This window comes from Plecotus auritus (assembly GCF_963455305.1).
Source record: "Plecotus auritus genome assembly, chromosome: 6".
NCBI lineage: Eukaryota > Metazoa > Chordata > Mammalia > Chiroptera > Vespertilionidae > Plecotus > Plecotus auritus.
In genome coordinates, this window is record NC_137773.1 from 169,828,800 (window position 1) to 170,117,157 (window position 288,358).

Here is a 288,358-nt window from a genome sequence, read left to right on the forward strand (position 1 = left end):
GACCTTGGATAACAGGGCTTTGAACAGTGCGGTCCACTTAGACGCACCTCGCACTCCGCATAGTCGCTGGTTTCACGCCCGCAGGTTTCGCATCCGCAGATTCAACCAACCGCGGGTTGACACAGTATTTTGGAATTCCCAATCGCAGATTCCACACATGGAAAGGACCAACCACACAGTCGGAAGTTATAGGCGTGCCCAGCTGGCGTGGCTCAGTGCTTGAGCGTTGACCTATGAACCAGAAGGTCATGGTTCAATTCCCAGTCAGGGCACATGCCTAGGTTGCCGGCTTGGTCCCCAGTGTGGGGTGTGCAGGAGGCAGCCGATCAATGATTCTCTCTCATCACTGATGTTTCTCCTTCTCTCTCTCCCTTCCACTCTGAAATAAATTTTTAAAAATATATTTTTAAAAATTTATAGGCGTGCCCAGCTGGGGTGGTTCAGTGGTTGAGCTTGGACTTATGAACTAAGAGGTAACAGGTTTGATTCCAGTCAGGGCACATGCCTGGGTAATGGGCTCCATCCCCTTTAGGGGGTGTGCAGGAGGCAGTCGATCAATGATTCTCTCCCATCATTGATGTTTCTATCTCTCCCTCTCTCTTCCTCTCTGAAATCAATAATATATATATATTAAAAGTTTTAGGCGGATTTTCGGCCGTGGGGTGGGAGTGGTTCACACCCCTCAGTCCCAGTGGTTTGTTCAAGTGTCAGCTGTACACCCTAAATACAATAATGAAATACAAACAGGGCAAGTTCAAACACACTTTCCTTTTGGAAAGAGATGAGGCAGATAAACCTCCAGAACCACACCTTATACTGGCCTTCAGTTCACAGCCGATTGCATACTATCAGACAGTGTCATACAGCAGCACGGGCCCTCCTAGTCTCGCTGCCGCAACCAGGAGTGTAATTGGACCAGGAAATACCAGGAGCATCACTGGTTGACTGGCCTCCATGACACAGGGAGTTCCTTGGTCAGCAAACCTGGCGAGCGGGCAGGCAGGGACCATACCCAGCCATCTCTATATTCCTGACAGTGCTCGCTAAGATATGATTCCTGTCCATGTGGGCTTTGGTTCAGTGTGAAAATATCTTGCCGTAACCGGTTTGGCTCAGTGGATAGAGCGTCGGCCTGCGGACTGAAGGGTCCTGGGTTCGATTCCGATCAAGGGCATGTACCTTGGTTGCGGGCACATCCCCAGTGGGAGGTGTGCAGGAGGAAGCTGATCAATGTTTCTCTCCCATCGATGTTTCTAACTTTCTATTATTCTCCCTTCCTCTCTGTAAAAAATCAATAAAATATATTTTTTAAAAAATATCTTAAACCAAAGGTGAGAAAGTGCAGAATCTCCGTCCTGAGGTGTGAGCTGGTTTCTGTTGGGCAGTGGCTAGACGCCCGAGCCAATGAATTGCCAGGGAAGGAGGTTGGTGTGGGTTGGAGAGCTGTACTCGCAGGGGCCAAGTGAGGCAGAAGCAGTGAGGCTTTGTACCCACCCCCTTCGGGACAGATACCCTTCGACTTCAGGGCCAGAACATGGTTTCATCTCCTGCCCAGATCAGGTAGGTTGATAAAGGCTGCCAGGATTTCAGCCCTGGCAAGGATGCAGAGGCCACATGACTGATTAACCCTGAGGGCAGGAGAAAGGAAGGAGCTGGCATCTGCCATCCCCATGCCAGGGTCAGCCTAACAGGCCACAGATCCAGAATCTGTGCCATTGTTCGGCATAATCGTAATATTATTGTTTACTGTGTCCGAGCGACAGTCTAGGTGACTCACATTTATGTCTCATCCCATTTAATTGTGTGCCAGTCCTGTAAAGAAGGCACATTATTATCTATTTCCCAAATGGGTCTCACAGACCTGAGCGGATGACTCGGGTCACTTGTGGCAGACAGGGTCAGTGCCCATCAACTGTGAACACCAGTTCCCACGTGCCTTCACTCCAACAGCCAGCCCCTGGGTCATTTTGTGGGACCACTGCCCTCAGGCTGCTAGAGTCCGCTTTGTCTACCACAGGAGCAGCCGGGGTGCTTAAGAGTTTAGGTCTTCTGGGGAAACCCATAACCTGGGAATGTGGGCTACAGAGGTGTACATGGCCTAGCTCCCTTGTTCTTGATGGGGGCACTCTGAGGTGTGATCGACGCTGACCCCAGAGCTCCCTGTGGAACTGAGCCAGGGGGGAGCCCTCCCTCTCTGGGACATTGTTCCACATTGCTCCCCTCCCTGGCTCCTTTCCTGAGTGATCCCACTTCCCCAGTCTCTACTGGCTTTTCCTGGGAGCACTTCCCATTGAAACACTTGCAGGCAAAGGCTCCTCTGGGGTTTGCTTCCGAAGAACCAGACCAGAACACCACCTGGCTGTAAGTGCCAGAGCCTGAATTCAAATTCAGGTTCAACTCTTCCCTGTGTAAACTGCCTCAAAGAGAGCCACCCACCAGAAAAAATGACAACAACTTAACAGCAAACCCGCAAATAGAAAGGCAGAAGACCTACGCTGGCTCTCTCGCAATGCTGGGCGGTGTGAGCCACCCACAGCAGGCCCCCGCAACGCTGGGCGGTGTGAGCCACCCACAGCAGGCCCCCCACAACGCTGGGCGGTGTGAGCCACCCACAGCAGGCCCCCGCAACGCTGGGCGGTGTGAGCCACCCACAGCAGGCCCCCCACAACGCTGGGCGGTGTGAGCCACCCACAGCAGGCCCCCACAACGCTGGGCGGTGTGAGCCACCCACAGCAGGCCCCCCACAATGCTGGGCGGTGTGAGCCACCCACAGCAGGCCCCCGCAACGCTGGGCGGTGTGAGCCACCCACAGCAGGCCCCCGCAGTGCTGGGCGGTGTGAGCCACCCACAGCAGGTCCCCGCAGTGCTGGGCAGTGTGAGCCACCCACAGCAGGCCCCCGCAGTGCTGGGCGGTGTGAGCCACCCACAGCAGGCCCCCGCAATGCTGGGCGGTGTGAGCCACCCACAGCAGGCCCCCGCAGTGCTGGGCGGTGTGAGCCACCCACAGCAGGCCCCCGCAGTGCTGGGCGGTGTGAGCCACCCACAGCAGGCCCCCGCAGTGCTGGGCGGTGTGAGCCACCCACAGCAGGCCCCCGCAGTGCTGGGCGGTGTGAGCCACCCACAGCAGGTCCCCGCAGTGCTGGGCGGTGTGAGCCACCCACAGCAGGCCCCCGCAGTGCTGGGTGGTGTGAGCCACCCACAGCAGGCCCCCGCAGTGCTGGGCGGTGTGAGCCACCCACAGCAGGCCCCCGCAACGCTGGGCGGTGTGAGCCACCCACAGCAGGTCCCCGCAGTGCTGGGCGGTGTGAGCCACCCACAGCAGGCCCCCCGCAATGCTGGGCTGTATGAGCCACCCACAGCAGGCCCCAGGACTCCGGCAGACTCTGGCGTGTCCTCCTCTGACATCATGCCCGGCGCCATGACGGAGGGGAACGTCATTAGAGTTTTGGAAGCTAAAAGACTTCCCTTAACCTGGTAATGTTTTTTCTCTCAAATCTCCTTGCAAAGGCTGCGAGCTAATGGGTGAGTCTAAAGCTCTGTGTATTCCGCTGTTCCCTTTTCCGCAGCCAAAGGAGTGTGCCTCTCTGATGTGTGAATTAACATCTCCCTGCTTCTCCCACTCACCGAGAGGAGGGAAAGATAGATACCCGCCATGGCACTTGCAGTTCCTACATTCACCAAAGTGGCACTGAAGCAAAATACCTTGAGTTGGGGGTGGGGAGGAGAGCTTTTGCCCTGTCTTACCATTTTGGGCCAATTGTCCTAGAATAGGGAGACAAAACAGTATCCTTGCTACTATAGCCTGCTCTTGGAGCTGAAGGTGCCTCTGTTCCAAGGAAGAGGCTGTCCTTTCGGGGACTTGCAGGTCACACAGTTGCGGGGTGGGGCTGGGGGTGGGGGCGGCGAGCAGAGAGAGCTTCCTGAGGGCGGTGCCCTTGGAGGCTCGTGATCACAGGGAGGCACCTGGCCAGGCTGAGGCTGCATGGACAAGCTGGAGGTGGGGGGCACCCCTGCACCCCGTTGGTGTACTGGAAGCACGGATGAATGGAGCTCCTTCTCTCGCGTTAGGAAAGCAGAGAACCAACAAAGGAATGTGGCAGAAGGAGGCGGGCGGGCGGACAGGATGAACTGGAGGGGAGGGTTTAAGGAGGAAATGCAAATGTGCCCACAATGTTTATTTCCTTCAAAATCAGAGAATCTGAACGTGGCAAACTGCTAGCGTGTATTGAATCCAGGAGTGGGTTAGGCTATTCTCTCACTTTTACTGTGCTTAACACATTTGTAAAAGAATAGAAAAAAAATGGAGTCAGTACTGCGCTCTCATACGTATTCCAACAGGAGTCACACTGATTCTCGATCTTGCACACACTGGTTTCCACAGAGGCCAGCAGCCCATCCCTTTCTCCTTTCCCTCCCATCGCAAAATAATTTTCTCTGTGTATAAAATGTATACAATTACAGTACATAGTCTTAGTGCTTTTGAAGAATTCAATGAGTTTTCTTATCAATTTAATTATTTCGACACATTGTTCGAGTTAATTAACTCTCCTTAAGTTGATTTACTTTTACTGTGAAAAAAAAAAAGGTTCTTAAGCTCAACAACAAAAAAAAAAGGTTTTTAGAAGTCAGCAACATACAAATGCATGTTTATTATTGAAATTCCAGTTTCAAAAGATATTTATCTGTATTTTCCCATCACCCTCCCAACCACTACCCAGACATCAATTTTTAAATATTTGTGTCTTTCCTTTTGATTACTGTTAAGCACAGGTGAAAATATGCGTTTTATACAAATTTGTTATTCTTTCTCCGCCCTCTTCGCATTGCACCAAAAGCATTTTATCGTATCACTAAGAATTTTTTCTACGTGTAATTTTAATGGCTCCTCAATATGCATTTGAATAAGTGCAGACTAAATTGTTCACATGCCCACCCCTCACCAGCATTTTGCATAGCTGGTAATTTCGCCATTCCTGTGAAGCTGAGGCAAACAGCTCCGTGTGTGAATGAATCTTTGACCCCCAACTGTGTTTACTGTCTCAGGGCAGTTTCCTAGAATTGGAGTTACCAGGCGAAAGGGCGTGTGCAAGGGCTCAGGTTCTTCACACCGGCTGCCAGATTGCCTTCTAGAAAGAATGTAACAGTGTAATGTGGCCACCAGAGAGGATCTGCCTCCAGTCAGCGTGGCAAGAGTTTCGGAAACCTACCTCATTGGTTGAATTTGCTTTTCTCCCGTCATCAGTGAACTGGAACATTTTTTCTCCCCACTGTCTTGAGCACTTTCACGTCTACTTTTGCTCGTTCGTGGCCTTTGCCCATGTGGTCTCTAGAGTCGGAGCTTTGCCCTGAGCCGCAGGTGTAAGCCCTTTATCTGCTCAGGTCTGCATCCCTTTGCTTTATCTTCGAAAAATTGTTTTGCCCATTTACCTTTTGCTTCTGCACCAGGTAAGTAGATCTCGACTGTGATTCCTTGGAATTGCCCACCTCTCCAGATTTTGGGGAGGCAGTTTGCCCTGTGACGTCAGTTCTGTGATGGGCCCAAGAAAAGCCATTGATTTTCAATTTTTCTCCCACTTTTTCTTGGCTAAGGATGGAAGTAATAACTTGCAAGCTCTTCACATGTTGGAGCTGAAACCAGAAGAGATTTATTTTTTCAGGGGCTTTTACATTCTGAATTCAATTTATCTAATGGTTATAGGACTAGTCAACCATTAAAGAAGTTGGATTTGTAATTAAAAAGTTTCCAAAAATAAATCTCCAGGTCCAGATGGTTACACTGGAGAAGTCTACCGAACATCGAATAGTTTTGCTTTTTATATTTTTTGTTAATGCTTTGCCTGAATGGTTTTCTAGATCTAATCCTGTCTTTCCATTATCACAGATTTTCCTTTTTAGCTAAAATAAATTGCTCACTTGTCTGTCTAGTTATGTATTTCTTTATGACCTCAGTGTTGACACTGGAATGGGGGTTGTGGTTATTCTAGCCGAATAAACATCCTAGTGAAGGCCATCACCACATTCTCCTCCTAGTTTAGCATATTTTCTTATTCCTCCATTGGAGCCTTAATTCACTGTCTCTTTCTCTATATACTTTATGACTTTGCTTTTAGAAATGTAAACGTGTGCAGATAGAAAGGAGTAGAGCATGACATGGCCCCTTTGGATTTTCACCAGCGTCGATTAAAAAAGGAGGTCAGCGGGACAACCCTTCATCGCTGTCCTGCTTGGCCATATTCAAGTGTTGGTTTCCCTAACTTCTATCTGTGGCTGTGTGGAGGGGCAGGTAACTGGAGCCAGGACTTGAACATTGTGCTGGGGACTCCTGGAGTCAGGATGTCCTCATTTGGAGTACCGTGTCTCCCTCTTCTGGGCTGTAGCACCGTCAGGCAAAAAGGCCAGGAGCAGGGGGCGGCCTTCAGCTCTGCTCCTGAGACACCCACGGGGCCTTGGGTCAACGCAAGAGATGGGAAATTGGCTTGAGTCTCATTTCTGTGCAAACGGTGTGAATGTTACTAGTGCCGTGGTCGGCAAACTGCGGCTCGCGAGCCACATGCGGCTCTTTGGCCCCTTGAGTGTGGCTCTTCCACAAAATACCACGGCCTGGGCGAGTCTGTTTTGAAGAAGTGGCATTAGAAGAAGTTTAAATTTAAAAAAATTGGCTCTGAAAAGAAATTTCAATCGTTGTACTGTTGATATTTGGCTCTGTTGACGAATGAGTTTGCCGACCACTGTCCTAGTGCATAGTGGGTCTCCAGCTCCACAGCCACAATCGGGATTTTAGAAGCAGCAGGTGGAGATGCTGCCGTTGGTGCCAGAACCAGGCCTGGGTGTCTGCTGAGCGGGCCAGACCCGCACAAAGCAGTGGCCTTCATGTCTCCCACCAGGACCTGCCTTGCTCTCGCTGACATCTCCCTGTCTGGCTCCTAAGCCATTTCTCCAGTCTCGTCTGGTTAGCTCCCAATTCCTGAGCACGGCACCCTGCCCATGGCATTTGCTGGGCAAACCACCCTGTCCGGAGCCGAGCTGCCCATCTTGGTCTTTGCCAACCACCTGGAGCTGGTCTGACACGTGCTCGCCATCTTCCTTACTCAGTCCTGGTCAGATCGGCTCAGCCTCTCTCCTGCACTTTGTCCCACTCCTCCGCCGCTGCCGGAGCAGACAGTGCCGAGAGCAGCCAAAGGTGAACTTGGTGCACCACACAACTGAGTGCCAGTTGCCCTGGCAACCCGGGAAGGGAGTTCCAAGAAAGTGAGACTTAGAACTTTCCTGGTCTATTCTGAATGTGGGGTTCTGCCTCACCAGGGCTTTCCTTCTGTAACCTGACCCAGCCACACCCTGCTTCCACGGTGGAGCAGAGCCGGACAAGCCCCTCAAAGCAGGGCGGCCAAATTCCCGGAGACCAGGTCACCAGCTGAGTCTGTCTGCCTTCCTCCCCCTCTAAGAAACAGGATATCATGTGATCCTGCACCCTCCTGACAACCGCTGAGAACCTGACCTTCTTGGGATCGCACTACCTTTGCGCAGGTAAGTGGCCCTTCCACTTTCCTCTCCAAGGCCCTTTCACAATCTGTCACCCGCCCCACTGAGGAGGGTGCTGTCCAGGCCCCAGCACTTAGCCATTCTCAGGGAAGGACCGTCAGAGTGTAAGGCTTAGCTTCTTTTTATCTTACCCCCAGGACTGTCACTATGGTCGTGCGGTCTGCACACTGCACGACTCCCCAGGATGCCATTTACACAGACTGGGGTGAACGGGGCAAGGCCCTGCTCGGCTAACCCTTCACGCTTCTTGTCTCATCCTGAGCCTTCCTGTCCATCCATGTCATGTGATTCAAAATCAGGGTTTGGCCAACTATGGCCCACAGACCTGCCGCCTGGTTTTGTAAAGTTGTATTGGCACGTGGCCACACCCGTTCATTCACATATTGTCTATGGCCACTTTTGCGCTAAAAGGGCAGAGTTGAGTAATTCCAGCAGAGACTGTGTGGCCCTCAACATTTAAAAAAAAATTACTATCTGGCCCTTTACAGAAAACATGTGCCAGCCTTGCTGTAAATGGCAGGTGCTCAGTATCTTCATTCTTTCACTCAGTTGTCCCCAGGGCCCAGCTGTGGCCCCTGGCTGAGGGCCTCCCCTAGCGAGAGCTTCCCCCGCACTGGCCTCCTGGGGAAGCCACACACTGAGCTTTGTCCATAGACTCTGATCTCATCTTGCAGGTCATTTAACCTCTCAGGCTGCTGTTTCCTCATGGGGATGGTGATAGTACCTCCCACATGGGTGTTAAGAGGATCAAAGAGATGACCTGTGAGGCCTTCGCCTGGTTAGTAAGGCCAAGACACTGAGGTTTGAGAGATGATTTCTCACCTAGGCTGAGAGGGGCCGGTGAGATGGGTCATGGAAAGGCTCGTGGCATGCAGCCGTCTCACTCAGTGCTAATTTGCTTAGTTTCCTTTCCTTGTCTTCTCCCTCTCCCCCCTGCCCGCAACTTACCATCACAACTTGTGTGAGAATGTGGCCAGGGACCCTACATCTCCACTTTCTACCACATGGCAGGCCAACACTACACTATTATTTATAATATTTGGCAAAACTATGCAGAAGGAAGACTCAATGGAAATAACTCTAAAGGGAATGAGACCATTTGGGTTCCAATGTCCTGGCTGACCCCTCATTAGCTGTGTGATCTTGGGCAAGTCACCTAACCTCTCTCACTTTCTTTTTTTTTCTTTGTAGAACAGAGATGGTTTTTGGAGATATCTTTCAAATGTATGTGGTCTCATCCCCCACCCTCCCTATATATACCACATCCGCATTTGTATGTTGCCCTGAGGATGAACTCCAAAGTCTTAGGAGGTACACAGCAGGTAGTAAGGATGGCCTAAGGTGTTCGTGGCCCCTTGGTAAAAGGGCTGTGCTTTCTCTGTCTTCATCCACAGGACACCATCTTCCTCCAGGTATCTGAGTGACCTTCCCATTCCTCAAACTCACTAGGTTCCCAATTGTATATTCTCTGCCAACCTCACCTCGAGGTTGTGCATCGCTCACTGCGGTTGTGCATCCTTTAAACTCGTCTCTATCGGGGAGGGCACCTACTGTTTTCCCCAAGGCGGGTCTCTTGGGACCTCTGGTCCAGGCCATTATGGTGAGTTGCCATGAAAACTTGAAAAAGCTATTTTTAAGTGAACCAGCTTATTCTTTGCTGCTTCTGGCTGCTTGGTCTCTCCTCCCCCAGCCAGCAGGTTAGGAGTTCAAAGCCACCCTGCAGGTTAAAAACTGCTATTTGGAAGTGCCCTGAGCATGGAAGCTGCTTGAATGCCCAGGGAGAGTTGCTGCAACTTCCTCCGTCCCGGGCTATATGTGCAAGGCTTGGTGGTGTCCATTTGGGGTGCTCAGGCCTCATTCCTCTTCCTTGGTGCTCAGCTGTGTCTTTGATAGTAGAGGTTGCTCAATAGGCATGTGTGTGTGTGTGTGTGTGTGTGTGTGTGTGTGTGTGACACCTGCTTACTAATACTTAATGGCTGGCTGCTGTCCCCACAGGACAAAGATTAATGGATGATGAGGAAAATGTCAGAGAGCCAGTTCACAGGTCACAGGACTGTGCTTCTCAGAATTCCAGATTCCACTTCCTCAGTCTCAGTGTAGTAAATAACCCCCTTATTAGTATCAGCTGATTGTTTCTAAATTTCTTCCTTCTCAGCATTGGGGAGTGGAGATAGGGGGAAATATATCAGGAACATCACGTTTTAGGGATTTTTATGGGTCAGTTTTAGGGACTCATGAATAATTTCCACCAGCAACACACAAATTTAAAAGCCTTCCTCCCTCAAGATTTTTGCTGATTTCCAGACAAATAAAACACCACTAATCATATCCTAGCGCTGGAGCCATGGGTTCTGAGTAATGTAGAATATTGTGGTGCTTTACCATCTGAAGTTGTTGGAACCTTCCTGATTTATGAGACTTGGGCATTTCTCAAGAATTTAACCATTTAGCTTAGTCAGAATTGACAGCAAGAGGACTATTAGATTACAATGAACCAGCATGGCTCCAACTGTATGACAAATACAATTCCAGGGAGGGCAGAGGCCTCAGGAATCAGGGACCATCAAAATGACTGTTGCAAGCTTCTGGGGCCACTGGTGGGCAGGGCAAAGGCCTGTGAGGCCAGCAAAAGCTAAAGATAGAAGGGCTTAAAGAGAACCAGCTTTGCAGACAAACAGAAAGGCTTTCCAAATAAGGTATCGACTACATACTATGTATGGTTTTCATCTCAGCTACGTTGGGGGCCTCATTCTCTAAAAGCAACGCAAATACCACACCGCATGTCCTGCATTGGCTAATTCCCGTCTAAATTTCTGCAGGGAAGTGAAATATCCAGAGATTGCTCCACGTGGCCACAGCTGGCAGGGAAGTGAAATATCCACAGATTGCTCCACGTGGCCACAGTAAGTCAAATGAAAATACAGAAATAAGACATAAGTGTGTCTTTGAGCAAGACAAGCCTTTACCTAGCCAAGTCTCAAGCTTGTACACAAAGAACACTGGAAAACACTGATCTTAAAGTCTGGCCCAGGGGCCCCACTTCCAGAAAAGCTGAAGACCAACCCACCCACTGGTAACAATCATAAAAGGGACACTACCAAGAAACAACAATCTGAAGGCGCGCTAGAGAACGAACAAAAGCAGCTGACTCAGGAAGACACTTGACACAGGATAGAAGAACAGCATCTTCAGAGCTCTTAGCTTGAGGGAGGGCCACCAGGTAGGAAGGGGAAGACCAAAAACAATCAGCTGATAGCTTTTGCTGGCCTCACAGGCCTTTGCCCTGCCCACCAGTGGCCCCAGAAGCTTGCAAGCGCAGCTATTGCAAAATGAGGGCGAGTCCTGGACAGGAGAGAGCCAGGGAGGGGAGCCTCCAAGTCTGGATAGAATTTCTGCCCGCATTTCTGACTGTCCGTATGGGGCAGACTCTAGCTGAGGATAAAATAACCGAAACGGGATTTCCGCTGCCACCAAGAAACAGCATTTGTAGCTTGAGTCCAACCAAAGTAACTGATAAACCAAGCAAATAATTGACATCCTAGGTCAGACGCATTGGGCAGGGAATGTAGATTCCCAGGCCCTGCCGGCCCACAGATGGGCAGCATCAGATGTATTGGTGTAGTGCCTCGACTCTGCGGTTGTGACAGGCGGCCTCGATGACTCAGGCAACTAGGGTCCGAGGCCTGCTGCTCTGAGAGTTGGCACAGTCCCCATCTCAGGCTCGCATTTTGCTGAAACAGGCTGCGCTTCAGTGCGCAGTGCTGTCTGGCTGCCTGCGTCTGTGGTGCTGGCCACGTGAGGCTGCGAGGTCAACCAGAGGCCCAGTGATTCACTCAAGATCATCACTGAAAACTGTCTGCTACTGGAGGAGGTCGTAGGGAGACCAGACAGCCGCCTGCAGCCATCTCCTGCAGGTTGGCACAGGGCCTCCCTCTGCCATCTTACTCTGGCCATGGTGCCCCGCCCCTCCCTTGGAAAGTAGCATTTTCAAGTCTTAATAGGTAGACGTTAAAGATCTGCTAGGGTTTCACGAATCAGCATATAGCAAGCTGGTTGGCACAGGAAGGTGAAATATGTCACGTGAGTCTGGTATCTTGGTCTCAACAGTGAACTGTTTCTATTGCTGTCACTTCCAATTATAAAAGCATTCATAGGTAAGAACTAGGAAACAGCTCTTAAATGAACAGGACAAACACAGCAGTAGTGTTTGTAATGCACTTCTGCCCCACCCGGGTCATTGTGACAGTCTCTCCCGTTACCAAGAGGAAATGGGGCCGGTCATTTAGCTTTTCTTACCTGTCTCCACAGCAAGCGTGCAGTCATACAATGTGGCAAATCTGAATTAGAGTCTCAGCCTTCACATCTGGCAGCCAAGGGACCCCTCTCAAAATGAATGTTTAATAAGGGATAAGTAGGCTTGGGTATTCTGGTTGTTCCTTTTTCAGTAATGCTGATGTTGATCACAGATGTTGTCAACTTGAGCCATGCAATACAACATTTTCCATCAACTTTTCACCTAATACTTTCAGCAGACTAGATCCATTATTTCACTAGAAGTGACACAATGGTGTTTTCTTAACCCTATCGTGTCTCTGAAACTTAGCTGATTCCTGAGTGAAGAACTTCCCCTAATCAGGTTGACCTGACACACAAAGAAGTCAGAGTAAATGTCGCAATCTTCCAGTTAGAATTTCTCAAAATAATGGATTGGTGGGTGCCCTAGTAACCTCCAAAGGTGACTTTTTTTTTAAACTATCATTATGACATCATAGATTATTATGTATTTCATGCTTCAGCCCAGTGTTCTTTTTGTTCAAACTATTCCATGTTTGGTAGATGGGAGTCCCTTCCAGTTTTCTCCTGGGTCCTTTTGACATGACCTTACTCTTGATTGCTTCCCTGCTTTCTGCCACAAGATGGTCCAGCCTCAAGTTGTCCTTTCCTTGCCCCGTCCAATGGGAGAGGCTGGGTGCTAGGGTGGGCCTTACTGCCAGGTTGTGATTGATTCTAGGCCTTTTCAATGGACAAAGCTATGCCATATGTGTCTTTCAGAAAGAGAAAAATAGATCACAGTATTTTACTGGTATTTCCAATTGAAATATACGATAGGATTTTTATTTGACTTTAATGTTATTTTTCTCTTGTGCTAAAAATCTTGGCTCTGAATTCCTTGGCCATAATATTTGCTTTATCGTATATAAACAGAGTTTCAAATGACACCACCAATATCATTGCTAAAAACAATTACCTTTCCTGGCAATTGTTTGTTTTTTCTAATATCTTTATACGGGGGGGGGGGGGGGGGGGCAGGGGGGGATTCTTGTTATATTGAATCTAATGTGCCCTTCAAATATAAACATAAATATATAAAATACATATGTGAAGACATTTCAAAAGTGTTTTCTAGGTAATATTCTGAAACCAATTCTAGATAAACTTTTTTAAAAAATTAGTTTTAGAAGAAAACAGAAATTATACTAAGGGATGTGTGAACACAGGGGCCACGTGTGGAGGGCACAGCACTGCAGAGCAGCCTTCCCTCAGAATGCCTAGCGCTCTGAACACTCACAGGATCCATGGCCCTACAGTAACTGGTGGTAAATACGCCGGGCCATCATTGAAAACTCAAGAACACGCACAGCAGTTGTCTTGTTGTGACGATCACAGTAAAATTCATTCTGTAAAATAACATTGGAGTACATTGTGCACAAATTAGCCAAGATCAAATCCTGTGATTGATTTAAAAAAACATTTAGCAACCACTGTTATGTTCAGGAATTTGAGGACTGTTGATTTTCTCTGCTAGCTCAATCTTCACAAAATTACATATGCTATAGCCCGAGGTAAAATTTAACTTTTAAAAAGGATTATGACAACATTTTTCAAATAAAGCAAAATCAGTCCATAGGAAAATAAGTTCCACTTGACAAATGGGTACATCTTTTTCCTGAACCACTTGGCCCATTTGCGGCTGAAACCCCATTTACTAAGTGAACCTAGAAACTGTTCCCCCTCACTACCTCCCACCCCCGCCCCAGGGGACTGCGACCAGGCTTCCTACACAGAAAGCTGTCATTTGTCCAGTAAAGAATAATTAAGGAGATAGGAGAGTCTGTCATACAAAAATATAAAAATATCACTCAAATGATTTGTACCACATATGCTTGACTCTGGCCATCTAAACTATCAACTAAAAAGTAAAGGCTATTTTGGTTCTAACGGTAGAGAAATCGGACATGTCGTGGCTCTTACCTTTGGCACTAACCTACTTAATCTGACAAGTGAGACAAATTCATTGGGAACCTATCTGTTTTGCTTCAGTGTAATCTGTATATATTGCCTATTCTTTTGTAGGGAAAATAATGTTGAAAACATTCAGTCTTTTTGGCAGTTAATCAACAAGTGATACAACCTTATGTCTAACAACCAGAAATTTCCTAATTAACCATTTAAAAAATGCAACAGTCAAAACCATGAAACCATTATTTGCTCTAGGTTATTGTTTTTATTTCCATAACCACCTTTCTGCTAGACAAGAACATTAGCAAAACCTGAGTCAGAAATGCCGTGTCCGTGACAATCCTGTTCTGTTTTCTTCTTCGAAGGGTCTTCTCAGCAGCCAGTTACCACATGGAGCTTTTTCACAGTTTCAGAGGTTCTCCTCATTTTAAAACAGCAAAAAAGTACTACATTTGATGGCAGTTGTTTTTAAATAGTTCAATCAACCTTACAGAATTTTAGTATAAATTCAAGCATGTAAATTAACACAAAACTTAAAAAAAAAAACACCAAACAAACCCAAGTGCTAGCTCATCTCTGGTGCCATGAGATGTAACAGCACTATCTATTTTTATATTTAGTGGTAAAAATATAATCCAGTTTTAGCACCAATCTACAAGATTACATGTTAATGAAAAGATACGATTTGGCTTACTGGAAGGTAACAGTCCTGCTATCCCTCAGTGAGGAAATCTGTTCACTTTGCTGCATCCTGGCTCACAGAAAAGATTAATATTATGTGCGGAAGAAGGATAGCCTTTGTTAAGGCTTTTCAGTACTTGGATCACCTAAGTATTACTGTTGTGTTTTGCTGGAAGTGGAGAACTGCATCACACATAAGGAGATCCCTAGGAGTTACACTGTTGTAGATATGTCAGGCTGGATCACATTTAAAATGCTGACCATGGCTTTGCAGTCTTAAATAGAGTACAGAGGAAAATCAGAAAAATTAATGCTAGTGATCAATTCCTATTTTTTACCCAAAATGCTATCTCATCACTCCATTTCAAAAGTGAAGTATTCTAAAAAGGTGACACATTTTTACATAAAAACACATTGAATTTTGATGCGTTATATATCAGTTATTAGACATGGCAAATACAAGCAGACAAAGAAAATAAAGTGCACCTTTACAGTAAATATAACATAAATACAGAAATCACTTTTTAAAATAGGCAATATAGACTGAAATATAAAAAGTGCCTGACGTAGCTAAGTTAGACAGAAATGAAAAAAATTTCAGTTGAAAAAAATTACCATTTCTCAGTACAGCAGAGCGACAAACAACCTTTTATTAAAGCTATTAGATTCAGAGGCTCTTGTATATTTTGGCTTTGTGAGGGAGAAAGAAAGGCATTCTTCTAGAAGGCACTAACTGGTTAAATTGTGCAAGCAGCTTCACAGAGAAAACAGGTGCAAAGTACAGTCAAGAAGACTGCCTGATTCTGTTGTGTTCCTTTCGCTTCACCGTGGACTGACTGATGCTGAGGAGCTATATCAGTCAGCAGGCTTTCCCCACCACCCAGGTGCTCAGTCCACAGTGTCACAGATCTCCTTCACCTTGTGGTTGAAGTCGTCAGGTTGATCTGCATACACATAATGCCCTGCTCCAAGGATGGCCTGGGAAAGGAAAAGCAGGTGGTCAGTGAGGAAACGGATTTACTAAAGCAAGGACATAAGCAAAGACACTTATCAATGAAAGTGAGAACAGCTATATGTAAATAAAACACAGGGCTTGATCCCCCATGTGGGGCGTGCAGAAGGCAGCTGATCAATGATTCTCTCTCATCATTGATGTTTCTATCCCTCTCTCCCTCTCCCTTCCTCTCTGAAATCAATTAAAAAATAAAAAAGAATAATACTCTGGTTTCTCTTCAGATCGCGTAATGACTATAATGACATCAGATGAGTGTGACTGTCCTATAGTTGTAGGTGGAGAGGGGGCAGGGGAAATGGGCGGTGGAAGGCCCCATGAACTCTGGTAAACAGTCTGAACAGCGTGCTATCCCTCACTGTCTGTTTGATATTCTATGGTATTTATTTTATGAAAGCACTAAACTGTAATAAAGTGAACAACTTGCTTCTTATGGAAAAAAAAAGAATAAGCAACACTGTTCTGAGGCAACTAGCTACTATATAGGCTGGGAAAAAAGTAGGGTTACAATTAGTTATTCGTATGGAAAATAATACAATTAATAAATAACAATGCAAGAATCAACTCTGTTTCATGTACTCACAACTGTAAACCTACTTTTGCCTCACCCTGGATATTTCTATCAAATAAAGAATCTGAGAGAATAAAGAGAAAAAAAATCTATTGAGCTTCATTAAAATTTTAACATGCAAAAAAATAAACAAACCATTCCAAATTGACCACTAAGACAGGGCCAGCAGATAAACTGAACAAAGTGAGAACGTGCTGCTTTGTGAGGTGGGACTTGGCCAAGGTGCTACTGGACCTACCCCTCTTCCAGTCTCTCCCACTCAAAAACACTATGGCTCTAAGGACAGGCAAAGCCCTTAAGAAAGGCAATTCACCGCCTAGACATGAAGACTAGTGTGGGTCCAATCCTACCCCCATCACAAGTGATCCCAGATCTCAGACCCAGGCTCCAGTGCACAGCTCAGGTGTGAAAGCATAGGTGGCCTGAAATCTCACTGAAGGCAAAGATTCTAACAGATCTCACCTAACTGAAAACCCCAAAAAAGCCACCCACTTACTATTGTCTTCACATATGAATGTGGTCGTAAGGACTGGATGCTGGTGCCAGAATTGCCGTCTATGCAGGACCGGGCACCGTAGATCACCGAGACTGGAATGTCAGGGTCCATTTTGCCGATTCGCTGGAGCATTGGCCTTTTTGCCCATCCATAAGGAATAGTCATGTTTCTGAATGCTGTCTCACCACTTTAAAAAAAAAGAAGAAAATCACATGGATGACTTCTGGGGAGGAGCATGTATCAAAACAGACTCACATTAAGCTTCTTCCCCACTTAACAAAAACCTCAGCTTAAACAGAAATCAATTTAGTAGAAACTGTAAGGAACAACCCCACAGAAGATCTATACCTCTGTATACACCCTGCAGAAGATATGTGCTTTGTTGGATAAACATGGATGTCCAAACTCTAGTTAAATAAAGCCAAATCAAAACTTGCAGCCCTAACTCCATGTCATTAAATGATTAAATTTCCTATGAGGATAGTTAAAATGTATTTTTTTCATTCTAACTTATTTCAAATATAGAAGACAGCTTTTCCACAGGTTCATAGCACCAGCTTTTTATAGGCAATGGCAAAGCCTATACCAAGATAAGAAGAAATTAAAATTAAGCATTTTTTGTGTATTGTTTATATTTTTAACATTTGACATCTTAAAACCTTTTTGGCTGAGAATGTGCCTCCAGGACCTACTAGCCATTTCTTAGAGGTGGCAAAGGACTCCACAGGGAACATGCCTTTGATATGCAAATGAACCAGTGCAGAACGCTGCCTCTTCTGTTGGCCCAGACATTCTAGGAGGCAATGTTCCTCTGCCTTACTCATCCCAGGACCAGGTAACAGGCAACTAGAGACTATCCCATTCTTTGAGCCTACCGAAATTACTCCACTGGCCAGTCCCCAACGCTTCCCTGCCTGCGGTGTGCCTTTTCGGAGACCCCACAAAGGCTCTGACCTACTTTCCCTTTGCTCCTATCTTCAAAACCTGGCCTTTCTGTGACCCCTTGGAACCTGTGAATACAATGAACTGTTTTCTTGAGTCTTTCCTGCTTCTTCTCTTGTAGCCATGGCTACACAACACTTTGCAAACTCCCAGGATAGACCCATTTTGCTGTCATTTCTGCTTCTCTTACAGTACTAGGCATAATTTTGAATTGCCTTTTATGAAGACTTTAAGGTCCACCGTAAGAAAGGCTACACAGGCACAAGTAATCATGACATGTAAGTGAAGAGTCAAACACTAAGACTGTGTAGGAAAACACATGATGTACCTGGGACAGACCACTAAAAACTGCAGGAATAAGTCAATGAAGTGTGTAGACCTAATCTACCAGATCCTATTGCCTGAGTCACAAAACAATCTCTTGAGGACCCCAAACCTCTCCAGCCTCCCTCTAACCTACTTTATTAAAGAGTGAGGCCATAGCCACACCTCAATAGCTTCCATAGCCTCAATCTTTAATGAAGTAGGTATACATATTCGCTGTCAAAAGTGAGGGAGGAAAAAAGTGAGGGAGACTGTCTCTGCATCTAGCCTCTCAGCCTTTCACACTCAAGTCTCCATCTTCGATAGGATGAGGTACCGCTTCTATGTTTTACAGTGCGGGCCATGGCCCAGCTACATTAGAGGCATCTGTTAAAGATGCAGCCCAGAACTGCTAAGCCTGACTCTTGGAAACAGGGCTTAGGAATCACATTTTTGACAAGCTCCAAGAATTCTGGTGCACACAGAAGCATGAGAACTGGAGCGCTCACCTTCATACTCCCTTCTTGATCCTCAACCTACCAACTCTAGGGTCTTGTCTTTCGGGCTCTTCCTAGCTCCCCACCATCTTTGGGCTGTTTTCTCCCCTGGTTCCTTGCACACAATATCCATATTTTTTTTAAGTCTTTTTTTTTTTTTAAGAAACATCTGTGTTTGGCCTTCTTGCTCCCTCTAGCTAATATGCTCTCTCACTCTCTCTATCCTTGTAATTACTGTCAAAATACATGCAGGATCTCTCTTCCCCTACCCCCACCCTTTACTTTCTCCTCACCCACTGCAAACATTAAGAGCTGCTTAGTAACGAGAGGTGCAATCATCAAATGAACTTAAAAAATGCTGTGTAGCATCTCCCCTGCACTTGGGAGATTTATTACTCTTAGCAGAATAAAAGGTCCTAAGAAGATCCATGATACAGAAAACGATTTAGATTGCTTAATCCAGCACTCTTTTTTGGGGGAGAACATTCCTATTCAGTTTGGGAATGCGGTTTTATATGAAGTCCTCTTATCTCTCAACTCTGACGATCTCTTAGAGATGCCTGAGACCAAGACTTCCTCAAGTGATCCATAAGCATTTTAGGGGAAGAAAACAGGTCTTGCTTTTCAAACTCCTATCAGAATCCAGTACAGTGTTTTACACAAAAAGTGCTCCAAGAATAGATGAGTAACTTAAGAATTAGTCACTTAACTACTGATAACATCTCTTAGACTATTAGCATATTTTAAAAAAAGAAAAGTCTAAACTATGAACACAGTACAGTTAGAATGATAAGCCTTACCTTGGAGTCTGGACATTACAGTGGTAGATGTATTCTGTCACAGTGTCATCTTCAAACATTGAAGAGTACTTCCGTTTGAAATCAGGCCTTAAACGCTGTACTAGACTTAAACCTATTTAATAGAAAATGAATGTTTTAAATTATCAGTGTTTTAAATTATAATTGACTTACAGGTTAATACAGACAGTTTCAGTGTTTGCTTATATAATGAGCATTATATGCTTACAACATATGTATTCAAATGTATATTTTAGGTGGAAAGAAACACATATCCTAGAAGCTGCTCTCCTCAAGTTCCCTAAGGAGAGCTCAAAGTAAGAATTAAAGTGTCCCATAGTGACCTACAGATGCTCTTTAATTCGAAAACATATGATTGTTTTCTAAGACTTGTTTTTGTAGGAAAATAGATTCTATTAAACATGGCAGATGAACAGAGCAGCTCATACCTAAAATTAACTTATATTTTTCCAAGATATATATATTTCTGTGAAAAAATAAATTCAGGGTTTCTGCTTGGGTCACTAGCAATACTCCAGGCATCCACAATGGTCCTACGGCCCTGAGGGGAGAGCAGGGACAAGGCCCCCAAAGGAAAGAAGATGAAGAGCAGGAGCCATCATATTCCTGGGGCCCCGGGACTAACCAGTTTCCCTTTCTGCTATCACTGCCTATTATTCTAGCCAGGTCTTAGTTCTTTAGTGACATTCCTTCCTATTTCTGAAGGAATTATGCAGCTCCATCAAGAATTTGTAAGATGTAGTTAATAGCCTACATTACTCTCCATCATCACCACCACCTTCATGTGCAAGCAATAAATGGGAGGCATCCATTCTCTACCATTGTGTCCTAATTTCTTTTCATACTTTATTTTTCTCTGCTACTTGTGTGACTCTGATCAAGTCAAAACCATTTACTACAGACTCTTAGGTAGTTCAGAGGAGGTCCAGACCACCACCATCTGTGACAAAAAGGAAGGAAACTCCCTTGGCTTTGAGACTAAAACAGAGGAGCTGAGAGTCAAATGAACCTAAATCAAAGACTAAGCACTGGTACCTCAAAATATGACTGGAAACACAAAACAAGAGTTCCCAAAATCTTTGCAGAAAAGAACTTCTTTATCTTCTTAACCCTCTGACATAGAAGGTGAGAAAAGATTCTGTGAGTGTTGCTGTCATCTCCATGGTAGATCAAGTCAGGCTTCAAAATCTGCAGCTGGACTTGATCTCTGCAGCTGGATATCATCAGCCTGACAAGTGCTCTTTAATGCCCACCAACAGGTCCACAGAGCACTCCCCCCAGCCCAGTCCCTCAAAGACTCGTCATTGAGGAGAAGGGTCTGGTTTCATTCATCTTTATGCATGGACTGGTACTTTTTAGAGGAGAAAAAGTAAGGTTCAGTTTTTCTCTTTGTTTTTAAGATGTTGACTAACAATGGTGATCAATAAATACTTCTTTACTGCTCATCTATAAAGATTCTGCTTTCCTAGGGTACAGATCTAAGCACTCACCAAAGGGTCCTGCAATCCTGAGGCCAGCTAAAGGGTTAAAGGGAGTCAATACTGCTCCCAGGGCTCTGATCCAGACTGGAATTGGTCTGTCTTGATCAGCAAGGTCCGGTCGCTCAGGAAAACCCCAAGGCTCCACTAAAATGAGATGATTTACCCTGTTGGGAAAAGAACAGATTTACGTTCATTTGGCAAATTCACCCTAGTGTCAAGAATTAACACAATTTATGAAGTAAAGACAAAAGAACCACCTTTAACAACCTTCACATTATAGACAAGACCAAGGGCTGAATAGGTTACATCATGTTCTTACCCTATCTAATAAAAGGGTAATATGCAAATTAACCGTCACTCTGTCACAAAGCTATGGTGCCCATAGCCACAAGATGACAGCACCCAGTCCTCTCAGCCCCGCTGGAGTCCCCCCAGTCCCGAGGGGGTGGCCACTGAGAGAGGCCTGGCGGAATGCTTGAGCGGCCTGGCGGAATGCTTGCTTCGTCACCCCACGGAATGCTTGCATAATTGCCCCGGCGACGAGGCAAGTGTTCCGCACCGGCTGCGGATGGGCCTCTGGCCAGGCCAGGGCGTGGATAGGCCTCTGGGCTGCGGAGAGCCTCTGGGCAGCGGGCGCAGAGTGGCCAGGCCCTGCAGAGAGCTACTGGCGCATGGATTCATTACATATAAACTAGTTACATATAAACTTTTGAGATTTGATAGGATTTGAGAGGATATCTAAGAGTATATGATACTGTGTGACTATTCTTGAGAAATTGTATTTGTTGTTGTTTAAACTACACTCTGACAGATGACCACTCAGAAAAATCCAGTGGTTCAATCTATCTCAAGGTCGACACTGCAGAAATGACTGAAGATTAATATTACACTCATAAAATAGCTTAGGGGGTGTTAGGAGTTTAAGTGGGCTCAAAAGAACTTTAAATTGACTTTTCACAAACATAAGGATAATGTAATAAAATGGGCTGAAAGGTACTTCCTAGTTTTGGATGCTATTTTGGTGAACAGGAGCACACCTACCATACCCATGACATCATGCTAAACTGGCCTCAGATGCTATCCTTTCCTAATTCTCTTCCTTACTGACTAAAGAGATAGAAACTTTTCAGTCCAAACTCATATAAAATGGTTTCATATCACTAAGTTTTATTTTTCCATCTTTTGAAACTGTTTCCTGATGAGAGAAAGCCAGAACTCTCAGCAGTACTTCCTTCCAGTGGCTATATTATATAGTAAATATAGTAATATAATATTACTATATTATATAGTAAATCACGCAGATCTAAGCAGAGCATAAGGGTCCTCCGGACACAGATGATATTCAACTGTAAACAAAATAGCCAACAAATGCCAGCAAAAATCTCCCAGGGATGAATTGACAATGATTCTGAAGTCCCTCTCCTAAGTCATAAATGAATCAGAAAAGTAAAGAAACCAGCACATGGGGTAAAGGTGGCTATTATTCTGGATATTAAATGTTTTTCTCTTTTGCCAGCACACGAGTCCTTTGTTCTGACTACATTTTCTCCAACAGAAAGTTTCAGCGCACAGACCCAGAGCTCCAAGGGCCCTTGGAGAAGTCAGCCCAATCTTCTGTCTCACAGATTTGAGAAGGAAGCTGAGATACACTGTGTGACCTGCTCCTGGACAAAAAGCTAGTGAATGTAGAACAAGGATTAAAACGCACATTTCCTGACTTCAGGATACTAACAGATGCCAACAAGCCGTTGGGCAGAAGGCTCTCTCCTAAGGACAAGCTAAGCCACAAAAAAGAAAGATATTAGTAAAGGCAAAGCCCTTCACTCTTATCAACTCTAGGCTGGTCCTAATACTGTACTCTAGATTTCATAACACCAAGATTCGTAGAATGTAACTATGAATCTGCATGGAAATGTGCGATGTAAGAGATTTCTATAGACCTTGAGTGCCTTCACTCATAAAAGTTCTATGAGACTATCCTATCAAATAAAAGAGTAATATGCAAATTGACCATCACTCCAAGACACAAGATGGCTGCACCCATGTGGACACAAGATGGCCACCACAAGATGGCCAGCAGAGGAGGGCAGTTGGGGGGGGACCCAGGCCTGCAGGGGAGGGCAGTTGGGGGGAACCCAGGCCAGCAGGAGAGGGCAGTTGGGGAGGGGACCACGCCTGCAGGGGAGGACAGTTGGGGGGGACACAGGCCTGCAGGGGAGGACAGTTGGGGGGGACCAGGCCTACAGGGGAGGACAGTTGGGGGGATCAGGCTTGCAGGGGAAGGCAGTTGGGGGTACCAGGCCTGCAGGGGAGGGCAGTTAGGGATGATCATAATGGCAGGGGAGGGCAGTTAGGGGTGACCAGGCCAGCAGGGGAGGGCAGTTAGGGGCAATCGGGCCGGCCGGGGAGCAGTTAGGCGTTGATCAGGCTGGCAGGGGAGTGGTTAGGGGGTGATCAGGCTGGCAGGCAGAAGTGGTTAGAGGCAATCAGGCAGAGGCAGGCGAGCGGTTGGGAGCCAGCAGTCCTGGATTGTGAGAGGGATGTCCACCAAGATTGGGTCTAAACGGGCAGTCAGACATCCCTCGAAGTGTCCCAGATTGGAGAGAGTACAGGCTGGGCTGAGGGACACCCCTCCCTGTGCATGAATTTCGTGCACCAGGCCTCTAGTCCTATATAAAAGGCTAATATGCAAATCGACTGAATGGGGGAACGACCAGTCGCTATGATGCACACTAACCACCAGGGGGAAGACGCTCAGTGCAGGACCTGCCCCCTGGTGGTCAGTGCGTTCCCATAGGGAGAGCACCACTCAGCCAGAAGCCAGGCTCACGACTGGCGAGTACAGCAGCATTGGTGGGAGCCTCTCCCACCTCCACAGTAGCACTAAGGATGTTCGACTGCTGGCTTAGGCCTGCTCCCCAGTCAGACATCCCCAAAGGGCTCCTGGACTGCGAAAGAGTGCAGGCTGGGCTGAGGGAACCCCCCTCCGAGTGCACAAATTTCATGCATTGGGCCTATAGTTATTTTATAATAGTGTAAAGAAGGGGGATGGGAATGAGTTTGTTTTGTTTTAATGGCAGAGACTATCTCTGACATTTTGACTTCCTCCTAAATTCCTCTCGTACAGCCCACATTGAGATTTGAGGAAGGGGGAAAGGTCAGAGATATGAGTAGAATTTATGAACTAGCCACCTATTTGAAAGTGGCAAAGATTAACGTTAAAACATAGTATTATTGCCCTGGCCAGTTTTTCTCAGTGGTTAGAGTGTTGGCCCTCAGACTGAAGGGTCACAGGTTCGATTCCAGTTAAAGGCACATACCTTGGTTGCAGGCTCGATCCCCAAGAGGCAACCAATCGATGTTTCTCTCGCTCTGTCTCTTCCCCTCCCTTCTACTCCCTCTAAAAATTAATGGAGAAAATAGCCTCAGGTAAGGATTAAAAATATATATATAAGAAAAAAATGGTATTATTCACTATTGACTTACCCCTTAAAGAAAAAAATTACCCTACAAGATGACTAAACTTTTGTTAAAATCTGTTGTAGGATCTTGCACAGTCTGCTCTAGACTCTCACAGACCTGCTAACCCAAGAAGGAGGAGGACAAAGGAAAATTTGAGGGAGGGAAAGTCGAGTTAAGTGATTGTTTTGGTTTTGCCTTAATTTTGGCTTGCCTGTTTACCACGGATCTGCAAAATATCACCTCCAGGTTAAGAATGCCAGCTTAACAAATTATGCAAAGTGTACATACTAGAGTACATGCCCCCCCCTTTTTAATGAGAACAAATTGCTCTAATAACTGATCCTGTGTCATCAGCCTAGCATAGTGCTTAGCACATAACAGATGATCAGTAAACATTTGGAGTATTGTTGTCCACATTTCCTTTCAGTCCTTGTCTATAAGGTTATATAAATTTTGTAAAATATAATCAAGTAACAAGCAGAGGAGCTATCCAGTCTGGATTTCCTGGTTTCCCAGATGACATGAGAACATCACAATAAATTCTCATATTAATCTTGCAGGTCATTACTCACTGGTGGGTAGTAAAATCCATTTAGAGAGTCAGAGCCAGTCTGGTCTGATTGTTTTTTAATAAAATTATATAACGTGGAGTAGAAAAATATATAAGTGTATCATTGCACAAAACTTTGTTTCAGACACACACACACACATACACATAAAACTCATACTGAGGGTTCTAGTAAAAAAAGTTTGAAAAACATTTTTTTTAAAGTTCTACAATAATGTCTAAATTGGAGTTATATATATCATCTACTTCCACTACCTCAGAAAATAATTGTTCCTTATTTTTTATTGTAAGGCTTTAAAATGAGATAGATTGTGCAAAGTTATCAAATAATAAATATAAAGTAAATGTTAGTTACAGTAGCAAGACTACTGGAGAAGAATTCATTCCAGGGAGCTGGGAAGACAGTGGCAAGAACCACATGAGCAGTGAGTAATTTAACTTCCATCCCCCAGGAAAGCCTGACCACAGGTTTTGTCTCACAGGTTATTATAACCCTGCAGTACACCAAGCTCCTAGGCTATCTTCTCGCCTCCTTCTCTAAAGAAAAGATCATCTCATTTGATAGTAGTTATTTGGTGTTAATGTAGTATAACTAAATTCGTATAGTAATCCAGACCCTCGCCTCTCAAATTCTGCAGCTGATGGCATGATGGGATTGTTAGTTCACATATAGGATTAAGGAATGGGTCTACCCAGACACCACATGTGAGTCATCCTATCAGACATCTTTGTCAAGAATCAGAGACTGATTTGAACTACATGAAAAACAAAGAACCAGCAGAGCAGGAACAAGAGGACAATAGCCCATCAGTTTCAAAATATAAAGAGGCACTTTCTCCAGGTTAGTCACTGGAGTAGGTCCTGAGTTGGAAGATGGTGAGGTGACTGCAGTATAAAGGGCAAAGTGGTGGACAATACACAAGCTCTAACCCCTTGGGACAGCTGAGTCTGAGTGCTAACAAAGGTTAAAACCTGACTTTCATGAATTTTAAGTTCTGCCACCAACCAGATATAATATAACAAGGAGAATATTCAGAGCAAGAACTAAAACGCACAAGGGAGTCTGCAGGACCTACTTATGCAACAAGGGAAAAAAAAAAGGACCAGAAAGAACTCTAGTGAGTGCACAAATGAGCAATTCTCAGATGGAGTTAGGCCCAGGTATTTCCCATTGCCTCCAAACCACTGGGGGAGAATGGGACAGGTCCAGAGCACAACAAATGAAATACCTCCAACTTCAGATCAAGCAGAACCACCTTTCTTCTCAAGAAAGGCCGAGAAGAAATGTTCAGCCCACCTCTGCAGAGTCCGAAGACAGAGCCAGGCAAGGTCAAAAGGTCAGATGATCTGAAAACCTTTTCCTGAAGAAGTAAAGACCAGTTGTAACCTACTCTGTTGTAACTCATAAACACTTTCTAAGTTAGTTTCTTAGTGTCCTTTTCTTTAGTTTATAAGAAATACCTGAAAGTTGGATAAGAGACATCTAGAGTAGATAGTTCCATACTTGCTTAGTTGATACTGGTAAAAGATAAAATAAAGCATATTAAAAATTTTAAGAGTTTATTTGAGCAAAAACCGATTTGAATCAGGCAGTGCCAACCAGAAGTAGTTAGGAATGCTCCACTGAGCAAGAGGAAAGACTGGCTGTTCGTGATTCGTTGTCCTTAGTTTTTTATTTCATAACCTTGAGACATTTACAGGCTTAGATTCTGGTTTGCTTACACAGGCCATGGCATTCGAGCCACATCAGTCTATTAGCCTCCTTGTTTCATTCATTTAAAACTGGGCACCCACTATGTGCCAAGCACAGGGTTTTAATTGAACTTCATTAATGATTCGGGATATTTGAAAATCCAGAGAATCTCATTATTTTGAAATTAACCTGTATTGAATAATTTAAGTTATGCAGTTAAGAATTCAGGTTGACTATTCAACACACTCTATAGAGTTCTATTCAATATTTGTTAGCAATCAGCCAATTTAAACATGCTAATTATTTCAAGCTTTCTCATATTCATCTATTGCTAATATTTGGTGGTTCTTGGTCCTGACACTTTAGTTTTAGTAGTTAAGTTTTATTTCTAGTATTAGGCACAAACATTCAAAGATCAATTTCTATAAATGTAGTCAGTCCAAGGCTGGAACCTATTCTGTCAACCACGTCATTCAAAATATGTACTTACCTCTTTTATAGGTAATTTTAAAGTGATCATTCCCTTCTGAAACCCCTTATTTCTTTAAACATTTCACAACTGCAAGTGAAAATCTCCCTAACTTAAATAGCAGATAGCCACGAAGAGCCAGGATTCTAAGACTCAGGGGTTTCATAACCAGAGTCTGGCCCATGTCACATCTCCAAGGGATAAATACCACAAGAGAGACCTCATAAACATCTGTTACGAAACAAAGGAAGTCCAATCTCCACAAATACCCTGTTGTCTTATACCAGAAAAGTATCCACTTCCTTCTCTCAGTGACAAACATTTGTCATAAGAGTAGGACACAATTAAAGGCAGTAATCCCAAACAGCCAACCAGGTGAAAGGAAATTTGACTTTTTTAAAAGAACTGATCTGCCAGTTGAAAAAACGATCACTGTCTAGCACACACAGGACTATAAACTCTCCACAAAAGTGTAAATGTTGAAGTTTAGATAAAGAATCCGTAGAGAAAAGTTGGCTGTTCCAGGGGAAGAAAACCTCAGGTACCCAGGGCTGCTGCTCCACATGTCATGGAGTTATGCAATGGGCAGCCTCACAGGTGCAAAAAGGCACTCTGAAATGACCATCATCCAATGTCTCATTCACAGACCTCAATGGCACAGCTGGTTGCAATTTTGGATTTAAAAATTAGTCCAATGGAAAAAATACATTGGCAACCAAAAATGCTGATTATTATTTGTTTCTTTCCGAAAGATAAACAAAACAAAAATGAGCTTTTCTTCCATTTGTTTTTAGCACTCTAACGTGATCTCCCCTCAGAGAAGTAACATAAATAGGAAATAACACAAGAAAATCAGGTAGAGAAAGGAGGAGATGCTACAAAGATTCTGAGGCAAAAACTTATTAATTAAATGACTAGAAAAATAATTCTATAACAATAAATGTTAGGGCACAGTATAATTAAAAAACCCTGTAAAATACACTATGCAGGTATATTTTCTGTAGTTTAGAGGAAACTAAAGCTTAGAGGTTAAGTGATTTTGCTCTAAGCCAAAACATAGCACTATGTCTTCTAATTTCTAACCTTCTGGTTTCCTATTATAGCTTATTACAACCTGGAAAAACCTGCTGGATCCATAAATCTAAAGATAATAACAGTAAGCAATACCACAACAACTTTTATTTGTGTCTTCAACTGTACACATTCTAAGTTTAACAAATAGAAAGTCCCTTCCTAAGCTTCTATAAATGTGTAGCATGTGAAATAGGAAAATCTGACATCATTATTTCAGCTACTAAATTGGCCATTAGTTGTGACGTGTTTAGGGTCCTTTAAGAGCATCTGTCTTGTAAGGCTCAGATACCAACCACCAAAGATAGAAACTAGAGACTAGCACAGGTGCTTCTCTCATGTCACCATCACTTACCTTTTTGGGTACTTCAGTGAGTAAGCAGCAGCCAAGAACCCACCCAGGTTGTGTCCAAGCAAGATCATTTTGTCCAGTCCTAGGGCACATCTCCACTCTTCAATGGATTCCACAAACTGATTCTCCACTTCTTCCGCATCATTGTCAAACATGGGTCTACTACTTCGTCCAAAGCCCAGCAGGTCAAAAGCATAGACGGGTCTATCGGTGCAAAGATCTTCATAGTTCAGTGCCCAGAGTCCGAGACCTCCTCCAAAACCATGGAGAAGGACAAGTGGAGTCTTATTTGAAACATCGTAAGAGAACTTCAGTGTCCATATTTTATTTCCATTAGATATACGAACAGCTTCTTTTTTATATATACAGGGGACACCTAATAAAAACATAAAAGAAAAATTCTGCTTAACTTCACTACCTCTGAGAAGGGAAGTATTCTCAGAGCAATCAGAAATTAATAAGCTACAAATCAACTGGTTGCCATTCATATGATCTTAGCCTTTATTATATTATTCCTAAAAAAAAAGTATACATTTCTCTGAAGCAAGTAATTCTTAACTATCATATTTTACATCTAAGGACAATCCATCTCAGACAAGTCTCAAGTTCCTATGGTCAAGGTCTTTTGGCAAGTCATGTAGTTCTTTGGACTTCTTTCCACATCCATCAAATAAGAGTACTTCACCCCTAGAAATGGAGAGGAACTCAATATTCACTGAATCCATTATTTGGAGGTCTCTATCCTTGCAAACAAAACAAAAGAATGCCACCTTGAATTTTTCTAACACTTGAAGATTAAGCATTGAAGACTAAATTGCAGACTCAAAAGAAACCTTTTTCCCTAAAAAGTAAATAATAAATTTAGGGAAGGATTAACAGTATCTGTATTTAAACACATAACAAATCTTAAGTCATTTCAGAGTTTAGAGGAAAAAAGGTGACATGTTATGGTAGGAACTCCTCAGCATAAGTGACAATAGTGTGAGTTCAAGTCCAACATTCTCTCTGGAAAGTGCAAATCATCATCATTTGTAGATAAAAATTCTTACTTGCCTTCAATGTTGTGAGACTAAATACTTTAAATATCTTCCAAAAAGACTAAAGATGAAACTAATCTGAAATTCATTTACATTAAATTATCAACTGAATGGCTATACACTTTAGATGTCTTCTTATTTATTTGATATTCACTTGCAGTGGACAACCAGAGCCAAGTTCACCCCCTGCATTAGTCACTTGCTTTCATGTCTGATATTGGACCAGGGGCCAATTCTCACTCCTATTTACATCCCTAGAACTTAGCAGTAGGAAATCAGTATTATTTGTTAAATGCATGAGGTGGGCATCTAGTACCCTTCCTTATCTCCTGACAAGAATTTCTGTTTGTTTTTGAACCTTTAATGAGGAAAAAAACAATACCAAGCTCAAGAACACTCACTGTGTTTAATGTGTCACTGGGTCAAAGGTTGGGTGTATAATTAACAAACAGGACAAACATGAACAAAGATACACACAGTTACAGAATGAAAACTGATGCCTGGCATGGTTAAGTCTCGCTTTCCTCATCAGTCAGCAGCATGTTGGGGAATCCCAAGCCGATGGGAACATATGTGCAGACTCTGGGCATTGCAGGTTGCCCTCCAACACATCCACCTTCAGCAGCACCTGGTACATCTTCCTCAGAAATTTCTCATCACGATCAGACCCATGCTTTTAGGCACCGCAACCAGATGCAAGGTATCAGCCACCTTGAAGTGCCAACCACTCCACCTTGGATATAATACGTGCCATGAACACAGTCAAGGTTGAACTCCACAGAGTTGATGAGTACCTAGGTAACCTGGAGGCACAGGGGAAGCCACGCCCCGCCACATGTGAGCTCAGCAGTTTGTAAGAATTTTTTTAGTAAACCACAATGACATCTTTCCCAGCTTTACAGAGAAAAAGATTACCCAAGCATATAGAGTAGAAATTTATTTTCATGCTGAAAATCCATGTCAGATGACTGGCTGTCCCTTCCTATGGCTATATTCAGTTATGGTCACTTACTCCTGAATCATTCAAATGCACAAACAAGAAAATTCATTTGTGGTAGAGTGGATGAAAAACGTACATGACATACACAACAAATACCTGCACATACATACACAACCATCATATATGTGAACTGTATCGCTTAATTCACGCCTCTAAATTGTATCAGCAGAATAGAACTACTGGTATACCATAAACACTACTGCTTAAAAGTATACCCACAGATACCTGGGAACACCTAGAGTGCCAGGGGTCCTCAAACTACGGCCCACGGGCCACGTGCGGCCCGCCGGCCACGTGCAGCCCGCCAAGGACATTTATCCGGCCCGCCGGGTGCCGCTGCCTGTCCTGCTTAGCAGCCGACTCGTCCCGGGCCCGCAGTGCGCATAGGAATTTGTTCATAGTTTTTTTTTTAAACTATAGTCCGGCCCTCCAACCGTCTGAGGGACAGTGAACTGGCCCCCTGTTTAAAAAGTTTGAGGACCCCTGACCTAGACAGTACAAGTCTGGGTGAATTACAGTGTCCATAAGGAAGAAACAAACAAAAAGGTTTCCACACCGTTATAAATGTAGAATTAAAGAGTCCCAGAATACTAGAACTGAAAGGAATTTTAAGGATCCTCCTACCCCCTTGTTTTATAAGTAAACATCAAGAAGCTGAGAAAAGTGACTTGCCCAAGATTTTGTAATCACCTGATTGCTGATCTAGGCCTACACCAGGTTACCTTGTTCTGGTCCAGACCTTGTTCCACTCTACAAGACATGTGCTCTGGACTGGCTACAGCCCATTCTCAAAGCATAGTCTAGGGACCTCTGGGGAACCCCTAAGATTCTTTTAGGAGATCTATGAGGTCAAATCTATTTTCATAATAATAATAATCCTATATGATAAAAGGGTAATATGCAAATTGTCCCCTCGACCGGGAGTTCGACCAGGGGGCAGGGCCAGCTGGCCAACCGCCCACGGCCCCTACCCCCAGCTGGCCTGGCCCCATTGGTCCCTATCGGGGCAGGCCGGCCGGACCCCACCCATGCATGAATCTGTGCACTGGGCCTCTAGTATTTTATATTTGCCTTTTCACTCTTATTCTTTGAGGGTACATAGTGGAGTTTTCCAGAGATCACAAAAGATGTGATTACCAACAGTCTAAACGCAGAAGCAAATATAAGAATCCAGATGCCTTATATTAAGTCAGACAGTAAAGAGATTTGCAAGCATGTAAACAACGCTACACTTCTTACTACATTTCTATTTGAAAAGTAGTTATTTTTAGAAAATGTTACTTCTTTTAACCTGTATAGGTTTATTACTATTATTTTAAAATAAATTAACATATTTTAAATTACTCAGTCTTAATTTCTAATATCATAAATGATACCTATTACCTATAAACAAAGCTCCTTAGGGTCTTTACTAATTTAAGAATATAACAGACACCCAAGACCAAAAAGTTAGGGAGCTCCTGTCCCCCCACACATTTAGGTACTTGCTCATGACATGAAAAAGAAAAAAAAAAAAGTTCTGCAAACAACTAACACACCACAAAATCTTAAGTTTCAGGACAATGTGAATACTGAACCTATTTTAGCAAACAACTGTTAATGTATAAGAAGAAAGCCTTACATTTTAAAATTTTCTCTTCAGCTTCTTTAAGTTGTGATGTAGACGTAGGGCACCATGTGGGAAGCCAACCAGTTAGCCATCCTGACCTAGAGCATCAAAACAAAACACAGAGAGGTGAGGTAATGCTCTTCTCAACTCCCAACTATTATACACAGAGAAGAAAAGCAGAATAGAAAACTTACTGAGGGTGAAGCTATCTACATATGACAAAATTCACCTGATAGGTACAAAGCATTGTGGTAAAATACTGGATTACAGACATTTAACTCCAGCTTGTGACCCTATAAGTAAATATCAAAGTCTACCTATGTTATCTCTGTGGATAGTCAGATTCTAAATAATCAGAGGTTAAAAATGGGCAGACCAAGAAAAGACAAACCCTGGCCCGGTAGCTCAGTTGATTAGAGCATCGTCCCGATACACCAAGATTTCAAGTTCAATCCAGGTCAGGGCATATACAAGAATCAACCAATAAATGCATACGTAAGTGAAACAAAACAAATCGTGTTTCTCTCTCTCCCTTCCCCCCAGCTCTCTCTCTCTCAAAATCAATAAATAAAAATTGGGAGGGGAGGGGAGACAAAAAAAGGCATTCCCCTCCCCACTGCAAGACAGCCTCTTACCAGGGTGGAAGTGCAATCAAGTCAGAGACCATGAGAGGGTATAAAATATAACTGCTATGAGGATTGAGAGAAATCTTATTAAAATATAAAGATTGCTTTTATAATAAGGCTTCAAATCTAATAGTTAAAAGTAGAACATTAAAGCCATTTCCTGTTTGTATTTCCTCCTTTTTATGCAGGGGCAGGGGAAGTGGAGTAAACCTATAGGTGGCCTATGGTGGCAAATTCCAGAAAACCCCTCTCAATCGAGCTCAAATGATAATGGAAATTATAAGTTCATAGCTTTAAGTCCAGAAGAAGAGGGACTGACTAAATCTAATGGCTCTGGCTCCATTTCTCTGTAATCCTCTCTTCTGTACTTTTCCGAGGGATTGACCCATGTACAACCTGACTAGGGTGAACTGGTTAATTTTAGTGAAAAAGCTTTGGGTTTCAGCAAACAGTCCATGAAAAGAATGACCTAGTCATCTGGCAGAAGACAGCTGAACCAAGAGAAAAAGGAAGCAGGCCTGAGGCAACAGGCGAGGAAAGGTGTGGGGAGGCTGGAACTGACATGCCTTGTAGTTGCCAGCCAAGGAGAGGATGGGCCTTCAACTCCTGCCCTGGCATCAGCAGAAGCTGCTTTTGACTTGATCGCCATAGATGAATGAGCTTATTTCAAAGGTGGAGTGGTAGTCCAAGCACTTCCAGTGAAGGAAAAGACATCTGAGTCCACGCACACAGGAAGTGCATAATGTATGCTCTAACAAGTGCATTGGCTGTTTCCAATGACTGCTGTAATAAATCACCACAAATTGGTGGCTTAAACAGAAATTTTTTCTATAGTTCAGGAGACCAATATCATTAGGCTAAAATTAAGGGGTCAGCAGGGCCATGTTCCCAATAGCTCTAGGGCAGTGGTTCTCAACCTTTCTAATGCCGTGACCCTTTAATACAGTTCCTCATGTTGTGGTGACCCCCAACCATAAAATTATTTTCGTTGCTACTTCATAACTGTAATTTTGCTACTGTTATGAATCGTAATGTAAATATCTGTGTTTTCCGATGGTCTTAGGCGACCTTGCTAGCGGTTCTCAACCTGTGGATGGCGACCCACAGGTTGAGAACCGCTGCTGTAGAGCCTAAGACCATCGGAAAACAGATATTTACATTACGATTCATTAACAGTAGCAAAATTACAGTTATGAAGTAGCAACGAAAATAATATTATGGTTGGGGGTCACCACAACATGAGGAACTGTATTAAAGGGTCGCGGCATTAGAAAGGTTGAGAACCACTGCTCTAGGGGAAAATTCATTCTTTGCCTCTTCCAAGTTCTGGTGGCTGCTGGTATCCCTTACCCTGTGGCAGGGTCACTCCATTTCATCACCACATTGCCTTCTCTTTTGTGTGTCTCCTCTTCTGCCTGCCTATAATCTTCTCTGCCTATTACTTGAAAGAACATTAGTGAATCCATTTAGGGCCCACTCAGATAATCCAGAATCATCTTATGATTTTTAACTGAATCAGTTAAAAGTCTGCAAAGTCTTTGTCATATAAAGTACCATTCACAGGTTCCAAGGATTAGAACATGGCCATACCTTTGGAAACCATTATCTTTGGGGACCACGACCACAAATAGAAACATCAAGTGTGTCCCAAGATAAAATATGTAGAAACATTCAATAAATGGTAGTTAACATTAAACTGATGACAATAACAATAATTCACTAAAATTATGTTCCATTATTTAGGTAGTAATTCCTAAAATAAGAGTGTTAGCTAAGGTTTAGAAGGAGTTCAAAGAATTGTCATTTTGCATCATTCCTTGCCTCAAAGCTAAGGCTACTCCTAAGTGACCTACAATGGGAAACTCAGTCTTTCTCCAGCCCTTTACCTGACACCCTAGTATCATTTTTGTCATTCTTATTCTCTCTCTATTCTCTAGTCATACAATATCCCCTGTTCTCTTGCTTCTTGGTTCTGAACATCCTTGGAATATGCATCTCCCCTTCCTTTCATGATTCACTACACTTCTCACCAACCTCAGATGAGATTTCACTTCCCCAACAGGATTAGATGAAGGTGGCAGGATGGCACCTTATACTCAAACTTTTTCTTACTTCCCAAGTTGTGTTATAAAGTTCTTATTTATTCACTAGAGGCCGGTGCATGGATTCATGCACTGGTGGGGTCCCTCGGCCTGGCCTGTGGGGACTGGGCTGAAACTGGCTCTCTGACATCCCCCCAGGGGTCCCGGATTGCAAGAGGGTGGTTCTCGGGTGACGCACCCCAGAATTGGGCTCCCTCCTCTTTGGTTCTGGATGCATCACCTGAGAATCACAGCTAACAAGCCACTGCAGCTCGGCAGCTCCTGCATTGAGCATCTGCCCCCTGGTGGTCATTGCACATCATAGCTACCGGTCGGACAGTCAGTCACTTAGGCTTTTATAAATATAGATTAGTATCCTTACCCAACTGTATATTTCCTTGAAGGTAAGGACTTTGTGCTCACAATTGTATTCTCAATTTATGTTCCTATACCTGGCATATTAATATACATTGATGATATGAATGAAAAAAGTTATTGCTTCATCTGAAATGAACTGGTTGCAATGAATTACAAGAGGATCACTTGAGTAATAAAAGAATTTTCTGGGATGATAATGAAGGTCTCTATCTTGACCTAAAATTCAACCCATGAACACTTAATATTTAAGCAATCTATATATATAAAAGCCAAGCGGCCGGAACGACGCGTCACTATGACGTGCACTGTGGCTGGCCAACCAGCCCGATGGAGGCGGGCCGACCGGCCAACCTCCTGCAGTCCCTCCCCGCTGCCAGCCCTGATCAGTCCCGATCGGCCCCAATCTGGCCAGACCAGCCAGACCCCACCCGTGCATGAATTCGTGCACCAGGCCTCTAGTTCATTATTATAAAATTTTATACCAAAAAAAGTAAAACGGCTGGATTTGATAACTGATTGGATATAAAGGCATAATAGAGGCTTTCTAGATTTGTCTTAGATGCCACTAATGACGTCACAGAACACATGAATAAGAATAGGTGTGAGTAGAAAAATGTGCTAAGTTTTGGATGGGTTGAGCCAGCATCCAGCTTTTTCTCGGCTTTGTAGGCTCATCCTTCTGCATTTCCCCTCTCTGTAGAATTCCTTTGGGCATTATTTATAACAGGCACTCAGTAACTGTTTGTTGAATGATTAAGTCACTCACAATCCAGGTTACTCTCATTCCAAGTTATCTCTATTCATAGATGTAAAAACTGAGGTTTAGAAATGTTAAATACCAGGCAGGTCCAAGAGTATACAGCTAGTAAGTTAAATGACACAAGTAGAGATTTGAGTTCAAAGCCCCTTTTTCATTCAGGTGACTACCTTCTTTATACTATATGAGTTCTCATTACCTGTAGGATAAAGTCATATTCCTTAGGCCTGCAGAGAAGATACATTATAGCCTGTATTATAATGAGGCTCTACTCCAATGGTCTCTGCTGTTAACGTTAAACCTAAACCTTCTGTATTAACAGCGTAAGGTAAGACCTCTAGGCATCTCCCACAAATGTTCCATATAACTTATTATCAAAGTATGAACTAATGTAAAACATTAACATTAGCCTATTTGTAAACTTATAAACCTACTTACAAATCAGCAATGAACTTGTCAATTTATTCAGCCATTTTTCAACTGTTGGATAAAAGCAGTTAATAAGCAGTTAAAAGAATTTCATGATCTTATAGCTTAAAAATTTTAAAGCCATTACTAAGCTGAAGCTCTTTTGTTCTTGTCCAGGATAGTCACAAAGTTCCATGTGAGGTCACAAAAATATGAGCTAGTACCAAGCAGTTAGTTACAACTCAGTCTCATAAATTTTTTAAAATATCCCTCAAATCTTACACAGTTCTTTGTCAGAGAGAATCAAAGGTCAACACAAAACAAGAAAAAAAATTAAAGTGAAATGAACTATAATCTACTATTATTCCAACTGACATCATAGACATGCTGGGGGACGGGAGGAACACAAATGCAATCTTTGTTTCAATCTTAAAAAAAGAATTACAGTCTTTGAATACCTACAATGTACAAGGTACTGGAGTTTAAAATGTCATATTCCAGCCTGTAATACTGGAATTATTTCTACCTCTCATCATAAAACCAACTTTCAAAGGACAGGATGTCTTATCCAAGAGGCAAAGTAATATTTTTACATTTGCAAGCCTAGCACATTACATTAAAAATTACATTAAAAATTTTTCAACCACAAGAGTGAGCCACTAACACTCCTCTTGTTTTCATAACAACCTTTTCATCAAAGCAGATAATTTTTTAAAGTGGGGTTTTACACATCTCTACAGGGTGAAAAGCAGGGGGTCTATATTTTCCATCCTTCAGCTGATCAATCTTTGTTCTCAAGTTCCCACACCTTAGCTTGCTACCTCTATTGCTCTAAAACACCCAGCCAGCCTCATCCCCTGTCTGTGGGGTAAATTAATCTCATTCTCAAAGGGACTCTCTGCCCCTGCCACATGATCTTCTGTGTCATTCAGTGTTAGTCTGCATTTCTAGTCTAGGAGGACTAGAACTAAGGACACAGACTGAAGCTTGTCAGATATCCAAACATTCTTCTGAGGTCGAAAAATCAAAAGTAAAAATTAAACTCATGTGGCTCACCTATAAAAGAGTGAACAACATACCAAGATGTCTCTTTATGTGAAATTTAGATTTACATGGTAATTTAAATTGCTTAACAAATTCAAGTGACATTGCATGTTAGTCTCTTCATAGCTTTGGAAAATAAACAGAAAAGCAAAATTTAACTTCCAGATTTTATTTAAGCAGATAATCAAGAAACACTATCATCTATTGCTGAGGCTCTAATTTCAGAAGTGACCCAAGAGTCAATCATAATATAAAGAAAAGCCATTCACAGGGAGGACATTTGTAGACCATGTATCTGATAAGGGGTTAATATATAAAAAACTGATACAACTCAGTAACAACAAAAAACTTAATCAAAATGGGCAAAAGATTTGAATAGACATTTTTCCAAAGAAGACACAGATAGCTCACGGCCAGCGTGGCTCAGTGGTTGAGCATTGACCTATGAACCAGGAGGTCATGGTTCGATTCCTGGTCAGGGCACATGCCCGGGTTATAGGTTTGATCCCCAGTGTGGGGTGTGCAGGGGCAGCCGATCAATGCTTCTCTCTCATCACTGATGTTTCTCTCTCTCTCTTTCCCTCTCCCTTCCTCTCTGAAATAAAAATATATATTCAAAATAAATAAATATCATTAATGTTGTACTTATGTCCTATCCAATCAACATTTAAGTTTCTTGGTAATCCCTGTTGTGTTCTCTAAGACACTGGACTATCTATAGTATTACTAAACCTGAATTGCACAATCCATAAATATTGTGAAACAGTGAAAGAGGTTTCAAAGTATTCTGAAGAAAATGTACAAAAATCTGGCCAATTTCCACACACTCTTGGCCACTTAAATAACATTTCTAATTAGGTTATAAGTAAAAAGGATTTCATTATATTACAATTTTATAAATGGCCTCTATCCCTATGCTAGTACTGTTAAGAGAAAAAATTTAGGTTTATTATTGCTCTCTATAGGCTATTGTAAGCACAGTATTCTATCTCATTTAGAGCAACTATGAAGCTTTGATTTTTGTTATAAATATTCCAATTAGAGGTGCATATATACATATTCCTCTGAAGTAATTCCTCAACCAATAAATGATTGAAAACTTCCAAATTGGACATTATAACACTTGGACAAATAAAAGCCTTCTTTCCTGAGAATTGACTTTCTAAATTCCATTCTTGGGAGAGAGAGAGGGGGGGGGGGGGGGAAGTGTCTCATATGCCCATAATTTAAGAGATTAACATGCCAGTTTTAAAAAGTAAATAATACTTAAATGACTTATCACTAACCTTTAGATCAATGACAACACAGGCCCTCTAATATATTGTAACACATTAACATTCTTTTAACTTTTTTTTTTTTTCATTTCTAACCTGTAATTTTTATTTAAAAGACCCAGAGTTGGAGAATCAGCCCTGTGCTGATATTTTCCCCCAATTGTTTCCTACCTTCTCTCACATAGTAAGCAAAGCATTCTGGAGTCAGACACAGCATCAAACATACTAAAAGAAAGCTACATGTGCAATTTCGATTTATACTGTAAATTAAATTGCTTAATAAATTCAAGTGACATTGCATGTTAGTTCTGAAGTAAGTTCATCCAATAGCCAATGGTAGGCAAACTCATTAGTCAACAGAGCCAAATATCAACAGTACAACGATTGAAATTTCTTTTGAGAGCCAAATTTTTTAAACTTAAACTTCTTCTAATGCCACTTCTTCAAAATAGACTCGCCCAGGCCATGGTATTTTGTGGAAGAGCCACACTCAAGGGGCCAAAGAGCCGCATGTGGCTCGCGAGCCGCAGTTTGCCGACCACGGCACTAGCCCAACCTGAATGGCTCAGTGGTTGAGTGTGGACCTATGAACCAGGAGGCCATGGTTCGATTCCTGTCAGGGCACATGCCCGAGTTGCGGGCTATATCTCCAGTGGGGGCCATGCAGGAGGCAGCCGATCAATAATTCTCTCTCATAACTGATGTTTCTATCTCTCTCTCCCTTCCCCTTCCTCTCTAAAATCAATAAAAAAAAAATACATTTTAAAAAATAAAATAAGTTCATTTGCTAGATCTGGGATGGGGAACATCTGGCCAGCTGGCTGTACAAGGCCCACAAAATCATTTGGTCTGGCCCTGACAAGGCATTAGGCGTGAGTTAATTGTTTGACCAAATATAGCAGGCTAATTTTTAAGTTGATAATTTTGTAAGGCCTGTGAATGTTATAAATATCCAAATGGCCTTTGGCAAAAAAAGGTTCCCCACCCCTGCACTAGATCAAAAAAAATTAAAAATCCCAGGCCTCAACTTGAATAATATTTTTTAATAAAATTATCTTTCCACACAATTTTTTATAATTCTTAATCGGGGTGGGCAATTATAGAACCAGGAGCCTAGACTAAAAACCTAACAATATAATGTTTCTGAACTATTATCTTTTATAATAATAAAAGGGTAATATGCTAATTAGACTGAATGTCCTTCCAGACGTCATTCCTTCTGGACAAAGCCGCAGGGGGCGGGGACCGCAGAGAGGCCCTTGCACGAATTTCGTGCACCGGGCCTCTAGTAAATAATATAAGTCAAATCTTTAAGGACTCGTTCAGAGATGTATATAATTCTGAAATGTATTATCCAGTGTTGTTTTCCTTAAATGGACCATTCCTGAATTTTTTATTAACTTTGTCACAGGACTGAAATCTGTATTTGCTGGTCTGTGATTGGCATTTTGGAGAACAGGAAAAACAGTGAAGCCTGGGTTGGCTCATCTACGGTCAACAAATAGAATCATATTCCCAATCTCTCCAATATAATCTAAGTTCATAATCCTAATTGTTGTCCTACTCAAATTCAAACTCTGAATTTTTAAGAATATATCTTTTGATGTCGTTAGAATACCTTTGGATGAAAAAATTTAAGTCCCACAGCTGCAAAATATATAAGCAACTATTAGGTTTTTTATCTTAATGTTTGTGTCAGCATAAATGTATTTAATTCAATAAAAATTTATTGAACTTTACTATTTATAAGGCCCCTTAAGTCTCCTGCCAGACATCTGAGTAAAGCAAAAGCTTTGTACTCAATGGGCTGACAAAAAAATATACAAATAACTATACTACATGATCACTGACTGTATCTCTCCTGCCAGGTAAGTATACGGTATAGTTACAACTATACTACAAAAGATGGTAAAAGTGCCATAAAGAAAAGTTTAGGAAAATAACAAGGACCTTCAAAGAAGGGAGATCACAATCTGTTTTGGGTCACAAACAGTAGTGTGAACTAAGCCATGGGGAAATGGAGCAAGGAACATGTTTAGGAAACCATGAAAGACACAGCTTGGCTAGAGCCCAGGCACAGAAATATGACTCCAACGACAGACAGGAGCCACACTGCCAGCAAAGGGCTCTGAAGTCAGGCTGAGGATCTGTAATAAAGCCACTTTATGTACCTGCGCTGCAAACAAGACTGTGCTTCTTGGGGATATGAAAGTAATGAAATAACCTATGTTGAGAGCGTAAGAACAGAATAATCCTGCAATAATCCAGAAAAGGGAGTAAGGAGGGTGTGAACCAGGTGGCTCCAGGTGACAGTGGGAATGGAGAGGTGACGTTGTGCTTAGAGAACCTACTGGATTTGGTAACAGACTTGGTATTCAGAGCAATGAAGAAGGGAGAGGGGAGTTAAAAGATCAGGCCATAGTTCTGAATCTAGATGACCAGAATAACCCTAATAAAAGTGTCCTAATAAAATTAGTTAAGTCAAAGGGGAGAACTGAGCATTTTGTATTGTTTAGTTCAGGGAAAGAAAGGTGCAAATAAGATCCTGGTCTGGACGTATTACATTTGAGGAAACAGGTGCAAAATTTGGCACACAATTAGACATGTCACTAGACCAGTGGTCGGCAAACTCATTAGTCAACAGAGCCAAATATCAACAGTACAACGATTGAAATTTCTTTTGAGGGCCCAAAACAGACTTCTGCGCATGGGCCATGAAGTTTCAATCGCACTGTACGTACGCAACCGCACGTGGTATTTTGTGGAAGAGCCACACTCAAGGGGCCAAAGAGCCGCATGTGGCTCGCGAGCCACAGTTTGCTGACCACTGCACTAGACTATTGAAGAGGGCTCCATAATAAGGATGAGATTTCAATTTTCTCCACAGACGAGGAGATATATCAAGGAGTGTGAGTAAACAAGACAGAAAATGAAGATGAAGATAGAATCTTGGAGAATGACTAGGTTTAAAGAATGGGAAAAAGAAGAGAACCTAATAAAAGTGACAATGGTCTGAAGTAAGACAAGAAGCAATATGTCCTAAGAGCTAGAATGTCTGTTAAGAATTTAAAAAAGGGTCCTAACTGGTTTGGCTCAGTGGATAGAGCGTCGGCCTGCGGACTGGAGGGTTCCAGGTTCGATTCCAGTCAAGGGCATGTACCTTGGTTGCGGGCACATCCCCACTGGGGAGTGTGCAGGAGGCAGCTGGTCGATGTTTCTCTCTCATCGATGTTTCTAACTCTCTATCCCTCTCCCTTCCTCTCTGTAAAAAATCAATAAAATATATTTAAAAAAAAAAAAAAGGGGTAGCCATCTTTAGAGTGTCAAACACTGAAAAGGACCCAGGAAATATAAGTACAGAGAAAAATAAAAGCCCACTGGGATATGACATTGAAGAGTTCTATGATTTTTAAGAAATCAGATGGCAAAGGTTTGGAAGATGGCAACCAAGAGGAGTCACTGATTTTAACTGTCTTTTAAAAGACAGAAATCCACTCTATCTCCAAGAACTATACTCAAAGTCTAATGCAAATCCTGTAGAGGACTGGTAAATCCACTGGAGGGGAAGGAGAGGGGGAAAAACCCTTATTTTTAGCATCTGAAGACTCCCATGGTGTAAATACTACCACCATAGCTGATTTGGAGCTGCCAATGTGTGTCAAAATTCCTGAGAACTTAGCAATGGCTGCCAGTATGAGCCAACTACAGCATACCACTGCACACCACCTATTTTATAGTCTACTCTGCAACTGAGCAATTCTGTGACAGCTTTCCTCGGAATTCAACTGATACTCATTCTCTGGGACAACCTTGCTGCAATTCACACAAGTCTACTCTACTCTTGTTACATTGAGCTTTCTCAACTGTATTGCAACGGAAAAGGATCAGATGTTGAAAGCCAATGGCTCCCAGGCATGCGTGTCTTTACTGAGAGTCACAAAGGAAAAAACAAGAATCATATGCTTTAAAAAAAACAACCTTCCTAAGACTTTTTATAATTGTTTCCTTTGTTAGTGTCATCTTTCCATCTAAACCTGAAAAGTCTTAAGGATAGGAAACTTGATTCAAGACTTCTGTTTTCCACAATCTACTTGGCTGTTGAATTAGTTCTACTGTAGATTAACAAAAAATACACACACACACACACACATACACTGAGTGACCAGATTATTACGATCTCTGAACGCATAATAATCTGGCCACACAGTGTATATCCTATATAATAGAAGGCTAATATGCAAACTGTCCCCTCGACCAGAAGTCCAACCAGCACGCAGGCTGGCCAACTGCCCATGTCCCCTCCCCTTGGCTAGGCTGGCCGGACCCCACCCATGCATGAATTCATGCATCGGGCCTCTAATATATATATATATTATATATATATATATATATATATATATATATATATATATATTTTTTTTTTTTTTTTTTTTTTCAACAGAGCTCCGTGTCAATGCAAGGAATAAATAAGAAAGTGGCAGTTGAGTAAGTCAGATAAATAAGAACAAAACAGTCCAAATTAGTTGCCATCCCAGTGAGAGGCAGTAGAGGTATGGGGAAAGCACCTTAGACTAAATCCAGACACTTGGGGGCTTCAAATTCAGCCCTACTACTTACTAGTCCTTAGGGTGCTAGTAACCTCCCAGTTGCAGGTCTAACTGAAAAATGGGAACAGCAATACCTAATACACAGGGTCAACCTTAGGTTTAACATGAGCACATTTAGGAAACACCCAGCAGGAGCAGGTACTTGCTTTCCTGCTTGGTACAATTCAGAAGGCCATACTAGTTTGGACACTGGCCATACCTCGAGTGTATTGCCAAGAGTACCAAGGAGACCAACCTCTGTTGTGGCACCCTGGCTAGTCAGCTGCTAAGGATTTTTTATAATCTGTTTCCTGTGACTTCCAGCCATCACCCAAAGCCACACATTCCTTTCACAGTCGTATTCCAAGCCCCACAACAACTGGGAGACAAAAGAGTCCACCTTAAAGCAGTCTCAAAAGAGCCAAAAACATGTGACAAACTATACGGAGACAAGCAACTCCTGTTCACATGACATTCAGCATCCTACCTGAACAAGGAAGCTCAAACACAAACCAAAAAAAGAACTCATTTATCATATAATCAAAATTCAAGGGAATAACCTAGTTTTTAATATTTCAGAATTACCTCCAACCCTGCCCATCCCACACCACATATTTCCAAATACTCCTGTCTTCATGGTACTCCACATTATCTTCTATCATTTAGATCGTTTCATACGCAAATTTATCCAGACACCTGAAGGAGAATTGATATCAAAATGTTAAGCATACAGATGGGAGCACAGAAGTTTATTACTCTCCAACATAAATTACTAGCCTTGAGACATTAGGAACTAATGTTCAAAGCAACTGAATTTTTCCACTTATTAACTACTATTTATCCGTCTGCTGACAGGTGCATAAAGTTAGTTACAGGTGGAAAAGAATAACTTAAACTTAGTATATATATTAAAAAGCTTCACATTAGACATCTGTTTTCCAGCTTTCATACAGTTTTCTAAATATGTGTCATTTGAGATATACATACACAGTTTTCCAGTAAATCGGAACACTTGGAAGCAAAGGGACATCTCCATTTGAAAGATTAATTCTTAACTTGCTAACCATATCGGGTTAACTTTCTAAAAAGTAATTGTAAGTTTAACATTTTCTGAAACCCAAAGCCATATACCCACTCCTCTAACCCCCGTTCCCTCACAACGGGGCTGCTCCCTCCCTGGTCAACCCCCTTCTGTGCCCGGCTCCTAGGGTGAATTGGGGCTCTCCATCCCCGAGCGCCCCAAAGAAGCACCGCCCCTTCCTCCAGGTTTTGGAGACGCTCGGCCCAGACAGCACTTTGGTTCAGGCCCCCGGTTGGACAGAGCACAGCGCGCACCTGGACACGGAAGCCGCGCTCGGAGTGGACACAGTGTCTCGGCCGTTTCCAGTGACTGGGGTCAGGTGCAGGGACGGCTGGTCACCGCCCGCCGGCCGGGCAGGGCCAGGGTCCGAGGCCGCCGCGGCACCGAAGGAGAGCCTCCGCGGCCGACGAGCCCAGGTCTGGGTGTCTGGCCACCGTCGCCGCCGCCCCGCGGAGACGCTTTCACAATAACGCGGCGGCCCCTCCGCGGGTTCAAGCGGCCTCCGGACGCTGCCGGGGTCGGACTCAGTCACCTCCCGCGTCCCGGCGCCGACCGGCATCCGCCTGGGGCAGAGCGGGCCGGGAGGCGCGAGGGAGCGGCCGGACGAGTCCTCGGCGCCGCCCGGCCGGACTCGGCCCCTGGCCCGCGTGGAAGGCGCGCGCCCGAGCCCCACCAGTCTCGGCCGCACTCACCTTTCGCCAATGTCCTCGTCCTCCGCCGCCATTGCCGCCGCCGCTGCGCAAGCGCCAAGCTCTGCCTCCTAGCCGGCTGACGGGCCGACTGGGCCGCTGGGGCCGCCGCCGCCCTTAAGGCCGCGCTACGCACGCATGCGTAGCCCGCCCACTCGCACGATCCGGCGGCACAGCCGCACGCAGGCGCGTGCCCAGTCACTTCCCCCGCTCCCCGCCTCGGGCCAAACACCTGCAATGCAGACGTCATCGCGTTCTACCGGCTCTTATGTGGGTCCTGGGCCCGGCAGTCAACCTGGAGGATCTGGTGAGATTCGCCCGATAATTATGTAGTAACTCATCTCAGTAAGGACCGTATTAATGCATCATCCGCTGTACTGACTGACTGTCAGGTACTGGGCACCAGGCAGGCACCTGCTAGTACCTTGGAAGAGCCACGATAGTAACTGATTAATGTTTAATGACGAATGGAAATGTCCTAATGGAGGTGATGTGTGGCCTTCCACCAGCCCTTTCCTACAGGTGGATAGCCAAAGGGGACAGGGAGACTCTCAGGACCCTTCTGTATCTACTGCGCTAGACGCTGCCATTACAATAGTGGTCAAAGCCAGCAACTTCCACCCGCACTCTGTGTACATGGAGGTGTGTACAGAGTATTTAGACAGAGTTCTTGAGTGGGAATCACTAATGTGAATGTCAACATTCCGTGACCTGTTTTCAAGTCTTTTAGCCATCAGACATTGCCTATAGTATTCGTCTATAGTATTTACTGGGTACCTACTATGTGCCCACTGTTCTAGGCGCTGAGAAACAAAGCACTGAAATAGAGATCGTACCTTTGCAGAGCCTATGCTAATGTAATACCTTTTATTTTTAATGCAGGTCATTGCTCTTCTTCCCTGAGCCTCCTCCCTCACTACACTCTTTCTCTCCGGGGTCCCTGTAATTCAGACTCTATCTCCCTCAGATTCTCAGCCTTGTATGATTGTTACAGCTTTTTAATGAACATTAGTGAATATCCTCCCAACTACACTGGAAGTTCCTTGAGGTTAGGTTTGGTGTTTTCTGTGATTTAGAGAAAAATTAAAACCCCACTCATAATTCCTTGAGCATAGTCATAGCAATAAATATTTTGTGGTGTTTGAACCAATTTATAAATATTTTAGGGAAGACTAAGACATACAAGATCACTTTTTCAGGAATTCATGGCATTGCTAGAGATTTGTAGTGTCTCTGCAGAAAATGACCCTCTACAATCTCCACCTCTCAGACCATATCTATATTAGGGGCACCTCCTTCTATATTGGCCAGGCTGGTTATTGGGGACGCTACTGCCTGGAGTACAGTCTCAGCCCAGTGGTACTGAGTTCATTTAACAAAATCCAAAGATGTGGTGGCAATTCTTGCAGCACCTTCAGAAAGTTGGACTGACATACATGTACTCTCAAAGGTCTTTGTGGACCTGGAGCCTGCTCTCATAGATGCCAGTGGCTCCTGCACAGTGAGAGAGAGGGGGTGGATGGAAAGAAAGAGAGAGCTATCAGTGTCCTAACCCTTTTAGTGACCTACTAACCAATTACCTTGAGTGATCAGTACTTACATTGGAAGATCACCAGTGCCTACTCTGAATTCTCCCATCAGTTAGTCAGAGGTAAAACTTTGCAAGGCAAATACATTGTCTGCTTTGCCTAATCTACCGCAGGGCTATGGAGTCTGGAGACCTGAATGCTGCCATTATATCACCAAGACTAAGTACGCCATAGGTTGATGACTGGTGACCCACTGGTTTCAAGGTGGGCTTTAATATCTAGCCCCTGTTCCCCACTCCCAACAGAGATTCTCCAGGGGAAATGTTGAACAACACCGCAGCCACCACAGGGTCTGGGCCTTTATCATAAATGTGCCAAGCAAACACTTACAAGGCAGAATGAGGGTAACAGCATGGAGGATTTTCTGAGGGCTTCAATGGCCTGTCTGCCCTATAAGTGCTTATAAAATGCTATAATTAAACTAAGTGAGGGAGCAGGTGTGGCAGGGAAATAAGAAGAACATGGGAAGGTAAGGGAAAATGGTAGCTGGGTCAAGGGAAAGGCCTCGAAGGACACCAGTGAGCTGTATGACCTTGCAAGGGGCAGGGGGGAGGGGGAGGCGGGGACTGGGCTGGGGGAGAGGAAGTCTCATGATAGAGTTTCTCAAACTCTAATCGGTATCTTGTTAAATTGTAGATTCAGACTCTGTAGATCTGAGGTGGGGCCTGATTCTCTGTTCACTGAGATGCTCCACTTCGAACCAGCTCCCAGGGATTGGGGTGGTCAGCAGACCACCCTTTAAGTAGCGAGATTCTAGAGCAGCCTTGCCCACTAGAACTTTCTGCCGTGCTGGAACTGTTATAAATATAGTCGATATGAACTATGTAGCTATGAGGCATTTGAAATATGGCCAGCGCAACTGAATTTTTAATTTTAATTACATTAAATTTTAGAACACACAGAGCTAATGGCTACCATGTTGGACAGCAAGGTGTAGATCTTATACTCCTCATCCATGAAAACGAGAGTTTAAGACTAGATGACTCCCAACATTCTTTTTGGCGTTCTGTGGTTCCAAATTGTCTTCAAGGTATGTATGGGGGTAGGGGTGGGAGACTGGTGGGTGGAACACTTGTTAAAGTCTGGAGTAAAGCCTGAGGGGTTGAGAGCTGCTCCGTGGTGAACATGCAGCATGTCCCCTAGGGGCTGGATTCTAGAACTCAGTGGTGGAGCTGCCCTCCAGAGACAAGAGACTGACTAGCCAATGAGTGTCTGTGGAACTCTCAGAACCACATAAAAGGCCTTCTTCAGCAAGATACAAATGCCAGGCCAGAAAGGAAGAGAGATTAATTCAACCACATCAAAATTTAAAACAGCTTGGTTGGTGTGGCTCAGTGGTTGAATGTCGACCCATGAACCAGAAGGTCAAGGTTCAATTCCTGGTCAGGACCCTGGTTTCAGGCTCAGTAGCAGGCATGCAGGAGGTAGCTAAACAATGATTCTCATCATTGATGTTTCTCTCTCTCCCTTCCTCTCTCTGAAATCAATAACATATTTTTTTTAAATTTGAAACACCTCTGTGAAAAAAGACACAATATAACACAATGCAAAAATATGAAACAGACCAAGCTTTACTATCTTTAATATATAAAGAAAATTGGATTGAAAAAATAGATTTTAAAAATTCTTCTCAGGGGAGAAAACTCCAAAGCCATAAACAGCCATGAGATGCTGACACTGACCTGTGATCAAGGGAATGCACATTCAAACCATGATGACAAAAATGAGAAAGGTTCATGGTCATAAATATTGGCAAGAACGTGGATCCATGGGGACCGTTTCCACATAGTTGATGGGACTGCCAATTGATAGAGCCATTTGGAAAGCAGTTTGGGAGTTATATGTAAAATTAATGTGCCCTCTACTAGCCCAGCAATTTAACTTGTGGGAGTCTGGCCTTTCTCGTGTGCACAAAGAGATGTATAAAAGGATGTTTGTTACCTTCAGTATTCTAATAGCAAGAAAAAAAAGAAATTAATAAGAGTGCCTATGATGAAATAAATTCTGGCATCCCCATAATATGAAATACTGTGGCAACAATGAAGAAAAATGAGGTAAATGAGTGTGTACTAATATGGAAAGCTCTCTGGAGCACATTAGATGTAGAAAAATCAAAATCCATGAAATATGAGCCAAAAGTTGATTCTTTTAAATTAATAAAATTGACAAACTCCTAGCTAACTGATCAAGAAGAAAGAAAAGAAAAACACAAATGAACAATATCTGGTTTGGTAAAGAGGATATCATTACAGATCCTACCCACATTAAAATAATAACTAGGCAATATTACAAACAGCTTTATGCCAATAAATTTGACAGTTGTGATGAAGTAGTCAAAATATTTAAAGGAAATAACTTGCCCAAACTGACAAGATAAAAAAGAAAACGTGAATAGCTCAAAATCTATTTTTTAATTGAATGTGTAATTTTAAAAAAATTCCCACAAATAAAAGTATTTTTTCAAATAGGTAATTAGTCACCCCCTACGATGTTGTCAGATGGTCACAAGTTCTTTGCCACTTCTCACACTGAGCGTGAGAGTGTATTTTCCCTCCCCTGCAATCTGAGCTGTGATTTGTTTTGACCAGTACAATGGGACAGAAGTGATGCTGTGTCAGTTCCAATGCTAGAACTTAGGAGATCTGTGGCTTCAGTGTTTACCGAGTCATGTGTTTCTCTTGAACGTCAGCTGCCCTGGCAAAAATCTAACCACTGGGAGACCACCATGCTGTGAGGAAGTCCTACTGGCCACGTGGAGAGAGAAGCCATGTGGAGAGCCCCGAAGCACCAGAGTTGTGAGTGGAGCCCTTTAAAAATTTCCAGCTCCCTTTCCCCCCATGTGGATAAACTGTCTGCCCAAGTGAGCTTAAATTCCTGACCCACAGAACTGTGAGGAAGTAGAATGGTCATCGCTTTAAGCCGCTGTGTTTTAAGGTAGTTTGTTCTGTAGCAATAGACAATTACACCACAGTTGCTTCATATAGTGCTAACCCTTTACCCGACCAATGTATAATGCTGCTATTTCATATAGGAAATTATGTAGCTGATTTATTGAGTTCCAAGATTTATTTCAAAATAGTTTGTGTAGCTTCTAATTTTGAGGTCACTGCAGATTCAGATGCAGTTGTAAGAATAATATGAAGAGATCCCATGTCGGCTCACGTCTTTTGCCCATTTTCTAACTGTTGAGTTGTGACATAGAATGTTGGGAGTCATCTAGTCTTAAACTCTTGTTTTCATGGCCTTTTTATATTTTCTAGGCACTAGTTCTTTGTCAGATGTGTGGTTTGCAAATACTTCCTCCAATATGAAGCTTGTCTTCTCATCTTCACACGGCTTTTGAAGAATAAAGTTTTTTAATTTAATGAAATCTAATGTTTTGATTTTTGATGACTTAAACTTTTGATGTTGTCTAAGAACTTCTTGCCTAACCTGAGACCCCAAAGATTTTCTCCTTTGTCTTATTCTAAATGTATGGTTTTACATGTTACATTTAACTCCGTGATCCATTTTGAGTTAATATTTGAATGAAGCGAGAGGTTTTGGTCAAGGATGTTTGTTTATTGCCCACGGATATCTAATTGCTTGGGCACCATTTGTTGAAATAACAAATAGTCTTTAACGTATTATGATGTAGCCTATTGTGCTCTTATAAAGAATACTAGTGGCCCTGTGCATGAAATTCATGCACGGAGGGGGTTTCTCTCAGCCCAGCCTGCACCCTCCCCAATTGGGGACCCCTTGAAGGATGTCCGACTGCTGGTTTAGGCCAGATCCCACATCCTTCTCACAATCTGGGACTGCTGGCTCCTAACCGCACACCTGCCTGCCTGCCTGATCACCCCTAACTGCCTCTTCCTGCCTGCTTGATTGCCCCTAACCCCTCTTCCTGCCTCTGCCTCTGGGCCTCTCTCCATGCCTGATCCGAAGCCTCTATGGCAGCTGCTGATCAGCCCTTGCCTCTCTCTCTCTGGGCCTCGCCAGCAGCCATGGTGGCTGCTGATTAGGCCCTGCCTCTCTCTGGGCCTCATCTGCAGCCACTGAGGCAGTGGTGAGTTCATTAGGCCTCTGCCTGGCCTGGGCCAGAGGCTAACAACTTCACTGCACCTGCCTCGACCCACCCCACACCCTCCTGCTGCCTTTCCCCCTACCCCCCCCCCCCCACTGCCTCCCCTTCCCCACGCCTGATGACTGGTTGTTTAGGATGTGATGGCCCATGGTCTTTTATAATGTAGATATGATGTGTGAACAATGCCGGGCATTTTTCAGGGTAAGGAGATTTGTGGTTGTGGATGCGGAGATGTGGTGCTCAAATCCCTCTTTAAGGAAGGCCTTATTACCCCAGCTGCTGTGAGAGTTTCGGTGGAATAGCCTCTAGCCTTCAGGCCCTCACGAAGGTCATGCCCTTCAGAGGAAGGCTCACATCTGATCACAGATGCAGGTAGCGATATTAAGGGTCAACTATTTCCACCCAAATTGGAATGATTCTGATTAGTCCATTTCTGCTCCAGAGCTCTCTATGCCTGAGGCTGGTGAGCCTGCATCACAGCTCAGCTTCTCCCTCTGCCCGATTCTACTTGCTCCCTCCTTCTCACAGGTGTGGATCTCAAGGGAACATTAAACTCAGTTTTAGAGACCACTTCCTGCGAATTTCAAACTGACGCTCCTTTTCACTTTTACTGAATGATTAGCGTGACATTTGGCTTAGGTTTTGAGATCGGTGAAAAGGTTATGACTTGATGGTTTTTATACTACTGTTGTAGGAGTCAGTCACAACAGGAAAACTCTCATGAGAAAATGTGCTCTCACAGCACACCACTGCAAAAGGAGAGTCAGCTGGAATGTAGGGAAGGGATGGATGCGAGTGGTAGGATGAGCACCAGCGTGCACATAAGAGAAAGAGACCACAGTGAGGCAGAGTGAGAGCTGCATGATGCTGTCACCATAGTTTGTAGTGGTTCCAACACTAACCAGAAAGGTAGATGTGTGGGTGACTGTCCATAAGTGCAGCAGGACCAAATCTCCCCCATCAACATGGGGTAAGAAATCGGGTAGTCATGACCCTGCAGTCATCCCCAAACTTGTCCCAGCTCCCATGTTGATGTCCTCCTAACACCTTTCATGACTCCTTAGGAAAACCAGACTTAGAGACGAAAGTCATAGGAGTGATGGTCCAATTTCAAGCTCAAATGCCAGTGGAGTTGGAGGCAGAAAAGGGAGCAGAAAGGAAGGGGCCAGAGAGGCTAGAGTTCAGTTTCCAGACATGTCCCCAGACCCCATGAAGTCATACTTTGAGAAGTAAATTTTAACAGTGTCCCTTTTCTCTACCTTTCATTTAATTAAAATGGAAAAGTCCTGGATTTGTATTGTCAGTAGGATTAGTGTTTTTAAAAAGGATTTTTCCTACCATATTTCAGTTATTTTAACTTCTCTTTTTCTTCTGATTGTTTGTTCTTTTCTGATCAGTTCATGCCGAAATAATAGGCATTCTCACAGATCAGGAAAAGTGTTACCCTCCAAAATGTTCACATTGAATATGTAAGGTGCCTTTCTGTGCTTGAACTTCCAAGAGCAAAACCCATCTTTGTAGCCATTATTTATGCAGGGGCAGGTTTATACAGTAGCAGAAAGTGTCCATACCCATAATTCCCTCTGACATTGATGTTGCCTCACCATTTTGAAAATGCATCCTTCAGTTTAATACAGCTTACCCATTCTGTGTAGTCTGCACTTGTGGTGGAAAACAAACAGCAACTGGTGTCCTGGCTCTATTACATTTTCTGACAAGTGGAAAATACCTGTTTGTGATGCAATACATACTGGGTTGTAAGTAATTCAGCAAATTGGCTTATTTAGCTTTCGCTCTGCAGGGAACAATTTTCACCCATCATTGATTCCCCACTGAAATATGTTGGGATTGTTGATACCAGCAGCCGGAAGAGCTTGGTGGTGGTTTGAGTGAATGAGGAGTTAGTGCAAATGCTGTTCACCCTGCAAAACTAGCCAAGCTCATTTTGCTTACCTACGTGACTGGAGCCGGCCCTAGTCAGTTCATGACAGTCTAGTGTTAAATATTCAAGACCTTTGTGAGCTAGATGTTTGAAACTGAGGATGTTTACACCACAGAAATTGTCAGTTTTTCAAATCAGGGTGTTTTAGTTTGTTTGTTTGAGAGCTGGCTTACCAACACACCATTTCCTCCTCTACCTCAATGTAGGAGGGCTACCAAGGAGATGGCAGGCAAAGAAATGAAGGCTTTGCAGGGGAAAGTGAATAAACACTAGTAAACTGAAAACACAAAGAATCGGATGACAAAGGTATAAATTTCTGTAAAAGTACCCAGGTATAGATAAGCACATTTAAGCATTTGAGAGCTAGAGACTGGTTATTTGATCAAGCAAGTATGGTAATGACTCATGAAAGTGAGTTTCAAATAAGGCTTGTTTTCTTTTAAGTTGAAGTATACAGCACAAAGCATAATGGTTATCACAAAGTTAACATCCGCATAAGCACAATCCAGATACCTACAGCTGGAAGAACTTTATGAAGCAAATTTTCTGGGATAAAAAGGCATAATGTAGGAGGAAGTAATGGAGGACGCAATCCAGGCAGGCATGCAACAAAAGAGCTCCATAGCAGTACTGAGCTTCAAGAATTTCAGTTGGCACTGGCGGGGTAGCTCATTTGGTTAGAGCATCTTCCCGATATGCCAAGGTTGCAGGTTCGATCCCTCATCAGGGCACATACAAGAATCAACCAAAGAATGCTTAAATAAGTAGAACAACAAATTGGTAACAAATCTGCCTCTCTTTCTCTCATCAATACATTAAAAAAATTTTTTTCAGTTGGACAGTATAACCTCTGGATTTTTCTTTTATTTTGATAGGTGCTGCAAATCAGTTTTCTGAAGACTTTTTTAGCTGTGCTGATGAATATACATTTACTAGTTAAACTTAGGGCTTTTCTGCTTTGCAATGTGAAGGTGTTACTTAGGTACCCTCCCCTCTTCTTAGTGCAGTCTCTGATTTAATGTAATTTTTTCAGCTGCAAGCGGGCAAAATAGACTGTTATTAACTATCCCGGGTTCAGTAGCATCTGCAGTATCTCTGTAGTTACTTGCTACTTCTGTATTAACTCATCAGTTTCATTTAGATACATGTACCTTCTTTTCCTGGGGGAAAGTTGAAGTATAATAATTTCTTGAGAGTGAAGATATATAGCTTTGAGTCCAAAAGAAGAGGGATGTCAGGGCCTACTAAATCCAGTGTAAGTTTTTCTTCTGCCGGAGCCTGCCGGCATCAGTCGAACAGTACCTGCAAGTGGGGGAGAGGATGAGAAAAGACAGACAGAAAACAGAATGGGATCGGGAGGACTGTAGCACTTCCCGCTTACAGTCCCGAGTTTATTTCTCACCATACATTTATACAGGGTCAGTTACATTCCACACAATACATCATTCCTGGTATGTGGTAAACATAATTATATCCCTTTGCTTTAGGTTTCCTACTGATCTTTACACAAAGTTCCTTCTCTTGGCTAAGATTCCAATGGCTAAACCTGTACAAACACCTTTGACGCCACCTAAGTTCCTTTCCATGAGATAGTCTAGCTATACTTCTTGCTTAAGGACAATTACGCTTATAAATCAACTGTGCCTGAAGATTAACTAAGCTCTAGGGGGCAGAATGTGTGATTACTAAACTATTGTGCTTAAGGGTCTCTAAGCCTAAAAGGGGGGCAGGATGCATGACTAACCTTGGGAACAGGCAGGCCACTGTGTGAAACCTGCCCTCTCAGGACTTTGTCAACTGAGGTCGCTCCCAACATCTTCTCTACAAGACTTTAAGTTCAATGAAGGCTAGGACAATGTAGGACACATAGTGTTTGTTTATTAATTATTTGTGGACTTGGATTGGATAAAGCTGAATAAAATCTTTTGAAAGATGTTATGAATAGTGTTCTTATCTTAACTTCATCCTAGTTTTGCATCCATGATTTCATCTAATTTTACTGCCCTCCAAAAAATAGAACATTTATTGATAATTTTGTACCAGTAACAGAATGTTAATTGAAAGGAACACATACTCGCTGGTGCATCAGAGAGACAAGAAATAAATGATGTGATGAGCACTTTATTATTCATTTTATCAAAAGGCGCTGCCTCAAGGAGGTGTTTCTTATTATCAATGCACTTGCACAAGTACATTTGAGGCTGTTGACTTCTTTCAGAGATAGTAAATTGCTCATTTATTACGTTAATGTTAATACACACAGCTTAAGGCATGCATTTCATCAGATAGGAAATCAAAGGAGCTGAAGTAACACAAACAGAACATAGCTGGTTTAAGATAATTTTTTCTTGCATGTATGCTTTTCCCTAAGACCTGCTTTAACCCCTACCGAGAAACCCTTTCATGACAGTCTTGCTTTTTATTGAAGTTGTTTCTTTAACTTCTTCAAATAACTTACGATTGCACTTTTTCTGTGATTCTTTATGATTTACAAAAAGAGGTTCAGGTTACTACAACTTGTTGTTTGATGTCCTGTTGCTTCTTTTTCTAATCATCCAAAAAAGACACTAGATCTGATATTCTTGATGAATTTGTTCAGTAACTCCATGGTTTTTCTCAATTTTCAAAGCAGTTTCCTTACAACTACCTGTTATTTTTCTTACCTTGTTCCATTAATGATCTTTTACCTACCTAGGACATTCCTAACACCTCCCTGACTCATACCCAGGTTCTGTTGTATTTGGTGAATTCTAAATCCTCTCACCTCTCAACTCCAATACTCGTGATATTTATTATCTGTCCTCAGGTGTGTGTATGTGTGTCAGCCACAGCATGATATGCATCTATATGGGCGAGAGGGACCTTATCACGGTATGTGTGTGTACAACACATAACAGGTTTACGACCAAGTCAAAGTGGAGTAGATGAGGGACTAGTCTTATAGGTACACAGCATTGGATATTTTAATATAGAGTATACATTCTTTTTAAAAAAAACAGATTTATTGACATATAATCTGCATGCCATGAAGTTCACCCTTTAAAAGTGTCCAATTTAGTGGTGTTTAGTTTAGTCACAGTGTTTTGACTGTATCACTACTACTTATTTCGGAACATTTTCATCATCTCCAAAAGAAACCATTAGCATCTCTCCCACCCCCCAGCCTTAGGCAACCACAAACCTATTTTTTGTCTCAATAGATGTACTTTTTCTGAATAGATCATATAAATGCAATCACATAATATTTGGCCTTTTATGTCTAGCTTCTTTAAATTAGCAATTATTCCTGCTTTATCATGTATCAATACTTCATTTCTTTTTATGGCCAAATAATATTCCATCATATGGACATACCACAATTTATCTATCCATTTGACAGTTGTTGGGCTGCTTCTGTTTTTTTGCTATCCTATCTAATAAAAGAGTAATATGCAAATTGACCGTCACACCAAGACACAAGATGTCCGCCCCATGTGGTCAAAGATGGCTGCCCCCATGTGGACACAAAATGGCCACCACAAGATGCCCGCCACAAGATGGCCTGCAGGGGAGGGCAGTTGTGGGAAGTTAGGGATGACCAGGCCAGCAGAGGAGGGCAGTTGGGGGAGACCAGGCCAGCAGGGGAGGGCAGTTGGGAGCCAGCAGTCCTAGATTGTGAGAGGGATGTCCAACCGCCCGTTTAGGCCCGATCCCAGTAGGATTGGGCCTAAACGGGTGGTTGGACATCCCTCAAGGGGTCCCAGATTGGAGAGGGTGCAGGCTGGGCTGAGGGACACCGCCCCCCGTGCATGAATTTCATGCACCGGCCCTCTAGTTATGAATAATGCTGCTGTGAACATGTATGTGCACATTTTTATGTGGACATAAGCTTTAAGTTCTCTTGGGTATATATCTAAAAGTGGAATTTATGAGCCATATAATGACTCTATGTTGAACATTTTTAAGGATAGCAAAAATATTTTCGAAAGCAGGCACAGCATTCTACAGTCCCACCAGCATTCCAATTTTTTCACATCCTTGGAAACACTTGTCATTATCCTTCTTGTGGATTATAGCCACCCTGCTGGATGTGAAATGGTATCTCCTCATGGTTTTGATTAGCATTTTTCTAAGTACTAATGATGTTGAGCATCTTTTCATGTGCTTGTTAGCTATTTGTGTACCTTATGTGAAGAAATGTCTGTTCAAAATCTTTGAATAATTTTAAATTGAATTATTTGTCTTTTTTTATGTTGACTTGCAGGAGTTCTTTATAAATTCTGGATATAAGTCTCTTATCAGATAAATGACTTGCAAATACTTTCTCCATTCTGGGTGATAGCTTTATTGATATTTGCAGCCAAAATTTTAAAATTTTTATGAATGCAAATTTATCTGTGTTTTTTTTTTCTTTTGGCTGCTTATGCTTTTGGTGTCATATCTAAGCTACCATTCATTTGTGATCCAAGGTCATAAAGTTTTGCTCTTATGTTTCCTACGAGTTTCATAGTTTTAGATCTTACATTAGGTCTATGATTCATTTTTAGTTAATTTTTGTATATAGTATGAGGTAGGGGTCCAACTTTATTCTTTTGAATATATCCAGCACCATTTTTTTGGGGAAAAAAATTCTTCTGTCCTATTGGCTCTCTTGCCAAAAATCAATTAACCATAAGTGTAAGGGTATATATCTAGATTCTCAATCACATTCCATTGACCTGTCTATCCTTATGTCAATACCACACTATCTTGATCTGTAGCTTTTTAGTAAGTTTTGAAATCCAGGAGTATGTGTCCTCCAACTTTGTTCTCTTTCACGATAGTTTTAACTCTTTCCCAATCCACTAGACACACAATAATCACTAAATAAATGTTGTTAAATGAAGAGGTGAGCGATGCCCTGTGCATGCATCTCATATTCTAGACTTCCAGGAACCCCAGAGCTTGATAAAACCCCCAATTTGTATCTCATTTCCAGTTTTTTCTTTTTAGATTTTTGGTCAGCTCTAATGTTAGTTGTAAATAACATCAGGTCGCTTTAACGTTAAATAATTACTAGTGATTGATTGTGCTTGACAAATCCCGTGAATTTGACTATTTTTAGGGTGAACTAGAGTTAAATAAAATAACAAGCCCTGAGGATGGGCTTTCCATTGAGATGCCAGGCAGGTCAAATAATGCCAGTTCCCATGGGACAGGGCTTTTGGGAAGCTCAATCTTGTTCTTCCCTTTTTAGTGGCTGCTAAGCTGCTAGTTTTCATGGCTACTGTACTTGGAAGGCTGTTGGTTTTCAAGGCTCCTGTGGAGCTGGGGAATGGGAAATGGGATTAGGGCTCAGATCTCACATTGTCTTACTGTGACTCGGCTGTTTTTCTTGAATAAACACTCATTAGACTGTTGCAACCCTTTAGTTAATTTCCAGAATTTGAAAAAGGGATTTTGATAGTTTTTGCCAGTGTTCTGTCGCTTTTATGGGAGGATAGATTTTCAGAGGTTTTTACTCCAGCATGCCTAGAGTCAGAACAGGTTATTATTCATTTTTTAAATTGAATTTATTGGGATGACATTGATTCACAAAACTGTACAGGTTTCAAGTGTACAACTCAACAAAATATCATCTGCACACTGGATTATGTATTCTTTTCTTAAAAAATCCACACCTGAGGATATGTTATTTATTTATTTTAGAGAGAAGAAGAAGAAAGAGAGAGAGAGAGAGAGAGAGAGAGAGAGAGAGAAACATCTATTGGTTGCCTCCCACATGTGTCCCAGGGATCAAACCCAACAACCTAGGTATGTGCCCTGAACTGGAATTGAACCAGCAACCTTTTTGATGTATGGGACAATGCTCCAACCAACTGAGCCACAGGCCAGGCCTGAATTATGCATTTTTGATTCTTTACTTTTCAGCCTGATTTTCTAACCTTGAGGCAGGTTATAGTAGCCTGTAGGAAGCAGTTATAGGGTTAAGCCTCAGACTGACCTGCTGGCAAAGCCGCAAACAAGTCCCAGCTTAGAGGGCACAGCCCTCTTAGCATAATTAAGCTTGATCTTGTGACTGCTCCCTAGATCTTTCCTGGGTAGCTAATGGGCTGTGAGAGGTGCAGCAAGAGCTGCTAAAACAAGTGAAACTCACAAGAACATTGTAACTATGGTGACCACTACCTTGTTTACCTCTGACTATAAAATAAAGCATCAGCTTGCAGTCTGGATCTGTTCTCTGGTCTCAGTCACACACAGAAGATCCACCTAGACCAGTGGTGGGCAAACTCATTAGTCAACAGAGCCAAATATCAACAGTACAACGATTGAAATTTCTTTTGAGAGCCAAAATTTTTAAACTTAAACTTCTTCTAACGCCACTTCTTCAAAATAGACTCGCCCAGGCCGTGGTATTTTGTCTAAGAGCCACACTCAAGGGGCCAAAGAGCCGCATGTGGCTCGCGAGCCACAGTTTGCTGGCCATGGACCTAGACCCAGCTTATTCTCTTTGTCTGTCTTTTCTTCATCCTTTGCGGGCCCTCCCTCAGGCTTGCCGAACGCTTGGCTGTGCTGGCACGGCACAGTAGCCTAATTCAAGAAAGGCAAGTGGGAGATGGGAAACTTTAGCTTTTACCAGGAAGCAGGAAGGAGGCAGCCCCACTTGGGCGAGCTGGCATGGCCATGGCATATTCAGCCCCACGTTGTCCGCCATATGTGTGGAGCCAGCTCAGCCAAGTTCGGTGAGCCTGAGAGGAGGCGGTGAAGAATTGAGAAAAGACAGACAAGAGAAAAAAGCTGGGTCTGGGTGGGACGCTGCTCTCTGATGGAGAGACAGCGCCACAGCCTGTAAGCCATCTCTTTATTTTACAGCCAGATTTCACGAGTCAAAGTAAGGGCGTGGTTACAACGTTCTCGTGAGTTTCGAATCTACTCAATTACATGCACCTGAACTCTTATCAAGCCCTCATCACTCAGCCATGTGGGACCACAGGTTCGGACCATAGGTTCAAGCTTCCAACCATAGCCTTTGGCTATAATTGTGTTGGAGGGCTTTGCCCTCCAAGCTAGGACTTGCACGTGGCTTTGCCATGAGAGAACCATGCCCTCTCATTAGTCCGAGGCTTGAACCCAGGGGTCCTCAAACTTTTTAAACAGGGGGCCAGTTCACTGTCCCTCAGACGGTTGGAGGGCCGGACTATAGTTAAAAAAAAAAACTATGAACAAATTCCTATGCGCACTGCGGGCCCGGGACGAGTCGGCTGCTAAGCAGGACAGACAGCGGCACCCGGCGGGCCGGATAAATGTCCTCGGCGGGCCGTACTTTGAGGACGCCTGCTTGAACCTGTCCAAACGCTGGGGCCGCTCACTGAGGCAGGAGCCACGTAGGTTGGCTTGGCTTGGCTTTAACAGCAGGTGATATTGTATAAATAACTGCTTTGCATATGACTTTCCTCTTTTGTAATGTGGGGATAATGTTGTTGACCTCACAGATTATTCACTGTAAGAATTAGATATATTACCTCATGTAAGACAGGGAAGACACAGTGTAAACTAAAAAGCAGTTAATAAATATTCTTTCCCAATCCACTAGACACACAATAGTCACTAAATAAATGTTGTTAAATGAAGAAATAGCTAGAGCGCATGACTCCTAATTAGCACAGTGATTGATTAAGGTCATGGGAGCTGGAGCTCAGACAGCCTGCGTTAAAATCCTACCTTAGTAACCTGCTAGCTATGTGACTTTGGGGGATTAGTTACTATTACTATTGCCTATTTACTTCAATTTTGCTCAAATCATGTGTGTGCTGTGGTCTCCCACTCTCTCACCACCCTGCTTACTGCCACCTAGGACAGTTTTGTGTTAGGTGCCTGAGGGAGGGTCAAGTAATTTGCCCCCCTATATGAATGCCCAGTGAACTCCTGCCATTTATTCAGTGAGCATGTCAGATGTTCTAAGCTTCGGCACAGTGTTTCCCTAAGGCAGTGGTTGGCAAACTCATTAGTCAACAGAACCAAATATCAACAGTACAACGATTGAAATTTCTTTGGAGAGCCACATTTTTTAAACTTAAACTTCTTCTAACGCCACTTCTTCAAAATAGACTCGCCCAGGCCGTGGTATTTTGTGGAAGAGCCACACTCAAGGGGCCAAAGAGCCGAATGTGGCTCGCGAGCCGCAGTTTGCCGACCACTGCCCTAAGGAGCTATGGCTTCTGTCCCTTGACTTACATGGGAATTCATGGGGAAAGACAGGAGCAGGTGCAATAAGCATATATTGTTTGACAGGTTTAAGGTTAAATTTTGTATTTATGTAAATAAAATATAAAACTGTATTCAGTAGTATCCTAAAGAATGGCGAGATCCTAGGGACTTGCATAGATAAGGGAAGGCCTCCTGGGGGTGACAGGCTGCAGCCTCGCTCTGAAGAGTAAATAGAGGCTGATTCCCCAGAAAGAGGAGGTGCAGGGGCCCTACAGTGAGGGGGGCACAACAGCTGGAGTAGAGATGCAGTTGAAGGCCTTTCATGGTAGTGGAAGTGGTTGTTGAGGCTACAGCCATGCTAATTACTATTCATGTACTAAGCTTGTTTAATCCCTATATAAATCGGTGAGTTTTAAGTTATTATTATCCCCAATTGCAAATGAAGAACCTGAGACCCAGGAAAGTTAAGTCTGTGCATATGAGTCACACGGCTGGTGATTGCATCAGAGCTTGATATTCTGTCTCCTTCTAGAGCACCAGGGAACATGGCTGAAATTAAGGTGGAATTAGTAGAGGGTATGGATATTTAAATACAGAGTAGTCTTGTCTCCTGGACTGGACTCAACAGTTGAAGGAATGATGCTCTAATGGCAGAATTCTAGACATTGACCGCCAGGAGGTGAAGGAGGATTTTCTCCTTTGGGAAGGGAGAGTGCTTCCCCTTTTTCCCACTTTCACAGCAAACCAGCCTCTACCTTCCAGACGTTGTATCTCCAGGGTGACTCTGCAGTACTTGGAAGGAAGGGTTTTGTGTGACCAGTACCAACTTCCCCTTTCAGGGTTTAAGTAACCACTGGAAGTAAACACTCATACCGGTCCATACTGAAAACCTCTTAACTCAGCATGACCATGACTCTGAACAACATTCTCTTAGACCTGCAGTTTCCTCCCTGTGAAACATGGAGGCTGGATTAGATGACTTCTAAGGCCCCTTCCACCTTAACACTGTTGTGTTCATCCTTTAACTCAAAGACAGATTCAGCATCGGAGTGACATCTACTATAGGATTAGAGCAATAAAAGGAGCAGGGCAGGTAACAGGCAGGAGGGCATGTGGTCTGCTCTCTCCCGGTCCCCATCTCCCCTGTTCCAAATGAGAGACTGGGAAGTGTCCCTCTTACAAACAGGGGACATAGAACTTTTGTTTTTACATCTTGTTATAGTGAGGCAGTTAAAAACCTTCTCCCAAGGTTTGTGTTTACTGAAACAAAGCTGTCATAACTTTGAACATGACTCAGCAGTAGAACAATAAACTTCCCTTGGAAGTTTCCCACTGATCAATGAGGCAACTAATAACAGGCAGAGGCATTTAAATAATGATGCTACTGACCTTTAAAAGCTGAGTACAGAAACATCAGAGTAAGGAAATGTACCCAGGAAGTAGCACCCGGGGCCTGGCTCTAAGTAATGGGGATAGGGAATTTTGTTTTTTATCTAACCAGACCGGAGCCTGCACATGCTCGTGTCTGACTTCAACACAGTCACCCAGAGAGAATACCAGCTCAAGACATTTTAGGAATGCTTTTAGTGGAATCGTCTTCAGAGGCAGAGAACACAATCTTTGATATCCAGTTCAACCTTAAACCTTTGAGGATGGGCTTGATTTGTGAAACCAATCACACAGTAAACCAGAGCCTTGCATATGGAATAAGGAAGGTAATCAAGAGAAATAATACCCCTCTGGACTTCATCTGGAGATGGTGGTGTAGAACCCTATCGCCTACCTTTTTGCTGATAGATTGGGATGTTTTTGTGATCTGTTGGTATCAGTCATGCTCTAAGGCCAAAGGGGCCTAAGAAAAAGGATTTAGGAGGTCGTTTTAACAGCAGTGGTGTCGGTGGGACTGAGGAAGCAGCTGATCAGGAGGACTCTGGATCTGGAGGGGTCCGTGGAGGACAACGCCCATATACTGTTGTGAGCATTTTTCCTCTCTATTCCAAAGCACCAGGGAGCAATTTTCTGCTCCACAGTAGAGTAAAAATGTCTATTTGTGGATCTCTTTTCCACCCAGATGTTTGTTCCTTAGTCTCTGTGTCCTACATTATATCAAGTTAATGTCTAAAAATGAATCAAATGGGCTTTGGCATAAATGGTGGTTGGACAAATAGAAAGTCACTTGGAAACCTCACATTGAAATAAACTCCTAACAGATCAGAGATCCAAATGTAAAACATGAAACCAAATAATTATGCATGGGTACTACGCCAAAGTTGTGGGTTCGATCCCTGGTCAGGCCATATACAAGAATCAATCAGTGAATGCATAAATAAATGGAACAGCAAATCTCTCTCTCTCTCTCTCTCTCTCTCTCTCTCTCTCTCTCTCTCTCTCTCTCTCAAATTCAGTAAATAAAAAAATAAAATAAATATGTCTTTCCTAGATCTGTCCACTGAAAGAACCTAGAATCAATGCTATTCTAGTGGGAGTAAGCACTCTTTGCCCCCAGATCTTGGTTTCTAAATATCATTTCTCACCAATAAAGAGAACATCCTTATTCTTAGGAGATGGGTATTGAAATATTTAGGGATGAAATGGTGTGAGTCTACCATTTATTTTCAAATGCTTCAGCTGTGTACATGTGGGTGGATGGGTGGATGGGTGGATGAGTGATAAGGATCTAACTATTGCACCAGGTAATCCTCTTTCCTGCACCTGACATAACCTCCGAAGAATTAGCTCCACCTGCCCACACTTTCTTGAGCACATGGCCTCCATTCTGAAGATGAACCAAAGCCTGGAGGAACACTCATAAAAAGATCAAAATTACTAAATTGCATGTCCCCGATGCTTAGAGATCCTAAAAATAGACAATGCCACATGTGCTCTAATTTTCTGCTTAAAGCTCCTTAAATTCTTTCAATTCAGATATTTAAAATAGAACACCTGGGACTTCAGTCTTAATGCATTTATTGAAATACCACTTCCCCAGTGCTTTTGTTTGTGTGATTATTTGGCTGTGACAGGTGAGAGCTTTCATTAGAAGTTACTGGCTTTGACGCAGCTTGGAATTGGGAAATATGGATTCTCACTGAGGCTCTGTAACCAACTTGGAATGTAGCTTTGGACATATCACATCCCCTTTAGGGATCTTAAGTTTTCAACTGCCAAATACAGGGATTGGACATGATTATTTTACATTGTAAGTTTCTGTGATTTTGAGTTTTCTCCAAATAGGGCTTTGCATCTAAGAATAACAGGAGTGAAGAGAGAGAGAGAGAGAGAGAGAGAGAGAGAGAGAGAGAGAGGTGAGGCTTTATTGGGATATGAAGTGACACCTGGAGTAGGATAATTTTTTTCCAGATAATTTTTTGACATCAATCTTGTGTCACATTCTTTAAGCATGTTAGAATGGATAAGGGTGACAAATGGTTCTTCAAGTATAAGAACAATATTTTGGTATATGATTTTATTTTTAATTATCCTGAATTCCAACAATTATTTTCTTTTCAATCTAGAAGAAAAAGGATGGGTTCTGAGTCATTCTGTGGCAGGCAGTTAGACCGACATGAGCAGAGCAAGAACATGGGACAGGTACAGAGAAGGTCACCAGGGCAGAAAGCCACAGGTGTCTAGCAACGGGCAAAACTGGGAAAACAAGGATCTTCCCCTACCCCCCACCCCGGGTAAACTTTTCCTCCCCTAGCATATTGCTGGTCATGTAGTTTAGACCCCCTGACCTTTCATATTGCTGGTCATGTGGTTCAGATCCTCTCCTGACCTTTCCCCTAGTATGCTGCTAGTCATGTGGGTTAGACACCCTTAGAAGAGAAAGAACAAGGGGGCCAGAAAATAGCCCTTAAGTTTCATACGGCCCCAGAAATACCAGAAAAGATATTATCAGACAGTCTAAGGGAGAGGGCTGTTTCCTTCTCAATTCTTGTCATGCTCGTGGGAAAGAATTCAAACAAGTGACAGACAGGAGCATTGTAGTTAATTTATGAAGGAAGCAAAGCAACGCACTTATTAAAGAAGTAAATCAGGCAAATCTATCAAAATACACCTGGCATAAAGCACAGGTGGGCACTCCCCGTGGCTGCAACTCATGTGTTAGCCTGTACAGCTATGCCGGAGTTGGCCGAGGATTTGTAACACACCTCAGATGTTGGTTTAATATGCTCCCATGCATATTAAATAACCTACCAGGACAGGACAATTGAAAAAGAGTAAATCTTCTGTTTACTCGCATGACTGGGGATAGACAATGAACCGTGACCATCTATCTAAAAGTGTTAGAATACAAATGCACCAAGCATGAAATCCTATTGAAAGCCACTTCATTCTCTTGATTATTCATTAGGGTTAATCAGAGTCCGACAGACCTTCAAGGTCATTACTGTGAACATTACTTATCATTGTAATGTGGCAATGGAAAGTGTATTCTAAAAGAGTCCCGTTTAGTAGAAGTCTGCACGTACAAGAAGCCACCATTTTATTTGGGTGTGTGTGAATCCACCCTTTTGCTATGTGGTGTCAAAATAGGGATGTTGGAAGCAAACCTTCCAGAGTCTTTTTTTGGTGCCTGGGTTGTGGGTACCTGCTCTCCATAAACTCCTGTGCAAAGAGGCCTGGAAGGAGAGGGCCGTGCTGATTGGGGTGGTGGGCAGGGAGAAGCGTTGTGCTTGTTTGGAATTGGTTGAGTGGAGCAATTTCAAGTAAACTCTTTTCATAGTATAAGTGCACACTTTTCAACCATTTCTTCCCTACCCCCTCAAAACATACAACCAGGAGTGAGAGGTACTATGAAATATAAACCCACTGAATATAAGTGTGTCTAATGAGCGTTATGTTTAAATATCAGTTCTTCAAACAAAGTGTAAAGTGGTTCATTTTGAAGTGACTGTCCAGAAACACTGTTTTCGGTACCCCCACCCTGGCTACCTCAACATACATGTCTATAGCCCCAACTCTCAGGACTCGAGTTGCTCAGGCTAGGGACACTCCTATGGGTTTAACTCAGTGGTCGGCAAACCGCAGCTCGTGAGCCACATGCGGCTCTTTGGCCCCTTGAGTGTGGCTCTTCCACAAAATACCACGGCCTGGGCGAGTCTATTTTGAAGAAGTGGCGTTAGAAGAAGTTTAAGTTTTAAAAATTTGGCTCTCAAAAGAAATTTCAATCGTTGTACTGTTGATATTTGGCCCTGTTGACTAATGAGTTTGCCGACCACTGGTTTAACTGATTGTGTTGAGTAAATACTGCTGGAGAAGTTCTCTGTCATCCAAACAAGCTCACTGTACTAACATGTTAGAATCTAGTTTCTGGAAAAGCAGAATTGTCTGTATTCCCATCACAAACGGACTCCTTACTTTATTCTAGATGTGTGGCATTAGGGTCCATGTCTGAAGCATTAGTTCTAGGAATGCAGTATAAATCCCCAGGAAGATGTGGATGGGAGTGTGTGGTATATGTGGGGAAGCTGGCTGAGTCGTCTGATCCCTGAGCTTGTTGTACTGAGGTGACTTAAAATGTTAGGTTCTTTGACCTTCTCTTCAAAAGATGGAGCCGAATTCCCCTCTCCTTGATTGGCAGCTTAGTGATTTGCTTCTAACAAGTAAAACAGCAGAAATGATGGTATGTGACTTTAGGGATTAGGCCGTCAGAAGGTATTACAGCTTCCTGCCTGCTCTCTTTCCTGTCCTTCCCTCTGCTGGACGCCGGCTGCCATGTCAGGAGGACATGTAAGCAGTCCTATGAAGAGGTCTGCGTGTAAGGAACTGAGGCTTCCTGCCAACAGCCAGGTGAGCGAGCCGCCTTGGATGAGGGGGCACAGCCCTGCTGACATCTTGACAGCAATCTCGGGAAAGATCCTGAATCAGAACCACCCAGCTAAGCCACTTCTGCATTCCTGACTCTTACAAACTGGGTGAGATAATAAATCTTTGTTGTTTTAAGTTGCTGTATTGGGGGTAATTTTTTAAATAGCACCTACTGGATGGTACTGTTGCTCAGCCACATACGCCTTGAAGAGAATTGTCTCAGCTGCAGAGGCCAGAGGCCATACAGCTCTGCCCCAGTGCACTCTGGGAATTGGGCCCTTGACCATGGTTTCACACTGAGTGCCAGCAGCTGCTCTCTGGATACTTGTGAGTTAAGTATTTTTACCCTTTAAAGTCACACTTCAATTTGAATAGATGTTTATTTTTCAGAAATACTAAGGTCGGAAAAAAAGATCTGTCCCATCCATATCCCATTGAACTGACTGAGTAGCCAATATTATGTGCATTTATTGCTTTGATTTTGAGAGTTTAAAATCCCATTAAGGTCACAAATGCTTTAGTAGGAAATTCAAATTTTCAGGGCCTTCCAAGGTTCAGAGCACTAACATTTGACATGAATGGTAGACACCAGGGCTCAGGGGCTCAAGTTAGAGTCAGAATGTTTTGCTTGCTGTGAAGGAAGGAAGTAGATGCCAGCAATAAAGTGTCCTAAATGATGCATGAGTTGTCACATGGCAGTTCAGTACCCTTGTCTCGAGGTGGGACCGAAGAAGATCCCCAGGAAAACCATTATTGGCAGCAGCACCACATTCGAAGCCCTGGCCATGAATGCTTCCTCCTTCTCTCCCTTCCTCATGACCTTCTGCTCCTTGTTTCTCCAGTACATGCTTTGTCTTTCTGCCTTTGTACATTTGCGCATGTCTTTCTTCTTTCTGAATGCCTGTCTACTCCACCCTCTAGCCCCCACTCATCTCACACATGTCCACAGGACCACATCCTCTCCTTTCCTCAAGGGCAGCACTTGGATGTCACATCTGCCATCAAACCCCCAGCAGTCCCTCTAGCTCCAAGTAATTTATCCCTCCTCTAGTCTCCTGTAGTACATTGTTTTGTTTCCTGCTCTAATTATCTACACTAATAAAAGAGAAAGATGCAAATTGACCGTATCTCCGTGATGCCCACCAGCCAATCAGGAGTGAGTATGCAAATTAACCCAACAAAGATGGCGGGTTAATTTGCATACACAGGCGCGGAGTGAAGACTGAAGGCTCCGGCCCAAGCAAAGACTGAAGACTGAAGAGGCTAGGCTTCTCCGCTCTGGCTGCAGTGAGGCTTGGCTTCTCCACTCCAGCCACAGAGGAGAAGCCAAGCCTCGAGGCCACAGCGGAGAAGCCAAGCCTCTTCAGTCTTCTCCTCTGCGGCCGGAGTGGAGAAGCCAACCCTAACTGCGGCCAGAGTGGAGAAGCCTAGCCTTAAGGCTTGGCTTCTCCGCTGTGGCCGGAGCGAAGGCCTGGGTCCTGGGTGCCAGAGGAAAACTGGTGCCAGCAACCAGGGGAAGGAAGGCCTATTGCATGAATCTTCGTGCAACGGGCCTCTAGTTTATGTTATAATTGTGTGTGTAGATGCCTTGCTCTCCTAGACATGTGTGAGCTCAGTGAGTGGTCACCAGTGAGTTGGTCCTTTATTCCAGCAAATAAAATAATGCAGGAATTTTGAAAGTCACTGGATGAAACAAACGTGGTTTTGGTTTTAGATTTTTCATCTGTCTTCATTTCGACTGTTTCTACTGATTGAGGATGTGTAGAGTAGACAAGAATTTCAGATCAAGGAAAGATGAGTATATACATCCCCCCCAACCTGTTCTTGTGTGTGTGTGTGTGTGTGTGTGTGTGTGTGTGTGTGTGTGTGTGTGTAGATAGATGATAGATAGATAGATAGATAGATAGATAGATAGATAGATAGATATAAAATCTCCAGGAAATTCAAAATAAGCTGGTTTCCTTTGGGGAGAAAAACTGAGTGGTTTGGGGGTAGGAAGAGAGACCTATTCTCTTACAGCTTTTAAGTGGCTGTGTTATCTATTTAACTTTTTTAAAAATTAGAAGACATGTGACAAGGAAATCTAGTTATCATCTGTCCTCTTACAAAGTCTGTGTAACTCTGAAGGTCTGCTACCTGTGTGGGCTGTAGAATATGCTTCTGTTGGGAAGGCTCAGTTGTACTGATAGCAAGGCTACTCCTAATGGTTGGGAGATATTCTACGTGGGCCTTTTGAGTGTAAGCACATCTACTGAGTAAAGGCACTGACATCATTGTTCTAAACCAGTGGTCGGCAAACTGCGGCTTGCAAACCACATGTGGCTCTTTGGCCCCTTGAGTGTGGCTCTTCCACAAAATACCACGGCCTGGGCAAGTCTATTTTGAAGAAGTGGCGTTAGAAGAAGTTTAAGTTTAAAAAATTTGGTTCTCAAAAGAAATTTCAATCGTTGTACTGTTGATATTTGGCTCAGTTGACTAATGAGTTTGCCGGCCACTGTTCTAAACTATCTATTGAAGGATACTTGCATAGCGAATATCCTTGATGATAGAGCTAGTTTCTCCCTATGGAGCAGAGGGCAGATTTGTTTCCTATGTAGGGTGATGTCTCCCTCAAAGGTAAGGTTGAGCAGGCTTTTGCTAGCAGCTCCTTTAAGAGACCAGGGTTACCTAAACTCAGAGATTCTTAGCTACGATGCAAACCCAGTGAGTATGCAGAATCCACCTGGCTGCTCCACGTTACCCCCTTGGAACTTGGGGGCAAGGGGAGCTGAGGCAACATGGAACTCATACCAACTGCTATGCAGTGAGTAATAAAGTCTTCTGTCTCTGACCCAGGAGTTTCTTGTCTTCATTCGGCATCCATGAAATTGTGAGATTAATTTATTAGCTCACAAATATGGTAAAATGTTATACCCTCTGTATTTCTTGACACTAATGATATAGATTTTGATAGTTGAAGATACCCATCTTAATCAAAATCTAATATTTAGGATGAGCAGTTCTCCTCAGGTGAGCAGTTTCATAGAGAAATTCTATTATTTCAATGGCTTTATTCCAGGAATGTATTAGATACACAGAAGACACAGGAAAGACCCATTAGCCATTTAGCCTGTTCCCTGCTAAGACAAGAAATTGAAATAACACTGGGAGCTAAATTGTGCCCTTGCTTGCTTGGCAGATGTCAAATGGGTCATTGCACTAGGTTACAGGTTTCCAGTAAAACACAGCAGAAATAAAATAACACTTTCCCCAGAATATTCAAAATACTTATAGGACATATCGGCTACTCTAGCAAATAGTGTTTGTAGTCAACACGGGGAGGATGGAAACAATTTACATATTTCTTTCTAGAAGGATGAGATAGGTCTTTTTTTATATGAAAGACACAGGAATGCAGTTAAGGTAGATAGCAGGGTGGGGAGGAGAGCAGGTATTAAATAGGATGGTCAGAAAGGACCTCAATGAGAAGGTGGGAGTCGATTTCTTTGAGGAAAGGGAGGAAGAAAAACCATCTCCATAATTAACAAAGAGCTTTTTAGGCCAAGGGTCTAGCCAGGGCAAAGACCCCGAGGTGGCAAGGTGGGAGGGTGTCAAGTGAGTTCTAGGAAGAGCAGGGAGACCAAAGTGACCGGGACAGAGAAAAAGAGCGTGTAAATAGGTTTTCTGAGACATAAAGGATGATGATGGGGCTGGGAGACCCTATAGACCACTGTAAGGAATTTGGCTTTATTGGATGTGAGGTTTAATAATATGAATTTGGGGTTTCACCACCTGAAAATGAGTTACAACTAACATGATACTTGAAAGTGACAAGAAAACTGGATTCTGGACCTTAAGAGATGGAAAAAGGAAAATGTGAAGTACTACCTGCTCTAGGTACTGTACCCAGCGAGGCTTCGCCCCTCCCCTTGTGGCCCCGACTCCTCGGAGTGACAGGCCTCGCCTCCCTCATGTGGTCCCGCCCCCTCAGAGTGACAGCTCAGCGAGGCCTCGCCTGTCCTACCGTAGTCCCGCCTCCACGCAGAGCAACAGCCCAGAAGACACGCCTCTCCCCTTCCCGGCTCCGCTACCACTCCACAAGACAGGCAAGGTAGGCCAACCCGGTCCTCTTCTGGAGCGACACGCACTAGGCCCCGCCTCTGCCGCCATGGTCCCGCCCCCGCCGGCGCGCAATCGCGACTAGGCCCCGCCCCTCCCTGCAGGCCCCGCCCTGCCTCCGGGTCTCCCGGCACTCGGCCCGCCCCCAAAGACGTGGAGCGCCGCTGCGGCTGGTGAGTGGGGGAGGGGACCTCGGACCCCCTCGCTCTCCGCGGGCCAGCGCCCCAATCCAAGCCCGGGACGCCTCCTGGGACTCCTCCCGACCGCCGCCCTTCCTCCCAGGACCTCCCCGAGCTGGCGATCCCGGGAATGGGGAAGTGGGTTGGGGGGTGTTCAGGTGGGGAGAGGGAGGAGTGAAGGTATTGAGAGGGAGTGGCTGTCGCAGATAGGGGGGTGGGGACAGCCCGGGTGTGGGGAGGGGATGTGAGTCTGGGCGCGGAGGGTTGAGTAATGGAATAGAAGAAAGGTGGTGAGGCCGAAATCTGGGGTGGCGAGCTGAGGATGGGGCGTTTCTCGGGGAGGGAGGTTCAGAACGTTGTGGAAGGTGGTCGAGAATGGGGTGGAGGAGTCAGCGAAGCATAGTAAAGGGCGTGTTTTGGAAGGACCAGCTCACGGAGGCCCATGATTTACGTTTCCCCTGACAATCTGGGGTGCAGGGAATCTCAGAAAGGGTGTGGCGGGAGCGGGCTTGCGGGGTGATTGGGTTTCCAGGCTGTGCAAGTGAGGGGCAGTGCCTGGGACACAGGAGAAATGTGGGCGGAATGGGGTCCTCCTCCTACAGGCTGCTCTAATTTTCCTGGTGCCTTCACAGAGCCAGCAATGGTGTGCGCTGTCTTCTGTAAAACCCTATTTGAGCAGCTGAGACAATAGATGGAGATCTGGGATTTTAAAAGTATAGTTGAGGTTTATTCAGTCTCATAAACAGTTTTATCACATTGGCTTAAGTCCTGCGGAGTTGTAATTCTAAAAAATCTAATCCTACCGCTGAAAGAATCTTAGAATTGCGATGAAGAATGACATTTAAAAGATTGAATATAAAGTAAAGTTATAGAAAAGGCCTGGTAAATTGGAGAGTGTGTGCACTTAAAAAAAACAGTGAAATTTTTTTTTCGTTGTAAAAAACTTGGAAGAGAGAAGTATAAGGATGAAAATGAAAATCCCCATTAAAATCTTGATGCAATTCTTCTTTTGTATTTCTTGTGTATTTGAATGTACGTATTACTTAATTGGGATCATATTATCTGTTACTTTATAATTATTTTGCTTTTTCCTCACCATTTTCCCGGATCATTAAAAATTCTTACGAATTTTTTAAATTGTTGTATAATACTTAGTTCTCGTATGGATTCATTCTTTTATCACATACCAGAGCCACCTCATGTGCTTGGAGGTGAGATTCAGGGTTGCTCCAGATTTTCAGACATCATTCAGCTAAAATGACCAAAATCTTGGTAGTATCTGGGGTAATGACAGTAGACAGAAAGTGTGAGTGAGAGGAGATAGTCTTGTCTCACCTCACTGGTCACTCCCCACAAGACTCAGTTGGGTGACTGTGCCTTCTGACTGTGCAGCGTGCAGTCCCGCCTGGGCCGCTGTGGCCAGGCTGTCTTCAGTGTGCCCTGTCTCATCTCCTCCAGCTTCCTGTTGAGTCCTGAGGTCACGAGGTTCCCACATACATTCCTCAGGGAATGGGCCTCACCAGCCTCCCTACACTGTCGGTGTCACTGAGAAACTCCAGTGAGGGTGGGTGGGTGTGTGCAGTACTGATTGTTCACTCCCCTATCTGCCCATCTCCTACATAACTGAGAGGCGGCTGCCCTACATCCCAAGGAGGGAGTGTCCCACAATTGCTCTCAAACTTAACTGCCTATGGGAGGTTTTAGAGGATGCCGCTGGGTTGTCTCTGGGGGAGTCCTGTCCCACTTCTAGCCCTGGCCATTAGGATGACAGCTTTCCTCCCAGGAAGCCCTCTCGTCTTCCAGCTCCATCAGTGTGGCCCTTCATTTTTCTCTCACGGATGTGTTCCATTCTGCTTTATGACTGAGTGGTTTTGTAATTTTTAAAAATATATATTTTATTGATTTTTTACAGAGAGGAAGGAAGAGGAATAGAGAGCTAGAAACATTGATGAGAGAGAAACATCGATCAGCTGCCTCCTGCACACCCCCCACTGGGGATGTGCCCGCAACCAAGGTACATGCCCTTGACCGGAATCGAACCTGGGACCCTTGAGTCTGCAGGCCGACGCTCTATCCACTGAGCCAAACTGGTCAGGGCTGGTTTCGTAATTTTATTTCACGCTTCTCCTTGGGTCTGAAGCAAGTTGATTCCTAAAGACAGCCTTGTACATTTTCTTACTGGCCTTTGAATTGATAATAATTCCACTTATTTTTTTCCCCTTTACCCAGACTCAGGAAGAGAGTAAAGGGCCCACTGTTATTTTTCGTTCATTGACAAAATATGCATATACGCCTCCCCCCTCCCCCCACATACACACACATGGTTGAACTCACAGTGGGTTTCTTTTCAATCCCCTGGTCAGGATTCACCGCTTACCGTAGTAGTCAAGTGATTCTAGGAGCTGATGTAAAAGACACATAAATCAGTAATCCAGTTCCTTTGTAGAGCTCTCCTAGGCCCTGTGTGCAGTTGTACACGTGATAAAGAACAGAATTTGGGGTGGCTATCTGCTGAGTCTGTGCCCCAAGGCCTGTGTGGAACCTGTCGCTCCATGCTATAGTCATTCCTGGCTGACAGTCTGGATAAAAGGGGGACATTGGCTATGGTAGTGGAAAGCATTCTCCCTCCAGTGCCCAAGAAGTCTGTATACGTTGAATGTACTTGTTTAGATCTGCCCCAACTGAAACCATGAGGCCTTTTTCTGCACCCACACTTAAAGCCCTAATGTGCCCCCATCTGGTATTTTGGTCCCATGTACTCATCTGGTATGCATAATGCTGGTGAGCAAGCTCCCATTAAGACCCTCTGGTAAAAGTAGATTGTAGAACTCAGCTTAGACCAGTGCTGCCATGAGGCTTCTTATTTCCAACATTTAACACTTGATATTCACATCACTGGGAGAAGTGGGATTCGAGCAGGCCTGGATGCCACTGGCCAGCGAACTGCAGAGTACAAGTCTGCCTTGCCTGCATCCTGTGCATGCCCAACACAGAGAGGGGCAGAGATCTTCCAAGGAGAGGGCATCCCCAGAGGTGTTACTGTACAGTGACAGCTTTCCTGAGTAGAAGGCACAGGAAGTAGTGCTCAGGGTTGCAGGGACAGAAAAAAGAGAACACAGGTGGTGTAAGAGGATTCCTGCCTCTTAGGTAACCCAGACTGTCAGTACACTGTGGCCCAATGAATGGCACATATTATCTCTGTCATCAATGTGTGAAAAGGCCTGATTTTTTGCAACTGGGTTCTCTTTATCTTTAAACCTTTGCAAATCTGAGAAGGGAAAAGTATCTTGTTGTTACTTTTGCATTTCTTTTATTAGTAAATTTGAACATCCTTTTAAATTTGTGTTGTCCACTTGTATGTCTTCTTTTGTGACGTGATTTCAGTGTTTTTGAATTTTTTTGTTGAATTTGTAAGAACTCTCTGTAAATCACGTACTGTGACACTTTTGTCTGTAGTGTACTGAAAATCTTGCTAAGGTTGTGCCTCTGCAATAAACATAGGTATGCATATAGTCTTTCAAATTATATTATTTCGAATTAGTACATTGAGGATATGTTGTTTTTATATTATGTACTAGAGGCCCGGTGCATGAATTTGTGCACGGGTGGGGTCAGGCTGGCCTGCCCCAATTGGGGTGTGGGGAGGCCAATTGGGGGCGGGGCTTGCTGAGGGAAGGGGCTGTGGGCGGTTGGCTGGCCCCGCCCCCTGATCGAACTCCTGGTCAAGGGGACAATTTTCACATTAGTCTTTTATTATATAGGATATGTATATGTATATACACATTGTAGGAGAAAAAACTATGTAATGCCTAACTTCTCAAGTTATTAGCCAAATGTTGAATTTCCAATTTAATATATATCCTCATAAGTATATCTAGCATTTATGGATCATCTCTCTCTCTCTCTCTCTCTCTCTCTCTCTCTCTCTCTTTCTCTCTTCTTCTGGTCTGGAGTTTGAACAATAGACACAATTAAAATGCTCTAATGGAAAAAGAGTGTGCCTTGAGGAATAAAAGGGGGATTATATCTCAAATGAGAATAAATCAATGAGCAAATATTTACTATGAGTTTGTAAATAGTACTCATATATATATTTAAAACTGAAACCTGCTTTTCATGTCTCAGAAAGATTGTTTTATGACCCGGCAATTATGAGGTAGGCCTTTTATTACATGCCAGTGCATACTTGGTAGAAAACTTTGACCTTTAATGCCATCTACATATGCCCTGCTGAACAATTTCTTGTTCCCTTCACCTAACCAGTCTTTTCATCGTTGCTCTTTGTTCATGCACAGTTATTCTTTCCATGTCTCCGGTTAGGAACCCTGGAGCCATCCATTTATCTTTCCAAGTTGTAGGTTGTCTAGTTCTCTTCCTTCCTTCCCAGAAAGTTTGTTCCCCTCCTCAGGAGGCCCCTCCACCCCGGGTTATTGCTGAGGTACTTAGCCCAGGTGTCAGAATGATTTGATGCACACATGCTTCTGCTATTAGACTGGGAGCTCCTCAAAAGTAAGATGGAGCCATGACTGGTTTGGCTCAGTGGATAGAGCGTCGGCCTGTGGACTGGGGGGTCCCAGGTTCGATTCCAGTCAAGGGCATGTACCTTGGTTGCGGGCACATCCCCAGTGGGGGGTGTGCAGGAGGCAGCTGATCGATGTTTCTCTCTCATCGATGTTTCTAGCTCTCTATCCCTCTACCTTCCTCTCTGTAAAAAATCAATAAAATACATTTTTTAAAAAAAGTAGGATGGAGACCTTATTTATTTTGTACTTGCCAGAGTATCACAGCTTGGTTCACAGTAAGCACATGATTCATGGTGGTTGTGTTTGATATTTTCATTTAAAAGATGATGATGCTTATCTCATAGTCTACTGGTAGAGTAACATTTTCCTCCAACATTTTTTTAAATGAAAGATTCCAGAAGTTCAGGGGAGTTGAAAGAATACCAGGAAGATCACCCATATTCTTGTTCCCTAGATTTACCTATTGAGAATCATATCACTCTGACACCTAGCTAGTCCTCTGCTCAGAAACCGACAGTGACTCCTACTGGCCATTGGGTCAGGTGTAAATGACAGCATTAAGTATTCTTAAATGGTTTCGGTCTTCTTGTTCTACACTGTCCTGATTCTCACTTAATTGATTTATACATGTTATTCCCCTGTGTAGCACAGCTTCTCCCTTTGCTTGATCCAAAACTTTTACACATTAAGTGTTCTGAGTTCCATAGCTCCAACTGCCATCTGTATAAATCCTGACTATATCATTACCTGTTTGGAGGTGAGTACTAGGTCCTATTTTGATCTGGTTTCCTTTATAGAGCCTCGTGTGCTGACTTTAGATTTGGTTGGTATCTTTAATAGTATTCCTGATATATTTGTAGTATAATTTGAAAATAACATTGATTTATAATACCCGTGTTGCCCCAAACAAAACTTATGCTCTGTTAGAGAAAAAACAAAGCTTATAAGTCCAAGCTAGACAACGTGGATCTCTTTGATCAGCTTGCTGCAAGATTTCCCCCAAAGAAAGGAAAGGCGTTCTATGGTGCCGGTCACTCCTTTTGTGATAGAAAACTGATTTTTACTTGTCCTTTGGAGTCATTAAAACTTACACCAAGTTCAAAGTTAGAATAAGTAAGTCTCAGGTCTGAAGATCACCCCCTGAGAATCGCTGGGTCAGAGAGATTCATATGAGATATATTTTACGGAGAGGCCAATAGGCCTTAGTGAATGGTAGCATTTGTGGCTCTCCAGTTGACTCTTGTTTTTCAAGCTGGGTACCAGAGATAAAGGTAACAGAGAAAGCTGATGCTGGGAGATCAACTGTATACCGAAACATGAGATTGGACAGTGTCAGTTCCCTTCTCATAACAAATGAGTGACTCCCAGCATGTATTGGACAAGGCCCAGTTCCTCTGTAATCATGGGCCCTTGTTAGTTACCAGCTCATTCCCATCCTCCCTCCACCCTTCACACAGATAATGCACCTTTTCTGAGTCTGTTGGCTAGTTTTCATTATTTTATTTTTTAAAAAATATTGAATGAATGAACTTTAAAATATTATTTGTTTTGATTTTTTTTTAGAAAGGAAGGGAGAGGGATAGAGAGAAACATCGATCAGCTGCCTCTTGTAGCACCCAGCCCACAACCCGGGCATGTGTCCTGACTGGGAATTGAACTGGTGATGGTTCATAGGTTAGTGCTCAACCAGTGAGCCACACTGGTGGACTATTTTTCATTATTATTTTGTAGGGTAATACAGCTTTCTCTATTTAGAATGCCTTCCATTGTCTGTGTGGCAAACTCCTATTCATTCTTCTAAATCTGTTCTGCTGTCATGTCCTTTGTAAATAGTTTCTAACGCCTCTTGTGCAAGAGCACATTTTATGCTGTTACTTTTCTGTTACCTGAATGTCTTCCCTATTGTATTCTGAGCTGCTTATGGAAGTGGATGGTATTCCCTCATCTTTGTAGAGGGCCCGGCTCACACATGTGCTTGAACCATTGGTTAAGCCGGTCATATAACCCATCTGGATCATGAGAAATTTTGCTTTATCTTGGAAGTCAGAATTAGGTGTAACTAAGAGAAAATGCAAATACAATTTATATGTTTCTCTTTCCGATTATATCCCATGTGTGCCTTTTATTTTTTTTTTAATTTTCAGCAAGTTTGTCAAAGATGAAAGTGACCTTATCAGCTCTGGATACTTTCCAGAGTTCCTTCACGCCTCTGGTAGTCATAGAACTTGCTCAGGATGTCAAAGATGAAACCAAGGAATGGCTGAAAAACAGAATTACCATGAAAAAGAAAGATGGAGGTGAGTAAAAGAAATATTACTCAGACTTACTCATGCTCAGTGACTAAACATTTTTTTCAAGTGTGTTTTACAGTTTTTTATAGATATACTAGAGGCCCAGTGCACAAATTTGTGCATAGGTGGGGTCTGGCCAGTGGGGAGCGGGGGCAGGGAGAAAGGTACATGGGAGATTGGCCGGCCAGCCCCACCCCTGATTGGGGTGGGGGTGGGGGGCCAATCAGGGGTGGGGCCGGCTGGGTGGAGGGGTCACGGGCAGTTGGCCGGCCGTCCCTGCTCCTGGCCAACCCTGCCCCTATTGGGGGTCGGGGGCGGCTAGGGGGAGGGGCCACGGGTGGTTGGCTGGCTGGCCCTGCCCCCTGGTCGAACTCCTGGTTGAGGGTACAATTTGCATATTAGCCTTTTATTATATAGGATTTCTAAAATTGTTGTTTCTTTGGTCTTTATTATTTCAGAGAGGAAGGGAGAGGGAGAGAGAGATAGAAACTCAATGATGAGAGAGAATCATTGATCAGCTGCCTCCTGCACGCCCCACACTGGGGATCGAGCCCGCAACCCGGGCATGTGACCTGACCAGGAATCGAACTGTGACCTCCTGGTTAATAGGTCGATGCTCAACCATTGAGCCATGTTGACTGGGCTTAACATCTACTCTTAACATTTGGAAACCTACTGAAGAAAACTATCATTAAACTTAATCAAATGTAACATTTATGGGAAAATCATTGAAAATTATTTAATATTTAATGTTCACACAATCTGTTATAGTTCAATGTAATTGTGTAACATTTGAGGATATTTTATTTCAAATTTTTCTTAAATTTTGACCTGTAATTTTTTTATATTAGAAAATGTATCCTTATCCTTTATAGTTAGTGTAAATTTATACATAGAACTAATAAATATTGAATTCTTGTCTCATATTTATTTCTAGTTTGAGTAACTGGCAAGCCACTTATTATTGCATTTTCCAGCTTTGACTTTTATTTCAAAGAGCCATAAAGAACCTGCCATCTCCAACTTACTTATATCTCCTATTTATTTCGAAGATGGATTTAAATTGTTAATACAATTTATTTTCTTTCTACCAAACTAGAGACATAATATTTATTTAGAAAGTTTTTGTTTTTAAAACTTTTATGTTTGTCTCTTTCTAAGATTGTGCCTACCTTTTTAAGAATCATATTTGTTTTCAAAGGTGCCCAGCTGTTGTTTAGACCATTGTTAAATAAATATGAGAAAGAAACAGTGGAAAACCAGAACTTATATCTTGTTGGTGCCTCCAATATTAGATTGTTACTGGGGGCAGAAGCAGTGGGATTGGTAAAGGAGTGTAACGATAACACCATGAGAGCCTTCACCTATGGAACCCGACACAACTTCAAAGGATTTGATGGTGAGTCCCGGGAGGGTTGCTATCAGAATTACTTTATCAAAGAGAATTTTTTGATGAATAGATCAGGGGTCAGCAAACTTTTTTAGCAAAGGGTATATAGAAATATTTGAGGCTGTGCGGATCATACAAATCACAATTATTCAACACTGCCATTGTAAAGCAAAAGCAATATAAGAAGCTTTATATTTTGTTAAATTTACCACTTTTCTATTTTACTTACTCCTTATGTTATTTATTGTTTATACCATTATTTCCACAACCCCAGGTTATTTGAATATTATTAACTTTATTTTGGCTATTACTGAGAAAATAACTGGAGATTTTTGTTTTATTTTAGATAACAATGATGATTTTCTCACAATGGCAGAACGCCAATTCATTATCAAACATGAACTTGAAAATCTTAGAGCCAGAGATGAAAAAATGATCCCTGGTTACCCCCAGGCAAAGTTGTATCCAGGAAAATCTTTATGTAAGTGATTATCTCAACCAGCTTCATGAATACATGTTGTAATGCAATTACTTTTCTTCATAGACATAAATAACACATTACAGGGGCTTTATTTATTACTGAGAAACTTACACAACTTTACAGTAATTTATTTTTTCATAAACATATCTTTTGCCTTTACATTATATTACATGTATTATTATTTTTATTATTATATTTTTAATTGAATTTATTAGGGTGACATTGGTTAATACATTATATTGCACGTTTACAATCAATATATTTGTTCTACATGGTTTGTACTTCTTATTATCAAGATCTCACAGCATTCAGTTAGCGTAAAGCTGAGTGTGAACACCCGGACATATTACTCAGTTAAAATGAGCAAAGTTTCCTTTATGCCCAAGCACTGTACTATAATAAAAATCTGTGGAGGAATAAAAACGGAGACCTGGTCTTTTCCTGGAGCTCTCTCTCCACCGCCTCTCATCTCCCTGGTGTGAACACAAGCAAACATAGAAAGGTTAGGGAGAGTCACAAGGTGACAAGGCCTGAATGAAAGTTGACATTAGGTAATTCTATTTGAATGAGATGCTAGTTCGCAGCGTGCAAGTGTTTACTGCAATGTGTAATTCCAAGTTTGCCTCAAACCCAGATAGTGGCAAAGCCTCAGAGCATTTTTGCTGCCTCAAATACACTTTAAACATGTGAGCTTCTGTGTCCCCTAGTCTGGCTTCTTTTTAATTGTCAGTTTAATACTTTCTAGACTTTAATGCTGTTTTATTATTACTAAAGTATTATTAAAGCATAAATACATTTAACACTACCTTTCAGTCTGCACCCAGGAGGATAGATGGCCAGGAAGCAGTCCGTATTTAATTTTTCTCAGTTGTCACCAAATATACAGGGTGTCCCCCAAGATGTATACATACACATTGAATAATTATAAAGGCATTGCCTTTATTCAATGTGTATGTACGCATTTTTGGGATACCCTATATTTTGGGGGACACCCTATATTTTAGAGCTGGTTTGTCAAAGCATGATCCAGCCATAGATCACTCATTTTGTTTGGTTGGTATAGCTCTTAAGTCTCTCTCTCTCTTTCTCATTATGTCAAGTCTCGTGTGAACTTGAGAAGAACATGTCTTGGTTCTTTATCGCCTGACTTGCACGTGAGCTGGATTTTGTCGTCTTCCTGTCGGAGTAACGCTGTAAACATATGTTATGCTGCTTTCCTTGCTCTCCTGGTTGATCTGAGTGGCTTTTAGGAGCTGTCAGGAAATTTGAATGTTGGTCCTCATCATTCTTGATTGTCTACATTTCCAGGTGTCCGCAAATGTCTTGATATTGATTACTTTGTGGCCGTTTTTGTTAGACCTGTGTTCTTTTAATATAGAGAGGAGAGATTAGCATGATTTCAGGCAAATTTTCTTCAGTCATCTGTGAAGAGTTATTTGGTTGTATTTTCTCTGTTCTCATCTTTAGGTAAAAACTTTCTTGAAGGAAAGATGAAGCTTTTGTAAACAAGGGCCTTCCCTTTCCCTCACTCCCTCCTCTCCTCCCTCACTTCCTCTATTTCTTTTTTTATAGTAAATACAAAAACAATAAAATCATCTAAATCATGGTCATTTGAGAAACTTTTATACCACCTGAGGTAAGAATCATATTAAGTTGCCAAGTCTGTATTTTAAAGTTCTGTATTATTCTCTATCTTTATGTCTTTGACAATATAATCTCTAATATGCCATCATGAATTTTGCACCATTTTAACTTTATAATCATCATTTCTGTTGAAGAAGAAATGGTATATGCATAATTACAAACTGTGAACTATTTTCAGAGTCCAAGTTATAAAATTTAGAGTAATTTAAAGCCCTAGATTTTCATTAAGTTTAATCCAGAGAAATAAGTGGAAAAGCTTATTTTCACTTTTGCGTTTTGAGGGAGCCGCTCCCCTTGGGGCAGCCTCCTCTCTGAAGCTGAGGGGAGGAGGAGGAGGACTTGTACCCTGTTCGGTGTGACCCCCACCGATGCTTTGACAGCTGGCCAAGGCTTCCATGAAAAACACTCTCCGTTTGCCTTAGGCTTAATTTGATTTTGATTTTAAATGCAGTGATGATCCTTTTGCTTGCCCTAATGTTGTGTTTGATAGAAAGCTTTCATTAAGTAGATGGCACCATGTGTCACTATAGACATGATTTTGAGGCAGTGAGGTAGTGCTGTGAGCTGCACGCTTCAGGGCTCTCCCTCACCCGTCACACAGCAAGCACTGCGGAGACCTGGGAGTGCGCTGTGAGTCTTGGTTGTCAGTGTTTGTCTTGGTGGGCATCTCATCTCGTTTGCTGTGTGAGCTAAAATCTCTTGGTATTCTCAGACTCTGCCTTCTGCCGTTGATCCCTCATAGTTAACAGTCATGCAAATAACGTAATGACAGATTTTCTTTAGAAAGTGGAGTTAAAGGAGCCAAAAATGTCTTATGTGTTAACGGTATCTTCAGGGATGTTATTTAGGTTAAAGCTCTGTCTTAAAATGTCTATCGATGATTGATGGCATATGGCATGTCTCACATTAGGCCTTTTATTCTGTTGTTATTCTTTTAAAACATTATGGTAATTTCCTCTGAATATCTTCTATATGCAAATAGATAGATTAGAGTGTCAGGTATAATCTGTCTTTAAAATTATTAATTGTCAAAAAAAAAATTATTAATTGTCCTTATAAGAATATTAGAGTAGATTTCAAGTATCACGTAGCAGACATGTACGTAAGAAGATTAAGCTATTGATATATTTTTATATGTATGATTTTGCTGGGTACAGCATGTTTATATACAAGGTGTCCTCCAAAAATGTATACACAATTAACAGCTAATAGCTCAATTGGTGTGTTTTTTTCTTTTCAGATGTAACCCATTAGAATTAATAATTATTCAAAGTATGTGTACATTTTTGGGACACCCTGTGTATATAAACACACACACATGTATATACACGCACTGTGTTTTGCTACATACATATTTGCAGTGAAAATAATACGGGAATATAAGAACGTATTTTGAAAACACAGGTATCCCCAAGAAGCAGTTTTTCCTTACTAAGACAAAAGTGGGCTGCCCACACCAGAATGCTAGCGTCGGGTGCGGCCGGGGAGGGGGTGCAGGGGCACAGCAGCAGCTACAAAAACTGCGGGCGTGCAGAGGGCCCCATCTCCATGTGCAAAGGCTGCTGCGGGCCTGCTCTCCCTGTCGGGACTCTGTGTGCTCATCACTCCTTTGCTGAGGCTGATTCGAGGCAGCACGACCTGCCCCTCCCTGTTGCACAGAGACATAGTAAGGAATGTGAGAGAGATTTTTGTTTTTACTTTTGAACTAAGCACATCGCATTAGCCAAAGGCAGAAGCAGTACTGTTAGTATTGTTATTGCATTCTTTAATTTAGAGGGTTCAGTTGTAAGCCAGGTTACTGGTAGTCCCCCTTCAATTAGATTTTGGGTTGTTTAGCTAATTGTTAAATGGCTGTAACAGGAATAACCCTAGAACTTGACAACGGATCCTTCAGCCTACTTGAAGGAAGTATTCCTGGTTGAAGTTGTTCCTTTCTATAAATAGGCCCGAAGAGCGTCATATTTTCCTTTGAAGGTAAGGCTCGTGTTAATTACATTTTTAGCTGACATCAGAAGGTTGAAGGATTTTTTTAAAACCCTCTATTTTTAGAAGCTGAAACCAGAACCATGTTTTTGGCGTTGATGGTGAAGAGAAGCCCAATAATTTAGGACCTGTGGCTTTATATTCTCTTCACAGTCCTATTTTTAGAAGTATTCAAGCTGGTTTTTATGCCTGGCTGGAAAGTCTTCTACAGTAGAACGGAGTCATTTTTTTAAAAAGAACTTAGAAATAATAATTTAGATGCTGTAGATCAGTTCAAAGTTAAAAAAATTTGATGTAGTAACTGAAAAGGATAATAACAGGAAGAATGAATATGCTATAGTTGTGCGTCCCCAAGAACGAGAGAAGAATCAGAACAGTTGTGGGTGATCGACTTTCACTAATATTAGCTAAGAAAAAAGTCCACAGAAACACTTTAGAATAAAAATATTTAAAGGTGGGTTGGATAGCACCAAAGACTCATTTAACTTAAAGCTTATACCTTTTCCAATCACTAAGGAAGATTTCATTACAACCCTACCTTTTAAAAACTGTTCTTTATAGTTTACATGAGAAATAATTGTACGAAGAACCATAATTAAGACTTTTTTAGACCCAGACTTTTTAGTATCAGATATCTCTTTTTTATTGTTATCCTTTCTTTTATTTCTAAGAAGTTAGGTTTACTTTTAAATCAGTAAATCTGGGGATTTTATGAGAGGACCTGTGTCCTAAGAACACACTGACTCTTTGTCCTCCTATGTGGTAACTAGAGGCCTGGTGCATGAAATTTGTGCACTTAGGGGGGTCCCTCAGCCCTGCCTGCGCCCTCTCACAGTCTGGGAGCCCTCGGGGGATGTCTGACTGATGGCTTAGGTGGCAGTTGGACATTCTTAGCACTGCTACAGAGGCGGGAGAGGCTCCCTCCACAGCCGCTGTGCTCGCCAGCCATGAGCCTGGCTTCTGGCTAAGCGGCGCTCCCCCTGTGGGAGTGCACTGACCACAAGGGGGCAGCTCCTGCATTGAGAGTCTGCCCCCTGGTGGTCAATGCGCGTCATAGCTACTGGTCGTTCTGCCGTTCAGTCGATTTGCATATTAACCTTTTATTATATAGATTCCTTTTTTTATATATAAATATATTTTTATTGATTTTAGAGAGGAAGGGAGAGGAGAGAGAGAGAGAAACGTCAGTTATGAGAGAGGATCATTGATCGGTTGCCTCCTGCATGCTCCACATTGGAGATCAAGCCAACAACCCGGCATGTGCCCTAACTGGGAATTGAACCTTGACCTCCTGGTTCATAAGTCGTCGCTCAACCACTGAGCCACACTGGCTGGGCCTATGTAGTAATTCTACACTGAAAACTGAAATTGTCCTTTGTTTTCCATGCCACATTTATTTGCTGTTTCTTACTGAGAGACCTGTTGACTGATGTTCTTCTCACCTATCTTTGGGGACTAGGTAGGTAGGAGATACTAGTAAGAGTTCAGCTCATAAACCTTAAAGAGCTCAAAGCTTATCAATGGATGAAAACAGCAAAGCATTCTTTATTTTTAATCTTTATTGTAGAAAGTATTACATATGTCCCCTTTTTTCTCCCATTGACCCCTTATATAGCCCGTCCCCACCCCCTGCCCCAGGCCTCCACCACCCTATTATTTTCTGTGTCCATGGGTTATGCATATATGCATTCAAGTTCTTTGGTTGATCTCTTCCCACCCACCCCTGCTTACCCTCTGAGATTCTACAGTCTGTTCCAGGCTTCTGTGTCTCTGGATCTGTTTTGTTCAACACTTTATTTTGATCATTAAATGGATTCCACATATGAGTGAGATCATGTGATACTTGTCTTTCTCTGTCTTATTTCGCTTGATGCTGATTCCATCTACTGAGCAGCCATAATCTTTAGTAGGAGGCAATGCTAGGAGCTTGTGTGGAAAGTGCTCATCTCCCCAAGTGTGGCACAAGACATTGCATTTGAGTTCTCCGTGTGTCCTGAATACACTTCCTCTTAAAGACCAACCCAGACAGTCACTCTAAGTAACTGTGGAGAGGACAATGCCCCGTTTTCATTTATTGTTGCTAGGGGATATGGTCTTTGGCTAAATTAGTTTGACTCTTTTAGATATGTATATGAGTATTAAAATCATACTCTCCAAATGACTGCTGACAGTAGAAAGTATTTGATTTGATTTTGATATTTGCTGTTTGTGAATGTAAGCCTTTGATATCAGATTAGAAAAGATGGAAAGGATTGAAAATACTCAGTATCAAGAATGAAAGGAACTAAACCATTCTCTTATTATCACAGTAATGGGAGGATAGATTGGTAACATTTTCTAGGGGCAGTTTTATAATGTGTGTCCAAATCTAAATACATATACCCCTGGACCTAACAATTCTACTTTTAAATATATCCAATAAGGAAATAGTAGACAGGTGGGAAAAGGTATATGTACAAGAGTTTTAACATTATTTATAATAGCAAAAAAAGAAACATATTTTTCAATATAGAATTAAATTATAGCATTTCATACAAGGGAATATCATGAAACTGTTAAAAAGGACACTTTATGTTCTATTTATGTTGGCACTGGCACATTCATATATATATATATATATATATATATATGTGTGTGTGTATATATATATATATATATATATATATATATATATACACACTAGAGGCCCGATGCATGAAATTTGTGCACTCAGGGAGGGGGTCCCTCAGCCCGGCCTGCACCCTCTTGCAGTCCGGGAGCCCTCACTCCTTACTGCCCGCCTGCAGCGGAGGCAGGAGAAGCTCCCACCACCGCCACTGCGCTCTCCAGCCATGAGCCCGGCTTCTGGCTGAGCGGTGCTCCCCCTGTGGGAGGCACTGACCACCAAGGGGCAGCTCCTGCGTTGAGCATCTTCCCCCTGGTGGTCAGTGCACGTCATAGCGGCCAGTCGTTCTGCTGTTCAGCTGATTTGCATATTAGGGTTTTATTATATAGGATTACTAAATTAGAAAAGATTACAGAACAATGGGTATAGTATAATCCCATTTATATATTCAATATATAAATGTACATATATGTACATATGTATATGTGTGTATATATCCTATCTAATAAAAGAGTAATATGCAAATTGACCATCACTCCAACACACAAGATGGCTGCCCCCATGTGGTCAAAGATGGCTGCCCCCATGTGGACACAAGATGGCCACCACAAGATGGCCAGCAGGAAAGGGCAGTTGGGAGGGACCAGGCCTTCAAGGGAGGGCAGTTGGGGGCGATCAAGCCTGCAGGGAAGGGCAATTAGGGGTGACCAGGCCGGCAGAGGAGGGAAGTTGGGGGTGACTGGGCCTGCAGGGAAGGGCAGTTGGGGGGGACCCAGGCCTGCAGGTGAGAGCAGTTGTGGAGGGACCAGGCCTGCAGGGGAGGAGAATTAGGGGAGACCAGGCCTTTAGGGGAGGGCAGTTAGGGGTGACCAGGCCTGCAGGGGAGGGCAGTTAGGGGCAAACAGGCTGGCAGGGGAGCAGTTAGGCATCAATCAGGCTGGCAGGGGAGTGGTTAGGTGGTGATCAGGCTGGCAGGCAGAAGCGGTTAGGGGCAATCAGAAAGGCAGGCAGGCGAGCAGTTGGTGCCAGCAGTCCTGGATTGTGAGAGGGATGTCCGACTGCCCTTTGAGGCCCAATCCTACCAGGATAGGGCCTAAACGGGCAGTCGGACATCCCTCGAGGGGTCCCAGATTGGAGAGGGTGCAGGCTTGTATGAGGGACACCCCCTGTGCACGAATTTCATGCACTGGCCCTCTAGTACAGTGGTCGGCAAACTCATTAGTCAACAGAACCAAATATCAACAGTACAACGATTGAAATTTCTTTTGAGAGCCAAATTTCTTAAACTTAAGCACTTCTTCAAAATAGACTCGCCCAGGCCATGGTATTTTGTGGAAGAGCCACACTCAAGGTGCCAAAGAGCCATATGTGGCTCGCGAGCCGCAGTTTGCCGACCACTGCTCTAGTACATATATATTTTGAAATCTGGTTATACACTAAATTGCTATTTACAGTGGTTATTTTGGCGGGGGGAGGGAGAGAATAACTGGGCATCTCATTCTGATTTGTACATATCTGTATGGCTTAAAATTTTACATCGACTTGTATTGCTTTCATAGTCAAAGGAAAAAGTCAAGATGGTGCCATTCTGAAGAACAAAAGGAGTATGCACCTTTGGACGAGGCAGTGTGTGCGCTTGCTCTCTGTGGAGCACTCCTCACTGACTCGAGTGGCTTCGTAGCACCACATGGAGAGTGTCATGAGCGATCGCAAACTCATTTTATGTTGTTTGGCACCTTTCCCTCCGCAGTGAGAAGACTGCTCACGTCTGGCATCGTGATTCAGGTGTTTCCACTGCATGACAATGAAGCCCTGAAGAAGCTGGAGGACTCCTGGTATACGGGGTTTCATTTAAAGTATCAGCCTATAGGTACGTGCCAATGCCCGTTCCCGTAGCGAGAGGAAGACCTACCAATGAAAAGTCGGGCTGCAGCAGTGGTGCCATCCCCCTGGGGCTCACGAGGCAGGGCTCACCAGCTGCATGCTGGGAAAACAGGGGGCAGGGGAGTGGGAGGGGTTAATGACCTGTTTATTTAGTTCTAATATGATTTTAGATGGACTGAATTACAGGCTTTCTCTCAATTTCACCAACAACACAGGCAGTTCAGAGTATCCTTCAGGAGTGCATGTCAGAGTTGGAATGGAACAGGTTCTGTGAGAATTTAGTTTGTGAATATTTTGTATTTGAAAATTTTTGTTTCTTTAGAGCTAGTCATTTGGAGTTAGTCAAGTTGTGCTCATTCTTAGGGGCCGACTTGTGGGCCTAAATATCTTCGGAGGTGGGTTTATAAGTATCGTGTATATTACTGTTGTCTATCCATTTTCCCTGAATACAGTGATAAAAATAACCATGAATTTATTCGGTGTGTGTTGAACCTACTTTGTATAAATAAACTTATATCAATACAGATGTCTGAATTTTGGGGTTTAGATATTTTTTTAAGTGTAAGAATTATATTTAAGCTGGTAGAGAGCACCATAAGTATTACTTACTATCAGTTTTTCCTTATAGGACATTTCTCTTTTGATGCAGGGGTCCTCAAACTACGGCCCGTGGGCCACATGCGGCCCGCCGAGGACATTTATCCGGCCCGCCGGGTGCCGCTGCCTGTCCTGCTTAGTAGCCGACTCGTCCCAGGGCCGCAGTGTGCATAGGAATTTGTTCATAGTTTTTTTTTTCAAACTATAGTCCGGCCCTCCCAACGGTCTGAGGGACAGTGAACTGGCCCCCTGTTTAAAAAGTTTGAGGACCCCTGAAATCCCTCTAAAATGATTTTCTTTTTAATTTCCATTCTGAAAACAACTATTACAATATCATAACTGAACAAAAATTGTTTTTCAGATTACATTTTGAAATTGTATTCTGAATAAATTTTTTGTAGCCTTTGAAAGGAATAGTTTTGTTTTTGATAGTTCCAGGTGACACAGTAGTCATTTTATGTTACACTATGACATTTCTAAAATTTTGGCATTTAGGTGGCGGTAAATTTAAATATTGCTTCTAGGTCTTGGTAGTGAAGTATTTATTAGCTACTTTTTAGAAAGTAGGGGGAGAAAAGGAGTTAATGGTGAAGGCTGAGCATGGCTGTGGTGGGGGGTCTGAGGCCTCTGGGGGGGCTGGGACTGGTGACTGTAGCTGGGGCACAGGCAGATATTGAACTTCCCCTTGAGATCAAAAGAGGACGATCATGTGATTTGGAGCCCAGGACCATGAACACCTTTTTCTTTCTTTCTTTTTTTTTTAACGTTGCTTAGATATTCTTCCACCTGATTCAGATTTGAGGCAACCTCACATACCCGCTGTTTATAAATGTTGGCAGTTAGGTGGTGATAAATGCCACCTGGGTTAGCGAGAAAAAAATAAGGATAGGAGAAAATAGCTTATCTCAGTTTATTCTAACCTGCAACCATAGACTGATCTGACACATGACCTTAAGGAAATTACATTTTAACTATGTGTAATTGAGCAAGAAATAACTTCAACTGCTGCACCTCCCCCACCCCTGGCATCCCACCCCGGTCTCAGGGCAGGGTGCTTGGACAGTCCACACGCTCACCCACGTGGATGCGGCCGACAAAAGACGCAGTGTTGGTGGCCTCTCTTGGATTAGATAGCTTGTGTCAAACTCATGGAATATTAACAGTGATGTTTGGACCTTCTTCTTCCTGGTGCTCATATGAAGGTGTAGGTAATGTTCTAGAAGTCAGTATGTAGAACGTTGTTTTGTGCTTTTGATTAATTTTTCTTTAATGTATTGAAAGATTTGCCATGACACATGGATGAAAATTTATATCTTTAGGTAGGGGGAACAGGATACAATGGATGGGGAGTCTTCTTTGAAAAGAACATGTGTAACTACAATTTTAAAGTAGGAGAAAAATGGAGCGCATAAATTAAAAGGGGAGTGCAAGTTTAAATGTTTCATTGGCCAAGACTGAATTTAAATGAGGACCTTGGAGATTTGGGACAAACCCCTCGGTGATTTTTGCCTTTGGGAAGAAGGCATCCATCAGATGAGGAAATAAAGAGGAAATAGACGCAGGGTGCCTGGCAGAGCCTGGGCCCTGAGCTGGGGGAGGTGTCAGGCATACAATACAGATAAATGGGGTCTTTGTACTGCGTTTAGCATGAGGATGGGTTTAGCATCCCACACTGATTGGGAAATTATGGTATTAAGTGATCCCCACTTAACTAAATGATAAGAAAAGCTTAGTTGAAAAGATAAGAAAAGAAAGTCTTTGATAGTCTGTAATTAAGGCCTTTTTTTTCCGTCTTTTTTTCCCTTTTATTACAGACAGTATCCGTGGCTACTTTGGGGAAACAATCGCTCTTTACTTTGGATTTTTGGAGTATTTTACTTTTGCCTTAATCCCCATGGCGGTCATTGGGCTACCTTACTACTTGTTTGTGTGGGAAGACTATGACAAGTATGTGATCTTCGCCTCCTTCAACCTGATCTGGTCCACAGTGATCCTGGAAGTGTGGAAGCGTGCCTGTGCCAGCATGACCTACAGGTGGGGGACCCTGGTCATGAAGAGGCAGTTTGAGGAGCCCCGGCCAGGATTTCACGGGGTCCTGGGCATCAATTCCGTCACGGGCAGGGAGGAACCGCTCTACCCCAGCTACAGGAGGCAGCTGCGCATTTACCTGGTCTCCCTGCCGTTTGTGTGCCTCTGCCTCTACTTCTCCCTGTACATCATGATGATTTACTTCGACATGGAGGCCTGGGCCTTGGATCTCCACGAGAACAGCGGGTCCGAGTGGACCAGTGTCCTGTTGTATGTGCCCAGCATCATCTATGCCATCGTGATTGAGATCATGAACCGCCTCTATCGATATGCTGCCGAGTTTTTAACTTCGTGGGGTAAGACTTTATATTCTGTTTTTATCTCATGCGTCAGTAAGAAATATTGCTTCCACCATGGGATTCAGATAACTGCTACCTCGCAAAGCAGATGGATGCTGCTCTGGGCTCCTTCTAGAGTCGTGAGGAGAAGTCCTGGACTCCGTGAGCTCCAGTGATCTCCAGGTCATGGTCATCACAGCTCTCATTCATTGAGTGTTAGTTACTCCATTCTAGGTACCTCATTCTCACCTCCTCAGGACACGCGAAAGAACGTTTTACCATTTTATGGATAAAGATACTGAGACTTCACAAGGTTCAGACAGCAGATGGTAGAGCCAGGCTAATCCACACCTCTCTGTTCTAAACCTGTGCTCCTAGTGCTATGCTGCTGGGCTTTATGCTGACGGGAGAGTAGATTGGGTTATCTTTCTGAAACTCCGGACGAATGAACTTTGTCTAAGTATCTGAAAACCAGTTGTCTCGTCGCGCCGGGCACTGAGAGCTGCCATTGAACTCAGTGAGGTGTTCATGTGTGTCTGCGGTAAAAGAGGAACCTGCTTACAGTTTAAAAACAGCCTTGATGTTACAGAAAACCGAAGAAGAACAAAGCAATACTTAGAGAGATGGAGTTACATTTATTACGCGCGGGTCCAGAGGAGAATGTCTCTCAAATTCTGGGCCCCAACATGCAGGAATTTTCCCTATTTATATGTTTTTACCTTCTTTGTCTCCCAAATATGGGGTGTTTCTGGCCCCTTTTGCAAGTTCTTAAAGAGCCCGTATGTGCTGGGGCCTTGAGACCTCAACCAGAGGCCTGGCCTGGCGCCAGCACTGACAACCTTGTCTGGGGAAGGTTTAATGGCCTCTCTGAAGTGGGAGTAGTCTTAGCAAGCAAGAATTTACAGAAGCCAAATAGCAGGGCTAAAATTTCAAACAGCAGTATTTATATAAGATGGATGCTTCATTGATAGGCCCATTCAGTCTTTCATTTACTTATTCATTCAAACAAGCAAACATGTTATTATTCCCTAGGAAGAATCTAGGCCTTAACCACGAAGATATTTTAAATTACTTTTGATAGTCATGTAACAGCAACTGCCACCATTTAGTGAGTGCTTTCTTTGCTGATGCTGGGCTAAGGCTGTGTATTCTTCCTAATCCTGACAGTGACCCCGGGAGGAGGGTGGTGCCAGCTCTGTTTTGTAGACAAGGAGGCTGAGCGGCTGGGTTGGGTTTCCAGTCCAGGTCAGCCTAACACTGCCTGTCTGTGCACGGTGACCCTTCTCAGCAGAATCTTCCTCTTGTTCTTCTGTCCTGCTGTTCCGGGACCTGCACTGTGTCTCCTCTTCCTGGCTGAGGATGGAAATTTGAGTTTCCTTTTAAGCTAAGCCTTTCAAACCACACATTGGAAAAAACTTTCTTTATTGCCCTTCTCTTTAGGCAGGGGTGAGGAACTTCTTTTCTGCCAAGGACCATTTGGATGTTTATAACATTTGAGGGCCATACAAAATTATCAACTTAAAAATTAGCCTGGCCCTAGCTGGTTTGGCTCTGTGGATAGAACGTTGGCCTGCGGACTGAAGGGTCCCGGGCTCGATTCCGGTCAAGGGCACATGCCAGGGTTGTGGGCTCGATCTCCAGTAGGGGGCATGCAGGAGGCAGCCAATCAATGATTCTCTCTCATCATTGACGTTTCCATGTCTCTCTCCCTCTCCCTTCCTCTCTGAAATCAATAAAAATATATTTTAAAAAATTAGCCTGCTGTATTTACAGCTCAAACATTTAATTAGCTCACCCCTAATTTCTTGGCGGGGCCAGACCAAATGATTTCAAAGGCCATATATGGCCTGTGGGCCGGATGTTCTCCACCCCTGTTCTAGAGGTTGCTATCAGTCTCACCATCCACACTTATTCAGGGTCTTTCTCTGGTGGCTGTCTGTGGGATCATTTGCCAACACATCCCACATTTCTTTGTAGCAGTAAGATTGAAAAAATAGTTTCAGACCGCAGTGATAACTGCGGTACCTCCCCAAAATGTGTCTTAACCTTGGTTTCTTCCTTGTCGGATGCTCCTTTCTGAAATGTTAAGAAAGTCTGACATATATTTAATACTGTGTATGCTTGAGTCAGCTGCCGGGGAGGGCTGCTCCTTCCTGGTGTTAATGTCCTGTGATGGTTAGTGAGCAGCCTCAGAGCCTAGTGCATTTACTGACTGAGGCTCTGTAGTTGACGTCCTGCCCACAGTGCAGGTCTCACCTCACCACAGTGCCCCCTGCTGCTATCTTATCTGAGAGAAATGACCTCTCCTTTTGATGTTTTAGAGAATCACAGATTGGAGTCTGCCTACCAGAATCATCTAATTTTGAAAGTTTTAGTGGTAAGTAGAGTTTTTATATACAAATTCATTTTAATTATGAAATTAATGAGTACCATTTAACACATTAAGCACCCAGCCTGTTTTGTCTTCCGGACGGAAAGTATAGTGTTAGTCACCAGTGACTGACAGGGTGCTTAACGTGTTAATATTTAGGAATATAAATATGAAGACTTGCTTCTAATTTCAAGATATCAGATAGTTAATATATTTTGAGCAAGTAGACAAGGATTGATTAATAGGTGTGTTTATATCTACATTCAATCCTATATAATAAAATCCTAATATGCAAGTCGACTGAACGGCAGAACGACTGGTTGCTATGATGCACACTGACCACCAGGGGGCAGATGCTCAATGCAGGAGCTGCCCCCTGGTGGTCAGACAGAAGCTGGGCTCACAGCTGGCAAGTGCAGCGGCTGAGTCGGGAGCCTCTCCCGCCTCCGCAGCAGTGCTAATGACCCCTCCTGGGGGGTGGGCCTAAGCCAACAGGCGGACATCCCCCAAGGGGTCCTGGACTGTGAGAGGGAGCAGGCCGCTAGTAGTCTTATAAATGTGCATGTGGTTTAAGGCTTCAAATGTAGAAATTTACTTAAAGCCAATTTGTAAAAAGCTAATTATCTACTTTATGGTCATGTTTCCCTTCTCTTCGGTGACTTCTTTGAATGCTTCACTATTCAACAATCCCTGCAGTTATGCACAGTTCATTTAGTGATAGAACGTTAAGTTATTTTTTTATAAATTTTGGTGAAGAATGCTTACAGTTGAGGAGGTTCCCAGCATGTTCTGATGGGCAGAAGGAGAGAGATGGAGAGAAGGCACTGTGTAACTTGCTTGCAGGTTGCGTAAAAGCTCACACATTCTGCCTCTTTCCACCATCATTATAAACAACAAAGATGTGCCGGCTTGAAAGCACCTCACTTATCAGGAGGCATCCGTACCATAACTGAGAATCAAGACAGGAGCATGGAGTCCTCTGAACTTGCCACTGTAACCGATTTAACACAGTTCATGTACTTGACTCCCCAAGGCAGAGATCGAGGCCCCCTCTGAGAAAAAGTCTTTGTTTGGCTGTAGAAATCGTTTTGAGAAGCCTATTGATCTGGTTTTTCAGTCCTTAAAAGATCAGAAACTACCGTTGGGAAGGTGTTTAGGTTTCTGGAAGTAGGTAAGTTTATAGAGGCAAGAGCGGGCTTGGAAATAGAAAACCTGTCATAATAGGTGCTAATAATTCAACGGTGTAGCAATTTGGACATTTGTGCATATCTAAAAAGGCTCTGAAGGCCTCATTCTAGCCCCATGAAGTAATTGATATTCAAAATATTGATGCCGAATCAGCAAGGAAGTTACCTTCTCTGTTCTCTGTGTAAGATTCAGGGGAACATGTAATGCATTAAAAAGATCATTCAAATTGATTTTAATATGGAGCCTTTGCCCTTAGAGGTAAAACGCTCCATTTAGCTTGAAGAATTCAGTTATTTGTGGGACTTCATTATTCTCTGACATTTCAGATACGTTGTCAGGTGACTGCCTTGTGAAAAGACTCACGTGTTAGGATCTGCTTGTGTTCCCTGGGTCTCTCCCTCCCTTTTAATCTTATGGGGAGAGCATTTCCCACTTGCCCAGGTTTTCGCTTTCCACCTTCTACTCTGACTTAGCCCCCACCCCTCCCCTGGCTGCATTGATCTTATTGCTGACTCACTGCAGTGATTCCCTATTCCAGTGATCGGCAAATTGCGGCTCGCGAGCCACATGCGGCTCGTTGGCCCCTTGAGTGTGGCTCTTCCACAAAATACCACGGCCTGGGCAAGTGTATTTTGAAGAAGTGGCGTTAGAAGAAGTTTAAGTTTAAAAAATTTGGCTCTCAAAAGAAATTTGAATCGTTGTACTGTTGATATTTGGCTCTGTTGACTAATGAGTTTGACGACCACTGCCCTATTCCCTCACTAATGAAGTGCCCACAGCTTTACCTAAAGCAGTCTTCTGTCTCAGGAAGTAGCCAGCCTGAGGCTGGAGGTGGAGAGGAAACCCATTAGTGCATGGTGTGGTTGCAGATTCTTGAGCAGGGGAACTGCTTGAAGAAATGGCACTTGTTATGGTGGGATCCCCAGCCCAGAACTGTGTCTGAGCAGGGCAGGGGCATCTCAGGCCTGTGGTGACAAAGATGCCTCCCACACTCGGCTGGTTGTTACAGCTGGTCTCTCTTGCTGGTGCCACTTGTCTACCTAGGCGTCGCCCCGTGATGGTGAGGAGTCTCAGGTCCATGGGCATAAGGAGGCTTCCGGGGCTGGGCTACTTGTGGTGGTGAAGGTTGGGGGTCCTTCTTGCTGGTGCTGCCAGGCCATCCTCGCAAATCCCCTTGGAGAAGGCAATGGGGGGCCCTGCAGGAAGGAGGGAAGGAGAGCATAGCCCCTGGCAGCTCATGGTGAGTGGGGGTCCCGATAGTTCCTCTTGGTTCATCTGCTGTTTTCAAGCTTCTAAGTGGGTGAGTGGGGAATGAACCCACCTGGGCCACCTGGCTTACCAGGTTGGAGGTAGGGAATGGTGGACCTTGGTCTGCCTCTTGTAAGAACAGGGTAGAAACAGGAGCGTCAGCTGCACTGGTGCTGTGTTATTCACCCAGTCCTGGGTCCCCAGCCGGTTCACGGTCTGAGTCTCCTCTGGGTGGCTCCTGCATCACGTGCAGGGTTTATAGACGTGCCCACCGAGGAGGAGGAGGAGGAGGGAGAACAGGGCTGGCAGTCTCTTACTGAGTTTTTAAATGCGGTACTTACAGTTGTACGAGTAAATGTAAAGTACTGTGAAGCAACGCTAAATATTGTTACCATTTTTTTGCCAGTTCAACTTTCTGAATTGCTTTGCCTCACTCTTCTACATCGCCTTTGTCCTGAAGGACATGAAGCTCTTACGTCAGGTGAGTGTGAGTAGCAGAAAGGTATCCATTCTTCAGGCTTTAGAGGCGGTTTCTTGTAGTCAGGTAATGCAATCGGCTTCCCATTATTACTTTTACAAATAAAACCTTTTCAATTTTGTCTGTTTCTAAGCCCAATTCTAATTAAAAACAGGAAACCCATTAGCACTGTGTAGTGTACATAACTGGAAAGAAACTAATGGAAGCTAACCAACTTGTAAAATTAATGATACAGGGCAGTAAAATAAAACACGTAGTTCCTATATATTTGTATTTGTATAGAATTATAAGAACAATTCTAACAACAAAACATTTTTTAAACTTTTGTGTGTGTCTCAGGGTGGGGGTGATGGGTGTAGCCTTACATAGGTCTGATACATTTCATTTTTAAATTATAAGTTGTTGTACTTTAGAGACCAGCAGATCCTTTTCTGAAATGTTAAGAACATCTGACATATATTTAATACTGTGTATGCTTGAGTCAGCTGCCAGGGAGGGCTGCTCCCTCCTGGTGTTAATGTCCTGTGATGGTTAGTGAGCAGCCTCAGAGCCGAGGCTTCTTTCTATTTATATGAGAACTTGGGATCTTTTGTCAGGAAATTTTTTAAAAAATTGTATAACAGAGAAAGTTAGTATTTTGTAGTTATGGTCCTAACAGCTTGCATAAAAGTAAATTAAATCTTGTGCTCTTAAGAATTGCACTCTATATATTGCTACTTTTTAAAAATTATTTTTGAAAATGGAAAAAGTAGTTAGATGCACATACCTTCCCCAGTCCCACCTACAGTGTTAGTGGGGTGTGACTTCTCATTTCTTACACTTTAGAGAGTCTCCTTCATATAACAGGGGACAGAGGGATGGGAGAGGATTCTTGAAAAAATAGAATTCTAATATCAGCAAAGATGTTGTGTGATGGAAACACTGATATCCATCTGGGAAAAGTAGAAATTGACACACCACCTCTGGAAACCACTCCGGCAGCTTTGCCAGGAGCTTTAATTCATCCCTAATAAGTCATCAGAGATGGGTGGAGATTCACATGTGTAGGTATCTAAAGAGCCGCATTTGTAGTAGTTCTGGTTGGGAATTACACCTGCATTCAACAGCAGTGCCTGGGCTACATGAAGAAAGAATTTTAAAATATATATATATATTTTATTGATATTTTACAGTGAGGAAGGGAGAGGGATAGAGAGCTAGAAACATCAATGAGAGAGAAACATCAATCAGCTGCCTCCTGCACACCTCCCACTGGGGATGTGCTGCAACCAAGGTACATGCCCTTGACCGGAATCGAACCCAGGACCCTTCAGTCCACAGGCTGACGCTCTATCCACTGAGCCAAACCGGTTTTCGGCAAAGAAAAAATTTTTGTTGGCACAGGAAAGTGCTCACAATATATGACAAGAGGGGAAAAACAATACAAAGCTGTATATAATATGTAGTGGATGATTCTACTTTAATTTCTACATATGATTGGAAATATCCAAGATGTTAGCAGTGGTTCTGTCCTGTTTGTGGCATCATGGGTGACTTTTTATTTTTCATTTTCTAAGTTTTTTACAGTGGGTGGGGGATGTATTAGTTTTATAATATTTTTAACGTTGTGGCCAAACTATTATTTTTCCAAAATTGGCAACATCATTTAGATATTTAAATTTTGTAGCCAGGATGATATACCAACAACAGCAACAACAAAAAAAAAACCCCACACAATTTTAAGGAAATTTGTTCTACTGATTCGTAACTGGTTTATTTTTTATTATAATATTATTTGTATTATAATCTTTTTGTATTTTAATCTAAGTCTTCCCTGTGGGAAAAATAAACACAAATTAGAAACATCATTCCAACACCCAACTTTTCTGATACTAGCTTTTATAACAATAGTACACTATTTATTGAAAATGGCCATTTTATTTGCATAATTGTGCACATGGGGTGGTTTTATTAAGCTACACTGGCAAATATGTATGTGCTTCTCCTTAGAGCCTGGCCACTCTCCTGATTATGTCCCAGATCCTGAACCAGGTTGTGGAATCTCTGCTGCCTTATTGGCTCCAAAGGAAGCACCACGTGCAGGTGAAGAAGAAGGTGCAGGCTCTGAAGGCAGACATCGATGCCACGTTATACGAACAAGTCATCCTGGAAAAAGAAATGGGAACGTATTTGGTAAGCTGGAATCTGGTTGAGTTTAGCATTGACTCAGTGTGCGTAACAGTCACATACCACGTACTTACACACATGTAAACACTCACGGTCTCAGCTCAGTGCTCTCCAGCCAGTGAAGGGCTACTGTCCTGAATCTGAAGTTAGGCCTAAAACACAGAGGATGAGCGTGGTGAACCCTGTGAGTGCTCTGCCGAGGTGGTGGAACAGCAGCTAGAGCCGGTGGGGCAGGGGGGTGAGAAGGCTATGAGGGCAGCAGCACGGCTCGCTTCAGACGCAAAGAAAAGATTGAACGTGGCTTCTGGAAATATCGGAGGGAACTTTGTAAAGTATGTGGTTGTCTATCCACTATGCTGCACACTTGAAGCTAATAAAAAATAATATGTAAACTGTAATTGAAAAACTTAAAAAAATTTTTTAAACCCAAGAAAATATTGAAGCCCATCACTAAAAATGAAGATTAATTTATAGTTTAAGTTACTTAGTGCTATTGTAAAAATAAAATAGTTCCTAAGACAGAAGTCTGAAATTCTTTGGGAACTATAAGGAGATCATTAGAGAGTCATAAAACCTAACCATGTATTTAATGAACTTTTATTGAGCTCCGACTACATTCACTACTTCTGTAGCGGGGGCTGGTGTTGGGGTCACGTTAGCTTTAGGTCATTGTTTCTCATATCCTGCACCTACCTTCTTCGTATGATATAGTCTTCTTAGTGCGATAGAGCCTTTGGGGAGGGCCCACTGTCATTAAACTTCCATAGTCTTGTTTTTCATCATGAATGAATTCATCTTCTGATTATTGAACTTTCTGACTTAGTTTTTTTCTCATATGCTTAAGAATTTTAGTTTGTATGTTCATCTGGAGTAGGAATTTATTCTCTCTCTCTCTCTCTCTCTCTCTCTCTCTCTCTCTCTCTCTCTTTCTCTTTCTCTCCCTCCCTCCCTCCATCCCTCCCCCACCTCCCTGCCCTCGCTCACTGCATGTCGTATGCTAAAAATTCCAGGCAGAGCTTGGCCTGACTGCCGGGCTGCCGGGCGGCACATCTGAGAGACACTATCTGCACATCTCTGCAGAGGCTCAACCTCTTACTTTATGAGTCAAACCAGCACAATTTTGAAAGCTGAGCATAGGCTATGATGGTTTCTTAAGACCGAATTGTGGTAAAACCGGCTTGATTGCTAAGATTTTTACTCTTTCCCCACTCTTGATTACTTCACTCTTCAGAGCATTAAATCAATGCTATATCACTGGGCATATTTTAAAGCCACATCTGCATGCTGCAACACAACGTAAGGAAATGCTTTCTAGAGCCAAATGCAACCAAAGAGCAGTTTAGAAATTGCTCGCCACTGAATCCCCAGCTGAGCATCCACCGGCCAGCTCCTAACATACGTGTGCTTGGTGTTGCTCTTTGACGAGCCTTGGAAACTGCCAGAGAGACTCACTTGAAATCCCTGGGCCCATGCTTCATCCAAGTAGCCAGAGCATCTGAGAGAAGTACTCACTCCATTGCCAGTACTCTATAATTATGTTAGGAAATTCTCTATTTCAGCAAAATATAACATACGAAAAGAAACTGACTGGAAGTAGAATCTGACTTACACCAAAGCTCTCAGCTCCGGAGTCTAATATGCATGCCTTGGAGAAAGACTGACTCTGAGATGCAGTAATAATAATGATTCATTTCGCAATATCCATGTTTAATATTGCTTTAAAATATTGTGATGAGTGTTTTTCTTAAACTGAAGTTGTCATTGCGTGTGCATAGGGTGGTCATGGGGAGGTCTGGAGTGTGGCCGTGGGCGACATGGCAATTACGGCACAGCGTAAAGCAGTGCTCAGCTTCCCTTGGGTCAGAAGAAATGTGATTGTGAACAACAGGCATCTAGTGAGGCATTCGAGTAGCGTGTCCCTGTGTCCAGTGAGAAGTGGTGGTGTTACTCAGGTGACAGCTCAGTGCTTAAGCATCCTGCTTCAATGAGGGCTTCGTTGTCCAGTTATTAAAGATCACCAAGTAACTCACCCCACACTGTTAGTATCTCTTTAGTTGTTGAGGGTACACAGCGACTATTGCCCCTCTCCTCCTTTGGACTAACCCTTTACAAACATAGTGGAAAGGCTTTTAAACAGTTTCAGAGGGATTTCTCCACGCTTCCATGGTATCCTTATTTTCTGCGTAGACTCCTGTCTTTGGCCTCTTTGATGTATATACTACTTTTGTTAGGGTGACTCTGGGGAGTTTCCTTGTTTCTATCAGCTTTGTTTTTCTTTACTTTTAATAGAACTGAGATAAATGTCTTATACCATAAAATTCACTATTTTAAAATGTACAGTTTAGGTTTTTTTAAAAAATAAGTTCACAAGGTGTGCAGCCATCACCACTATCTAATTCCAGAACTTTTTCATCATCCCCCAAAGAAACCCATAACCATTATCTTTTATTTTATTTTTTTAAAATTAAATGTATTGAAGTGACATTAGTTAATAGGGTCATATAGGTTTAAGATGTGGATTTCTAGGTTACAAGATCTATATATTTCACTGTGTGCCCACCACCCAAAGTCAAATAATCTTTCATCACCATATATTAGGACCCTTTACCCTCCGCCCCCCAAGGGAGAAGCCTGTAGCACTGGTGGGGGTAGGGGAGGACTCAGTGAGGCTGAGTGAAGATGAGCCTTCTGAGCGAGTCCAGAAGGTACCACTGTCCACATCGGGTAGTGGCTTCTCTTTGGAGCGAGGCTTTGTGAGACCTTTAGCCCCGCTGCTCCCTCTGCGCCCGGGCGTGCCTGTTGTTACTTGTTACAGCTGCTGTGGACCTGGGAGCGGGAGGTGAATTTAAATGCACAAGATTGAGCTGTTTTTCTTTACTAAGTGCTGCCTGAGTTGCTACTAGCCGTGGGTTAATTTTCACAGTACTGGAAAAGCTGATTCTGACAAATTTTGCCCTTTTTGTTTGTTTGTTTGTTTGGAGGGGCAAACTTCTGGAGGTCCTTACTCGGTCCTTTTTGCTGGCATCACCACTATTAGTTTTTCCTTTGGAAGGTCAGGGACTGGGGTTCTGGGGGGCCCATACTGTGAGGGGCCATCATGTAAGATTTTTTAAATGTATTTTTATTTATTTCAGAGAAGAAGAGAGAGGGAGAGATAGAAACATCAACAATGAGAGAGAATCATTGATCAGCTGCCTCCTGTATGCCCCCTACTGGGTATGCCCACAACCCGGCATATGCCCTTGACCGGAATCGAACCCAGGACCCTTCGGTCCTCAGGCCAGTGCTCTCTATCCACTGACCCAAACCAGCCAGGGCTCTTCTTTTTTTTTAAGTTAAATTTAGCTGGATGACATTGGTAAGTTATTCTTATTAGACGATATTAAACAATGCCTGTTTTCTCCTTGTGGCTCACATTTCCAGGGCACCTTCGATGACTACCTGGAGCTGTTGCTGCAGTTTGGCTACGTGAGCCTTTTCTCCTGTGTTTACCCGTTAGCAGCGGCCTTCGCTGTGTTAAATAACTTCACCGAAGTTAATTCCGATGCCTTAAAAATGTGCAGAGTCTTCAAACGTCCATTCGCAGAGCCTTCGGCCAGTATTGGTGTATGGCAGGTAATTATTTGAGAAAAAAATATTCCTTTAAAAGAAATAACAGAATGGGGCATTGTGATTTAAAACCAAGAGCCCAAAGGAGAGATTTGGGAAAACTGATTTCATTCTTGCTTGGCCACCAAACAGCTGTGTGACTTCAATAGCCATTAACTTCCTCTGGGCCTCACTTTTCTTATTTTTAAAATTGGGGGTAGGGGTGAGGGAGGTAAAATATAATCTTTATGACTCCTTTCAGGTGTAAAACTTGGACAATTTTCTAGGGGCGTAGCCAGCTGGGCCTTCACTCACATAACGAGGCCCTCCCACTGCAGTGTCAGAAGAAAGTGGCACAGTACTTTCCAAATGCTTAAAGCAAAGCACCGTCAATACAGAATCTTACATTCACAGAACACATTGTTTAAGGAGCGCAGGAGAGGGCAAGACACTCTCAGACGAAGGGAAACCAATAACAGATTTTTTATTGTCAGGGGATCTATCCTAAAAGTATGACTGAAAGTTCTCAAAACTCAGGAAATTATAAAAGTAGGAATTGGGAGACATTAGGAAGAAGTAAACTTGCTAAACAAAAATACAAGTTAATACAACAGATTTTCCTTCTCGAGTCTTTAAAGTTATGTTTGAAAGTTGAAACAAAAAATACAAAGCTATCTAACGATTTTTAAATACTATATGTAGAGAACATATTTAGGCAATTATATTACAAACTAGAAGCCTGGTGCACGAATTCGTGCATGGGTGGGTTCCGGCGGGCCCGCCCTGATCGGGGTTGGGGGGGGGTGATCGGGGGTGGGGTCAGCCTGGGGGAGGGGCCATGGGCAGTTCACAGCCCCCTGGTTGAACTCCCGGTCAAGGGAACAATTTGCATATTAGCCTTTTATTATATAGATAGGGAATGGTAAAGGGAGGTAAGATTTCAATATTTTACTCGAGCTGATAAATAACAACACAAGTAAAAGGAAAAAATGGATATACACATAAAATATAATGTAACTATATATGTATATATGTGTGTATAAAATATAATTTTATATATATATATATAGCAACCCCTAGAAAGCTATATAAAAAATATATTCAAAAACACAGATAAAATGGAATATCAAAAAATGTTTAGGTAACTCATAATAAGACAAGAAAAACAAAGCAGTTTTAATTTCATGTTCTTTTTTCTTTCAGTTGGCTTTTGAAACAATGAGTGTTATCTCCGTGGTCACTAACTGTGCTCTGATTGGAATGTCGCCACAAGTGGATGCACTCTTTCCGGAGTCAAAAACAGACCTCATTTTGATTGTAGTAGCAGTGGAGGTAAGTGAGAGCTTAACTCTCTTTCAAATAGTTTCTGCATCAGATGCCTCTGTTATTCCAAAGCAGTGATGTCTCTGGCTGGCAATTTAGCCACATGCATTTACTGGTATGAAAGCAACGCCGTTCAGGTAACGGGAAGACAGGAGTCTGAGGCTGTGCATTCCTGGTGATCACCTGTGACTGAAAAATGGCCACCGTGGTGCAAACAGGAAAGTGACTTTCCCAGCCTGGTCAGGGCTAAGTAGATAAATCTTATTTGAAACTAGAGGCCTGATGCATGAAAATTCGTGCAAGCGTAGGCCTTCCTTCCTCTGGCTGCTGGCACTGGCTTCCCTCTGGCCACCGGCAGGCACCTGGGATCCGGGCTTCACTCTGGCCCCGGCTTCATCCAGAAGGACGTCAGGAATGATGTTAGGTCTAATTAGCATATAACCCTTTTTTTTATTATAGATAGAATTCTGTAGGTTTAATATGGTGGGTTTTTTTAGTCTAATCTAGGGATTTGTCACTTCTACTTTCTTAAACAAATCCTAAGAAAATATTTTTTGAGAAAAATTCATGTTTAAGTCTCATTTCCAACAGGTACGGAGCCCATTGTGAAACATTCTAAAACTCCAAAGCGTGTGTGTAGGAGGACTCTTAGTTTCACATACAAAGCACAAGCTGGCTGTCTCTGTACTGCTTAGAAACCATTTAATTATCTTTCTGACTATGGATTGCTGTACTATCTTAAAAATCAAGCACTTACCAATCACAAGAATTTGCAGGCAATTTTTTGTTGCTAGTGATTTTAGTTGTCAGGAATATTATAACCTTCTTATTTTAGATGTTTAAAACATAGGAGAGTGGTGAAAATTTGTTAAAGCAAACTTTGGCAGGAACATAAAGTGAGGATTCATATACCTAAGGTCTCAGGACTTAGGGCTGACCAGAAAAAAAAATGAAATCCTGGAATTCATTTGTACATTTCCAGTAGTGGCTGAAGAAATACAGTCTGCTTTGCTCTATTTTGCCCTTTTAGCATATTTGATAGGAATCTGTGCTTGTGATAGATGCTATATGTAGCATATTCGTGTTGGAGAATGATTTTAGATGACAGTGTGTAGGAGGGGAAAGAGAATGGCTCTGGCAGAAAAAAGTAGGGCTGTTTTGGACTTGTGAGTTGAATAGGATTTTGGAGTGCTATTTGCAAGGCTGATTTATTACCTGTGGAAGTGAGAGATCAAAACAGAGAGGGCCCTTAGCCAGGGGATGGCCAGCTGGCCAGGCTCATAATGTAGCTTCTTGATTTAGGGTATGGCCCTTAACTTTGCAGATCTAGCAATTTGTCTTTGCCTGTAGTACATCCAGGGCTAACTAGACTTTTGGGACTGACTTATGCTTAAACTAATGAGACTCACAAGGGATTGATGAGAATGCCAAGTAGTTCATTTACAGAAGAAGATACCCATTGAGCATCTTTTCATGGATTGTAAATGTTTTCATTTGTAAATCTTCTTTGGAGAAATGTCTATTCAAATCCTTGTCCATTTTTAAATTACGTTGTTCGTTTTTTAGTTGTTGAGTTGTAGAGTTCTTTATATATATTATAAACATTAACTAACCCCTTATCCAATATATGATTCACAATATTTGCTTCTATTCTGCAGGTTGCCTTTTCACTCTGTTGATACTATCCTTTGATGCACAAAAGCCCAACTTCTCTATTTTCTCTCTCTCTCTCTCTCTTTGTCTTTGTTTTTAGTGTTATATCTAGGAAATCATTGACAAATCTAATGTCATGCAGATTTTGTCCTATGTTTTCTTCTAGATTTATAGTTTTAGGTCTTAAGTCTAGATCTTGGATTTGAGTTAATTTTTTGTATGATAGAAGGTAAATCATTCTTTTGCATGTGGCTATCCAATTTCCCAGCATCATTTGTTGAAAAGACAGGCCTTTCCCCAGTAAATGGTCTTGGCACCCTTGTCAAAAACCATAAATGTGAGGGTTTGCTTCTGGGCTCTTTATTTATTCCATTGGTCTGTATGTCTATATTGTCTTTTCAAGCATTTTATTGGGGGTATGATTGACGTACCTAAAGCTGTACATATTTAATGTATATAAGTTGACAAAATAAGTGATATCTATCTTTTTACCAGTACTACACTGCTTTGATTACCGTAGCTTTGTAGTAAGTTTTTAAATCAGGAAGTATGAGACCCCCTAACTTTGTTATTCTTTTTCAAGATTGTTTTGGCTATTTGGTTATATGTTTATAGTAACTATAGCTACTTATTTCTGACTTTTGAAAAACTATTGATCAAAAGTTGAATTATATAGGCACAGATTGGTATTAAATTAAGTCCTCTCCTTCTACCACATTAATGTATTTAAAGATTTATTTATTTTTACTTTATTTACATTTGAGAGAACCCTCGCTTTGTTTTCTAATTTGAGGATTTTCTGTGTCAGAACAAAATCAAGCTCAGAGAAAGTGTTAGAAGTATCCAAAAAATTAGTAAGTTAGCTAATTTTATTCTAGAGTTGCTGAGACCTGTGCTGAATGCCATCTGGTCTTATAATGAATCCAAAAAGTAGAAAGTTTACAAATAACTTGGAAAATATAAGTTTTGTTGTTTATTACTATATGTTTGTAAAATCATACTGAAATTCTAATGTAGTATGTTACAGAAAAGTCATGAGAATCATCAATGGATCAAATTAACATGTTTCTGTTTATATAAGATTTTCTCTTTGATCTTCAGTGTCTTCAAATTGGGGAGTAAAATCTTAAAATTATATTTTATTCTCTATTTTTTCCTGCGTTCTAGATAAATTGTTAGTTTATTGAGTTAAAAATGTTTGGCTAGTAGCATATTAAATAAATAACAGGCTGTACTTTCCTATATTCATTCATGGCTCCTGAAAGAGTAGAAATTTTACTAATTCAAAAAAGCCATAATAAATAAGCCATAAATAAATAGAAACAAATAAATAAATCATTAACATCTTGATGTAAAAAGTAACTTAAGATATTTTATTTTGAAAGATTTTTTCCTCCAAATTAGGTAAAATTTAAAATAAATTCATGTTATCAGAATTTTTTAAACAAGACATTGGGGAGTGGGGGGGAGGGCATGTGCTGGGGGGTAGGGGAGACCGGGGAAGGTCAATGGGGAAAAAAAGGAGACATATGTACTACTATTTGTAATACTTTAAACAATTAAAAAAAAAAGATTTTTCCTCCAAATTAGGTAAAATTTAAAATAAATTAATGTTATCAGAATTTTTTAAACTAAGAAGACAAAATATAACTATGATGTTGATGTTGATTGAGAGCTAGTGTTCTCATATTCAAATTGTGGATGATTGCTTAGTTCAGTAGTTTTTCTGGTTCACATTTCTGAAGCCAGCAAACTTTAATTTTTATTTATTTATTTATTTGTTAGTTTTTTTCTTTTGGTAAAACTTGATTTAATGCGGCATATAGTTGAGTAAACGCAAAAATGATCATCACTGTATGCTAGTAAGTCAATGTCATATTACAACTTTTGTGTATTTACTGCCATCTAGTGTTGCCTTCAAAAATGACTGAAATTTCACTTTTTTAAAAAAGGAAATTTATTGGGATAACATTGGTTAATAACATATACATTTCAGGTGTACAACTTTATCATATAACATCTGTGTGTGCTAATGTATGTCCACCTATAGACTAAGAGAATAGCATACCAATATAAAACACTATGTTGGAACCACATGAAAATGCTGTTTTCTAGGTTAAAAATAGTCAAATACTGGCAATGTCATAAAGTCCAGCCCATAGGATCAAATCAATATTCAAATAAATTCTTTTAAATAATCATCATGGTCCTCACTCTTGAGGCAAATTTAGTTTACTTCTTTGATGTAATTTCAAGCAACGGGTCACTCTTTTAAATGCAGAATTACACACAGATCTCCAATTCCTAAAAATAGAAAAACCCTACAATCTTGTAAGTATCAAATGTTCAGTAATACCTTATTTTAGTATTAAATGCACTCATGGTTTTCTTTTAATTCTGGACTTGGCAAGATGAGCCAGTTAAACATATTGAAGACTAACAGTTCACCTGCTAAGAGCTATTCCTTTTCTAAGATGCAAATGAATTAACTACTCACCCCAGAAGTTACAATGCACTTCTAATCATCAGGTCGTGGTGAGCAGCAAGGCAGTCTGCACCATGCATGTTTCATTGATAGTTTTAAAAACATTGCTTAATTGCAGTTTCTTTAAAAAAAAAAAAGTTAGGTAATTTTTTTTTCTAGAGCTGCGTAGAAACGGAATTGGTTCTCAGTTGTTTGTAATGACTGAAAGTGTCTTCTGAGAGTGGACTGAACCCTCTGCTCTTTTATGCCTTGACTCACAGGGTTTATTTTCCTATTTTTAAAAAATAGTTTCAGATTTAAAGAAAAGTGTAATACGGATGCAAGCACAATACAGATAATTCCTACATACCCTTCATTAGGAGTAACTACCATTTTGAGCATTTTGCCACATATGCACCTTTCTTTCTCTCTGTCTCTCAATTGGTTTATATTTTTTTTCTTTCTTTTTTTTTTCAATTGGTTTATATTTACACCTGTGTTTATACTGCACATGGATATTCCAAACTAGGGAGATTCTGTCCCTGCACTGCCTCTCAGTGCATCACAGCCCTGGGCCAGTTACCTTGACCTGTAAGCCTATTTGCTTGACTGCAGAATCGAGGCCAGTCCAGCTTCCACTGCAGGGATGCTCTGAGGAGTAGAAAGGGCACATGTATAACCCTGATCACAAGGGTCTGGCATTGGCACATGTGCAATCCATTGCAGGTCTTGCTACCACTCTTACAAGGCAGGATATAGACACTATTATATTTGTGAAATGCCAAACACAGAACTGGGCACTCGGTCGAGGCACAAGGATGTGAGCTGCAGTTCTAACAGGCTCAGCAATGACAGGATGAACTTTTATTGTCTTTGTTATCATCGCCATCGTTATTTGTTAAGCGGGCATGATAGCATGGAAATAGCTTGGGGTGTCAGAGTTGGGAGGTGGCTGGATTAGAATCTCAGCTCTTCCTCTTAACTCTGCAGTGTCCTGGTTTCCTCCGAGGCAGAATGAAGATATTGGCAATGTGCACATAAGTGATGGGCACCAGGTCTGATACAGAGGAGGAAGTGAAAAGGTGATCACTTAACAGTACCACCGCTGTTAATGAGTTAGCCCTTTCGCAGTTAGCGCCTATGTCTCCATCAGCTCGATGATTCGTTTCCATGGGCTTGGTTCTCCATAATACTGAACTGGTTTGGTTTGTGTTACGGTTCCTTGTTTATATGTTAACCACCTCCTCTGTGATCTTGTTTGCAGCTCATGTTATGACTCCATTTTTCTCCTCTTCTTGATCTTGTTTCTACAGCTGAGTTCAGCCCTCCCTCCCAACCTATCCTTCACTCATCCAGTCCTGCTGATTCTGACTTCTGGATCTCTCTTTACTCTCTCTTCCCTGTTACTGTTGGCATGGATTGAGTTCAGGCGCTCACCATTTCTCATCTAGACTTAGCTTTTAAAATAGCTTTATTGAGGTTTATTCACATATCACACAGTTTACGCAGTTCAAGTGCACATTCCACGGTTCTTACCTAGACTTTTACAGCAGATCTTCACTAGCCCTCCAGGCTTCATGCTCTCTCCTCTGCCCCCACGCTCTCTGCTGCTGGAGGGGTCATTCCAAAACAAAATCCTGGTCCTATTTCTCCGCTGCTACAGTCCTCACAGGACTCTCCATGACTTAGGAAAAAATGCCTCAGTCAGAGATCAATTCTATACAGCCCTCTCTCCCTGCTACCCATTCCACCCTTGGACATCCCACAGCCCTTCCTGCAAGTAGCTGCTAGCGTTTACTGAAGCTATAGGACCACGTGTGTTCCTTCCACCAGGCTCAGCTTCCTGAGAGCATGGGTAAGGGCAGCATGCAGTAGCATTCAGTAATTGAGAAATGTCCATTAAATTACGTTAACTTACTTTTCAACTGATGAAGCCATTGTTTGTCAAATGTTTATTAATGAATGAATGAGTCAGGCACATATAGGTGTTTTTCAGTGAACATATAGTTAGTGGTTGTTAAGAATTGACTTCAACTTTATAATTGAAGACTTTGATGTGCCTTTGGAAGTATAACAAAACTCTCAGGCAGAACATGGAGTTATAGCATTTATAAGAAATGGTGAACTGAATTAGGCAGTATGATACAGTGGTTGAGAATGTGGGCTATGGGTTCAAATCCTGACTTCACCTTTGGCAGGCTGTGTGTCCTTAAATGAGTGTAGTACCTAGAGTTATCAAAGGGTAAGTGAATGAATGCATGTGGTATGCTTACTGCATTGCTTGGCAGGATTAAGTATTCAGTATGTTAGTCATTGTTATTGTTGTTTCAGAAAAAAATCTCTCTTCTAGAAGTCTCTACTTAATTGAAAGGTCTGATTAAACTCGGAATTCAATTTAAAAAATTGCCTGGGAAGTTTTTAAATTGATTTATACTTATATATATCCATCTGGTCACTACCAACTATATTCATCAGGGCACTGCTTCCCGGCGTTGGAGCAGGTGCTGGGTTCCTGGGAAGGTAAATAGGGGTTTAACTTGTGGAGTAGGGTACTTTTGAATAGAATTATTGAACTGGGTTTTTTTCTTCCTTCTTTGGTTTCCTCTGTTCCTGTGACGATCTTGGTAATTTTCTGGTTTTTCTATGGGCTGTTCCCTTCTCGCATTTTATTCAAATGAAACACTGCTCTGTGTTGTGTTGATGGTGTGGGAAGGATTAAAGACAGTCATTACTAACTATAGCCCTGGCTTTAGCAGTGCTCACCCACTGGGTCCTCCAAGAGGTGAACCACAGTGCAGGGGCAGGCTCCCGAAGACCAGCTCTCTCCATCCTCCCCGGGCAGAGTCCAGACTGGCCTAGGCTCCCCGGCCCACCCAGCGGTGGGGGCCCGGGGCCTATGTTCACTCACCAAGTTAAGTGCTCACCAAAAGGCATTTTGTCCCCAAATCTGTTTACATGTGGTGTTCTTGTTACTGTAATTGGCATAATTTAATTAAATGGAATGAAAGCTGATGAAATGTGTGTGCTAAAACAGAAAGAGCCGTCCTTTCTGTGAAAACTTTTGGAAAGACTCCATAAAGACATATTACTATCCGATTGGGTAAAGATGAGGCAATTATAAAAGATTAGGGAAAAATCATAAAATATGGACAGCTGCCAGATTCTGTTTCCACATGGCTTCACACGTATCTTTTGTTTTCACTCTTTTTCAAAGAGAGTGAACCTGGGAATCTTTGACCTTGAATTGTGGGTGTTATTTATGAACGAAGACAGTGAGAAAGTGTCACTGGATTTGCTCAAAGGAGAGGCCGTGGCCCTATAAGACTTGCAAATAAATGTACTTTCAATGTTTGCTAAATTAAAATCTTAAAGATATGCATTTTTAAATGATTCCTCATTTTAGCTAACTTCTTTTGATTAACTGAGGAATTACTGATCCCAGGTGTGCCACCTAAATGAGCTTCTTCTGTCTGTGGGGAGTGTGGAATTAGGGGCCCAGCTTTTGCATTTGTCAAAAATGTGAAATATTTGTGTTGTTAAAGAGCCCAATGCCCTCTAAATCGATGCTTAGTACATAATCTGTTTAAATATGACTGTTGATATCCAGTTTTTATAAATTAGCTTAGGTTGCATTCTTTTAAGGTATTAGCATTGGTTAACCTAACCCTGTCTCTTGGCCTAGAACATTTAGGAAAGTCAAGTCTCATACCTCCAAAAGAAATCAGTTTATATTCAGGATGGAGTTGTTTCAGTTTATTTTTAGTATTTACCTTCTATTTATGCCAGTAATACAAATTTTCCATTTCTGATTATGGAAATGGCCACAAATTCTTCCTCTCTCTACAGCCAGCCCTTTGCACTGTGACTTTGTCTCCCCACCGCCACCCTACCCCCACCCCCACACCAGGAAGTGAACTCTATTTCCCCCAGTCTTTTATCTAAGCTTGGCCATGTGATTTGTTTGGCCAATTAGACATTAGCAAACATGTGCTGGGGGCTTGCTACTCTTTGGAACCCAGGACTGGCCTCCATGGAAGGTCATATGGAGCAGAGAGTAGCTGTCTCATCTGAGGCTCTCCTGGACTAATAGGCTGCCAATCATCAGACATGTACCTGGGGCCATCCGTGGCTTAGAATGATGACCAAATGTATGGCTTAGAATCCATCAAAGACCCTCTATGATGGCCACTGGATAGTTGGACATCTCTGTACTGGGTCCTCCCTCAGTGGCAGGATCACAGGAGTTAATTTGCTCATCCATCTGGGTCAGTCCCTTGAGAACATCTGTTTTGTGAGTTTGGTGTATATACCACCAATTGAAGAAGAAGTAATACTCTGTCTGTGAGTTTGTAATCGAATTGTAATGTGCTCTGTGGATATGATTACAGAGATTGATGTAAGTTCTAAAGAGAAACAGAATTCAAGGGTCATTATAAACAAGGCACAGTGGTGTTCATTTTTAAGAACATGCGTTCTGCAATGTCTTGGGGGGATCTTGCCTAGGTATGATATGATGTATGATATGGTATGATATGATAGAATCCTGGGCTTCTCTCTAATTTCTCTCACTCCACAGCATACATCTGGTTTCTAATGTGTTTAAAGTTCATGCCCTTATTTTAAGTTTTATGTTTTGGCTAAATATTGCTTTTCTCTTTTAAATCACAGAAAGACTATAAACCAATTCTGGTTGAAACATGGTCTGCAGACTGCTATTAGTTCACAGAGTGTTTGTTATAGGTCTACAGTGAGATAAGCACAGAAATGGAGGGTAAGCATTTGGAAACTTCTAAGACAGTTTGACATTTAAGCATGCGATCAGTGGGCTTATCTTGTTGAACAAGTATAGAACAATTAGAGTAGTGTTCACTTTGCATGGTGAGTTACATGCAGTATGTATTAGTCTGCTCTGGCTGCATAACAAAATACCATAGACTAGGTGGCTTAACCCACAGAAGTTTATTTCTGACAGTTCTGGAGGCTGGATGTCCAAGCTTAAGGTGTCAGCAGGGTAGATTTCATTCTGAGGCATCTTCCCTGCTTGCAGGTGGCCACCATCTTGCTGTGTGCTCATATGGCCTCTTCTTTGTGTGCATGTGGAGAAAGAGAGAGAGAGAAAGAAAGGGAGAGAGAGAGAGAGAGAACTCTTTGGTGTCTTTTCTTATGAAGACAGTAGGCCTATTCTATCAGGGTCCCATTCTTATGACCTCTTTTAACCCTAATTACCTCCTTGTAAGCCCTATCTCCAGAGTCCCATGGGGGGAGGGGCGGTGAGGGCTTCAACATATGAATTTGGGTGGGACACAATTCAGTCCAAGCACTGTAGGACCACATGTAGGTCCATAGGGACTGGGGATTTACAAGGTCGGTCCTTCACCACAGATAGTTTGAGAAGCTCTGCCATTGACATAAATGGAGCCCATTAATGTAATCACAAGTAGATATTACTATATAGAAGCAGGAAACCTTAGGATTAGGTTAAAATGCTTAAATATTTATGAAATTGATGTATCTTCACGTTCAATGAAATGGTTTTGTGTGAAATGTTGACTCTGTAGACGAGATTAGATGAAAAACCAGAAAAGAGGTATTGGGTAGTTCGTTCCCGCTGAGGCCTGGCTTTAAGCTTAATGTCATTGCAGTGTCGCGGCTGCTCTTGCCGCGTAGCTTCCTGTCTGTGCAGCCAGCTTGTGAATCCGTGCCTGCGTCTGGCGGCTCTGGCCGCCAGCTGCCTGAGGACATCTCCCCGAGGCCATCCTCAGCAATCACCCTCTCAGCCTCTCAGAAGGCAGGACGGCCTCCTCCCTGGGACCCACTCCTGCGCTTCCTTCTTTCTCTGTAGTTTATAGCTTCACAGATGGGATTGTTAGCTTCCAGGTGACTCATTTTGAAACCGTGGGACATGTTTGGTTTCCCTCTTTTCCTTTGGAGTTTTCTTTTGTCTCCCACCTGCTGATTCTGCCTCTGGATGCCTCCTCCACCCATCCACTCCTTCCTAAGCTGCTGTCCCTGCACCAGGCTACTGTGGTCGTGCCTTGTCGGGTGGGGTATTTCCGTGAGCATCTAATCGCTCTCCGGACCTCGGCTTCTTCCTCTACAGTCTCATATTTGTAAAGCGTGGTTCTGTTAGTATAACCTTTTAAAAAACATTTTACTTTTAACCTTTGTGTGTCTGTATATGTCAAGTGTGTTTCTTCTAGGTAGTGTTACGATTAGGTCTTTTTAAATACAAATCTGATCATATCTGAGTTTTAACTAGGGTGTTCCAGCGTTTATATTTAATCTGGTTATTGATATGGTTAGATTTCATTCTACCACCTCTCTCTGTATTTACCATTTGCCCCATTTGCTGTTTGTTCTCTTTTCTGCCTTTGAATTCATAGTGGCTTATGTGCGTGTCTGGGTGTGTGTTTCCATATTTTTTTTCTCCTTTGTTAGAATTATTAGCTGTAACTCTTTATCTTGTTATCTTACTGGTTATTTTAAGGTTTATAGAATACATTTTTATGTTATCATAGTCTACCCCAAGAGGCATTATACCACTTCGTGTACAGTGTAAGAAATAATCAGGAAGCATAAACAATAATATGCTTCCTGATTATTTCCCAGGATTGAGTCTAGACCAGGGGTGGGCAAACTTTTTGACTCGAGGGCCACAATGGTTTCTTAAACTGGACCGGAGGGCCGGAACAAAAGCATGGATGGAGTGTTTGTGTGAACTAATATAAATTCAAAGTAAAGGAGCGGAGGGGAGAGCAAGAGAACCCTCCGCTCTTTCGGCTCCGCGGGCCGGATAGAACAGCCGAACGGGCCGGATCCGGCCCGCGGGCCGTAGTTTGCCCACGGCTGGTCTAGACCCTCTAAGGACTCTCTCTGAGTACCTGTGAGTTAGGTTTTCCAGTCTGGCTGGTGAGAACATACACCATTCTCAGTCCTGTGTGTGCCCCAAGTGCTGGTCCCTGTAGTCCATTCACATGTAGCTTCCCCGGACCTCACATGTGTGTGCGGTCAGCACCTGAGGGCACCGTCTGCAGATGCCCAGGGTGTCTGTCTTGTGCAGCTCTCCCCTTCGGTACTCTGTCCTGCAGACAGGTGGGGCCACGTTCCCACTGCCACTCGGCAGTCACTTGGCTCAGCCCGGTCTCCTCGCCCAGTGCTGCAGCGCAGACACCTCCTCCGGGAGTGAGGGGATGACCTGCCACCTTGACTCCTGTCGCTTGTCCTACTGCCTGATGCCCAGAGCCCTGAAAAACGTTGTTTTGTGAAATTTGGGTGTTGTTTTGGGTGGGAGGGTTAGTGCCTCCTGGTGGAAGTTGCCCATGAGGACTTTTCACTAAGTAAAAATGTCATATTTTGAAGAAAGCTCAATGGCTAAGAAGAATAAAAATCTGACTGCTTCTCTCCACCTCAACTGCTAGCATTGTGGTCCAGTCACGCAGTGTGACTTAGCACAAATCTCTAATCTGTAAAATAATGATAATAGAACCCACCCTTGTAACTTTGTTAGGAGGGGGGAAATGGTTGCTTTTAAAGTGCTTTGTACCTGGCATATATTAAGCATTATAGGGGTATTGTTTAAATGAAAGGGGGCTGATATGGGGTTCTCTTGTGTCTGCCTGGCTCCTGAGATGTCCATCTTCCATCTCACCCCTGCTTTCCCTCTGCCTGGAGCTGAGGTCAGTGCAGGAAAATACTGGGGGTGTGCCCCTTCCCAGGAGACCCTGGCCAGTTAGTGGGGTGACAGCCTTGATGCAGGAAGCAGGAGTGAATCTGGTGGAATCACCCACCTACCTAAGTGGGAGATGGTGGGCTGCACCAGATTCACTCCTGCTTCCTGCATCAAGGCTGTCACCCCACTAACTGGCCAGGGTCTCCTGGGAAGGGCCTCGTCCTGGTCAATGTGGTGGGCCGGGGCGGGGAGAGGGGACAGGGGTCCTTTATTCAGGAGCCACCCGCGTCCCACTCCACCCTCAGCTCACAGCCAGAGCCATCCTGTAAGGAAGGCACAGTCAGAGCTCGCCACCCCCTGGGTTTATCTGACAGGACTGGGCTTTGCAGTTTAGCCCTGTCCTGTGGACCTCACGTCGAGTGCCCTGGGGCCCTGAGGATCCAAGGGAGAGCCCTACAGGTTGTGAGGGGTTTCTGCGTTCAAGAGGGCAGTGTCTCCCTCCAGAGAAGCCCGTGGTCACGTTCTTGCCCCACTACAGACAGGAACCACTCTGACCCGCTCAGGTATGGAGGCCAGTTCAGGCTGCACATTCCAAAACTAACAGAAATGAAGGGTGGTGTCACTAACAGACATAAGCCAAAACCGAGCGAGTGTCCTCTGCCTGGCTCCGAGTGTCTGCAGTCGTGAGGGACCAGCCTTTAGGCAATCCTCATGTGAAGAAGGATGCGTAAGGTTATTGGATAAAAGATTGTTTTCAGGCCGAGCTACGGGTTGGATGTTAGACGGACATTAACTTAATATGGAAGAGGTTATGGAGGCTCCACTCTCAGGCTAATAGAATTGGAGATGGCAGCCTGAGCTAGGACCACGTTAAAACATTTTTCTGAGATTTTGCAGATACTGTCAAGTCAGCACATACATTGATATATGGACTGAATTTTGTGAATTTTTTGAAAAAATCTAATTTGTGTTACTAGAGCAGCAGTAACACAGCAAAACAACCATAATGCATAAATAAATTATGCTGGAAATGTAATAATGCTCATTTTTTATTTCGTGCATGTTACACTCCATTATTTTATTGCCATTGACTCTTTTTGCATTTATCATATCTGTTTCACTTAAAGCTATAGTCTGAAAATGAAATCATTAAAGTGATAATGAAATTTTGAACGTTGCTTATAAAAATTCACTAATTGGTCACATGAATTAGACTCTACTGTTCTTGCTTATTACAAAGGGGGATAGCATTAGGTGATTAATTTTTGTCACCTTGAGGCCAATATGCTTATACTGAAACTAACTATGATTGTGTCCTACTATTTGAAAAGATCATCTTTTTTTTTTCCATTCTAGCTGGAGATAAGCATAGCATGCAGAATGTAAATGCTGGCCGACTTAGTGGGACCGTTGGGGAGTTTTTATGTAAATCCCATCGGTTTAATTAACCATCAGGTGTATCACATTTCCCAACTCTACAAGCTTGCTCCCTTGCACACAGTGACATACTTAGTTAGGTCCCAGAGACTAGAGCAGTGGTCAGCAAACTGCGGCTCGCGAGCCACATGTGGCTCTTTGGCCCCTTGAGTGTGGCTCTTCCACAAAATACCACAGCCTGGGCGAGTCTATTTTGAAGAAGTGGCGTTAAAAGAAGTTTAAGTTTAAAAAATGTGGCTCTCAAAAGAAATTTCAATCGTTGTACTGTGGATATTTGGCTCTGTTGACTAATGAGTTTGCTGACCACTGGACTAGAAGAAGGTGCCATCAGACGACAGCAAGGTAATGACCTCATGATTTTTTTTTCATTGAAATCGTTATTAAGGTAATTGTAGGTTCACATGCATTTGTAAGAAGTAATACACAGAGATCCCCGCACCCTCCCCCCAGTCTCTTCCAGGGCTAACGTTTTGTAGAACTCTAGAGCCATGTTGCAGATCAGGATGTTGACATCGATACAATCTGCCGATCTTGTTTAGATTTTCCCAGTTTGTGTGGATTTAGTTCTACACAATTTTAGTTCTACACATGTGTAGTTTGCATGTTCACCGTCCCAGATAGATACAGAGCAGTTCCGTCAGCACAAGGCTCCCTCTCATCCTTTCATAACCACACCCACCTCTCACCCCTCCACCCTTCCTTCTCCATCTCTTACCCTGGCAGCCACCGACCTGTTCTCCATTTCCCAGTCCGTCAGTATATACCCTTTTGAGATGGGCTTTTTTTCACTCAGCACGGTTCCCTGGAGATCCCTCCAAGTTAGTATGTGGATCAATAGCTTGTTCCTTTTCCTTGTTGGGTCTTGTTCCATGGTATGTGTGTACCACAGTGTATCTAACCACCTACCCTGGCTCTTCCCAGATTTAGGGGCTACTGCAAATAAAGCTACCCTGACCATTTCATACAGGTTTGGGGTGAACACAGGTTTTCATTTCTCCAGATAAATGTCCAAAAGTAACATTGCTGGGCTGTATGGTAATTGCACGTTTAGTTTTACAAGAAGCTGCCAAACTGTTTTGCAGAGTGATCCAGTTTCTCCACATCCTTGCCAGAATGGCGGTGTCACTAATTTTTATTCCAGCCATTCTGATGGGTTTGCAACAAGAGCTGGTTGTGGTTTAACTTGCATTTTTCTGATGGCCAATGAGTTGACTATCTTTTCGTGTGCTTATTTGCCATCTGTCTGTCTTCTTCCGTGAAATGTCTGTCCATGTCTTTTGCCCATTTTTGAACTGGATTTCTTTTTTAAATAGTTGGGTTTTAAAAGTTCTGCGCAGAGGATGGTTGGATTATATGTGGGTGTGGTGACAGGAGACTGTAAGGGATGAGGACAAAGGCAGAGAGACCAGTTAGGAGGCCATGGCAATGATCCTGGACAGAGACGGTGGTGCCCTGGGTCAGTGTAGTGAAAGTGGAGGTAGCAGCAGTGGTTGGGTTCTGGATATATGTTCAAGGCAAATTCAGAAGGATCTGATTATAGGTTGCAGGTGGGATGTAGCAAAAGCAGGCATTGCCGAAGAACCCCTGGTTTGTCCTGAGCACCTTAGAGAAAGGAATTGTTCTTCCTGAGACGAGAACACCATTATAAACAAGTAGAGCCAATAAGGTCTAGATAACACCGCAAGAGCAACTCTGTTAAACATTGAGGATTAACAAACATACAGTAAAGTGCATTAAGGCGTGCTCATCTTAAATTGTTCGTTTGCAGGAATAAATAGATTTTTTTCATTAAGATTTGAGGGGACATGTTTTTCTTTGATTTCTTTAATTGTTGACATCTTAAATTCTTTACCTTTTTAGCTCTTCTGAGAAACAAGGTACATCTATCTCTGCTACAAATTGAAATATAAAATTGATTTGTTCTGCAAGTATCTCTCACCCCACTTACGCAGACTCCTAATCTCCGGGCCCTGTGGGGGAACAAGAAGGTATAACTGCTGGCCCGAGGGACTGTGTTCTTTTGTTAAGCATGAGTAAAAGGTGTGAAAACTGCAGAATCAGGGAGCCTGAAACAAACCCCGCTGGCTCACGTTTGTGTATGTCACCTCCTTCTCTTGAACATCTGTCACAAAACGACAGTGTGTTGGCTCTGTGATCTGAGAGATGACTTGCTGTAAAGGGCACGTGAGGAAAGCGTGACACCACATTCCCGAGGAAGAAAACCGGTTGAGGCTTTGATGTGGTATAATTTGGGGTCTCGCTGGGACCTGAGTAAACCCCTGGAGATGATGCCATCTCATGACATCCTTACTCCTCAGTCAACTCACTAGTGAAATAACCTCAAGGGACCAGCCTGTAGGCAATCCTCATGCTAAGCAGGACAAGTGCTCTGGTAATTTAAGCAATTTCAATCTGCAGCTGATTTCCCCATAGAAAAAGTGATGTGAGAGAGAATTGTATTCTGACCAGGGATCCAAGGGTCACCATTGTATAGTATTTACCCGACACGTTGCATTTGACTATATTTGTTTTCAGCTGTAAATGGTTGCTATCCTATATAATAAAAGGCTAATATGCAAATCGACCAGTGGCCGAACAAATGGTCACTATGATGCGCACTGACCACCAGGGAGCAGACGCTCAATGCAGGAGCTGCCCCCTGGTGGTCAGTGTGCTCCCACAGGGGGAGCGCCACTCAGCCAGAAGCCCTGAGCTGGGCTCATGGCTGGTGAGCACCGCGGTGGTGGCGGAAGCCTCTCCTGCCTCTACAGCAGAGCTAAGGATGTCTGACTTAGGCCCAGGGAGTGGGCCTAAGCCATCAGTTGGAAATCCCCTGAGGGGTCCCAGATTACGGGAGGGCATAGGCTGGGCTGAGGGATTCCCCTGAGTGCATGAATTTCATGCACCAGGCCTCTAGTTTAGTATAAGACTAAATAGTTTTACTAAAGCAAACCAGAGAAACGGTCATTGCACTGAAAGGGTTCAGAAGAACTTCATTCAGAATGATTTTTACCATCATCTTTGAAAGAGACTTTGGACCGGTTTGGTAGTTTGTCGAGAATTGATTCAAGAATAATTATCTAAAAGGACATTTTTCTCTAAATGAGGTGAACTAATCTGATTTTTCAAAAAAACCAACAAGCAATGCCTCGCTTAGCAATAGCAGAAAATATATTCCGTCCCAGCCACAGCTATAATTAGGTACCAATTACATTACCCAGCTGTAATTGTCATAATTGTTATTTACATTTCTTAGTGGAGGTATCTCATGCTTTTTCTTTGGATCCTTTGCACTTGGCTTTTTGTCGGTATTGATTTTTTGGACCTGCAGATCGCCAACACTTAATTGCATCATTATATAACAAGATCCCAAGCCTTAGCACAGACGGCAGCCACGGCCAGGTTTGCTGCTCTGTAAAAATCCTTCTCTCTCAGCCATAACATCGCCTCACTGGAGTGGGGTTCTTAATAGGATGCATGGCTGTGCAGTGATGCAACCTTTCTCTACATGGTAGCCTTGAAAAATTCAAGCAGATCTTAGCTGGCCGAGCAGCCACAGCATCCTGCAGACTTGGGCCAGGATTGGCATAAAGCCCGTTAGAAACTAGTCCTTTTAAAATTTCTTCCAAGAGGATTTTGGAGCCTTTTGAGAGCATTAATTTTTTTTTTTAATGTTGTGGTTATAGCTCACTTCCCTTTGCCGAATCCCATTCTCTATTCCAGTCCCCCTGCATCACGTGGCTTCGCTGTCTGTCCCCTTCTCTCTTCGCTTCTTGCTGCTTGAGCTTCTGCTTGTTTTGGAAGGAAGGAGATGAGGTTGCTTTGTGACTTTGGGTCTCTGGGCCTGTTCCCCTCTCCTCACTACTGGGATGAACACTGTAGTGAGCTCTTTATAAGACTGGTATTTTCCAAGAGGAAAAGGACTAGGTGATACAAAAACTAAAAAGAAATGATCAAAATAAAGTAGAAACTTCCTTTAAATATCTAAGGATGAAAGATGTTTTAAACCACTAGAGGGAGCCCATATTGTTCCGATTTCTGAATCCTATCAAGTTTAACAGCTCGCTTTTATTGGCCATAGAAGAGGGCACCTCCAAACAGTGATGTACACGTGCATAATTGTAACGATCTCCTTCAGCTAGCTTTAAGGTGAAAATGGGAGGTCACCAGATGGAGACCACTGTCTGCCCTGGTGGCCGCCCACTCCATGTCACAGAAGGCCGTGTGAGTGAAGTCATTTGAGCCAAGACCTCACCAGGGTCCCTGGCTCTCCTGCTCCCCTTGCCTGTCACACTCATGGTCTTCTCCCACCCACTTCCTCCCACCATCCCTGGGCAGATTGAGTTCCATCCTGCAGGATATCAGTCTTGTGTCAACATGATGCTGGGCTCTGGGCAAAGTGGAAGGTGACTAATACAACCGTCTTTCATGGCAGGGTAGGAATCTTTCTTCTCTCCAGCAATCTCTTGTTGCTTCCGATCTGCTGATTCTTGCTTCCACGGCTTGGGACTGCCCCCTTCCTCTGTTCAGTGCTCCTGTCTGCCTGCCGAAACCCTAGGCTTCCTTTGAGGCCCAGTCGGAGAAAGATTTTCTCTGCCCCGCCTTCCTTGGTAAACGCATTTCTTTATAATCAAGGTCCTTGGGTGGGGGTATATAATTTGAACCACACTTGAATATACGTTGCCATGGAAATGTTTTGTATTTGCTTCATGCCTGGATTCCTCCCTTGTAATAGATGGTAAACTGTTTGTGACAGGGTTATGTCTTCTGTGTTCCAGTTATTTTACCCATAAGGCCTAGCATTGCTTAGGAACTCTCTTGGTAAATACTTACCGATTTTAGCTGTGCTCTAAATTTTACTAGAAGTTGCCAGCACCATTGTCAGGAACATGAAAACATCTTATGAGAAAAACCAGGGCAAGCCCTTTAGCTGCCCGCCTCTCCAGCTCTAGAACGCTGGGGGAGAAGGGTGATTACAAATGTGGTGTGATTTTAGCTTTTTCCTCAGTATTGACATCTTAAATTCTTCACCACCTGAAGTCATTCAGGGCTAGGAACTTACTCAAACACCCCAAGGACTACAACCTCGAGTCCAGAACCGTTTGATGATGTAGGAACACATAGATATGCCCAGTAGCTTCCCAGGAAGCGGGAGGGGAAAACCGCTCCCACTGTGGCCCGCTTCACCTGCCCTCGGCCGGTCCCTGCTCAGGGCCTCATCCTGCTGCAAGGCCACTTCACGATGCAGAGCAAGCACTCGGTACTGCTTGCTTTAACAAATGCACAAGCGGAGAATTCCATGCTACTTAAATCCTTTGAAGGTAATTACCAGATTGTTAATGACTTGATTCGCAGCTGAGAATTCATCCTGATAGGGACAAGATATATGTCATTCCACATAAAAAATGCAGAGATTGTGCAACAAAATTAGAAATTAAGCATCAACATGTACCATGATTTTCACTTTGGGTTCTTTAATTTCATGTTTATGTTAGCTTAATTTGTATTGTGGGTTTTTTTCCTCTTTCTTTGAATATATCATAACAAGCAATGTGAAAATATATCTGGGGCGAATTCTACAGTTCTACCAATAAACTTGCTGCAGGGAACAGCCTTCTCCCGTATAAACGACAACAGGCATATGAAGGGTCTGCAGGAGAGCAGAGGGCACCTGGGAGGAGGGGGGACCGCTTCACAGGGAGCCCAGAGAGGTGGGTCTTTCCTGCTGAGGGGGCACAGCCGGAAAGAGAGGCCCCTCCTCTTCGGGGCCTGGGTTTTCTGTGATCAGGAAAACAGCATCAGGAAGGAATTTTGTTGTGTTTGTCTGGTGTCCTATTTATATTTAGATATTTAATTCATCTGGAAACTATTTTTTGTTTTTAAAGTAGGAGTCCAACTTTGTATATCCCAAAGGAGTAGCCATTTATATTTATTTCCTTTTTAAATAAACCATCTTTTTCAGTAACCTAAATACTACCTTTGCAACATATGTTTTGAGAATCTGTTCTATTTCACTGATCTATTTGTCTCTTTTTGAGCCCATTCATATTGTTTTGATTGTAGTTATTTAAAGTAAGTTTTAGTATTTTTTCCCTAAATTTTTTCTCCTACTTCCCCCCTACAAATTTGTTATTAATTTTTATATATTTATTTTCCCAAATGAACTTTAAAATTACTTAGTTTCGTTTCAACAAAATCCATTGGTTCTAATTACAATTGAATTAAATTTCTATGTGATTTGTGATGAGTTTGCCTAAGAACACTGCATTCAGGATTTCCATTTATCAGTGCCTTGTTCTATGTTCTTCAATAAAATTTGGTTTTTCATCATATAAGCTCTGTACCTTTCTTATTTTCCTTTGGTAAATTGTATTGCTCTTATGAATAGTATTTTTCTATCAATTTCCATTTCTTACCAGTATCCAGAAAAGCTTAAAAAAGTATTTATATGCAACAACTACTAAGCTCTCACTTGCTGCTGCAAATAGAGGTGTTTGCTCTGCCAGTATACCATTTGTTTTATATCTTCTCTTATTGCATTAGTTAGGATCATGTTGAATAGTAAACATCCCTGTGTTAGTCTTGAATGGTAATGGCCTCAATATTTCACCATTACCTAAGTTGTTTGTTGTAAGATTGTAGTAAATGGCCTTGATCTTATTTATGTTTTTCTACTTCTATTTTAGAGAGTTGTTTGTTTGTTTTGTTGTTTTAGTTAGGAATGACAATTGAATTATACCAAATGTTTTTTAGCCTCTATGTTTTATTGATATTGTTTTTATGTTTTCACTGTAAAAAAAAATAAATGTAATAAATATGTTGATAGCTTTCCTAATGGTGGGTAATCCCTGCATTCCTGAAATAAACAATGCTTGGTCATGTAATATTATTCTGTTAATTCACTACTGGGTTCTATGTGCCAGTACTGTATTTAGAATTTTTGCATCTATATTTATAGTGAAATTGGCCTTTTTTTTTTTTTAAATCAGGTTTTGGTGTTAAGTATATTCTAGCTTCTTAGAATTAATTGGGGTAGCTTTCCATTTTTTTCTATGGCCTAGACCAGTTTGAGTACATAGTATCTGATGATGTCTGCTGTCCAATGTTAATAAGAGTTTTGGGTACTACCAAGCTTTTAACCTTTACCATTGTGATTTTAAAATATCTTATTGCTTTAAACTTTGAAGGAAAGTCTCTAAAATGCTTGTTTTCCCCTCTCGTTCAAACTGCCAAGATTTGGGCTGTTTCATTGTTTTTATTTTTTCTTTCTTTTTTTTTTTTTTTTTTTTTTGCTTGTGTTTACATGAAAAGTTTTAGAGTTTTAGTAATAAGCTGAAAGCTTTTGTAACAGGAAGGAATCCATGGAGGGGGGTGTTGTACATATAGTGTCCAAGCATACTATATGTTGCATAGTTGGAGATGTGAGAAGGGGAAGGAACTTACATTTAGCAGGAGAAGGAGGACAGGGCTGGTTGTTGAAAGCCTGGCTCCAGCTCCAACGCCCTGCAAGCTGGGTGACGTTAATTATGCAAACCTCTGAGCTTTAAGTCGTTTTTCCTCATCCATGTGTCATGTTGATAGCTGCGTAATACAACCACTATGAGGGTCAGAAGAAATAATACTCAAAAGCGTCTAAATCCTTAAAGCACTGTGTTGATACAAAGGTTACTTTACAGGGTTATTCTTATCAAATGATTCATACAATAGGAAATGTCTTTAATGAAAGGAGATTTTTATTTGCAAATGTTTATTTGAGTAGTTGTTGATTTATTATTAGACGGTCTTTTTTTGGTCAGGATCAGTAATGACCATGAGATAATTAGAACAGGTTTTAAATTTTGTTAAGTCATCTCAGGTTTAAAGATATTACACTGTACCCCAATGAGCCGGCCAGGTCACACTTGAACATCCTGGGATCATTAGCAATCTTAAGAAAGTGAACAAAACACCAGCTCATTGATTTTGTGGGCATCACTACACTTTCTGTTTCTTTCCTTGTCCTCGTAGAGAGAGAGAGACTTTTCCCATGTCTTTTCTTTAGTCACCTGGAAATAGAGATCACCCCCGCCCCCGTTTTTTTTGTAGCCAAATGCTCCTCTAGCACAGAAACAGAAAAGAAGCATTTTCTCCAGCGTCTACTTACACCACCAGTTAATTGAATCACAACACGTGTTAACCAGGGGTCCTCAAACTTTTAAACAGGGGGCCAGTTCACTGTCCCTCAGACCGTTGGAGGGCCGGACTATAGTTTAAAAAAAAAAAAAACTATGAACAAATTCCTATGCGCACTGCAGGCCCGGGACGAGTCGGCTGCTAAGCAGGACAGGCAGCGGCACCCGGCGGGCCGGATACATGTCCTCGGCGGGCCGCATGTGGACGCCTGTTTAAAGCACCTGAAATGAACGTTAGTAAAGAGTCCATCCTGGCAAACTGTGTATAATTCCGCAGCGTCATGGTGAGAACGTGCCGCATCCTCTTTCGCCCCTCGTGTCTGCAGTGAAAGGAGTATAATCAGTTCCTTTGGTCCACACCAGGCCCCTACTCGCTGTGCCATCAGCTGCGGACATGTGAAGTCCAGATACTTAGTCGACTGGTCGTGCCCACTGGGGGAGAGAACAGCCTCCACCTCCGTAATCAATCAAGGGTAATATTGGCTCAGGAATCATCTGAGCAGTGTGAGGTGCTGAGGGGCTGAATGTACTCCTTCGTGTGGCCAGTTAGGAGCCAGGGGGTGCTGAGTGCTGTCCAAGGTGCAGCAGCAGGACCGACTCTGCCGGAATCTCGCTGCAGAAGTGAGGCCCCTCTGATGCAATGCCATTTTGCAATGCAAATGAGAGCAATGAAGCAGGGCATCTGAAGGAAATACCACAAGATCCCCAACACTATGAAAATATCCGGTCGCTAAACTCATTGGGAAAAGGGCCCAAGGCCCGGAAGCAAACCTTTTTCACTGGGACCGAGTCACTTAAGAGATCATTCTTTTCACAACAAATGAACACACAGATAGAGAGAAGAGGCTGAAGGGTTTTTTTTTTTTTTTTTTTTGAAGGAACAGCCTGGTTGGATTTCTGCTTTGTGCCATTTGGTGCTGATCACTTATCAGTGCCCAGACCACAGAAAGCTTATAGCATAAAATCATTTGTTCCTAAGAGAAGATATAATTAAATAATTCTTAAACATGACCAAAAATTGAATCTCTGAAGAGACAAATTCAATAGCAGTCTCTTTCCTCAACATCCATGTCCTATTTATTGAATTGCCTGCCCATTACCCATTTCTCCGGGAAACTAGCCTCCGTCCCTGACTGCAGTGGGTGCAGCCGTGGCTCCTGGTGGAAGTGTGTCCCGCCCCTGCCCCATGATGAGCAGTGAGCACCCAGCCTAGGCTCCAGCCACCATGCCACCCTTCCTTGGCGGGATTGGAGCTGCCACCAGGGGCCGCTCATCCTGGTCTGGCTGCTCCTGGAGCCCGGAGCTGTGAACTTGGGAGCTGTTGTTGGTGTCTGCTTTGGTCACACAGCCTGGGGAGCAACGAGAGCCCCTCTGGAGATAGATGGGAACTCAGAAAAGAGGCCTCGGGGGCCGTGGAGGGTTAGCACGTTCATCTGGTGTGGCATCCTGCGTTGTCGATGGGGGCCTGGCTGTACCGGGAGCAGTTCCTGGGGCAGAGCGTTCCATGAAGTAGCTGGCTGCGCCCGGGGGAGCAGGTGGCGTCAACCGGATGACTGTTCAGGTGCCTCCAGCCCTGGGATCCCATGGTTCTCTCAAGGCACAAATTACGAGTGTCTGAGTCCTTGCCAGATTTAAAAGCTGCATTTTACAAAATTTTCTGCTTATAGTTGACCAAGCATATTGCGGTCCCTCTGACAATCACACTTAGGTTTATGAAAGTAATCCATATTCATAATTTTAAAGGTCAAATATTTCTTTAAGAGCACAGTAATAACAAAATTACAGGTCACTGCTTTCTTCTCATTTCTTAGTGTCAGTGACTCAATATTTTAGCCCTTCTAGTTACATCTACATTTCTAAAAAAAACATGTTCAGTTTTACTGACTCCCCTGCTAAATAATATGAGCAGTGTGAGGTGCTCACACTTACCACATACTTCTGTTTCTCCATCCTCCCCATGTAGCTTTACATCGCAGTTTTTGGTTAAATTAATATTGCACGATTACATTATTATGTAACTATTACTTACAGGTAAGCATATAACGTGCCGTGATTACATTTCCTTAAACATAGTTGAGGTGATCATTGCCTTCTATTTAATCTGCTTGGTTTTCTATGTGCCTATGAAGGATTCTTTCCTAAACTCGGTGCGCTGAAACACATCGGTAACTGATTTGTGTTCTCGTCTGTTGTCTTCCTGGGAGAGGTTACTCGGGGCATCATGGTGTCCGGTCCCGACCGTGGCGGCTCACTCTCTAAATACGCTGCGAGACTCTCATCCTCACTCCTCACTTCCTGAGAATTGACTTTGCTTTGCTCCAGCACCCGTTCCTAATCCCTCTCGTGTTGGCTGGTACACGGCAGAGAAATTTGAGGATCCTGAGTGTCTGAAAGCTTCCCCGTGGCCATCTTCCCTCCAGATTGGGAAGGCTCTGCTCTGTTGCCTGCGGCGATGCTGGGAGGCTGACGCTGGGCTCGCCCTGTCTTCCACCGCGATCTGCTCAGTCTCTCTCAGATGCTTTCAAGTTTACCCACGTCGTTTTGAAATTTTGTAGTGATATGTCTCGGTCGGTTGGGCTTCTTTTCTCTTTCCCATCAATTGAGCTTGACACATGCAAACTCCTGTTCTTCAGTTCTGTGACATTTCTTGAATTATTTCTTTGAAAATTATCTTTCTCCATCTTTTATCTCCTCTATTCCTGGGCCTCCATTGCATTATCTAGATTTATCATTTGTTGTGTATTTCTTCCCCCCCCCCCCCAATTTTCTGTCTCCTTTTTTGTTGGTTTTGATTGTTTTAGTCTGTTTTGAGATTTCCCCAACTGTATTTTCTAACTCTTCTGTTGAATTTATTTCTGTTGTAATTTGTTTAATGTCCAAGGGCGTTTTGTTCTCTGAATGATCTCACCCCCTTTAAAAATAGAATTCTGCACTTTGCTTCCTGAGTGTGCTGTCATTTCTCCGAAGTTTTCTTCTGGTCCTTGCCTTGTCTGTCTCCTCCTAATTCCCCTTTCAGTGTCATAGCATTTTCATTGGGGGGGTGGGGGTGGGGGGAGGGTAAGGGCTGGCTCTGCTGGCCAGGACAGAGGGGCCACAGGAGCCCGCCAGAGGTCACTGGGTCTGGGCACAGAGCGCTTTCATTTTAGCGAGGTTTGGGAGGAGAGGAGAGGAGAGCAGAAATAAGCTCATCTGTTTATTCCAGAAGTGTCTCAATTCCCAGGATTACATTTTGATTTTAACCATTTGGTAATTAGCTTTTCTCCTACTCGGTCTGTCTAATACTTATTTAGAAATGCCTGCAGCTTTTGAAAACTTCCTCTTCCCTCTAAAACAGTGGTTCTCGTTGGGAACCGCTAGCAGGGTCATCTAAGACCATCGGAAAACACGGATATTTACATTACGATTCATTAACAGTAGCAAAATTACAGTTATGAAGTAGCAACGAAAATAATTTTATGGTTGGGGGTCACCACAACATGAGGAACTGTATTAAAGGGTCTCGGCATTAGAAAGGTTGAGAACCACTGCTCTAAAAGCTCTCTTCAGGGCGATGTACCAATCAGATTTCCCCGAGGGACATTACTTGTCTAGTTCTGTTTTTATCATTGAGTTCTGTGAATTTGTAATTTTTACTACATTGTTTAATTTTAGATTGGCCAAATTCTGAATTGTTACATCCAAGTCTAATGTTTCTGTTTTGTTTCTGCCTCCACCTACTTGAAGATGGAAGTAACTACAAACGTAAAACTGTGTACAGAAAATTAGGCTAAGAAACTTTCAGAGACTGTGTGGACTAACAGGGACAGTATGTTCTTATCCACCCACACGAGATGAGACATTCAATACAGTTGGGCCTGCCTTCTTGCCTTGCATTCTCCCTTCATCTGAAGTAGAAGGGGAAAGGTAATACATGTTTTTGTTATTAAACAAAATAAAGCATACACATTCTTCTTTAGAAAAACACATTTTTTAAAATTAAACTCAAAGTTGACTTTATTATGTAATTCCTTGAATGGGGAACCTTGGTTTGCATAATGATCAGTGTCCTCGAGAATGGTTTTAGAAAATGTGCAGAATAGGCCGTTCAGATGGTTCAGTGTCATTTCTAAAGTGCCCTAACGTGTAGAGACACTTCTGCAAGGGCTTGGCTTTGCTTTCTGATACTTTAACCTTAAAATAAGGATAGAATTTGGAAGTCTAATCACCTAGCAAACTTTTTCAACTACTTGATTTCTCGGGCTTTTGCCAAATGTTGGGCCATGGTCAATTTATTTTTGAATTATCTACAACATACACATGGTGTAAATACTCCATATTGTTTAAAATGAGAAAAAATTATATCAAGCAAGAACACTGCATTGGGGTGAAAGTTAAGCATTTATGAAATTAACTACTTGTGCCTGAAAACTTCTCTCCACCTAAAAGGCCACCCACATTGTGGTAGGCACAAGCCATCAGAGCAGGTAGAGCCCCTAGGAGGCAGGAACCGAACCTCAGTTTCCTCACCTGCCAAATGGGAATGTGGTTTATGGTTGTGAGCATTAAGTGAGTAAATATACGCAAAGCACTTGGAGGAGGGTCTGGCACACAGTAGGCACTGTATTCAAGAGTTAATTGAAAAAGTAGGACCTGCTTCCCCAGGGACTGGCGACAGGGAAATAGCTTCAAGACTTTCCCACCCTCACCCACCATGTGTGCTGTGGTGGGCTGGTTGGCTGTCACCTGCCAGGTCAAAGGGTTCCGTTCCAGTATAAGTCATCCTTCTCCCTTTTCTGCTCAAAACCAGTACGCACCTTCCATGTCAAGATGATACTTGGTCCAAACAGGAAGACATGTCACCCACCTTTAATGGGAGGCGTAAGGGCATTTAAGACGAGCAATTTATCATCAGGCCATTCCCTCCCATTCTGAGCTCACCACAAGGACAGTGGTCCAGGGTCTCAGGGAGCATTTGAGCCTTGGATTTACATTGTGATTGTTCCATTTGATTCACAAGTGACTTTTATGTGATTATATATTGACTTGACACTTAAAAAAATAACCATCAGGCTCCACCAGCATGGCTCAGTGGTTGAGCATCGACCTATGAACCAGGAGGTCATCGTTTGATTCCTGGTCAGAGCACATGCCTCAGTTGTAGGCTCAATCCCCTGTAGGGGGTGTGCAGGAGGCAGCCAATCAATGATTCTCTCTCATCATTGATGTTTCTCTCTCTCTCTCCCTCTCCCTTCCTCAATAAAAGTATATTTTAAAAAATAACCATCAGTTATTCTCAACTACTTTTTTTAATAAGGTAAACTGGAGGATAATAGTAGTGGATCTTTTCCCCCCAGTAGTTCTTTAAAACTTTATTTAAAAAAAACTTTTATACCTAGGGAAAATGTGGGAATACCCATGGGAATGCACCAAATATAGAAATTTTATTAGTACAACTGGTTACAGGGTAGAGTTTTAACACCCCTGGTGTACACCCTGAAGAGCCATCCTTTGCAGTGGAGGGATACAGTGAGGTTTCAGGTCAAAAGTAGAAAATGTAGACTTGCAAGGACTATTCTGTTTCCTATGCATAGAATTTTGAAATTTTGAGACTTTGTATCCCAAAATGAGACATCTTATGGTAATTTTTTAAAAGTGTTTTATTTGTACTTAATTTCTTAATGTTTCTTTTGTAATTGGATGCACCTTTACTGTGAGTTAAACCTGGGATTGAATGTTTGATGTTATTTAAATAGGTTTCCAACTGGGGGAGAGTGTTTTCTGGGCCACCACAGCCGTGTTATGTAAGAGAGGAAATCATTATATCATCCTTCCAAAAATACTTTACTGAAAAAATATTTTGCAATCAGAATATGTCTGTTTAACTATGTAATACTAAAAACCTTGTAATCTTGATGTACAATGTACATTTTTAACTTAGTGCTTTATATTTAGAGCATTTTTCATTTTACAGAAAAATTATATGGAAAGTACAGAGTTACCATATACCCCAATCCCCCCAGTTTCCCCTGCTATTCATCTTTCATTAGTATGGTACATTTGTTATAGTTGATATATCAATATTGATCAGTTATTAACTAAGGCCCACAGTTTATATTAGGGTTCACTCTGTGCTGACCTTGGGCTCAGCTTCTCTCTGGGGACTACAACCCTACACAAGGCACCCTCCCGGGAGATCACGTGCTTTCCTAAAGGACACGCCTCGGGCCTTAGTGCGAGGGTAGAACCTACAGTTACTTGTCTTACGAGGCGCCATGAGGAAGGGCTCCCTGCGGCCCCTGCTTTCCTGAAGACAGTTCTCTGATGCACTCGCTGCGATGCGGACTCCCTGGCCTACCCTTCCTTTGTGGGGTTGAACATGACATTGGCCCCTCTCTGAGGCTCCTTCGGGAGGTCCTTCCTTTGTCTCAGGAGACTCAAGCTGCGCTTTCTGCTCCATCAGAAGTTCTGGCAAATTCTCTTGTTTTCCAGTCTCATTTTTTTTTTTTAAGAACATATACTTCTGTCATTTCAGGGGCCCTGGGGAGGTGGAAGAAGCAGATGTGCATGCTACCATCTTAAAATGAAAATTTCTGAGGTTTTTTTCCTTGAGAGCCTAATTGCATTTTTTTTTTCTATCTTGACTCCATTAACCATTTCTTATTGATTGGCATTTGGCATGTAATTCGTCTGGTAATCATCAGAGGATGCTTTTCTGAGGGAGTTTCTTTTATTCAGTGGTGGCTGGCTCTGAATGGGAAGAGGTACCACTGTAGAAATCAAATTAGCTTTTCAGAATTTCAAGAATTCAACTCTAATTTGCATTTTCTATTTCAGAAGAGAGGGTTGGGGACACACTGCTATAAACACAGCTGCTACTGTCGATCACGTCATGAGTTTTCTAGTTTTTGTGAAATGAAATGGCCCTGCTCACCCTCTGTGCACCTGGCGCAGGATCCTGAGGGCTGACAGCCCTGCAGTGACCACAGGGGAGGGATGAGCTGCTGGTAGAGTAGGGGGTACCTGCCGCTGGCGCTGGGAGGCGTCCCACTGCTGAGTGCTCATCTCCTCTTCTTTCCTCTCCTAACTAAGGCACCCTATAATCATTACTTGAAGCGCATTGTTTGGATTGCCAACTTCTTAGTATGCATTACTTTTAAAATTCTGCCCATTTGCCCTAGCCGGTTTGGCTCAGTGGATAGAGCCAGGTTCGATACAGGTCAAGGGCACGTACCTCAGTTGCAGGCTCAATCCCTGGCCCTGGTTGGGCACATGCAGGAGGCAACCAATCGATTTGTCTCTCTCACATCAATGTTCCTCTCTCTGTGTCTCTCCCCCCCCCCCCCTTCCTCTCTCTCTAAAAATCAATGGAGCCCTAACCGGTTTGGCTCAGTGGATAGAGCATCAGCCTGGGGACTGAAGGGTCCCAGGTTCGATTCCGGTCAAGGGCATGTACCTTGGTTGCGGGCACATCCCCAGTAGGGGGTGTGCAGGAGGCAGCTGATCGGTGTTTCTCTCTCATCGATGTTTCTGACTCTCTATCCCTCTCCCTTCCTCTCTGTAAAAAAATCAATAAAATATATTTAAAAATCAGTGGAAAAATATCCTCAGGTGAGGATTAACAACAAAGGAAATAAAGATAAAACCTATTAAAAAATAAAATAAAATTCTGCCCGTCCCCCCATCCCCCTGCAAATGTTTTTTTCTCTCCTTTACTTTGCTTAGGATATAATTATGTGAGTTTTACTTTAAAAGAAGATTGTTGGTGAAGAATCACAGTCATGGCCCAGAAATTGTCTTCTCTTTTCATAGACAGACTATGAAAAGCCCACCAACTATTCATTTTGAGTATGTTTTTCTACAAATCTGCACAGATTCGTATTTCATCTTAGGGTTCCTTTTATTTATGAAAACAAGCTGAAATGCTTTTTATCATTTTTTTTCCCTCAGTTCAGTTAGCATAGTTTTTAGCCTTAAAACAGATTTGCTGTACGGAAAATATAAACAAGATTTTAAAAATTAAACTTTTGAAACTTGGCGGGTGTCTTAAATTATCCTTTCCTGACCACGGAGACAGTGTTGGCTCATTTCTGCCTCTTTTCACCCCCAGCTGCAATGGTGTCCTCCCCACCCCATTCATTCCCAGGCATCCGAGGTTGTCAGGGTGGGGGCAGGGCAGAGAGAAAGCGTTTACTAGCACCAGCTCATAAATTAACTAACAGGTATCTGTGAACGGGGAAGCTCCTCAATCCTCCCAGGGGTGTTTTCACTTTTTAAAAAACGATGTGTTTAAACCAAACAAACCTGTAAGATTGGTGGAACTTCTGGGTGTGCAGCCAAGTCAGGGTTGGGGGAGGGCATCATTGTGGCAGAAGGTTTGGGAGGTAAGGATGTGGTGGAAGAAGGCCACTGAGCAACGTGGCCCTTTACACACACTCTCCATGCATTTGCAGAACGAGTGAATAAAAAACGGTTGCCGGACTCTGAGTCACCAGTTGTCTGGTTTGGGTCTGCACTGGGCATATGGACAGTTGTGACCAGGTGCGCGGGTTAGGAGCCGGACAGGTGTCACTCATTGGTGAAGTGGGGGATCCCTGTCTTCTTTTTCACGTAAGTGTTTTTCCCATGAAAAGTCACACATGTCCACTAAATACCAAAGATAAAGAGATCACCCATAGCACCACCATCCAAAGAAACCCGCTGGGACGAGCTGACACATGTTACAAGCACCTTACGGCCGAGGGAAGACCACACAGGGTCTTTCTTCTCACTGATTCCCACCGAGCGTCCGAGGGAGAGAAAAGGGGTCAGATTTGTTAGGAGAGAGGAAAGAGGCCAGCGCCTGGGTCGTGATGGGGCTTTGACAACTTTAGGACACGCAGTTTCTCAAAAATATGGAAGATGTCTTTTGTTTATTTCCACTGCAGAGGTTAAGTGAAATTATATCACAGTATTCTAGTGCCGTGGTCGACAAACTGCGGCTCGCGAGCCACATGCGGCTCTTTGGCCCCTTGAGTGTGGCCCTTCCACAAAATACCACGGCCTGGGCGAGTCTATTTTGAAGAAGTGGCATTAGAAGAAGTTTAAGTTTAAAAAATGTGGCTCTCAAAAGAAATTCCAATCGTTGTACTGTGGATATTTGGCTCTGTTGACTAAGGAGTTTGCCGACCACTGTTCTAGTGGAATGAAATAATGGCACAGTGTAGCTTTTTCTGAATTATTCATTTGTTCTTTGTAGATTATATTCAAGTTCCTGTTAATTCAATTCACTTAGTTCAGAACCAGAACATATGCTGCACCTGATCCGGGCTGTATTATCCACTTGTTTTCCCTCGATGGACACCCAATCAGTGTCCTCGAGTATCTTCTCTGGTCGTGGCAGTCCCATTTCTGTGAAGCCTGCCCATCCCTGGTCCTCCGCATCTCTTGTTGGTGCCCGGCAATGCCTGGCCTGCCTTTTGGTTCTGCCAATTTTCACGTCTTTGGATTGAATTATTGTTTGTTTTGGTATGATGCTGACTTCCTTCATCACTTCATGCGTCTCCCAGGAGATATCCACATGTTATTTATCCTTCATCCTTCTTTTGAAAATGTGACAGTAAAAAAAAACTTATTTAATTTTCAGCTGTCTTTTTGTTGTTGTTGTCAGTAATTCAGTGCAACATTTCTTAGAGGCTGTCTCTTCTCCTTCACTGATATTTCTTAATGTCTTTTATTTCTTACTTTAAAATTATTTCACAGGCTTTCATATTTAATAACTCATGCTATCATGAAAGAGGCAACTTTATTTTCTGATCGTTCAGATTTCTGTGGGTGTTGGTCCTGGGTCACAAAATGCTGTTAGAATTGGAGACCCATGTGGGAGTTGAGGTAGTGCATTTAACAGGCTTACCATTGGAAGCAGTCCTGGTGGCTTATTTCTGTCCCGGAGAGCAAGAAGCAGAATTATAAATTTCCCGTTGTTGTTGTAGAGAACCTCTTTATGATGTTGAGGTTGAAGAGAAATCACATTAGCCACGCTGTAAGTTTCCCGTGTTATAATGGACTAGAGGCCCCGTGCACGAAATTCGTGCACGGGGGTTGGGGGGGTGGGGGAGGGTCCCTCAGCCCAGCCTGTGCCCTCTCGCAGTCCAGGACCCCTCGCTCCTTACCACCCACCTGCTCACTGCTCCTTACCTCTTGGCTCACTGCTCCTTAGCACTGCCACAGAGGCGGGAGAGGCTCCTGCCACCACCGCTGCGCTCGCCAGCTGTGAGCCCGGCTCCTGGCTGAGCAGTGCTCCCCCTGTGGGAGCGCGCTGACCACCAGGGGACAGCTCCTGTGTTGAGCGTCTGCCCATTGGTGGTCAGTGCGCGTCATAGCGACCGGTTGTCCCGCCGGACCTTCCGCAGTTCGGTTGATTTGCATATTAGGCTTATATTATATAGGATATACTCTGCACATTATAAAGGATGCTCTCTGCATTTCTGTGTACCTGCCTGGCAGTATTTGGAGTCAGCAGTGTAATCTAGTGTATCACTATCCGTCACGTCGTCAGCATTTATTGGTTATTATTTCATGAAAGAAACTACACAAGACTCTATTGAGGATGCAGAGGATTCGGGGCACCTGCTGTTTCAGACACATGCACATCTCCTGTAACTCGGCCTGAGGCACAGCACAAGGAGGATGTTGCTGGGTAAAGAACAAAGTGACTGCGAATGTCGTATGCTAAGGTGCATTGGCCATTAAGACCCAGAAAGAGAAAAACGTTGTGTGGAAGACTGCCCAGAGCAATCTTTGTTTTCTCCTATAAAATGGTGAAGGCAGCCTATGGTATCAATTTAAGGGAATAACTGATTTTAAAAGAATAGAGCAAAGCAGTCAGTAATGATTGACGGGGCCACAGTGGGTGGACTAACTGTAACTCATGGGCCTGGTTGATCTTTGATGCATTGCAGGCCAGTAATTAGAAACGGCCCAAGATTAATGAGCAGGATTGCAGGCTGCTTAGCTACTAACCCGTTTCCTTGCCCATGCGGTCGAATGTGGCACATCAACGTGTACTCTTTCTTGTTTTCAGCACGCTCTCCTGGCTTTGAAGTTTATCCTTGCCTTTGCCATCCACGATAAACCACAGCACATCCAGCTGAAACTGGCCAGATTGGAATTTGAGTCTTTGGAGGCACTGAAGCAGCAGGTAAGGGCAGCTGTCCTGAAAATAAACGTGTTTCTCTGGCAAAGGCCTGGAGACGCAATTCAGAGCGCTGGCTCTCAGCATGTCCTCCGGCCTCACCTGACCGACCAGTTTAATAAACACAGAAGACTCCCGTTTAGGAGGGCATCGCAAAACCCACAACCTAGTAATGTGAGCCACAGGAGGTTAATGACCTAAACAAACGAAGCAAAAACAGAAATACTCAAGCAATGTTAAATAAAGAATAGGGCTGGCATTCAGCAAACAGCAGAGGTTTCCTAGAATCACCCTGGGGCGCTCCTCACAGTTTCTAGGTCTGCCTCCTACAGGAACAGGAAGTAGGACGAAGTGAGTAAATAGAATCCTGAGTATCTTGCGGAGTGAGGGAGAACCAGAAAGTGTGGGCAGAAACAGCAAAAATGCCAAAAAGTGGAAACCTCTTCCCCATGATTTCCACATTCTACTAGAGACCAAAGAAATGAGAGAGAGAGAGAGAGAGAAAGAGAGAGAGAGAGAGAGAGAGAGAGAGGAGAGAGAGTACACATACCATGCTGGAACTTACCAGTTCTCCCTGACGGCGAGGGTTTGAATAATTCCTTCACTTCCCTAATGCCATTCACATACTTCCTTCTCTATCCTCCTTCTTTTTTTTTTACAAACATTCATATGCTTTTGTTTTTTTAAGAAAAAAAAATTAAACGTCAGATGAAATCTTTAGAGTGAAATGTATTTTCCCATTATATGTATTTTAGACATAAAGCTTGAGGCCATGAATCAGGTGGGCAAACCAAGATGCTATAGGAGGCAGGTGGAACTTGCTTGTAAATTCCTCAGGAAACCTCCGTGAGGCTGAGTGAGCGAGACCAAGACAAGGACAGGCCTGCAGGCTGCTAACTTGGCACGCCACTCAGAATTTAAAGCATTTGTTCCGCTCTCGTTTAAAGGACAGGCTGAGACTGCGTGGGCGAGGGGCAGAGGAGTAGGTGAACGGGAGGGGTGGGCAGAGCACAGCCCCGCCACACAGTGACACGCCTTCACTCCTTCGTCTTCGCCAGGAGCCTGTGGGCACAGACAGCTGCAGGGCCTCGATGCTCAGACCCTCAACTTACACGTGTCCTCCTTCCTGAGACAGCATTGCCCCAGGATGCCCATGAGCCCTGGCTCCTCCCGCTGTCCATCCGTCTCTCCTTGCACAGTTGTCTTCCACCCACTTTGCAGAAGGAACCATCTTGAACCCTATCATGTGCCTTGTCCCCAGGGTGAAAATCTCCCAGGTGACAGAGAGCCTTTCAAAACCGAGGTGGCGCAGCACCCCAACCTCCCACCCACCAAACCAAATCATCTCCTTAAGAGATGCATTTTTAAACTTTATCCAGAAACCTATGTCTAATAATTGTTTATTAAAATGTATATTATATTTATACTAGAGGCACTGGTGGGGAGGTGGTCCCTCAGCCTGTCCTGTGCCCTCTCACAGTCCGGGACCCCTTGGGGGATATCTGCCTGCCGGCTTAGGCCCGATCCCCGCCCAGGGCTCTCGCAGTCCAGGACCCCTTGCTCCTTACTGCCCACCTACAGTGGAGGCGGGAGAGGCTCCCGCTACTGCTGCTGCACTCACCAGCCGTGAGCCCGGCTTCTGACTGAGTGGCGCTCCCCCTGTGGAAGCGCACTGACCACCAGGGGGCAGCTCCTGAGTTGAGTGTCTGCCCCCTGGTGGTCAGTGCACATCATAGCGACCAGTCGTTCTGCTGTTTGGTCAATTTGCATATTAGCCTTTTATTATATAGGATAATTTTAATCATTTATGCATCAGTAATAATTGTAATGACCAGTCAGTGCAGAAGAAAATTTTAAATACAGTACAGGACATTTTTTTTAAACTTCTAAATTTTCATTTATGAGCATATAATTTCAAGCAAGCAAATATATTTTGGTAAGATACATTTCTTTGGGAGTAGTGGAAGGAACGTGACTTCAAAGAGGAAAAAAGGCGAGACATAAAATTGTTACTATTAATTAACATATTTGTGTATTTTTAAATGTGTGATGGTGGATATCACATTAGTATAGTACTTATTAGACTTGGGCATCTTTAAAAGAGTAATCTAAAATTTTATTTATAAGTGTCATTATGTGCAGTATGCTAGAAATTACATTTTTTGCAAATATTTCATTATTGATGAAAATGCTAGATGTCAACTTAAAATTGTGCAGAAAGGCAAGTAGCATCCAAAAGATTTAGGGGGTACATAAGCAAAATACTTTAAAACTGTAAGCATTGTCATTGTCCATTGACTGCATTCCCAGTGAGATGTCACAGGCGGGCAGGCATCTTGTGGTCAGCACGCGCACACCTTTGCCCAGGTCAAGGCCAGTCCGGCTCTGTGTTAGTAAAGCTCTCCTCTCCCCAGGAGTTCATGTGCTCATGTGTTTGTCTGAAAGCAGAGGGTCTTTATTGATGTTGGATATTATTAACTTGTCTCATGGTACTAACCACATTTACCCAGAAGTCCTGCTATAGAGCTCTTTTGTTTGTTTTCAGGGGGCGCACAGATATTAGTGTTTATTAAGAATCTGGCTAATGATCTCTCTAGTCTCTCAGCTCCTAGAGTCCCACCTCTTCAGACACGCCCTGCCTGACCATGCAGCAAAGCCCTAATTCCGAGGCACAATTTATTTACACCCATCTAACCAAAATCCTATCTCCTGTTATTTAAAAAGAAGAAAAATATCTAAAAGGTTGTAAGTCTCTCGGGGCCTTTTCCTCCTGTGGACATAGATGTGAGTCCCTGATGAACATCACCCTCTGACAAACACATGGTTCTGGTGCTGATTTTGCTGTGAGGGCCCTGGAGGCCCAGAGATGTGTAAAAGGTTTTGACTCAGTGCGTTTATCAAACGCCTTCAGACAGGACGTTCCCAGCGTGCAGTAGAGGTGACTTTAAATTACAGCGTGTGCGGCTCATGTCTCCGCTCCATCAAGTGGGCAGGAGTCAGGGTTTCCAGGACCTTGTCTGCAAACCAGGGAGAAGTGTCCCCCCTCCGCTGCTTCCTTGTTAAAGTGACAACCTGAGAATACAAGGTCCAGGGTAGAAGCTGGACTGAGCTCTGTCCCAGCTGCCTCCCCTCCCCCCCGCCCCTTTGTGCTGGCCCACGTTCACGCTGTGCATGCTCTGCACTGCTGCGGGGGCCCAAGTTCACGCTGCTGTCAGTCGGCACAAAGATTGTCATCATCTTGCCAGTGCCCAGAGGTCCCCAAAAGGCCAGACGGTCCAGGTGTGAAAGGTCACCTGCTTTGTGCTTTTCAGAAACTCACATGAACTGGCGTGTCTTCGGTTTACTTGCTGAACTACTGGCATTTCTAGGATATAGAATTTTTCTTATTTTTCTTTAATCTGACATTTAACTGTCTGTTTTGTAAACAGGCAGAGCCTCGACCACTGGGCTTTTCCCAGGTATCCGAGGCAGGGAGAGCGTCCGCCCTGTCCTCTGGTCAGTTGGTGGGCCCCCGATTGAAAACGGAGTTGTTGTAAAGCTTGCTTAAGAATAAATCTCATTAATGCCTAGCCTATCTCCAGACTCACTATTAAGTGGCCAGAAATTGACAGCCAGCATGTCAATAGAAATTATTACGTATGATTAGTTATTATGTTGTATTTAATTTATATTTGAATTGCTACTTTTCAACTCACTTTCCATTTTATGGACAAAATGCAATTGAGAAATTTAAGTCATCAGAATTCTTAAATTGGGCTGTGCAACCTGAATGTAGAACTTTAGAAAAATACGCGTGCCTAGGCCCCACACTCTGAAGTTCCTGATTCCCTAGATCTGAGGTGGGGCAGGCACCTACATTTGTAAAACTCTTCCTTTTGTTCCATGTCCCCACCCCAACCCCCAGCCCCCAGCAAAGATAGACCCCAGGCGTGGTCAGGTGAGTGCCGAGAACAAGTGAGTCCTGGGCCAAGTTCAGCCCCTGTGAACCAGGCTGGGAGCCGCTTTGCAGCTCGGTTTTTGTTTCATTAACTGAAGGCCGGACTCCATGGTGTGTGGGAAGGCTCTGGCTTACCTGTCTACACCCAGCACTTGTGTGGTTCTAGGGCAGGACCGGGAGCCCCCCTGTAGAAGCGCTCTGTGGGTCCCAGTTATGCCTCAGCTCGGGGTTGTGGGGTGTGGTGAGTGCAGGGGTGAAAGAAGAGAGGTACTGAAAGCAGTTGTCTTTCATTGTCAGATAGGAAAGTGCGGCGTTTCTGAATATATAGTCAAAGTAGATGTACTTAAGGAGAGAGGCAGACTGGGCGAAATAAAACTGTTTGCTTTGCAAAGGGCATTTTCAAATGATCGGGTTTCAGCTGGTGAGACCTTTACAAAGACTCCTAGACAGTAAATATCATCCTGGGGATGCCCTTTTATTTCTTTTCAAATTGATTTATTCAACGCTCAGTAATTTAAAAAAAAATTGTAATCTTTATTGTTGAGAGATTACAAATGTCCCCCCTCTTTTTCCTCCATTGCCCCCTCCACCTGGTTCCCGCCCCACCCAGGCCTTATATGTGGAATCTAAAGCTCAGTAATTTTAAGATCCAATTAAAAATAGAAAGGAGTCCCGGGATGGGGTGGCCTGGAGCACCAGGACCCACATCCTGGGTTCAGTCACCACAGAACTGGCCTCTGGGCAGCCAGCCCTCCTGGGAGGGAGCTGCACCCACAGAAGCAGAGCTGGGTCCAAATGGAGCCTTTGAGGACGATAACAGCCTAGGAAATCAGTTGAAAGAACAAGATAAGGGCTTTCGGAGGACACCACATGCTAATTATAGCCTCAGTGACCTCAGATCAGATGTGGGACCCTGGACAGGGCAGGCCACGTGCCAGCCTGCATTAGGTAATGCCTTTGTTCTCTAGGTTCAGTGCATTTAAACCAACTCCAGCAGTTCCCAGAGCCTCTGAACCTTTCTCTCCCTGCATTTGTGCTCTGAGTTATGTAGACAAATCAGCATTTTTAGTGGGAAGTTGGAAGTTTCACACATAGAATGAGGGTGTGAAGTATTTGACGGCTGAACATGTATGGTCTGTCAGCGTGTCCTTAGGATGAAATGCCTGATCCAGGGAAAGACCTGGCTTCTGAGAAACCTGGGGCAGGCGGTGCGGAGCCTCAGTCCTTGTGGAGGAGGTGGTCCGTCTCCTAGGACCTCGAGGGAAAGGTAAACCAAGTTTGGTGTTTTGGGAGTTCAGGTGGCCCTCTGAGCTGGTCTGTCACCTCTTCCTATGTCAGGTGGTTGGTCTCACCATCCTGTGCAGCTTCAGGGTGAGCGACTTGACCTTTCTGTGTCATCGTTTCCCCAACACTGAAATGAACCCAAGGAAAACGATGCCCACATGTAAGGTGGGTAAGGCTGAAGGGAAACAGGGTGACTAGGACACAGTGGGAAGCAGGGGGGTGGGCAGGAGGGGAGATGAGGACGGTGATGGTGATGGTGATGGTGATGGTGATGGAGGGGGAGGACCATCTCACACTTGGGCGCCTTGCATCATTGGGCAAACCAGAAAGGAATTCCGGGATAAAATGGTACCCTAACACCAGATTAGATGACGAGTCACAATTCCACCTCTGTGGAAGCCCCACCTGTTCTCCTGACCTGAGCACAGCTGTGCAGTAAAAATAACAGAGGGTAGTAACAGCTGGCATGGGTGGGCACGTGAGCCAGGCACCGTTCCAAGCCTTCTGCATGAGCCAGGGCTCCTCAGAACAGGTCTTGGGGTATGATTTATCGCCATGCACAAATGCTAGCTTTCTTCAAAGGTGATTCATGCTGTAACACAGACTGGCTCCCGGTGCCTCTGCAGCCCCCTCTCCTGTCACTTCTTCCTCTTCCGGTTGGGCCCAGCAGGGTCGCACTGCTCATGGGTTCCCCAGCACCCCTGCTACCTCGGGACTCTGCCCTCAGCTTCACAGACCCACCCACCTCCAGGGGGAGCCTCCCCTTTGTTGTGTGACCAAGGACTTGCTGCCCATCTCTGTGCATTCACCTCACTGCCCCTGGCCAGGTGATGGCTTACCCCTGTGTCCCCTCACCCAGCACAGGCCCTGATGCCCCGTAGACTCTGAATAAATCTCCACTTAAACTGAATTTGTTGACGCATACCTAGTTGAGAAGCTAATATATTAAGCAAATGACAAATGATGTCCTTGGACAAAAAAAGAGAAATCTTAAAATAGGTACTCTGGCAAAAATGGGAACAGTTAGGTCACATGCCTTTCTGGGATCCCTGGGGAGGAGGATGTATGTGAGCACTTTGTAAGGATCCCATAAAAGCTCAAACCCTGTTTTATTTTTAAAAAGATCAACTGTGTTTGACATTGGTAACAAAGGCGGCTCCCAAAAGACTATAAAACAACCCCAAGCCAAGCCAGATAGAATTCTGAAATAGTTTATTTCGCACAAATTCAGACTCTGGAACAATCCTGTCCTTAATGTTGATAGGTAGACTTTTCCCAGCATTCTCTGTTCTCACCGGAGATAAAAGTCTTCCAAGTACACGGGGGCATCCAGATGTTAAAATGAGCTGCTTCAGTAGAGCTCTAGAAAGCCTCCAACCACTCTGTCTTCACTAGTGAATTTCTATATAAATCACTTCTTATCTTACTCCCCTGGTTTTCTAAGAAAAATTGAAAATGTGTGTATCTTAATTATTCTCCCCGATGTAAGAAACACGGCCAAATCAGACTTGTTTTTACTTACAGAAATTACTGAATGGGCCGTGAAACAGGATAACATTTAGCATCTTCCTGGTCTCCCTATGAATGTGGGTCAGGAGCAGTGTTGGCAGAGGGCTGGCAGCCCAGATCCACTCCCCACAGACGGGCCCAGGCAGGCTGTGATGGAGAGGAGACACCTGAGCTTCAGACCAATTCACAGATGTCATTAAAATGTGTCTGTGTTTATAAAGAAAACACCCGCTCTGTAATAAATTCTAGAGATTTCAGGATGCTTAAAACTATCTATTGAAAAGGAAAAGATATATTTTGGTAAGATGTCAAAAGTTCTAAGATTCCCAATCTCAGATTCTGTTCCAGATGAATAATTCCATTGTCTTGAGGGCCAACAGGTGTGAGAGTAGGTCTTCCTTTCCCAGGTAAATGCCTGTTGTTTTTACCAGATGTTCTAGGATATTAAGACTATATTGCTGATTTCATCAGGGTCAAAGATATTTGTCTGTGACCACCAGACTAGAAGCTTCCTAGGGACAGGCTTGCTCCAGACATGGAATTTATATTTGTTGAATGAATGACTCAGTAATTAAGTGAACATTACTAGGTGTAAGCCCCATTCTTTTTTGCCCTTTTCTATTACTAAATTCTAGCCCTTTGACTTTGAAATTATCTTCTGAGTGTTAATTTGGGATTCAGGAAATCATTATTGAGCGCTTACCATGCCAGGAAACCACTTTATTTTTAACTTTTGTTTTTAATTACTAGTATATTGCTAAAACAGAAAATCTTTTATTTAATGTAATAAGCAGTATTATTTTCCATTGATTTCCAATGCCACAGAACCTCTGACATGATTGGATATTATGTCATGCAATGAATGTAAACCTAAGAGATTGGGATGAAAATATACTGATCGATAGGCTAAGAAATTTAGACTTTCAAGTACAGCCCTAAGAACAGGACATTTAGTGATTTGCCTCTGTCTCATAAGACTAGAATGCAGAAGACAAGAAATGTTTGGATTTAAGAAGTTTTTTAAATAAAGAAAAATGATCACTTTGCATTAATAATGGCTCTAAGAACACAAATAGTGAATCATACTGAATTTATATATAAGGCAAAATTAAAATACAGATATTAAAATTTAGCAACAAATACACTGAGTGGCCAGATTATTATGATCTCTGAATGCATAATAATCTGGCCACTCAGTGTGTGTGTGTGTGTGTGTGTGTGTGTGTGTGTATGTATGTAAATATATATATATATATATATATATATATATATATATATATATATATATATATTAGAGGCTTGGTGCATGAATTCGTGCATGGGTGGGGTCCAGCCAGCCTGGCCAGGGGGAAGTGACATAAGTGGTTGGCTGGCCTACCTGCTAGTTGAACTCCTGGTTGAGGGGACAATTTGCATATTAGCCTTTTATTATATAGGATATACACTGAGTGGCCAGATTATTATGTGTTCAGAGATCATAATAATCTGACCACTCGGTGTATTAATTGATTAAATCTATGATCAAAGCCAAAATGTAAATTATCAGAAATTCCCTGCATTATCTATTTGTCAAATGTTAGAGTTGGAAAATGGCTTTGCCCTGTGCCAAGCCCTGATTTAACAGATGAAGGAAAGGGTCATTCTCCGTGGTTGTCTGCTGCAGAGATGGTCCCAGAGTCCCTGCCTCCTTGTGGAGTGGCACACAGTAGGTTCTGAAAGAGTTTACCTTCTCTTTCAAATCCCTTTGAAATGGAGTCACCCTGAAAGGGTTTTAACTGACAGCACAAACAACTTAATGTGCTGATTGTTGGGCGCCTGAAGTGGATGTTTGAACAACTTGTCTTGCGATCCTTTGCATCAACTACATGGACTCACCTCCCAGCGGGGTGGGTGAGTTGGGTTCAGAGAACGGGTCTGGATTCTTCTGCTCCTGCAGTGCCCAGGAGAACTAGGAAATGAGTTCGTCTTGGATTTTGTACATCTCATGCTTCCTGTGACGCCCTTGCTGATGCCGTTTATCTGTGGGATAACGTGATGTGAACAGGTGAAGAAAGCAAGCGGTGGGGGCCAAAGAGCAGAATACTAGACCTGCTGTACGCCCTTGGGTCCCGAAATTCAGTTCAAAAATATCATCTTCTCTTTCCTTTTTCCTTTCAAAAGTCTGTTTCATGTCATAGTCTCCTATCCTAAAGTGTGGCTGGGAGGAAACGAATTTTTCCCTCATGAATTTTTGAGTTTTTATTTATTTTTTACGGGTGGCTGTCCATTTAGAGTCTATAAGGTGGTCACTATCTGCCAGGAAACTATGTTATCAGGGCTCTAACTTGAAATTCTTGGTCCCCACCCCCTAAAAAAACACAATTTGGAAAAAAATCCCTTACTTGTTATTTGGAAAAGAAACGCATCTCAAGATTGTCTTCACTTCTCTGTTCAAGTAGCTTCAAGCAGTGTTTGTGTGGGCAGATCTGCAGGCTGTTTGGTTGGAGTTGTCTTGAAAAAAAAAGATCGGCATGTTTTTAATTTGCGCGTCTGGTTTGAGTCACAGGCATGGGGAAGATGATCTGCCAAATGTCTGGGAGACACAGCTCCACCCCCTCTCCTTGCACATGTGCTAGATACTGTTTTGATTGGAGACAGAACAAATCCAGATTGCCTTTTTTGACTCCTTGGACTAATGGGTTCACTTATTTTTAATGTATGTTGTAGAAAACCATTTCCAAAAACATCAATCTGGGTTATTTACATTTAGTTCAGGATAGCTGTGCACAAATCATTTCTGTGAAAACGACGTGTGATTAAACAATTACAATTGGAGAAACTCACGAAGGAATTGTCATTTTTCTTCACAGTCTGTACCAAAACATTGGCCTTAGATGAAGCATTTTGGTTCTCTGAGGATATGTAATGTGCCCAGAGCAGGAAGGGGGGTTTGCATGCCTTGGGGGTTAAGAGAATAGCTTTTGGAATCAGGTGTATGTCTCAGGAATCCCAGCTTCACCGTTTCTTAGTAACTCTGGGCAAGTTACCAAACCTCTCTGGCCTCAGTTTCTTGCTCTGTAAAGTGGGCACAATGACGGGAACACTGCACAGGGTGAGCAAGTCGAGTCAGGCCCAGGCTGGCCTCTCTGAGTCAGTAGCTTTCCCATCATTTCGTACAAGAGCAGATGGGTATAAAAACGGAGTGCAACGAAGAACATCTTAACCATTAGGAGATAAAATTATATTCCATCCTGGGAAGTGGCTGGTTTTCATGCTCTATCCTTCGAGATCTTGCAGAAGAGAAGTAACTGCCTACTCTGATACTTGACCTGCTTTCTGGCCATGAGCACTCTCACATCCCTCCTTTAAAGTAGTTGCTGTCCAGCTATATTTTAACCAAAACCAAGTCATCTTGAAATGCTAATCAACCGAAACTAATTTGGATTTCAAATGAATTTCTGGAAATGAAGAGCAGGGTCAGGTGGCTGTGCAGTGGCCTTCCTTCAGAAGTTACAATGAGGCTCTTGTGGATGGTTCTCCGTGGGCTCATGCTTGAAAGGATAAGTCTTTGCTCTTTTGGGGACAGAATTCACTGAGTAGTGGATTTGAATAAATTAGAGCATGATTTTCTAATAGGAATAATGCTATGTGTCTGGCCAGTGTGGCTCAGTGGTTGAGCATCAACCCGTGAACCGGGAGGTCAGGGTTCGATTCCTGGTCAGGGCACATGCCCAGGTTGCAGGCTCAGTCCCCAGTGTGGGGTGTGCAGGAGGCAGCCGATCAGTTATTCTCTCTCATCACTGATGTTTCTATCTCTCTCTCCCTCTCCCTTCCTCTCTGAAATCAATAAAAATATATTTTAAAAAAGACTGATGCTGAGTTCAACATGCTAGAACTGAGCATCTCTTCTACAGAATCTTAGTGTGTATGGAAGTCACCCTTTTCCCTTCGTTTGCGCCCTCTCTCTACTCCCCATCTTCAGCTCTTCTTTTTTTCTGTTTCTCAAGAAAGGAAAAGGTTAACACACAGAGTGGCTGTTCTTTGGATTTGATGGTATCTGACTGCCCTCCGTTCTTTGTGCCTGTGTTACTCTTTGCATCCTCTTTTTCTTTCTTCATTTCCTTTAAGCAAATTATCTTGCTTTTCCCTCTGTTTATCTTTGCAGATGCTCATGCATCTCGTTTTTTAATCCTGCTGCATCTGTCTTCCAGTCTTCGAAGCACACGGCCTCCAGCCCTTTCCTGGGACGGCCACACGCCTGGCAGTCAGCGCACTCAGCCAGCACCCCTGCTTGGGCCGCTCTCTGTGGAGATGCCTTCCCTCACGAGGCTGCCCTCTCTTGGGGGGGGGGGGTGAGGGCATGCTGTTGGGGGCTTCAGAGCCCTCCCATCCAGCTGCCAGTGGGCCATTCTGGCCAGGCATGCTTGGCGAATCCCTCCCAGGACGGCCGGCCGGTCCCTGCAAGGGCCTGGAGACCTGCCAGCCATCTTCCTGGTAACAGCCAGGAGGTGAAACTAGATGTAACTCAGGGGCTGCTGCGAGGGATGCAGCCCTACAGCCAGCTGAACTCTGTTCTCTCAAGGGACTGGTCTGCCTCCGCTGATGGTTATACACGAATTCACTTTCAACTGTTGCCACACTAGGTGGCAAGCAGGGAGCCCGCCCCACATTGAACCAGAACCCAATGTACATGCATTCTAGGGAGAGAAAACCTCCTGTCTTCTTCCGTGGCCTCTCCTGTGGACTTAGGCAGAGGAGAGGGGAAAGGAACAGGAAACAGAAAGCTGAGCATCTGAGAGCTCTACCGGAAGTTGCCTCCGCATCCTATCAGGATTGTTTTATTTCCAAGCACAGGGTTTTTTGTGGCTCTGCCGTAGCAAAGATTTTGTTTGAGATCATAGTGCACCTAATTTTCATTGTTCAAACAAGGCAGGGAGTAAAGACAACTGTTTGCCATTTGTATGGTTTCCTTCGTCTGATAAAAAGAATGATGCTCTGACTACGAGAGGGCATAGGGCTTGGGCAGCGCTCGCTGTAGAGATGAGCTCCAGTGGGCCTGGGACAGGCAGTGGGACGCTGTTCCGGCAGCTGGTCCAGTGCCGGCCGTATTGGCTGTTCTCAGCCATTGCCAGGGGCCGTGCCTGGGACAGAAAACCACCAGGAGTCTTGGCCGTTGTATCCAGCCGCCTCCCTTTCCACATTCTCTTAAAACCAACAGCTTCGGCATTGGCCACCGTTGTCAAGCTCTGAGTTACCCAGCACCCCTCCGCCTCCCCAGATTCCCTGTCAAACCACGTGGACTTGGTTAGAGGCGTTAAGTGGTTAGAGTTAGAATCCTTATGGGAGGCAGAGTGGGTTTGAAATTCGTTTATGTTTGGTGGTGGGACCTGGTTGGTTTCCCGTCCATAGCTTTAGGAATCTTAGTTAAGCCATCAGATGTCTGTGTGACAGTCCAGACACCCGTGTTATTTGGACTTATTGGTTAAAAATGCATACATACAGTCTCTCTTTCTGTCGACAGACACAGGATGCTCAGGTCAAACAGTTTCCCTGTAGAGAGAGAAAAAAAACTAATTTCTTGTGAGTTCATGACATCTTAACACAATGGCAGTGGCAGGAAGAAATGGCTGGTTGGCACACAGCTAATCCCCTTGAAACTCATTTCTTCTGAGAAACAGTAACTCCAAAATGCAGTTGTGTCTGAGCCTAAAAATACAGAGCGAGGCGTCTTTAAATGGTCCTCCATTAGACTTGAGACCATCTGCTTGTTTGCAGCCAGAGTATAAATTTTCCACTGTGGTGAGCGCTGTGACGCTGGCAGCGCTCCAGAGAGAGAGGCGGCCCAAGTGGGAGCTGAGGAAGCTCCGGCAGCCTGCTCTGCGCGGCCCTTCAGTTCCTCTCCAGGATTTGATTCAAGAACGAAGAGCCGAAGGAAAATAGGATGTCTTTTCAAAACTGAGCCCCGCTCCTCTCACCCCCTCCCGAGCTTCCAAGGGATTCAGTCTCCCTCCACCTGCCTTCGTGCGCCGCCCGCTGTAAGACCGCTGTCAACATCAGGGCGATCTGCTTTCGAAGGGCTGTACCTAAAACGGAGGCCAGTCTCCCCTACAGGAAAATCACTGGACAGAAAGGTGGTATCATGTTTGGCACCACCCTGGGCTGGGCCTCCCTCTGATCCTTAGGGTAGCCAGGTCTGAATTGACATTGGAGTCGGACTGTATCTACGCCTCCCCAGTTTCCCACGTCGCTACGCTGAAGTGTAATAGCGAATCAAAACACTGATTGCCCAAGGGCCCTTAACCAACAGGCCTGAGTTCCAGCCTGAACTCTGGCTCGGAGCAGCCATGGCAGCTCAGGCAGGTCTCAGACCCTCTGCTTTGTCCTCATCCCTGAACTGAGGTCCCGGACCAGGCGATCCGTCAGGTGCCTGGTTCTCCAGGGCAGCCCTTCTCAGGGAGACTGGGTGCACACTGCAGGGGAGGCGGGCCTCTGGCTCCTCCCCGAGGGGCTCACAGGGCAGTCACGTGATCGGCTGCCCCCCCCCCCCCCCCGTAACCATGCCTGTTCCCATGGCCAGGAGGGAGTCGGGGATGTCGTGAATGGAAGTCGGTGTCACATCATCTCTTTGCTGTAGTGCTATTAATTTGAACTTTTTAACAACACAGCTCTGTGGGTAACCAGGGGTGTAAGGAAGTGGTTTGCCTTGGGGGAGACTTCCGGCACACCTGTCTCTAGCGAGCCTTCTGCAGATCTGGGCCATCCGGAGTTGGCTGTCCCATGATCCGTCATGTCATCCCTTCCCTGTCACTAATGACTGGTGTTCCTGCCAGTCATACGTGTGCTAGAGATAATTCTCTTGGTGCTAATAACTTACCGGCATAGCAGTGTGACTGTGGTGGAAAATTAGTGATAGACAGGTGGTGGTGGTGGCTCTTGTTTGGCCTCAAAGATTCAGTCTGGGCTCAGAGCATTGCAAAGGCTGCCTCTGAAAATGTGGCCCTGGTATGTAAATGAGCTGGGTGTGTGCACACATGTGCACATTATGTGCTCACGGTGTTTCCAGTGTGTTTTTGAGAGCGAAGGCCCGGACTCGGCTGGACCGTGCAGCCTGCTCGGGACGTGGCCCACGCAGCTCCCGGGAGCAGCAGCTCTGCGTTACCCTGTGCCCGGCTGCAGGCCCGGGTAGTGGTGTCGGAAGGTGGCCCTGAGCGGTTGCCATGGCAGGCGGATTCTCCCTGCTCCCCGGAGAGCTGCGTTTCTGCACCGGGAAGGGGTTCGTGTTTATCGCAGTGACGGCCTGTCGTAGCCTGCTTTCACGCTGATGGGCCCGCGTCACTGGGGTGGTTTCTTTTCCCCTCCTTTCCACAGCACACTTTCAAGAATGATTAACATAATTATTTCACCGTAACTACTGTGCCACTTGAAGTAAATTAGAGGGAAATTGTTCTTCCCCTCAGGCCCAAAGAAGTGGTAATCACCTTTGGCAAAGTCGCTGATGAAAATAGAGCAATAGCAGAATCCCTTGCCCTACGTCATATAATGTACCCCACATGGGAGTGACATCCCATCACGTTACCACAGTCTATTGATGAGCAGCAAGTCCCAGCTTCCACTCACGCTCAGGCAGAGGGGACTGTCCGAGGCATGGGTCCCAGGGCATGGGAATCATTTGGGGGCTGGGGGCGTTCAGTCAGTTGATTAAGTGGAAAGAGTCTGTGATAAGTCAGTTGTTGGGAATGCGGAACAGGGTGATCATCTGTAGTTACGTTTATAGGTGAGCTGGCAGGTCCGACATGAAACAGAGTGCGGCTCATCTAAACATTGCTGTGGGTTTACCCCGGGTTCAGAAAAGGATGGGGAGGTGTGCAGTACAGGAACATGCTTCTTCACATCTCAGGGCACGGGGCACCCCTGTCCAGCAGCTCCAACCACCCCGTTCCAGCCCTGTGCGGCGATGGCCACACCTGCTTCTCCCTCTCCCCACAGCTGGAGCAGCCCGCCCTGCTGCTGCTCGAGCAGCTCGCGGTGGTGCCCTCACAGCCCCAGCCCAGCCCGTGTGCCCAGATGGCCTCTCTTCTCCCCAAGTCAAGAGCAGCCGAGGCTCATCTCCCTCGGTCTTGACGGAGAGGGAGGAGTCAGGCACAGGTGTGGAGGAAGGCTAACTGTCATGGGCTCTTGTCTGACATCTGACAGCTGCTGAGTGTTGCTGTGTTTCTCTGGAGCACGTAAAACCTCTTGTGACCCCCACGACTTCTCTGCAGTGCTGCAGGGTGCCTCTGTGCACACTTTGAGAACCATGGCTCAGGGTTCCACCTATGCTGAGCACTCACTGTTTGCAAGGTCCAGTGTGCAGGCTGGGCAGTGAGGGGAGGAAGAACTTGGCCAACAGCAGATGGCAACACTGAGCAGGATGAACCAGAGGCTCCGCAGACCCACTGGGCGTGGACAGGGGAGGCGTGTGGAATCCTGGGTGGGTGTGGAAGGAGGCAGTTTGCCTTGGAGTTGCCTGGAGCAGAACTAAACCCTCAGGAGATGGCGACCGAGTCTTGGTGATGGTTTGTGGTAGGGCATTGGCTTCCCACTTGAAATGACAGTTATCTCACCACCATCAATGAGGACAGCAGGGGGTGTTCGAGGCTGTGTCCCCAAAAAGGCTGTTGCCCCCAGCACCTGCTTTCATGGGCACAGGGCCCTCCCTCTCAGAGCCCTCTTCCTCCTCAGTAAAACAGAGGTTAGGGTGCCACTTTCTCGGAGCCACTGTGCAGAGAAAGATGAAATAGCAGTGCCCAGGCCTGGCGCTCACGGAGTGTAAGTGCACCCAAACCTGCATCTGACTGTGATGGCCCTTGGACGCGTCTGAGCCTGCGAGGGGAAGGCTAAGAATCAGAGGGAGATGCTGGTACTCACCTTATTTATCACATCTGTTTCATAATCCGGACCATTTTCACATGCATGGGAAGGACGCCGTTCTGTAGTTAGAACAAAAGAACCATCGTGTAGAATCATCGCGAGTTCAGTTCATTCATTTTTCCAACCTGAGAACAGTCTGGGGTGTTTTGCAACAGTCCATTTTGCCTGAAACAAATTGGACCGTGAAACTGCTGATCTGTGAAATGATTGAACAAATTAAAAATGTGTGTAAACAGCCAGACAGAATTAACGAGGAGTCGAGCAGAAGCAGAACTCATTAACAAAAGAGAGTCGTGAATTGTATTTGCGCCGTATTTTTGTGTTGGCCTTTTCCCTCCTTTTAAAAAGTGTACTGTGTCTTCATGCAGAGTGATTTAATGGCAGGACTTTAGCCTCGATGGGAACCTGAAGTCTTAGAGTTTTTATTTGTTTTGGGAAATGGAACTCTGTCCTCCTTTGGACCATGAATGACTACAGATGCTGGGAAGTGGGTGTTTTCCGGTGCTGGTGCCTGGTATTTTGCCCTGGCAGTTCCTCTGTAAATGCTGCAGCATTTACTTGGGGGGAAAATACTATGGAAACTAAAAATAAATAAATAAATAAATAAATAAACAAACAAACAAACAAACAAATAAAATAAAAGTGTGCGGGACCAAGATTGTAGATACTTTTAGGATGAAACAGAATCTCTCAATATTATTTTTAAAAACCTCATACTGGTAAATACTGGACTAGACATTGAAATACATACGCATGTACTTCGGTTCTAAAAAACAGACAGAGGCCGACTCGAGACCATCGGGAAAGATGATAAAGGGAAAGAAAAGTTCTTTGCAAAATCTGCAGGCTTGCCTTGTGGGTGACAGCGTCCCTGCTCCCCACCCGGCCATGCTGGCTCCCCACACGGAGCCTGAGCCGGAGCTGCTCTCTTACAGACGTCAGGTTTCACAGACCGGATGGGCGGAGAGTGCAGGGGCTCCGGCTTGTCCAGCCCCCAGCCAGCCCGTTCCCTCAGGCAGCAGCACCCGCTGGCGTGGCCACTGGCCACTTCGGCCTGCCATCTCTGGGCGCGACTCCATGGGAAAGCGTGTCCACACGTCCCTAACACGTATCCCATCGACCAGGACTTCCTAGCTCACATGCTCCATTTACTCCTGCCTCTTCCAAATCACATATTATAAAACAATGGAAAATACAAGAAAAGCATAAATCCATTTAAGATGTTGGAGAACAAGAAAGTGTACCATCCACTAACTAAAAAAAAAAAAAAAAAAGGTTGAGAAATTTCTATAAAATGGAAACAGTCAAAAGTTTGACAGAGAACTCGAGCTGCAGTCAGTTGCTGCACCTGTAAGGTGGGCAACACCGAGAAGGAGAGAGAAGGGACCTTCCCCAGGCGCCTTCTCTCACCCGGCAGCACCGTCCCGTGCGCTGGCATCGCCTCCTGGTTTGCGGCGCCAGCACGGACAGCGATTCCATCAAACGTGAAAACACACGCGAGCGCCAGGGTGGGGTTTTTTTGGTCATTGTTTTCCCTAAATTCTAGCTGGTGTTCTTGCTAGCCAAGAAGGTCCAGCTCTGACGCTTTGGAGGGGATTAAACATCCCTGCGCAGGATGGAAGGAAGCCAGGAGAACAAACGTCCTGGGAAGGCCTCGGTCAGGAGGTGAGAGGGGAAGAATGCGACACAGGGGAAAGGAAAATTCATAGCTACTGGTGCTGTGATTATAACAGGAAGGCTTCCCATCGAGGGTAAATCTGGACTCGCCGGGGGGAAGCTGGATGAGCAGAAAAATTCCCAGGTCACAGGAAGCCTGCTCCTGCCCACGGGACTACGGTGCCCTCGCCGCCAGGCAGGAAGGATGGTGTCGCGTTGGCACCTGTTTCTAAGATGTGAGAGCAAATCTGCCAACACTTACCAGCCCTCCCAGTCACGCTGAACCTCCCCTGGCTCATGAAAATGAAGTGTGATAGAAACAAGTGATAAAACCCTGGGAGTGCCCACACCTTTGCCTCCCCCGAGTGTTCTTGCTCCACTAGCTCGGTCCCCAGGCTTGTGCAGAGACAGAATAACTCGGGGTTGGTCGGGGTGGAGAGCACAGGCGTGATGGCCTTACACTGGAAAAGGCAGGTGAGCGGGAGAGAGCTGGCAAGGGAGGAGGGAGCAAGGGCTGAGCCGGCCACAGGGGGCTCCGCTCACAGGAGGTAACTCAGGTTGCTTCTCTGCTGAGGTCGGAGCACAGGAGGGACACCTGGTGTTGTTTCGTGTTGGAGGTGGAGACTTTATAACCAAAAGGAAAGGGGAGCCAATAGCTGCATGGACGTCAGAGAGCATGCTTTGGGGTCTAAGGGAGGCTTCGGATGTTGTTGTATAACAGCCAGTAGAAAGTACCGCGGTACACGAGGAGAATGAACTTGTCAGAAAATCGGCCAGTGTCATCAGGAGACCCTTAAGTTATCATTCACGGGAGAAAAACATATGCCCAGACAGAACCTGCAGACTGAGCACTGTAAACAGCAGATCTGGCACATTTAGTTGAGAAGGTGCCCAGGAACTTACAGGAGAACCAAAGAAGGACGAGATCCAGGAACTTTCAGAGCCTGTGATGTTTCTGGGTTGTTCCCATATAAAGAATAAAAGTTATTAAAGTGCACTTGAAGGGCGGTGTGACAAGCAGTCCCTAAACAGGCCTGCCCAGGTTTGGGGACCCGCCCAGTGCCATCATGAAGAGACTAGGTGGGCAGTTTCTATTTCCCCACCCAGACATTTCCAGCTTGTTGGCTTTTCATGGTGGTCATAGGTGGAGGGGAGGAAGGTGGCTTCTCTTCAGAGTCTCTGTATTAGGGAGAAAATCCTTGCCCAAAGCTCCCAGCAGATTTCCCTCCAGCCCCACTGGCCAGGATTTAGTTATTAGCTCATGCCCAGCTATCGGGGGGCCTGAGAAAGTACCTGGCATTGGTGACTTCTCGAGTGAACGGTGGGCTCCTACACCTCCAGGAAGGAGGAAGCAGAGGAAGGCACTGAGCCGGGTGGTGGGAAGGCATTGAGCGGCAACCCAAGGGAATGCATCTTGTTCTGATAGCTTAGTGTTTGCAGTGAGCTCTGAGAGTCAGAAAAGTGCACCCCCCATGGGAGAAGCATGAAATGAAGACGCAAAGAAAAGAGGGAAAGGTGGTGGGCTGCGCTGGATGAAGACTTCAGTGATGGAGGTCAAAAGGAGAAGTTAGCCTACCAGGCTTGGCTTAGTGGTTGAGCATCGACCTATGATCCAGGAGGTCACAGTTTGATTACTGGTCAGGGCACATGCCTGGGTGGTGGGCTTGACCCCAGTAGGGGGCATGCAGGAGGCAGCTGATGGATGTTCCTCTCACATCCATGTTTCTATCTCTATCCCTCTCCCTTCCTCTCTCTCTAAAGTAATCTATAAAAACATTTAAAAATATATTTTAATAAAAAATGTAAAAAGGGGGAAGTTAACATTTAATCAAAATAAACTGAAGGTTTCACATTTAATTGGTTTTGAAAAATCAATCACGAAAAAAGGAGAGGCAAAAGAAATCTGACCAAATGAAGTACATGTGAGAAAAGCAGGCCTGTCTCCTTGGCTGCAAGTTCAAAGGAGCTGGAAGGGAGACTGCCAAGAAGCTTATGTAACCAGAGGCCTCTGCAGAGAGCACAGTTCAGAACAGAGGGGCGCGGCCCCAGGCCTCCGGGGGCTCAGCCATGGCCACCTCTCCCCCCAATCCCTCTCCCTGGATTTTTCCACCACCTTCATTCCTTGGCGTCACACTGTCACTGCTCAGAAAGCCCCTTTCGGTGATGGTGACAGTGACGGCTCTGCAGACACCATCCTCCATTCACTCAGTCAGTGCTTCCTTCCTTCCTCAGCATTTCCTGACCCCCAGCCCCCTGACTCCCAACCCCCTGGCCCCCAGCCCCCTAACCCCAGCCCCCTGGTCCCGAGTAGAATCACTCACTGCCGCCTTGTTTCCCCACTAGCTCCTGCCTAGCACTTACCAGCCCCTCAGCCCTGCACCTCTTGCTGTCGGACCCAAGCCCTACTTTGAGGGGCTCGGAGGACCGCTGGTGCCTGGCAGGAGTGGGAGGTATTCATGGCTGTTCTTGGTATAAAGTGTCAATAAGGGAGGGTTCCAGCCGATTCTGGGCACCCAGGGTGGTGTCTCCACCTCCCAGGTGCCTGCCCCTGGGTCTTCTCAGTGCAGATTCGCTTTGAGCAGGTCTGGGGTGGGGCCCAGCTTCTGCCTCAGGACCAGCTCTCAGGAGAAGCTGGGATTTCCCCAGAGCTCCCTGCGCAGGCCCTGAGGCAGGGAGCCGTAGAGGTGAGTTCAGGGTCTCATCCAGGTGTGTCAGCCTGGCGGCCAGAGGCCCTTGTCTACCGCCCCCTCCTGGGCCTGCTGCAAGCCCTGCACAGCAGGTAGCATCGTCAGCCAGTTGTTGATCGGCCAGGTGGGCTCAGTGGGGACTGTACTTTCCCCGAGGGGGAAGAACACCCTTCACAGCAGGTAGCATCGTCAGCCAGTTGTTGATCGGCCAGGTGGGCACAGTGGGGAATGTACTTTCCCAAGGGGGAAGAACACCCCCTGGGGGACAAGAACGGAGACTTGTTGCCAGAACCGTTGGCAGAGGTCCCTTCTCCATGCTGTCATGTTTGGTGGTGGCATTCGCCCCTGATGAGGGCTCTGCTTGGAAATAGCTGTCCTCTGCCTGTGTGGCGGCCTCTCGGCTCTCACTCGCCGCTTTGCTCTGTTCCCTTTCTGTTGAGTGTGCTTTCCGCCTGTGGACAGCCTCGCCTCCTCCCCCGGAACACTGGGCTGCGGGAGTGACCTGCGTCCCTAACACACTGAGGAAGTCTTGTACTGATGCCAGTTCCTTCCTGAAAATAAGAATGGAACCTTCCCTTCCAGTGGTCTCCATGCCCTGTTAACTAAGCCTACAGAAGTAAGAGCATTTATCCACGGGCTTTGCCATGGAATTCTCTGGAATGCCTGGTTCAGAGGGCACAGTAGGCACACACCCCCTCCTGGTATGGTTATTCATTTGGTGCAAGCTTGTTTGTGGGACTTGTCCAGAACAACTCATGGAAATGTTGGTTTGCTTCCCCATCCAGAGCCACTTAAATTAACTGTGTCAACTATGGGCTTCGCTTGGTGACGCAGAATGACGTCACCAACCCCTGGCCACGTGCTCCTAAAACAGTGTATCCTGTCTCCTCGTCACGAAACGACTTGCAGGCCGTTCAGGACAACAGGCAAAACTCATCTATTTCACGGCTTTCACCAGGGGACTCCCTGTTAGCACGCAGCTCGGCTCTCCTGCTCTCCGTTCTCCTGGCTTCACACAAGGAAACAGAAGTCATGGTAGAGGAAGAACTAAATATTTGAAGGCATGTTTCATCCAACACCGATTCCAAGGATCAGCTCCTGTTTCTGGTAGTGAAACAAGAAGGCAGGGTTCGGACACTCAGAAACCGTGCCTTTGGTTGGAAACTGCATGGCTGGCACGGGACTGCGCTGGCCAACAGCTTACCCTTAAAGGGCCACTGCGACCTCTTTCCCGAAGGTCGCCCTACAGAGAACACCGGTCACAGGGGCTAGGCACCATCTTTCTAGAACTTTCCAGGTGCTGAAGTGTGTGATGGGAGCAGAGGAGGAAGCCCTTGCTGCTTTCCACGCGTAGAGGCTTGGGAGCAGGGACTAGATCCAGCAGAGCAGGGGTGAGGAGGGCCCCGGGCAGGCTTCCTCTCCACTGCGAGGCTGGGAGCCTTGTAAAGTGCCTTCCATTTGGCTCCGCCGATGTGTTCCACGGCTAGAACCACAGCACTCTAGTCCTAGCTTTATCCTCTTCCTGAATTCACTATTTATTTTTTTTTTAATACTGGCCTCATCTGAAGAACCAAAGTCTAAGTTTCCCCGTGCATTTGGGGCCTAAGAAAAATCAGAACTTTTCTATTTCCCACAGGTGGGCACAGTGTGCACCTGTGATGCTACATGTAGAATAATAAATTAGCTGTTGGGGTATTTCCATTATTTTGGAAAGAACCCCTAAGATGCTTTGGAATATGGTCAGAATCAGGGATAAGCGCATTCGTTTGCACACGCCACCTCTGGGCCTCACCCTGACACCACTGCCCTCCTTGGCGTCCTGGGATCTCGACTCGTCAAGGCCGAGAGGAACATGTGCGTCCCAGTCTAGGAGGCTACCCCATGATGGACCCCACAATGAACTTCAGTGAGACTGATCATTGCCGTTTGGAAAACCCGGTCTCAGCTCATCTGATCCTGACACCTATGCCACAGGCCGGGTCTCCCCTAAGCGCAGACCCCTCGGGAGAAACCTGCTGGGGTTCGGCTAGACTGCACTCGAGTGTCAGCCACGAATGCTCGCATTTCTTCATCCAGCCTCCGTGTTCCGAGCACACCAGGGTCTTGGATTTCCTTGCTCTCCAAGACCTACAGTTCACGTGTCTGCAAAAAAGGCATTTCTTCCTCACGGACGAGGCTGTGCACTTTTCCTCCAAGAAAAGTTCATGTCCGGTTTTGGATTGCAAGAAAAAGGGGAAGACGTGTCCCCTGGGTGTGGGTGAGCCTCTCTTTGGGGTTGCCAGCCCAGCACTGGCGGACCACAGGACTCAGGGGACCCCTGCTGGGGCAGGCTGTGCTTGCTCTGGTGCCTGCCACCAAACACGCAGATTGGAGATGAAGGCTGACCAGATGGTCCTTCTCGGCCTTGGCTGGTCACCAACCTCTCTGGGCTCATCTCCCACGGGACCTTGCTGGCCCTGACCTCGGCCCATGTGCTGCGAGAGAAGAGCGCTGGCCCCCCCACCCCCGCTTCCTGGGCTTCCAGAAAGGAAGGGAGTGATGTCCTGAGGGCCCGGCACACCCTTCCTCCTGGGCCTTTGCCAACAGGCAGATCAAGAGTGGCCACTCCCAAGCGAGCGATGCTGAGAAAGTCCTGTCCAGGAGGTGCCTCCTGCAGCCCGGAGGCTGCTGGTCGTCTGGGTGGTCTGAGCGCCCGGATCCATGTCCTGATAACATCACTGGATGTGCCAGTTCACGGCTGGTGGTGACCCATCAGACTGCCCACCTCCCTCTCTTCTGATCAACAGCCACATTGTAGCCGAGCCTGGATGGAGGCGCTCCCCTGCGTTCACTGCAAGGTGACCTCTCCCCCAGAGAGCTGGTCACTCCAGTGAAAGGCGCCTTCAAAAGGGAAAGGCACGTGGTCATTTTCCCTCTGATTTGGGACCAGTGATCACGTGCTATTTTCACATGATTATTTGCGTGTCTATAGGAAATGCTTTCCCCTTTCTTACACAGAATTGGTGTGACCTTCATCCGTCTTTTTGTCCTGCCCTTGGGGGACATCCCGTCTGTGTCTCCCCCCCCTGGCCTTTGTCACCCTCTTAGTTATGTGGTCATGAGGAGCACGACCGATAGCCCTTCCGAAATTGTCAGTCATCGTTCTTACATATTTACATTGTTTGGCTTCCTTATAATTAGTCATAGCTTGCTTTTGATCTTGGGGACACTGATTCTCTTTATTTCCAATTGCAATTCCGTTTTGCAGATTCTGTCTGCATTCTGACCTGATCCTCCATGGTGGGGGCCACACGGACCTGGGCCCCTGAGAAGACCAAGTGCGAGCACCTTTCCCCCAGGCCTGGCCTCGGGCCCTGCCCTGCTGCCCCGTTTGGGGATGTCCCAGGGCACCCGGAGCCCACGGTTCCTGTTCTCCACATTCACATCTGGATGTTTCCAAAAATGCATCCACTCAATTCAGCTGCCGTTAAGTAACCTCTGTTGCCAGTTTTCTCACGTCTAATGAAGGAGACATCCTTCTGGAACATTTCTCGTTCCTGAAAAATGTATTAATATTTGCTCTCCCCTTTACCTGTTTAGTCCATTGCACGTCATCCTCAGCGTTAGGCTTCCCGCTCTTCGCGTTTTCCTCGCTGGAGACGTTCCACAGCCGTCCCCCATCGCTGGCCTCTTCTCTGGGTTTCAGCAGTTCTCCCATCTGTGATTTGCCAACTAACTTCCCACTGTATTTCCCACACTTTCTTGTTTTTGCGCCCTTTAGAAGCCTTTCTTTAAGGGGAAAATGATTTCTTTTTTAATAATGTATTTTCATTGATTTCTGAGAGGAAGGGAGAGGGAGAGAGAGAAACATCAATGATGACAGAGAAACATTGATTGGCTGCCTTCTGCACGCCCCCTAACTGGGGATCGAACCCACAACCCAGGCATGTGCCCTTGACTGGAATCGAACCTGGGACCTTTCAGTCCACAGGCCCACGCTCTATCCACTGAGCCAAACCAGCTAGGGCTGTGGTCGGCAAACCACGGCTCGCAAGCCACATACGGCTCTTTGGAAAGTGTCGACCTCAGTGAACGTACCTCAATCAGATTGAGGACGTTTTTAGCAAAGGCCAGCTTAGGCGTACCCTAATTAAGTAAATAACAGTGTACCTACCTATATAGTTTTAAGTTTAAAAAATTTGGCTCTCTAAAGAAATTTCAATCATTGTTACTGTTGATATTTGGCTCTGTTGACTAATGAGTTTGCCAACCACTGGGCTAGGGCGAACATGATTTCTTTTCTAAAATTAACTCCTAAACTTTCTGGAGTTTTAAAATCTTGCTGAAATTTGTGCTTTCATGTCAGGTTAGGGGTTAGTGTGATGTGTTCTAGACCCAGACTCCCTTGACTTAGAGATGTAGGAGAAACACAAAAATCTGAGCTGGGTGGGACAGGACAAAATTGAAGCCTCACCAGGAATCCAAAAAGTCCCGGCAAACCCCGGTGGGATGGCAGTGTGGTCCCGCTGAGTGTGAACCGGAATCTCGCAGCACAGGTGGCCCGTGGATAGCTGGGTGCTGTGATGACAGTACAAACCCAGGACAGCACCTGGATGCACCTCAGGCAAGGGCTCAAACCTTCTATGAGCTGTGTGACCTCGGGCAGGTTTCTCAGCCTCTCTGTGCCTCACATCTCTAGCCTTTAAAATGATAATGGCATGTCTCTCACAGGGTGAATATGAGCAAAGGAGTGGATGTATGTGTCATTTAGAACAGTGCCTGGCATGTAATGTGATCTAGCTATTGGCCACTGTGATCACATTACAGTGTGATAATGAAATATAATAGACACGAAAAGTTATGTCAACAAAGCAGGAGGAAAATGTTGCGATGTACAAGGACAATTAGAAATGCAGGACATGGGCAAGCTGGGAGGAAAGTAGCAAGATTCCCAGGAAGCGGGCACAGAGGAACACGTGTGGAGCCCGGGGCTGGCGCTCTGGACACACCCACGGAGTCTCACAGCCTGTGGGGCACCGTCGATGGCGTGTGTCCATCCCCTGCTGAAACCTGGGGCTGCCCGGGAAGGGCCTGCCACATCGGTTGCTCAGTGGTCTCACGTGTATTTTGGATAGATGGAAAGGACCGCATGTAGGGTGCCGTCGCTTCTAGAAAATGCCAGCACCCAGTGATGGGTGTAAAAGGACAGAGGTGACGAGTAGCGCTGGTGGAGGCTGTTGGCACCTCATAATGTTTCCCAGATCCAGCGAGGCGGCTCCCTCTCTCATCAGCTTTGCTTTGTCTTTTTCTGTTAGCATTCGGGGTTCAGCATGTCCAGCCATCTGTAGAACCTCACGGCCTGTAGCTTTGGCAGGTAGTAATAATTAACAGCCCAGATTTAACAGCCGGCTGTAGCCAATCAATCGCACTGGCTCCCTGCCCCACAGGCACTAGAAGTGGTTGGAAAGCAAGCCTCGGGCTTCCACGGCCCCTCTCTCCTTAGAAAGCAGTTTGCATTCTCAAAAGCACCTGTGAAGGCTCACTTCTGCTTTTGAAAACTTTGCTCTGAAACCCAGATATGCAGAGAACGCAGGGCTCAGAAGCTTACTTAAGTCGACGTGAAAACGTTTTCTTAGATGCTGAGCTGACGTTGTCCTCCCCGGGGTAACGACCTCGTGCAGGAGCTGGACATGTGAGCACGGGCATCGCACCGGCTGCACGAGCCGCCCGCCCCCGTCTTGCAGCTGGGTCTCCACCTTCTTGGCGGAGCCATAGTTTCCAGCTGGGACCAAGCTGATACTTGGACCACCTTCCTGATGGCCCCTGAGTTTCCTCCTCTCTCCTCCTCCACCAGCTGTAACTGCAGACACCCTCCCCCTCCCCAGAGCCACCCCTGACGCCCTAAGTCCCCACTGAGTGAGAGTCTTCGGGGGAGCGGGGTGCGGGGGCCAGGTCTGCGTTGTTGCCAGGGCAGGTAACTGTCGGGAACTCCAAAACCCTGGAACTTCTGACATAAAGTGCACGCTCCGGCGTGTTTCTATGGCCCCATACATGTGATAGACAAATCTGCGGTCCAGAGAGTGATCCTGACTCGGAGAACATGGGTGTGTCCATTTACATACACAAGAAAGGAGGCCGGACCTGCCCAGCCTACCATGCTCAGACCACCGCCCAGTCAGAACCTCTGTGGGTGCTGCGATAGGCCCGAAGCTTGGTGGGCCCGCCTCCACAAGTATTTATAGAGCACCCCCCACGCCCCTATTGTCAGAGCTGCGGTAGGTGCCTGCTCTCAGGAGGGAGATGGCACACGAGGTGGGACAGAGCATTTAAAGCAGGAAAAAGTAAAACATAGTGCCCTGGCCGCTTGAGCTCAGTGGATAGAGTGTCGGCCCGTGGACTGCAGGGCACTTACCTCCACTGCAGGCTTGATACCCTGCAGGTGCCGGAGGCAGTCAATCGATGTCTCTCTCTCTCTCCCCTTCCCTTCCATTCTCTCTCTAAAAAAAGGGGGGGGGGAATATCCTCAGGTGAGGATTAACAACAAAAAATCCCTGATAGTGTGAATGGAGTACAGGGATTAAGATAGAGGGATGTGGGGGTGACAGGTGACACTGCTACAGAGAAAAGTGGGGACCTGCTTCAGTCCAGAGCCTGTGGAAGCCCGTGTTGTGGCACGTTCTGGTCCTGTGTTAAAATGTGGCTTAAGCTGCTTTTGGACAAGCGTGGGAGAGTCTGGGAGGGGGTTCAGGGTAACGAAGGCGGCAGCTCTAAGGTGGGGCTGGGGGGTGAGGAGACTGGGGTGTGCCTGGCAGGTGGTGTCCACAGGACCCAGGGGCAGACTGGGCGCAGAGCACCCACGGTGACCTCTGAGGTTTTGGTCTTGAGTAGCCAGGTGGGAGTGGCCCCTGAGATGGGGACGCAGGGGTGGGAGGTGGGCTTCAGAGCACCAGCACATTTGGTTGTCAGCATGTTTTTACATTTTGTCAAACATCAGAATGAACCAGCCCACCCCTCCAGAGGGCGAGGCGGTGGCTGTCCCTCCCCGGACAGCCCGAGGGACTGCTCTGCCCTCCTGCCCTTCACCGCTGCTCCGCTGGCATCGCCGGTCCGGGCAGAGCTGGCGTTTGCAGCATTTTGTCAGTGTCAGAATACTGCCTTTTGAGGCAAACCTGCCCCAGATCTAACCAATAAAAGGCCTTTGTCAGAACATGGTACTTCCGAAGGCCTGTTCTTTACCTCCTCTTTTCACCTGAATTGCCGGACCCTCACCTAATTCTGCCCTGACTCGGCTGCACGACCTCAGACACGGTTCTTAGCCTTGTCAGGGACACAGACAGGAGGCCTTGCTCGTGCCTGTCAGGTGCATGGGCACGGCCATGTGGGAGGGGGGGCCCCCATCAGGTCCCATCCTGCCCAGCCCCCTCCTCTGGGCAGAGCTGGAGAAGAGGCCGCCTTTCGGTCGGGTTCACCCACCTATGGGATAGAGTCGCCAGGAGCTTGCAAAAAACGCTGGTGTCCAGGCTACACCCCAGCCCCTTAAATCCCAGTGGAGGGGGCTGGAGATGTAGGGACTGGGGATTACCACACTCTGTCACTCTGTCACAGGCCTATGCACCTGAGACTAGCAGGAGGGGCGGGGCAGGCCCTAGGCCCCAGGCATTGATGCTAAAACTGAACTGGTGATGCTGAAACTGAACTGGCCAGAGAAGCCAGTTCCTGTTTGAGCTGCTGCCCCAGGACAGCCAAGCTCCAGCGGCCAGCAGCCCCGCTCCTTCCCAGCCACCGAGAGAGCCAGCTGCAGTGAGGCCCGGTGAGCAGGGCGAGGAAGGCACAGGTGGAGACCCTCTGTGGGTTGCTGTTGCTCTGGGGGAGGGGTAATGGAGTAGCTGCTAACAGATTCCAAATGGGGTAATAATGTCAACGATGGGTCATGATCTCCTGAGTGCTGTGCATGGGGGATTCCAGTGCTGATTGTGGCCCGGCCAGCGAGGGTCTGCCTCAGGCCTTGTCAGGGACACAGACAGGAGGCCTTGCTCATCCCTGTCAGGTGCATGGGCATGGCCATGTGGGGGGGGGGGGGGGAACAGGGGAACAGGCGTGGTATAGTTATGCACGCGCTCAGGTTCAGCTGCGCTTTGGCCAACACTTAGTGATGAGGTCCCTATTATGATCATTACTAATAACGATGCAAAAACCCAGTCTGTGCCGTTTAAAGAGTGATTGAGAACATGAGTGTGTAATGAGTCATGAGCTGGGGAGGATTTTATTCTCCATCTGATGCTTTTTGTAGGAAAGAAGTGAGCACTGTTATCCTGCTTATGTTTAATAAGGTTTTAATTTAAGAATCCCAAAGAAGCCAGATTTGTTTTAAAAGAGACGGAGAGGTACAAGCCCCAGTCCCTCCCACAGCCGGGCGAAGGCTCCCAGGCGACATTCCCTTTGGGGATTGGATCACAGACCCAGCCCCGAGGGACCCAGCCATGGAGGGAGGGGCTGGGGTGGTTTGGCCCAACACACAGCTGCTCACGGGTTGGCTTCCAAGCAGCCCTGCTCTAGGATGGGAGGAGAGGCCGGAGTGCAGGCAGGTGCTCCGTGCAGACGGAGCCTGGCACCTGGCCTGAGGCCTGACAGAGCTGTGGCCCGCGTCCTACCTTTGCTGTGAGCAGTGCAGTTCAGTGTAGATGACCTGTGACCTCCTGACATGCCCATCCTCTTAGGACCTGTCCTGCACAGGCCGGCTCTGCAGGTGAGAAGGTGCCCAGCTAAGAGGGTGCTGAGTCCCTCCTCCTGGCCTGGGTAGCCCCCTGCCAGCCAACCTTGGGCCTGAGAGAAGGGGCAACTCCAAAAAGTTACACTGAAGTCCCTTGGGCCGGAGGTGCCGGGGGGAGAATCCATCAAATGGGCCCATCCCTCCCCCCCCCCCCCCCACTGTGGAGCAGGGGGCCCCTCTGGCAGTGCTGCCTGGTGCCCAGGGGCTCCCAGCGCAGCTACCCACACAAATGGGGGGCGGAGGCGGGGGGGGGGGGCAGCTGCAACTCACAAAGAGCCTCCAAGGCTCCTTTGAATCAGAACGCATTTGATCCGACCCACACCGATTTTCCTCCCCACGTGGAATGCTGGGGAAGTGCGGCTGGAGGATTCTGGGACAGCTAGGGACTGTTGTCCTCGACGGTTCCAGTTTGGTCAGTGTAAACAGCTTCTTATGGTAACTTGTCAAATCTGGAAATAGATATTCTCTCCCCCCCCCCCTCTCTCTCTCATAAAAGATGAATTTTTAAGGTCTCATAAGTGTCTGATGACACCGGCTGGAAGATAGGCTGAATGTTAGTTTTCTGGGGATCTTTCGCTTCAGGCCGAATGGGCTCGGGTGAGGACAGGGAGTGTAGTGACAGAGAAGGCGCAGACGCACACAGTGACTGCTGGGAGACTCGGGGCACCCAACTCTGTTTCTCTGTCACGGTCTGCATCGTCCTGTCAGGCTGAAGCCACGTACTCAGGGCAGCTGTGGTCACTGGGGCAGGCACATCCTGAGGCCAGTGTCGCTCTCATGCCACCCTCTGCTCTAGGCCTGCGGAAACGCTGCCCCACCTGCAGACTGGTCACCGTGACCCCGCCCAGTCCCCTTCCCATCACACGCCATCCACTGGACCCAGCTTCCATGTGGCCATGGCAGGGCCAGGCAGTCCTCTCAATCCAGATGGAGGGGTCAGCCTCCAGGAGCCCATCTCTGCCCCGCCCTGTGGAGACAGAGCAGACTCAGAAAGGGGAGAGCCGTCCCCGTGAAGTGGGGCCTCCCGAGAGGTGGACCGGGGTGAAGAGGCCCAGGCTTTGCTTCAGTCTGTGGAAGGGCTTCCTCCCCCGAGAGTGAGAGAACGGGGCGCCAGGTCCAGCTCCATGTGGCACGGGGGCTCCAAACGGGGCAGCGGGGTTCCCAGAGCACCAGCAGGTTGGTCTCCGAGTTCTGCTTTTCCCATCCTATCTAATAAAGGGGGAATATGCTAATTGACCACACACAAAGATGGCTGCACCCACAGCTGAAGCCAAGTTCCCATAAGGAGCCTTAACGAGCAATCAGCAGGGACTTGAGGCTACGCCCTCCCCTGCCCCCATGGGGCTTGACAGGGGGCCTCAGGCCAAATTCCCCACCTGGTGGGGCTTGACAGGGGACCTCAGGCTGCATCCTCCACCCAGCAGGGCTTGATAGGGGACCTCAGACTGCGCCCCCCGCCCTGGCATCAGGCTGGGGGACCTCAAGCCATGCCCCCCACCCGGCGCCAGGCTAGGAGACCTGAGGCCATATCCCCCGCCTGGCGGGGCTTGACGGGGGACCTCAAGGTGCACTTCCTGTCCTGGTGCTGGGCTAGGGGACCTCTGGCTGCTGCCCCTGCCCCAATGTCAGGCTGGGGGACCTCAGGCCATGCCCCCCACCAAGTGGGGCTTGACAGGGGACTTCAGGCCATACCCCCCACCCCAGCACCAGGCCAGGGGATCTCAGACCACACCCCCTGCCCAGCAGGGCTTGACCGGGGACCTCAGGCCATGCCCCCCCGCTCCAGCATCAGGCCAGGGGACCTGAGTCTGCGCCCCCCTGCCTGGCTGGGCTTGACAGGGGACCTCAGGCCATGCTCCCCACCCAGCAGGGCTTGACAGAGGACCTCAAGGTGCACCCCCATTTCTGGGTCAGGGGAACTCAGGCCGCACCCTCCACCCCAGCACCAGGCCGGAGAACCTCAGACCACACCCCCGGGGAGCTTGATGGGGGACCTCAGGCCACGCCCCCACCCAGCAGGGCTTGACCAGGGACCTGAGGCTGTGCCCCCCCACCTGGCGGGGCTTGACGGGGGACCTCAAGGCATGCCCTCTGCCCCAGTCTGGGCTGGGGGACCTCAAGCCATGCCCCCTGTCCTGGCGCCGGGCCAGGGGACCTGAGGCTACGTCCCCTGCCAGGCAGGGCTTGACAAGGGTGGGATTGGCCAGGTCTGGATCTAGCCCAGCAGCGGGCAAACTACAGCCCGCGGGCCAGAACCGGCCCGTTCGGCTGTTCTATCCGGCCCGCGGAGCAGAAAGAGCGGAGGGTTCTCTTGCTCTCCCCTCCGCTCCTTTACTTTGAATTTATATTAGCTCACACAAACACTCCATCCATGCTTTTGTTCCGGCCCTCCGGTCCAGTTTAAGAACCCATTGTGGCCCTCGAGTCAAAAAGTTTGCCCACCCCTGATCTAGCCCAGTGGGGGCAGGGGCCAGCTGTGTCTGGGTCTCATGCAATTTTGAGGCGCATGTAGGTGGGTGGGGAGTTGACTCTGGGTTCCATGGTGCGCCCCAGACTCTGACAGGAGGAAGGTTTTCATACACATTTTACTAATTTTCTTTCATCTCTGACACTTCTATTATAGAGAAAGGGCAAATAGCAATATTAAATTATTTCCTCTAATTAATTCCCTTTTAATGTGCACAAATTTCGTGCACCGGGTCACTAGTAAATAAATAGCAGAAATCTCTGCCTGTGTTTTAAGCCAAATTCCAGAGTAGCTGGTAGTCCTGTTGTCAGCACCCCCGGGACAGAGGAGGCTGGGGCCTGCGGGGCTCCAGGGTGGAGCTCAGGATTTCCTCCCTGGGTGACTCGACCCTGGGGTGCAGGCCCCTCCCTCTGAGCCTGGCTTTGCCCCGGGGAGGGGCTTCATAGGTTGTCCCCATGGCAGTGGACAGGGCTGTGGGCGCTGTGGCTGTGGGGACGAAGGGCTAGTAAAATTGCTGTTTGGGAGCCTCTGCTCTGGACCAGGGACCTCATGTACAGTAATCCCCACGGCCACCTGCAGACTATGCCCCCGGGGCAGACATGGCACCAGGCTCACAGAGGTCAAATGGCCACGTTCGCTCAGTTCAAGAGGCAGAGCAGGGACTTGGCCCGTCCATGCTCAGACCCCTGCACTGCCTCCCCTGATCCCAGGTCCAGGAAGCAGGTCACACCAGCTGCTTCTCCTTTCAGTGCCTTTAAAATCCCGCCGAGCTGACTCATACATTTCCACCCACTCTACTGGGCCCCATCTTGTCCGGTCCAGAAGCAGGCCAGGCACTTACAGGAAGCCTCGGGCAGCATCAGGGGGTCACAGCGTCTCGGGGTGCCTTGACAGTGAAGGAACACGTTGTCCAGGGCCTCCCGCAGAAGGTGGGAGCCCTGCCACCATCGAGGTGCCACCACTCGGGCTGGCGTGGCTCATCCTGTGTTCTCTCAACAGCAAATGAAGCTGGTGGCCGAGAACCTGAAGGAGGAAGGCGGGAAGGAGAAGGCGACCTGAACGAGGCAGAGGGGCACCCGAGTGGCTGAGCGGCTCCCAGCCCAGACCCAAGGCTCGGCCAGACACAACAGCTCTCCGTGGCAGCACCCACTCTTCCCAACGCAGTGTCCCAGTTCAGGGCCCTGAAGAGGGCGGCTGGGCCCCAGCTCCTGGCAGCTCCGCACCCTCCCCTCCCCCCGCCCTGCCCCCGCTCCCCCGGGTTTCTGCCCAAGCCCCACACTCCATTCCACACACTGCACTCCACCTGCTGCCCTGAGCCTCTCGTGTGGACCAACCACCAGCTCTCCGTGGTGCCCCTCACGGGACAGTCACACCCACCCCACCGCCACCCAGGGATCCGTGGGGCGGGGTGGCGGCCCGGGTGCGAGCCATTCTGAAGGGGGCTCTGCCCAGCCTCAGTTCAGAGTGAGGGGTGGACAAGAGGCAGGGTTCCAATTCCCGACAACTCTACCTCTCCTGGTTCTATTTTGCAATATGTTAAGACACTTGATGAGCAGAAGCAATAGTATCAGCTATTAAAGGCACCTCTCTGGCTCCTACTTCCCACGCGTGGACTGTGATGGCCCCTGGGGTTCTGGGAGGGGCTTGGGGGCAGGTCCTTCAAGGTGAAGCCTAAGTGGGGAGGCTGAGCGCGGGGCTGTGCACCTGGTGCCACTTCCACAGCCTGCAGCCAGAGCTCGGCCGTTCTCGGGAGGCCCTGCTACCACGGGGGCCTGCCCCGGGGTGCCTGGCAAGGGCTGCGGGGGCTGCTTCCATGCACACGGCGCCAGGCAGAGAGCCAGCTGCCACGCCTGGCTCCTGGTGTGGCTGACACCTGCGGAGGAGGGGCCTTAGCCAGGGTTGCCGCGTCCCCCAGCTGTGCCGTGGGCTGGACCTCTCACAGGCACAGTGTGGGTCACCGGGGTCCGACCCTCCAGACACAAGGCAGCGACTGGAGCCCGCTGCTCCCCGCCTGTGGTCCAGGCACAAGGACCACCTGCAAGGGCAGGGCCTGGCTTCCTTTCTCTGCCAGCTGTACACACTCTGCCTGTGAAACAGCCACCCCCTACCCCTCCCCTTTACCCGCCCCCCCTCCTCTCGCCCCCCACCCCACCCCGGGGCGATGTCCCTCACAGCCGGGACACTGGGGCGGTGGGCACTTCCACTCAGAAAGATGCAGGTGCCTTGGCCACTGGGGTCGGCGGACGAGCAGGGAGAAATGAGGGCTTCAGTCTAGACCTGTCCCCTCCCTCAGGGCCGGCCCGAGTCCCTCCCCATCAGGATGGGAGTGGCCTCAGCCCGTCAAGCATCATGTTTTGGGGAGCCAGCCCCCGTCTGCCACTCTTGGCTGCCCAGTTGGTCCTGCCAGGCCACTGCGCTTGCCAGCATGCCTGCCTCTGCTTGGTTTGAGGCATCAAGGCCCATGTTCGCATTCAGTGGTGGTTTGAGACTTAAGAAACGCTTTCTAGAACATTCTCCTGATTTAAACCAGCACGTGGTCCCCGCCACTATGGTCCTCAGCCAGGAGCTTCCTCGCATCCCAGCCTGGGCGCCTCGGACCCAGCTCACCGTCTCCCCCAGTCACATGATCACAGTGGGTGTGGGCAGTGGGTTCCAGATGTGAACCCCAGCAGCTGATCTCCCTGCCCATTCACATGGAGGTTTCTGTCTGTCCCCCTCCCTCCCACTCACTCTCGAAAAATCAGGCCTGTGCCTATTTGAGACTGGGGGGTTGGGGTGAGGTTGCCCCCAAGGGTCAGCAGACCTGGACCCACCCAGCTCTGCCCCTCCTGCCTGGACACCTCAGCACTCCCAGGTGTAACCGGGCGACAGCAGTGGGGGAGGGGGGCAGAGCCTGACACTGTGGCGTGTCCCCTTCCCCTGAGGAAGTTCACAGCACTGTGGAAGGGAGGCCATCATTTCTGCGACCTTGTCGGCGACACGGGTGCCACAGGCTCAAGGGAAACTGCCATTTTGTGGTGGATCACGAGGCCACACACCAACGAACTAACTGCGAAGAGCACCCCTTCCCCAGCGTGAGGCCGGGGGTGGGGTGGAGAGGGACAGCATCGTCCTGGAGGTCTCCACGGTCCAGTCAAGATAAAGACCTCGGGGTGTGGAGCCGTGAAGGGCGCCTTGGCTCCTCCCACCCCCACTCCTGAGCACCTGCCACAGCGAGATGCCACCCACTCGAGGGGTGGGACACAGAAGAAACAGAACAGGGGACGCCGTTCTATTGCTGAACACCAATATGCCACTTTATTGTCTGGATTTTCTCCCACTTGTCACAGACCTGTCCATGTTCACACAATGAGGAAAATCAACCCGCAGTGCACGCAACTGACCAGGTCAGTTGACCATTCTGTATGCTCTTCACACACATCAGCTCTTACGTGGCAGAAATACCTTTAATTTGATTCAGTCTCACGGCTATTCTTAAAGTCGGTGTCAAGATTGTCACATCTTTAAATACAGATAGAATTGTCAGAAGTACATATTTTTATATATATATTTATATATATATACACACATATGTATATATGTACACACACATACAGAAAAATACAAGACGAATTGTCCACAATATTTAATTTACACACTACTGTAACTCTATGCAACTTCTGAAGACAGGTTAAGGGGTACAAGAAACTGTTAGAGCAAGTAAGTAGTTTGGTCCAATATTATCTTAATGTAATGGTTATTCGCTCCCTCTCTTTTATGGGACAACATACGATGACATACAACACATGCACAGTCATTCACTTAGGAACAAATGAGTAAGACACCACTCAGACTAACATCTGTCTACCCAGAGGGCCAACCAACCACACACAACTAATAAGGCTATAATACAGCTATGCAGCATAAATGGTCAACACTGCTGATCCTAAAGTGAGCACCATATATACATCTGAATATAAAAAACACAATGAAAACCGAACACATACGGGTTCAAATGTGCCATTCCAAGGCTATACATAATCACAGGAAAAAGTATTTACATTACTTGGAAAACAGCTGCAACAAAGAGTTTATTGCCAATGCCCTTTATAAACGTCTCTCCTATGTTTAATACAGATGTTACGCTCACTGTCTATGTGAACCACACATCTTATATCTGGCCCTTTATAAGATCCCTGCTCAAGAATTTCAAGCAAATGTGTTCTATGGCTTCACCCACACACCTATTCTCATAGCTTTCAATTATAAATATCACATTGAACTAGAGCTATAGCTTAAAACACATCTAGCCTAGGTCTAGAAAGTAAAAAGTATTTGAAGTATCATCTTTACTTAGTCTAGTAAGTATACAGTGAAATTCAGAGTTCTGAGTAAAACAGATGGATACTCAAGTAGCAAGGTCAGTGTATTCTTGGAGGAACCGTGCCCAATGGAGTGCCGTCCCCTGGTGCTCTGCCACCGTGTGGACCAGACACCTCACCGGAGGCTGACGAGCGTGGGAGGCCCGGGCCCAGCCGCATCCTATCACCAGTGTGGCTCAGCATCTAAGACCCCTCGGGGCACAGCAGAGAAAAGGAGCATCTGGCCCCTTCCGCAATCAGCAGTGTGCAATACACTGTGCCCCACAGACACCATGTGTCTCCAAAGATGATTATCTGGTCAGAAGGAGTCTCTGTGCAGGAATAGTTTAAAGCAAGAGTCCTTGATTACTGTTTTGGCAGGAAGGCAAAGTGAAAAATATTTCCGGCAAAAACACAAAACTGAAGCAGGTTTTGTGCAGTTTTGTTCGCTGATTGTGTGGATTCTACCCTTTTATGTGTATTTTTTGATTAGCCAATTGTCATAGCTAATTGAGCTAAAATATAACATGGGAATAACAAAAGAGACAACCTAATTACCAACCTCGTAAAAATCAATCCATGTATATATGTGTGTGTGTTTATATATGTTTTTTCCATTGACCGGGGTTTGACTTTGCCCACCTCTGTGTGCACTCTGCCTCCACGTTAGGCCCTACAGTTTCTTCTATCTACATGGTTCTGAAGGAAACCCTGGGCTGTGCCCTGCGGGAAGGAGTTCACATGAGCGTCATTTTGTTCTGTTAAACAGACACACTCTATAAGTAGAGTTAAGACATCATCAGTTCACACATTACAAAATAAGATTGTCTGCTTGTCATTTACCACTACGGGGGAAGCTGCCGTATAAATCTAAGTACTTTATCTCACCTATTACAAAACAAGAAAATCTTTTCCAGTTAATTTTTAAGAGCCCAAACTTTTTTCACACTATAGCTTAAGACAAACAGGTGTGGGTATGTTGAAATCTCGGTTTAAGGTTCTAGTGCAGACGTTGGCTGTACTCTGTCCGGCGCAGCCTCGGAAAGCTGGCAGGCACGTCCGCGGGCTCCAGGCCTGTCGGCATCTCACCGTTATTGCTTTGGTTCTGTATCGGACACCAGAGTGTGCCCAGAGCACGGAGTCTCCGTGTAACAGAAGGTCAGGACAGGAATTTAGATTTTTCAACAAGGAAATACAAGCATGTTTTCTCTGTCTAGGTTAAGTGCGGAACATCACATTTCTAAGTGCTCCATTTATATTAGGTTCCAAATATACATTTTAATTTAATCCTGATCATCCACACTAAAATTCTGAATGTAAAAGTGACACAAGAGGTTGACTTTTCGGCTGGAACAGAAAAGCAGTGTCTAGCAGCAGCATGCACCAAGACCATGCATTGTCACAGCGCCAGGCGAACAGAGGAAAACGTAATAAATAACTGCCCGCTAGAAGAGTAAAACCAGAAAGGAAACAGTGAAGGGAGCCGGTCTTCACTGCTTTGAGCAGGAAGCGTGCGAGTGGCCAGGCGGCCGCAGTCAGATGACGTGGCAGCAGGTGGCCTGGCTGGAGGCGCACAGCAGCCCCTCCTTGGGGTTCCGCTGGATGTTCACAGAGATGGTCTTTTCGCACAGAGGTAGCTGGAGCACGTTATTTTTCAGGTTCTTGCTCTGAATCCGTTCTAGCTCAGTGGTGCTGTCCGCCACGTGGTCGGAGAAGAACTTGAGGCTGCCCACCACGGGGGCCTGGCCCGGGTTCCCCGCGGAGCTGATGCACATCTTCCACGTGGACTTCTCCTGGACCTTGACACTGGAGAAGGACAGGCCGTGCTGCGGGTCAAGAATGTACTTGGTGCCCCCGTGGAGCTGAGAGCCCAGGCAGAGGCCCATGAGTTTGAGGCTCTGGACCAGCTCCCCAGCGCTGCGTGAGGCCAGCTGCGTGGAGTTGGTGGGGCCTGCGCAGCGGCGTGTGCTGCCCGAGGTGCCCCCCGGGGTGCCACCCGAGCCGCCCGAGGGGCTGCCCCCACCCGCATTGTTCTCGCTGGGGCTGGCCTTGTCCGCCCCGCCGCTGCTGTTGCCGGGCTTGCTCTGGCCCCCGCCGTCGCCCTCGCTGCCCGGCGGCCCCTCGCTGCTGTCCCGGCGGTGCCAGGAGTAGGTGAAGCCACTGTCTTTATCGAGCCGCCGGCGGCTCTCCGAGTCGTCGTCACTGGTCTCCGAGCTGCTGCAGCTGGAGCCGCGGCCCTGGCTTTTCCTCCGGTGGTAGCGTTTGTGAACCGTCCCCGGGGAGGCGATGTTCATCTTTAACCTGCTCAGCTTGGGAGGCAGGTTCTCATCCATGTCGAACTCGTCGTCGGACTCCCCTTCCTCAAAGATCTGGTTCAGCACCGGGGCGCTCTTCCTCGAGGTCAGCCGGTTGGTCACCGAGGGCTTCCGGCGCAGGACCACTTGTGTGGAGAGGGACATGGGTTTCTTGTCCTCCTCATCCTCCTCTTCATCTTCTTCCACCCGGAACAGACACTTCCGCCCACTGGCCGCGGGCTTCAGGCTCGCCGGTGGCACCGTGGACAATGCCGGTCCAGCCAACTCGGGGAGGTCATCTTTCTTGGCCGTGTCACACAGGCCTTTGCTCCTGTGGCCATTGAGGACATTGTCGGCAGCCCGCGCAGGAGCCGGAGGGACGGTCGCGTGGGACAGAGGAGTGGCGGTGAGGTCATCCTCCAGGTCCTGGGGCACGTCGATTTTGGTGGGCCACGACTGCCTGTGTAACAGACGGGAAAGGGACACGCCATGTGATCACATGCAGACTGTGTTAAAGTACATTATACACAACTTCCTGGGACAAAATCCGCACACTTAAAAGAAAAGAAGAAATGGCAGCCATGCAAAGTCATTCAACCCCCTGTGAACGTCAGCAAGGACACCTGAAGGGCACGCGGGTTCTGAATGCAGCTCAGTCTGTGCTCGTTGGCCAAAAAACTTGGTCCCATCTATCAGAAAAGGTCTGCAAAGGGCGCCTCTTCTATACAACAGTTTATACTCCAAGAAAAACATTTTTTAAAAGCACATGGGTGTCACCACCAAAGCAAAACCTGAACACCACACACTCTGTCCCTCTGGGTCTTAGATCACAGCCTTTGATGGAGTATTGCTAAGAAGATTCACCTGAAATTTCCAGTCCTCCTTTTTGTAAAAGTCTGGTATTTACAAAGATAAATGGAAATAGCTGAATGGATTGAACATGAGAATGTTGGAGAGAAGAGCCAGTGAATGCTGGCATATATGAATCTCCTCACCAATAAAAAAATGCAATAAGCAAAATATAAGTACTTCTATTTTAAATGCTCACGCAAGAGTACTGGATAGCAAAATCCACTATGACGTAAACTTTGATTTTATTCCCCAATCTGGAATCACTCAAGTAACAAGAACCCTACTTGGTAACTAAAGAAAAAGACTTTTGAAAATGAGGCCTCTGGCTTGTTTTGAATAAACGTCTTGGAATTCTCAGCTGTCCTCCCTGCCCAGGGGACCAGCAGATGCCAGACACATTTACAACAGCCACTTCCACACAGTGACATTTTCATTTCACACCAGTTATGTGATCCTAGAAATAACACCTAATTAAATCTATAGCTTGGTAAAACTCATAGGAATTTATAACCGACATCCTGCCCCCAACTCAGAGCCGTATCACATTCCCTCGAGGGTGGAGGGCCATTTGCTGTCGTCACTGCGTGGTGGTTTACAGAAGCTGAGTGTCCGATCATGTTTTTGAGGTCAAGCAGTGTCTCTGGACAAGTCGTCTGCCCCCCACTCCCGGTGAGCCTCGAGGTCCCACAGAGCAGCCGCACACACTGTGCTTCCAGGCTGAGCAGCCACCAGAACATCACCCCACGACCACTGGGGAGTCCATGGCGGGGGGCGAGGTACTGACTTGCCAGAGCAGCAGCCAGTCCATTCAAGAAGGATGGGGAGGGGCTCGGCCTGATAAAGCGCTTCTCCCCTCCCTTCCCCACGCCGGAAACAGGATGGGTGAGGGCTGCAGCTATAGTGGTCATGCTGACCATTAGGCACCCTCAGCAACAGAGCCAAGCCAGGCCCAGGGTCTGGACACGGAAGTCACAGTGCCGTAAAGAGAAGGCAAGGAAGCAGACACAGGAGGAAGACAGGCCTGCAGGGCGTCTCCACTCCAGAATCCCCAGGAGGGTAAAGGAAACTGTGTGGGAGGCTCTGATACTTCTTTATAGCTGCTATTGGCTTTGCAATTTCCAGAAGTAAAACCAATTTAACTCAGTTACTGTTTGATCACTTTTAGATCGAGCTCTGTTCTGTCTCACTGAACAGACAACAGCTCAAAACCAAATGTTCCTTCTTCAGAAGAACTGGGTGGCTCCCGACTTGGTGGCCCAGCGTGGGGCGACTACTTAGAGGCTGTGCTTTCCCACCAGAGGGCTCAGCAGGACGAGGCTGACCCACCCTCTCCGTGTCACTCTCTTGCTCTGTCTCATGCCCAGAGTCCCCTGGCTCCCTGGGCCCAGGCCTCTTCCAAGCGGCCACCAGACAGCGTGCCTAGTTTCCATTACAGAAGAATGCGTGCAGGACACTAAGTTCCTACACTCAGCTTCCAGCTCAGACTTCTCACTCTTGCTTCTTCAGCCACCGAGACTGCTTTCTTCTCTCTCCTCTGTCGCTCCAGCCCAAGCAACAACCGAGCATGGCAAGTGACTGCAGGGAATTTAAATCCAACGGTTTTCCTCCTCTTTTTAAATAATAAGTATACACTGAGTGGCCAGATTATGATGATCTCTGAATGTATAATAATCTGGCCACTCAGTGTATATATCCTATATAATAAAAGGCTAATATGCAAATTGTCCCCTCAACCAGGAGTTCGACCAGCAGGCAGGCCGGCCAACCGCCCATGTCCCAGACGCCACCCATGCACGAATTCATGCACCGGGCCTCTAATACAGTGTGTGTGTGTACACACACACACACACACACACACACACACACACACTGAGTGGCCAGATTATTATGCATTCAGAGATCATAATAATCTGGCCACTCTGTATATTCACACACATATAATCATTGATTGTTGGATGTAGGAGTGAGAATTATTCAGAATTGGGAGCGTCCTTTGGTTTTTGAATCACTACAGTTCCATGGGTTACTTTATCTGGATATGAATTCTAATACATTTCCTAATGATGTAAAAAGTAACCCTTCCTACGCTCTGATTTTAGACGGAAAGCTAGCATGGCAGGAGAAAAGGAAACTGGGGAGGAGGGTGGAGCGCTCAGGAAGGACGAGGGAAGAAGAGACAGGGTGGTGACAGTCCTACCAAAGGCAGCGAACAGGGAGCCGGCTGGACGCACCTCACAGGCCCTAACTCATCTGGCCCCCCCCCACCCCAGGAGGCAGGAAGTGTGATTCCTCCCACCTCACAGACAGCTCAGCAGCTGAGTCAGAGGTTAAGTGATCTCCCCAGGTCATCGGCCAATAAATCAGCTGGTTCATCTGACTGTCAAACCCCTGAAATCCTGAGACAACATCCCGGCCCAGAAATGCCCTGTTATTTTAAAAAGTTATTTCAAATCACTGAGGGAAAACTGGCCTTGTTCCTGGAATAAAAGAATAAAGAAAAGAATTTATTAATACATGTCAGACCTAGAAGAGTTTAATGAAAATAAACTACAGACACCCTGGCTTGAGCCCGGGTCTCCAAACATGTTCCTGGCCAGGCCGGCAGCCGCAGCCCCTGAGCCCAGGAGCCTGCGGCATCCTTGGTGACGAAGGCTCCAAGCCCCCACGCGTGTGGGGAGCCCACCATCGCTGTTCACGCTCTTGCCCCGGAGTTAGGAAGCATTAAGCAAGCAAACAAACAAAGTCCACTACTTCAAAACGTTAACTTACTAAAATCAGTGAAGATTTTTTCTCACCTAAACTGGGCCTTGATATTGCTGGGGCTGGCAGACCTGGTTTGGATTTCTTTCTCTTGCTTCTCCCTCAGGATCCTTTCGGCGAGCAAAAAGTACGTGGCCGTGATGTGGTTGTACCTGTTGGTTTCCAGGGCTCTGGAGAAACAGGGAGAGGGCACAGAAACCTCAGCAGCAGATTTTTACAAGCAGAACTGATGTTTTTAAAGTATAGTACAAGCAAATGGAATCCAATGCTTAGAGTCTTTAAAATTATGGATGATCACAAACAAGAAAAAAACTAGTATTTAGATTACTCTGGAAACTCTAAAAAAAAACCTGTATAAAAATATTCCGTTAGTAAGAAAAATCCCAAATGCTGATGGCATGTGGGCTAGATGTCAGGTTTAGGTGCATAAAAGGAAATGAGGCTTCAAGAATGTACACATTATCGAAAACTTGACTCCGTGTCTAAGTGTTTGTTTTCGTTGAGCTGGCTTACTTGCTGCCATCAGCAGTGTGTAATGGGTGCTATGAATGTGTACTGAAACACTGATACCAATCACAAAAATCAGGGAGTTTTTACTCTTACGCTCTCTTGGCATTTATTGGAATTTTATATATTAATGCATTATTATTATAGAAGATGCCTGTCATTAGCATCTTCTTTGTCAATGTTTTCATTCATCCATTTCACAACTGATGCTCTGAGAACCAAGTGCAGCCACGGGGCTGGGGAGCTGCTGGGGGTGCAAGGCCCCCCGAGGTGGCCCCACCTGCTCCCCTGCAGCTGGCCTTCCAGGCAAGAGCAGGAGCAGGCGACAGGGGCCCATCAGGCCCAAAACTACGCAACCAGGCTTTTCAGGAACTTCCTGTCATTAGTGAAAATGCACAATAAACACTAGGAAAGAAGCGACATGGATCACTTTTCACGTGTACCTGGGCCACAGCTTAACGGGCGGGCGGCCGGGCTGAGGACAGACTCCAAAGTAAGAGCCCAGGAGAGCCAACACACGCGAGTCTCTGATGCAGGGTCACCCACAGAGGAGGGGCTCACGCTCCTCACGCTGTGGGCGCAGTGAGACCGAGACCGCCTGGGAGGGCAGCTCGGGCGTCCAGATCCCCGCTTCCCTCGGGCGCATGCTCACTGGTGGACGGGCACATGGAACCTCGTGAACCACTTGATGAGTGCTGCTTTTGGGTTTATAACTGAATTCACATGAATTAAATGGCGCTGTGACACCACGGCAGCTATTCATTTATTTCAGCTAAGAACATTAAGCCAATTCAGGGAGACAAAAATAGCCTTCTATCTACTCAAAAACGAACCATCATTTTCTACACACCACTAAAGTGCGTGTCCTTGGCAAGCCACCCTTTCCATCGTACCAGCTGTTTCAATGGGGTAAATAACGTTGGACTTTTCCTTTGTGGAAGTGTTCCATATTTAAAGCTAGGACCTCTATGGAAATGAATCAATGCTAAAGCAAAGCACTGTATCTTCATATTATCCTTGACTCTAAACTGCTCAGGTTATTTTAAAAAGATGGGTGATTTCTAAGCCCCTTAGGTTCTGAAGTCCTTCTGTGGTGCTCAGGACTCAGTTAATAACTTGTGGGCTTTGTGGTTCCAGGTGGTGGCAGCAGGGGCTCTTCAGGACCAGAGAGCAAGTGTTTCAGACTTTGAGGGTCATGTGGTCTCACAGATACGCTGCAGGAGCACATGCACCGTGGACAAAACATACAATGGGTGGGCACGGCTGTGGTTCACTAACACTCTACTTACATAAATGCATGACTGGCCCCCACATGCCAACCCCTGACTTTGGGGACTTGAGATGCTGCCCCATTCTCCCTGCTCACTGTGGGAACCAGTGAGGGACATGGGAATGGAGAGAATACGGCTATGGGCAAGGCATATACTGGGATACAAAGCAGGCTGTACCCCAGAAGGAAGGGAGGAAGGCCACAGCGCTCAATGACACACCCCTTGTCACTAGTACAAAAATAAACAAAATACAACAAAACCTAAGAGCCAGGACCTGGGCGGGGAACTCTAGAGATAAATGGCATGACCGTGTCAGCTGGATCTCTAGCCATCACACAGTGCCACAGGCCCTGGCAAGTACAGAGAGAGCCCGTTCCAAGTATCTGACCCATGGCCCCAGACAGATGAGTGGTAACATACTCGACAATGGCATCTCGATCCGCTATGTCCCCGAGCACCATGCGCTGAATGATGCTGTTGTGCTCCTCCTCTGAGAGGTTCTTGTAGGACACCAGGGGGATGTTATACTTGGTGGCTGGCGAAGGGTCCACACCCTGAAGCCAAGGATGGTTTTCAATCTCTTCTAAAGAGGCCCTTCTCTTAGGATCTCTCTGTAGCATCCGGGTGATCAGGCTGGAAAGGGAAGTAAGTCCATTGTTCAAACAAACAAAAGTAGTTCTTTGAAAAAGACTAATAAGATAATAAACCACAGGCAAGATTGCACGAGACAAAAATAAGAGAAGGCAACAGGTGTCAATATTAGAATGAAAAAGGACAACACCCCCACTAATCTATAGACTTAAAAGATATAATTAGAGGATATTATAAATACTTGAGAGCAATAAATCTGAAAATTTAGATAAAATGAACAAGTTCCCGGCACTATCCCTCCAGGGAGCACGCCCTTGCCATTCCCTTCTCTCTCTCCTTCCCCCAAGGCTCGTATTCCCTAACCTCTAAGGGGCCCCATGATATTTTTGCTATGGTCAATAAATTCTTGCTTGCTTTTCCATTAAGAAAAGAAAAAATGAATGAGTTCCCTGAAAAACACAACTTAGCAAAACTGACACAGGAGAAAGTAGAAAACTGAGTGGTCCTATGATTATTAAGGATAATTCCTCTTGCAGGGAGACACAGAAGGCTTCTTTCTACTTTATTAGAACCTTTCCATTTCTTAAGCTGGATAACAGGTACAGAGGTGTTCATTTTATTACAGATACATTTTAAACATTCTTGTGAATAACATATTTCAATATAAAAATAAGTTTTTGAGTAGAGGCTATGGAAATACTCCTTGAATTGCAAACATTTAACATGCACACAACATATATCCTGCTTCCTGGGGCAGAGAAGAATAATAGTAAGGGCGTAAACATCGCCATCATCAACATTCATATCAGGTGCTTCCTCTCTGCTGAGGGCTAAGAGCTTTTATAGACATTAATTCATTTCATTTTCACAATAACCCTAAAAGGTAGGTTCTATTATTCTCACATCATTAGTAGAAGGGAGAAGATAGTATTTGAATCCAGAGAGTTTGAACACCTAAGTTCTTAACAATCCACCACATGGCCTAAGATGGAACTCCACCTGGAGAAAGGATTCTTCTAACTCAAATTTCCTTCTATTTTTTCCCCCCAATTATAGTTGACATTCAATACTATATTAGTTTTAGGGGTACAGAATAGTGATTAGACATTTCTATAATCACAAAGTGATCCCCCCATAAGTCTACTACCCATCTGGCAACATACATAGTTAACCAGCTGATTGGGAGAAACTCAAAGCTATGTTACTACAGCAAATTCTTTAAGTAGTAGCTATACTCTCAGCCAAGCTCATTTCAAAGTATCACCCAAAACATCAATGAAATCTGGAACTTCCAACAGTTCCTTTATTCCACTATATTCCTTACTACACACATCAGAGTGCTGTGTAGTACTTTAAATCCAAAACAACCAACTTGAGTGTATTTTTGGTTGGCTTTCCATGGTCACATGAACCAAAACAGAGCTCTTTAGTTAATTGGGGGAAGGAGTGTGGGAATAGAATTATGAGACACACTATGTAAATCCCAAAATGGTGTGCTGATTGTCTATTTCAGAAATGCCCTAACTCTTCTCTGGAACTTAAAATAATTCCAGGTGGCCATGCTCACTGCTGATGCAAACAGCAAAGAGTAGTTCTCGTGGTAATGTCTCATTTCAAGTGAAAGTAACCCCCTCTCCTGGAGCCTGAAGAAGCACATAATGAGCTTCTTAAAAACTGGCATATTTAAGCAGTACAGTAATACACTCTGTATCTAATATCAAATTTCAAATAATATTCTGGGGTTACCTCCCCAAAACACACTTATCAAGAGCAGAAATATTAAGTTCAAAAATTAAAATAAACACACTTTTTTTTTTTTTTTTTTTTTACTTACTCTTTACACTCTTTAGACACATGGGATGGGACCGTGTATTTACAATCCATGATCATTGTCAATGTTTCACTGTCATTGGCCTCTTGAAAGGGTGGCTGCCCGCACACCAACATGAAAAGGATCACTCCCAGACTCCATATATCTACAAATCAAAGACATACTGCTAAATATTGTACTAATCAGAAAACCAAAAACACTTCGTTAAAGGAAACTAACAATATTATTTTATTATGAACAGTCAAAAGCACTTATATCTCAAAGTGAAAAGACTAGGGAAGAAAGATTAAGCCCCAATGAGATAGAGATGGTATCTGTCTTGTTCACTGTTTAATTCACTTAAGGCCCAAGCAAGTGCCAGGCAATGGTGAATGGTCAATAAATGTTGACTGAAGAGACGAATTAATTCATTTGTTAATGACAAGAACGTCAACTGGAAAGTGCCTATCAAGGTTACAAACTGATGGACAGGCACGGCTGTTGTCCCATCACATTACACACCAGAGGTAAAGCTAAGAGGGTAATACTCTGAGACGTGGAAAAGATTTTGCCTAAGGTCACAATTATCTCAGCTGTTCTTCACCTCGATCCTGGTGAGATAACCAGATCTTGCAACTCATGATCATTTTATAGATAAGAAAATTACAGCTTGAAGAGGAGAGAATGTTCCTGGCTGCCAATGAGGAAATGTTCCTGGCTGTCAATGAGAGGACGAAGCTCGGACTGAAGGTATAAGTCACCAGAAGCACACTCTGGCTTAAAAACGGCAGGACCTATGTAATACAGCTGTTGAAACACTGGGAAAGGTAGCAAGCTTCCTGTCACTGCAAATGCTCCAGCAGAGGCTGGGCAACCACCTGTCCAATAGCTGCATAAGGCACCCTGCACACTGCAAGGCTGGACTAGTCACATCTGAGGACCCTCTCACTCTAGCAATAGACTAACGCTTATGATTATAAACAATCCCTTACTTCTTGTATGAAATAAAAAACAAAGCTGTCCATCGGATGGAAAAATGTCTTTTTCAGATGAAAAAAACCCCCACTTAGGAAGGGTATCGTATAAATTAATTCATTCCAAAAACTAAAGTATAGACAGATTATATCAATATTCACGTAAGAGAGAAATTCAAGAAGCTTTCAGGACCACCAAAGGCTTGGAGGCGAACAGAGGAGCAGGCCACCTGGCCTTTGTGACCACATCTGTTAACACTCGACTGCTCCAAGAGAATTAAACCTTGTTAATAAAATATATTTTCCTTGGTCCAAACTAAACAAAGGCACAAACACAAAGGTTACACACACACTGTGGTTTTAATATGTACATTAAATTTTCCTAAAGATGCTCCAGTGGAAATTAGCGAAGCAGATAGAAAACTCCACTAGAATTAAAACATTTATATAAACAAGAATGAAAGGGACCTAAGGATCTTTCAGTCCGAACACGTGGCTCCGCAGTGTCCCTGAGCGGCCCGCCTGGCATTGCTTGTTGGATCCATGAGTTATGGGCCCCAAAACAGATCAGTAGCTCAGCCACCATTCCACTCACTGACCTGCATTCTTTACCTTGACCTTGGACTCCAGACCATCCCCCTTCAAAGCCAAACATCCTGAGTAATGTGGCTAGCGGCACCTGCTCTTTAACCATCCAGTGAGAAGAACTGATTACCCCATTAGTATCTTACGAAGATTTTTAATGGAAATTTATATAGGTTGATGTTTAACTTAAACCTTCTTTGTAGAATTGAACCTGCTGTTTTTGGTCACCTTGCCCCAATTCTCTAGCCACCACTGTGAACATGTGGCAATTGCAATTATTCTCCCTTTAATGTATATGCCTTTCATTTTACAAGACATCAACTATCATGTAAACCCACCTTTTCCCTAATGCTCATTACACGGGGATTTTTCAGCAAGTTTTTGTTCATAATATACACTTGACTATCTCCTCCCCAAAGAAGGAGGGTTTTAAATGGCTTACAAAAAAAAAATGTGCATAAACATAAAAATTAGGATTAAAACAAAAATTTTCTTCTGTTAATATTGACAATGTCTAATACTACTTGCTACTATACCCAAACCTAACCATGACTATGTATTGTATTTGAGATATGATATATCATATCGTTCCAAAGACATCCTACAAGCACATTTTTTATAAAATGAATTTGGTTCATTATTTCTTCTACCACCTCCTACTTTCCCTGTGGATAAAGTAGTTTGGTTTTCACTTTGTCTCTCTGCTAAACTGGAGCTGCTATCTGACAGCGCAATTACACAAAACCGATGTTTTAAAACTATAATGAGTAATATAAATATCGACTAATGATGCCCAAACCCTCATCTGGTTAAACACCACTTTCTTTTCTGTTAAATATTAACCTCAGCAGCAACAAGCACATCCAATTATTTGGCAATGTTCTCTTCAAGACCATCTGCCCAAGCCAACGAGCACTGCTGATTAGGAAGTGACGCACGACCAGGAGTTACAAAATAAACCCAGCATAGATATATGCACTGTCTCCAGTTAGGGCTCAAACCATTTCTGAACATGGAAATGCTGACGATGGGGAAACTTAGGAATACAGTGCCATGCAGTGTGACGCCATGGTCCGGAGCAGCGCCTCTGGGGAACACAGCGTCACCAAGAGGGCAGTTTTAGAAGGCAAACGACCCAGCCCTAGCTGGGTTGGCTCAGTGGATAGAGCGTCGGCCTGCAGACTGAAGGGTCCCGGGTTCCATTCTGGTCAAGGGCACATGCCCGGGTTTTGGGCCTGATCCTCAGTAGGGGGTGTGCAGGAGGCAGCTGATCAACGATTCTCTCATCACTGATGTATCTCTCTCTCTCTCTCCCTCCCCATTCCCCTCTGAAATCAATAAAAATATATATATGTGTGTATATATATATATATATATATATATATATATATATATATATATTTTTTTTTTTTTTTTAAAGGCAAACGACCCTTTCACTGACAACATGAGTATTCAGAGGCCATTTATTCCATTTACTTATCTTCCAGACTTTTTATTTCTCTTTGTACTCTATGTTTTGTCTTTGAATCATTTTATTTTTTCATCCTAAGGGCCAAAGGTAAGAGATAAAGTGTCACTAAACAAATGCAAAGTGATATGACTTTAACCTGTCTTTAACATGGGAACAGTAAGAGTGATCTACTTCCTCTTAGAGCTGCTGTGGGCCTGAAAAGGACTGAAATGGACTCAGGATAGAGCCCAGGGCACAGGAAGTGTAGGGAGGGCCCGGCGGCAGAGGGGGTTGCTGCTGCCCCGCTCCCATTTGAACGGGGCAGGCCCTGGTCCAGCACAGCGGGCATGGAGGTACCCTTGCCCTGACAGGGATCCAGTTCACTGTGAGAAACAGACAGCAGGTAACAAAAACAGAAAGCAGGTAAGCTCAGGAAGGCACAAAGCCAACAGAGAAAAGAAGAAGAACTAGAGACAGGCGAGAGGAACACGGGAGGCCTTCTAGTAACACAGGTTAAAAGAAGGGATGAGTCAGGAGCTTGGGTCCCCAGGACCAGACATCAAGAAGGGCATCAGGACAGATTCTCTATTACGTTCCCCCACAAATGGGGAGGGAGGCAGTACTTTTCTTAATAAAAATTCATGTTAGTGGATATTTTAAATGATCTTTTTTCATTTAAAAAAGTTTACTAATTAAACTACAAACTCTCAAGGTACAGATCATAGCCTCAGCCTGAGATCCTAGGAGCACAGGGATCCCCTTAGTCTGTCATTGGGGGGTTGGGGTGGGGAGGTGAGAGAAAGAGCATGGAACAGGGACTCCACATTATTTTCATTTTTTAAAACGTTCAAAGAATTCTCTACTCATAGTAAAGGTACACAGGTTAACAAACATCAATCAATCACCTGAAAAATCAAACTTAATGTTGATACTATTTGAAGCACATGTTTTGATTTCATACCTAGCTATAGACTCTTGGTTAATAAAAATTGAAAAAAGAAAATATCAGTAAATACAGTTCCTTTGATTTAAATATATAAATATATGTAAATTTATTTATTTATTTATTTATTTATTTATTTATTTATTTATTTCAGAGAGGAAGGGAGAGGGAGTGAGAGACAGAAACATCAATGATGAGAATCATGGATTGGCTGCCTCTTGCACATTCCCCACTGGGGATCGAGCGACAGGCAGTCAAACCGTGACCTCCTGGTTCATAGGTCGACACTCAACCACTGAGCCACAATGGTCAGGCCCTTTGGTGTTTGTTTGTTTGTTTTTAAATCTTCCAAAAATAAAAAACTTCCATGGCACTGTAGAAAGGGGTGCAAGATAGCTAAGTCTTTGTTAGTATAAAGGGTGGAGTTGCTGGTCCCCCAACTGGCCCTGAAGCTGGAACTCAGCACAGCCATGAGCACTGAGGTCACCTCTGCCAAATTTCAGCAGGTCCAGTTACCATCATACAGCTGAATTCTGCTGTTTCTAGCGTTAGAGATGGAGTTTCTATCACAATGCTCACTGCAAGCAGGCTAACAGAGGATCAAAATGAAAACAAAATAAAAGAACAAGCTAATGATTAATTTGAGGACAAGCAATTGCCACGGGGGATGGGGTGGGGGGAATGTCCTGACTACTGAGATTTTCTAAACATCATTTCTGAAGTGAATTTTCTAGATAGCAAAAATAAAAAATGGGGATTAGAGAGTAATAAAAACGGAAGGCCAGAAGTAAGGTTCTAGGTGGAAACCTCTATTTCTGTCTCTTTTATCAGTATAGCCATGAGTCATGGCAGAAGCAGTGGGAAGAGAATGTTCTAAAACCACGACAGGGAAGCAGAGACCGGCACCTTTCACCACTTTACAACCGGCAGGATTTATGCAACCACTTCTCAGTTCCAACTGTGCTCACCAGCAACGGACGCATGACCTGATGCTAACAGAAAAGGCAATGCTTTCTTAGAATAGCAAGGATGGCTGCAGACGGTCGAGGATGAAACCTAGGAACTTCGCTTCTCGTATAATATTCATAAACCCAAGGTCTACGGTCTGCTGATGTGAATTCTGTCTACACAGTAAGAACTACTCATTTGCATTCACCATCACCTAGAGCAGTGGTTCTCAACCTTTCTAATGCCGCGACCCTTTAATACAGTTCCTCATGCTGTGGTGACCCCCAACCATAAAATTATTTTCGTTGCTACTTCATAACTGTAATTTTGCTACTGTTATGAATCGTAATGTAAATATCTGTGTTTTCCGATGGTCTTAGGCTCTACAGCAGCGACCCACAGGTTGAGAACCGCCAGCAGGGTCGCCTAAGACCATCGGAAAACACAGATATTTACATTACGATTCATAACAGTAGCAAAATTACAGTTATGAAGTAGCAACGAAAATAATTTTATGGTTGGGGGTCACCACATGAGGAACTGTATTAAAGGGTAGCGGCATTAGAGAGGTTGAGAACCACTGACCTAGAGCTTTGGTTCCTAAGGATCCTTTCTGGACAAGATCAGTGGCTGGTTCTAAGGGGCGTGACTAGAGACCATTCTGAAAGTAGATCATCTGAATGAACAGAGTAAGAATGAAAGCAGAAGAGGAATGAAGAATTTGGACAAGTCCATGTTTTAGGATGTCTCTGTTACTCCTGGTTTTATCAACATTCTAGTGAGAAGCAAAGTTTTATTACTTAACAAGGGAATTATTTCTTCTCTTAAGAAAATAAAAATAAGGATGAGCCGAAACTGGTTTGGCTCAGTGGATAGAGCGTCAGCCTGCGAACTGAAAGGTCCCAGGTTCGATTCCGGTCAAGGGCACGTACCTTGGTTGCGGGCACATCCCCAGTGGGAGGTGTGCAGGAGGCAGCTGATCGATGTTTCTCTCTTATTGATGTTTCTAACTCTCTATCCCTCTCCCTTCCTCGCTGTAAAAAATCAATAAAATATATTAAAAAATAAAAATAAGGATGAGTGCCATCACCCCATATCTACTTCAAAAATGTCTTCCCCACATCAAACATCAGTGCTGCCCAAACTAGCTTATCATCTCACCCAACCTGTTTGTCTCCATTTGGGTTCTAGCCTGGTCAGTGCAACTCCACCCAATCGAAATCTTGGAGACATCCCAGACTCTACATTCTGTGGGTTCTCTGACTTCCCCGTCAGGGAGATCCTGCCAGGGCCTGTGCTTAGAACCCTCAGAGGCCCCGAGTGACCTGGTGACCTGGCGAGCTGAGCCACCTTGTGATTCAGCATCACTACGATGAGCTGTAGTTACAGGTGTTCTGTTTCCCGCCCTCCCGAAGAGCGCCTCACATGCAGAGTGTGTCCCCTGCAGGAGGTAGTCCTGCCCAACAGGGCAGAGCCCCCAAAAGGCAGCTGAGGTGGAGGTGGCCGGTTCCTGTCCTTCAAATAACAGCTGAGAGAGAAAGGAGAGTAAGGAGTGCGGAGGGTGTGCACATGGGGTGGGGGCCATCAGTGAAGACGCGCTGCATTTCGTTTTAGTTGTGTCAGGCCTTGTGCAAACCTGTTTTACAAGCCAGAAGAGAACAGGACAAAGTTCCAGGAGTCAAAGGGTTATCAAGCACACGCTGGAGGACTGCACAGGTTAGCAAACCCAAACCAGAGAAGCAGAAGACAACTGCAACTCAGCACTCTTTCACAAGTAACTTTATGACTCCGACCTTGGCGCCACTCAGGAGGTGACCTTGACGGATGAAGAGGGAAAGATAACCCAGGCTGAGACAGATCGCTGGCTGACTTCTTTCAGCAGAGACCTGGGTTCAAATTCTACTTCAGCCATTTCATCAGCTATGGATTCCGGGCCTGGCTTTTATACATCTCACTTCTCCCCTCGGGAAAGTGCGACACCACCACTGCTCTGGTAACGTCAGAGGGGGGTCTGGGCAGACAGTGGGGCGCTGCTGCTGCACAGCCTGCGAGCACCGATGAAAACAGTGACTCTAAGTCAGGAGATGGCTAGAAAAGCAAAAAGGAGTTTATACTTTTCATTCGAAACACCCCTGTATTATTTGAATTTCCTTATAAGAGCATTCATTTATTACTTGTAAAAAATTTTAAAAATTTACTGCACTTGAGAGAATATTATGATGTGTACACACTTTAACTGCATAAGCACAAAGCTCTTTATAGGAATATAAAAGGCAATAAAGCCTGGACACGTCCCTCCTCACGAGATGGTTCTCAGCCTGTGCGCTGGGGACACCACTTCGCGAGGCTCCCTGCATGGATGCACACACCACTCTCTCCACAGCACGCGTGGCTACAGCAGGAATTATTTTCATTGTCATTTTTAGCACAAATAACTTCCTTCAAGGATTTAAAAACTCAAATATTAAACTCACTGATGTTTCATAAAAAACCCCGAATAGTTTTATAAAATGGGATGAAAGGAAAAGGGGGGCTGTGGGGCCACAGAATCCCAGACACAGCTCAGTTTTCAGGTGGTAACTCAGCATCACAGTGTCTAGGCAGGGGTCGGGGCCTTGGAAAGCCAGTGCTGCGGGCCTCCCCCCTCAAGTTCCAGTTCCCTGCTTCAGCACAAACCTGAGGGTTCTCGACGGAAAGGGGACACTGAGCCAGAGCCCCAGGCACCCACTCGGGTACATTCCCAGTCAGTCAGGATGCTCTGGCCGTCTTGAAATTCCCACCTAGCCAGAACAATCCTTCGAGCTATTTCTAAAGGCCTGGGTGAAGCAACCGTTACAAAGTTGTACCTTACCAAAATCTGGCCTTTTAAAAAACACCGGGGGAGGCCCAGCCGGTGTGGCTCAGTGGTTGAGCGTCAACCTATGAAGCAAGAGGTCACGGTTCCATTCCCCGGTCAGGGCATGTGCCAGGTTGCAGGCTTGATCCCCAGCAGGGGCGTGCAGGAGACAGGCAATCGATTACTCTCATCGCTGATGTTTCTATCTCCCTCTCCCTCTCCCTCTCTGAAATCAGTAAAAATATATTAAAGGAAAAAAAAAAAAAACCACCTGGTGAGAAAGGGCTTTATGTGGTCCATACTATGCCTGTGAAACCACGCCTCTGAGCCCCTCTACAGAGGGAATCGCAGCTTTCGGGAGACTCAGAGTGAGTCTAGAACTCACACAGACAGAAGACAAGAAAAGGCATTAGGATGTGAGCAGAGACCAAGAGGAGCAAGGAGGGGACCACCATTAAACTCTAAAGCAGTTCAGACGGACGTACATTTTCACTTTTTTGTTGGTTTGTTTTTTAAATACGGAACACTTCACGAATTTACGTGTCATCCTTGCGTTGGGGTCATGCTAATCTTCTCTGTATCGTTCCAATTTTTAGTATATGTGCTGCCGAAGTGAGCACCATTTTCATTTCTTTAGTTCATCCCTGTAATATTGATTCAGTTAAACATTGAGAGCTTGTCCTGTTTACCAGGTGATGAGGACGGGGCACGGATAAGATATAAACAAACACACAGTTCCCTCTCTCAAGGACCCTACTATTGAGCAAGAGGGGACAGGGAGCCATCTGGAGTGTGCAAGACCTGGCATCACCCCATCCAATTCCAAAGGGAAGAGGCAATCGGGGCATGTGCCCTCTGCATTTCATCACCCGCTTTTTTTAGCCGCCTACAACCCCCCTCTTCTTTTTATCCAACCAGTGTGCCCACCCAGTGCCTGGGGCGTTCCATGCACCCGGGTTCTGTGCTTCTATAAAGAGTTCGCTCCACACTCTTGTCTTCCTTCTTAGCAGGCACCGCCACAAATCCTGAGGTCCTCCTGGGGCTCCAAGTTTAAATAACGCTGAATTAAAACTGTAAACTATTAAATTAGGCACTGTTTAGGACTGTACATCACATCACTATAAGGCTAATAAGTCAAGATAAATTAGGTAAGACAAAGGGAGTGACATAGAAAATGGGTCCATAGAACGGTGGCAATCAGGTGAAAACAGTGACGGACACGTATGGGAGTTCCATATGTAATGAGCACTGGTCCCCAGTGCATCTCCGCTGATGAGCGGGCTCAGCTCTGTGGCACCTGTTCTACTTCTGCTCTCCTCCTCACCTTCTCCACCGGAGTCATCCTTAACCTGTGAGGATCTGATTGACAGCAGCCCCAGCCCCTGAAAGAACCAAACCCAAGAAGTGACTCTGCATGATAATGTTATTGTTTCTCAAGAAGCCACTTCCTGACATGAGCAGACAGGGTTTCCCTAGAAACTGTCACTACCTGGTCCCATCAGGCCATCTCGGAGCGAGCACAGAGTTAGGAAGCACAGCATCCTGATGTAAGCAGATACACGTGTTCTGCAGCAATTCTTAAAAACTTGACAAGAACTCCACCTGGCCACTTGGAGTTGAGTCTGCGCAGCGATGTGTATTCTTTTTGTTGTTGTTAATTCCTCACCCAAGGATATTTTCCCATTGATTTTTAGAGAGAGTGGAAGGGAGGGAGGAGGGGGAGAGAGAGAACATCAATGTGGGAAAGACACATCGATTGGTTGTCTCCCACACGATCCCCGACCAGGGCCGGGGATCAAGCCTGCAACCGAAGTATGTGCACCCTGATGGAAATCGAACCCTCGACCCTTCAGTCCACAGGCCAACGCTCTACCCACTAAGCCAAACCGTCTAGGTAGGATGTGATCTGTATTCTAACAGGATTCCAAATGTATTGTGTTAAAGTTTGTTCTAACTACTGATTTTCTGTTCTACAAACTAGACTTTCTTCAACAGGTTTATGTTTCTTCTCCCCTGACCCCCACACCCTCAGAAACACAAAAAAAGCTTTAAAAAATACCCAAGCTGATTTGATGTTTTCACCTGGCTAAAGGTTCCTTCTCCTGTGCTACAATCTGAAGTGAAAGCACGTGGCTTCAGTTTCTACATGGATCCCTGTATTAAAACAGTGACTATTTGGGCGATTTGAAAAGCTCTTCTGAAGATCCAAGAAACTAACCAGTTACCAAATAAATACCAACTCTTTCATGTTTTATTTTATCTAACATTTAACACACACTCAGAAAAGTGCCTACTTTAGAAGCTAACCTACTCCCTAAAGACAAATAACCTGACATTCGGAAAGTTAAATACAACTAAAACCGTGGGGCAGAAAAACACAGGAGCAAAGGTCTCGGGCCTGCCCTTCCTCCCAGTTTCCCACGGCAGCCAACATTTCAGAAATTCTCCGGAGGACAGATTTCCCAAGGAGAAGAAAGCACCTCGGAAGGCAGAAGGCCGCGATCCTTGCACACGCTCTGGGACGGCAGCCGCAGCACCAAAGAAACATGTCATTCCGCGATCCCTCCAAGAGGAGGTGCTGGACGCACCGCTGATCACCGAGGCTGCGCTTGCCTCTGCCTAAGCTCCGTTCTTCACACGCACCATGCATTCATCTAACCCCGTAACAACCCCAAGGCAGGCACTACCATTACCCCGATTTCACCAGGGCAAGCCAGAGAAATGAGTCAGGTGAGGCAGGAGAAAGGCAATGGTGGGGCCCTCCACCTACAGAGCAGATGGTGAGGCCGCCAGGAAGTGGTATGGGGGCCAGAGTGCCCTCGGCCAGGGGAGGGGAGGTGGAGGGACCTGAGGCAGGCGTGCGTGTGGACTGTAGCTAACAGCAAGGAGGCGGAGTGGCTGGAGCTGAGCAGGCAGCTGGGAGACAGTGGGAGGGATTAGTCAGGGAAGAGACGGGAAGCCAGTTCTGAGGGCCATGCTGGGCACCGGGAGGGCTCCCGTTTTGGTTCCGAATGAAATGGGAGGTCTTGAAAGAGTTCTGAACAGAGGGGTGACGTGAACAGACTGAATGAAAGGGCAGATGAAAAGAAAATGATGAGCACAGCTTTGGGCATCAAAACACAACTATACGTTCTTGTGCCTTTTTTGAAGCTAGATGTTACATCCCCCCCGCCCCCGCCCCAACACTTACTCTTTAAAGAACATGAGAATTAAAATGTTGGACATCTATTTTTCTACTAGTAACTAAAAATACGGGAATCTAGGGTTCAAGTCAACGGTAGGTAGGGCTGGATGCACGTCGGAAGCCCAGGGAAGCTTCTAGGTGTGGCCACACCAAGATGATCGGAATCAGAATCTTTAGGGGTGGGGCCCAGGCAAGGTGGGTGTTTTGTTTTCATCTCCCCTAGTGAAATCGATGGGTGGTGAGCTGAGAACGACCTGTTTAAAGCTTACCATACCACTAGTACAGTAGAGCAAATTATACTTTTCAAGGAGCATCCACCTCTACTTCATTTGACCTGGGCTTACGACAGGGAAAGCAATAAGCAGCAGAACTAAACACGCAGCAGGGAGAACATCAAAACTCATAAACCGTTTCTCCCACCTCTTCCAGGCCAGTCACTGAAGAATCAATGATGGAGTTAGCCTGAAATAACCATCTTTACGGTACCTGTAGATTACTCCACCCACAACATTTCATGCTCAAGAATCTTTATTACACACACTAAATTCAACAGCAGCTTAATTGTAAAACCCAAGGCACAGAAGCTTGCCCGCCTGCTCCCCAAATACAATCGTACAACATTCACATTACAAGCCCGCATATTGTAAATACAGAACTAACACTGAATAAAGAGCCTTTATTTACAAAGAGTTCGTGCCAGATCAATGAACTCTGATTTCGGAAATGAATGTCACTTCTCATAGGCATGTGCAACTTCAGAAAGTTTAGGAGAGGGATTTTGTTTATGCTCGTGGCTTTGTATGACTCATGATGGTGTTATACTTTGTAAAAGGTATCTTTCAGAGAAGTGACCTTGCACTTGGTGGCTGGGTTGGGAGCGTGTGTGGCACATTTGTATGGACGTGCTTTTCAGTTCTTGACAACTGAATGCCACGTGTGTGACCGTGCCAGGACCCAGGTGGCCATGCAGCCTCTGCTGGGCAGGAACAATGCGAGCTTCATGTTTACTTTAAAATGAAATAAACAAGGGACTATGTTAAATTTAACAGACCAACTTCCTCCCCTAGGCGGAGAAGAGGCACAAATCTTCCCTCAAAACGTATGATCCCAGTCTCCACGCTCGGAACTAAAACTGTGCCATCGCCTAAGGTCTCCCAATCGGAACCCATCAGGCCCATGTGTCCAGGGCAACAGTGGAAGAGTAACTAATACAAACTCTAACCAGGTCAGAAAACACTGACCAATGGGAGGCCATCTGCCTCTAGGGGCAGTTACTGAGGTGGGAAATGAAACTGTCCCCACTCAGACCCGGTAGCTTGGGAAGCACTGGGAAAGCAAGGACACGCACAGCTTTCCTGGAATAAATCTGAATAGAAGCAAGGAGTTACCAACCCATGACAGAAATGATAACAGCAGATTTACGGAAACCAAAGAGGAAATTTCCAATCCTTCAGGCCAGTGGCCGGCAAACTGCGGCTCGCGAGCCACATGCGGCTCTTTGGCCCCCTGAGTGTGGCTCTTCCACAAAATACCACGGCCTGGGCGAGTCTATTTTGAAGAAGTGGTGTTAGAAGAAGTTTAAGTTTAAAAAATTTGGCTCTCAAAAGAAATTTCAATCGTTGTACTGTTGATATTTGGCTCTGTTGACTAATGAGTTTGCCGACCACTGCTTTAGGCCTACGTCAAAGTTCTATCCCAAAGGTATTGTGGCTTAGGTTGTACTATCTGTATGGGAAGGAGTAATCCTTTACAAGATTCTCAGGGAAAGTATTTAAATATTTCAACAGATTATACATGTACTGCTGCAGTCAGGTCTTCTGGGGCCACCCATTTGCTAGATCCTCTAGAACAGCGGTCGCCAACCTTTCGGACCTCACGGACCACCAGTGGTCCGCAGACACCGGTTGGCGACTGCGGCTCTAGAAGACTCTTAAGGGGTGTGTGTGAGATATTTTATCCGAGGACTAGAGCAGAGCGAGGAGTAACTACCTCAGTGCATTAAACGTGGCTTCTAGTCTAACCACCTCTCGGCTTGAATATGTCAAGGTTTCCCAAAACTCACATATTATACCAACCGTAAGCTGCATAGAAATTAATAGTCCAGAACGTCTCAGCTTACGTTTTACTAATCTACTTCTTCACAGGCAAGCACCTCTCTTCGGATAGACTAGACAGTCATTTTTAAATTCACACTGGATTCTGAGATGTCCTTCATGAGTAGTAAATTAGGTCCAGAGAAGGAATAATTAAAGATGCTTAAGCACCCAATTTTAAGATGTGTCTGCCAGAACTTAAGGTATCACTGAACCAGAGAGAGTGAAGAACTGTTGCTCTAAAACAAATACAAGTACATGCGTTGAACATGGTGAAGGCTAACTGCTCTCACCTCCGCGGACACGGGATCATTTTTGGCTAATTACCTGATTTTAAAATTGCTTTTATTCTTAAAATGACAGTGTAAGACTGATCTTTGTTAGCATGCAGGTGAACACTGAAAAAGTGCAGTGTGTTTCTATCATAGCGACTTTCATTCCCAGACCATAATTACTAAAAATGAAGTAAAAACAACCCCTACACACCTCAGGAACATCTACAGTGAGATACCTGCCTTCCAGAAACCATTCCTTAGCCCTTTCTTTTCCAGAGCACATCGTCTAACTTGAAAAGCCGTGTCTTGTAGTACAGGATACCATGATGCCTGTAGCTGATCTGTTTTATAGATGAAGAAATGAAGCAGAGAGATCAAGTACACTGTCCAGGGTCACAACTAATAAATGGTTCCAATGCCCAAATTCTTCGCATTGCACTATAATATTCGTAGTACCTTTACCGCAAGGGTCTCAGTGACTGTTAAAGGGATTCCCAGAAAGGAAATGACTAGAAGAACCTAAGAAGATTGGAAAAGCACCCAGTCCTTTAAAAATAGTATAATAACCAGATAAGAGATTACCTTAAATGATAACTTACTCGTTTTCCTTTGTTCTGACAAAAAATACTTTATAAACATTTGCCATTGAAAAGGTAAAATAAACTAATGACCAACTTTAGGGCTATATGGCATTCATAAAACTCAATCTGTTCATTAAGATGCATTTAATAGAAATTCTCTTAGAAATTATTTTTAGATTAAAAAACACACACACACACACACACAAAACAACTGACCTGACCCACTGCACTCTAGCCACTAGAATTCAAGTGAGAGGTGTTGGCAGGTGACCTACCTACGGCAGGTGCATCATACTCATCCCCAAGCAGGATTTCTGGAGCAGAATATGCGAGAGACCCACAGCTGGTAGTGAGCTTCTTCCCTGGCTGAAATTTGTTGCTGAAACCAAAGTCTGTCAGCTTCACAAGACCTTGCTTTTCAAAGAAGACCACATTCTCGGGTTTCAAGTCCCTGTGAACCACGTGGAGTTTATGGCAATAAGAGATAGCATGAACTATCTGAGCAAAGTACTTCTTGGCCAAGTCTTCATTCAGGCCCTCCTCGTGTTTCATTATGTAATCGAACATGTCTCCTCCATCCCCGAGTTCCAGAATGAGATACAGCTTGGTCTGGGTGTCGATCACTTCATAGAGACGCACGATGTTGGGATGCTGCACCAGTTTCATGCACCTCACTTCTTGGAAAAGGTGGCCAGTGGCCAGCGTGTCCAGTTTTGTCTTGTCGATCACTTTTACTGCCACCTTTTCACCTGTGAAGACATGCCTGGCAAGCTTAACCACTGCAAAGTGACCTCGGCCCAAGGTTTTATCCAGATCATACAATCCAGCAATCTTCCCATCGTATCCTCGCTTGAATCCTGCCATGCTGGTCCAACAGAAGGAAAGCTATTCAGACTGTCAGAAACGTGTCTTCTCATAGAAGAATATCTGGTGAAAATAAGGAATTCATTTTCAATGTTGCCATGGGCATCTACAAAATAAGAGAAGAAACAAAATTAAGTTTCTATAACATTTCCTTTTATAATTTCATTAAAAATTTTTTAAGAGAAGCTTGAATACATGGAAACTGAATTTTCATTTCAAAGCCCACACCCTTTATAAACATTTGACTACTCTAAACAAGTTACATTTAAGGTAATATCTTAGGAGTGAAAATGTCATCTATAAAAAAGGCATAAAGTCAATCTCCCATGCAAATGGAAATGATATGAATCACATAACTATGACTACCCCCCTCTCTAAATATATTTAAATAAACAAAGTAAGTCAAAACACGCGAAATGTTTTTCGTCATCCTCATTCAATCCTTACAACTGCCCTCAGAGATACGGATTCGTGGCCCCGTTTTGAGGCACAGAGTAGTAAGTAACTTGGCCTAGGCTACAGGCCAGTGTGTAAAAGAGGTGAGCCATCTGACACTAAAATCTGTGCTCTGAACCATTATGCTACAGTTTCTGCAAATTAATTTCAGAAACCAAACTAAATTATTAATTCTGTTTCTATTGAGATTGTTTAAATAAGAAACCAGTCATATGTATAAGTAAGTGTTGGGGGTGGGGGGGGAGAAAGCAAATTTTTTCTATACTGTGTGTTATCCCTGGCATCTGAGCTAATAATTTTAATAAGATTAACAGGAAAATCTAAATGGTAAGATCTTACTTTATTTGGACATTAGTTCCCCCCAAGAAAGTTTAATTCAAGCATATTTTTCAAAAATAGAACTCTAAGCTAACTCCAGGAGGCAGAAAAGTATCTTTAAATCTTTAACTTCAATTAATTATAAGGGCAGTAATTATTCTTAAAATTCTACCCAAGTCGATGTTACTATTGCAAATACAATTTCAGTTTTCAAAACAAACTTCTTCAGGATGCCCCCAAGTTATATAATACTTTTTTTTTTCATCTATCACTTTAGTTTAGATGCAATTCCTGGAAAGTGGATATATAAATCACATTTTATAAATAAATCTGTTTGTTTAAATTAAATTTTAACTGAATTAATTGAAATTTTTTATTACAAAAGTAGTAAATGAATAAAGAGATAAGGAAAAAAGTCTTTTTGGGGGGTACCCAGAGGTAATCACGATTAACACTCTATGACATTTCCCTTCCCAGAACTGTGCCAGCAAAAGGGCACTAGGAAATAATTTTTAATCCATTAGCAAGTTCATGGGAACGAACCTTACAGGATCTCTGTAAAGACAGACTACCCTGTAGTGAAAGGATTCATCACTCTCACTATCAAATAATTTACTTTCTTTGTACACATATCCCTTTTTCAGTGTCTATTGTATACCTAAAAACAGGACATCGTAATTAACTGAAGGTTGGGAGGAAAAATATCCTTGTTAGTGAGCATCTCTTAAAGTATTATTAGTCCACTGTCTAATCTCACCATCAAGTGTATTTTGATTTAGTGTAGGAAACAACTAGATCTTTTTTGATCTCTGAGGATCTCGCAGTGCCTGAAAACCACTGTGAACACCAATGCCAACTGTTAAGATGTGGGTTACATAAAGCAAAGGTGACTTTGTACTGGCTCCGAGACATACCCTGCAAACTGCATATTGAATAATCCTCCTTATTTCTGTGTTTTGTTAGTTGCTTTTTTCTCCTAAAAGAAAACACAGAAAAATATTTTAGTTTAGTTCCATTTGTTTTAAATTTGCTTCAAGTCGAATTATATACCCTAAGGCTGGATCCAAACATATAAAAATGGCATACTTGTTTTTAGTGACCCGTCTCCCATTATCTTTCTCCCCACTGTGAACTGCAACCGGTTCCAGGAATCTTTGTAGTCAACAGGAATTGCACAGTGAACAGATACCTAGAGATCGTTCCAGGTAGAAAGGTCAGAAAGACTGCTCCACTGGAAGGAGGAAGAAATGATAACACTGAACAACACTAAACTGGCCATTTTCTAAATGCCTCCTGGCAGTAGGCACCAAATCCGTACGTCACAGCCTCCTCACCGAGAGCCTGCAGGGTGGGCACAGTGAGGCTCAAGGTGCCCACTAAGCAGCCGTCCAGGGCTCCAACCCGCTCAGCCTGGCTTCCAAGCCCAACCTGCCTGCAGAAGCCCCTCCAGGCTCAGGAAACACTCACTCCAGTGGCTCAGGAGGACAACCTTTCCCACCCGGTCCTCCAGCAAGCCAGCAGAAGTCCATGGCAATGCCACCACCAGGGAGCACACCAAACACCTTTGCACCAGAGGCTTTCTACCCGATAGTAAAGAAGGAACTATCACTATGGACACAGAGAATGGGAGCAGCTCACGGACATCACGTTCATGGCACAGTGAGGGAGACTGGCTGGAGGAAGCCTTGTAGACCTTGCGAGGACACTAAATATCACACAACTAACTGAGAGGCCTAAGCAGTCATAATACTAGGCCAAAGGCCATTTATGCAATACACGACGGGTGAGTGTCCATAAGCATTAATTCAAGTTCACATGAGCTTGGGGGAAAGTAGGCAGAAAGGTGAAAGAAGAAGGAAAGGTGGGTGTGAACACAAGTGTATTGCTGGGAGTGAGGGAATGGAGAGAGATGGAGACAGTTCGGGGCCAGCAAAACGGGGCCAGCAAAGTCAAGGGCACAGGCCTGCCGTCTAATGCCAGGTGACCCCTGGGATGCACGGGGTCCTTCAGCTCCAAGTGGGATACAGCAGCTCCTCCCATCACCTGTGCCTGCTTCTCTATTTCAGTAGCCTTTGTTTCACCCACAGTCTCGATGGCAAGGCACTGTGATGGTCCAGTGTGGTTGACACTGGGTCTGAAGGCCAACAACTGGACTGGAATCCCTGCTCACCAATCACTAGCCAGGGGACCTGAGCAAACCCTGATCTCTATGTGTGGTCAGTTTCCTCATTAGAAACTATAGTGTAAAAAGAGAACCTCATGGGTTGTGATAGGGATTAAATGAATTAATGTAGGTAAAGTGTTTAGTATAAAGGCTAGCGTAGAGCAAGCATGCATTAAGCACTAGCTACCACCACCACCATCGCTGTCCTGATGGCTGCGTTCTCCCTCACCCAAGTCGACACTCTTTCAGTCTTCCCTGCTACTTCAAGAGAATGAATTTACTGAGCTATTATCTCCGTGGCTTTCATAAAAATCCTGCTGTTCATTTTCCTAACATGTATGAAATTGAAAATGGGTGCTGTAAGATTGATAAAGGAAATAATGTCTCTAGTTGAGCATCAAAGTCTGATGATTTTTCAATAAAACATCGCACAAAATCTAAGTACTTGCTTTTAAATTGATACTAAGATGACTTTCTATCAAATCTATCCTTCAGAAAAGGACTATTTCTTTACATTTTTTCCCATCAAAGTAATATATTCTTACAGAAAAATCTCAAAAAATACAGACTAGAAAGCAGGAAATAAAGAGGTATCCACAGTCCTACCACTGAAGATCAGCACTGTTAATATCTTGGAGGTCTTTCTGCAAAGATTCATATGCAACTTTTTTTATTGTTTTACAAAGGTGTGACCATACTGTACATCCTATCCTATCTAATAAAGAGGAAATATGCTAATTAACCATCACTCCATCACAAAGATGGCTGCACCCACAGCTGAGGCCAAGTTCCCATAAGGAGCCTTAACAAGCAATCAGCAGGGACCTGAGGCTACGCCCTCCCCTGCCCCCGTGGGGCTTGACAGGGGACCTTAGGCTGTGTCCCCCACCCAGCAGGGCTTGACCTCAAGGTGCACTTCCCGTCCTGGGGCTGGGCTAGGGGACCTCAGGCTGCTCTCCCCGCCCCAGCGCCAGGCTGGGAGACCTCTGGCTGCGCCCCCCACCTGGTGGGGCTTGACAGGGGACTTCAGGCCATGCCCCCCACCCGGCAGGGCTTGACAGGGGACCTCAAGGTGTGCTTCCTGTCCTGGTGCTAGGCTAGGGGACCTGAGGCTGCTCCCCCTGCCCCAGCGCCAGGCGGGGGACCTCAGACCGCATCCCCTACCTGGCAGGGCTTGACAGGGGACCTCAGGCCACGCCTCCCACCTTGGCACCAGGCTGGGGGACCTCAGGCCACACTCCCTGTCCTGGTGCCGGGCCAGGGGACCTGAGGCTACATCCCCTGCCCGGCAGGGCTTGACAAGGGTGGGACTGGCCGGGTCTGGATCTAGCCCAATGGGGGAATGGGCAGCCAGGTCTGGATCTCACACGATTTTGAGGCGCATGTGGATGGGTGGGGACTTGACTCTGGGTTCTGTGGTGTGGCCCAGACTCTGATAGGAGGAAGGTTTTCATATACATTTTACTAATTTTCTTTCATCTCTGACACTTCTATTATAGAGAAAGGGCAAATAGCAATATTAAATTATTTCCTCTAATTAATCCCCTTTTAATGTGCATGAATTTCGTGCACCGGGCCACTAGTAACTTTATAAGCTGTTTCCTGCTTTTTCTCCTGCCCTATCATTTCCCTTTTAGTATTTTTGTTTCAAGTATGAAAGAAATATCTCAGCATATAACCTGCTAACGTTTTGGTAAACAGCCTTCCAAATTATTTTCTAGGTCTAATATACGTTCAGACAAATTTTTAAAAATAAAATGGAGCCCTAACCAGTTTGGCTCAGTGGATAAAGCCTCGGCCTTCGGACTAAAGGATCCCAGGTTCGATTCCGGTCAAGGGCATGTACCTTGGTTGCAGGCACATACCCAGTGGGAGGTGTGCAGGAGGCAGCTGATTGATGTTTCTCTCTCATCGATGTTTCTAACTCGCTATCCCTCTCCCTTCCTCTCTGTAAAATATCAATAAAATATATTTAAAAAAATATAAATAAATAAAATAAAATAAAATGGAATACACTCAGTGTGGGCACATGGACCCAGAGGGGGAATTGTATCCATTTTTAAGTGTTTCTCCTCCCAAAATAATACAAGTTCACTTTAGACAATTTGGAAAATGCAGAAAAGCACAACAGCGGTAGAAACTCCACCTATAATCTCACGTAGAAGGACCTCCCTTTGGATTTGAGTACACATCCTTTAAACCTATGCTTCCTTACAACACTAAGATGCCGTACATAAAGAAATGGTTTTTCTTCTATATGATGCACATTTTCGCATGCACCAAGCTATTCTAAATCAATATTTAGAATGATTGCATAGCTAAGATGGCATCTTCTAAAGCAGGAAAAGCACTAAGTTGTTGGTCCATTCTAAAGCAGTCTTCTAATGTGGCATATGCTCACACATGCATGAAACCAGGCTGGACCTAAATGACACAGCCCAAGCAGTTGAGTGTTCACAATATCTGAGGAAGAAGTACTAGTGCCTGTTGCAAGAATATGCTGATGTTCTCCCAGCGAGGAGAGCAGCAGCAAGCTGTGTGCAGGCGGGCGTGGCTGGAGAAGAGGAAGGAAGTGTGGGTGGCCCCACACACATTTTGCAAGCTGCTGAAAACAGTTGTAGAACCAGCCTCTGTTAAACCTCCTGTCATTTTGGAAGTCACCCTGTTATTCTTGTCAAAATTCTCTTTTAGCTTGTCACTGACATCACCACCACTGTAGTGTGGTCTGTATATCAAACAATGTCTGCTACTCACACCTCCCCCGGGAGAGGTGAGGACAGAATGGCCCAGGGAAGGAAGCGAGGTGGCTCCGCCTGGGTAACTCGGAACCAAGCCATGGCACGAGCAGCAGAGGATTGGAACAGAAAGGGCCATGTGCAGAAACTAGGCCACTTTTATAACTTCTCTCTGTTTTGTTTGGGGTAGTACAAATTTCCCCACAAAACCAGACCACCGATATTCAAATGTACAAAACCTCCCAAACAAATGACACGCTTTTTAAAAAAATATGTGCCCTCGCCCTAGCCGATAGTGTCGGCCTGCAGACTGAAGGTCACAGGTTCAATTCCGGTCAAGGGCATGTACCTTGGTTGCAGGCTTGATCCCCAGTCCAGGTCAGGGGGCGTACAGAAGCAACCAATCAATGTGTCTCTCTCACATGGATGTTTCTCTCTCTGTCTCTGCCCCTCCCTTCCACTCTAAACATCAATGGAAAAATATCCTCCACTGAGGATTAACAACTACAAAAAATGTGTCCTCTATTACAAACAACTACAAGAGTTTTTGAAAAGCCACACTAAAACTGGACTTAAGCTTCTTACATGTGGAAATTATCTGATATCTTCCTCAAATATAAAAACTGAAAACTGTAATTCTTACTCGGGAAATATCAGACAAAAGAGCCAACCTGAGCGGAGGAAGTAGCATTCCCTCAGCATTAGCCCCCTGACCTTGCCGCCAAACTTTCAAAGGCGTCTCGAACAGAAATGGTATAGGCTGAAAGGAAGACAGAATACGAAATCCTAGGAAACATCAACAACCTTCAGGTCAAGCAAAAGAAACGCAACCCTGCTGATCTCTTCAAACCAAGTAAACAACAGTCCACATTTCTGGAATAGCACTCCACTCCCTGGCAGTTGTCAATATAAGCTAGAAATCAAAGATGAAGAAGTAGCGCCAAGATTATGGAAGAATCCAGAGTTTTTCACTGGATTGGACAATTATTACTATATGGTGATCAGGTAGGATCAGTCTGCAGTCACTAGATAGCATATTAAGATGGGAACTACAAATTAAAAAGTTAAAGTCAATTATTTACTATGAGAAATATCCTACCAGGCAAAACTAGTATCTCCAAATGTCTAAGAAAGTATTTCCTAATGGAAAGTAACTGCCTGCTAAGGTATGTTCTGAAAGTTTTCTTCTAAGTAGTCAATTTTAATGGACTCAGGGGTCACTGAGGTGACCAGGAACGCCAGGCTGAAAAGCCTGCTCCAGTCCCGCAAGGCAGTGATGGGGTTGCCAATGCGGATCGATCCCTTGAAGTACTGGGTTAAATCATCTTTATTTCCCCCTAAGTAAAACAAGCTATAGTCCAAGATAGCTTCAGGTCAAGGAAGCAATGTATTCAGGAACCAGATACCTATTAACTCATGGAAAGTAGTACTCTGTGTTTGTAGAGATAAAGGGGTTAACAACCACACAATAAAACCTGGACCAGTAGCACAGGTAACAAGTTCAAATTCCTAAAAGGTAGTGCCTCTCGTTAATTGATGAAAAATGCTAAGCATGTCACTATGTCTACACCAAAGGGTAAGTGAGACTTTAAAAATTAGTATGGTGACAGCCCAGGTCTAAAGCGCTCACATAATAAATAATGTGAGCAAAAGCTGATGTGTAGAATTTACTCCAAAATAAAGTCAACCCACAGTTACTTTTTTGCCAGGAAAACAGAACTTTAGTTGGAAGTTATGGAGACTTTAAAAACTTCATAATCAAACCTCTCTTCCAAAGCTTTTATTAACACTGTCAGAACCCATTTTGACCGCCTGCCCATTCCTCCCCACCCCACTGATACTGTGACGAAGATGGTTATTAAGATGCTAGAGACCCGATGCACAAAATCCGTGCAAGGGGCTCGGCCGCCGCAGCCCCGGCTGCCTCGGCCCTCACAGCCCCTGCTTCGTCTGGAAGGTCGTCCGGACTGTCATTCCGCTGTTTGGTCGATTTGCATATTACGCTTTTATTATTATAGATGGTCAGTTGGCTGGAAGTTGTCCCACGCACAAAGAGGTTGCCTGTTCCATTCCCAGTCAAGGGTACATGCCTGGGTTGTGGGCTCCATCCCCAGTAGGGGGCATGCAGGAAGCAATCAATCGATGGTGCATTCTCACATTGATGTTTCTCTCTCTCTCTCCCCCTTTCCCTTTCTCTATCTCTAAAAATCAATAAACTATTAAAAAAAAAAAAAGATATGGTCAAAAAAAAAAGAAGGGTGAAACAGAAAAAAATAAATCAATCCATAAACACCTAACATTTCACTGACTGACTGAAAGACAGAATCATTTGGGGACTCCCTCACACTGTGGGACTGCAAATTACCTTTCTGAAAAGCAATTTGGCAATACATGTATGAGGAACCTTAAAATGATGCATACACTTAATTTTAAAATCTTACTTTGAGGTTTATGTCTTAATGAAATAAAGACAAGGACAAATATTTATACTCAACAATGTTCAGTTATATTTATATTTGCAAAATAATCACAAAGAACCTAAAGGTCTACAATAAGAAAATAGTTAAATTATAGTACACCTAACATTAACATTACGCTGCTGTTTTTTGAGGCTATTTAATCTCGTGGAGAAATTCTCACAATAAAATAGTAAGGAAAAAAACTCACATGCCAAATTTCATGGCATAGGATCCCAATTTTTTTTGAAAAAGCATATAATTTGCACATGCTTTTATGTTAAAAATACCAAAATACTAAATTGATAAGATTATAGAATTTTTTTTCTCTTTACTAGTATGCTTTTTAAGTTTTTGGCAGTGAATATGTACTGCTTTTATAACCTAGGAAAGGTAGAGGTTATTAAATTTTTTACTTTCTGTACACAATTTACTTTTCCATTGAGATCGGTGAGATAAACCAATTTCCCTGAAAATACATTGTCTAAACCCTATTTATGTCATGTTAATAAACAAGACATTCAATGAAATAGTTTGCTTCCTTTGAGGAAGGAATAAGGTATGCAATTCCTACAGGCTGAGGAAGCAACAGGTACACTGAGTCTATTTTCATCAGCAAAAAATATTTGAGCCCTAACTGTGGGACACAACACAATCCCAGACTCTTACAAAGAAGTTACCTATGTATAAAAGTAAATAAATATTTATACAAGTTAGCCCAGGCCAGCTATGTCACAGGAAGTGCAGAGGATAAAAAGGCAGGACCCCCGTGGACAGGGGCAGCCCACAGACCACGGCTTGCCCTCCCACGGCAGTCATAGAACACTGTTCCTGAAAGTGGGCGAACAGGCGGATAGCAGACCACTGGCTGACTCTGCAAAGAACACCAGTTGTGGAGAGGTTATGATTTGAGGTACAAGGGCGATAAGTTCAGCAGGGCTAAGAGGGATGATCCTGAAAAATACCTAACGGTTCACCATTTAGGCAACAATCATGAAATCCCACCTACTCAAAATGAAGGGAACACTTGGGGAGGTTCTGTTTTCTACTTAAAAACGTTATCCTTTCCAAAACCGCCACTTTAATGGACTCTGCAAATTACATTCCCTCCATTTGTTTCTAAAAAAGGATTCTCCTTCACAAGATTAGCAAATACTCACAAAATAGGAGGACAAAGGATAGAATCAAGCCCTAAAACAGCAGACTGAATATTCTCATTCCAAACTTCTCCAGCAGTACTTACTCATATGGCTTTATGCCAATAAGGAGAGAACTGTCCCAGGGGTGGGCAAACTTTTTGACTCGAGGGCCACAATGGGTTCTTAAACTGGGCCGGAGGGCCGGAACAAAAGCATGGATGGAGTGTTTGTGTGAACTAATATAAATTCAAAGTAAAGGAGCGGAGGGGAGAGCAAGAGAACCGGATAGAACAGCCGGATCCGGCCCGCGGGCCGTAGTTTGCCCACGGCTGGTCTAACCTGTAGAAAATGAGGTAAAACAGAAAGTTAAACTTTACTTTAAAGTTCAACCACTCTGCTTTGGTCCAAGCAAAAAATAAATGAATAAAAAAGGCTACACAATATTTTGACTATTTCGAAAAGAGACCCATGAAAACATTACACTCTGCTACATAATTTGCCCACCAGTTATTTAATACATTGTCCTAACTCTAAAATGAACTTTCTCTCACAGGATGTAAAGTCCAGCACCGGGAATATAGTCAATGCTATTGTAATAACTATGTATGGTGTCAGGTAGATACCAGACTTACTGGGGTGATCACTTTGTAATTACCTCTAATCACTATGTAGCATAGCTGAAACTAATATAATACTGTATGTCCATTATAATTGAAAAATAAATAAATAAAATGAACTTTACTAGATAAAGTATACAGTAAAACTTATGTTGTGTTATGTAAAATATAATCTCTAATATGGAAGGACCAACGTGGCTGAATATTAATTAAGCTCAGTTAGATCTATTATTCAAACACGTTCCCCTTGCTGTGCAATATGAAGACAATATGATGGCCTGAAAGGTGTGTGTACACAGAGGGGAGCGGGACATCAAGAGGAGCTGGGACAGCACCCTAAGATTCGGCAGTTCAAAATACCGCATGGTCAACTTTTCTCTTAAATCTACCATAAAGGTACACTTTAAAAATGATCAAAATTCATTTATTCAGCAAATATAAGGAGCAGCATCACAGCGCAATGGGACCATACCATGGGATCTGGAGCCCAGTACATGACCCGACTTCTCAAACAGGCACGTCTTTATGAAACAGAGACACTGGCCACCCTGGACAGTGACTATGCAAGGTGCGTGGAATATTACATACGAGCAAGGTGTGAGTGTGATCAAAATGACGCATACTTGCACACCTTTTCAGAACTGGCCTTCCTCCCAGCAGAGTCCAATACTGAGGGGCTGCATGCTGAGCTCCCCATCTTGTTTTGATTATCAGTAGCCTCACTCTTAACAGGCCCAACGAACTGCCCCCACACACCTCTGCTGGCCATGCGAGGAGGGTCCCTGCCTCAAGGCGTTTCCAATCTGGAGTTCACAGGAAGGAGCTCAGAGAAAGTGATTTTCCTGAGTTTGAACTAAGAACTGAACACGGTTTTGGTGGGAGCGAGGCTTTCCAGCAGAGACCTGAGAGAGCTGGGTGTGTCTGGGACAAACACACACACGGGGCACAGGAGACGAGGTCAGACAGGGAGGCACGGGGCCGATACCCACCGGCCTGGCACGTCAGTTGGTATTCCTCAGGGCTGGCTAACTCTGCCTGCGCTTAAAGGTCACCTTCCTGACCACCACACTCTCCCACAGCCCTGTGCTCTCTCGCAGCACCACGTCCTCTTTCATTGCAGCCCTTATCACAGTCGTGGTTATATAATTGTGTGATTATGTGATAAATAATGTGTGTTCCCCGCTAGAATAAATGCGAAGTTCAGTCCAGGTAAGGCCCATGTCTGTTTTATTCAGCTCTGTATCCCAGAGCCTACTGAGTGTATCATCGACCCAACGTCTACAGATAACATTTTATGAGTGAACAAATGAAAGCTGGCACGAAGAAGCCAAAGCAGAGTCCCGGGCGGGGCACAGCAATCAGAGATGACAGTTCAACAAACCACTCTGGCAGCGAAGTGAAGATCAGACTAGAGCTGGGAGACAGGGAAGGAGACAGCTGAAAATGTCTCCGGTAAACGAAGACTTAAAGACGAGGGCGGCCAGGATCTGGACAGTGAGGAGGAGGAGGTGATGGAGGAGACACGTTTTGGAAGCAGAGTCTAAGAACTCAATGCTCAGGGACAGATCAGAGGGGATGGAGGATGAATCTGGTGGAGCGTGGTAGCAGGTGGCGCCACTCACTCGACCGGGAACACAGGAAGGAAGACACATTTCCTGAGCGTCTACTACCTGTGAGTACAGAGTAGAAGATGTGCTTCTAGCCCTCAAGTTCTATGACTGTAAAACAATTTAGATCCAACCCAGCTGCATTGAAATGGGACGGTTTCTATTCACAGGCTGACAAAAATCCACAAACTGAAGTTTAGATCTTTTTCAAGCTTCTTCATCGACATTCTTCCCGGGTACACTGGCTATGCCCAAGGCATTACTCTGGTCTGGGGACGTAGAAATCAAAGGTCTCTGCCTTCAAGGACCTGACCATCTTTTGGGTTTGAGAAAGATAATTCCGTGAACGGAGGCCCACGGAGGCTAGGACTGGACCAGAGGCATGTCCTGTAACCTGCACTCTGGAGCAGGGATTTCATAACATGCATCACATTTCCGGGCCGATGTGTGGCCGTAGGAGTCCGCCTTTAGAAAGGCAAACAGACCAATCTTGCCTGAGGCTGGAGACACTCCAGAACTTAAGACATCATGGTGCATGGGCAGACAATGCCCTCTGACTTTGAAATAGCTACTGAGACCCTGACTGGTTTGGCTCAGTGGATAGAGTGTCAGCCTGCGGACTGAAGGGTCCCAGGTTCGATTCCAGTCAAGGGCATGTACCTTGGTTGCAGGCACATCCCCAGTAGGAGGTGTGGAGGAGGCAGCTGATCGATGTGTCTCTCTCATTGATGTTTCTAACTCTATCCCTCTCCCTTCCTCTCTGTAAAAAATCAATAAAATGTATTATTTAAAAAAAAAAAAAAAAGAAAGAAATAGCTACTGAGGAGCCACGGAGCGGCAGTTTGGGGGCCAGGACACAGTAAGGAGAGGGAATGAGGCCTGACTTGTCGTGAAAGCCTACCTGAGCAGAGGCCAAATGCTGGAGGTGCCAAAGCAGAATCTCAGGAGGCTCTGGAAGTGACAGCAGAGAAATACATGTTCAGGAACAATAAAGCAGAAATCCTCTTTAGATGCCTTGCTCCCATACCACCAGCAAAAAGTGGTTTCCCATGGGATAGAAGGCCTCTACCCCAAACACCTGTACAGAAAAACTGATGAGGAAGGGGCCCACAGTGTGGATGATGTAGCTTCAGGTCATTGGTGCAGACAGCACACCTCCAGCGTTCACTGAGTCCCAGGTACTTCACATCAGCTCCTCCCAAACTATAGCAAAATACCAGGACGTGTCCCCCTCCATCCCCAAAGCTATTGCCCGACTCCTCCCCCTTCCTTTTCATATTCTTTAAAAAAAGAACAGCTGCACTGTTTCTACCTCAACTCCCTTTCACCCACTTGGATCTAAGTTCTCCCTCCACCACTTGGCCTTGACTTCTCAGCCTCCCTGTACTCTGAGAGCCCTTCCCCCTTGTCTCCACCTGAGAACTCTACCTGTCCTCCAAGAGCAGTTCAGCCATCACCCACTCTGGGAAGCCTTCCCAAGTCAGATGCCTTGTCCCCATCTCGTGCTTCTCAGGGATTTGCCTAAGCCTCCCCTAAGCATTCACCAGACCCTACTGTTCACCTTGGTGTCCCCAACAGCCTGTAAGCTATTGCTACCCTCTAACCCGGTGCCCCAGAAATAGACACACAAAGGCTCCATGAATAAATGATCATAGGTTAAGTTTACATTCAAAACTGCTAGAATCCAGTCAACATTTCCACCTAAATTGCTCTAAGAATTGACCTGCACATATGGGCAGGCTGGGAAGTACCTAAATTCTCAATAATAGTTTCCCTAGAAAAGCACATTGGCTAAAACTCTATCTTTCGGTTGTTCAGCAAACAGAGCTGGCATACAGTTACATCAAGTCTTTAAGAGTTCCTCACCTATGGTTTTAATCCTTATAATTCTGACCATGTGGAAAGTTCACTTGTGCCCTTTTCTTCCTAAGCAGTGCAATGAGCTCCGGCTCAGACAAGCTGCTGCAGCGAAGAAATCATGCCTTATTTATACCAAAGCACAGACCCATGGCTGCTGGGTATCAACAAAAATAAACACCTCTTCTTTTCCATTCAGTTTCACTTTCATACGAGACACCCGCAGTAAACTTCTGACAAACAGTATTTCCTGCACCGAGTAAAAATATGAAAGCCCTTCCATTTTAATATAGACATTTAGAAGCCTTCGTTTCAGGATTCTGGGAGTATATTTGAACCATAAAGGCCCATCTACACTGCAGTTCTAGAAAAATGAAAATCGGTATAACTTCTGAGTCCTCATCGGTTTTATATGGATCTCACTGCGAGAAATTGTATCCAGAATAGTAAAAAAAATTAATAGGGTGAGAGTAATTTTTTGTGCATAAAATTTAAAAAAGAAACAACTATACGTGTGCAAAAGGGAAAGGTGGAGAAACAACTATACGTGTGCAAAAGGGAGAGGTGGCACGCAACGTTTCTGCCTGGAAAGCCTGGAAGACGGAGCGTTAAGAGAAGTTAACACCGTGCATTTCATTTTCAGTCACTATACTGCTTCCATACATGACCTTGGGAATGTCATGTACCTTCTCTCATTTCTAGTTCTGTAAAATGGGGATGTCATCTGTTTTCCTAGGAAAAGTTAAACAGTCAGATAAAAGAATCAATACTTTATTTTAAAAAAAGGGAACTTGTCTAATTAGTAATGCTTTAAACACCACTTGTACAGTACATTCCTCTTCAGGAACCCAATTCCAAGAGAAATATTTAAGCAGACGTTGAAGACAGATTTCCTTAAGGGAATGATTTTGTAAATCTGGAAACCAATGTAACAAGATTATAAATTAACAGAGTGGTTACATAAGCCTCGACAACCCCAGGTTTTAAAGTACACTGATATGCATTCTGATAAATTAGACTGACTTGGGAATAGTGTCCCAAGTCTGTATATTGAACCCAAACTGAGGGATCTGATGTTTGAAAGGAATTTGGTGGAAATTCAATAGGATGTCCAACATTTGGGGTTCCATCACTTGCAAGCCATGCTTCACCTTTCACCATAAAATGAGAAAGGCATTAAGTCTGCTCCTAAGACTCTGTGAATGCATTCAATTAAATGGGGCGGGGGGCGGGGGGAGTAACTTGACAGTTTGACAGGTTCCATATTCACAGACATCTACAGATTTAAAAACCCTACTGATAAATTCCCCCAAATACTGGACTTGAAACCAAGTCCCTAGGAAGCTATTAGATTGTATCTGGTCCAACTGTCGGGACTAGCACAGCCTCAGGAACCCCCCAGGGGAGAAAAGGCTGTCACTTTCCCGGATCCCAAGTCCAAGTAAAAGGCAGTAGGTTTTTGTAAAATGGTCCAGAAAGAAATCAACAGGCGATGACTACGGAAAAGAACGGAGGTTTCCCAATCTGAAAAATTCTAGCTCTCCCTCGGGAATGGCACTGCTCCTCCTTCCTTACCCCGTTGCCCTTTCTCTACCGACAACAATATCCCCATTCTATTGTAAGGCTGCAGTTTTACCGAGGAACCCCCTTGCTGCAGCCAGATTTCCAGATTCGTTTGAAAAAGGAAAACACATTCGGAGAATACACACTGCATGGGAAAAGCTGGGCGCGGGGAGCCCGGCTGGGGCGCGGGGCCCTGCGGGCGCCGCTCTCGGCCCGCTCCGGGGCGGGGAGGGGATGCGGGCGCCTCCCGAGGTGCCGCAATCCCGCCGCGGCCGCAAGGGCAGGGCCTCCGGGCGCCCGCGGCCGGTCGCCGCAGTGACGGCTCCCGCCCGGGCCCCGCCGCCGCCTCGCTGCCAGGCCGCGTCGCCGTCGCACCGGGTCGGGGCCGCCGCAGCCCGGGCCCCGCATCTGCCTGGGCCCGCGCTGCAGCCGGCGCGGGGAGCGCGGAACGCGCAACTTACTTTCCGCCAGCGGCGGGCGCCCCTGCACGGGCGGCCAGCCCCGCAACGGCGGAGGCCCGCCCCGCACCCCCGCCCAGGGCCGCCGCACTCAGCCGCGATCTGCGCTCCCCTACCTCAGCCCGCAGGCGGGCGTCCGTCTGCAGCGGCCGCGGCTCCGAAGAATCCCTCCCGGCCGCCGATTCCCCGCACCCAGAGCTAATCATAATACCGAGCAGGCGGGCGGCCGGCAGCGGGGAGGGGCGGGGCCGAGCTGCGCCTGCGCGGGCCGCGCGTCACTGTGACGCGAGCTCAAGGGCGGGGTCTCGGGAGGGGCGGGGCGGGGCGCACCTGCGGGCCCTGGTGCTCGGGGGCTGGAGGGCATCCTGGCAGCGTCCCGACCGCTGTGAGTCTGGGGTGCGGCGGGCGGTTAGGAGGCCGGCGAGGAGCCCGAGGAGGATCGGGGACGGTGAAGGAGGAAGCACCAGGGACTCGGGATAATGGCCGAGAAAAGTAGCGCGAGCTGTCGGGGGAAATCGGAGGGAGGGGACTAAGTCTATGTCCTGGGGCGGGGGGGCTGAAAGCTTCCGTCCAGGTTTAATCAAGGAGAGAAAAAAATTAAATATACATTCATATATATGTACACAGTTGTTTTCCTCTAGAGTTTGTTCTCCCTGGGAACCCAAATGGAAGGAATTTTAGTTTTGTTGCTATTTAAACAAAAGGAGAAAAAGCTCAGCCTCTGAATGCAGCTCTGGCTTTAAAGGCCAGCGGGAGACAGGGCTCGGCCAGGCTGCCTCTTCCTGAAAGAGCATAGAAAGGCAAAAGGTCGTGGAAAGTATTAAAGCATATGAAGTCACACGCCAGGCATTAACCGTGGCACTGGACGGTTCAGCTCGCGAATGGGCTCCTGCCCCCCACCTTGGACATGGAAGCTCGACGCTCAGGGAGTCCAGCAATCCCGCATTCCTGGAAGAAGGGACTTGCCTGATGCCAGGGTTCACCAACCTGCTTTTCCCTTTCTGTTTCTCCCTTCTTTCCAAATATCACCATTCGGGGGGGGGGGGGGAATGCCACGCTCATGGTCTCCCAAGGGAGTGCCCGTGGCTGAAGGCCTCCACCTACACCGCCAGGTCTGTAGCCCCTGAGCTATAACAGTAACCACAAAACAACAGCTGTAATAGTCAAGCCCTCAGAAGACAGTATTTATTTATATTGCGGCTATGTAACTCCGGGTTTTGAATACATTCTGTAAGGGAAACAAGGGCATAAGAATAGCAGGACAATAAATGAAAAGGAACAGAATAAGAAGTTGTAAATAAAGTCAGTTCCAACTCTCTTCCAGAGAGAGGGGTGCAGTAATGGGCATTCGGTAAATCATTTATTCATCCCCCAGCGTTTCTTGAGAAGCCGGAGTGCTGCTGGCAAGAACATGACCCGTTTTGGGTTCCACACCATAAAGGTGGCGACATGATCTGATTATGCTTCGGCAATATTTAAAAATGCTCCAGTACAAAGTAATGTATTATTAATTTTGAATTTAAGCAAATATGTTTATTGGTAATGAAGAAACCCCTTCTCCAGTCTGCCCTGGAGCCGTCTCCAACACAAACTGCTTTTTAAAATGTTAGGTCTTTTTATGGACTGGTGGGAAGCTTTAATTAGATATACAGCACTCTGCAAAACAAGATGGAGCACGCAGGCTTGTGGTACAGTCTCTGCGATTCAGTTCTCAAAAATAACATAATGCCACCAATTTAAGGAAGAAGTTGTTTATTGGAGGGAAACCAGGGAGATGCTACAAATGATCTCAAGATGCGAAAAGCAAGAAGATTCATGAAAGAATTGCTGTTTTTATCTTAGGGCCCTCCAAAAGCAACACGTGTGGCAAGGTTGTCTGCTCTAGTGTCAATTTTCATAATTTATTAAAATTTTTAAATATATTTAAAACAGCAGGGTACTGGACATTCACATACACTTCCCTTTTGAGTTGTAACATTTCATGCAGTGATATCCTTGTACATGTTTAGTCGTTTTGTACATTGACACTTGTGCATTTCTAAATCCTAGCTTCATCACAATAGGACCAAAATACTGCCTCATTGGAATGGACTAAAGAATTCCTCAAAGACTCTGGTTTCTCTGTTGTAAGACTTCCACGTGATTCGTATGCAGGTTAGCATTTGAGATCGACTGTTGATGGGATTAAATGAGTCTTTCCATATTATTAGAACAGTGCCTGACACTTAATGAGCACTACATTAATGAATATTTTTTAAATGAGTACCATAGGATATTGCCAAGATATACAAAGTTTAATTTGGGCCAAAAGAAGCATGCCTGTGTTCCTCCAACAAATAAACCCTGCTTAACCCTTTGTCCAGAGACTCTCACACAGGCTGCCAAGCCCTTTATGCTCTGGCTCCTTCCTTCCTCTCCTCTGTATCTATTCTCCATGAGCACCTTGTCTCCAGCCTTCCCAGTTCTCAGAAAGGGAATTGCTCTTTCACACCTCTGAGCCTTTGCCCATTCTGTTCCCTCTGCCCGGAACTGTCACCCACCCCTCTTCTCCACTTCCTACACTTGCAACCTCCTGAATTTCTACTTACCCTGCAAAGCCCAGCTCTAGTGTCACCTCCTCTGTCTGCTCCCACCCCAGCCCATCAGAGCCAGGCGTCCTCTGGACCCAGACACCCTGGTACATATCACTGACAATGTTTATCATGGGGTGTTTTTTATTCAATGGAAGTGTAATTGACATAAAATATCATAGGGTTTTGTAACTGTTTACTGTCCCATTTTCTCCCTTTGCCACTTAAACTCCTAGAGGACAAGGATTTTATTTTATTCAAATTTCTGTTGATGCCACTCATCATTGAGGTTGCAAGCAGGCAGCTCAAGGGCTTGCACCACAGACTTGAATGTTGTTTTTACACAGCCCCTTTAAGAATATGAATTGGCTAAGAACATTTGAAAATTGAGAGCTCTGTTTAACAATTTTATTGAGGGATAAATTGCATACCATAAAGTTCACCCGCAATACGTTGTAATTCAGTGATGTTTAGTACATTTATAAAGTCAGGCAACCATCACCCCAACCCACTTTTAGAATATTTCCATCACTCCCAAAAAGTTTTGTCATATGCATTTGCATTCAGTCACATTCTAATTTCCAGTCCTCGGCAACCAATGATTTGCCTTTTCTAGAAATGTCATATAAATGGAATCGGACAATGTGTAGTCTTTGTCTGCTTCCTACACTCAGCATGTTTACCCATGCTGACTAGTATTCTAGTATACAGGTACACTAGGTTTTCTGTATGCGTTTACCAAGTGATGAACACTTCACTTTCCAGATGTTTGCTATTGTAGATAATGCTGCTATGAATAAATATTTACATACAGTATGTCACTGGATGGAATTGTTGAGTCTTGTCGTAACTGTAAGTTGAACATTTTAAGGAACTGACCATTTGTTTTCTGAAGTGACCGTACCACTTTGCATTCTCAACACCCAGATCATAAAAGGAACAAGACCAGTCCCCCAGAAGCCTTCTTGTGCCCCAAGGGTAGCTGCTCCTAACTCCTTATAACATACTTCCTCTTCTTCAACCTCATGTCAATGGGATCATACAGAGTGTGTCCTTCTGCGCCTGCCTTCTTCACTTGCAGCATGAATAGGAAAGAAAAAGAAACTGTGTCTGAGCAGCTCAAATTTTCTAACAAGTGACTCGATTCACTATGAGGAAACCAAGACTGTCAGTGAAGAGATAACCCACCTATCATTAACTACCCACTTGCCCTTCAGCCATGGACAGTCAAGAGACATGACCAGCAGGACTAGTAACAAGTGTACTTTCTCATAAGAGATATTCCAATATTTTAAAATCAAAGCCACGTGGCCATCAAATGTACGGACACAAACGCATGCCCCTTGTGTTGTCTGGAGTAGGATCTCAAGGCCCCTGCTGGGCCAGGCCTTAGCCTTCAGTTGCTGGACTATAAGGAGGTCTTGGGCTGGGTGGTGGGTTCCTCAGAGAGGAGCTGGGATGAGCAGGACTCCGAGGCTCCAGGCAGTGGCAGTGTACCTGTCATTGCAGAATAAGCTCAGCGTTTTAACATCTGCACAGAGTGCTGGCTGGATGTGAGCACTGCTCTTTGTCCTGACCGTGAAGGTCGGGTGGCCTCTGGTGAAATTGGCCGCGAGGTATTCTGGCATTGTGTGGATGACTACAGCTCCAATGGGGTATCTGTCCTGACGAAGGTGAGACTGGTCTGTCCCCTTACAGTCAGGAGGAGGTGGGCCACTCGGCAGCACAGACCCCACAGCTGGAGGTGGCATCTGATAACTGGACAGTGCTGAGCTGAGCCATCAGGGCATGGATGTCAAAGCAGCTAACGTTTATTTCCTTAGGACAGTCTTGCAAATAAAGCTTTACTCAGTTCCAGCTCACAGTTCTTTTTAACTGTCTAACCCTGCTTCAAAATCAAGGGCAGTTAGTAATTATATAAAAATAAAAAATTAAAAATAAATAGAAGCAGGATAGGGAAAGTTGATTCAAGACTCAAGACCACTCTCCCAGAAATAGTAGCCCTGTATTCACTCCAACTTCCACTTCCTTGCCTGCCTGGGCTATAGAGATCAGCAAAGCTAACTGTTCACTTTCCCAGCTTCCTTTGCAAGTTGGGTTTGACCATATAATCCAGTCTGGCCAGTAAGATTTGGGTGGAATTCAGCTGGAGTGGTGGTAGGAGGCTGGGGGCGGGGGGTGTGGAGGAGGCGGGGAGGGAGTTGGGGAAAACTCTTGCTTTTCTGGTACAAAGGGACAGCTGCAGCTGTTTCTGACCTCCCCTTTCTTCCTGCCCTGATTGAGCATCATGCCTGGAATAGGAACTGCCATCTTGCAACCACGAAGGAGAGACCCAGGGAATCACAGCAGTGCTGGCTCTAGACCTCATGAGCTGCTGAACAAAGGCTAACAGCTGCCTGCTCCAGACTTCTTGTTTGGTGAAAAAAACTGGAACACTCTGTTCATTATGCTTACTTACAGCTGAAAGCATTCTTAACTAATACAACTAGTATAAAACTTGTCGTGGATAGGCAAAAAGGACAAAGCAGAGGGACTGTGAGGATTTTCCAAGTCTGGTTAATACATTAGAAAGAAGCTGTGGGCACTCGTTCTCAAAAGCAAGGGAGGCAGCCCTAGCCGGTTTGGCTCAGTGGATAGAGCGTCGGCCTGTGGACCGAAGGGTCCCAGATTCGATTCCAGTCAAGGGCACATACCTCGGTTGCAGGCTCCTCCCCAGCCCAGAACCTGGTTGGGGCTTGTGCAGGAGGCAACCAATCAATGTGTTTCTCTCACATCGATGTTTCTGTCTTTCCCTCTCTCTTCAATTCACCTTAAAAATCAATGCAAAATATCCTCAGGCGAGGACTAAACAAACAAAAGCAAGTCAAAACAACACAAGCCAACTTGAAGGGACTTCAAGAAGGGGACAATTTAGCATCAAAAAACAATTCAATGGATTAAATTGAGATTAAAAATGAATAAAGGAAAATAACCAAGCACTTACCCTGCCTTTCTGATAGGAACTATATTTTAGAACAGCCGAAGAGGTTTAACTTTAAAAAAAATAATGTTGAAAAGGGAAGAACCACCTAGACTTCAGAAAGTGATGGAAAGATTGGATAGGAGATATGGTAGGAGTTATGCAGACACCTGCCACCATCTCTCCTCCTCCTCCTCCTCCTCCTCTTTCTCCTCCTCCTCTTTCTCCTTCTCTTCTTCCTCTCTCTCCCCACCACCTCTGGAATGGCCAGCCTGAGGTTTCACTTGTCCTCCTCATCTACTCCTCTATCCTGCCCCTTTGAACAAAAGAAAGTTGGGGGTGTGCATGGTGGTGAAAGGAACAAAGACCACTGGCAAGAGCTGAGCCCTCCTTCCTGGCCCACACTCCCTTACAGTGCATGGAGACTTGACTCACCCTGAAGATGACTAAACTCTGATCCGCAATCAGTACTCCGGGCCCCTCCCAACAGGGGCCCTTTGCCTAGACCTGAGGCTAATTAGTAGATCTCACTCTGCAATAAGGAAGGTGGGTGTGAGTTATTCGTGATAATCCCCATAATTCTTAAATAGTGAACTCTCAGTTATCTAAGGTAGTGGAGTATGTATGTGAGCTCAGAGGCATGCAAATCCAAACAGAGTGAAAATAGGATGGTTTCTTTTGCAATCAGTGAGCTATATCTAACTCTATGCCAAATGAGGTCAACCAAAAGGCCCTAATTCAGACTTCAGGGGTTAATCATGGTCATAAACTGGGGGTAGGTTGGTAATCACTAGATTAAGCCAATCCAGGTTTAATGAACGTGAAATGTGCCATCCCCAAATGTCTATAAACTCAGGCCTAAAAAGTTCAAATCATTAATATTTCTAAAAAAGGTACCTTTCAAAAGACTCACCCATTGTTAGTTCTGGTAGGAAAATGTCAGTTTTATTATCATTGTCATCCTATATCCAACATCCACAATAACCTACCCCAGCTGAAAGGCCATTTAGAAAAAGAGAAAGGCTCGCGACGCTTGGGCCTGAGGCCATGTGCAGGGCTCAGAGGCAGCTACCCCAGCATCCTAAGCATCGGGGACATGAAAACTCTTAAGCCGTGTGTTGCCCTCAAGAAGGTTACAGCTCCTTTGCTGCCCAGGTGGTCTAGAGTGGGTGCCAATACACAGCGGAATCATGCAAGATCATTGGTTTCAGAGACAGAGAGGAAAAGGAAGTCTCCACAGGCAGATACATATATTGCTTTTGACCGATAGCTTTTGCTTCTGCAGCTTTCAGGTCCACTGGTATTTCAATTCCACAAGGGCATGAGCCTCATGTTTGTTCACCTCTATAGCTCCAGCACCTTGACGGATGCAAGGCGCACAGGGTAAGATCTCAACAAATATTTGTCAAACGAAGGAACCAATGGGCATGCTGTGTCGTGTGCATTTGGAGAAAGAAAAGTGAGGGGCAGGGATGTGAACTGATTTATTTGAGTTGGTAGTCACCAATTCAGCTTTTGCCCACAGGACTCATTACAGTTAGTTGCTCATAAAACATAGACAAATCCCTGTCCTGGTGTTCTGTAATATTTTCTAGAAGGTAGGAAAATATACAAACATGATTAAATGACATATACATGTTAGAACTACTAAAGATAAGACTTGACTCATGTCTCAAAAGCAGTGTCTATTCACAAAATTACAGACATGAAGAACATTTCTTAGAAGAGTAGACGCAGCGGGTAGAGCCTCGACTTGGATGTTTTCAACAGTGAGATGAGTCTCAGAGCCCCTTTCTATTATACCAGGCGGCTGCTTTGCTCTGTAGCCATAGCGTATGTCTGTTAATTGTCTTATGTAAGTAGAGGACACAACAAGGAATTTATATAGGTCAGAGAATATCTTAAAATTCCAAGCAGAAGAGCTGCTAATGAATTTAGTTTAGGGTGTTTTGCCACCAGAAAAATGAGAGACCTTTCCCACACACCTTTGGCTGTTTGCTCGTCAAGAGAAGTCACACATTTTCTCCCTGTAAAAAGTGTCAAAATGGAAAAAAAAAAAAAAAAAAAGAGCTTTGTGCAGTTTCACTCCTGATGGGCTGAGGACTGGGACTGTTTTTAAATTTGGAATATATTGCGATTACTCTAGAGAACCATGAGAAAGCTCTACTCGGGGGAGGGGCATGAGGTCATGGCCTTTTGTTCCATGTCAGGGACACTACACAGGGTGCAGGCTGAGACGCTGAGGCCCAGGCACACACTCACCCGTGGGAAAAAGAAATTGCCCTTGTTTCTTCTGTTTTTAGCAATGCTTATGATGACTTGCCAAACATTTCTGTGTCTGCTACCGCCACTCCTGTTTGACCTTTCACGAGCCTCCAGATGAAGCTCCTAGTTTGTATTTTGACCATGTCGTAGGACTGCCTGCATTGCAAATCCTATTGGCTTTCCCGTGGGTAATTTCTGGGTGAATTTCTGAGATGACTCCATTTTGAATATGTGGGTTCCAAGAAGCCTTGAAAGAAACCTCAGTCCAATGATGTGACTTTGGGTCCTGCTGGGCCCTTGCTTACCTAGAACACTGAGTGCACTAGAAGCCGACTTTGAACCTCAAATACTCGAGTGCCATCCAACCTTGGTCAAGGCCTTGGTCTGGCATTGGTATTCTGAGAGTCATAATACCACTTCAAAGGTTGCAGAGTTATTAACCTTGCAGGTACAAAGGACTGAAGGGCTGTAGCTGTTTGGGCATGGCCATTACCATTGAACACGCTCATGCCTCTGTAATCAACAACCCCACTTTCCAGCCCTTTGCGGGTTCTGCCCTAAAGAACACCATTCACCCTGGCACAGAAGGAATGTTCGAGTAAGTTCTCTGTCGTATTACTGGAAATCTGGAAATAACCCAACTGTCCACTAGTGGCTTAAAAAAAAATGTATACAATGGAATATAATGCAGCTAAAAATGATGAAGTAGCCCTCTGCTTTCTAACAGCAAGTTTCTCAAAACATATTATTGAGTGAGAAAAGGGAAATTGCAGAATGACACAAACACATATATGTAAAATCCCAACCCAAATACTCCTATGTGATTTCTCTAGGAACGTGTGTGTGCAAATGCAGGGCAGGTGTTCTGGGCACAGCACAGCTAAATGAGACGTCAGCCTTGTTGAGGATGTTTTGATATTTTACAATGTATTCCATGTATACAGTAAAAAAGCATCACATACAATAGCAGCATATGTATTTATATGTAACTAGAGGCCCGATGCACAAAATTCGTGCAAGGGTCTCGGCCCTTGCAGCCCCAGCTTCATCCAGAAGGTCATCCAGAAGGATGTCTGATCTAATTAGCATATTATGCTTTTATTAGTATAGATATCTAACGTTTATAAGCAATGTATAATAATTTATAATTATAATAAAATTTACTTTGTAATTTATTACACTTTACAATAGTAACTTGTAACTTTAATTTATACTATTTATACTGTATAGAGAAAATACAAGAGAATTACTCTGCAGCATCAAACATACGGATTCCTGGGTCTCACCCCCAGATGTTCTAATTCCTGTATGTTTGGGGTTTGACCCAGGAATTTGCATTTTTCGTGTGGCGGCTCCGCTGTTGTTGATGGTCCAGGACCCACACTTGGAGACCATCTTATTTTAAAAGCTTCTCCTCCCACCGTGTGGCACGCATGAACCACTCAGGGATCTGTGGAAGCAAGATGCTGCCGCCGCGGGTCTGGGAGGGGCTGGCGTTCTGTCTCTAACTGCTAATGCTGCCAGCCCTCCGCCCCACTGTGCAGCTTGCCTAGAGCAGGCTTTGAAATGGGTGGAAGCACAGTGGGGCCAGGAGGAACCTCAGAGAGGAGGGCAAATGTGTGGAGGCAGAATTGGGGAGGCTAAGGGGGACCAGTGTGACCCAAAGGGCATCTATGGAGCCCAGAAAGCACCTAGATGTCAGGCTGAGGACCCAGCACTTGGTCCATAGCAGCTACTAGTGGCTTTAGGAAGGGGCCCGGTGTCCTGATCTCAAAGAGAGGACAGAACGAACGTGGGGTGGGAGCTGGGAGGGCCAAGGCCATGGTCCCAGGCACAGGTGTCTGGGGAGCAGCCAGCAATCCAGAGCTGGGCCTGAACGTGGGGTCAGGACCTCCCTGCAAGCCAGACCCCCTCGCCCAAGCAGGAGGAGGGAGGTGATCCTGGTGCTCCTCTCAGACAGAGATGTGGTCCTGAATCGCAGGAGGCTCCAAGCTGCTTACTAGTACAGTCGGCAGTGGACAAAAGTCTGCTGTCCACCTTTGTGGGACCAGGGAGTCTCTTCTGAGAGAGAAGCCGGTGTCACTTTCTTCTGTGTGAAATGGCACTTTCCCAACATGGTAGAAGAAAGCTTTGCAATAACAGGATTCAGACTAACTCGTTCAACGTCCCAGAGGTCGTCAGGACAAAGTCCTTGATTCAGGTCAGAATGAGAACACAGGCTGGCGCGGGGCAGGGACTGGGCGGTGCAAAACCCCGGCTTTCCTGGGCCCTGTTCGACTCTTCAGCTTGTTACTTGACTCTGAGTAGCTCATTCCCTGCTTCACTTTGCAGGAAGAGAAGGAGCCACCCACTTTCCCCCAAACTCCTATCTGGAATGACTTCAAGAGCAGCAGGCTCCCATGAGCACCCAGTTTGCATTTCCGGCTTCAGAGGCAGCTTCTCCCCCTCTCCCAGCGGGCAGCTGAGGGGGTCACAGGGTATGGACGAGGTGACGGGAGAGGCATGACCTTCCCAGTCCCGCCGGACTGCACGTCTTCCTCCCCCATCCCACATGTGACAATGACCAGAGGCCTTCAGGGAACCGAGAGGACCCCGCACTGCCCCTGGGGGACCTGCATGTGATCCATGTCAGCGGCTGTGTGTTGGAGCGTGTGCCGGCGGGAGCTTGCTGTCCGATCCGTTTGAGTTGCATCTGAAGGAAACACCAGCGGGCACCTGCATTAAAACTTGACAGCCCAGCTCCGATGGCAGCTCCGCGGCCTTATCTTTGCGGGGGAAAGGTTACATACAACACCGAGAATCCAGTTCTGTGGCGGGACTGTGCTGATGGGTTATTATAGCTTTTGCAATTTGATCTTTTCCATTGAAAACAAAACTTACATACACATGCAAATATTTTCCAAACCAAGCCATGTCGTTATTGTTAACACAACACTTTTTTAATTAGAGAAGCAATGCATGCTATTATGGAAAATAGAGGAGGTACAATAAAGACAAAAGTCACCCATCATCTCTCTACCCAGAACTTTCTATTTTGAAGAAGAAATTGGATGAATTCTTTTCTTAGAGAAACCAGGTATTTGGAATAGTTTTTGATTTTCCTAAAAGTTGCAAGGCTAATACAGAATTACCACATATACAACACCCCGAGTTAACATTGTACGTAACTATGGAATGTGTGTCAACATGGAGAAATTAACATTGGTACAAAGTTAGCTAAACTGCAAAGTCTATTCAGATTTCCCCAGTTTTTCCACAAAGGCCCTTTTTCTGGCTCAGGGTCCCATCCAGGGTATGGCATTGAGCAGACTTAGTGCTCAGCTTCATGTCTCCATTCTCCCCAAGTTTATATTCTTGGATGTTTTTGAGCTGCCGAATAAAGTGTCGACTGCCTACATTTGTGCCTGACGTGTGGTACGGCAGGTGTCTTAGTCCTTTTGAGCTGCTACAAAATTCATGCGGTCAACAACTACTTCCTGAGTGTCAGGCACTGCTGTGCAGGACTGAGTCCACCTGGGAACAGGACCAGCACTGTCCCTGCCCTCCCGGAGCCTGTCATAGTGAGGAAGAGACTCCTTTCCATATAACCCCACCAGTAACAAACTGCACAGTGAGAGCTCGGCTGGGTGCTGCGAGGTGTGGTTCCAGGGTCTAGGAGACCTCACCTGGTGCCAAGGAGGGTTTCCATCGGGGAGTGACATTTGAACTATCTGTGAATGATGGGTGGAGGCTCAGACGAGGCCAAAAAGAAAGCCAGGCGGAGGACACAGCCTGGGCAAAGGCCTTGAGGGGGTAAGAGTGCTGCCATGGTCCCTTGTGCAGAGGAAGAGGCCCTTCATAAGCGTGGTCGACTGGATGAATGAAGTTCTCAGTTCACAGTGTATTTCAAGGATGTTTACTTAAAAGAATAGAAACCCAACCCAAAACACTTGCCAATAGCACCATCATGGCGGTCAGTTTCCAGTCGCTCTCAGAACAATGCTTCAGCATCACTGGGAGTCTCCAGATCACCTACCTTCTCTCCCTCAGCCCATGGGATGGCCCAGCGGGTAGTTACCCAGTCGCTCTGGTTGGAGTGGATGGTGCTCTGCTCTCCTGGCACAGACCAGCCTCCTCACACTGTCAGTTACACCACCCTCAGTGCCAGGTGGGTCCCCCTCTGCTGCCTGGGACCCTACTGCTCTGGCTTCCACCTCAGCTTTGTGCATTGTGACAGCTGAGCCTTGTCACAATGAGCCTGTTCACCCGCAGGACACGCCCTTTCCTCCTTCGGGGCTCTATAGACCTAGAAGCCTCTCTGCATGACTGCTGTTCTGTGTCACTTGGTAGCTGACTAGCAAGAGGTAGCCATCACTCTCGGTGACTTGGAAGGCCACTGTGGGCTCCCGTGTTTGACGGCAGGCTGGAGAACTCACCTTGGAGCTCCGGTAGGCGAGGCATCTGCTGCTACGACGAGTGTGACCTCCACCTGCCCTGGCATCACTGCGCCCCTCACACTCTCATCAGTATCTGGAAGGAATGGCCAGGGCATGGACAGGAGGATCTGCCCGTGTGATTTCCCTCACTCTCAAGGCCACACACGAAGACAAATCCCAAAGACTGACTGGAGTAGAATCAGGACGTTGGCTGCAAGACCACCTGACCTATGACAAATGTCCACTATAATAATTTCATTTCTTTGGCCACCACCTAAGGACTGGTCCCTCCGAGCCAAACCCCGTGGTGGGCATTGAAGGCCCCAAGGTGAATGCGACACAGAACCTCCTCTCCAGGGGTCTGCCTCTACTCCAGGAGGAGCAGATGGAAACCTATTAGCACGTGCGTGCAGCTGCGTAAGGGGAGGGGTGGCTCCTCCTGCGTGGGGAGGGCAGGGGCTGGTGGAGAACGCTGCTAGTGGAGGTAACACTGGGGCTGTGTCCTGAAGGAGGGTTGTTTGGCTGGCAGGCGGCTTGCAGACGTGTTTGGGCAGAAGATGAGAACATTCCAGGCAGCGAGAGCAGCAGATGCCAATACACGGAGGTGTGAAGCGGGCACAAGGTTTGGGGAGTTGTAAGTTACTTGCTGTGGCTGGAATTCCCAGTTTGAATGAATTCTGGCAACAACAAGGAAATGAAGGTTGCTCAGATAGGGCTGGGACGCCCCTGGGACTTTGGATTTCCCTCTCGGGAAATATGGTAGCCACTAGCCAAATGCGGCAGTTTGAATCTGAATTCCAATTTCAATTCGTTGAAATAAAAGACAACTACGAATTCAGCTCCTCAGACACACTGGCCACATACCAAGTGCTCAATAGCCACCTGCGGTTAGGGGTTATCGCACTGGACAGCCCGGATGTGGGACGCAGCCATCGCCACAGGAAGTCCCATTGAGCAGGGCAGCCCGAGGCAGCAGCAGGCACAGGAGTCTTAGAGGCGGGAGAATGGCATTGTCATATTTCACAGAGCCCTCCCTGCGGCACCTGAGGGTGGATCCGATGGGAGGGGCACATCCGAAGGCTAGAGACCCGTTTGGAGACGATTGCAGCAGCTTAGCCAAGAGGGCTGTCCCACCAGAGGAATTGTCCCCTTGTTCTCACCCAAAGCTGAGTGGAGAATTAATTATTCAGGGTGATTAATGTCTCACCTCAGTCCCGATGTCCTCTCGCCCAGCTGGAGAGACAGGAGTCCCCAAAGGATCAGAAGCTAACGAATATGGGCAGCCAACCCGGTGGCCATGGACCCCATTTCATCTCCGGGAGGTTCTGGGGCTGCTGATACAAACCTAGGCTGTGTGACAAGACACAAGGACCCCAGTGTAGAAATCACACGCTCAAGGCCCTCCTCACTCACCGGCGGATGGACAGGGCACACGTTTTGCCACCATGAACCTCCACTTGCCCATTGTCCTTATCGGCGGAGCTGCAGGAGTTGGGAGGCTAAGCCCGCAGGAATGTCCTCTGAGCCCTGATAACTGCAGCGAGCTCTGTTCCGTTTCCCTAGCCGCTGGCAGTTGTAGACATGGCGAATGGAAATGTCGACACATCCTCGCTCTGCTGTAATTAATGACAAAGTGTTCAGTGTGCCATTGACTCAGAGGGAGCATCTGACAGATTCCTCCGGAGACTTCTGGCTTCTGAGGATGTGAGTGTGCCTGTGTGAACCTCGCTGGAGTGTGTGAACATCAGCCTCATGCTCCCGGCTGAGTCAGAGGCAGAGCTGGGAGTGAGCAGGCCTGGTCCAAGGCCTGGCCTCGCTGGTCAGCTAAAAACAGACTTGTTGATAATGCTTCTCACTGCAAGCCAGGCCTGTCCTAAACACCTTGAGGTATTAGTTCATTTAATCCTCACAAGAATGCAGGAAGCTGGTGCTATTATTTTTTAATATGGTTTTTTTTTTTATTGATTTCAGAGAAAGGAAGGGAGAGAAGAGGGATAGAAACATCAATGATGAGAATCATTGATCAGCTGCCTCCTGCACAGCCCCTACTGGGGATCGAGCCTGCAACTTGGGCATATGCCCTGATCGGGAATTGAATCGTGACCTCCTGGTTCATGAGTTGACGCTCAACCACTGAGCTACATCGGCTGGGCACTGGTGCTATTATTATTCATATGTGAAAGATGAGGAAACTGAGTTGTGGAGGGTAAGCCACTTGCCCATGTTTATATGGCTACCAGTATTCAACCCCGGTGCTCTCTCCCCCGACTCCAACATCTGCACACTATGAGCTGCTGAGAAGCACAGAAAAGTGGTGGCCGAAGCCCTGTGGAGTGTATTTCTGTTGTTAGTGCTATAATTGTCATAGCAGTGATGCCGTGAGGGGACATGAGCTCCTTTGGGGAGGGGCTGACACAAACACCCCAAGTGCACACCAAGTCCACATCCCTTCTAACTGCCCCAAACAAGGAGTTCTTGCTGCCCTCAGCACCGGATGTGGCCATGATGAGGCTCCTATCCTGGTTCTCCCATGTCCTTGGAGGTGTGATCACACGTCTCCAACGCCCCCTGTGAACACACCTCTTTAAGAGGCAGTCCTGGCATGCGGCATGCTGGCACAGAGCTGGCAATGCACACCTGCAGGCATTCCCGCTGGGCCCAGTGCCACCTGCCTGTGTGCCCGCCCACACAGCTCCCACTGCAGGGAGCTGGGCCGGGCCCTGTTGCCTCACTGCCAGCTTCAGCGGGCCAGCGTGGGTGAGTCAGAGGATGGCTTTGATTACTGAACACACTGCTTAGAGGGGCAAGTGCTGCAGGGGTCGGAGCCCCTCTGAAAGACCTCACTAACGCAACTCTGGCCCTGGGGTCAAGGCAGGGATTTGAAACCTCAGCATCCGCAAAGCTTGTCTGTTTTACTTTTCCTGTTGCGTGCCATCAGTACCCTGTATCAGAATTTACATGTAATGGGGAAACCCAGGGGTATCTCCGGCTTTAGGTCTAGCATGATCCAGGAGCTGAAAGAGTGTCATTGGACTTGTTTTCTCTAGGTCTCTCAGCTCTGCCATCCACTGTGGCTCCACTCCTGAGCTCCATGTTGTGGCTCTCTCCCTATTGACGGCTAGATGGCTGCAGAATGACTACCTTCAAGGTTCCACTCAGAGGGAAAGAGTAAAAAACACTTCTAGTGGCTTTCACAAAAATTCCCAAGATTCACTCTGATTGGACTGGCTTAGGGTATGTGCCTGTCCTTGAACCAATCATTGCTGATGGGGGATGAGCTCTACTCCTGAAGGATGAAGATAGGACAGATCCTTAAACACAAATTAGAAGTCTTACTAGACCAAGGGAAGCAGGTGCTAAATTCAGGGGTCCTCAAACTACGGCCCGCGGGCCACATGCGGCCCGCCAAGGACATTTATCCGGCCCGCCGGGTGCCGCTGCCTGTCCTGCTTAGCAGCCGACTTGTCCCGGGCCCACAGTGCGCATAGAAATTTGTTCATAGTTGTTTTTTTTTTTTAAACTATAGTCCGGCCCTCCAACCGTCTGAGGGACAGTGAACTGGCCCCCTGTTTAAAAAGTTTGAGGACACCTGTATCAGACCACAGACAGCCATATAGGTAGATGAGGAAATTACCCTCAATGAGACATGGAGAAGTGAAGGGATGTCGGTGGGGCCACACAGCAAGAAAGCAGCAGAGTGGGGACCTTAGACCCATCCTTCCATCTTTAACATTACTGAATGCCACATCCCTTTCTCCAGGCCTCCCCTGCTGGCATCCCTGTCTCACACCACAGCGAGGGCAACTCAGTCACATGGCAGAGCTTAGGACCCCTCCTTGGCCCCTGCCCACCTCACAGCGATGACTGGGCCTTCCTCCCAAACACTCAGAGGCAGAGCGGCCTTCTTTTTGGATCAGGCCTCATAGGGCCGGTGCTCTCAGAGTTTCAGCTCAGCTGACCATCCTCTTCCTCAAATGCTCCTTCCTTGTCATTTCATTTAAAAGCACATTGGGTGCCCACGACATTGGATTGGCTTTATCACAATCTTAATGACCTGTACTTAGTAGTAACAAGTAGTTAATTCCCATTATTTTTTCACTTCTGATTTGGGATTTGGTTACAGTCAGTAAAGAGCCAAATTCTAGCAGAAAATGCTATGCGTCTTTTATCAACCTACAGATAGAGAGAGGAATTCACCTGGAATACAGATTTTTGTTCCAGGCCCCACAAAACTTTCGAATTTTCTGGACCAAGCTTCGAAAAGGAAATCCAGGGGACCACTAGATGCAGCGCCATCACGTTAGTTGGAGGTGGGATGGATGTTTATTATTTCGTTTTTAAATTTAAAATACTTTAATCATAGTAATACAAGCGCAGGGCAATGAATTCAAGAGAACAAAAGAGCTTATGGGGAAACGCAAATTTCCTACCCCAGTTTCACCCCTCAGGGTGATCCCTCTTATCAGCATCTGCTTAGCTTCGCTCCAATTATCTCTGTGACTGTCTAATTATCCCTTTTCACGAATATAACTTTTCCCTGCGTCTTAAATCAGATTCCCTAGAAGCAGCGCCCGAGATGGAATTCAGGTGCATGTGATTCTTGGTGGGGTGTGGGGGGGGGGGGGGCGGGGAGGGGGGGTCTGAGTAGGAGGGGAGCAAGGGAAGCAAAGATGGGGTCTCAGCCAGAGTCGGCTTTGGCCTGATCCCCTTGGGCTCTGGTGGAAATTGCATCACAGAGTTGAGGGCCCCCCGCCCCCCCCCCCCCCCGCCCCCGCTTGAGGCAAAGGGACTTCAATCAGTCATGGGCTGGGCTGCCCTGAGTGGTGCAGTCACCTTCCCAGCACGTCAGCCCTGGGGAAAGGTCCTCTGTGAGCTGTCTACAGCCAACACCCGGCAGGGGCGGGAAGAGGGCTTTGCAAAGGGGGTCTGAGTGGGGCAAAGCACTACCCTCTTTGGGTGATTTCTTCAGAATGAATGCCAAAGAGTGGGATCACTGGATAAAAAGGTGGAACATGCATATCACGCTATAAATCTCTTTCGTGGTGCAGAAAATTGAGGCATTAATACTTTATCATGAAGCAATCTATCAAACGTGACAGCCAGCCGAGGCAGGCCCTGAGCTGATGGAACTGAATATGGGGTGGGTAGGTTTCGGTAGGATAAGAGAGCTGTCTCCCAGGCCTGGCAAGCCAAGGATTTCTTGCAGAGAGGGAAGGGATTGGGGGAGGGGGGGAGGCAGGGGGGAGCAGGCAGCAAGGGGAGAAGCTGCGGTGGGATAAAGTTGTTGGGCATCTGGCCATGGTGGGTACATGACACTGAACAGGGAGGTGGCAGAGCCTGGGGTGGAGAGACTGGGGGTCAATGTCCTCATGCTTGGAAGAAACCAATTATTCCTGTACTTCGATCCTGTGTCTCCTTTATCCAATATTTTCATAGTTGGGAAAGTTTCAAACAAATCAGAGCGGTACAATGCAGAAAGACATTGGCCACAGTAACCACAGAAAAGAGTTTGATAACAAGAAGTGTTTTGTTTTGCTCCTCTTTTGGAGGGAGTTAAGTTGTTCCTCCTCCTCTGCGTTTACAGGTGTTTTCAGCTTTCTGACTTGATGGACTGTAAATAATAACAGAGATAAAGGTCTCCGATCCCAAGCAGAGCCTTTCTCCCAGGCAACGGGCCCTGGAGGACCCACTCCAGCCGCGGGGAGAGACTTGGGCTATTACCATGGGACCTGGTGCTTTGGGAGCCTGTTTGGCTTCTACGCCTCTCTCCTCCCCCCTCCGCATCCACACCCCTTTTCTGAGCAGAGGCACGTGTTCTAAGGTTTCTCAACCACTTCTTTCCCTGCCATACGTCATCAAAGATGCTTCAAGCTCATCTCTCCAGTTTCCATTTCTCAGAATGCAGTGTTAGAGACTTTGCTGTTTTCCTTCAGACTGGAATAATAGGCCAACGTGTTTAATCCTGAAGAGCCAGAAAGGAAACTCCTGTTTACCCGAAATCCAAACAAGGAAGCTCAAGGAGCCAGATGATGTTCCACACGTCACTTCTCTGATGAAGAGGCAGGTACAACGGAAACACTTTGAATGGGGGATTGAGTCCCCCAAGCAATACCCAGAGCGATCCGCAGTCTTGTCTGCAGTTCCTGATGCTCCTGCATCTACAGGACCACGTGCGACCATCACACAATAAGAGGAAAAGTGTCCAGGCTCTGCCTGGTTCTGGCCCATGGAGCCCACGGCACTTGGTGGTACCCAGGTAGCGTTGGGTCAGCAGGTGCACCCTCTTATTGGATTCTTTGAACCTTTACCACGCTAAGCACTCCTCCGGATTCCGCATGGATTTCCTAGTCCCACGATTCGGTTTTGAGGACACGCTCTACAATATGTGGAAATCACAGCATAAGTAACCATCGCGCAGAGCGATGTAGATGCCAAGAACTAGAAAAGAAGTTCAACGGGTTGGAGGAGTTGCATGCAGATGTGACAGCTTCTATACAGGGTTATATGGAGGGCTTCCTGGAGGAGGAAGGGGGGTTTGTATTTGAATTCTAAGGAGGGGTGATAATTGGCAGGTGGAGTGGGAACCAGGTGGGCTGGTGGGGGGACAGACATTTTAGGTGGGGGGAATCGGGAGCAGAGATGCCTGCGTTACAGCTGTGCGCAACGTGGTGGGATTTCACACACACAATGTTGAGAGAAAGAAGCCAGCTGCTGTGGGGTTCCATCTTATAAAGTCTTTGAAAAGGCCAGCAGAACTGTAGCCATTAGAGACTCACAGGCTAAAGGAACGCATGAGAGACCAGCAGGGTTCCTCTTAGCAGGGAGGAAGTGCTGTGACCAGGCTGCTGACCTGGGTGGCGATCGAACAGGTGCTTATTCTCCCATAATTCATTCAGCTTCACAGGTACGTGCCACGCCCTTTTCTACCGTTATGCTGTATGTGCTAGAGGCTCACAGCAAGCTCTTCTGTCCATGCTCTGCCCCTGGTGAAACAGTTATGCATCCCATACCTTCTCGAAGGGGATTGTCCTCTTGGGAATTTAGTTCACCTGGTTTCCTTGTGGCCTTAGCTCTGTGCTGGGCTCAAGGATACACAGGACTTTGTGGATTATCCGTCTTTTCACGTTGCTTGGGTGAGAGCGATGTTCTCTTGTTGCTTTCCACATCCTAGGTGGGATTTGTATGTTACATCTCATGATCAAACACGGTTTGAGAAAGAGCAGTCTTGGCCAGAAAGCATAAGGCTGGGCAAGAGGGTGCCTGAAGGGTTGTCAGGAAAGCAGGGTTGAGAGCTGGGCTGCCAGGAGGCGGGGCTGGGAATGTCAGGCTGGGGAACGTGGTTGAGTTTGGAAGGCCATGGGGAGCAGCTTGTCAGCAAGAGAGGAGAGAGGCTGGGGCACAGTGCCACCAGCTGGGGCCCGGGCAGGAGTCCAGCTGAGCCACACAAAGGCCTGAGCAGTGGAGGGCAGGAGAAAGGGGAAAGGAGGAGGGATGCAAGCAGCGTTTGAGGCTGATGGGGGAGGGGGCGGGGAGAGGACCATAATCAATGGTAAGAGTCGAAGCACATCCTGGACAGGGTTAGTGTGGGGAGCGGGCCAAGATATTGTCAGTCAAGAAGTGATGGTTGGGGTGACATGGATACCACATTTGGTACCAGGATAGGGACACATGCAGACCGTTTTAAGTGGGGAGTTTTAAATATTAGAACTCCTTCCCAGAGCTGCCAGGGATTCATTAAGAAAGCAGGGACGGGACTGGTGACACCTTCCAGGTAATGTGTACCCTGGAAGGTGAGACGCCCCCGGCTGCACACAGGACTGTGCGTAATTAGTTTGGTCCTGGCATTCATATTTAATGTCCTGTCTTCTCCTTTGCAACCGATTAACATCATGCAGCTCACTCTCGTCCCCACCGTCTGTTAGTAGCTGCCTCTCCCTCATCCATCATCTCTTCTCTGCCGTGGGGATAGCCATGAGTGCAGGTCCGTGGAGCCCCAGGGACCTTTCCGCTGGGTGTCGAGTCATCAACACATGCTTTATTCTGCTAACCTCACTCTCGCTGGCGTGCCAGCCGAAGGGCTTATTCCGTACATTTGAAATCCAGCTTTGGAATCTGGGAGAACAGCCCTGTGTTGTTGTCACAGCAGTATTGCTGACTCTGTGACTTTTAGGGATGCCTCGGCCCTAATTCTAAACCTCTAACTTTTTGTATTTGATTTACTTGAACAGTTAGTGCCTTAAAAACTTATGTGAAAACTCAGCCAAAATACTGGGGGAAAGTTCCAGTTTATTCCTAGAACTATTGAATTAAATTCCTCAAAATATGAAAATATGAACGTCAGTGTGTTGGCAGGGGAGTCCTTTGGTTTCTAATTGTCTGGGTTTCATTTGCGTTATGTGCTCCACGGCTACACGGGAGAGAACAGAAGGAAAGTCCTTATGATGCTCTGAGAGCTCCTGGGGACCAGATGGAGGACGATGCCACCATCCTCTCGTGGGTCCCAGGGAGGCCGGGCCCAGTGACATATTAAGATAAATGGACCACAACAGAGAGGTGTTTCACTAGGGGAGAAGCATGGAGGGGAAAAACATGGGACGTGTATGGGTTTGTTAGTAACGTTTTAATACTCAGGGTCAGCATGCTGCGGGGTGGGGCAGAGCCCCAGGAGCTAAGGACGCACAACTTCTCTGGATGTTTTCTTTCCCTCTTCCTTTTCGGCTGTGATTATGGCCTTTTCACAAAATGGCGGGGCTATTCCTAAGTCTGCCTGTGGCATTTCAAACGCGCCAGCAGCGAGAAGTGCCTGGTTCTTGTATTGCCCATTGAAACTGGTGGTGCTTACTTTATTTCACCATGTCCTTTGCTTTTCTCTCATTTGTCCTAATGGTGTTCCTTTGTTCTCTATACAGAAGGTTGAGCAAAGTCAAGGTTTAACATTTTTGGATGCTCTTAAATTTTCAGCTCAGTGAGAGTTTTTTTTGCAAGTGCGAAAATAAACGAAGACCACCCAAATGAGAACAGGCAAAGGCTATTTTTTTCCGAGCTTATAATAGCAAGGGAGTCAGCACCATTGCTGCCTTTGGCAGAGACTCCAAGGCAGGCGGGGAAGTGGGGAAGCTTTCTAGTGGAGAAAGGGAGGGCCTGAGATGTGCCCTGATTGGAGGCTGGGGGAAGCTGGAGGTGGTAATTAGAAGTGGGGCATCCCATGTGATTGGTTAGGGGAGTATGTTTGACATTTGGCTTTCTCTGATTGGTATTGAACTGGAAGCAGGTTGAGGAGGCTGTGAGATGGAGGGAATAGCCAAAAAACAGGGAAACTGGTAGTTATTGACCAAGGCCTAGCTTTGTTCTGGGCCAGCCTCTCAGAGGCTGTACCTTGGCTCCCCGAGCTTCTTATGTGATCAGAACCCTATTGTCATACATAGTCTGGCTGTTGTCCATGTGCCTATTCAGTCTCTCACATCCTATCGAATAAAAGAGTAATATGCAAATTAACCACCACTCCACTACACCCACAAGCCACGCCCACAAAGCCAATCAGAAGCGCGTATGCAAATTAACCCAACCAAGATGGCTGCAGGCACAGAGAGAGGAGGAGGGAGGCTCGGGTTTCCCTGACGATGGAGGAAGCCAAGCTTTTCGCTGGCCCAGGCCTCCGCTTAAGGCTACAAAGTTTCAATTATAGAAGATAAATAAATCCCAACAGAAATGGCTGCCGCCACGGAGCGAGCAGAAGGCTTGGCTCCGCTCCAGGCTACAAAGTTTCAATTGTAGAAGATAAATAAATCCCAGATACCAGGGCCTCCGCTTGGGTTGCCAGGGGGCGTGGCCGGCCTGCAAACCACCACAGGCCCCTCGTCCAGGCCGCCCCACGCCCCAAGGGAACCCCCACCCTGATCCGGGACACCCTTCAGGGCAAACCAGCTGGCCTCCACCCATGCACCAGGCCTCTATCCTATCTAATAAAAGAGTAATATGCAGATTGACCATCACTCCAACACACAAGATGGCTGCCCCCATGTGGTCAAAGATTTTGCCCCCATGTGGGCACAAGATGGCCACCACAGGATGGCCAGCAGGGGAGGGCAGTTGGGAGGGACCAGGCCTGCAAGGGAGGGCAGTTGGGAAGGACCAGGCCTGCAAGGGAGGGCAGTTGTGGGCGATCAAGCCTGCAGGGGAGGGCATTTAGGGGTGACCAGGCCGGCAGAGGAGGAAGTTGGGGGCAAACAGGCTGGCAGGGGAGCAGTTAGGCATCAATCAGGCTGGCAGGGGAGTGGTTACAGTGTGATCAGGCTGGCAGGCAGAAGTGGTTAGGGGCAATCAGGAAGGCAGGCAGGTGAGCAGTTGGGAGCCAGCATCCTGGATTGTGAGAGGGATGTCCGACTGGTCACCGGGATCAGGTCTAAACGGGCAGTCGGACATCCCTCAAGGGGTCCCAGATTGGAGAGGGTGCAGGCGGGGCTGAGGGACACCCCCCCCCCCGTGAATGAATTTTGTGCACCGGGCCTCTAGTGTGTATATAACCATGTCCCCACCATCCAGAACAAAGTGAACCTGGATTTGAGTGTTTGAAATGCATTTAGTGTGTTTGAGCACATGGTGTACAAAATATGTTACAGCCACTTCCTATTTACGGAAGGCCCCCTGTATTTAGGGAGGTAATTGTTTAAAGTGGTCAATGTAATACAAAGAGTTATATCCAGGAAAAAATGCTTGCCAGATGTTCATGCAAGATGCAATTTTTCCCCTCCTTGTTGTTAAGTTTCTCTAATTTGAAAGAAGAAGAGAATGCAAAAAGAGGAGAGAGAACAAGATGAGTGAGGCCATGAAATCTGGGTGAAAGAGGGTGTGACAAAGAGGAAGTCTGGAGCACAGGAAGGGAAGTGCGAGGGGTCAGAGGGAGGAAGAGAAGCAACTGATGGAGGAGTATAGGGAGAAGCAACTGATGGAGGAGTATAGGGTGGGATATTTCTAACAGGGAGTCAAAGACTTGGCTGCCATCACACCCTATTCCTCATAATGCTTCATTCCTACTTCCCCAGAAATACAATTCTTAGCTGGGTACATGGCTAACCTGAAAAAAAAAAAGACTATATTTCCCAGTCTCCCTTGCAGTGGATGTGGTCATGTGACTATCTCCGGACCAATGGGATGTGTGCAACATTAGGATTGTTCTCTTATTGGGTAGGGTGCCCTCCTCTTCTTTACTGCTAGAATGTGCACATAGTGGTGGTGAGTCTTTTTGGATCATTTAGATGAGGGCAATACCTGAGGGATAATAGAGAACAAGATTGAAAGAGACTGGGTCCCTCCACTATAAGCCATCATACTTGCCCTGGACAGCTTATATCCAGGTTTTTACAGGAGAGAGAAGTAACTTTCATCTTGTTTAAGACACTGCTATTTGTATCTCTCTTACATGATGTCACCTCTATGAGACTTCTCTTTTCCTTCTACCTATGTATGTCTCTTCTCCATCTACCCACCTATGCGCTCTTCCATAAGTATTAGAATTTGGTACTTTGCCTCCCAGTACTCCCCTTGGAATGTGCCTTGAGACAAGCTTACTGGTCTTGTCCCCAAAGCCTCCGTGGGGAGTAGCCTAAGGGGGAAGCAAAGCAAACACAATGATGCCAGGCGGGCCTTTTGGCCCTGGCTTTACAGCATCCACCAATGAGCCAACATGTTACCACACTTGAACCCTAGACTTCCATACACTGGGGTCCATGATCACTGGAGGCTTGAGGTCTAAGAATGCCATGAAGCTGGTTTAGGGGTTTCATTGCCACTCTTTCTTGCATACAGCTTGACAGTTTTAAAGCTCAGGACAACTTTTTTTGGTTCAGAATGGAAGCATCTGTGCTAAGCATCATGGTTCTGTTCCAAATTTATTTTCTGCTCATCAGCTGTGTTGATATAATGTAGGTATATTTCTATTCTTCTTTTCTTTTTCAATCTCTTAGAATCCAGCTCTAGAGTCAATTCGCTCCCCCACCCCCACCCCCCAGGACACTTGGTGAGCCTCAAGGAGGCTCAGCTGCCTGCATGCCTACTGTTTGTAAAACAAGGACCGCTCACTTTCCTGGCCTATTGCACAATTAAATTAATATTCATGAAGCTTGCTGAGCTGTTCCAGACACAAGCCATTACCCACAACATTGCACTGTATTCCAGTGGGCCCCTTATACTGCTAATTGCTGGAGTTCCACCATTCCTTGCCCTGGTGTGTGCAGAGGGTGGCCAAACAATGGTCTCTCTACTGCTTCCTCTGGCCTGGTTAATTCTTGCCAGACTTGCTGTTCTCAAGACTAGAAATCATGCCAGCTGAATCGGCTTTGTGTTTGGGGCATGGCCTTAAAGAGTGCCAAATCCATTCTTAACTCTAGTTATATGAAATATGCGTCAATAATTTTCCACTGGGTGAATTAAAATAATGCCTGCACTGCTGCTTGAACTTCTGTTCCTCACTGTAACTTGATTAAGAATCATTCAAGGATCTTGAAGCATCATGTATATTTTTCCCCCATGCTATTACACTCAGGGTTCCTCAAGGAGCTGCCACATCCAGAGTCCAGTGCCAGGACTCTACTGAAGGGACTAAGATGGATCGAGGGCTGCATTTTAAACTTCTAGCATTTCCAACAACAAAATCTGGGCTTCCCTTCTCTCTTCTCTCTGTTTCTCTGTCTTGCTGTCTTTCTCTCTCATGCACAAACACACACTAGTTGAATTCTTATCCCCAACTTTTCACATACAACTCATTGCCACAAGCCCATCCTTTATATCTGCTGTCCAGCGAAGTCTGGCTAAGGAGTTGCTCCATTTCAGGAGCATTCCAGCAGGCAGTGTGTTTTTCTTGACTGCGTTCCAGATGGATGCTTCCGGCCTCCTTGTTTACCATGGGACACACACGTAGGCTCTTGTTTCCCCTCATTCTTCTTCGGGCACCAAGTTTCTCTGTGTTTCAGTGGCCACGGAAATCTCTCCTCTAAGCACATCCTGTACAACACAAAGACCAAAAACATCCCAACTAGAAGCCTGGCGCAATTGTTACACTTGTTTCTTAATGCCCAGGTTACCCTGATTTTACAATTCTAATGGCATGTGTCCTATTGGCCAAGAGGGGGTACGGTATTCTGTTGTAGGATAACAATGTCCTGATTGTACCTCATGTCTCTAAATGGATGCCAAACCGTGATCCACATCTCATTCTCTAGGAGACCCAAACGAGTATATCAGAAACTGGTCCCCCAGCCAAGATGACAACTGGCTTGACAACGATGCTTCTTGATCTCCACATTTGTTGAAGCATCTTTGCCAAAGCCTCATATTCTTTTATCTTCTCTGTAGAAGGTTGGGAAGCTCAACCCTCCCCTTTGTCCCACTTTATAATGAATCTTGGGCCAGGAGATGAAGGCAATTTCCTCAGAAAGATTTTGCTTCTAGGAAAGTCCCAGAAGGTCTATTTATCCAGAGAAGACCTAGGAATCCCTAACCTGACCACCACACTCCAAGTCCAGAAGAGGGGAAGGAAATGTCTATCCTTCCTACAGGGTTCTTGCTATAGACCTTCTTAAGGGGTATGTTCTCTGCAGGTGAGGTAGGTTGTCCTGGGTCCCAGGCTATGTATCCATCATACAAATTCCCTGGCCTCCTTCCCAACTTCTGCGTGTGCTCTTTCAGTCACCATGGCCAGGACCTTGGCTGTTGAAGCACGGGGCCATTCCCCACGGGCACTCTTCTGGATAAACAGAGTGATATCCCTCTGAGACCCACCTTCCCACCCCCTGTGTATTCTCAACTCATTTTAGCACACAAATATTGGATGTTCACTCTGTGCCAGACAACACAGTGTGTTCTTTTTAAAAAAAAAAAAAAAACTACATTTTTATTGATTTTAGAGAGAGGAGGGGAGAAGGATAGAGAGATAGAAACATCGATGAGAGAGAAACATCAATTGGCTGCCTCCTACAGGACCTCTATTGGGGATCAAGCCCAGAACCCGGGCATGTGTCCTGACCGGGAATCGAACCCTGACCTCCAGGTTCATGGGTCAATGCTCAACCACTGAGCCACACAGGCCAGGCAGGCAGTGTGTTCTTAACGGCTTTTGAGTCTTGTATCTCTTTGAAATCCCATGACAGCTGTGGACCCTCTCTCTAGAAAAATGCATGGAATATGAATTTTTCTCAACAACCTCTTGAAGCCAGACAAGATTCTAGGTTAAGAACCTGCTGAATGAAAAGAAAGTGCATGAGACTTTGACACACGTGGGGCTGAGATCTAGCTTTGCCATTTATCAACAGTAGAACAGTGGGAGAAACCCCTCCAGTTCTCCAAACCTGTTTGTTCACCCATAAAAATGGGACTGGTAATGCTTGCCTTACCCTCATGGCATCGTAGTGATGTTTTATGAGAGAACAGATATAAATATAGACAATGTTACACCTGAGCACTTCGCACACATCGGAGTTCATGAAGATTTTAAAACTCACTTTTTGAGAGAAGGAAAGTTTTGTGATGGCCAATGTTTTACACATGAAAATTTGAGGTGGACTAAATGACAGATTTTGCCAAATTGAATCTAATATTATAATTACTCAGAGAGAAGAAGATGATCAGATATTAGGAACTATTGAGGTTTCTGGATCTTGTGAAGGCTCTGAGCCCAGTTTAGGGAGCCACTCATTTGCCAACAAAGGTGAAGAGCTACCTTGGCCCTCATTCCTGGAAGCATTCCTGTTGGTGGATGCCTCTCCGAGGACTGCAACACTCCCATGGGGACACCGATTCAGGTGGAAATCCAATACAACCGAGATTCCTTTGGCTCAGAACTAATCCAGGGGGAAGGCTGTTGGGGGTATTAAAATGTATCCCCTTCCATAGCAGTTCTCCAGGGCTTTGGCCCTTATTTCAGCTCTCAGAAGACGATTTTAGGTTGAGAGTTTTGAGGGTGCCGCCAGAGGTTGATGGGTTCAGAGGATCGGAGCCCACATTCTGTTGTGAGGAAAGTGGTGAAGGACCCAAGGCTTGGCTTCCATTGGCCTTTGGTAGTTTTGTTGACACTCACACCTGGAGCTGATATTCCACTCATAGGTGGGGAAGGAGGAAGAACTGGACATTTTCTGTCCATGGTCTGTTCCCAAGGGATTTCTAGAAGCGCTTCAAAATGCCATTTGGTTCTGTTTACTTCTAAAAGCAGAGCACGGCAGCTTGGTGTGCCAAAGGTTTGAGCGTCACTAAAGCTTGGGAAGCCAGGGAGGGAGGGCGGGAGGAAGGAGGTAATGAAGGCCAACAGAAAATCAAAGCCAGTGAAAACCCAATGTCAGCAGTTCCCAGACGAACAGGAACTGGATCTGTAGCTGGTGATTAGAGTGGGAACGTGGTCTAGGAAGCACATGCCATGCGGGCTGGAGCACCCTCTTCACAGGGGCATTTCGTGGGATGTATCTGACCTCCTTCTTCCTTATTTACAACTTTTCTGGGTTAATATTGCACTAAACTTTTTTTTCCCAGGTGAGAAAACAAATAACAACATTGGCTGTTTGGAGAGTCAGTAAGACGCTGTGTAACATTAAGGATTAAATCATATAAAAAATCAATTTAAAAATACAGGAAACATTTGTATCGGGCTTTACAACAAACCTCAGATAGGTAGACTTTTAATTCTTTTAATCCTCACCACAGCCCTTCACGGCAGATTAAACAGACAGCTTTTATTAACCTCATTATGTAATGGAACGAAGGCTCTCTGGGGTGTCCAAGACCACAGCTGTCCCGTCTCAACTTGGTGGTTCTCTTCAAGCCATCAGGCCACCGCAGGGGACAAGGAAGAAGCTCTGGGTCAAGAGCTGCTTAAGGGAAAGAGATTGGGCTCCTATGAGGTCCCACAACACGTGCCAGAAACACCAGGTACAATCAGGGCTGGTTGGATAGATGTGAGGGTCAGCTCATTCCTTGCCAGTCTCAGCCATGGAATGGCTAGCTGGGATTGCTGCATGGAAAGTGACCACTGGGTCTGAGTGTCTCCACTGTCCCCTGCTGCTGCTGTGACTCACAGACTGGCTTCTATCAGGCTCCCACCTTTCTTCTTTCTTCTTTTTTCTTTTTTTTTGCTGGCACCACAAATCGTTTCTAATTAGAATGTGTTTATCAGTTTAGCATAGGGAGATGGGACATTGGTAAGGTACATTTTGATAGGGCAGAATGTTCAGGAAAGTTCCAGGTGGCTCAAACTTGCTGAGGAAAGACTGGCCTGGAGATAGAGCAGAGTCGTGAAGAAGGGGAGAATCCACATTTGTAGATTAACCTTGTATCCTGCAACTTTGCTCTATGAGCTCCTTAGTTCTAGGAGGAAGACCAGTTTGGAGGACACTATCCTGAAGAAAACTGTACAGGGGCGCACAAGGCACATACAAAACGTTTTCCCAGGATTGGTGCTCCTTTTTGTTATTCTAGGGCTGAGGACAGAGCTAAACATTGGCCAAAATAAAATCAATCTTTATTTGATTTAACTTTTGAAAAGGGATAAATCCAATAGTGTGGTGGTAAAGGTTTTAACAACTTGCCCTCTGGGTGTAGGGGGTGGGGGGCCCTGATTGTAAGATTTTCTGATTTCTGTGGTGTAATTACCCTTACTGTGCCTGATTCAAGCTACCCATGTGACATGGTTGAACATGGCATTGGGAAGAGGTATGCACCATCAGCTTTCTTGAGCTAGTAGGAGCCAGCTCCAGCACACCATTGGTTGAAGTGAGGGATAAACCAACAGACAGACTCAGGGTGCAGCAGCTCATGTGAAGTTGGAACTGGTTAGAGGAAGGCGTAGGAGAAAAGGAGGCGGAGTGGAAGTAGGCCAGTCACAGAGGAGAAGAGTAAATTGGCATAGAAAATGAATGGAGAGGGTCACCCACATGTTTTACAGGTTGAATCTTGGTAGAGCTCACAGTTTCTCTTTTGTGATGCAAAGAGCCTTCAGAAACACAGAAACCTGTTCAGAAGGCTGCTGCCCAGGTTCTGCCAGCCTTGGGCAAACTACGGCCCGCGGGCCGGATCCGGCTGTTCTATCCGGTTCTCTTGCTCTCCCCTCTGCTCCTTTACTTTGAATTTATATTAGTTCACACAAACACTCCATCCATGCTTTTGTTCCGTCCCTCCGGTCCAGTTTAAGAACCCATTGTGGCCCTCGAGTCAAAAAGTTTGCCCACCCCTGTTTACACCATAATAACAGTGCCGTCAGCCAGGCCAAACTGTTTCCCATGCCATGAAGTACTGAAGGAGGCATGCCTGGACCAACTTGGCCTCTAGGAGAAAGGAACAGGATAAATGGAGGCTTTTCCTTCTCTTTGGTGTGAGCCTACACGTGTAAGCATATTTTCCATCAAGAATTAGTTGCTTGGAGAAGAACGATCCAAGCATATCTGGACCAGGTGTTCAATCCATTTAGCCCCAGAGCCAAGAAAAAGCATTTTCTGGGCACTGGAAAGAAGGAAGGGGAGAATGCCAATTAATAATCATCTTTCAAAATTGTTTCTGCTCATCCAAGGGACTGGGTTTCGTCTGTCCACTGGGCAATTGAACCTCATTTCTGCGGAGAATTTTCTGGCGATTGTGAGTGAAGTCACCCAGTGGGGTGTTTTAAAGCTAGATGGCTTCCTCTGTCAGAGCATTACCTGCAGCGGGGTCTTTGGGAAGCTAATGCAGGCAGCAGAAAATGAGAAATTCAGTAACTCAACCCTGGGGGGGACACGGAGGGCCGTGGGATGTCACATAACCAGGCTGATGGATTTTTCACAGAATCGATGGGTATTTTGGCAGAATTGTCCTGAGTGACTGGTTGCTTAGGCGACGTGCAGACACAGCTTTCTTTTAACTCAATGGGATGCCGATGATCTTTTCCTGTGCCTGCCAGACCCTCGGGGAAATAAATCTGTATATCCTAGGAAGGTGCATATATCTCCTTGGTGAGTGAAATAAAACCAAAGGGATCCTTTAAATCAATTATGAGGGCTCACTTACCCTGATCAGGAGAAAAGAAAGGTTGATTTTTCTTCCAGAGCAGTCACTGATCTATCCAATCTATTAAAGAATAATTGAACCAGCAACAATCACTTCCACGAGTATCTACTAATTACACTGCTCTATAAACAGTCTCTGCATTCACACATGCCAGTTGCTAAAAATGGATCATTACACCACCAAGGGTGCCGCTAGAGTTTGACTATTCCCAGATTCGGAAGACCTAACCCTGAAAAATGGGGACTGTTGTTTATTAACCCTTTCCCGACTGTGCCCTAAACCTCATAGCATATATTCTGAAACCTTTGCTTTCATCCAAATTCAAGTCCTTCATTAACATTCTTTCCTGTTATCAATATCTTCTGTTATCACTCTCATAAGGTATTTCAAAATATACCACTTCCCTTAAAAGAGTCACACATTTATTTAGTCTTATTCCGCAAACTCCCAGATAATGGACAAAAAAGGCACCACGAACCTAGACTGATTCAACCCACTGAGAGATAGCGGACAAAGAAAGGAACCACGAACCAAGCCTGATTCAGTCCATTGAGGCCTCCATTTTTTTCTCTCAAATGAGGGAGTTGCATTATGTGTCAATTAGGATTAGATTTACCTGCAACAGAGACCAAGATGATAGTGGCTTAAATTAAACACAGAGTTATTTTTCTTCCCTCATAGTGAAACATGACAATAGAGAGTACAGGGCTGATACAGTAATTCCAGGCTCATTAAGAACCCAGGCTGCTATCTTGTTGCTCTGCCATCCTCCAAACATGACTTCCACCTCTTAATCTAATATCTAGTCAATATGCCCACATTGCTGCCATCCATGAACAGGGGCTTATTCACTCTCTGAAATGGTACCACCAGAAGTTATACCCAACACTCCCATTTATGGGGCACTGGATAGCCACAAGGGAGTCTAGGAAACAGAGTGTTTATTCTGAGAAGCCATTGACCAGATGAACAATTGGAGGTTCTTTAACCATGGAGGAAAGGGAGAACAGAAGAAAGAGAAAAGCTATCTGTCTCTACCGAAGATGAGATGGTGGTTTTTAAACTGTGTCCTCAAAATCCTATGGTTGGGTGTGTTGCAGAGGGGTTACTATGGGTTTGGGATGGGGAGATGTATGGGTAAATTTGCATAGGATCGAAGAAAATTTCTCAAAATCAGAGGTTATGGGTGCCTGCTTTTGAAGTGCAATTGTATTAGAACATTTCTGATAGGTGGCAGTGGTCTGGACTGAGAGCCATTGGCAGTTAGTTGACTGGGAAGAATTTTAGGGCCTCAGGGGAAAGGGTGCTTCTAAGGGTGCCCTGAATTGGACAAGGGGAAATCTGATTCTGGAGCAGGATGCCAATACTGGACAAGGACACATTGAGCTGGTGTGAGACCAGTTTTCAACATCAATGACATCTTATGGCACTAACAGAAGCAACAGCAGCTGACAACTGGACCCTGAAATTGGATTGATAAGATTGCATATTTTTCTCTCTGAAGGAGTTGTGATCCAAGTGATCGTTACAGTAGAGTTTCTCAGCCTTGGCATCATCCACATTCTGGCCCAGATCATGTTTGTTGTTGCTGTGTATTGCTGTAATGTGCAGTGTAGGCTGCTTAGCAGCATCCCTGGTCTCTACTCAACAGATGCCAGTAGTACCTCTCTCATTTCAAAAACTGAAAACACCTCCAGACATTGCCAAAGGTCCCCTGGGTGCAAAATCACCCAGTTGTGAAGCACTGGGTTAGAATCCAGGTAATGGTGCCCATTTTTGTACCTTGCTAATGGTTGTGTGATTTGGTACCAATTCTTTCGTAAGTTAGATGGACTACATATCAAAGGTCTTAATATGTTCATGATGTTGACTTAATAATCCCATTTCTGCCCAGCTGGCATGGCTCAGTGGTTGAGCGTCAACCAATGAACCAGGAGGTCACAATTCAATTCCCAGTCAGGGCACATGCCCAGGTAGTGAGCTTGATCCCCAGTGTGGGACTTTCAAAAGGCAACCGGTCAATGATTCTTTCTCATCATTGATGTTTCTATCTCTCTCTCCCTCTCCTTTCCTCTTTGAAATTAATAAAAATATATTAAAAGAAGAGAAAAACATAATCCCATTTCTTGGGCTCTGCCCTGAGGAAACAATTTGTAAGAAGCTTTCTTTCTAAAGATGTTCATTGCAGTATTGTTTTCAATAGAGAAAAATTGCAAACTACCAAAAATATTAAGCAGTAGGAAAGAATTAGGTAAACTATGGTAGATCAATGCACCCACTCAAATGTGTTTATGAGCATATAATAACATGGGGAAATACTTATGACATAATGAAGTGAGCAAACAAAACCTACAGAAAAAAAAAAGAAAAAAAAGGAAATTATTAAAATGATAGATTCTGAGGAGTGGGATTAGGAATGATTCCCTACCCCCCTCCTTCCTTCCATTTTCCTATATTTTACAAAATTTCTAAGCTTAATATAAATGACTTCATGCCAAATTACAAAAACAAAACTTTAAAAAATTATAATAAAATATAATTCTAATTTAAAAAATAAAAATTTGGTGCTCAAAGAAGGAAAGCTGTGCCCACAGCACTTTTTGGAGAACAGTGCCTGTCCTGGAGGATCCACAGACCCTTCTGAGCTGAACATTCCTCTAAGCCAGTGGTTGGCAAACCGCGGCTCGCGAGCCACATGCGGCTCTTTGGCACCTTGACTGTGGCTCTTCCACAAAATACCACGGCCTGGGTGAGTCTATTTTGAAGAAGTGGCATTAGAAGAAGTTTAAAAAATTTGGCTCTCAAAAGAAATTTCAATCGTTATACTGTTGATATTTGTCCCTGTTGACTAATGAATTTGCCGACCACTGGTCTAAGCACATGCTTTGGGAGAGAAGCCAAACAGATGCTCCTTCCTGCAAGAGTTGCTACCTTTGTGCCAAGTGACACTGCCCCGCTGGCCACACCCATTGAACCAGGAATTCCTATTAAAGGCTCTCATAGGCTGGGTAGAAGGAAGCTCAACCACCTATGGGAAGGCTTGATCCCAGGCTCTGTCAAATAGGAGCCTTCAATATTGGATAGTGAAAAATGGGGCCAATCAGATCCTGTTTCAGAGAGTGTATGAAAAAACTCCCTGAAGAAGTGTCTCTGCCCACCCCTGAATGATTAACAAGAACCAGACCATTAAGCAGCTGTGAATCCTGAACAATGAGAGCTATTATTCCGGGTCCTCCCTGAAACCACAAAGATGGATGTCCATATGCCTTCACTTTTTTTAACAGGAAGCTTTGACCACAGTGGAGATGGAGGCAGAGTGGGGCTCTGTATCTAATGAAGCTTGTCTCCCTTTTGGTGTGCAAACTTTTAGGGTTTTTTAATGTATACGGTGAAATTTAACTGTAGAAAAGTTGTAATAATTGACATTCTTCTCTACCATGTATGAGAGAACTCCCTAGATTCTAGTTTACACTAGACACTAAGTTTTCTTGAAAGTTCTGCAAAGTCAGTGACATTCTGCAATCTTTCAGGAAAGACCCACACTATCCTATACAGAAAGCTTTCTTTCCACGACAACTCCATCTGAGAACTCAGGACCAAAGGTTGCCCCAAAGGGCCCAGAAGACCCAAATTTAGATGTCTGTGTCTCAGATCAGCCTGTCACTTCTGTCAGCCAAGAAATACACATCTGGACAAACAACTCTCTATTATTTGTGACCTAGGCTGGATTCATCACTGACCTAGATAGAGAACACTTCTAATCTCATCACCAGCTTCAGAACCACCTGGTCCTGGCCAAACAGGTTGCCCATCATCACTCACCTAGCTTTCTTCTTGCCAGTTTCCTAATAAAAAAAATATTTCCTACTTTGCACTGTGTGCAAAAAAGAGGGTATGGATATCTTTTGCATATTTTTATCTGATGGCCAAGTAGATTATTTTTGTAAACATATTTTTATTGATTTCAGAGAGGAAGGGAGAGGGGAGAGAAAGATAGAAACATCAATGATAAGAGAGAATCATTAATGGGCTGCCTCCCGCACACCCCCTACCGGGTCGAGCCTGGCAACCTGGGCATGTGCCCTTGACTGGAATCAAACCTGGGACCCTTCAGTCCACAGGCCAATGCTCTACCCACTGAGCCAAACAGCCTAGGGCAAGTAGTTTATTTTTAAAACCTTGGCAATCCTACAGATTCTATCGCAGGTCTCTGAGAGCCCTGGGAGAGAGGGGGGCGGGAGGAAGGGGAGAAAGAATGGATGGGTTCTCATGGTCACAAGGACAAACACAGGTAAAATAGAGCCAAAACCATACTCAAGTGTAGAGTCAATCCCAGCCAACTCATGGTGTGAAACAGAGCCACCTAACTGAGCCCAGTCCATGTCAGCCAAGCCGCAGTCAACTGCTGGTCCATGAGCATGGAATAAATGCTCACTGCTGGTAGCCATTGACTTTTGGGGAAGTTTGCTAAGCAGCATTATTAAAGCTATAGCTGACTGATACTGATTAATGAAGGTTAATAAAAAATCTACGTTAATAAAGCCTATGATATTTGACTGCTCACAAGAGTCACTCTTAGCACATACTCCACCTTTCCAAGAAATGCCATCTCCTCCCTTGCTGCCCTCTACCCAACCCTGGGCTCTCTGCCTCTGAGACCCAGAGGCCAAAGAGGTTTTCAGCTTTTAAACCCTGAGCTTCTCCAGCCCATACACAAGGTCAGAAGGAGTTTCTTCTCTCTTTTTCATCCAGGGTAGAGGAATAATAATGAAAACAACAGCTAACAATTGAGTCCTCATTTCTTGCCAGACACCATGCTAAAATGAATTTGACAGTGTCAGTGAACTCTTTTACTCATGGAGAATCGGAGGCTCTTGGAGGTTAAGTAAGTCACCTTGACAAGAAGCAGAGAAGATGGGATTTGGACCTTCTCAATATGACTCCTTAATCAACACTCAGCCACACCCTTTCTACAGGAAGGGCAGGTGCTCCACTTTCATACTTCTTTCTGTTTCTGGTCCCTGTGCCACCACCCGCACTCTTTCCCAGTACTGAGGGCAGTGACTGGAGGTCATATCATGTAATTTGAGGAGAAAGACAGGCTCCAGGCTTTCACATCAACATGAGGTGCAGGTGTATGAGTCAGGTGCTCCTCCTCTTCTCTTCTGGGCTGTGGCAGGAAGTATGAGGCGGTGTGCATTCTTCTTCATTTACAAGTAAAATGTGTAGAGATCCTTACAGTTGACAAGGCCATGGACCCTCACCATGACTTCAGGAGGAGGAAAGGATCAGCAGCAACACTTACGGTCACTTGGATACCAGGACTCAGAGCCTATAAATGACTTGCTTGGGGTTCCCCCATGATGTAATGACTGAGCTGGGACTTGAGCCCATGTCGCCGGAATGGTAACTGTCTTCCCCTATGACAACCCCCTCCCCACAAGGTTCACTTCCAAGAAAATGAGTTGGGCAGCATTTTCCTCAGGGTCTAATGACTCCTCTTCCAAGAACTTGGTTGAGAATGCCAGTTGCATTTGCTTTGTTTGTGGTCAGTGTCCTGTGGGAAAGGGTCACCCAGCTCTTCAGAATGGGGCAGAGTTTTTGTGAGGCCTCCCTGTCCAGCTCTAATTAACAAAGGCATTTGTACTGCCCAGGGGGCCCCGCTGGGACACATTCCTTGTTATTGATGTGGTTTGTGTGTTGCTTTTTTAAAGTGAAAATCACATTTTCTTCAATTCCAGGAGTCATGTGTGCTCATTTTTAGACTATTAGGAAAATAGGGCCCTGACCGGTATGGCTCAGTTGGTTGGAAAGTCGTCCTGGACACCAAAAGGTTGCAGATTCAATTCCTGGTCAGGGCACATACCTAGGTTAGGGGTTCAGAGCACTTACAGAAGGCAAATACTTGATGTTCTCTCTCACATTGGTCTCTCTCTCTCTCTCTCTCTCTCTCTCTCTCTCTCTCTCTTTTCCCCTCTCTCTAAAAATCAATAAGCAGCCCAGCTGGCATGGCTCAGTGGTTGAGCATCAACCTCTGAACCAGGAGGTCATGGTTCGGTCAGGGCACATGCCAGCGTTGCGGGCTCAGTTCCCAGTGTAGGGCGTGCAGGAGGCAGCCGATCAATGATTCTCTCTCATCATTGATGTTTCTATCTCTCTCTCCCTCTCCCTTCCTCTCTGAAATCAATAAAAAATAAATAAAAATTTAGAAGATTTAAAAAAAGTAATAAGAAAATAAATAAGCATATCCCCAGGTGAGGATTTTTTGAAAAAATAGAGAAAAGCATAAAGAGGAAGAAAAAGCTTGTCTGGTCTCCAGCCACCCTGAGTCTCAGTGAGGACTGAGTGGGTTTCCTGTCTTCTTGCCTCCTGTGCTTCTCCAGATCCCTGAGCCTGCTCCGCACCTGGAGCCTCATCTAAAGGCCTGTGCCCTCTCCCGTGGATGGGTGTCCTGGCAGAACAAAGGACAGTGGGGAGGGGGGGGACTTATTTCCCTGACTCTCTCTCTACAAGGTCACCTCTGGTGAAGGTCACAGCTCCTCTCAAGACTCCGGGGCCTAACAAGACATTCTCTCCTGCCATGCTGGCACTTTTGAGGCTCCGGTAGCTGTCCCCGGTCCCTTCCTTTGGGCCTGGGATGGTAAGGCCCCAGCTACTGCACTCCTGTGGAGTCCCCGCCCACTCACAAGTTCGTAGGTAGTCCCTTCCCAGGCCATCCTGGTCTAAATGTGCCAGCTGTTTTCTGTGGGAAACCTGCCTGATTCACCTTCTGACTCACTGGCATTTTGAGACCTTTTCCCTGAAGCTCCCATTGCTGTGACATTTTCTGAGGTTTCCAAAGCAACCTCTGAAAGGGGGCCTGGAATAAACTGGGGGGTCCCAGAGGGGAAGGTGTTTAATTTCCGGACTCTTGCCTGCCTCCCACCTGCCCTCGCACAGAGCTCCACCCAGCCATGCCCAGGTGTTGCGATGTGAGGGCTTCCACACCTGCACCTGATTCCACAAGTCGCTCCAACTCCTGCTGCTCCCACACCTCCATGACAGTCACCCCTTTGGGGACCAGAGTTACCTCCAAGGTCCCAGGTGGAAAGGAAGTTGTAGGGAAGGAGGAGTGAGACGTGGCTTGCTCACCCCGAGGCCTTTGCACATAATGACTCCTCAGATCCCCGCTCACTTCTGGGCTGAGTCCTGTTTCCCCTCTTGTCTCGGCTTTGCTGAGGCCTCCCCCGTGAAGCCTTTTCTGAGCTCTCCATCCGGTGAGGGCCCCTCCCTGTGACTGTCATCACAATGTGCTGTAACGCTCCTCTTGAGGCTGGGAGGTCCGGGAGGGCAGGAACTGTGTCCTGCTCACCTGGCAGCTGCCGTACACCTGGCAGCTGCCGTACACCTGGCACGTGATTAGCACGTCATAAATGTGTTTTGAATATTGTACCTTTGGGACATCCTCCAGTATCCAGTCTCCCCATTAGATGCATTTTGAAGGACTGTTTCCCGTTGCAAGAAACCTCGATTGGAATCACTGGCCTCCCTTCCTTGACTGTTGTAGACGAATCCACTTACCCATCCCCACGGGCACGGATGTGATGTCACCAGAGACAGGTGTGTTTGCAGGAGGTGGGGAGGGCTGTAGAACAAAAGGTGCATCTTCATCAGAGACCTTTGTGAGATTCTGGCCATGGGAGGATGCAGAGGATAAAGCCAGAGCCAGAGAGATGCGGGGAAACTCTATTCCATCTTTTCCCGGAAAGCCAGACATGTAAGAAAAAGGTCAGGGCTGCAGATGGTCTTAGAAGATAAACTTCAGGTGCCATTTCAGACTTCTGGGGTCACTTCAGAAGTGATCTTACTTTACTTTCTAATGTGAGGTCAGGTCAGGGATGCATTGGTGAAATAGGTAAAACTCCTCTTTGAAAAGAAAATATGAATACCTCTATTTGCATAAATAAACACTGGGAGAAGAGAGAGTGGTGACTTCCTGGAGTAGGGGATCCAAGCAGACTAGGGTAGCAGTGGAAGCAAAGCTTCTCAATGATACCCTTTGATATATTATTTTGATGTTTGAATCATAGGAATTTAAAACCTATTAAAAATAAACTACATTTAAAAAACCTTCCCTGAGAAGAGCAATAACCCTCCAGCTTTTTCTACTTTGCCCCTTTAGGCGGGGCAAAAGACCTCATTGTCATCTATCCCACCCTTTGCACTTGCCAGTGGAAAAAAAGAGGAGACTCATTTATAACAACAGTGTCGATATGCAAGCAGCTTGTTTTCTTGGTGGAGGGGCCAGAGGGTGGCATCATGTAAACATTCGCTTTTGCAACAGGGGCTCTGATGATTCCTAATGAACTGCAATGTGTGCATGTCTTCCAATCAGTTATTAGGAAGTCACAGGACCCAAATACTGATGTGGTAAATGAAGAATCCTAACCACTGTAGAGAAGACCAGATAATCTGCAACCAACTGCTGGATCACACAGTAGCAGCAGTCGATGACAGAGATGCCAGAGATGCTTTCCTCCTATGTGTGGGCATTCTAGCTGTCTACAGTTCAGGCACAGCAGGAGTTTCCCCAGTTGCCACGTGTTGCATGGATGACAGAATTTTTTGGGTAGAACATTGAATAAAATAGTATTCTGGTCACACACTCATTTTGGTTCACAAATTCCAAATTCAGTCGTTCTTAACGATTTGCTTAATAAGCTATGAGTAAAAAGCGAGTAGTTTTCCATAAATGACAGTTGGAGAATGGCTTGGCATTGACTCAGGAGAGCGGAAGAAAGGACCCACAGGTTTGGAAAGCAATTTGCATGCACCAGGAGGATTCCTGTATCCCACCAGGGCCTCTGAGCCCACGTTGACATGGTTGTATTGGCAAAACTGTATAAAGCTACCCTGCTCTGAGATGGCCAAAGTCTTGGAGAATTTGGACTCTGTGATGGAAAAGACCAATTATCCAAACCATGCTTCTTCCCAGTGGAAAGCAGCCCTTCAAACGATGAAGGTCCTTCTGATGCATCAGCTCTGGCATCTGGGACAACTTTTCTAGAAAGAGCTTGCCATGTGAGCTGCAAACACGGGAGAGATCTTTTCACAAGGAGGTTTCAATGCTGATGAGTAATGAGCAGCTCCGCCCTTTCCTGACACTTAACCACAGCTAAGCTTCCCCTGGCAAGGATGGTGGTGCCTGTGAGGCAATGGTTCCTCCTGCTTCACTGAGCTCTGATCCTCTCAGACCTCTTGTCTAGGATCCTCCCAGCATCCGCCCTGTTTTTTCCTGTCTCTTGTGTCTAATTCCACACCACCCATTGGACGCTAGGACCGTCTTGGGATTCCCCGACTTTGACCTTCTCATGCTTTCATTTGTAACTTGTACTCACTCCCTTGTTCTCCCTATACCTGTCCATTTCAGGTAACCACTCACCCGAGCCACCTCCAGTTCCAGCTCCAGCTCCAGCTCTAGTGGACCAGAGGAAAGGTGGGGTGCAGCAAAATGAAATCTTTAAGGCTCCTGAACCCAAACACCTCTGTTCCTTGGCCTGCCGTAGTTAACCATCATGTATACTTAGGAACAAGTCTATGTTCCGCTACATGGCTTGGATCTGTACTTTCCAGGAACTGAGAATGTGTGTGCATATCAGGTTGACAGTCAGCTGCTTAAATAATGAATTATTTCCCTCTCACTGGGGATAGACATTGTCCCAGCACCCCAACCACCTAAACCCCTTCCCCGGAACGCCCTGAGCCTTTCCCTAAACCAGCAACTTCAAGGGCAATGCCTGGCCAAGCAGGGGTGGGAGTAGGGGTAGGGCTCCTGTTCTATACCCTGGCCAACATCCATTTTGATTGGCAGATATCTGAGTCACACATCTTCATTCATACATCTTAAATATCAACCCTATGCCGGTGATCCTCGGTCTTAGGGTTTTCCATATAAAAACATGGAAAAGAACGAGTCAGACAAGTGACTGTCCTGCCAGGAGCTTCCCTTCTCAAAGGCTGCCCCAGGAGGCGTGAAGGTTTGCGACAAGCACATGATCCAGTAAACGCTGCTTTTGCCAAATCCCTGGAGGCCCTAGGGGTTGGGTGCTAATAAAGCTCAAGCCATCATTAGGCATGTGGTCTATGTAGGTCATTGCCAAGCGCTGTCATGATGGAAAGCAAAGAAAATATCTGACCCCAGATAGACCAATGAGGCATGTCAGCCCCTTCTCCAAACAGGAAACACGCCTCCATCTCTTTTCTCTTTTGTCTCTCAGAAGGACTTGGTTTCCTCACCTGCAAAATAGGAATTGTATGAGTGACCCCCTTAGGAGAAAGTGGGGGAACCCACACTGGAGAGAGTATTGGGTGGTCTGGCCTCCCCCGGAAGCTTTAGATTTTTGGCCGCTGTCACATGGTCACCTCTGTTTTACTTCACAGCCCCGGAGAGGGAGCGCGGCCAGCAGGCCAGCAGCGGGAGCAGGAAACAGCTCCAGGAATTCAAGGCCTTGACTGGAGGAAACAGCAGACGCGTGCGTCGGATTCTGCTTGGACACAGGCTTTTTTCGGATGCTCACAGGAAGATGACCTGTGTCAAGCTTTCTACCGTTTGGGCCGAGTTCAGGATTGTTCTTCAGGGAGACCTTTTCCTGAGCAATCAGGAACACATGCGTTTCCCAAGCATCCTGTGGGGGTGGGGCAGGAGAAGCAGCTGGACAGTCTGGGGCTGGGCCATGTGTCTGGGGACGGGTGGTGGGACTGGGGGTGTCTGGGGTATTAGTGATTCCTAGATTTAGTGGGAAGCTCCCAGGGAAGGAGGAAGAGGTAGGGCAGGCATGAGGTAGTGTATCTGCCAGTGCGGGAGGTCACCAGGCTGGGTCATGCCCTTTGGACCTGGAGAGGATGGGAAGCCACGGGGAGAAAGAGCATGAAGAGTTGAACTCAGGCCAAACTGGAGGAGGGGGCAGATTCTCCGGGTTGCTGGAACAGTGGAGTCCACACTGAACTGTGAGCATCTCCTCCGTCAGTCCTGCGTGTGCACAAGGCAGGCCCCCGCCCCCACTCCCCACCTTCCCCAGGCGCTGTCCTGGAAGGTGGACCCACCATCCCAGGTGATAGACCACACACACCATCAGATGCATCCTTGCCATCCAGTCTGGGGACACACCCATTGGGCCTGCCCAGGGAGAACTCTATTCATAAAGATGTTTACCCAAGCCCAGCCAGCGTGGCTCAGTGGTTGAGCATCAACCCATGAACCAAGAGGTCACCAGTCCAATTCCCAGTCAGGGCACATGCCCAGGTTGCGGCTTGGTCCCCAGTAGAGGGCGTGCAGGAGGCGACCTACTGATGTTTCTCTCTCAAGGATGTTTCTATCTCTCTATCCCACTCCCTTCCTCTCTCTCTAAAATCAATTTAAAAATTTTTTAAAAGATGTTTACCCATGAGAGAAATGCTTGAGATGTGGTCTTGAGATGATAAAAATACACACAACCTTTTAAAACCATGGCAACACAAGAGGCAGGAATGCTGCAAATTACAGTGCATTTGAAATATGGCTCTGGGCTGCAAGTTTGAAAATCAGGTTCATTAGGGAAACAGCTGGAGGGAATAGAGTCCTGCCTTCATTCTCACCTATATGGTGTCTCAGAGCCTTGCTAAGTTCCAAGCCCAACCCCCAATAAATATTTGTTGGTTCTGCGAGTGAAAGAATGTAGAACAGGCATTTCTTGGTCTGTGCTCCTGTCCATCCTTCCCCCTCCTTTCTCTCAGTCTGAACAGTCAGGTAGTTAACAGCTTCGTGGCTCACGTTACTTCCCCAGCCTTCCCTGTGCTACTGGCCTCAATTCCTAGCCTCAGTTCTTCACCTTTTCTGCATCCACACCCTTTGCCACGTGACTTTGCAGATCCTCCCACAGTCTTGGGAGGGGAACACTGTCCTGCCCCTTGACTCTGGGCTTGGCCGGGGGTTACTAGCAGATGTGACACATTCAGTGGTTTGAAATGTGCTTGTGTGATCGGGCGTGTCCCCTTGTGCCTCTAGCATTGCCAAGGGAAGAACGTGCCCCAGCTAGCTTGCTAGTCCCAGGAAGATGAGGCATATGAAACAGATCTGGACCCAAACTGCAGCCTGGAACCCAACCCAGCTGATTCCAGCCAAGATCAACCAAGCCCCAGAGGACCTACAATGTATGAACAAGAAACAAATGCTTGGTGATGTGTTATCGAGGTTTCAAGGGGTTTGGCACCTGGTAATAGCTGATAAATATACAATTCCACCTTCCAGTGCTTTTTGGGAACCCACACAGGAGGAAGCTTTCCGGGAAAAGGAGCCTTCACATGAAATCCTGTCCCAGGAGAGCATTCCTTACGTATGGGAGCCTTGCTCAGGATGTAACACTCACTGTGACTCATCTCTCCCAGAAAGCATTAATGTGTTAGTAATAATAGTAGTTATCCTTCACCTGGGGTTCTATAAGCAGGAGGTAACTATCCTAGGAGGTGGATTATCATGTTCATTTTGCAAAGAGAAAATAAAGACTTCAGACAAGGTGGGTGACTCACCAGGACTGGCCCAGGAGGCAGCTGTCTGAAGAAAGAATGAGATTAGGAGTTCCTCATACCCAGGGGGAAGTCACGTGTATGTGGGCACACACCCTTGTGGGTACACGCCAATTGTAAAAAAAGAAAAAAAAGAAAACAGGAAAATGCAAAAAGGATATAAAAATAAAAATTCCCATTCTACCTAGCAGTATTCTGATTCATTTATCCTTGCTACTTTTCATGTGTGTATATTTATTATATATTTTTAAAGTTAGAATTATACTGAATATATGAGAGCATTTCCCATGGCCTAACTTGTCTAAGCATTCTCTATTATTATAATGTAGCTTGTTTCTGTTTTTGTTTTTTTTTATCATGAAAAACCATCTTTCGGGGACAGTTTTGTTAGTACAGGAGATAATGTATGTATTCAGTGCATGGCACATGGTATGTGCTTATCAAATGGTAGCTAGTATAAATATTTGTCCAAGTCCTTTATAAGTTCCTTGGAATAAACTTCTAGATGAATTTCTGGGTTAATGAGCTTTAACATTTCAATAGTTTTTAGTACATAAAACTATTGTTTTCCAGAAAAGATCTCCTAGTTCCTGTTACTAACAGTGTTGTGGGCGTTCATCTCGCAGCCTCCTCACCAGGACCACGCATTTTCTGAAAGAAAGCATTGGTAACTTGATAAATGAAAAATAGTCACGCATTGGCACATCTTTTTATTATCAGTGAGGCTAAAAATTCCTGCATAATTATTAACCATCAGTAACAGGATGACTTAGGGTGAGGCGATTGGGCCTGAGCCCGGTATAATAAATAGTTTTGCATGAATGAATGACTGAAGGTGGGCCATGCTGCGGGTTTTGAGTAGAATTGCTGAGGCGTGGAGTTGAAGCGTTGACTATATGGACAGGATTTAGTCCTGGTCCTTTCTTGCTCCACTGTCCAGATACATTCCCAGTTACAGTCTGGAAGCAGCAGGGAGCCTTCAGGAAAATGACTATCCCAGTAGGAACTTGCGTGGACAAATGCTTCATAACCATGGAGACCCCTACCAATACGTTGGCTCCCCTGAAAAAATGTGAAGTTAGCCCGGCCGGAGTGACTCAGTAGTTGAGTGTCAACCTATGAACCAGGAGATCACGGGTCGAATCCCAGTCAGGGCATATGCCCAGGTTTTGGGCTCAATCCCCAGTGGAGGGCATGCAGGAGGCAGCCGATCAATGATTGCCTCTCATCATTGCTATTTCTCTCTCTCTCTCCCTCTCTCTTCCTCTCTGAAATCAATAAAAATATATATATTTTTAAAAAATATAGGATGCTCAGTTTCATCTGAATGTCAGATAAGCAACAAACAATGTTTTAGCATAAGTGTAGCCCATGAGATATTTGAGACATGCTCATACTAAAAAAGGATTCATCTTCGGTGTGCCCTCTCTTTTATCTGGCAGCCCTACTTGAGGGCCTAGGAATGGAGGGACAGGAGGGCTGCTTGCACCTTTCCAAACCCATTTTACCCTACAAATGAGAAGTGTTTTGTTATTAGTCTCCACTCACTCCCATCCCCTATCCCCCGACTCCTGGCCCTGGCCTGTGTGGGTCACTGGCAATAGATGGATGTGACCTTAAGTAACCCGCCTGCCTGGGCTGCAGCTGAACTGCCGCCCACGCAGCCACACTCCTTGGCATCAGCAGGGCACTTACCGAAAGCGTGGATGCCAGAAAAATTCTCAGGTCCTAAGACAAACCAGGACAGAAATGTTTTGTAGCTGCTGGGAGCATTTGATTCTTAGATCAAGGGCCTAGGAGACCCAGGACTCTCCCCCCAATACAGAGCCACATTCCTGTGTCAGCTTATTTATTTTGGTGCCACTAAATGCCACTTTTATTGCTAATAATACCTTGCCCTCATGTTGTGCTTTTCATCCAGGGATCTCCAGGTGCAGCACAGCCCTGTAACCCCTGGATTATGTAATTCCGCAGAACACTTCCTCAAGGTACAACAAGCCTACCTTCTTGGAACAGATGTGGACAGAAGAAATACTTGAGTCCGAACCCAAGCCGGATGATGGACAGTTGGGTCCATGTTCACCACCCCACTTTATTACACTGTTGGCCTTCTTTTTTTAAAAAAAAAAAATCCCCAGCATTTAGCACAATGACTGGAACATAGCAGGCTCCCAATACATGTTTGCTAAATGAATGAATGAGTAATGAACACACAAAGGAACTGGACGTTAACTTTGGGTTCCTTCCTTTGCTGTATTTCCTTGTGGGCGGGCTGCATAGCAGTCACTGTTCATCCTATGCCACATACGCTCAGATGATTTTGCATTTCTGGTCTCTCCTGGTGCTTCCATTCCCAGCAGCACCCGTGTGTCCTCGCCAGAGGAGGGCTCGTGGGCACTGGAGCAACTCTGGCTGCATGTTATGCATGTACCACCTGCAGCCAGGACCAATGACTGAGAGTGCTGGGCTCGAAACACTCTAACTCCCTCATCCTATATGGGGACACTTAGGTGGGACCTACACTGTGCCCCAGAGGGACTGTGCCAACATCACCTTCCTGGGGATTCAGTCTGACATCTTACCCTTTGTTCTCCTTGCCTGCCCAGTCCTATATCCCCACCCTATGGGACACGTAGAACACTGACAACATCTCCTAATGAGTCACTTTCACCAGAATCTTCTCTCAGGGTCTGCTTCGGGGAATCCCAGCTTTCTAGGCCATGGCACATTTTCCCAATGATGGTGACTTTTTCCCCTGCACCAGGAAGGATATTATAATGGGGGACGGGGGGGAGGGCGGGGGGGAGCCAACAACAACCCATCTTACTATTGGATAAGAAGCAACAGAAGATGAGGAACAATTAAGACTTGGCATCCACTGGGGCCAGAATATAGACCCTCAGCTTGGAATTTTCTTGAGAAAAGAGCACAAGGATGGATCACTGCAAAGCAAGCTTCACATTCTTATGCACACACCCACATGGCCCTTCTCATAGGATCCCCACCTGTGAAAAGGGCTGTCTTCAGGCAAACCTCTGCAGGAGCCAGGAGTCCAGACCAGTGGTTGCTAAATGACCAAGACAGGTCCCTATGGGGAGGTCAGGACCCAGATCAAGGGGTTCTGGTAACAAAATGGTGGGGGTGGGGTGAAGAAACTGAGTCCATGTGATGGAGTCGATGGCCATGTTTCCCACAGAGGGTTCTTAAAGCGTCATTTCTGCGTTCTTTGGGGCTTTTTGATCCCAAGACTTCCCGTTTATAGAGATCGAGTTCACACATGGGGGGCGGGAGTGGGCTGTCCCTCTTTCCATCCAAGGGCTTCAGGCAGACAAGATGGAATGGCATTGAATAACTCTCCCGACTGTGCTATAAGGACCATGGCAAGGTTGGGTGTCCCTGTGCCCTCAGAGATTGTATTGGTTTGTTACATTTGAAAAGGCCCTGGTGCTGCTGCTGTAACCTACTTCGGAGGAAAACATTTATAATTAACATTGCTTTAACACTTAACTTTCTAGGGTATTTGTGGATGACACAGTCATATATCTGCCTTTTTATAGTGCTTCGCAGCAGAGCACAAGACCTTCCGGCTGACACCTCATAGATCATCAGAATTAAGACCTCTAGGCAAGCGGAAGAAAGTAGGGCGGGGGTGGGGTGGGGACAGCCGCTGGTGAGGACTCGAACAGTTTCCAAGTTAACTTTCCTTTAGAGAGAGACCATTTCCATCAAGGAGCCAATTATTCTCTTTTTAAAATTATTAGTGGGAAACCCTTTGCATTGACAGTGGCTTTCCACTGGAACCTCACACTTGGTATTACACAACGGGGACATACATATCTCTATGGAGATTGCAATTACACGCCAAGAATGTAAAGTTGCCCGAGCAAAACCATTTCTAATATTAACAATGCACCCACCACACACTACGAAGAGCTATGACCTTCTCTTGTCCATAAGTAATGCTGACTATAGTACATTTTAAAGCCCTTGATAGATTCCATGTTTGCCTAAGAAATACTCATCTTCGAACCACCTGCAATTTACAAAGAAGATTTGCTTAAGCATAATTATGTTTCCTTTAACTAGTCAACGATAAATCTAACACCAGTTGCAAAGGCAGGCCACCGGTGGGCATTCTGAAGAAAAGGACATGAAAATATGTAATTCCTGGGAAAGGGGCATGCTGTACTTCACATGTGACATCTACCAGCGGTAAGTCATAGGTACGCAACTTGCCTCTGTGAAGATGATTTGTTTGCTGTAAAACTACATACCGTCCTTGGCTATCTAATACTTCAAGAAACTGTATTGGGTCCTCGCAGAATCTGTGTGAAGCTGGCCCCCTCTAGAAAATAGAAAAGCTCTTGGAACCATAGAATAGATGTAATTAAAATGGTTCTATTAAACGCAGCTGGCGAGTTACAAACTGAGAAATTAGTGCTTGGCACCACGACTTCAGGGGCTAAAATGAATCCAGGTGTGGTTGCCAGGGGCTCATGTTTCCTCCCCGCCTCCCCAATAAAGACATTTCTGTTTCCAGATGTTGAACACAATACAAATTATTGATATAGGCAGTACGAATTATGAGATCGTGATGAGGATTAATCAACTAAAACAGGAACTGTGCCATGTGCATGCAATGACATTTTTAAAGGAGGAAAACCTGAGTCATGCAATTCTTCCACACCCCTTCGGGCTTGGGAAACCCACCGGGCCTCCAGAAGTCCTCACTCTCCTATGAAATACTGTCTCTGAATCCCAGCGGGAAGGGAAAGCTGATTCCATCCTATCCATCAGCCGCATGCTCCTTTGCAGATTTCAATTCAGTGTATTTGCAACTTGGTGTGCTGCTTGCTGATGGCTTCACCAGTTAAGCCTGACAGAAGTCCACTGAGCATGTGTTTGAGGTGCTCTTCAATAGTTCTGAGTAGTTCCACTAAGTCATTAGTTAAACACTGTTTCGAAGAATTATGCTTGCAAAGATCCCCACCCCACCGCTGCCCAAGGGAAGGGAGCTGCAAGCAACTTGCCGGGTAATTCAGGCAACCCCTCCCTTGGGATAAATAAATAAATAAATAATTGCTGGAGGCTTGGTTTTGTGAGATGTCTCTTGAGTTTTAGGTACACAGGTGAAACATTCTGGAACTAAGATCGTTCAACTTTAGTCAACTTTAGTGTATCTGAAAAGGTCTACGTTGCTCTTAGCCATTTAATGCATGTAATGAGCTAGTTGATCGTTTTCAAAGGAGGAGCAAATTATTCTTAACAGGAAGACATCCTTGTTTCCATGGCAACCCACGACAACTTGAAAGGAATGGTCCGCACCAGCCATACAGCCAGTTGCTGCTTCCTCCCTGATTGGCGGCTGGTGGAAATGAACTCAGAGATGGAGGTCAGCCATCCAGGGGTCAACCTCCAACCGCTTGGCCTGAGACACCCCAGCTCTTCCGTGTGAAAGCCAGACTAAATCTGGAAATCAGCAAGCCAGGATGCAAGTGGGTTCTTCGTCTTTTATAAACATCAGCTGTCTCATCATCGTGTCAGAATCTTCGCTGGAGACTTTAAAATGATATTAACAGAAAATTATGAACATGAGAAGAAAAGGCTGATTTTTTAAAATTGAATTTCCATTCAAGGTCCAGCATTGTCTGACATTTTGGGGTCCCTTTTGCCTGTCTAATAAAAAGAGAAGTAAGAGACCATGATTGTGTGGTTTCATATGCTCTTGTACCCAAGAGCCCCCTCCCCGCAAATTGGCCAAATGTGACAACCGGAAGAGGCATTGTTCTTTAGCAGACATCGAGTCGGCCCAGCTGGACCCGGGCCACAAAACGTACTTTGTAACAAAGGATCCTGACCTTTATGTCGAGAGGGAGCAGCAATTCTTGTCCCTCAGCCCTGGGACCAGTAGCATTTTTGAACATGAAGAGGAGAAGCAAGAAAAAGAAAATTCCCTGAGAGGTGGGTAAGGGGAATTCTTGCCTGCCATTTGGGGAATTCTTGCACCTTCCCCACCCACAAAGTGGCTGCGGTTTGCTGAGTCTAGGCTGTCAGCAATTAACTGTGTGGTATGAAATGTAACACCCATCCGTCTGCTGGCGTCCTCTTCCCTGTCTTCTTTTGTCAACCGTGTGACATTAACACCATCATATGACATTTGTACCATGCATCAAATACACGCCTGTTGGTCTCCAAACGTGTCCAGGGAGAAACTGAGCATTGTAACCCAAAAAGGAAACAGGACAGGAAAGAGAGCTCTGCCCCCTGCTGTTGCTGATCGGTAAGATGCCCCTAAAGGCGTGGCGCATGGGAAGATGGAAAGAAAACGGAGAGAGCAAGCCTCCTGCCTTCTGGGAAAACGAAAAGCAAGCTGGAGAGGGGCGGGCCACACGGCTGTGAGGATGGAGACAGTCGCTTTCAGCCATGGCTTCCCTTCACACGTGTCCTTTCTTTAAGTCCAGCCATCCAATCTGTAGTAGTCAATGTCCAGTCACACTCCTGTGACACGTTCTGATTTTAATTCCTAAGTGATGCGGCATTAACGTTTGTGTCGGCAGGGTTGTCCATGGAGAAAAACCTAACTGTGCACAAAAGCACCCTGATGCGCAGTCTTTGTGGCAGGCAGGACCGGGCGTCTCTGCCCTCCACCTTCATGCTCAGAGTGGGAAGACAACTGACATAACCCTGTGGGGACGGCTGGTCAGAGGGCACACACCCCTTGGGAGCCAGGATAACTGGCTCTGTTGGCATAAAGATGCTGAACAGGACTAGACTGCTTGGTGTCCGATAAGCCAGTCAAGGCCGACGTAAAGCCGCTGGCCATTGCTGCATCCATCCCTTCATCTTCCGGGGACCTTGTAAAGTGCTTATTTCATTTGCACGCCCCTCCTCTGGGCACACCCCAAGACCTCTATTCCCGCCATGACCCTGCTGCCCTCTCCTACCTACACAAACACCAAAAGGGAGTGGTCGCTTTCCTGGTCCTGGCTGTCCTTCCTTCCTGCTGACGTATGCAGGATGCAAAGGGCTTTTCCTTTGACCCGGTGAACCTGAACCTGCTGGCGACGCCTTTCCAGGCAGCGGGTGGGGAACGCTTCTGAGTCACCCTGAGAAAGATGGGATGTGGGGGTTGGTGAAGGGACACAGTTTCTTAAAATGGCCCTGCGCCCCTGACGCAGGCTCGGGCAAAGGCAGCGTTTTAAAGAAGTAAGGTCATGGCTTTCCCTGGGGGACTGCCTTCCTGCCAAGGCTCCCCTCGATTTATCCTGAGAAGCGGTTTAGCCTCATGGTGGCCAGGGGCTCGGACTCGAGGGCCAGACGGCGGGGCCAGGTGCCGATCTTGGCTCTGCCAGCGGTAGGTTCTGAGATCCTGGACAAGCCATTGAGCCTCCCAGTGCCTCAAGTCTTGTATCTGAAATGGGGAGATGGGGTACTGCCTTCCCCGCTGCATGCGGTTGTCAAGAGGACTCCATGAGTTACTCTCGATCAAGCGTTTGAACCAGTGCCCGGTCCCTGTGGGCACTCCGTGTGTTAGCTCCTGTGTTCCCACCTGGACAGGTAGGCCAGCTTCACAGGTGAGATCTTGGTAGCTGCTCGGGGGCCCCCCCCGCCCCACACTCGGAAGGGTCTCACATTTAGTTTAATGCTTTGCTGTCAGCATCTTGAAATTCTTATTAATTTTATCTTTGAACTTATTTGTTCTAAGTAAAGTCAATGAGACAACGAAGCGTGCACAGGAGTGGAGATGGGGGAGTCACGTGTCCACCGTGCCTCGCTGCCCCATCTCTTACAGCATTTGCGATACCGTGAGCACAGAATTCCACCGCACACACAACCCGTGAGACCCAAAGCAAGCTCAAGGGAAGCATGTTACCTGCAGGGCTGGCTCAGCGTGGGGTGGGGGGAGATACCACCCACAGCCCAGAGAGACCATGCTGCTGTTCAGCCACACTTGGCCTTGCATGCAGGAAGAAGACAACAGTGGGCTAAGAAGGGCCCAGGCACCCCATCATATGCCTGTGTTACTTCCCTGTATTAACTGGCCACTCATCCTGGAAATGACAGAAAGAACGGGAAAGTTAGGGCAACTGGAGTTTCTTTTCCTTCCAGGCCTTTTCTGTTCGTCAGTAAGGGGAAGGCAGAAAGTGTTGATAGACTGTGCACCAAGAAGTGAAATCAGAAGTTCTAAGCAGCATTTCCATCACTCGGGTAGGAATGAAATATACCAGTACATGCATGATAAGGTAGGAAGTATGAACTGTGTCATTCCACATCTGAGTTCGAAGTTCTTACTAGTATATGTGCATTTAAAACTGTCGTGGTATAATATAAAGTATGTGCATTTAAAACTGTCGTGGTATGATGGTAAATTCATGCTTATAATATTGCTATTATGTATTTGTTTGTTTTTACTGAGAACAGCATTGCACAGCAAATAAAAAACAATTCAGAAGAAAGGTGAAAGCTCTATATTTTTGTACCTTTAATGACCCGTGCCTTTTTGAACAAGGGGGTCCCACATTTTCATTTTGCGCTGGGCCCTGTAAATTAGGAAGCAGACCATGTCCACAGGCTAACTCCTTGATGCTGTTTCTCAGGAGCCTCTGTTTCAGCCTCAGCTCTCTTCCAGCTGGGAGGAGTTGAAGAGAGGGGTTGGGGAGGCAGAAGCGGGGGGGGGGTGCTGCTCAGGTGATGTCAGCTGGGATCTGACATCCCAGGGGCACTTAATGCCCTCTGAGGCCCCCTGACAACCTACGAACAGTACCGGCACCAGCGGAGAGAATGCCATGGTCTCCATCCACCCCTGAAAGGCAATTCCAGCCGGAGGAGAGGACGCTGATACTGGAGACCCACAGGGTGCAGGTGGGCACTGCCAGCCAGGACTCAGGCCTGAGGACCAGCCTGGCGCTTTGTTGTGACTGGCAGAAGTGGAGCAGGGTTGTCATTTTTCTTCCTGGGATCAAAATCAGACAGATCTCCTATTTGGCTTACCAGGCAATAAGTGGATAACACCAGTGAATGTCAGTGCAAATTACACTCCAGCCTCCTGTCGTCAGCTTGGTGCTGCTTCTTGTCACTTTAATGCAAAGAGACAGCATGAAGCTGATAACAAGCCAGAGGGTGGGGAATCAGAGGGGGTGGCTGTGTCAGGGACAGGAAAATGCATGTTGAAGAGACAGATTCAAGACAGTAAAAACCCAGTGATGTCTTTGATTGCCTGTTGGAAAGGGGGCATTTAAAGTCATCTGGACAATGCTTTTTATATACCCACAAAACTGAGGAGCTTCCTCATCGATCTATTTACCCACCCATCCACCCATCCACCCACCCACCTTCATCCATCCAGTCATCCATCCTCATCTGCTAATGGGAGCTGGACAGGCCTCTCAGCACACTGGAATTCTGAGGGACCCAGGGGATCTCCATCTACTGCCCACAGCCACTTTCCCAGGGTTGCTTCTGAGAAGTTTGGAGCTCTTGGCAGCAAACATCTCTCTTCTTAGTATAAAAACAAGAGCATTCAGGGTCTTTTCATTTTGCCCAAAACAGCCCAGTGATTGCCTAAAGTCTTCAGCTCTACTCAATTAAGTTGCGTTTTCTAAGCTGGTGGGGGAATGTTACTGTGTCAGAGGCCCCTGGGCTGAGAGGTAAGGTCTCCCTTCCAGCCCTGGAGAGAGAGAGGAAGTCTTGCATTTTGCCTGCCAGGATTTGAGTGTGTCCATCTGTCTTGAAGTCTGCAAGGCTCAGCTCCCATTGACATGCAGCCTCACAGAATTCTCTGCCCATGCTATGCATGCGAGGAACTGAGGCAGTCAGATAGGCCTTCTGATGGCTGTGCTGGCAAGTTAGTATCCGAGGAATTAGAAAAGGGACTGAAGAAGTAATGCTATGGGCCACATCTTGTATATCGTCTTAGGTTGCTCAGTGACTTTGTTCTTTCTCTCGACTGGTGCTCCAACGGTTCCTGGATGCCCTCTAATTTAGACTTGGATGAAATTCCTCACCACGGGGCATGGGATCTGGCTCCCTGGACAGTCATCAGGGGCTGGATAAACCAAGGGAGCTAACTCCCCATGGGGTGAATACTGGCCTAGGAGATAGATGGTGGAAGTGGGGCAGACAAATTCCTCCACCTTCCTTTCTCCCAGGAATGACCCTGGATCATGATTCCTTCTTACAGCCATTCCATTGAAGCACCATGCTAAGTGGACTGGTGTCCCCTCACTGCTCCTGGTGAAAGAGGAATGTGTCACATTACATGGCTGGACTCCTTGTCTCGCCACCTTTCTTTTCCTCACCTCCATTGCCCTGGCCTTGCGCTTTCTAACTAAATTATTAGAATATTGATCCTTTCTCAGGTTTTGCTTTTTGTAGGGCCTGGACCAAGACACGAAGTAATGTTTATTCAACACCTGCTATGGGCCCATGGGTGCTTTGAAGACATTCAAAACTGAGTATGGACCTTGGAAAACTTATTCAGACGAACAGGAAATGTGTCCCAAGGTCACCTAGAAAATGAGAAGCAGGGTGGGAGTGCAATTGTTGAAACTGGAGTGATAAACAGCTGGTGAGAAAAAGAAGAGGGAGCTCAGTGGAGATGGGGTGGCCTCTGGGATCCTGGGGCTCAATGAAGAAAAGAGGGGCTTCTTTATTCCTTTACACTTTACACTAGATTCCAGGCCCCCAACTTGGTCCCCAAATTGGAAAAGATTTCTGTTTTGGAGGTTTAGCTCATGCAGTAATTCAGTGCTTTCTTCATAGCAGAAGTCATTACAGAGAGAAGGAAGGACAGCTTTCACTACCAGTACACTCGTTATCTATTGCTACATAGCAAATTACTCCAAAACTTAGTGGCTTGAAACATCAGTAAACAATTATTATCTCTCACAGTTTCTGTGGGTCAGGAATTTGGGAGCAGCTTGGCTGGTGGATCAGGCTCTGGTCTCTCACGAAGTTAAGGTCACAGGTCAGCTGGGGCTGTCAGCTGAAGGTCTGATTAGAGCTGGTGGAACCAGTTCCAAAATGTCTTACAAACATGGCTGTTAGCAGGAGACCTGAGTTCATCTCCGTGAGAGCCTATCTCCAGGGCCACGAGAGTATTCTTATGACATGGCGTCCCCTAGAGCAAGCAATCTGGGAGACCAGGGCAGAAGCCACATGCCATTTAGGACTTACCTTCAGAAGTCACTCACTGTTCTATTGGTCACATAGAATGCCCAGATTCAATGTAGGCGGAGTATGGGTACCAGGTGAGAATTCTGGGGGTGGGAGGGGGAAAGAGGGAGGAGAGGGAAAGGAACATTCTTGGAGACTGGGCGACAATAGGATCCTGGAACATCAGAGCTGGGAGAGTTCTTTGAGATCTGTTTCCACGACCTCATTTAAGAAGCTAAGAAACCCAGAGGTCAGAGCAGCTCGAAGCAGGTCACTCCCTGAATCATCTGTTCACACTTAATTCAGGACTCACCAGTGGCCAAAGGAAGCACATGTTAAGAGCCCATGTGAGAATTGTAGCTCATGGTCGCCCAGCATCAGTACACTGAAAAAGCCAGCAGTGACATTTAAATAAGAGCTGCTGAATGAATCCATAGCAAAGCTGAGGCAAGAGTCCTTTCACTTCAAATCTATTGATTGAGTGCTTACTTCCTGCCTGGTACTGTTCTGGGCACGGGCATACAGGTGAGTAAAAATGTGTTCCTGCTCTAATGAAACTTAGGAGCAGACAGACACCCCACATATAGTCCCACAGATAACAGAAATATTACAACTATGGCAAGTGCTTTGAAGACGAGGTTGAAGCACTGTGAGTCTGTTGAGTTTGTTCCAGCCAAGGAGGTTCCAAGGAAGTGATGATTCAGTTCTCTCCTAACCTGAACGCGAGTTCTACTGTCCACCAGATGACGAATTTTGTTCACAATTTGTTTTTCAGACGTTGTATTTTCCACCTTCATTTGAGTTTTTATTAATATTTTTTTTATTTTTCTCATAGTTAATTAAGTTCATGTTTTCCTTTAGTATCCTCGAACCTATTAAGATTTATAATAGCTATTTTAACATCCTTGCCTGCTAGTTCCATCAGCACTGTCATTTCTGGGCTTATTTCTATTTTTTTTCTCCTGGTTATATGCCATGTTTTCCTACTGTTCTGCATGCCTAGTAATTTTCTATTGGATGCCAGGTAACGGAAATTTTGCAGTGGTTGGTGCTGGGTTTTGTTTTATTCCTTGAAAGAGTGCTGAACTTGGTTTTGGCACAGTTTGATCTTTTCAGGGTTTGCTTTTACGCTTTGTTATGCTAGGTCCAGAACAACCTTTTGTCTCGGATTAATTTAGCCCTATTATTAAGGCAATCACCTCTGAGGATGCTACCCGTGTATTACGAGGTCTCCACCACGGCTGGTGGGAGTACCAGCATTTCTAACCCTGCATGCGCTCCAGAATTGTTCCACCTGCTCCTTTTAGGTGGTTCTTCTCCCTGCCTCGAGGCATGTCTTCACATGCAGGCTCTGATAGGAGATGGAGCACTTGAGGTTTTTACCTGAGAATCTCTGGCATTTCCCCTGTGTTTAGAAGTCCTCCTCTCTGATAGTCTGCCCTGCAAAGTGGAACTGCTTTGACCTCCCAGAACTCTGAACTCTGTCTCAGCTCTGCAAGACTTCCAGCTTCATTTGGGTTCTTTCTAGCCAGTAACCTGGTACCATTGTAGGACTTAGCTTGTTTCCCGTTTCTCAGAGTCCACAACTCTTCCAATGTTGAAGATTGATTCATTGTTTTCCTGATTTTTCTAGTTGTTTAAGGCAGGGGTATATATCTAGTCCCTGTTATTATATCATGGAATATTTTTTCTTTAGCTTCTTTTTAACGTTTAAAACAGCTTTATTGAGGCATAATTGATCTAAACAACAGCATACATTTAACAAGTACAATAGACAAGTATTAACATACACTGAGTGGCCAGATTATTATGATCTCTGAACACATAATAATCTGGCCACTCAGTGTATATCCTATATAATAAAAGGCTAATATGCAAATTGTCCCCTCGACCAGGAGTTCGACCAGCAGGCAGGCCGGCCAACTGCCCATGTCCCCTCCCTGTGGCCAGGCTGGCCGGACCCCACCCATGCACGAATTCATGCACCGGGCCTCTACTATATACATACACACTGAGTGGCCAGATTATTATGCGTTCAGAGATCATAATAATCTGGCCACTCAGTGTATATATACACATATGAAACCATCACCACACTCAAGACAATGAACATATCTATCACCCCAAGAAGTGTCTTCATGCCCTATTGCAATCCTCTTCTGGTTCCCTGGACCTTCCTCCCAAGGTAACCACTAATTTGCTTTTTACTTACAACCGATTAGTTTGAAAACTTTTCTAAAGTTTTATATACATTATTTTTTTTTGCATAGCTTCTTTCACTCAGCATAATTATTTTGATTCATCCATGTCAGCCCACCCCCACCCCTGACATGCTTCAAGCTCCTGCCCTACGGGAGGGGAAGGAGACTTTGAGAAAGTAATCTCTTTCCTGCTCAGGGCCACCCCTGCCTTCCCTGACTCTGTGTGTGTGTGTGTGTGTGTGTGTGTGTGTGTATGTGTGTACACAGCCCGAGCTCTCCTGATTCCTGCTACAGTCAGGTTCCAGTGACTGAATCAGTGCTTTTTAGACAGGGGGGGCCATTTCCAATCCCCTTGGAAGGAGGCGGTGGCACAGCCTCGTGTTCTCGCGGGGCTGAGTGGGGATGAGGACAATCAGCCCCCAGACCCACTGGTATCACTGGTTGGTATCACTGGTTTCTCCTTTTTTGTTGCTGAGTCATATTCCATTGCATTGGATATACCACCTTGTGTTTGGTTATTTTGTTCATACTATAGTGGGTCATTATTGATGGACTTTCTGTTTTCAGCTATTACAAATAAAGCTTCCATGAACATTCATGCAAAAGTCTTTGTATGGGCTGCGTTTTCTTTTTTCTTGGGTAAATACCTAGGAATGGAATGGCTAAAACACATGGCAGGTCTACATGTAACTTTTTAAGAACCTGCCAAACTGTTTTCCAATGCCATTTGTTTTTAAAGCCAGTTTTTGTTTTTAGATCCGTGTGGTATGTGGTGAATCAGTGAGATGCTTGGATGTGAATGTTCAACTTCCCTTATTCTGAGGCAATAAGCACGGGATGGCAGCTGCCCGCTGATTCGCGTCAGCCCCAGCAGTTAGGAAGGAGATGGAGAAACCAGGAGGCAGAATCCGAGGGGCCCCCGCCTGGCTGATCACCAGGGGAGAGGACTCTGAACCCTCAGACTTTTTGCTTTGAAGCATTTAAACAGAAATTGAAGTGAATTTGCACTTTTTGGATAATTCAGCCTTTTCTTGTGATTTTTGAAAATACGGAACATTAGAGAACTTAGGTCAGAGCTGAGTTTGAAGTTTGGGGCCGTTTCCTTGATGTTTTGACTTTGAAGCGCCTGTCTGTGAATAAATTCAGCCTTTGTTTCACCTTCCCCTGCTGAACAATGCCAGCGAGCTGGAAGGAAATTTCCAGTGGGGATAAGTAGCTTTTCTTTGATCCGCGCACCAATCAAGCTCCATTCAGCCAATAAAGGAGTCAGATTGACAAGCGCCTGTCTGGTTCTGAACCCCATGTCGTATTTAATAGAATGGGCAGCGGCCTGACATGCGTCTAACCACCTTCTTCCCCCTTCCCCAGTGCCCAGGCACAGGGGATTAAAGGAGCATCCTTATGACAGCCATTCACACCAGGCAATATTTTTATACTTTGGCATCTCACACAGTTGGAGATGTCTGGCACTTGGCCATATTAAGTGCAGAGACCCTGGAAAGCCCGGAGTACCTGGGGTTGGGGAGGAACCTAGTGCGGGGAGAGTGCTGATCCACCGCTCTTCAAGCTCATTAGTCATCCTCACAATGCGGAATAAACTGGAGGTCAAGCATCCGGCCCGGGCGCTGCCAGCACCTGCCAACAGCCTCAGAGCAGGTGGCAGCTTCTCTGGAGATGGCGATCACCTGTCTCTCAGAAACGCCCTGCCCTGTGGCTGTATGGGTAGCTTAGCTGACGGTGCAGCTTGAGGAAATCCACCATGGAAAGTTCACGTTCACACACCACTACCTCAAACGGAAGTGGTGACTGCCCTCACCACCACCGCCCGCCCCCCGCCCTGCCCCACCTCAGGGCCTCTCTGTAGCGAGGCCTGGCAAATCTCTAGCTGTGTCACTTTAGCTACAGCCCTAGCAGGGGTCCTACGCATTATTCTTTTCCCCCCATTGTTGGTTTTAGGCTTTCTTCTTAAAAAACGAAGCTGCTTCCTGTTTTGTTATGTGGGGTTCCACCGACCCCCTTCCCAGCCCTAAACATGATCTGGGTAACTTGTTAGCACTGAGCCTTCCGGGCAAGGCCACACACCTCAACCTGGGGCTGAGCCTCCTCACCTGAGCTCCTAGTGAACTCCCAATGGCCTTGGCTGAAGTGGTACAGATGAGCCACAGCTGAAAGTGATGTCATAATTGATGGCAGATTGGAGAAAGGAGGGCCAATCCCTGCCAAGCACCCTGGTTCTCCTGCAGGTGACAGGTGGTGGCCCCAAGGCATTTCCTTCTTGGCTTCCCCCTCCTTAGGGGTGCTGGTCATGCTGGGGAAATAAACATCCAGTTGATTTTATTGTCTCCAAACCCTTGGTCCTGGGGCTGAATGATGGCAGTTGTCATGGCAGCAAGCAACACTTTTATGATCATCGGTGGCCTTTCCCCACCCCCAGGAAATTCTTAGCACGATTCTGGGCCTCCAGTCTAGTTCTGGTCCTTGTCTTTTGGAGATGGATGCTCCCCTTGCCGTCAAGGAGGGGCGGGGAATTTCAGTGGATTTGGAGGGACAGATGATGCATGGGAAAGATGGGGGTGAGAGAAGAGAATGAGGAGAGACAAAATTGGGTGTGTGTTTGGGGGATTGGAACATGGGGACAGATTGTCACTGGGAGACAGAGAAGGTAGGGAAAAGGGAACAGGAAGGAAGACAGGGACAGAGAGAAACAGAGAGGGGACACTGGGGGGGAGGGGGAATGAGGAGCTCTTTGCAGGCACACATAGGCATGCGCCCGCGATCACGGAGCCCAGCACATCTTCCTGCACCGGGCTGCTCAATGCCCTGTGCCCTCGGCCGGACCACAAGTTTCTGGGGCGGGCGGAGGGCGAGGACAGCTTTGTTCCTCAGTCCCTGGTAAGCAGTGCAATGCTGAACGAATAAACGCATGAATGGACTTCCACTTTTTACACATTGCTCGTATTGAATAAGGCTCTGGGGGACTAATCAGTGGGAATCAAAATCACTACATCAGATGGTCAAACTCACATGCGGTTTGTGGATTTTCACCCCCCTGTTGTCTGTGTCCACTGGTTAGGCTTATATGCATGCATACAAGTCCTTTGGTTGATCTCTCCCCCTTACCCCCACCCGAGGAACCAGATTTTTAAAAGCCCTTAGGAACTGGTCAGACTTTTTTTCCTCGTTCTGTATTTTCTTCTCTCCAGGCCGGAGCCAGTCTGCAGAGGAGGAGCAGAGATGTGTATTAGCGGATCAGACTGGTCAGTGAGGTCTCCTCCCTGAGGCAATCCTCCCCATTCTGGGCACCCTTGGGCGGAAGCACAGCAGGTGTCATTGGCCAGCGCGGTGGGTCCGCTACCCTGGCCTCTCAGCTCCAAACATCCCCAGCCCACCCCCACCCTTGACATGCTTCAAGCTCCTGCCCTACGGGAGGGGAAGGAGACTTTGAGAAAGTGATCTCTTTCCTGCTCAGGGCCACCCCTGCCTTCCCTGACTCTGTGTGTGTGTGTGTGTGTGTGTGTGTGTGCTCTCCTGATTCCTGCTAAAGTCAGGTTCGAGTGACTGAGTCAGTTCTTTTTAGACAGGGGGGCCCATTTCCAATCCCCTTGGAAGGAGGCGGTGGCACAGCCTCGTGTTCTCGCGGGGCTGAGTGGGGATGAGGACAATCAGCCCCCAGACCCACGCACCGGGGGTAAATGTGCACGCACACACAGGCACACACACGTGGGGTCACACTTTATAACAGGGGTCCTCAAACTTTTTAAACAGGGGGCCAGTTCACTGTCCCTCAGTCCGTTGGAGGGCCAGACTATAGTTTAAAAAAAAAAAAAACTATGAACAAATTCCTATGCGCACTGCAGGCCCGGGACGAGTCGGCTGCTAAGCAGGACAGGCAGCGGCACCCGGCGGGCCGGATAAATGTCCTCGGCGGGCCGCATGTGGCCCGCAGGCTCTAGTTTGAGGACGCCTGCTTATGATCATAGCATATTTTATAACTGTTCTTTGAACGAGTGATCTATCAGGACTTGAGAGTAAACAACAGGTGGGCAAAGATAGGAGCAGGGACTGTTGCAATAATCCAGGTGAGCCATGATGATTATTTGACCAGCAGGTCATCTGAGAGAGTGAGGTGAGCTGGCATCTTTATCTGTTTGAAGACAGAACTGAAATGCTTTCCTGGTGGACAAGGGAGATGGGAGAGAAAGGTCGAGAGTCCTCCAAGTTTCCCCTGAGGCAAGGAGACATGGGGAGACCTCAGGGGGATCAGGAAGGTGGGGAAGAGGGATCAGAAGGTGGTTATAAAATGTTAAATTAAGCTGGACATGATATAGCCGAATGGGATGTCGAGAAGGCCAGTCTAGCGTTTGCAGAGAGGCTGGGCTAAAGATACAAATTCAAATTTCAAAAGCGAAATATACTTAAAGCCACAGGATCTTCAAGGAAGTGGGTGCAGACAGGGCAGTTTCCACACTGGACTCCTGAGTCCCCCCTACACTCCTGACGTGTGCTGGGCACCTTCAAACTTGAGCTCACTGCCTGTGGGCTGACGGGCTGAGGAGAACCCATAGGAAGGGACATTAGGTCTGGCCTGCCGTTAGATGACAAAGGCAAGTGCATTTTCTTTTCTTTTAAAATATATTTTTATTGATTTCAGAGAGGAAGGGGGAGGGAGAAGAGATAGAAACAGCAATCATGAGAGAGAATATTGACTGGCCGCCTCTTGCATGCCCCCGACTGGAGATCAAGCCAGTGCCCTGACCGGGAATCAAACCGTGACCTCCTGGTTCATAGGTTGATGCTCAACCACTGAGCCACACCAGACAGGTGGCAAGTGCATTTTCATGGGTGAGCAGAGGCCCTTCCTAGCCACTAGGGGTGGACTTGGTGGCTCCTGGGCCAGCCACCCATGCTCTTCCTCTGTGCCTGAACTAATCTAAAACCAGGTGGGGGCAGGATGAGAGACGAGAATGAGAGGAGTGACAAAATCATGCAACTTCTGCTCGCCTGCCTTCCCCTCACATCATTTGCTGGGCCACACTTTAGCAGGATGTCCCCTTTCCTCTCCTTCCAGCAAGCTGATCAAAAGGAGGGACCAGGTGAGCAGGAACAGCCAGGATCTCAGAGGTCAGGTGACTGCTGGCCACAAAGCCTGACGTATATTTGCTTCGATACCTGAATATTTTTTGTTTTAATGTCAAAGGCTAGCTTAGGAAGATCGCGATGTTCACCAGGGCTCTCGTGGTGATGAAAAACATATTTGAAAGGCCAAGTGCAGAAGCGAACGCAGTTTGCCTCTGCCATTCTTTTGGCTGCATCCTGGCCTTGACATTAAAACAGCCCCGTGTATGTGCAGCCAGCGTGTGTGTGCACGGCCAGGATTTCCTGTGTCCCCGCCTCCCCGTTTCTGCTCTGCCTCTGACCTGGTCCCCTTTATTCCTGACTTTCTCCCGCCCCACCACTTGTTCCAGATCTGTGGGCCAATTAACGTGTGGGAATGTTCTGGGAAGTGGGAACATTTAAGCTGCAGGCAGACAGGGGTTCAAATTCCAGCTCGGCTGTGTCTGGCTATGCAGACTCGGGCAGTTTACCTGTATGGGTGTCCGATTTTCTTCTGGAAACTGTGAGAACACGTGAAGGTGATTTAGCCCAGAACCCAGCACAGGTAAAGGGGCAATAAATGGAAGTGACTGGAGACAAGCCTCCCCCCTCCCCCAGGCTCAGTGTCCAGAGATCAGGGCCTGACCCCGCTCTGCTCATGACTCATGACTGATGCGTGGCACAGTGCAGGTCATTGCCCCTCTGTTGTGGCTATAAGGCCGCAATCACATTCGGCCTCTCCCTCCCTCGTAATGGTGACTCGGAGGATTAACGAGGGAAGGAGCGCCGAGTTTGGTGAATGCGAGCTTTGTTTCCACGCTGGTTCCTCGGATTATCCCGCAAAGCCGAGGAGAAATAGTAAAGGTCAAAGTTCCCTTGAGTGAGGCTGAGGTCTGGGTTGCAGGAGGCGCCTCTCCCAGGGTGGTTCTGAGCTCGGCATCTGTGTCACCCTCACCAGAGGCCCAGGGGACACACTACAAAAGCAGGGGGGAGCGGGGGAGATGAGGGTGAACATTCTCCAAGCTCAGGCCACGTGCCAGGGGCATTTCACCAGGCGAGTCAGCCAAAGGCTCTTGCTGGGACTTTCGGAAGTTTCCAGTAGCAAAAGCCACGGACTGAACGCACCTCTCACGTTTGGTGTGAGCGGGGCTGACGCTGTGTCTCCGGAGATGCTGCTCTTCGGGGGCCCCCTCATTGGTGCAGTTTGGTCTTGCTCTCTCTCCTGGTCATGGAAAAACCCCATGGCACCAGCTCTAGGTACTGGTGGCGGAGGCCAGAACCCTGGGAGGACCGAGGAGGGACAGGCCAGATGGCTGCTGGCTGCGGCCCTGCTCCACAGAGCCAAGTCCAAGAAGCCACCTCCCTCAGTGCCGTGGTCTTCCGGCTCAAGATTTGGAGCTTCCTCCGTGAAAGCTCTGCGCAGGACTCAACAGATTCCCCCAAATAATCAGTTTCATTTTGTCTGATGGAGAATAACTCACATGGTTCAAAAATCAAATAACCTTGCCGAAACTGGTTTGGCTCAGTGGATAGAGCGTCGGCCTGCGGACTGAAAGGTCCCGGGTTCGATTCCGGTCAAGGGCATGTACCTTGGTTGCGGGCACATCCCCAGTGGGTGGTGTGCAGGAGGCAGCTGATCGATGTTTCTCTCTCATCGATGTTTCTGGCTCTCTATCCCTCTCCCTTCCTCTCTGTAAAATATCAATAAAAATATATTTTTTAAAAAAATCAAATAACCTAAACCAGACTCAATGAGAAATCTTGTTCCAACTCTGTCCTGGTTCATAGATTCCTCCCACAGTAACCCCACAGTAAGCCTTTTACTAGTTTCTTATGTATCCTTCTTCGCACGGTTTCAAACGTTTATTCTCACTCTGCCTCTTCCCTCGGGTGCACGAAAGTTAGCATGTGGCACGCCCTGTATCTCCGGGGAAAGCAAATGGCAGCTGGGTGACGGAAGAAGGGTTGACAAGGGCTGCTGGCAAAGGTGTGGGTGGGCTGTGGGGAAGCGATGGGGAATGTGCAATACCCTGGGTGCTGGTGATTGTGGGGGGCCCTCGGCCTGCAGGGATTTGATGCTGGAGGAGAGAGACAGAGAGAACTTCCTGGAAAGGGCTCCAGGCACTGGGACACCCTATACTAGTACAATGCGGCAGGGAAGGGACCAGGGACTAAACACCCGCCCTCACCCCTTTGGATCTTCTGCAGGCCCCCTGGCCAGTCCCTATCTGAAGTCACGGGCACGGGGGAGGCTGTGTGTGCATTTACAAGCCAGCCGCCTGAGAATCACAGCAGGCGGGAAGGGTGTGGGTGTCTCAGGGGGGGCGGGGGGGCACAGGCGCATGCACGGCACACCTGCCAGGACCTTGCTCCATCCATCCCCTGACAGGGCATCCTGGAGGTCTTTCCACGGTTTTCGCGAGTGTGGATTTTAACGCGGTTTTGTTCTGCTTCCTCGGCTTCCCAGCCAGCATTGCCGGCAAACTGCCGCTGACACCACAGCTGACACCGGTGAGAACCCCATGCCTCTGGCAGGACTACAGCAGCTGGTGTGGAAGCTGGTGCCTGTGAGTACCGGGAAGTGGTGAGTGGACAGTGGAAGGAACTAGCTCAACTGTCCCACAGTCCATCCCGAGCCCACTCGTTCACCCGGGACCTGCTGCCTCTGCTCTGGATGCTGCTGGGGGATCCACTGGGTGACGATTGCACATTAGCGCTGTGGTGTCAAGGCTTCCATGGCATTTCATCGTCACCTTGTTCTTATGCTTGTCACAGGTTTCTTGAAGTTCCTCAATCTTCTGGTTGTTGATCCCACTGCCCCTGACTGTCCACAGCCACTATGATTCATTTTCATTTCCGTATTTCTTCTGTCATTTCGGTGGGATTTGGGGGGAAAGTGAGGTACACACCAGTGTGTCCATAGCTATGTTGAACTTCAAGACACTTATTCTGCATTTAGAACCATTTCCTGAGAATAGGTTGCTCGAGATGGGGGTGATTGCATCAGAGAGCGGGGATATTTTTGAGCTTCTTGACACATGTTTGAAACTGCTCACTAGACAGAAGGAAGGCAATGGCTTTGGCAGGGAGAGAGCTGAGTTCCAATCTTAGTTCCTTCACTTGCCCGCTGTGGAACCTAAATGAGTTAGGGAACTTCTCTGAACCTCGGTTTCCTTGTCAGTAAAATGGGCGTGGCAATAGTACCAACATTTTAAAATAATGTGAGGCCCTAGCTGGTTTGGCTCAGTGGATAGACCATCGGCCTGTGGACCCAAGGGTCCCAGGGTTCGATTCCAGTCAAGGGCACGTACTGGGCTGCAGGCTCCTCCCCGACCCTGGCCCTGGTCAGGGCTCATGCAGGAGGCAACCAATCGATGTGTTTCTCTCATATCGATATTTCTCTCTGTCTTTCCCTGTCCCTTCCACTCTCTCTAAAAATCAAAGGAAAAATATCCTTGGGTGAGGATTAAAATAAATAAATAAATAAATAAATAAATAAATAAATAAATAAATAAATAATAATGTGAGGACATCCCCAGGGCCTAGCCTATAAACAGTGCTTGATAGATGCTGTTAGTCAGCGTTGTTTCAGATGAGTGGTTTGTCAGCATCAAAGAACTGTGAATTCAATTAGGTGCTTGGGAAAGCATTCCCTTGATTGGTCACCGGCATTTCACGCTCTCAGATAAATCACTTCCCAGCTTGGTACCTCCATCTCCAAAGACAGAGCCTCCTTCCTTCCTGTCTGTCTGCAAAGATTCGCTGTTACTTAGACATGCTTCCATCAGAATCCCCAGGGTTATTTTCACCGGAAAGGCGGGTCCTGAGCCCCTGCCTCCAGCTCCAGACTGAGTGCCTACATACAAGCTGACTCCTCCCTCTGAACTCGGCCAAGGGCAAACTCCTGTGGAAGAAAATACCTGACCCTTATTCTGGGCCATCACCCAGAAATTTAATGTCTTCCTCCACTGAGATGTGGGTTCTCAGGACTTCCTTTTCCTATTTGACAACTTGTTAGTCAGAAACACCCAGCAAACCTGCTCGGGAAGGCAGGCTGAGCCCTCCCCAAGGCCACGTGCAGGGCCAGGCCCAGGAGGCCAGGAGGAGTGTTTCTGCTCTGCCTGGAGGAAAAGCTGGAGGGGGCTCTTGCTAGAACCTCTGAAGTCACTGGCCCAGGGGTGCAATGTCCTGGGGGCCTGGGGTCAGGAAGCAGAAAGGGTAAGGATATTGACAAATGGCCCAGAGAGAGGTTCGCACTTGTAGAACCAAGGCAGGACCAGCTTGAGGTCAGCCAGGGGCCCGCACTGTGAGAGCTCACCGAGGCAGGGTTCTGACAGACTGGACCTGCGGCAAAGTGAGGCGTGGGATGGGTGGGGCATTTGGAGAAATAACAGGAAGTGATAGGGCAAGCACAAGGTCTGAAAGGTGTATTTTATTTTATCTTATTTTATTGTAAGCTATTTCACTTCACTTTTGTTTTGATTCGGGAAGTAGTAAACAAACAAGATGCAGGTCTGAACATGACCGAGAGCTGGCCTTTGCATCAGTACGAGTAATCACGTTAGAATCTCTTCCTTTCTTCCCCTTTCCTGGCCCCACTGCCAACAGGGCTGACAGCCACCTTCGGCCCCACAGTCAGGTCCCAGCAAGGACCACGACATCACCTCCAAGAAGAACCAGGCCTCCTCCTCAGGGTAACCACTCCCAGAATGCAAAGCGGGGTCTGGAGAGGTCCAGGGACTGGGCCTTGGCCACTCCGAGGAGCTGGCCTGAGCAGATTTGGCAGCGACGCAGCGGGCGCAGTTGGCTGTCACAAGGAGCCGAGGAACGTTCTGTGCCATTTGCACGGAGTCACATTTCCGACTTGATTGAAAGAAGAATCTTGAACAATATATAGATTTTCAGTGACTCAAGGCTTGCTCTTGCCAACTCCTAGCATAAAGCGTATTTTTACAGCGAGGAGAATGAGTCTCTGAAAGATGGCATTTACCATGGAAACGCTGACACAGCCTCTCATTCCCTTCACGGTGATTACAAACCTCATTTCAATTTGTTTTTCTTTATTTTGAGCTGCATTTATTTGCAAGCCCAGGCGTCTCTCTGGCTGTGACAGGAAACGAAATGCTGCCCTCTGTCGGAAATAAGAGGGAAATGCTTTTGACTTGCTGCAAAGTGGTGCAAATCTGGATTTGGAGAATCATGGGCACCCAGGAAACCAGCCTTTCTTCCTAACAATCTTACCAGGAAAGAAATTCCTTCTTTCATACCTTGTTTCCTAGGGAAAGTGAGGCCCCCGGAGGGAAAGAGGTAATAAAAGGTGCTTTTTATCAAACCAGAGGCCACTGGGGAATTCTGGGAGCAGGTGTGGACTCTGCACCTCGGGCCTCTGCCGGCAGGGTCGGGAGGAAACCCGTCGCTGGGTGCGGGCTGCTCCACACAAATTCTTATGCACCTGTGACCTGCTGGCCAGCACTGGCTCCAGCGGCCAGCGGAGGTCCTCAGGCCGAGATGCAGGTCCAGGCCTTGTCACCTTGAGACCCCAGTGGACTCGGGCAGCTACTGACCTGTCTGCTGCACCCACTCATCATTATGACTTTTATTCTCCTTTGTAGGCATATTTTATGACCCTGGAATTCGGGGGCACGTGCCCCTCTGTTGATTCAAGGCTTGTGGTCTCTGCTGAACCAAAAGCTCAGTAGCCCTCCTAACCGAATGCCCAAGAACGTCTTTCTATTCCCAGATGTCTTCACTGATAAGAAAATCCAGAATGGATCTGGCCACACTTCTCAATCTGCCGGTGGGAGCCCAGCGGTCAGAGCTAACGTGTTCTGATATTTGCCCACCAAAATAAGGCTTCGTTCAACCACACAGATCACATTAGAATGTGGCCGAATGCATTTCCCCCATTCTGCACACAGCCAGCGTGTCCCACAGATAAGCCGTGGGTAGAGACACTCCTCATAACAGGAGATCAGAGACTGAAGAAGGCTGGTAATGCTGCTAGTAGCTATAGTACATTCTTGAAGGTCATAACACGTGCCAGTATGTTAAAGGCTCTGAGAAGTCCTGCACGGAAGAAATCCAGTTACCTTTGTTTTACTCTGTTTCTCATTTCCTCACCCGACCATTTCTTCATGGAACATCTGCTATCATCCTGTAACACACTAGGTTAGCCTTTTGCTTGTCCTTTTTTGCCCTTACTGGATCTGAAAAAATATATATTTTTTTTATATTTTATTGATTTTTTTACAGAGAGGAAGGGAGAGGGATAGAGAGTTAGAAACATCAATGAGAGAGAAACATCGATCAGCTGCCTCCTGCACACTCCCTACTGGGGATGTGCCCGCAACCAAGGTACATGCCCCTGACCAGAATCGAACCGGGGACTCTTCAGTCCGCAGGCTGACGCTCTATCCACTGAGCCAAACCGATCAGGGCGAAAAAAAATATTTTTATTTTACAAAAAGTTTTACATTGAACATTGTAGGAAAACTGGAAAAATGCAAATAAGCAAAAAGGAGGGGAAGGTGGGGAAGTACAATTACTGCGGAGGTAGTGGGTTTGGACGAGTGTGTGTCCTTTCTGCAGAGCGGTTGTCACTGTAGCAAGAGCCAGCCCGCATTCCCCACACTAGTGCAGTTTTATGACCCTGATTCTAAGTGGCAGCTTTCATAAAATAAAGCCACGTTTCAGCCAACAATGGCTAGAGAATCATTTTGAATTGTTCCCAAAACCCCAGGTAGAGGAAAATTCCTCTAGGGTATGTTAGAATGTTTACAGGAGTGGCAGGTCAAGAAAATAAACAAATCGGTAGGAAGAGAAAAAATATGTAGTGATTTGTCAACTATGTGAAGATATTGTTTACAAGGTTGGAATAAAATACACCCAAAATTAGGAAGGTTATCTCGGGAAGAGGGACTCGAGGTGACTGACTTTCTTTGCTATTGTCAAAGCAAAACTGAAAGATAAATATTAGACTCCCCCCCACACACACCACCACCACCACCACCACCCCCCACCACACACACACACAACCAATTTCAGTGGGGATTAAAACAAAGCAGGAGGTGCTGAGTCTGGCGTTGGCGGAGGCCGGGGGGGTGTTGTGAGGGGCCTTGCCTGTGAGGGGTAATTGTCTAGAGTGTTGGGGGAGGTCCCTCATGTCTTTCCCACCCAGGAAGCACTGAGCTTGCTCAGGGTGTCATCACCTCCTTTTCCTCCAAATGCATCGAGCCACACGTTTGGGGATCATGGGTAGTTCAGGGTGAAGCCGGAGGTGGGGCTGGTTGACGGATGCCCCAACCAGGCCTAGGAGGGAGGGCCTTTATTACTCCTTTTCATAATTCTCTCTGAACACAGGAGCTCATTTCTGCCCGGGGCGCTTTGCCCTGGCTGTTCCCTGTGCCTGAGATAATCGTCTTTCAGGTCTGAGCCCAGAGAGGGCGTGTGAGGATCCCAAGAGCACACAGCAATGTCTGCCCTATTGCAAATCCCACAAGCAGGAGCTGAGTTCCAAAAGGATTCTCAGATAGTTATGTTGTAGAGCGAACGCGAGTAAAGACCACTGGAGTCCAGACCAAATTAAAATTTAGGGAGCCTTTATTGCCGGCCGGCGACTGTCCCCTCTCCACTCAGGGAGATCAGAGAGCAGCAGCAACCCTTTGTGTCCGACCGTATTTAAACCCACTCACTACATCCTGTTTTTTGCAGAGCAAACAGTCTAAAACAATTTAAAACAAAGCAGTTTTCCTTAATTAAAGAGCCAGCCCTATGTATGCTTAGTGGTTATCTCGCTGCTGGCCTTGAAAACAACACAGTTCTATCCAATTAAAAAATGCACCTGGCATGGCATTGAGAGTATGGGCATCTCTAGTCTCTGGCCTACAAGGTCAGACAGCTAAGTTTATCTTCCTCATTATTCAAGCAGGCTAGAAAGCAAAGTTATTTTTTAGAATAAGAGTTCGTCTAAAAAACAGCAGAGAATTCCAAACAGTAGTTTTACAAAATAGGCGTTAGCCTTCTCACTAGGAGGAAGCATGCTCAAAAATTCCCACTCCCCAACAAGTTACAGCTGGAGAAAATTCCTGTTATGAGTTTGATGAGGAGACCAGGCTGCCCCCCCAAAGTCCGGGCAGGATGGCTGATGTGTAATTCAGATCACCTTGTTAAGAGAACAGCTTGAGCTGTGCCCCCCGGCAGAGCCAGCCCCATCAGTGATCGTCAGATCGTCGGTATTTACTGAGTGCCAGCCAGGAGCCAGGCTGGGTCCACAGCTGATCCTGGGCACAGCCTTCTCCCGATGCGGCGGAGGGCACCTCGAGAAAACCAGGCTCGGTGTCTCAGGATCCTCTTGACCCCTGTACCACACAGCAGCCTCGTCTCCCTCAAACCCCTGGTCTCTGTCTCTTTTTCTTCTCAGCACTGAGCACTCACGGGTGGTACATCATCCCTCTCTCCTTTGCAAGAGGCAGATATGTGAATCGTCTTGTCCACCCTAATTCCCAGGATCCAGAACTCTGCCTGGCACACATAGATGCTCGATAAGTATCTCTTCTTGAATGGCCACCTGTTATTTCAGTAGGGAGGGGATATCAGAGCATCAGGAGTTCAGGTAAGGGCTGTTCTGGGCGATTCAGCTTGTTTGGCTCAAGTTCAAGCCGCAACTCCGGTTTCAGCGATTGCAGTCGATGATGCAGATGTCAGGAGTGGAGATTCCTTCATGGGCTCAGCTGTCACAGCAGCACTGGGTGACACTCAGGGACGGGGGGCTCTGACCCCTTCTCTCCTCTGTGATCTCCAGCGTGTCTCTGTCCCTCCTTGTCTGTCAGCTTCCTCACTTAGACAAGGAGGTGGGTGCACTCTGTTTGAAGATCTTAGGGTAGGTTCCCCTGACAAGCATTAATGGGAAAGCAATGTATTAAGGAAAACCAATAGGGAGTGTGGGAGTGGGACCAGGAAGGAGGAAGGCCATGCAAAGATGCCTTTGGGCAAAGTCCCCTGAGGCCCCCACTAGGCTCCATTCAACAGGGACAGTGCAGATCACACCCCAGAGCGTCTAGACTGGGAGTGAGGAGCAAGAGCATTTATACCCCTGCACTGGCCTCCCAGTGAGCACCCCTGGAGGTTGTAAATTTCCCGGCGCCTCAACTCACCATGCGCCCCCAGCCCGCCGTGGGCACAGGTCAAGTGGACTCCAGCCCCCAGACAAGAAGCAGAAGTGGCCCTTGGGGATGCCAATGGCAATATGGGTGGAGTTCTGACATGGTCTCTCATGTGACCTGTAAGAGGGCCCTTCCCTGACAAAGGACTTGCTGGGTCTGCCAGCCTGTGCAAATTGCTGTATCTCTTTCAGTCTCACATACTCAGCCATGAAAGCAGAGATAATAACCTCTCCTCTGCGTGTGTCCCTACGTACGAGGTGGGGTTGTGCCTGAGGGAAGGCAGAGGTTTGCACAAATGGCTGGTGAAGTTATCATGATCGCTCTCCATCAGTACTTAAGAGATTCGGAGGCTTGCTCCTTATGTTAGTGTATTGCTATCTGCCCGTAACAGCCCCCAAACTCTAGTGACTTAACACAATAAAGGCATATATATTACGTGTTTAATAGTATAAAACAGGTATTTCTAGATTGTGGTGAGGACAAGGTGGGATGGAGGTATCTCCTCAAACCCAGGGTCCCATGCTGACAGCAGCTCTGCATCATGGGACTCCCAGGGTCACCTTGGACAATGACCTTGAGCTGACAGGGGAATAGAAAAAGGGTCACATGTGGGAAGCTGTCAGGGAACTGCTGCTCCTGTTCCATTGGCTAGAAGTCAGTCATGTGACATATATCCGCAGAGGAGGCTGGGAAATGTGGTCCAGCTGTGAACCCAGGAAAAGGCATGGACAATTTTGACAGTGAGGAAGCAGGGTCAGCCACACCCCCGAACGTTACAGCTGTGGGGACCCAAAACTGCTCTCTCAGGTTCCTCCTGTGGGCACCCCTGCTCTCCCCCTCATATTACCCGTGCCCTCTGTTTATGGACCAGGTCCTGAATTTTATCTCAGCCGGAAGCACATACCTCAAGTAGTAGGGCCTTTATGGGGCCAATGATGTATGTTCACAGTTTCAGAGCTCTTCCTATAGTCTCTGACTACCCAGTAGGTAAAACCCAAGGCCACAAATCAGCATTAAAACACAGAAGGCTTGCCCTGGCCGGCTTGGCTCAGTGGATGGAGTGTCGGCCTGAGGACTGAGGGGTCCCAGGTTCGATTCTGGTCAAGGCCATGTACCTTGGTTGCAGGCACATCCCCAGTAGGAGGTGTGCAGGAGGCAGCTGATTGATGTTTCTCTCTCATCGATGTTTCTGACTCTCTTTCCCTTCCTCTCTGTAAAAAATCAATGAAATATATTTTTTAAAAAACACATAGAAGGCTTTTCTCAACTCCCCCTAAACACGTGGTCGGCAAACTGCGGCTCGCGAGCCACATGCGGCTCTTGTGGCCCCTTGAGTGTGGCTCTTCCACAAAATACCACGGCCTGGGCGAGGCTATTTTGAAGAAGTGGCGTTAGAAGAAGTTTAAGTTTAAAAAATTTGTCTCTCAAAAGAAATTTCAATTGTTGTACTGTTGATATTTGGCTCAGTAGACTAATGAGTTTGCTGACCACTGCCCTAAACCACCTCCAACTTCCTATATCTCGTGACCCCTCCTCCTATTCACGTGGCCCCACCGCCTTGTTCACATGACCACTCTCCCAGTTCACCTGGCTCTACCCCTTATTCCTGTAATAACTTCCAGCTGTTCACCTGGCCCCACGCCCCCCTTGTTCACATGACCCCTTCTGGCTGCTCACCTGGCCCCATCCCCTTGTTCATGTGATCACTTCTGGCTGTTTACCTGACTCCACCCCCTTGTATCCCTGACCACACCCCTTGTTCATCTGACCACTCCCTCACAAGGCCACACCTGTGTTCACTGAACCCCCACCTGGGTCCCTGATTCCCCAGGACTCTGTCAGAGGCTGTGCCCACCCCCTCTGGAGGCATCCTCACAGGCTTTTGTTGGCTGTGTGAGGTGTGGAGACAGCCTGTGAGCAGAAGGCGTACCTTTCTGGCCCCGGCACTCTGGAACCCTCACCTGGGTTTCAGGGGAGAGGGTCAGTTCTTGGGTTTGGGAGACACGGAGGAGGAGCCAGGGAGACACATGCCATGATCAAAGGGCCATGGGAGCTGGCCCTGCCCCTGGAAGAGAGGCAATGCTGTTCCTGGGTCATTCTTGGGGTCAGTACTAGGGTGAGGCTTTATGCTGGGGTTGGGGTGGACCTGGCCCCACCCCCTTGTTCACCTGACCACTTCCAGCTGTTCACCTGACCCCACCCCCTTGTTCACCTGACCACAGGGCAACACCGGCAGGGTTGGTTTGCTCCTTACCCAGAGGGGTGGACCTCCCCATCTCTGGGGGTTGGGTTACGTGCCTAACACCAGACAGCCCCAGAGTCACATCTGCCCACATGCTGACTACTGCGCAGCGGGATGGACGGCAAGGAAGGTGGACGCCAGGCCCCCTTCAAGACAGCCATGTGTGCCCATGTGGCCAGGTGCCCCAAGGGGTGCCCACCATTGGGACATCTCTCAATGGACTATCCTGGGACCCTAACAACCCTGCCTGTTAGCTTTTATCTCAGAGAAACAGCTGTGTTGGGACCGCTAAACCCCTCATCCCTTCCAAGAGTGCTGTCCTCCCCCCAACAGAGTCCCTTACTGGTCGACGTACCCTGAGGGCAAGCCTGCTGCCAGGTTCACAGTCCACCTCTTATTCCTGAGGGCAGGGACCTTCTGGCTGCTATTTAGAGTCTGCCCCACTGGGGCATCTCTGGCCTCACCTGACCCCTCATTCCTGTTCACGTGGCCCCACCCCCTTATCCCCCCAACCACTCTTCAAGTTCACCTGGACCACCCCCTTGTTTATATGACCACTTTCCCCTTGTTAGCAGGACCCCACACCCATGTTCCCCTGACCAGTGGGCATACTGGTCAGTCTGGTTTGCTCCTCGCCCAGAGGGGTGGACCTCAGGGTCTCTGGGAGTTAGATTATGTGCCTAACTGCCGACAGCCCCAGTCACCTTGTGCCCACATGCTGACTACTACGCAGTGGAGAGGAGGGGAAAAAGGTGGACACCAGCCCTATTCCCAAAGATCGGGAGGTCCACTCTTCTGTGCAAGGAGCAAACCAGCCCTGCCAGTGTTGCCCAGTGGTCAGGTGAACATGTGGTGGGATCCCGGGAACAAGACTTTAGAAAAAGGTGGAAAGTTGGAAGTGGTCACATGAACATGGGGATGGGGCCAGGTGAACAAATGGAAGTGGAGCAGTGTTGAAGGGTGTGGGGCCAGGTGATCAACCAGAAGCTGTCAGGTGAATAAGGGGTAGGGAAAGATGAATTTGGAGAGTGGGCAAGGGAGCAAGGGGGAAGGGGCAAGTGACCAACCGGAAGTGGTTATGTAAACAAGGGAGAGGGGCCAGGTGAAAAGCCAGAAGTGGTCAAATACACAAGGGCCAGGTGAACAGCCGGAAAGGGTCACGTGAACAGGACAGGTGGGGACAGGTGAGCAGCTGGAAGTGGTCAAGGTCAACAAGGGGGAGGGGCCAGGTGAAGAGCCGAAAGTGGTCACCTGAACAAGGGGCTGGGACCCGGTGAAAAGGTGGAAGTGGTTGAGTGGATAAGGCGGTCAGCCCCATGAATGCGAAGGAGGGTCACAACAGGAGCAAGCGCCCCACATTCCTGTGATCCAGACACTGAATGGCAGCAAGAAGGCCCCTGTCCTCAAGAAAGGGTATTTCCTGTGAATGAGGCAGAAAGCTGGCCCTCAGGGCTCGGCGACCAGTAAGTTACACTAGAGGGGGCAGGACAGTGATCAGGATGGAACGGGTTTTCAGGGGCTTCACTCAGCTCTTTCCTTGATTTCAAAGCCCACAGGCAGGGCTGTCAGGGTCACAAAACAGTCCAGTGTGAGATGCCCCCATTGTGGGGACCATGTGGGGTCCCCAGTCTCATGGACCCCCATGGCTGTCTTAAAGAGAGGCTGACTTCCACTTTCTTGCTGCCTCCTTGCTGGGTAGAAAGAAGCCCTTGAGCAGAGGGTGAGCTGGGCCTGTGGGTGTTAGGCACTTAAGCCAAGTTCCAGAGATTGGGCAGTCCACCCCTCTGAGTGAGAAGCAAATAGCCCAGCCAGTCTGGCTCAGTGGTCAGGTGAACAAGGGGGTGGGGACGCGGGACCCAGGGGGAGGGCCCAAAAGAACATCCGGAAGTGGTCAAGTGAACAAGGGCCAGGTGACCAGCCGGAAGTCCTGCCCCAAACAAGGGGGTGGGGCCAGGTGACCAGGTGGAAGTTGTCAAGGGGATAAGGCGGTGGGGCCACGCGAATGCGGAGGAGGGTCACAAGAGGACGCAAGCGCCCCACCTTCCTGTGGTGCAGACTCTGGATGGCAGCAAGCAGGTCCCTGTCCTCAAGGAAGGCCGTTGCCTGTGAATGAGGCAGAAAGCTGGCCCTCAGAGCCCGGGGACCTGTAAGTGACTCTGGAGGGGGCAGGACACTGCTCCCAGGATGGACCCGTTTTTCAGCGGCTTCACACAGCTCTTTCCCTGATTTCAAAGCCCACAGGCCGGGCTGTCAGGGTCGCAGGACAGTCCACTGTGAGATGCCCCCATGGTGGGGACCATGTGGGATCCCTAGGCTCATAGACCCCCCCCCCATGGCTGTCTTAAAGGGGGGGCTGGCGTCCCCCTTCTTGCCGCCCTTTCCACTGGGTAGGAGGCAGCCTGTGAGCAGAGTGTGATCTGGGGCTGTGGGTGTTAAGCACTTAACTTCCAGATATTGGGCAGTCCACCCCTTTGAGTGAAGGGCAAAACAGCCTGCCCAGTGTTCACTCAATGGTTAGGTGAACAAGGGGTGGGGTCTCCTGAACAAGGGGGAGGGCCCAGGTGGCCAGTCGGAAGTGGTCAAGTCCACAAGGGCCAGGTGAACAGCTGGAAGTGGTCACGTGACGCGGGGGAGGCGGAGGACCTGCTGGAATTTGTCAAGGTCCGCAATGGGGAGGGACCTCATTAACAACTGGAAGAGGTCATGTGAACAAGGGGCTGGGGCCTGGTGAACAGCTGGAAGTGGTCAAGTGTTTAAGGCGGTAGGGCCCAGTGAATGAGGATGGGGGTGGTCACAAGAGGACGCAAATGCCCCACCTTCCTGTGGTCCAGACCCTGGATGGCAGCAAGAAGGTCCCTGTGCTTAAGGAAGGCCGTTCCCTGTGAATGAGGCAGAAAGCTGGCCCTCAGGGCCTGGCAACCATGAGTGACTCTGGTTAGGGGGGGACAGTGCTCCCAGAATGTTACAAGGTTTCAGGGGCTTCACACAGCTCTTTCTCTGGTATCAAAGCCCATAGGTAGAGCTATCAGGGTTGAAGGACAGTCCAGTGAGAGATGCCTCAATGCTTGACACCCTTGGGGTCAGTGCTTGGGGCATTGTTAATGCTGCCATTGGGATTTACCTGTCCCCATCCCTTTGTTCTCTTGACAACTTCTTGCTGCTCATCTGGCCCCACCCTTTTGTTCATGTGAACCCTGCCATCTGTTCACTTGGCCCCACCCCTTGTTCTCCTGACCACTTCCTGCTGTTCACCTGGCCCCACCCCTTTATTCACTTGACTACTTCCCAGTCAGTGTTCACCTGTTTCCACCTACACACCCTTTGTTAACCTGACCTCTCGCTCACAGGGTGACACCTGTATTCACTGAACACCCAATCTCGGTCCCTGTTTCCTCAGAATTCTGCAAGAACTCCTGCCCAGACATCTGTGCCCACCCGCCTCTGGAGGCATCCTCACAGGCTGTGTGAGGTGTGGAGACAGCCTGTGAGCAGAAGTTGTACCTTTCTGGCCCCAGTACTCTGAGAACCACAATGGGGTCTCAGTGCAGAGGGTCAGTTCTTGGGTTTGGGGGAGTCAGAGGAGGAGCCAGGAAGACACATCTTATCTAATAAAAGAGTAATATGCAAATTGATTGTCACACCAAGAAACAAGATGGCCGCCCCCATGTGGTCAAAGATAGCTGCCCCCATGTGGACACAAGGCTGCCACAAGATGGCCTACAGGGAAGGGCAGTTGTGGGAAGTTAGGGGTGACCAGGCCAGCAGAGGAGGGAAGTTGGAGGAGACCAGGCCAGCAAGGGAGGGCAGTTGGGGGGGACCCAGGCCTGCAGGGGAGGGCAGTTGGGGGGGACCAGGCCTGCAGGGGAGGGCAGTTGGGGGTGACCAGGCCAGCAGAGGAGGGCAGTTGGGGGAGACCAGGCCAGTAGGGGAGGGCAGTTGGGGGGGACCAGGCCTGCAGGGGAGGGCAGTTGGGGGGGACCAGGCCTGCAGGGGAGGGCAGTTGGGGGAGACCAGGCTGGCAGGGGAGGGCAGTGGGGGGGCGGGGACAAAGCCTGCAGGGGAGGACAGTTGAGGGGGACCAGAACTGCAGGGGAGGGCTGTTGGGAGCCAGCAGTCCTGGATTGTGAGAGGGATGTCCAACCGCCCATTTAGGCCCTATCCCATTGGGATCAGGCCAACCGCCCATTTAGGCCCGATCCCATTGGGCCTAACCGGGCGGTTGGACATCCCTAAGGGGTCCCAGATTGGAAAGGGTGCAGGCTGGGCTGAGGGACACTCCCCAACCCCTGTGCATGAATTTTGTGCACCGGGCCTCTAGTGTCAATATAAGTAGGCAGGAAGAGCTGGCCCTGCCCCAGGAAGAGAGTCCATGCTTTGCCTGGGACACCCTTGGGGTCAGTGCTAGTGTCAGGCTTCATGCTGGGGTTGGGGTGGACCTGGCCCCACCCCCTTGTTCTAGTGAGCACTTCTGGCTGCTGACCTGGCCCCACCCCCTTGTTCCTGGGACCACACCCCCTTGTTCACTTGACTACTCCCTCACAGGTCCACACTTGTGTTCACTGAACCCCGCTTCTGGGTCCCCGTTTCTCCAGGACTCTGCCAAGGACTTTTGCCCAGATATCGGTGCCCGCCCAGTGATTTATCCTGCCCTAGTGTTACCAGAGTTAACCTGTGATATCATAAGTTGGTGGTTGTTACCTACCTACATTACTCTAGAAGATTTGCTAATGGTATCTTTCCAT

At 46.0% G+C, this 288,358-nt stretch overlaps 3 protein-coding genes across 10 annotated transcripts; 1 reads left to right on the top strand and 2 right to left on the bottom strand.

Moving 5' to 3' along the window:
* Positions 1 to 14,014: 14,014 nt before the first annotated feature.
* Positions 14,015 to 44,906, bottom strand: ABHD5 (abhydrolase domain containing 5, lysophosphatidic acid acyltransferase). Of its 2 annotated transcripts, none has more exons than XM_080675236.1 (7): positions 44,769 to 44,906; positions 31,854 to 31,939; positions 28,199 to 28,571; positions 20,590 to 20,744; positions 19,082 to 19,193; positions 16,540 to 16,726; positions 14,015 to 15,438 (listed from the first exon to the last, which is right to left on the bottom strand). In XM_080675236.1, exons 1-7 carry the CDS (start codon positions 44,798 to 44,800, stop codon positions 15,349 to 15,351), a joined length of 1,035 nt encoding a protein of 344 aa, XP_080531362.1. In that variant the 5' UTR covers positions 44,801 to 44,906; the 3' UTR covers positions 14,015 to 15,348. The 2 variants fall into 2 exon arrangements, with proteins under 2 accessions (XP_080531362.1, XP_080531361.1); XM_080675235.1 differs by having other exon boundaries at positions 14,018 to 15,438; positions 44,331 to 44,783.
* A 16-nt stretch (positions 44,907 to 44,922) lies between these two features.
* ANO10 (anoctamin 10) lies at positions 44,923 to 168,069 on the top strand. Of its 4 annotated transcripts, XM_080675231.1 has the most exons (15): positions 44,923 to 45,072; positions 47,248 to 47,384; positions 49,044 to 49,149; positions 77,290 to 77,442; positions 78,638 to 78,835; positions 79,173 to 79,307; positions 87,290 to 87,409; positions 89,835 to 90,404; positions 92,708 to 92,763; positions 95,600 to 95,674; positions 97,661 to 97,843; positions 101,261 to 101,452; positions 102,629 to 102,757; positions 135,181 to 135,297; positions 167,469 to 168,069. In XM_080675231.1, the coding sequence occupies exons 3-15, from the start codon at positions 49,122 to 49,124 to the stop codon at positions 167,526 to 167,528; spliced, it is 2,016 nt and encodes a 671-aa protein (XP_080531357.1). In that variant the 5' UTR covers positions 44,923 to 45,072; positions 47,248 to 47,384; positions 49,044 to 49,121; the 3' UTR covers positions 167,529 to 168,069. The 4 variants fall into 4 exon arrangements, with proteins under 4 accessions (XP_080531357.1, XP_080531359.1, XP_080531360.1 ...); XM_080675233.1 differs by lacking the exon at positions 49,044 to 49,149 and having other exon boundaries at positions 44,925 to 45,072; XM_080675234.1 differs by lacking the exons at positions 44,923 to 45,072; positions 47,248 to 47,384; positions 49,044 to 49,149 and adding an exon at positions 66,342 to 66,452.
* Positions 168,070 to 171,736: 3,667 nt separating this feature from the next.
* SNRK (SNF related kinase) lies at positions 171,737 to 211,242 on the bottom strand. Of its 4 annotated transcripts, XM_080675240.1 has the most exons (9): positions 211,114 to 211,226; positions 208,021 to 208,070; positions 197,316 to 197,377; positions 195,584 to 195,733; positions 195,039 to 195,512; positions 180,919 to 181,060; positions 178,914 to 179,126; positions 176,751 to 176,885; positions 171,743 to 173,563 (listed from the first exon to the last, which is right to left on the bottom strand). In XM_080675240.1, the coding sequence occupies exons 1-9, from the start codon at positions 211,201 to 211,203 to the stop codon at positions 172,345 to 172,347; spliced, it is 2,535 nt and encodes an 844-aa protein (XP_080531366.1). In that variant the 5' UTR covers positions 211,204 to 211,226; the 3' UTR covers positions 171,743 to 172,344. The 4 variants fall into 4 exon arrangements, with proteins under 4 accessions (XP_080531363.1, XP_080531364.1, XP_080531365.1 ...); XM_080675237.1 differs by having other exon boundaries at positions 171,737 to 173,563; positions 195,039 to 195,733; positions 211,114 to 211,201; XM_080675238.1 differs by lacking the exon at positions 208,021 to 208,070 and having other exon boundaries at positions 171,737 to 173,563; positions 195,039 to 195,733; positions 211,114 to 211,242.
* Positions 211,243 to 288,358: the final 77,116 nt, after the last annotated feature.

Coding starts and splice junctions, on each gene's coding strand:
- ANO10 (XM_080675231.1), top strand. CDS start 49,122: ATGTGGAGAGCCCCGAAGCACCAGAGTT. Junction 49,150..77,289: donor AGCCCCGAAGCACCAGAGTT/GTGAGTGGAGCC, acceptor TTTAATTTTCAG/CAAGTTTGTCAAAGATGAAA. Junction 97,844..101,260: donor AAGAAATGGGAACGTATTTG/GTAAGCTGGAAT, acceptor TCACATTTCCAG/GGCACCTTCGATGACTACCT.
- ABHD5 (XM_080675235.1), bottom strand. CDS start 44,635: ATGCCGGTCGGCGCCGGGACGCGGGAGGTGACTGAGTCCGACCCCGGC. Junction 19,194..20,589: donor CAGGATTGCAGGACCCTTTG/GTGAGTGCTTAG, acceptor TCTATTAAATAG/GTTTAAGTCTAGTACAGCGT. Junction 16,727..19,081: donor TGTAATGTCCAGACTCCAAG/GTAAGGCTTATC, acceptor TTTTTTTTAAAG/TGGTGAGACAGCATTCAGAA.
- SNRK (XM_080675240.1), bottom strand. CDS start 211,203: ATGATTAGCTCTGGGTGCGGGGAATCGGCGGCCGGGAGGGATTCTTCG. Junction 197,378..208,020: donor AGCATTTGGCCTCTGCTCAG/GTAGGCTTTCAC, acceptor GTTTTCTTTTAG/GAGAAAAAAGCAACTAACAA. Junction 173,564..176,750: donor AATATCAAGGCCCAGTTTAG/GTGAGAAAAAAT, acceptor TCTGTTACACAG/GCAGTCGTGGCCCACCAAAA.